Here is a 288,358-nt window from a genome sequence, read left to right as displayed (position 1 = left end):
ATCCCAAGTCCTCTTTCACATCTCCCACTCCCTCCCCACCCTTGAAAACAAAAACAAACCCTGAGATGCAGCACTTACTGCTAACTCCCCACCAGAGACCCTCTAGCCCTGAGCGTGGTGCTGCAGCTACCTGTGCTTTCCCCCAGTCACTGTTACTGCTTCACCCCTGTTCTTATCATGACTGGCGCCACCTCTGTTGCCGTGCCAGGTCGTTTTGCAGTGCCCCAAAGGCAAAACTCCCACTGCTTGCCCACTGCTGTCCTGTGTTGCCTCCAACTGTCATCTCACCCAGACCTCGAGTCTCAGGAACCAACCCCTTATGGAAGGGGGCAGGGCAAGCTCTACCTCTGCTGCTCTGGGGTGGTGGCTGGGGACAGAGGCTGTGGTGGGATCTCCGAGGGGGTTTCACTTCTGTTCCCAGTAGGAGTGCTCTCATTTGTTGGATTTCCCGGTTTATTCTGGGTTTCAGAGAGCCCTTCCTCTCTTGGCCTTTGCTGTAGAGTTTGAAAATTCTGTACTTTGAGTCAGACTTGCAGATTTTAGTAATGTCAGATAATCAGATAGGGGAAAAACAGAATCCAGTGTGTATGGCTTGCATTATTGCGTTAAGAATTCCCTTAACCACTGTGATTTCTCTTTTCATTTGAGATGTCATCTAGGGAGTTTTCAAAGTCTCAAACCAGAATTGGTTTTCCTTTGGGGACCGGAGGCACCTGAGTGTGCTTCTTGGGAGAGTGAGTAACAGTTTTTCTCTATCGAGAAAAAGCTGCCGACATTATAAACTATGGTCATTTAATATTAAACATGTATTATACAGGTGACCTGATGGATAGTTTGAGAGGCTGAAGAGCTTGAGTGAAGGAATGCTTTTTATTCTGAGATGGGAAGTGGAAAGACCTTTACAGAGTTCCTCTAAGAGGGGCAGTAGTGTGACTTCTGGATCAACTCAAGTGTCATGTTTGGCCCATGATACGGTTTGGCTGTGTCCCCACCCAAATTTCATCTTGAATTGTAGCTCCCATAATTCCCACGTGTCGCAGGAGGGATCTGGTGGGAGGTAATTGAACCATGCTGTTCTCATGATAGTGAATAAGTCTTAGGAGGTCTGTTGGTTTTATAAAGGGGAGTTCCCCTGCACATGCTCTCTCTTGCCTACCAGGAGCAAAGTGAGATGTGATTTTGTTCCTCCTTTGCTTTCCACCATGATTGTGAGGCCTCCCTAGCCATGTGGAACTGTGAGTCAACTAAACCTCTTTCCTTTGTAAATTACCCAGTCTTGGGTATGTCTTCATTAGCAACATGAGAACAGACTAATACAGTCCAGTTGCTAAATTAGGGAACTGTGCTGTTGTTCAGAAAATGTGATCATTTTTGTGTGGTGGTCCACGTCTGTAATCCTAGCACTTTGGGAGGCTGAGGCAGGTGGATCACCTGAGATCAGAAGTTTGAGAGCAGCCTGGGCACCATGATGAAACCCCATCTCTACTAAAAATTCAAAAATCAGCCAGGTGTGGAGGCACACACCTGTAGTCCCAGCTACTTGGGAGAATGAGAATCACTTGAACCCAGAAGGCAGAGGTTGCAGTGAGCCAAGATTGCACCACGGCACTCTAACCTGGCTGACAGAGTAAGACTCTGTCTAAAAAAAAAAAAAAAAAGATAAAACAAAATGTGATCATGCTGACATCTAGTAACTGGAGTTGCACACAAATCATCCTTTTAGTGTGAATTATTTGTTTTAAAAGTTAATTATTTGTTTTAAAATCTTGACCAAGATCACATGGCTAATATTAAGACATCTACCATCACGCTAGGAGTGGTGGCTCACACCTGTAATACCAGCATTTGGGAGGCTTCTCGAGATGGAGGATTGCTTGAGGTCAGGAGTTCAAGACCAGCCTGGGCAACATAGTGAGATCTTGTCTTTTTTTTTTTGAGATGGAGTCTTGCTCTGTCTCCCAGGCTAGAGTGCATTGGCGCCATCTTGGCTCACCATAACCCCCACTTCCCAGGTTCAAGCGATTCTCCTGCCTCAGCCTCCCGAGTAGCTGGGATTACAGGCATGCGTCACCACACCTGGCTAATTTTTCTATTTTTAGTAGAGATGGGGTTTTGCCATGTTGACCAGGCTCGTCTTGAATTCACCCGGCTAATTTTTGTATTTTTAGTAGAGATGGGATTTCACCATGTTGACCAGTCATGAACTCCTGACCTCAGGTGATCTGTCTGCCTTGGCCTCCCAAAGGGCTAGGATTATAGGCATGAGCCACTGCGCTCAGCCATGTGATCCCACCTTAACAAAAATACTTTAAAAAAATTAGCCAGGCATAGCGGTGTGCACCTGTAGTCCTAGCTACTTGGGAGGCTGAGGTGGGAAAGCTCGGGAGTTCAAGTCTGCAGCGAGCCATGATTGAACTACTACACTCCTGCCTGCGTAATAGAGCAAGACCTTGTCTCTAAAAAATAAAAAGACTTCTACCATCATCCCTCTTGTTAAAAGGCAATGGTGAGTTACTGTTTAATGAGTAGACTTTATTTGTGACGGTAAACATTTCTGGAGATGGATGGTGGTGATCATTGTACAACATGGTGAATGTATTTAATGCCACTGAATTGTGCACTTAAAATGGTGAATTTTATATTATGCTTATTTTAGAACAGTAAAGTGTAAAAAATTACCAAAAAAAAAAAAAAAAAACAAGAAAAAAAAAAAAAACAGAAGGCTAGTATTTGCAGGAGTGGAACTAGGACTTTGCCCAAATTGCAGACTTCCTTCACCCCAATTTTCTTTTTCTGTTTTAATGAAGCACAGGATATTTACAATAAAGTCCATAAAGTACACTAATCTTAATCTTAGCTATAAAGCTCATTGCATGTTTACATTTGTTTATACTTGTGTAACCACCACCCTGTCAAGGTGTCGAACGTTCCAGCACCCCAGAAGGTTTCTTTTCAGTTGTAACTCCGCGAGAGGTAACCACTTTTCTGACTTGTATTACCATCATTTGATTGTGCAGCTTTTAAACTTAATACAAGTGGAATCAGGCAGTATATACTCCTTTGTGTCTGCTTCTTTCACTTAGCATAATACCTGGGACAGCCACCCATTTATTAGTGTATCAGTAATTCATTTTTTTCCTATTTGCTGTGTAGTTCCCATTGCATTTATCCTTTCTGTTGAAGGACATTTGGGCTGCTATAAAAAAGGTGCTATGAACGTTCTTTTGAGGGACCTATGTACTCACTTCTCTTGGGTGTGGATCTAGGAATGGGACTGCTGAATCACAGAGGACTGTGTGCTGTGCTCACTTAGGAGTCTCCCTTCTTCGACTTGGTGCCTTTCAGCAGATGTTTGTCCTACCCGTTTCATGACAGGGAAGAAAGCGAAGCAAGCACAGAGGGCGTTGCTTTCTTCTATTTTCCAGCCTTGGCGTTAGTAGATACTGCCACTTTCCAAAGCAGTTATGCCAGTTTACACTTCCACCCACAGGGCATGCGCGTTCCAGTTGCTTCACAGCCTCACCAACACTTGGTGTTGGTGTTTTTTCACCATCAAGCTATGGTGGGCTGAGGGTAGTTACACCCTGAAATTTAAATGATGCAAAGATGGAAACTTTAAAAAATTGTGGAAATATTTAAACTTCTAACTCTCAGTAAATGGCCCCAAAGCCATTGGAGTAGGATGGAGCAGGGCTTTTCCCCTCAGCCTGTGTGATGGGCGGGGCTCGCCCACTGCATGTCCACATTGATTTAAGGGCTTTTCCATACTGTGTGCTCCGGATGTCAGATACATTAGACGGCTCTGGGCAGCTGCCTTCTCCAGTCTTCTGGCACCGTTCCTCTCCAGAGCCTTCTTTCATGAAGACTCAACAGTGGTTGAGAGAATTTAGTTGTGGTTTTTCTCATTAACCTCAAATGTAATCTATCTGGGCCTGAAGTGTGGATCACTTAGGAGTCTCCTTTCTTAGACTTCAGCACCTTTTAGCAAATGTTTGTTCCATGACAGGGAAGAAAGCAAAGCCAGAACAGAGGGCGCTGCTTTCTTCTGTCTTCCAGCCTCCAAGAAAGTTCCTTTCTCACCTTTGAACACATTTTCTGTGTGAGATAATCTACAGAATGCGTGGTGGTGAGGCCACAGCAGATACTCAGATTGTTTCTCTCCCTCCACGTCCTCCTGGCCTATGCCATGAGCCCTTTTTTGTTGTCCTTGAATTTCTTGTGCATTGCCCTACCCTGCCTTTTGCTTATCTCCCAGTTCTTTTTTCATTGGTTCCCATTCTTTTTTTCCCCTTCCAGCAAAGCAGATTTATTTTTTATTTAATATTTTTGTTTAGAGACAAGGTTTCGCTTTGTCACCCAGGCTAGAGTGCGTGGCACAGTCATAGCTTACTGCAACCTTGAACTTCTGGGCTCAAGCAATCCTCTCACCTCAGCCTCCTGGGCATCATCATGCCCAGCTAATTAAAAAAAAAAAAAATTGTGAGACACAGTCTCGCTGTGTTGCCCAGGCTGGTCTTGAGCTCCTGAGCTCCAGCAGTCCTCCCACCTCAGCCTCCCAAAGTTCTGGGACTACAGTCGTGAGTCACGGTGCCCAGCCACATTTTTTTAGGCTCATTACTTGAAGTGTGACCTGATGGTATTCTTCACGCACAGTCTTATGCTGCTCTTTGAAAACAGTCGTGGGAGATCATACTCGGACCTGTAATGACAGAAACAGGTTTGCGTTTTTTCACTTCACTCTATCATGCTACTCAAAGTGCTGTTATTGTATCTTGACTGCTGGGCACATAGCCCAGCTCCCATGCTCCGCTTGTTTATAGCGCTCCTTCCTGAAAACCACCTCTTCATCCTCTCTCTTTCCCTCCAACTCTCTCAGCTCAAGAGGGCCAGCAGTGAGGACACGCTCAACAAGCCAGGAAGTACCACTGCATCGGGGGTGGCTCGCCTGAAGAAGACCGCCACTGCCGGAGCCATCTCGGAGCTCGCCGAGAGCCGCCTGAGGAGCGGCACAGGTAGGAGGGACCGGGCAGGCGGGACCCGGCAGGCCTTCAGTCCTGGCCACATGGAAGCACTTCAGTGACCCATGACCCATCCAGTCCTTCCCTCGTCAGATATTTCTTGACCACTTACCCTGTGCCGGACCTGTTTTAGGCAGATGACGTCACTGCCCACAGGGAGTTTACATCTAGAGTGGGGAGACTGATGAGAAACAAAAGGTAACTGGGTGTGCTGTGGTTTCTTTGGTCCCTCCAGAGGTCCATTTGTCACCATGCATGTGTGAAATCCTGACATGCAGGCAGGGCGCTGTATGTTGTGGGGCTGTCTGGATGCAGAATGCATTAGAGAAATAAATGAACCCTGTCAATCCGTTGCAGAGGTGGATGTCTAATATTTGTACTGAACCCTATGGAAAGCTGGCAAGAGCCTCGCCCAGCAGCTGTGGAAGGCTGCTCAGAGTGACTTGGACGGCAGTGGCAGCTGGAAGCTGTGAACCTTCTCAGTGTTACTCATTTTTTGAGAATCCGAAAAGGTTTTTCAATCATTATATTTGAGTTCAGAGCATGTGAAACATACAATATCAAAAAATTTGTTTAATTTTCTCTTTGCACATATAGATAATAACTCTAAGCTTTCATGGTCTAACTCTTACAGTGCAGCCCTCAGTGTATTGCTACATTGTCTAAGATGGGAAAAATAACTGAAATACATCATTATTAATTTTTAATGTGTTGAAGGGTAGTGCACTTTTTTGTGCTTTTTTCGTAAAAGTCACATTCAGGCTAGATCTCAAAAGGTATATTTTAATTTATTCGGTTTTCAAAAAGTTGAATCTGTGAAGACTATATGTGGCTTTCTTTTATTGGATATAAGGGGAATTGCCTGGGTTTTCTATATAATGACTTTACCATTGTAAACACTGATATTGTACTAAACAAACACACACACTTGGTTTTTAAAATACGGTAAACAAAAGTACCATTTATTTTTATCAAGCCAGCCTAACACTGATTCCAAAAGTTAATAAAGCCCCACTCAAAAAAAGACAGACTGGGAGGAGCCTAGGGGCAGGGTGGGAAGGAGGACCAGCCGAGTCCCGGATGTGGGACAGAGTGAGTGTGGTGTGTCCCCAGGTGCAGGAAGGTGGCGAAGGGAGGTGAATCCCAGTGGATGGAGCAAGGAAAAGGGTGGGAGGAGAAAAAGGTGGGAGGAGGACCAGGTGGGAGGGTGGCAGTTCACTCAGGACCCAGCGGGGGCAGCACGATGAGGTGGGTCACAGTGTTCCTGAACGGCAGCCCTGAGAACAGAAAGGTGGTTGCTGTGTATGGAACTTTATCTGATTTGCTTTCTGTGGTCAGCAGTAAACTCAGCATAAAAGCCACCAGTGTGTATAATGGGAAAGGTGGGCTGATTGATAATATTGCTTTGATCAGGGATGATGATGTTTTGTGTGTGGAGGCGAGCCATTTATTGATCCTCAGACAGATTCTAAGCCACCTGAGGGATTGTCAGGATTCCACACAGACTGGCTAACATTAAATGTTGGAGGGCGGTACTTTACAACCACACAGAGCACTTTAGGGAATAAAGACCCTGACAGTATGCTGGCCCATGTGTTTAAGGACAAAGGTGTCTGGGAAATAACCAAGATCGTAGAGGAGCTTTCTTAATTGACCGAAGTCCTGAGTACTTTGAACCCATTTTGAACTACTTGCATCATGGATAGCTTATTGTAAATGATGACATTCATTTATTGGATGTGTTAGAAGAAGTAAGATTTTTTGGTATTTACTCATTGATTGAACACCTAGAAGTGGCAATAAAGAATTCTCAACCACCGGAGGATCATTTACAATATCCCGAAAGGAATTTGTCTGATTTTTGCTAGCAACTCCAACCAAGTCAGAACTGCAATGCCAGGGTTTGAACTTCAGCGGTGCTGATCTTTCTCGTTTGGACCTTCGATACATTAACTTCAAAACGGCCAATTTAAGCTGCTGCAGTGTTGCACATGCAAATCTTTGCTGTTTAAGTCTTGAACAAGCTGATCTCTCTGGATCAGTGCTTGACTGTGCAAATCTCCAGGGAGTCAAGATACTCTGTTCTAATGTAGAAGGAGCATCCCTGAAACTGTGTAATTTTGAGGATCCTTCTGGTCTTTTTTTTTTTTTTTTGAGACGGAGTCTGGCTCTGCCGCCCAGGCTAGAGTGCAGTGGCCGGATCTCAGCTCACTGCAAGCCCCGCCTCCTGGGTTTACGCCATTCTCCTGCCTCAGCCTCCCAAGTAGCTGGGACTACAGGCGCCCGCCTCGTCGCCCGGCTAGTTTTTTGTAGTTTTTAGTAGAGACGGGGTTTCACTGTATTAGCCAGGATGGTCTCGATCTCCTGACCTTGTGATCCGCCCGTCTCGGCCTCCCAAAGTGCTGGGATTACAGGCTTGAGCCACCGCGCCCGGCCGATCCTTCTGGTCTTAAAGCCAATTTAGAAGGTGCTAACCTCTAAGGTGCGGATATGGAAGAAAGTCACGTGACAGGAATTAACCTGAGAGTGGCTACCTTAAAAAATGCAACGTTGAAGAACTGTAACCTCAGAGGAGCAACTCTGGCAGGAACTGATTTAGAGAATTGTGATCTGTCTGGGTGTGATCCTCAAGAAGCCAAGGAGAGGGTCCAACATGAAGGGAGCTAGATTTGAAGAGATGCTGACACCACTACACATGTCACAAAGTGTCAGATGAGAATTTTAGGGGCTAGAGGAAGATGTACAAGATGAAAATGTTTTCCTTATCACTTTTCTTTCTCCACCCTCTCAGTTGTCTAGAAGAAATAACACTAAGGAAATTAAAAAAAAAAAAAAACATTTAGAGGATTATGCTTGTTTTCAGTGGTGCATAGGGGAAAAAATTGATTTTTTTTCCATATTCTGATTTTTTTTTTTTTTTTTTTTGAGATGGAGTCTTACTCTGTCTCCCTAGGCTAGAGTGCAGTGGCATGATCTCGGCTTACTGCAAGCTCCGCCTCCCGGGTTCATGCCATTCTCCTGCCTCAGACTCCCTAGTAGCTGGGACTACAGGTGTCCGCCACCACGCCTCGCTGATTTTTTTGTATTTTTAGTAGGGACGGGGTTTCAGCATGTTAGCCAGGATGGTCTTGATCTCCTGACCTTGTGATCCACCTGCCTCGGCCTCCCAAAGTGCTGGGATTACAGGCATAAGCCACCGCACCTGGCTTATATTCTGATTTTTAACAGAAAAGCACTCATTTAATAGATGTAGGGAAACTAGATGTTGTTGCCTTTTGAATACGGTAGGGGTGTTTATCTGGTTTTATGACCAGGAATAGTATATATTATATTTGCTTTTAAATAGGCGTGATGTAGAAATAGCATCTTGGTTTGAGATGCATTTGAGGATTTTAATTTATGGAAAGCACAACATATGTGATTATATTTATTGAATACCTAGATGTAGTATGGATGTTTAAATTGTAAAAACTTTATGAAAACTTTGAAAAGGTTGTTCAGGCTTATAAATAGCTTTAGTGATGCCTCCCTCTTTAAATACCTGTCACACCATATGAATATGGTGAGCTCAGACTCACTAAGACTCTTTTCAGGTTCATTTTTATAATGTTTACTTTTTAGAACAAAACACTAGCTAAGTTAAAGTAATATCCAGTTCTTACTGATTGAGACAGAGTGGAAAGAAAGACATCATTGTACATCACTGTCATTCCAAAGGTACAGTGGAACTCTGGATGGAGGAAGAACTTACCTATCACTACAACACTTATAAATGAGCATTTCTCAGAATTTTATTCTAGGCAACTTCTACTCAACACCTAGTTTTCTCATACAGTCAGCACAAGCATAGGAAGATACTGCAAAACCAAAAAGCCAAGGTGCATCATTAATATTCATTTAATTTAAATACCAAATAGTTTACATAGGGCCAGCTTAGAAATAGATATTAAATCCAGATCTACTGCAATCAAAGCTTACACAGTATCAGTGAATATGGTAGAGGTGCCTGTTAAAAGCCAATGTAGTATAATTGCAGTTAGAACCCTACAGTGGGGAATGAGGAATTTTAAACATACATTTGATTACAGCCACCAAAATATATATGTATATATAGAAAGTAAAAATAAAGGTATTTGGCTGGTCCAAGAGGTAATACCAATCAGTCAGCACCTATGATTCTTTTACTTACATTTTTTGATTTTTTGTTTTTGTTTTTGTTTTTTGAGACGGAATATCACTCTGTCGCCAGGCTGGAGTGCAGGGGTGTGATCTCGGCTTGCTGCAACCTCTGCCTGCCGGGTTCAAGCGATTCTCCTGCCTCAGCCTCCCGAGTAGCTGGGACTACAGGTGCACACCACCACACCCAGCTAATTTTTGTATTTTTAGTAGAGGCGAGGTTTCACCGTGTTAGCCAGGATGGTCTTGATCTCCTGACCTTGTGATCCGCCCGCCTTGGCCTCCCAAAGTGCTGAGATTACAGGCGTGAGCCATGGCGCCCAGCCTGTTTTTTTCTTTAAACAAATTTTAGCCCAATTTTCTTGAGTCATTTTCTCTCTGCAACAGCAGGGGAAGGGCCTGTACCTCCCTACCAATGACCTGGTGTCCTTACATCTACCCTAAGAACAGGGATATTAGCTGTGTCCACAGGGTTCTGAATTCTACAGACTCATCAACATGACGCAAGGAATCATTGAAAACCACTTTTGTCTCCTTTGGGAGAATGACACATCTTTAGTATTTATGTAGCCTATTCTTCTGTATCTAAATATGCAAAGCTTTCCTTAACAGTAAAGGGTACATATGCATAGTGGGAGGAGATCAGACCTTTACAAGTGAAGGAAAGCAACTTCAGAAATGAATTATTTTCTTTGCTTTATTATTTTTCCCAAGACAGAGAAGTATTGTATTGAGAGATTATCTGTTTTCATAATCAACATTGCCTAAATTATATTTAAATCATTTCACTCTGTACTATATTTTCAGGAATTATAGAATGTGTTATTCATTCACTTAAAGGTACCTCTATAGAAATAACCTAAAACCGCAGAAGGATCTGAAAGATCTACACATATTGTGCCTAGAAACTGCAGATTTTAGATCTAATGTATATTGCATTAATAAACGATATAAAGTGTTGAAAAGGAAAAAAAAGACAGACTGATCCCATGATCAAATATTAATATAAAAATTTGAGATCAGCCGGGCGTGGTGGCTCACACCAGTTATCCCAGCACTTTGGGAGGCCAAGGCAGGTGGATCACGAGGTCAGGAGATCAAGACTAGCCCAGCCAACATGGTGAAACCTCATTTCTACTAAAAATACACAAATTAGTTGGGCACGGTGGCGGGTGCCTGTAATCCCAGCTACTCAGGAGGCTGAGGCAGGAGAATCACTTGAACCTGGGAGGTGGAGGTTGCAGTGAGCCGAGATCATGCCACTGCCCTCCAGCCTGGGTGACAGAGCAAGACTCCATCTCAAAAAAATAAAAAAATAAATAAAAATTTAAAAAATTTGAAATAAAAATATTAGCACATAGGATTGAACAATACATTAAAAGAACAGTAGTGTACATCACAACTAAGTGAATTTATGCCACCCAAGAATGGATGAATATTAAGAAATTTTGGAATACAATCCATCATACCATATTAACAGGCCAAAGAAGAAAAACTGTACAGTTATCTCTATAGATGCAGAACATACATTTGACACAATTAACAATCCTTCTGATTTAACAACAAGCTCTTGATAGACTGTACATGTGCAGAGACATCTTTAATGATGTATGTGTCACAAACAAAAGCCAGCGATTCCCATTAAAGTCAAAGATAATTCAAGGTTGCTTGCTATCACCACTGTCATCTAAAATTTTCTGTAGATATTAACCAAGGCAGTAAGATAAGAGAGATATGGAAGCACATAAATATTGGAAATGAGGGAGCAAAATGATGATTGTAATCAGATAATAACATTGTATGCTTTGAAGTTCCTGAAAATTGTGTCTTAGAATTTTCTTAAATTCTATTAGAGACAATAAGAGTTTGGTGTGTGGCTAGTTGTAGACTATAATATATCAATAGCTTTTTTTTTTTTTTTTTTTTTTTGAGATGGAGTCTCACTCTGTAGCCCAGGCTGGAGTGCAGTGGCACGATCTCGGCTCACTGCAAGCTCCGCCTCCCGGGTTCACGCCATTCTCCTGCCTCAGCCTCCCGAGTAGCTGGGACTACAGGCTCCCACCACCACGTCCAGCTAATTTTTTTGTATTTTTAGTAGAGATGGGGTTTCACCATGTTAGCCAGGATGGTCTTGATCTCCTGATCTCGTGATCCCCCCTCCTTGGCCTCCCAAAGTGTTGGGATTACAGGCATGAGCCACCACGCCGGCCATCAATTGCTTTCTTATCAGTGACTAATTAGAAAAGATAATAATGTAAGAAACAATTCTATTTATAAAGGAATGAAAGGGCAAAATATTTAGAAATAAATAGTGTAAGCATCTATATAAAAATATCTTAAAACTCTTTTGAAGGAGAAGTCTTATGTCCTTCAAAGAAGACATAAATAAGTGAAAACATATATGTGATTCTTAGATAGGAAAATTAAATAGAGTTAAGATTAAACTTAATTAGTACAACATATAAAATGTAATAAGGATGTCTGAATTATTCTAAGAATTCATTTTCATCTTGATTATAATATCAGTGGGAATTTGGGAGTGGAAGCATAATAAAATAACTGGAATTTATCTAAAACCCATTGTTCTCAATGGGGGACGATTTTGCTCCTCCAGTTCCAACCCAGGGAACAATTGGCAATGTCTGGAGACATTTTTTTTGGCTGTTATGACTCGGGGCTGCTACTGCCATCTAGTGGGCAGAAGCCAGAGATACTAAACATCCTAGGATGCACAAGACTGTCCCTGCAGCAGAGTGTCCTGCCCAAAAATATCAACAGTACTGCTGCTAAGAAATCCTGACCTAGCAGAATAGATATTCTAGAGTAACCAGGAAAATTCTGAAAATAGTAATCAGGGGATTAACATTAGGCATTCTGGAACTGAAGAGGCGCTAGGCAGCTCAGTGGAACGGTGGACAAAGTGCAGAATACACTGGAAGATTTAGTAGAGGGGAAAGGTGGCATTTTGTATCACAGTGGATAATTCACTCAAAAATGTGACCGAGTAAGTATTTAGGAAAGAATACAGCTGGATCACTATCTCCTTCCTCCCATCAAAATAAATTCTAAGAGGATTAAATATTTAAATATTAAAAAATGAAACTGCAAAACTACAAAGAGAAAGCATCAGAGAATTAATTCGTAGTCTTGGCCTTGGAAGAGCCTTTCTAAGTAGGAACAAACACAGAAGCCATGAAGGAAAGGATGAAAAACGTACTTTCATAAATATAAGAAACTTCTTTGCAAAAAGAGGAAATTATTTGCAATACATGTAACAAAAGGCTTATTTACAAAGAGTTTATACAAATCAATAAGAAAAAGAAAAATAGGCCAGATGTGGTGGCTCATGCCTATAATCACAGCAATTTGGGAGGCCGAAGTGGGAGGATTGCTTGAGCCCAGGAGTTCAAGACCAGCCTGGGCAACATAGTGAGACCTCATCTCTACAAAAATAAATAAATAAATAAATAAAAATTAGCTGGGTGCGTGCCTGTAGTCCCAGCTATTTGGGAGGCTGAGGTGGGAGGATTGTTTGAGCCTGGGAGTTTGAGGCTGCCATGAGCTATGAACACACCACTGCACTCTAGCCTGGGTGACAGAGTGATACACTAGCTCAAAAAAAAAAAAAAAAAAAAAGGAAGAAAAGGAAAAATAATATAATAGAAATATATATAGCTCCCATGAAAAAATACAGATGGCCAGTGGAAAGATACTAAGCCTTACTTAAAGTTCAAGAAAAGTAAAGCAAGGCTGGGTGCAGTGGTTCACGCCTGTAATCCTAGCACTTTGGGAGGCTGAGGTGGGCAGATCGCTTGAGCCCAGGAGTTGGAGACCAGTTTGGGCAACGTGGTGAAACCCCATCTGTACAAAAAGTACAAAAATTAGCCGAGCATGGAAGCGTGCGCCTGTGGTCCCAGCTACTTGGGAGACAGAGGTGGGAGGATCACTTGAACCTGGGAAGTGAAGGCTGCAGTGAACTGAAATTATGCCACTGCACTTCAGCCTGGGCAACAGTGAGACCCTGTCTCACAAAAAATAAATAAATAAATAAAGCAAGCAAAACAACAACTAGGTATATAATTTCCCCTAATACATTAGCAAAAATTAAAACAGTTTATCATTTCTGGTGTCATTAAGGGTATAAGGAGTCACATATGGTTGATGCACAGGAACAATTTGGTAATATCTATCTAAATATTAATATAACCTTTGATCAAGCATTTCTATTATTTAGCACTTAACGTTACTGATATTCTTGGAAAAGAATGCCAACATGTATGAGCAAGTTCTATTGCATGATTATTGATGATAGTATAATATGGGAAACAACCTAAGTATGTATTCATACAGGGCTGGTTGAACAATGTGATTTTGGTGCAGTAGAAGAGTATACAGGCATGAAAATGAATACAGTAGATTTGTGTGTACTGATTGGGAAAGATCTCCAAGATACATTACTAAGTGGGGAAAATAATATGGTGCATATGGTATAACCTTAATTTGGTTTTGGTTTTAAAAGTATATATTAATTATTAAAATCAACTTTTTTTCCTGGAAGAATGTCAGAATGATTCTCTTTAAGGAGAGTTACCAGAATTGAAAGTGGCAGAGGAAAATTTTTTCATTTTAGATTTTCCTGTGCTGTTTGAACATTTTAAACATATGTATACGTTGCTATAAAAAATTAAAAAACAAGGTAAATACAATATAAATTTAGACAATATAAATGTAAACTAAACTTTTTTTTTGCCTTCACAAAATCCTTCCTCTTCTACTTGCCTTTTGTAGTGTTCTTTAGCCATTTGTTGGTGGGTTTTTTTGTTTGTTTGTTTGCTTATAACATCTGCTCCTTTGCACAGGATTCTAGGAAAATACCTTGGTTTCATATTGGCTCCTAAAGTAGACAAGTTCCCATGCCCCAAGGGACATTGGCATCCTTTATTTGTCAAAGAAAGGAAATAATTACATATCTAATACACAGTGATGCTGGGGAAAAGGTCTGTGAATACTTTACAGGCTGCAATGAAATGTAAGTGACAGTTATTATTCTCCTAGTTACACGAATTGTTTGGTGATTACTTCATTTAAGTGAAATTAAGTTATATGACTTAATAGGGTTGAATTTGAAAATTACATTTTGTTTCTGAAGCTTTTTTTGTGTGTGTATTTTATTTTATTTTTTGAAATGGAGTTTCACTCTTGTTGCCCAGGCTGGAGTGCAATGGCATGATCTCGGCTCACCATAATCTCTGCCTCCTGGGTTCAAGCGATTCTCCTGCCTCGGCCTCCTGAGTAGCTGGGATTACAGGCATGCGCCACCATGTGCGGCTAATTTTGTACTTTTAATATTGATGGGGTTTCTCCATGTTGGTCAGACTGGTCTCAAACTCCTGACCTCAGGTGATCCACCCGCCTCGGCCTCCCAAACTGCTGGGATTACAAGCGTGAGCCACCGTGCCCGGCTGAGAGCTTTTATTTTTATATGTCAGTAGTCCTCAACATTTTTGTAGCACCTTTGGACAGCTGATACTTTTGTCTGTTGTCATGGTGTCCCCAAACTGCCTCATTTGGAATAGGTGAATTCCAGTCTATTGGGATGACCATTAGGAGCAGTGGTTGCAGTGCCTCTCTGTTGTAGGTCTTATCACCTCTGCAGTTGTATGTTTTGGTAATCATTTCAATATTTGATTGCATTTTGTCTATTTTACATGCGAGAAAACTAGGAAAATGAAAGTGCTGGTTGGGGCTACAGCAACCAGTTATACAGGTTGAACATCCCAAATCCAAAAAGTCAAAATCCCAAATGCTCCAAAATCTGAAATGTTTTGAGCACTGACATGATGCTCAAAGGAAATGCTCACTGGAGCATTTTGGATTTTGGATTTTCAGATTAGGGATGCTCAACTGGTAAGCAGAATGCAAATATTCCAAAATAAAAAATCAGAAATCCAGTACACTTATGGTCCTGAGCATTTTGGATAAGGGATACTCAACCTGTAGTAATAAGCATGGGTTTTAAAATATCAATACTGCCGGGTGCGGTGGCACATGCCTGTAATCCCAGCACTCTGGGAGGCCGAGGCAGGCGGATCACCTGAGGTAGTTTGAGACCAGCCTGACCAACATGGCGAAACCCCTTCTCTACTAAAAATACAAAAAATTAGCCAAGTGTGGTGGCAGGCACCTGTAATCCCAGCTACTTGGGAGGCTAAGGCAGGAGAATCTCTTGAACCTGGGAAGTGGAGGCTGCAGTGAGCCGAGACCGTGCCACCGTACTCGAGCCTGGGTGACACAGTGAGACTCAGTCTCAAAAAAATAAAACTACAGTTGATACAAAGATGGAAATTATTTAGCATGTTAGAAACTAGATGCGGCCGGGCGCGGTGGCTCAAGCCTGTAATCCCAGCACTTTGGGAGGCCGAGACGGGCGGATCACGAGGTCAGGAGATCGAGACCATCCTGGCTAACACTGTGAAACCCCGTCTCTACTACAAAAAATACAAAAAATTAGCCGGGCGAGATGGCGGGCGCCTGTAGTCCCAGCTATCGGGAGGCTGAGGCGAGAGAATGGCGTAAACCCGGGAGGCGGAGCTTGCAGTGAGCTGAGATCCGGCCACTGCACTCCAGCCTGGGCGACAGAGCGAGACTCCGTCTCAAAAAAAAAAAAAAAAAAAAAAAAAAAAAAAAGAAACTAGATGCTCACTGGACTTAAAGCAATTTTCTATAGGCTCAGCTGTGAAGAAAAAGAATAAAATTAAAGGAAATTGAGGGAACTCTGGCAATATATAGTTGATTTCCTTTCAGAGAAATTTCCTCTCAGAGGAAATCAACCATATATTAGACTTGCAGGGGGCAGAATTCTTTTTATGGCATGCAAGACTTAGTTTTTATACTTTTGACTTGGGGACAAGTTTTCTACGATGCATAGCATGGTATTATCTGTATTTTATTTATTTATTTTTTATTTATTTATTTATTTTTTTTTGAGATGGAGTCTCGCTCTGCTGCCCAGGCTGGAGTGCAGTGGCCAGATCTCAGCTCACTGCAAGCTCCACCTCCCAAGTTCACGCCATTCTCCTGCCTTAGCCTCTGGAGTAGCTGGGACTACAGGCGCCCGCCACCTCGCCCAGCTAGTTTTTTGTATTTTTTTAGTAGAGACGGGGTTTCACCGTATTAGCCAGGGAGGTCTCGATGTCCTGACCTCGTGATCCGCCCGCCTCGGCCTCCCAAAGTGCTGGGATTACAGGCTTGAGCCACCGCGCCCGGCCTGTATTTTATTTCAATTGTGTTAATTTTGAGAAATATTTTTGTCATGAAATTTTAATACAGTATTTGTGACTTTGAACGCACAAGAATTAAACCTATAGTCGGCCTGTATTTTACTGCACCCTTTCTTGGGAGCTGATCTGTCTTCAGGGAGAATCCCTGAAATCTACTCCAGGAAGAAACGTGTAATCTTTTGGTCGTAATAATGATATCATTGTCTCAGCCTTGCCTAGGGCACCAACTTGCCATCTGTCATGGGTGGTACTGGAACTGCTTGAATGGGGAGGCATGAGCTTCTTCATTCTTCTCAAGGCTATTTCCAGTTTCTAGTTGCCAGGCCTTATGCTGTTCTCTGGGGCTATGCCAAAGTTTGTTCCAACAATAGCAAGAACACAGCAAAAATCACGAAAGGGACTACTATTTTCAAGCCCTGCCACCTACCTGCACGTGCTGGCTTCTCTGAGCTGCTGTCTCCCTTGATGCTCACAACAGCCAGAGGAAGAGCATGGTTATTTTATCTAGACCAGGAACCTTAGCTTCAGGAAGGTCAAACAAGTTTGACTTATTCTCTCCCATGCCCACCCCAGGTTTCATTATGGAACATCCACTTTTTCTAATTGGTTTTCTTTCATTAACATTATTCACATATCTGGATTCCAAAAAATCCTGATTTTTTTTTTTTTTTTTTTTCTAGAGACAGTTTTGCTCTGTTGTCCAGGCTGGAGTGCAGTGGTGCAATCATAACTGATTGCAGCCTCCAACTTCTGGGCTCAAGAGATCCTCCTGCCCCAGCTCTCGAGTAGCTGGGACTACAGGTGCACACCACCAGGGTCTCACCATGTTGCCCAGGCTGGTCTTGAACTCCTGGGCTCCTGCCTTGGCCTCGCAAGGTGCTGGGATTACAGGCATGAGCCACTGCGCCTGGCCTGGATTCCAGTTCTTATTCTTCTTTTTCTCCCTGAGGTGTCCTTTGTGTATATCTCATCTTTTTTTTTTTTTTTTTTTTTGAGGCGGAGTCTCGCTCTGTCGCCCGGACTGGAGTGCAGTGGCCGGATCTCAGCTCACTGCAAGCTCCGCCTCCCGGGTTTATGCCATTCTCCTGCCTCAGCCTCCCAATGTATATCTCATCTTACACAATGGTGTGGCTTTTAGGGAATGAGGAGATTCCTTGTGTGCAGGTAGTAGTCCTCCCTGCCTGCCCCAGGGTCAAGTGAAAGATTGGGGAACCCCCAGAAGGCTGTCAAGGAATCCAACCACTAGGTGGCAGCCTTGTCAAAAGCACCCACCTGCTCCTCTGCTCCAAGTTCTGGTTCTGACAAATGTTTCTGACTTTAGAAATAATCCTTCTATTTATTCATTAATTCAACAAATATCTTTGAGTGGCTACCATGTGCCTGGCGCTGTTCTAGGCAAAAGGAATATATATGAGTGAGCAGGACAAACATCCCTGCCTTCATAAAGGTACATGAGCAAGTCATGGGAGAGATGAGAAAGCCAGGTGGACAGCTGGAGTGGTGGACATTCCAGGCAGAGATGACCGCTGGCCTGTGTCCCCCACATCCAGGGAGTGGTAGAAAGGCCAGTGGGGCCGCAGCAGAGTGAACAAGCAGTTGGGGAGGAGGGCAGAAAGATGGGGGAGCTTGCGAGTCACTGTCAGGACTTTGGATTTTTTTGCTCTGACTCCACTGGGGAACTTTTGCAAGGTTTTGCACAGAGCAGTGGTATGACCTGACCTTGTTTTAAAATGACTGCTTTGGGCTGTTTGTTGAGAGTGGACAGATGGAGTGCGCAGACCAGTTTGGAGGCTAGGGCTGTGGTCTAAGAAAGAAGTGACCTGGGCTGGGCCGGCAGCCGTGGCACCAGCGCACCGCAGTGTCTGGATATATTCTGAAGGGGAAAGCCAGCCGGCTCTCAACTTTCCTGGTTTTTGAATTGTGGAAAAATACACAGAATCATCTTTAAGAGTACAGTTCAGTGGCATTAAGTTCATTCACATTGTTGTACAACCATCACCACCTTCCATCTCTAGAACTATTTCATCTTCCCAAAGTGAAAGTCTGTCCCCATTAAACACTCGCTTCCCATTCCGCTTCCCTTAGCTCCTTTCAAGCGCCGTTCTGTTCTTTGTCTCTATGAATCTGACTGCTCTAGGTTCCTCACAAGAGTGGCATCATACAGTGCTTGTCCTTTTGCAACTGGCTTATTTCACTCAGCATAATATCCTCAAGGTTCATCCATGCTGTAGCACGTGTCAGAATTTCCTTCCTTTTTGAGGTTAAATAATATTTCCTTGTGTGGATATACCATATTTTCTTTATCCATTCACCTGTTGAAGTACCCTTGGCCCATTTCTACCTTTTGGCTATTGTGAATAATGCTGCTCTGTACACAGGTGTACAAATATCTCCTTGAGACACTGCTTTGACTTTTTGAGGGTATATACCTGGAAGTAGGATTGCTGGATTCTCCTGATGGATGGTAAAGTTGGTGTAGGGTAAGATTTCTGCTTATGTTAGAAGTGGGATGAGTGAAATGAAATCTGATGGGCCTTCCCAAGAGATGAGGAGTGAACATGGATCTCTTCTGGAGACAGCAGTCGGCTAGAAGGAGGTTCGCACAGCCACATTTAAAACATTTTTAAAACCATGAGACATGGAAGTGCCCATTTAGATGTTTCTTTATATAGCACACGTGGGATCCAAAGACACGTCACTATTTTAAACTGATATCAGTGTTTTCTAAAAGGCAAAATAAATGTGAAGGGCTAGTTTTACTGTGGCCAAACTCCACTTGAATGCTTGCAGAATCTCAGACATCTCAGATGGTGATCAGTAAGGGCAAGCAGTCATGATTGGCTCACTGCCAAGAAGCTGTCCATGTCCTCGCTGATACCTGGACCCCTGCATGCTCCAGTTACCTGCATCACACCCAGGTAATGCCTGAGGCTCCAACCTGAGACACCTGTCCTCTCTGACACGGGGAGGGAATAACTCTGGGCTCCTATCAGGGGAACTCGTCTAACATGGAAGGTAAGTATTCTTATCCCCATCTGACACGTGAAGAAGCCAAGGCTCCAGGATAGGTAGTGTTCCCAAATTCAAACCCAGGGTCTGACTCCAGAGTTCTTTGTTCTGCTACTCTGTTTGCCTCAGGTAGGGAGACTTGTTTTCTTCCCCCATCATCTTTACCTGTTGTAGAATTACTATTACTGGTGACTAGCATTCTTTGCTCACTATGTGCTAACCACTGTTCTCAGTATGCAATGAATATAGTCTCCTTTAGTCTTTACTACAACCCTATGACATAGTCTCCTTATTATCATTCCCATTTTATAGATCAGGAGACTGAGGCATAAAGAAATTAAGCAGACTGTCCAAGTCCATGCGAGATAAATATTGGTACCAGGATTTGCAGAGAAGGAAATAGAAGCTGAGAGAAAACCATGGATGGGTTGGCTTGCTGGGGTGAGAGTGGAGGAAGGCGATGTTGGAAGTCTTGGAATTGAGAGGCTGGAAGGTGGGTGGGTCAGTTTCTTGGATGCCACAGAAGGAGGAGCGCCGTGAGCCAGGGATGTCAGGGAATGGGGAGAATGGAGTGGGGGTGTGTAGATGGCAACAGGGAGGGGAAGAGGATGCCAGGTCCTGCTGCGTGAACTGTGGAGATGGAGGGTGTCTGTTTACAGTGGGGAAGGGAACAGACAGTGGGGAAGCAACAGTCATAGATGTGAGGTACAACGAGACCTTCAGCTTGGGAAATGTGAGAAAATGAACAGACTGACTTGGAAAGGCAGTGGTGGGATTCATCCAGCTGTGGAAGTGAGGGGACGTTCAGAGAGCTCAGTCTATAGGAAGTGTTGATTCACTGTGAGTTCTGAAGGGCCCTGAAGAAGTGTTGGGGACTCAAGGGAGGGGCCTGGGGCAGGTGGGGCCAAGTCTGTTTGGAGATGAGAACCTGCAAAATCACAGCATGCCAGGAATGAGTTTGTTGTTGTTTTCGTAATTTTAGAGAGATCATTTATCAATGAATATATTTTGTGATTAAAAAAAATTCAGATTCAGTACAGATGCTCCTCCAGTTATTTCATTGGTTACCTCCAGATAAACCCATCATAAGCTGAAAATATGCTGAGTTGGAAATACATTTAATGCACCTAACCTTCTGAACATCATAGCTGAGCCCAGCCTGCCTTAAACGGGGCTCAGAACTCTCATATTAGCCTACATTTGGACAAAATCATCTAATACAGAGCCCATTTTATAATAAAGTGTTGAATATCTTATATAATGTATTAGATTGGTGCAAAAAAGTAATTGTGATTTTTGCCATTTTCAAAATTGCAATTACTTTTGCACCAACCTAATTTCCTGGAAGTTAAAAGCAGAATGGTTGTCTGGACACATTTTTAAGTGTGTAATTCACGGGCAATGCTGCATAGCAGGTCCCTCAAACTTACGGATCTGTACCCACTGAACAACTCCCCGTTGCCCTGTCTGCAGCCCTTGGCAGTCACCACTTGACTTTCTGTTTCTGTGAGTTTGACTGTTTAAGATTCTGCATCCAAGCGAGATCATACAGTATCCTTTTGTGACTGGCTTATTTCCCTTGACATAGTATCCTTCAGGTTCATCCGCACTGGGGCATGTGTCAGAATTTCCTTCCTTTTTAAGGCTGAATAATAATCCATTGTCTGGATAGCCACACTTTGTTTATCCATCATACGTGGATGGAGCAGGAATGGCTTTCAGCTTCTGGTGGTGTCCGAGGTAAACCCAGTTGTGAGGATGTTATGAACTCCACACTAGTTAAGGTGCTGAATTAATTCTTTTTTTTTCTTTTTTTCCCTCTTTTTAAAAATTATACTTTAAGTTCTAGGGTACATGTGCACAACGTGCAGGTTTGTTACATATGTATACATGTGCCATGTTGGTGTGCTGCACCCATTAACTCATTAATTACATTAGGTATATCTCCTAATGCTATCCCTCCCGCCTCCCCCCACCCCACAACAGGCCCCAGTGTGTGATGTTCCCCTTCCTGTGTCCAAGTGTTCTTATTGTTCAATTCCCACCTATGAGTGAGAACATGGTGCTGAATTAATTCTAAGCTTGATGACGCCCATGGTGGTGTCTTGGCCCTGCGTTTCCCGGGAGTACATGATTTAGTTAGGGCTTTGGAGTGGGGCCAAGGGTTTTCTGTGGCTTTCTGTGTTGGCACAAAGTGCAGTGCTGGTTTGGGGGTGGAAGCTTTCCTGGGTCCTCCCTGGGTGCCTGTGGTATAGACAGCGGGGAGCTCTCCCTGCACCTCCCGCAAGAATATTGACATATTTGCCAACTCTTTCCATCCAGCACCTGTCAGTCTCTGCAGTTCTCCATGTCCTCTCTTCCTTTTTTTTTTTTTGACTCTTCCCCTAAAGTTTGCTATTTCCTTCCCCCCCCTTCCCTGCTCTCCTCCCCTCCTTTCCTTTTTGTTGAGTTTATCTTTGTTTATGCCTTCCCTCCCTCCCTGCCTCCTGCCCTCCCTTCCTTCCTTCCTTCCTTTTTTGTTGAGTTTATGCCTTTGTTTTATACTTTTATTCCTATTGTGAATGGGATTCTTTGTTCATTTCATTTTTTTCTTATTTTTAAAAATATGGACTATTTGACGACTTTGAATGTCATCCTTACACAGGAACCATGCTAATCTTCTCTGTATCATTCCAATTTTGGTGTTAGCACTGTCACTGACTATATTTTCTAATTACATAGTTTAAAAATATTTAGTTTGGAACTGGCTCGCTCCCTTACCATCCTCTCCTTAACACTAATGGTTTTCAGTTGATTCGCAGATGTCTTCCAAGCAGACATTCATATCAGCTGCAGATAACAATGCCTTTTTTCTCCTCCATTCCAGGAGTTGTTCTTTTATTTCTGGTTCTTGCTGTTTTGTGCGTGTGTGATCCCAGTTGTGTTAAATGCTAGTGACACCTTGACTTGCTCTCACTTTACTGTGGGTGATTTTGGTGTTTTCTCATTAAATATGATTCAGAAAGTTGGCTTGGGGCATTGTTTTACATGTTAAGTCTTCTCCTACATTCCTTTGAGTTATTAGGATTTGGTGATGGGTTTTATTAAATGCCTTCTAGGCATTCTGTTATTGCTTTGATTATTGCTTCTCTTTTCACCCTGGAGTCTCCTCCAGGAAATTAAAGTATGTGTGTATTTGGTCTCCTGGGTATTTCTTCTGTGTCACATATATTTTCTCTGATTCTTGTGATCACTTTCATTCATGCTCTGTTTTTTCAAAGTTTATCATCTAATATGCTTTGCTTTGTATGTTTGTATGTTTCTTTTCTTCAACTATTGTGTTTTTAATCTTTAGTCTAATTTCTCTGCTTTCAAATTATTTCTTCTGCATGACTTCTTGCTCAAATTTCATAGCTATCACATCTTGAATTTCAATGAGAAAGCAAATTGGAGATTTTTTTGAAATCTCCGATTTCTACCAGTAACTTTGTTTCATAGGTGCATATTTACTTGGAATCCTCAGCTGGTTCCCTTTTATGATCTTCCAGAGCTTTCCAGATAGATCTAGAGAGTTTTCTGTGATCACCTATCTTACAGAGGGAAGTCCAAAAATCAGAAATTGAGAGACTGAGAGAGATACCACTGGAGAATGTGTGGTTATCAGGTTTTTTTTTTTTTTTTTAAACAGGCTGTCACTCTTTTGCCCAGGCTGAAGTGCAGTGGCATGATTATAGCTTACTGTAGCCTCGAGCTCCTGGGCTCCATCAATCCTCTTGCCTCAGCCTCCCAAAGTGATGGTATTATAGGTGTAAGCCATGGTGTCCAGCCAGGTCGTATCATTTATGCTCTGTTGAAGGAAGAGGAAAAATTTTTGCATTATTTGGGGTGAAAGTAAGGAAGGCACTAAAGCCTGAAGTACAATTTTGCCATTTTTTTCTTTTCTATGTATTTTGTTTTTGTTGTTCTCATTGTTACTTTAGTGCCTGCTGGAAGGTGGCCTTGTCCTCCCCTTCTGCTTGCACGATGACCCCTGTTCTTATCAGCTGGCCATTGCTGTTTCCCTTGTGTGGCCTTCTGTGCATGCAGGCAAGGAGAAGGGAGCGCTAGCAGACCTTCTGAAGCTGCTCATGGCAGAGGCCTCAACCTAGTAGTCCAGTTACCCTTTTAAATGATGATTATTCTGTAAAAATGAAATTCACCAGTCCATATACATTACTGAAAAAAATCAATATAATCCTGTACTTGTAATGTAGAGAAGAAGTAATAGGCAAATAATTTCTAATAAAGTGACATATCAGTGTGTAAATGCTGGAGCCTGACTCCGTTAGAAGACAGTCAGATGTTTGTACATTAGTGGAGATTGCTGTCTATAAGCTTGAATGCTACAAATGAGATTGACTCATGGGTGCAGTGTTGAGAATTCAAATACCAGGCAGTGTTGACATTAGTGACTTTGAAATGCTGACAGCTCAGGGTAAACATTTTGAATAAAGCAAAGTACTGTCTTTCCTTAAGTTTCATGTTAGTTGCATTCCTAGAAAATTCAGTGTATAATAGCCATGCTGTGTGAAACTGTTTTGTGTTTCTCTGTAAAACAGAGTTAGATTCTGGACGTAGGTATTTATAAATGTTCTCCCATTCAGGAGTGCTGTCAGATCACAAGGAGGGAGAGGGAAAGCAGGAAGCAGGCATGCCCCTCATATTTGTAAGGCTTGGGGCAAGAGTATAGTGGAGGCCGTCTGTTTATTCACAATGTTTTGATATAATTAAATATTCTAGTAAAGGAGATCAAGTGTCAGGGACTTCAGATGACCTCGTAGCCTGTTGATCTATTGACAATACTTTTCTTACTCATTTTCATTTTTTTTTAAATTAGTAATGGGTGAATTTTGTGTGGTGAATTTTAGTTTTTCTTCCCAGCTTCCCCCAAGTTCTACTTTAGTATTTTCTCATTTTTATCGCTTTGCAATTTGTAATTCTTCTCAAAGATTAAAAAAAAAGATATTCAAATATAATTTTAAAAAATTTTCTTCAAAATATAAATTAAAATCAATATAAAGGGTGAAATATATTTCATTTTTAAATTTTTTAATTTAATTTTTTATTTTTAGAGACAGCATCACACTCTGTCACACAGGCTGGAGTACAATAGTATGATCATGGCTCACTGCATCCTCAAACTCCTGGCCTCAAACGATCCTCCTGCCTCAGCCTCCAGAGTTGCTGGGACTACAGCCATGTGCCACCATGCCTGGTTAATTTTTTAAATTTTTTTGTAGAGACAGGTGCTCACTATGTTGCCTAGGCTGGTCTGGAACTCCTGGGCTGAAGCCATCCTTCCATCCTGGCCTCCCAAAGTGCTGGGATTACAGGTGTGAGCCTGGCCTGTTTTGTTTTTGTTTTTTTGAGATGGAGTCTCACTCTGTCACCAGGCTGGAGTGCAGTGGCATCATCTCAGCTCACTGCAACCTCTGCCTCCTGGGTTCAAGCAATTCTCCTGCCTCAGCCTCCCGAGTAGCTGGGACTACAGGTGCGTACCACCACACCCGGTTAATTTTTGTATTTTTAGTAGAGACAGGGTTTCACCATGTTGGCCAGGATGGTCTCGATTTCTTCACCTCGCGATTTGCCCACCTTGGCCTCCCAAAGTGCTGGGATTACAGGTGTGAGCCACCATGCTGGCCCTGGTCTGTTTTTTAAAAGTTTAACTAAATGTATTAATATTTAATTTTTTTATTTTGTACTAATTATAGATTCTTCACATGCAGATGTAAGAAATATTACAGGTAGATCCCCTGTACCCTTTACCCAGTTTCCCCCACTGGTGATATCTTGCTAAATGATAATATAATATCACAACCAGGATATTAACATTGACATGATGACCTTATAGAACATTTCCACCACCAAAAGGGCCCCTCATATGATCCCTTTCCCTGTCCCTACCCCTTTTAGCCCTTGGCAATCACAATAGTTTGTTTTTCATTACTATCATTTTGTTATTTCAAGGATGTTATGTAAGTGGAATGGTACACACAAAAGTGTATACACTTTTGGGATTGGCTTTTTTTTACTCAGCATAATCCTCTGGACGTTCATCCCTGTTGTTACATGTATGAAAGTTTGTTCCTTTTTTATTTCTTCCTGTATTTTATGGTATGCATGCACCACAGTTTGTTCAACTGCTCACCTGTTGAATCTGAGTTGTTGCCAGTTTTTTGCTGTTATGAATAAAGCTGTTATAAACTTCATGTACAGATTTGTGTGAACGTTTTGTGGGAGCATTTCTCTGGGGAAGATGCCCAGGAGAGCAGTTTTGGGGTCACAGGGTAGTGGCATGTTTAGTTTTTTAAGAAACTGCCAAATTGTGTTTCCAGTGTGACTGTATCATTTTACATTCCCACCAGTAATCTACGACTGATCCAGCTTTCCTACATCCTTGCCAGCATTGGGTACTGTAGTTACTCTTTTTTATTTTAGTCATGGGGATAGTTGTGTCATGATAGTTAATTGTCATTTATAAAATTTGCATTTTCCTAATGGCTAATGATGTTGAGCATCTCATGGGCTTGTGATCTGTATATCCTCTTCAGCAAAATGTTTGTTCATGTTTTCTGCCCATTTTCTAATTGGATACCATGATTTTTTTTTCTTTCTTTGAGATGGAGTCTCACTCTGTTGCCCAGGCTGGAGTGCAGTGGCACAAACTTGGCTCACTGCAGCCTCCACCTCTTGGGTTCACGCCATTCTCCTGCCTCAGCCGCCCGAGTAGCTGGAACTACAGGCACCCACCACCACATTCGGCTAATTTTTTGTATTTTTAGTAGAGACAGGGTTTCACCGTGTTAGCCAGGTTGGTCTCCATCTCCTGACATCGTGATCCACCCGCCTCGGCCTCCCAAAGTGCTGGGATTACAGGCATGAGCCACCACGCCCAGCCAGATTTTTTTGTTTTAAGTGTTGAATTCTGTGAGTAGTCTATATATACTAGAAACTAGTTCTTTATTGGATATGTGGTCTGTAAATATGTTCTTCCAGTCTCTCTTTTATCTTTTCAACCTTATAACAGGGTCTTTCACAGAGCAAAAGTTTTTAATTTTGATGAAGTCCAACTTACTAATTTTCCCTTATATAGATCATGCTTTAGATGTCAAAATTATTTGCCTGGAGCCAGTTTTTTTTTCTCTTCTTTTTTTTTTTTTTTTTTGAGACGGAATCATGCTCTGTTGCCCAGGCTGGAGTGCAATGGTGCAATCTTGGCTCACTGCAACCTCTGCCTCCCGGGCTCAAGCGATTCTCCTGCCTCAGCCTCCCAAATAGCTGGGATTACAGGCACGTGCCACCGCGCCCAGCTAATTTTTGTATTTTTAGTAGAAACGGGGTTTCACCATGTTGCCCAGGCTGGTCTTGAACTCCTGACCTCAGGTGATCCACCTGCCTCAGCCTCTCAAAGTACTGGGATTACAGGTATGAGCCACTGCACCCAGCTGCCTAGAGCCAGTTCTTTAAGATTTTCTCTGATATTTTTCCCAAAAGTCTTATAGTTTTACATTTACATTTAAGTGTGTGATCCATTTTCAGTTAATTTTTGCAAAAGTTGTGAGACTTGGGTCAAGGTTACTTTTGTTGTGGATGTCCAGTTGCTCCATTGTTGGAAAGGGTATCCTTTCTCTATTGAATCGCTTTTCTACTTTTGTGAAAATCAGTTGGGGCTGGGCATGGTGGCTCACACCTGTAAGCCCACCACTTTGGGAGGCTGAGGCCAGAGGATGGCAGCCTGGACAACATGGCAAGATCCCGTCTCTACAAAAAATACAAAAATTAGCTGGGTATGGTGGTGCACACTTGTGATCCCAGCTACTTGAGACACTGAGGTGGAAGGATTGTGTGAGCCTCGGAGGTCAAGTCTGCAGTGATCTATAATAACGCCATTGCACTCCAGCCTGGGTGACAGAGCGAGACCCTGTCTCTATTAAAAAAGAAAAACTCAGTTGGGCATACTTTTATTCTGGATTCTCCATTTTGTGTCGTTGATCTATATGTCTATCCCTCTGACAATACCTCATACAGTTAATTATGGTAGCTTTGTAATGTCTTGAAATCAGGTAGACCGATTCTTCCTACTTTATTATTCTTTTCCAAAATTGTTTCAGCTAGTGTGGTTCCTTTGACTTCCCACATAAATACACCTACAAATAAATCTTCTGGGATTTGATAGGAATTGTGTTAAACCTGTAAATCAGTTTGGGGAGAATTGACATGTTTTTACTATGTTGAATCTTCTAATCCATAAACATGGTATGGGTCTCCTTTTATTGAGATCTATGATTTCTTTCATCAGCATTTTGTAGTTTTCAGCATACAAACCCTGTACCTGCTTTGTTAGATTTACACCTAAGTACTTATTTTTTAATTTTGAGCAATTGTAAATGATACTGTATTTTTAATTTTGGTGTTTGTGTGTTCATTGCTAGCATATTGAAATGCAATTGATTTTCATATGTTTGCCTTATATCTTGCAACTTTGCTAAACTCACTTATTAGTTCTAGGAGGATTTTTTGTTTGTTGTAGATTCCTTGGGGTTTTTCAATGTCAACAATCATGTCATCTACAAATAGGGACAGTTTTCTTTCTTTCTTTTTCTTTTTCTTTTGAGTCAGTGTCATCCTCTGTTGCCCAGGCTGGAGTGCAGTGGCATGATCTTGGCTCACTGCAACCTCTGCCTCCCAGATTAAAGCGATTCTCCTGCCTTAGCCCCCTGAGTAGGTGGGATTATGGGCATCCTAATTTTTTTGTATTTTTAGTAGAGATGGGGTTTCACCATGTTGGCCAGGCTGGTTCTGAATACCTGACCTCAAGTGATCCACCCACCTTGGCCTCCCAAAGTGCTAGGATTACAGGCATCAGCCACTGTGCCCAGCCGGGACGGTTTTAGTTCTTCATTTCTGATCTGTATGCCTTTTATTTCCTTTTCATGTCTTATTACACTGGCTAGAAATTCTAACACTATATTGAATAGAAGTGCTGAGAGTAGACATCTTTGCCTTGTTCCTGATCCTAGGTGGAAAGCATTCAGTCTTTTTTTTTTTTTTCCTTTTTTGAAGATGGAGTCTCACTCTGTCACCCAGGCTGGAGTGCAGTGGCACAATTTCTGCTCACTACAACCTCTGCCTCCCAGGTTCAAGCAATTCTCCTGCCTCACCCTCCCAATAGCTGGGATTGCAGGTGCGCACCACCACGCCTGGCTAATATTTTGTATTTTAGTAGAGATGGGGTTTCACTGTGTTGCCCAGGCTGGTCTCGAACTCCTGAGCTCAGGCAATCTGCCTGCCTCGGCCTCCCAAAATGCTGGGATTACAGGTGTGAGCCACCATGCCCGGCCAAGCATTCAGTCTTTAACCATTAATTATATAATGTTAGCTTTCAGGAGTTTTTGTAAGATCCTCTTTAGCAAGTTGAAGAATTTCCCCTCTATTCCAGTTTTTCTAAGATTTTTTTCCTGAGAAATGTCCCTCTATTCCAGTCTTTACCATGAGTGTATTTTTAATTTGTCTGATGTTTTTTCTGCATTGATAGATGTAATTATGTGACTTTTCTTTTTTTTTTTTTTTTTTTTTGAGACGGAGTCTCACTCTGTCGCCGGGGCTGGAGTGCAGTGGCCGGATCTCAGCTCACTGCAAGCTCCGCCTCCCGGGTTCACGCCATTCTCCTGCCTCAGCCTCCCGAGTAGCTGGAACTACAGGCGCCCGCCACCTCGCCCGGCTAGTTTTTTGTATTTTTTAGTAGAGACGGGGTTTCACCGTGTTAGCCAGGATGGTCTCGATCTCCTGACCTCGTGATCCGCCCGTCTCGGCCTCCCAAAGTGCTGGGATTACAGGCTTGAGCCACCGCGCCCGGCCGTGACTTTTCTTAGCCTGTTAATATGGTAGATTACATGGACTGATTTTTTTGTATCTTGAACCTGCCTTGTACGTTTTAAAGTTCAGTTGGTCATGGTATATGATTATTTTTATATATTACTAAATTCTATTTGCTAGCATTTTGTTAAGAATTTAAAAATCTGTATTTGTGAGGGTCTGTAGTTTGCATTTTTTGTACTGATATTTTCTGGTTTTAGTATCAGAATAATACTACTTCATAAAGTAAATTGGGAAGTATTCCTAATTTTTCTTTTTTTTCTGGAAGAAATTAGGTAAAGTTTGTGTTAATTCTTCATTAAATATTTGGTAGAATTCTGAGTGAAATTTTCTCTACTTAGAGGTTGGTTGGTTGGTTTGGTGTGAAAGGGTGAGTTTAAAAAATTTTCAAATTCACATTTCCCTAATTGTTATAGGGCTATTCATATTACCTGCTTAATATTGAGTGAGTTTTATTTTTCAAGCAGTTGGTCCATGTCTTCTAAACTGTCAAATTTTATGTATGTATAGATATTCATAGTATTCCCCTTAATCCTTTTGAGTCTGTGGGGGTCTGTAGTGATATCCCCAGTTTCATTCCTGTCATTGGTAATCTGTATTTTCTTTCTCTTTTTTTGTTAGAAGTTTGTCAATTTTATAATTTTTTTTTCCGAACCAGCTGTTTGTCTCACTTGTTTTTCTCTACTGTTTTTTTTTCCCCATTTCACTGAGTTCTGCTCATCTTTATTATTTCCTTATCTGAAAAACAGAGCTAGTCTTACCCATCTCCTACAGTGTGAGCATTAAGTGAAATGACAAATACACGTGCCTAGGACAGAAGCAGAAGTGTAGATTATTTTGTAAAATGTTATTTCCCACCCCGCCCCCACCCGAACTATTTCCCTTAATAGAATTGCCTACTTCGGAATCACGGCAGTTAAAAAAAAAAAATCTACCTGCCCCAGCGTGGAGTGCCTTGCCCAGTGTTTCAGGCTTTGCTTTTTAAAGACTTTTCTTTTTTTCAAAATCACACTTGACACATGTTATGTCTAGATTTGCATATACATAAATTTGAGAGGAATAAGAATAGTTTAGTATTGCAAACTACTCCTCAGCCACCATGGCTCCTGTTGCAAACACTGCAGTGATTCATGAACATTCCAGAACCACCTGTTGGGATGGAAAGAAAAAGAAAACGGAAAATGGAACTTGGTGCCTCTGGCAAAGTGTAAGAATGTATTGTATTCATCCTATCTGAAACCAGTTTTTAACAGGCTGAATCATTTGTGTGATCTGTTATCAAAGCCCCTCCCAGCTTTGCACTCCGTATTCCCAATCAGGCCAGTCTCCACTGTGGGCAGTGGTACAACCCACAAACTCTCACAGCGTTCAGACCCCGTCCCTTTCGTTTCAAGGACAAGGAAAAGAGATGTGAAGTGTTTCTTGGGGCCCAGATGGTGTTATTCATAACAGTTGATGGTTAGGGTTACAAGATTATATATTCCCATATAGAATATTCACACATTGTGTCTAAGTATTACTTTATATATTTATATACATTTAAATATAAACATTACGAACATACGTATATATTTAATGTAAATATAACAAAATATATGATAAAATATATATTACATATTACCCGTGTATCTATAATAAAGCCACGCCTCCAATTTCAGTCCAACCACTCAGGGTTCTTTCTAGCCTTGCCCCTTTCTCTGTTTGTAACCATCATCTCTGGTAGTAGTGAGAAACATGACTCTCATTATCCTCAATGTATGTGCCTATTTGCTCAATATGGCCAATCTCTCAAATCCTTCTCCCACCTGCCACCTGCACCCAACTCCTCATTCCCCACCCTCCAGCCTCACTGACTAACCCACCCTTCTGCATGGCTCCATAACACGCTTTCACTGCCCCATATTCAGCTACCATGCTGACCCTTTGCCCTGGGAAGGGAAAGAAAATTGGGCACAGGAGCTTTTTAAAAATGGTATATTGTAAAGCCAATGACATGTGGTTCTTACTTCTAGTTGTTTGCATTATCAAAAAGCAGGATTTCCTGCTTTCTTATTGAGAAAGGTACTTCTTATTGCCTAGGAAAGTTTTATTTTTTTTTGAGACAGGGTCTCACTATGTTGCCCAGGCTAGTCTCCAACTTCTGGGTTCAAGCCATCCTCCTGCCTAAGCCTCCAGAGTAGCTGGGAATATAGGTGTGAGCCACTGTACCTGGCATGTTGCCTAGAAATGTTGAAGTAGGGCAAATGAGAAATGCTGTCTCTGCAGGTAAGTTGGTCAAGTTCCAGTATCCCACACTCCCTTATGAAAGAGGAGAAAAGGGAAAGAATTGTAGGATCCCTCCGTATAACAGGTTTTATGTTCCAGAAGAAAGTTCTGCTTTTCTGGTTCTGTACAATCATCACGTTGGATGGAAGGGAAGCTGGAGGTCTTTCCACTGAATTCATGGAATATTAAAGTTCCAGTCCTTGAACTTGGGTGTGACCTGAAATGTTCAAGTTTGTCAGTGGAAAACATGATCCGATCACTTATGCTGCTTTTCCTGGCTGCTGGCACAAAGTAGATTCTCGGTGTTGTGTGTTCTCTTTTCCTGAAAGTTTGTGCATGTTACTGAGTTTGCCATTGAATTGTCGTTGTTTACATATTGATTTCCACTTCAAAAAGTAGTTTAATACTGTGAAAGTGCTGTTTCTAAGCAAGTCACAGTACAGGTGGTCAGAGGAGAAGTATGTACTCTTGATACTTCCCTCTTCCCCCTCCACAGTGGAATCTTGCCGGGATTTTCTCAGTGCTGTTTGGATGGGACATTTATCCTTATTTGATCAATCCCAAAAGGCAGCCCAGCTGTGGAAGTTAGTTTTGGAACATTAAGTCAAGAAGTTAGTTTTGGAACATTAAGCCAAGAAGTTTACAATAAATTAAATCAAATTTGTTTATGTCTTCATTTGAGACAGGGTCTTGCTCTGTTGCTCAGGATGCAGTGCAGTGGTATGATCATGGCCCACTGCAGCCTTGACCGCCTGGTCTCAAGTGATCCTCCCACCTCAGCCTCTTGAATAGTCTGGATGGACCACAAGCATGCACCACCATGCCTGGGTAATTTTTTATTTTTGTAGAGACGGAGTCTTACTATGTTGCTTAGGCTGGTCTTGAACTCCTGGGCTCAAGCAATCCTCCTGTCTTGGCCTCCTAAAGTGCTAGGACTACAGGTGTGAGCCACTGTGCCTGGCCCCAACATATATTTAATAATCTACATTGCAGAGAATTACATTAGGAACCATGTGTGGGGAACTTGCATTGTCTTACTTGTTCCAAAAAAAAAAAAAAAAATGAATAAAACTTAGAAAATGTTTACCTGATAAAAAATTAGAGTTTGAAAGAACAGATTTTTTTTTTTTTTTTGAGATGGAGTCTAGCTCTGCCGCCCAGGCTGGAGTGCAGTGGTGTGATCTTGGCTCACTGCAACCTCTGCCTCCTGTATTCAACCGATTCTCCTGCCTCAGCCTCGCTTGAACCTGGGAGGCAGAGGTTGCAGTGGGCCAAGATCGTGCCACTGCATTCCAGCCTGGGGTGGAAAATAAGACTTGCACATAGTCAATGCAGTGATGAGAAGACCATAAGAAAAGTCTGTGTAAGAGAGGGCATAGGCATGACTTTGTTCTGTCCTCTTAGCCACATCCTGGCTGTGTGACCTTAAGCAAATTAACCCACTGACTACCACCATTCCTTCTGTTCGGAGGAGCCAAGTCTGTGGGAGTGGAAAAATCACTGAGAAGAAGCCAAACTCTAGGACCTTGCTGTAGAAAGGGCCTACACACCTTACTGTAGAAAGGGTCCTAGAGTTTGGCTTATTTTGGCTCCTGGGGATCACTGTGTTTCCTTGCAAACCATTTCTCCGGGCGCGGTGGCTCACACCTGTAATCCCAGCACTTTGGGAGGCCGAGGCAGGCAGATCATGAGGTCGAGAGTTCGAGACCATCCTGACTAACATGGTGAAACCCTATCGCTACTAAAAATACAAAAATTAGCCGGGCGTGGTGGTGCACGCCTGTAATCCCAGCTACTCAGGAGGCTAAGGCAGGAGAATCACTTGAACCCAGGAGGTGGAGGTTGCAGTGAGCCGAGATCACGCCACTGTACTCCAGCCTGGACGGCAGAACTAGACTCCATCTTAAATCTGTTCTTTCAAACTCTAATTTTTTTTTTTTTAATCAGGTAAACACTTTCTAAGTTTTATTCTTTTTATTTTTTTGGAACAAGTAAGACAGTTTACTTATTCAAAATGTAAACAGTTATAGTGAAAAGTTTTGCTCCTGCCCCTTTGCCCAACCACCAAGTTCACCCACCAGTGGCGGGGAATGTGGTGTCTTTCTAGAGCTATTCAGTGTGTCTGGAAGCAAAGGGATATCCTCTTACCTTTCTGTACACAAATAGTAACATAAATGGACACACCATTCTGCACTTGCGCGTTTTCTCTTTTCAGTGTATTTCAGTGTATTTTGGAGATCATTCCTATCATTCCATAAAGAGCCTCCTCGTCTGGTCCCCATCTCTCTGGCACTTGTTTTATGATTTCTCAGTGGTTACTGGTAGCAGTTCATAGCCTCATTCACAAGTTATCTCAGTGAATATTCACAGTGTTTGGGTTTTAATTTCCCTGGGCCAGGATATTTACATTCATGAGATGGTTTCCTTGGACTTTAGTTCCTCCCACTAAGGTTTGAGCTATACTTTGCAAATGGGCAAAGACCATTTTTGGGTGCATATGCCTGAGGGAAGAAAGAAAAACAAAGCTGAAAGAGCATCCAGAGGGTTTGTCTTCACCATTGTCAACACCCAGCTCCTTTTCAGGGCTAACTTTTCAGACTGCTTTCCGAGGTTCCTGCCCACTCCTGTTCTCCCAAGGCCGGGTGCCCTATTTTCAGTTTCTGTATATGCCCTCATGTTTTCCTGAGCACATCAAGAACGCCTGCACAGTTACACTGGTTTATTTAGGAACCGTCCCCTTTCTTCTTCAGTCTGTCAGTTACTCATTTGGGGTCAGACTCACAATTCTGCGAATGTTTTAGCCTCTTGGAGGAGCATCGTGTGTGACGTTGGACAAGCTGCTTAGTGTCTCTCAACTGGTTTCCTCATCTATAAGATGGAGTTAATCGTGCCCATTACAGAGAATTGTGACAAGCAAATGAAATGACACATCTGAGGAACTAAGAGCAGAACCTGAAATATAGATATTTTTATAAAATGTGATTTTCCCCTCAAATCATCTTCCTTAACAGAATATCCTACTTAGGAATTATGGCAAAACAAAAACAAACCTAAAAAAATCCACCTACCTTAGACTCTTGGGCATCTTCTAAGACTCTTCAAGTTTTGCTTTCTTTCTTAATTTCCTTTAAAAGGTTTTTAAAAAAAAAAAAAAAATTAAGTCTTTGTTTTATTTATTTATTATTATGTTTTTTGAGACAGAGTCTCACTCCATTGCCCAGGCTGGAGTGCAGTGGCACGATCTTGGCTCACTGCAACCTCTGCCTCCCGGGTTCAAGCGATTCTCATACCTCAGCCTCCTGTGTAGCTGGGATTACAGGTGCATGCCACCAAGCTCGGCTAATTTTTGTATTTTTACTAGAGATGGGTTTTTGGCATGTTGATCAGGCTGGTCTCGAACTCCTGACCTAAATGATCCACCCCTCAGCCTCCCAAAGTATTAGGATTATAGGCGTGAGCCACTGCACCCAGCCCTTTATTTTATTTTATTTTTCTGCAACAGGGTCTAACTCTGTTGCCCAGGCTGGAGTGCAGTGGTGCAATTGTGGCTCACTGCAGCCTAGACCTCCTGGGCTCAAGCAGCCCTCCCACCCCAGCCTCCTGCGTAGCTGGGGTCTACAGTTGGGCGCCTTCACACCCAGCTAAATTTTGTTTGTAGAGATGGGGTGTCACTATGTTGCCCAGGCTGACCTTGAACTCATGTTCAACCAGTCTTCCTGCCTTAGCCTCCCAAAGTGCTGGGATTACAGGCATGAGCCACCAGGCCTAGCCTGAGTCTTAATTTTTTTTTTTTTTTTTTAGAGTTTCCATGTACTCCCTGCCCCTACACATGTACAGCCTCTCCCATTCTCAACATCCCCCACCAGAGTGGTACATTTACGTGACAGATCATTATCACCCAAAGTTCATAGTTCAAGTTTGGCTTTACTTTTGGTTTTATACATTCTGTGGGTTTGAATGAATGTATAATGCCATGTATCTGCAATTGTAATGTCACACAGAGTAGTTTCACTGCCCCCAAAATCCTCTGTGCTCTGCCCTTTCGTCCTTCCCTCATCCCTAGCCCTTGGAAGCCACTGATCTTTTTACTGTCCCATAGTTTTGCCTTTCCTGGAATGTCATATAGTTGGAATCACACACAGTATGTGGACTCTTTAAATTGGCTTCTTTCACTTAGTAATACACATTTAAGGTTCCTCCATGTCTTTTTTCATGAGTTGATAGTTCATTTCTTTCTAGCACTGAATAATATTCCATTTTCTGGATGTACCACAGTTTATTGATCCATTCCCCTACTGAAGGACATATTGGTTGCTTCCAAGTCTTGGCAATTATGAATAAAGCTGCTATAAATATTCGTGAAGCTTTGCTTTAAGATGACATGATTTTTTCTCCCCAAGTTACCATCGCTTATTAACCAGTTCTTTTTTGGTCAAAATTAAATTTTTCCATTTTTGGCTCCAACTAGTAAAAATAGGACCAGATTTTGACTTAATAGATGAAAGAATATTCTGGTTAGCTGCAGAAATTTAGAGACAAGCATGTTGCTCCAGGAAGTAAGGAACTCCATGTGATTGCTAGAGAAGTACTCATTCTCTGCACATGGAGGAGCTGTGGAGTGACAGAATCGGAAGACTTTCATCAGGGTCCTGTCTAACCCTGAAGGGGTTGCTATTAAGGTCAAAGACCTGTTCTTGGCTACGTTTTCTTGTATCCTTCCATGTGGGAAGCTCTATTCCAGGCCCTTGGGTTACAAGATAGACAAAGTCCCTCATGATTCCCAAGCCTGCATCTGTGGTCCCAACTTGCCCCTTGTACTCCAGAAACACTCCTCCCACTGTTTGCTGAAAATGCCTGGGGAATGTTCTGCATGTGTACTCATTCATTCCTTCAATACATATTTAATGTCTACTGTGTTCCAGGCATCTTTCCGGGTGCTAGGGATGCAACAGTTAACAACAGCAAAAGTCCCTGCTCTCATGGATTTTACATTTCATTCTCAACATGTTACTTAACCAAACCCATCATCCTCATTTCATCATAGAGTTGTTTAACTGCTTCCTCTAGCATCTGGCTTTGTCCTAACCGAAGTGGCATTTCTCAGCCCCCCAGATACATTCTAGTGTTGTCTTTATTAACTTGCTTTCTCTCAACATGTAATTGTCATTTACAGTTGCATCTTACACTTCTTTTTATTTCTTTTTTTTTTTTTGAGATGAAGTCTCGCTCTTGTCTCCAGGCTGGGGTGCAATGGTGTGATCTCGGCTCACTGCAACCTCCGCCTCCCCAGTTCAAGCGATACTCTGGCCTCAGCCTACTGAATAGCTGGGATGACAGGCGCCTGTCACCATTCCCGGCTAATTTTTTATATTTTTAGTAGAGATGGGGTTTCACTATGTTGGCCAGGCTGATCTTGAACTCCTGACCTTGTGATCCACCTGCCTCGGCCTCCCAAAGTGCTGGGATTACAGTTGTGAGCCACCGCACCTGGCCCACTTCTTTTTATTTCTTTTGCATCCCCCTGACTTCATCCAATACAGCATCTCTCACCTAAAGCACAGTGGCTTCCTAACTTGAGTTGAACCCCACTCACTGGACCTGCTGGCTGCTCATTCGGCAAGCAGGCACCTCCTGAGTATGGGCGATGATGTCCCCTTTATCTCCTGTCGTTCAAAGACCGTGTCTTTGCAAGCTCGCCAGGCTCCCCCAGGCTTCAGTCATGCTAATTGATTCAGAGCGAGGACACGGCTCTTTTGGGGTTGGAAATAATACATCAAGTCTTGAAGGCTTATCTGCTCATCTCCCTTGACTTTTTCAAGAAACAACTTTATTGATGATAATTTACATACCATAAAATCCACCCATTTACAGTGTGCAATCCAATGAATTTTAGTAAATTGACTGAGTTACAACCATCACCACAGATGAATTTTAAAACATTCCTGTCACTCCAGAAATACCCCCTGCTGCTGTTTCCAGTCAGTATCTGTTTCTACCACCAGCTCCAGGTAACCACTAATCTGCTTTTTATCTATATAGCTCCTCCCTTGACTCTCCCTGCCACTTTCTCAGAATTGGAGTGCTTTCTGGACTAATGTGTGTGCTATTTGCCTAAGGAACTTTTCTTCCAATTCAGTTACATAGCTTTGTGATCTTCCCTTTCACTCATTCTCCCCACGTTCAAGTTTCTCTTGGTTTTCTTTGTTGTGTGAACCTAGTCTCTGTTCACCGAGTCGGCCTTTGGCTTATTAAGAAAACTGAGTTTTTTCCCCTCCTTTAGAATATGGAAATTTTGAATAATGTCATGCACCAATATTGTAGTGTCATGTACAAACCAGATGCTGAACATTATTTACTGAATAAAGGAATCTGAGCCCTGCTAAGGCATGGAAAATCTTGTCTTCTGTTATATTCAGCATAGCGCATGTAAAGTCACTAAATTGTTATTTTTGGTAATAAATACTTTTTATTTTTTGGTAAGGAAAATGACATTGTTTTTATTAAAATGATTCATGCTTGATAGCTTAAAGAGTGCAAACAAAGTAATACCTTAAAAAGAAAAGTAGAATATGATCCAGTATTTCCGCTTCTGGTTATATACCCAAAATAATTGAAAGCAGGGACTTGAAAAGATATTTGTGCACCCATGTTCTTCGCAGCATTTTTTGCAACAATTGCAAGGTGGAAGCAACCCAAGTGTCCATCAACAGATGCGTGGATCAACCCAATGTGGTCTATACATACAACAGAAACGTCAGGCAGCCTTAAAAAGAAAGAATTCCTGACACGCGCTACAGCATGTGCTACCTCAAAGACATTATGCTGAGGAAAAGGACAAACACTGTGTGATTCCTATGAAGGACCTAGAGTCACCAAATCCATAGAGACAGAAAGCTGAGTGGTGATTGCCAGCGGCTGGGGGAGGAGGGAATAGGGAGTGATTGTTTTATGGGTACCAAGTTTCAGTTGTGCAAGATGAGAAGAGTTTGGACATGGGGGTGGCGATGGCTGTACAACACTGTGAACGTACTTAACACCTCTGGACTGTACACTAAAAATAGTTGAGATGCCAGCCTGGCTGACACAGTGAAATGCTATCCTAATTAAAAAAAACAAAAATTAGCCAGGCGTGGTGGCACGTGCCTGTAGTCACAGTTACTTGGGAGGCTAAGGCAGGAGAATCACTTGAACCCGGGAGGTGGAGGTTTCAGTGAGCTGAGATCGCGCCACTGTACTCTAGCCTTGGTTGACAGAGTGAAACCCTGTCTCAAAAAAAAAATAATAATAATTGAAATGGTCAGTTTTATGTTATATGCATTTTACCACAATTAAAACATAAAAATAATAAAGGGAATAACAGAACAAGAACAAAGTAAGTTAAAGTACTATGTGAAATACCACATCTTAGAAACAACCAGTGTTTTCCACAAGAATATTCTTTATAGGAAAAAAAAAAAAAGCGTGGGCAACATGGCAAAACCCCATCTCTTCCAAAAATACAAAACTTTAACCAACTGTGGTGGTATGTGCCTGTGGTCTCAGCTACTCAGGAGGCTGAGGCAGGAGGATTGCTTGAGTCCAGGAAGTTGAGGCTGTACTGAGCTGTGATGGCACCACTGCATGCCAGCCTAGGTGACAGAGCAAGACCAAGTTTCAAAAAAAAAAAAAAAAAAAAAAGTCTGGGTGTGGTGGCTCACGCCTGTAATCCCAGCACTTTGGCAGACCCAGGTAGGCAGATCCCTTGAGGTCAGGTGTTTGAAACCAGCCTGGCCAACATGGTGAAAGCCTGTCTCTACTAAAAATACAAAATTTAGCTGGACATGGTGGTGCGTGCCTGTAATCCCAGCTACTCTGGAGGCTGAGGCACGAGAATAGCTTGAACCTGGGGGTGGAGGTTGAGCCACTGCACTGCAGCCTGGGCAACAGAGTAAGATTCTGCCTCAAAAAAAAAAAACAACCAGTGTTAAACTATGGAGATGGTTTTCTTTTCTTTTCTTCTTCTTTTTTTTTTTTTGAGACAGAGTCTCGCTTTATTGGCTAGGCTGGAGTGCAGTGGCACGATCTCAGCTCACTGTAAGCTCTGCCTCCCGGGTTCACACCATTCTCCTGCCTCAGCCTCCCGAGTAGCTGGGACTACAGGCGCCTGCCACCATGCCTGGCTAATTTTTTTTTGTATTTTTTTTTAATAGGTGCGGGATTTTACTGTGTTAGGCGGGATGGTCTCCATCTTCTGACCTCGTGATCTGCCCAGCTTGGCCTCCCAAAGTGCTGGGATTACAGGCGTGAGCCACCGCGCCCGGCCACTATGGGGATAGTTTTCTAAGCATCTCTTTCAGCGGTGATATCATTGTAACGACAAATACCAGTACAGGTTTAGAGTAGGGGGAATCCAGCCAGAGTCCTTGAGAGGAGGCCTGCAGCAGGGGCGGGGGCTGATCACACAAGGCAGGAAAGCTGTCCGTACCTGCAGCAGTGAGTGCCTGATAGGCCTGTGGGGCGGCTTCAGTGCCCACCACAGGGCGTGGGGGAGCCCAGGCAACAGGGAGCCTCCTTCTGCCATTGAGTGGAGGGAGGTGCCTAGGCTGCTGAGGTTGAGCTTCCCAAGGGGGTTCTGTAGAGGAGCGAACATAAAGAGCGCACGATGTGAGTTCACTGAGAGTCCTCGCTTTGAGAAAAGGTGACACACTCCTGGGACTCCCAGAAACACTGGGAGAACTTTGCAGTGGGGACAATGGTTAAGTCATAGTAGTAAATGACTAGAGCCAGAAAAATAGTATTTAATACAATTTTTTCTTTCTCTTTCTCTTTTCTTTTTTTTTTTTTTGAGGCAGGGTCTCTTTCTGTCACCCAGGTTGGAGTACAGTGGTGTGATCACAGCTCACTGCTGCCTTGACCTCCTGGGCTTAAGGGATTCTCCTGCCTCAGCCTCCCAAGTAGCTGGGACTACAGGTGCATACCATCATGCTCGGCTAATTTTTTAACTTTTTGTAGAGATGGGGTCTTCCTGTCTTGCCCAGGCTGGTCTTGAACTACTGAGCTCAAGCGATTCTCCTGCCTTGCCTCCCAAAGTGCTGGGATTGCAGGTGTGAGCCACCGTTCCCAGCCAGTACTGTTAACATGACCCCATTTGTACCCCTAGACTTGTTGGTCTAGGGAAACATGAGACACACAAAATATATAGGAAGGTATTCAGCCTATGCTTTTCCTTTATATATAAGTGAACTTCAAAATCTTAAAGGCCAATGATGACTTTGATTTTTCTTTTTTAGCAATAGGGTTTTGCTGTGTTGCTTAGGCTAGACTGGAGCTCCTGGGCTCAGGCAGTCCTCCTGCCTCAGCCTCCCAAATAGCTGGGGCTACTGGCATGCATCATTATGCCTGGCTCAATGAAGGTTTTTTATGTTTGTACCAAGCTCTCAAAGAAAGCAGTGGACAGATAATAGAGGTGTCACAGGCTAGGAGGATGGATCACCTAATGAATCAGTGGCTGAGACAAGTACAGAGATTTTTTTGTGTATAGTTTTATAGTGATTGATATCAGTCTTCTTTCATTTAGATTATAACAAAGTTATTCATATTTAAGTTAAGCCCTATTAAGGATAAAAACATATTCTAATTCAAGAAGGATGCTCAAGATTCTCTCCTTAAAGATACTCCATATTTTATAGTTTCCTATTGTAAGAAACTATTTGTTTTCTCTGAATCCTGAAATGTTGATTTCTCTTTGAAGATTCTGTGTCCAGCTTCTACTGGAGACAAAGTGGCTTAGTGTAGGAAGAATGAGTGCTTCGGTGGCAACAGGCCTGCATTAAATTTCAGCTCCCTACTTTTAATCTATATGACCTTGGGCAAGATAGCCTAATCGCTCTGAACCCTGGTCTCTGGCTTGTAAGTAGAGAAAAAGAATGGCTACTGGGTCAGACCACACCTGATCTGCTGGACTGTAACACTTAGGAAGTGTGCCATGTGCATAACAGAACGGAAAGTAGGTAACTCAGAGGGTGTTTAATTCAGGGGTTCAGCATGCCAAAAAGGATGCAGGTTCTTTCCATCTTTTTGGTCGACCACCCTGAGTGTGCTGGCCTGGTCCTCTGGCCAGATCCCCTCATCATCACAAGATAACTGCTAGAGTTCTGGCAACCTCAAACAGAGGACAGAGTCCCATGGAAGAAGAGGGTTTCAGCATTTCTTTAAGAACAAGAGAACTTTCCCCATCCCTCCTCCCAGCAGACCTGTCTTCAAATGTTGTTGGCCAGAACTGGGTCTCATAGCATCCTTGACCTAGTCACTAGCAAGGAAAATGGAATCACCAGGATTAACCTAGGCTGTGCATGAAGGATCCACTCCTCAGCTAAGAACAGGCCACCTTCTCTCAGGGTCAGCTGCCTGACAGGAAGGAAGGAAGATGTGGGAAACGGCTGACAGGCAGGTAGTCCACAGAGACTGCCACACCTGTTTTGTGGTGTTAATTTAAGCTCAAGTTTATTATTTGTATCAGGAATGTTTAAAAAATCATTGGGCTTTATTTTTTAGAGCTATTGTAGGTTTATAGAAAAATTAGTGGAAAGTATAGAAAGTTTCCATATATACCCCCTGACCATCACCTCCAAATTCCCAAGTTACTAACTTCTTGCATTAGGGTGATACATTTCTTAGAATTGATGAGCCAGCCTAGATACATTATTAATAACTGAAGTCCATAGTTTATGTTAGGGTTCACTTTTGGTGTTATACATTCTATAAGTTTTGACATGTATCCACCATTATAGAGTCATACAGAGTAATTTCCCTGCCCTAAAAATCTCCTGTGCTCCACCCATTCATCCTTCCTCCTAAGCACCTGGCAACCACTGATCTTACTGTCTCTACAGTTTTGCTTTTTTGTCAGATAGCTGGAATGATATAGTGTGTGGCCTTTTCAGACCGGCTTCTTCCACTGAGCAATATGCATTTAAGGTTCCTCCATGTCTTTTTGTGTCTTGATCATTTCTTTTTAGTGCTGAATAATATTCCATTATATGGATGTACCACAGTTTATCATTCAACTATTGAAGGATATTTTTGTTGCTTCCAAGTTTTGGCAATTATGAATAAAACTGCTATAAACATTAATGTGCAGGTTTTTGTGTAGACCTAAGTTTTCAGCTCATTTGGGTAAATACCAAGAAGCTCAATTGCTGGATCTTATGATAAGAATATGTTTAGTTTTGTAAGAAACTGATGCTGGGCACAGTGGTTCACGCCTGTAATCCAGGAACTTTGGGAGGCGGAGGCAGGCAGATAACGAGGTCATAAGTTCAAGACTAGCCTGGCCAACATGGCGAAACCCTGTCTCTACTGAAAATACAAAAAATTAGCTGGGCGTGGTGGCGGGTGCCTGTAATCCCAGCTACTCGGGAGGCTGAGGCAGGATAATTGCTTGAACTCGGGAGGCAGAGGTTGCAATGAGCTGAGATTGCACCACTGCACTCCAGCCTGGGCAATAAGAGTGAAACTCCATCTCAAAAAACAAAACAAAACAAAACGAAACCAAACAAAACAAAACTGACCAACTGTCTTTCAAAGTGGTTGTACCATTTTGCATATCCACCAGCAATGAATGAGAGTTTCTGTTGTTCTGCATCCTTGCCAGCATTTGGTGGTGTCAGTCTTTTGGATTTTCACCATTCTAATAGGTGCATAATAGTATGGATCGTGATTTTTTTTTTTTTTTTGAGATGGAGTTTTGCTCTTGTTGCCCAGGCTGGAGTGCAGTGGCATGATCTTGGCTCACTGCAAGCTCTGCCTCCCAGGTTCAAGTGATTCTCCTGCCTCAGCCTCCTGAGTAGCTGGGATTACAGACATGCACCACCATACCCGGCTAATTTTGTATTTTTAGTAAAGACAGGGTTTCTCCATGTTGGTCAGGCTGGTCTCGAACTCCCAGCCTTAGGTGATATGCCTGCCTCGGCCTCCCAAAGTGCTGGGATTACAGGTGTGAGCCACTGTGCCTGGCTATGGATCATGATTTAAAAAAAAAATACTGGCACAAGGAAATTTGAACTCTGGTTATTTGGTAACAAATTATTGCTAATACTTTTTAGTTTAGATAATGGAATCGTGTGTGTGTGTGTATGTGTGTGTTTAAAGGGTTCTTATCTTTAGAAATCCATGCTGAAATATTTACCAATGATATAGGATGTCTTGGATTTGCTTCAAAATAATTGAAGCTAGAGGAAGAAGTGGGTGATAGATGAAAAAAATTGGCTCTGAGTTGGAAACTATTGAAACTGAGAGGCACATGGAGGGCCATTATATTAGTTCTCTTTAGTTTTGTATATGTTGCAGTTTTTCATAAAAGGTTTTACTAATTAAAGTTTAATCATGTATTATTTAAAAATGATGGAGACAGGGTGCAATGGCTCATGCCTATAATTCCAACACTTCAGGAAGCCAAGTAGGGAAAATTGCTGGAGGCCTGGAGTTCAAGGCCAGTCTGGCCAACATAGTGAGATCCCATCTTTACAAAAAATTTTTAAAAATTAGTTGGGTATGATGACATGAGGCTATAATCCCATCTACTTGGGAGGGAGGCTGAGGTGGGAGGATCATTTGAGCCCAGGAGTTTGAGCAATAATCATGCCACTGCATTCAAGCCTGGGCAACAGAGCAAGACTCTGTCTCAAAACAAGAAAAAAGACAGACACTTTGGTGTTTAGTAAAAATTAGGAACTGTCTTCTGGTCCCACCTTCTGCTTAAGTTTATTTCTTAACAGTATTCTGAGGAATAAATGAATATTTGTTGAATATATATATTAGAGTTTATTATTCAAGGAATCTTCCTAGAAACTGAAGATTTTTGGTAATATGATAAATTGTACTTGAAATTATTATTTTTAGAGATAGGGTCTCACTCTGTGGCCCAGGCTGGAGTATGGTAGTACAATCATAGCTCACTGCAACCTAGAACTCCTGGGCTCAAGTGGTTCTCCCACCTCAGCCTCCCGAGTAAGTGGGACTACAGGTGCACACTACCACACTTGGCTAATTTTTTATTTTTCCTAGAGATAAGGTTTTGTGCTGTTTCCCAGGCTGAATTTTACTTTAAATTATTTTAACATTTATGTATTTTTCCAAATAAATGTATTTTTAACTCAAAAGCAAAACGCAGTACATGTGCACTAGAAAAAAATATAAATATGGACAAGCAATAAAAGAACTTATATAAAGGATATCACAGTCTTGCCTACTCAGAGAGGGCCACTTTCAATCAGTGCCTTGAGGTATAATTTTTGAAAACCTTTCCTTCTTATCCAGGTATCTGTGTCTATATAGTTTTTGTTTACGTACAACAATTTAGAATTATATTCTTTTTTTTTTTTTGAGACAGAGTGTCACTCTTGTTGCCCAGGTTGGAGTGCAATGGCATGATCTCAGCTCACTGCAACCTCTGCCTCCCAGGTTTAAGCGATTCTCCTGCCTCAGGCTCCCAAGTAGCTGAGATTACAGGCACCCGCCACCAAGCCCAGCTATTTTTTTTGTATTTTTAATAGAGATGGGGTTTCACCATGTTGGCCAGACTGGTCTCGAACTCCTGACCTCAGGCAATCCCACCTGCCTTGGCCTCCCAAAGTGCTGGGATTACAGGGGTAGGCCACCGAGCCCAGCGAATTATATTCTTAACATATGTGTTGTTTTGCTTTGTAACTTAATATCTCTGACACATTGCTTTAGAGACTGCATAGGAAGCCATCATATAGCGGTATTACATTTTATTAAACTTGGACATTTGTGTTGAACATTGTAGGTTTTTCCAGCTTTTTGCTATTACAAAAAGAAAGGAGGCAATGTGCAGTTGTTAAGAGCACAAACATTGGAGTTAAATATGGCATGGTTTCTCTGCAGAAAAGGGTGAATGTAGCAGGCCTGGGACTGCTGTCCTTAGAAAGGCTGCTTCCAAGGTTGGCACTTGACTGGTATCAGGGAACTTGGATTTCGGAAGGGTTCCCACCACCCTAATTGGTAAGAGTGGCTCACTGCATAAACTGTGCAAACATTGTAGTTTATGCTGAACTCCTGTTTTCCTTCCAGGAGCCTATGTGATCCCCTGGTAAAAACCCTGGGTGCTAAGTCTAGTGAATTTCCCTGGCAGACCACATTTCACACGTGTTGTCACAGCTCATTGCTGGAAGAATTAAGCACACCCCGAATGACTTCACTGGGAGAAAATTTATGGAAGCTTGCACCTAGTTTCCTCTGAACTTGGTCTTGCAGACCTTTTCCCTTTCTTTGTATCCCTTTGCTGTAATCTGTCATGGCTCTGAGTACAACTGTGTGCTGAGTCTTGCGAGTCCTTCCAGTGAATCACCAAACCTTGGGGTGGACTTGGGGACACAGGTTCAAATCCTGGCTCTGCTGCTTTCTAGCGGAGTAAACTTAGGCAAGTTACTCACCCTGTCAGTCATTTTCTAATATTTAATTTGAGCTAAAAAAAAAAAGTTTTGTTTTATAAATCAAAATATATGTTGTACTTAGAATAGTGCCTGGCATGTAATTATTTCTCAACAAATGTTAAGAATTATCTTGCAAGCTAGATGGTTGTGTATATTTGTAACTATTTCTTTTTTTCTTTTCTTTTTTTTTGAGACAGAGTCTCATTCTGTTGCCCAGGCTGGAGTGTAGTGGTGCAATCTTGGCTCATCACAACCTCCACCTCCCAGCTTCAAGTGATTTTTCTGCCTCAGCCTCCCAAGTAGCTGGGATCATCCCAGCACTTTGGGAGGCCAAGGCGGGCAGATCACCTGAGGTCGGGAGTTTGAGACCAGCCTGACCGGAGAAACCCTGTCTCTACTAAAAATACGAAATTAGCCCGGCGTAGTGGCGCATGCCTGTAATCCCAGCTCCTTGGGAGGTTGAGGCAGCAGAGTTGCTTGAACCTAGGAGGTGGAGGTTGTGGTGAGCCGAGATCGCGCCACTGCACTCCAGCCTGCGCAACAAGAGTGAAACTCCATCTCCAAAAATAAAAAAGAAAGTGCTGGGATTACTGGTTTGAGCCACTGTGCCTGGCCTGTAAGTATTTCTTTTGAATAAATTTCTATAAGAATAACTGCTGAGATTAAGGATATGTACTTTTTTTTATGTGTTCTGGTCATAGTAGTAAAATATATTTATTAAGACATTAGAGATATTTGGTATAAAAAAGTCTTTCCTAATTCTATCTTTCAGATATAGTTATTTCTAATAATTTGCTATATACATGTCAAAATTTATTTCCACACATATTAATATGGACAGTAGAATATAGAAATTTTTAATAAAATGGGACCACATACATATTATTTTATTGTTTATGCCTATATATAAGGGATCCTTATATTCAGTGAAAATCCATAAAAACCTTTTTGTCTTCCTTAAAACATTTAGATTATAGGTGTAGTAGAAAGTATATAATTATAATGTCCAAGTTGTCACCTTAGTTATACCTTTACATTTGAAATTACATATTATAGAAATACAGTAATTTAGAAATTGCAGACAGTCCGTGACTTATAATGGTTTGACTTAGGATTTTTTGACTTTGTGATGGTACAAAAGCTATACTGTACTTCAAATTTTGAATTTTGATCTTTTACCAGGCTAGCGATATGTGGAGCTACACTTTCTCGTGATGCTGGACAGTGGTTGTGAGTCGCAGCTCCTAGTCAGCCCTGTGATCATGGGGGTAAACCCTCACAGTGCTGTGTTGTCAGCATTTTTTTGAATATTGTTTGCCAGCGTTTTTGCCTCCATCCTGTCTACAAAGCCCATATCGACTTAGGATATTTTCAGTTTACAATGGGTTATTGGGACGCAACCCATCATAAGTTGAGGAGTGTCTGTACACTGTTGCTTTTTTATAGTCATCACAGGCATCTTTGACATGTCACCCTGTCACCATGATCATCAGAGCCACTTCTAAGGTTTACACCAGATACAGAGCACATCAGCTTCACTTCCACCAGTTGCTTGATTCCCCTGGACTCTTTGATTCCACTGGAAATTTTATCCTATTCATTTAACATTCAGGCAGTTGGTTTTTCGTTTTCCCAGGATGTGTGACTGCCACAACCTGACTAGTCCCTGTACTGCTTTTTAAAATTATCCATGGCTGGGCGCGGTGGCTTATGCCTGTAATCCCTGCACTTTGGGAGGCCAAGTCGGGTGGATCACCTGAGGTCAGGAGTTCGAGACCAGCCTGACCAACATGGTCAAACCCTGTCTCTACTAAAAATACAAAAATTAGCTGGGCATGGTGGCAGGTGCCTGTAATCCCAGCTACTCGAGAGGCTGAGGCAGGAGAATTGCTGGAACCCGGGAGGCTCTTGTCTTTGACATGCTAGTTTTGTGGGAGAAACCCCAGCCGGGCCTGGTGGCTCATACCTGTAATCCCAGCTACTCGGGAGGCAGAGGGAGGTGGATCACTTGATGTCAGGGGTTTGAGACTAGCCTGGGCAACATGGTGAAACCTTATCTCTATAAGAATACAAAAATTAGGCAGGCATGATAGCATGCATCTATAATCCTAGCTACTCGGGAGGCTGAGGCACAAGAATCACTTAAACCCAGGAGGCGGAGATTGCAGTGAGCTGAGATCGTGCTACTGCACTCCAGCCTGGGCAACAGAGCAAGACTCTGTCTCAAAAAAAAAAAAAAAAAATTAAAATAATACAAGCATTGAAAGGGTACAGCAGTACCATGAGGGAGACAGCACTGAATTCTGTCTGAGATGTGCAGGCCCACCAAAGGGGGGTGATAACAGAGCAAGAATTTAAAAGATGATATTTATTACTCCGCTTGGGCTGCCATAACCAAATAGCACAGACTGGGTGGCTTAAACAGCAGACATTTATTTCTCAGAGTGTTGGAGGCTGGAAGTCTGAGTTCAGAGTGCCCGCATAACTGGGTTCTGGTGAGGAGTCTTCCTGGCTTATACATGCCACTGTCTCACTGTGACCTCACATAACAGAAAGAGAGTGAGAGAAAGATCTCTTCCTCTTCTTTTTTAATTTTAATTTTTGTTTTGTTTTGTTTTTTTGAGATGGAGTCTTGCTCTGTTGCCAGGCTGGAGTGCAATGGTGTGATCTCAGCTCACTGCAACCTCTGCCTCCCGGGTTCAAACGATTCTCCTGCCTCAACTGAGTAGCTGGGACTAGAGGCATGCGCCACCACGCCTAGCTAATTTTTGTATATTTAGTCGAGACAGGGTTTCACCATGTTGGCCAGATGGTCTCGATCTCTTGACCTCATGATCTGCCTGCCTTGGCCTCCCAAAGTGCTGGGATTACAGGCGTGAGCCTCCGCACCTGGTCTCTTCCTCTTCTTATAAGGCCACCTATCCTGCTAGATTAGGGCCCCACCCTTATGACCTCATTTAACCTTAATTACCTCCTAAAGGCCCTGTCTCTAAATACTATCACATTGTGGGGTAGGACTTCAACATGAATTTGGGAAAGACACAACTCAGTTCATAGCAGATGAATAAGCATTCGCCAGGCAGCTCAGTTATGGAAGGGGTGTTGAAACCGAGGGAATATAGCAGATATGAAAGAATAGAGGCCTGAAACGATAGGGTGTATTCAGGGAGCTACAGCTGGCTCAGCGTTGCTGGAATATAAGGTGAGAGGGAGAACTTCTGAAAGCTGAGGCTAGAACAATAGGGGTGGAGGTGGAGCACATGATTATGAAGGACCTTAGTATACTAAGCTTAGAAGGACTTCACCTTAAGGGTAGAGGGGAGCCACAGGAACTTCTAGGCAGAGGCATGGTGCAGTCAGATGTGCATTTTTGAATAATTCAGGTGGAGGAGCAATTTGAGCAGCAGCAAAACTGGAAGTAGTAAGTTAGTTGGGAAGCTAATGCAGCAGCCCTTGTGAATGAAAGATGCAGCAAAGACAAGAGAGAGGCAAAATCTGAAAAATGTTAAGGTGATGAAATGTGCAGGACTTGACTAGATATTTTAAATGTAGGAGGTGAGAGAGCCATAGGAGTCCAGGTTGGGTTAGTGTCTTACTTGTCCAGTTTCCATAAAGAGACATGTTAATTACCTGACATTTTATAGAATTAGTAAATTGACTCATTGATTTCCAAAACTCTTTGAATAAGTATGTAACTCTTCTATAAACTGAAGTTGCGTCATTCTTACCGTGATCACAAACTCAGGCTTTACCTATCATTTTGGAACTCTTTGGGGAAGTCCACCATCTTTTCTGGGCTAATTACCGTTTTAAAAGGGGAGGGAGTTGCACTTGGTGTCATATGCATTTCTGCTCTAACATTGTTTCCTGCTATTTATTTTCCTTAGTATATTTGCTTGTACATGCTCAGTATAGTGTTATGTTTTAGACATTACAGAGATAAAACTGTGACTTTTGTCTTTGACACACTAGTTTTGTGGGAGAAACCAACTCATGGTACTATACTACCACTAAAAGGAAGTAATGTGTATTTAAATGCTAATTTGTATCTGCTGCATGCAGCCTATACATTGGTTCATTCATTTGTTTTCATTCATTCCTTCTGAGTCCCCGTGTTTATAAAGTTTACACTCTAGTGGAGGAACAATAATTAGTAAACATGTAGTATATGGAATGGCAATCTGTGTCACAGAGGCCAGCAAAGTAGGAGAGGGTGTGTGCTGAGGGTCTGGCTATTTAATGTGGTGTGATGAGAGAAGCCCCCTTAGTAGGGTGACATTTGAGCAAAGGCCCAGGGAGTGAGAGAGGGTGAGACATATGGTCTATGCAGTGTAGGTGTCTGGGGGAAGAATGTTGCAGGCAGAGGGAACACCAAGTGCAAAGGCCCTGAGATGGGAACATGCTCCGTTTATTTGAGGAACAGTGAGGAGGCCGGTGTAGCAAGAGCAATGTGAGAAGGGGAAGGTGAGTTCACTGATGGGGGGAGAGGAGGATTATTCAGGGCCTTGGAGGCCATCGTAAGGGCTTTGACTTTTCCTCCAAGTGAGACAGAAAGACACTGGAGCATTGCAAGTGGAGGTGTGACATGATTTGACCTAGGCTTTAGAAGCATCATTCTCACTGTATGTGCAAAATGGACTATAAGGAGGTAAGGGCAGGAGAAGTGAGACTGGTTAGGAGGCAGTTGCAGTAATCCTGGCAGGAGATGACAGCGGTTTGGATCAGGGGCTAGCAGTGGAGGAGGTGAGAAGTGCTGAGATGTAGGGCTATTTATGATATACATACTGACAGGCGTTGTTGAGGGACAAGATGTGGTGTGTGAAAGGAGTCAAGGTTTCTGGCCTGAGTCACTGGAAGAACGGAACTGTCACTTAGGGAGATGGAGAGGACTATTAGAAAATCTAAGTGGAGGTGTCAAGAGAAGGTGTCAAGAAGGTAGTTGGATAAATGAGTCTGGAGCTAGAAGAGGGAACCAACCTGGAGATATGTGGATGGTATTTAAAAGCCACAAGTTGGTAAATCAAAGACCAAGAGAGTATATAGGAAAGAGATCTGTTGGCTGAGCTTTAGTGCCCAGGGTTTAGAGGTCAAGATGAGGAGGAACCAACAAAGCGGACTGGGAAGAGGCTTCTTGGGGGGTGAGCAGAAAACTAGGAGAGCGTAGCATCCTGGAACCAAGTGAACACACTGTGTTGAGGCATTAGGATTGATCAGTGGTTTCCTATGATGTTGATGCATGAGACCTGAGAATGGACCGTAGTGTTCAAGTGATGCACGAGATAGAACCAGTCATGCCACTAATGGTTTTATTAGTCCTAAATATTTTCATTGCAAGATTTAGTTGTTCTAAGTATTTTCACTGTCAGATGAAGGATGAAAGTTGTTCAGGGTAATTTCCATTTTAGTAATTTCTGACAGCGGCAGAACAGTTTCTACTTATGATTGGTATGCATTTTTATTATTAGCCATAGTATTCATTTTGGATAATGAGCACGGCCTTGTTAGCGTTATTTTTCTTCACCTCCTCCTCGAATTGTTCATCCATTCATTCATTCAACCGAAAAAATGCTTATTAAGCTCCTGTCCTGCGCTAGTCCTAGGTTTCTCTTGTCGTGATAGGTGTAGCTTCACACGAGCAGGATTTTGCCTTTCCGGGGGCACTCGGCTCCCGCCTCCCCGCAGTGGGGTTTTTCCAGCCTATCTTGTGCAGCTGAGGTTCTCAGCGTCCGGGGCTGGAGGCCTGCAGCTGGTCAGCCGGTGAGTCCCGCCCACGGCTGGGGGCCCTCTGGCAGCCAAGAAGGAAATGCAGATGAGGTGGGCGGACAGTATGCAGATGAGGGGGGCGGGCCGCGCCTGGCGGGTGGCGTGCAGTTGAGGTGGTCGGGCAGGATGCAGATGAAGGGGGCGGGCCACGCGGGCGGGCAGGATGCAGATGAGGGGGCGGGGCTCGCTGGCGCGGGAGAGGAGCGGCTCCGCCGGCAGCCGCTGGGAACTGGAAGGCGCCCGGCCCTTTCTTTGACTGGAGCGGACCCGCCGGACGCAGCCGCCTCGCCAGCCGGAGCCGGCGCGAGCTCGGCACAGTGGACATCCCGTCCGAGGCCACCAAGCCGGCCGCTGCCCTAGTGGGCCAAGCATGGGCAACCACTCAGGACGGCCCGAGGATCCGGAACCAGGTCTGTGCGGCTGGCGGGGGTCGCGCCGCACCCCTCCCCGGCCAGGCGCCCTTCCCCCACCGCCTCCGGCCCGCGGCGCCCACGGGGGCGAGCGAAAGGCTAAGGTCCTGGCGTGTGATTCTTGTCGTTGGAATGCGGCGCATGGGATTGTGAAATTACCTGTGCCGGTGCCGCGACCAGGAAACGTTGCTAGTCCTGAACGCGCACCTGGGAGCGGGGGCCGCCGGGCGGGCGCAGTGGCCTCCCTGCCGCGGGGTTCCCCCCTGCGCGCCTGGCCTGCGCCTAGACCGGGTCTCCTGAGCGCCCAGGCCGCCGGCGGACTTTCCGGGCGTTTGCGGGAAGGGCATGCCCCGCGGCTGCTCCCTGTCGGCCGCGGGCCCCGCACTTTGTGGCGCCTTCGCCTCTACCCCTCACACTCACGCCAGGGCTGCCCCGCCACTGTTGCTAACCCGGAATAGTCCGTGCTTGTTCTGGGATGTCGGGCGCGCCTCTGGTTATCCCGTTTTTACTTCCTCAGTCCTGAGTGAGCTTCGTGGAGTCAGCTGGGCCATAGTTTTCGTCCTCTGGTAGCTCATGCCGGCCCCCAGCAGAGTAGATGCCGATAACCAGGGTTGCTGTTAAAAACAAAACAAACCATTTCTGGACTGTCACGTGAAGCAAATGGGATTTAGTTTTGCCTGAAAAATGACATCTTGGCTGATAGCAAAGAGATGGTTGACCTGACTCGAGTCCTGGGGAGGGGGGTGGGGACGGGTGACAGGTGTGTGTTTCAGTGGGAGAGTCAGAACTGTAAACGTTTTCCAAAGGTGTAATATTTGAATTTTAATTTGAATGAGGACTTTGAGGCTCTGAGAGGTGAAGCGACTTGTCCGAGTGACCTTTTCCACCTTTTCCGGAGCTGGGTGCCATGCTGTAGGTCGCTGGGTCATCCTGGCCTCTGCGCATTGCTCCTTCACCACCCAGGGCCCCAGCCGCCCCCTCGGCCCTATCCTCGGGCGGAGTGGAGGCGGGTGCCTCCCTGACACTTGGGGTACATTGGACTGGTACCACAGCCAGGATGGAAAATTTGGACAACCGCACAGAAATACTGTGAAGAAAAATTTCAGGGGCCAGCTTACTGCATAGAGGTGACTTTAATTACACAGCACTTGTTCAGACTATTTTTTGGGCAGAATAACCAATAATATGCATATTTATAAAATGAAATATGCATACAATAAAAATAATATACTTGTCATAAATAACCCTGTTGATAAACTGTTCGGTAAAGGATTGGTAACATTTTAAAAACACTTCTCATTAGTTACATGCCTGTCCAGGTATTGTGAAAACCCCTATGTATTATTTCCTTTGTGTTAAAATTGTGAAAAGACTTACTCTTGTTAGAGCTTTTAAGAGTGATTTGGATGCCTGTGTTCCAAGTTTTTAGTGACCTTACTTTTTAAAGCACTCTGATGGATAGGACATAAAAAGAATATGTTTATGCCAGTGACTTATTTTATTGTATTTTTCAAAGAATGCATATCATTTCAGAAAGGGAACTCTGATTTGCTGCAAATGAAGGTACTGGATTAGGACATTTTTAAGAGATGGTGTCTCACCTGTGTTGCCCAGGCTGGCCTTGAACTCCTGGGCTCCAGCAGCCCTCCTCCATCAGCCTCCCAAGTAGCTGAGACTACAGGCACATGCTACCTTGCCTGGCTAGGAATTCGTGGTAAAAACTTTAAATGCTGGACTACTGGCTGAAAGTGTAATTTTAACTGGCCTTCTAATGCTGTGATGAAATGCTGTAGAGTTCATCGTTGAGATCCTGGAAATTAGAGCTTTGTTAAAGATGTGTGTGTTTTCAGTCTGCTTTACTGCAGAACTGGGATGAGTTCGCATGGCCCCACCTGGCAGTTGTGGTACATTGGACTAGAATCTCAACAAGTGCTTCCAAGGGTCATCAGAGCAAGGGTACCAAAAGGATATAAGGGGGAAGCAGAAGGGAGGCTGGATGAGTGATAGCAGCACACAAGCCTGAGTATCACATGGTTCCCATATCGTGCCAGTTTTGTCCGTGGAGAACAGACATTTAGAATTAAGAATGCACACAAGACAGACAAAAGGGATAGGAAGCAGAATTTGAGGAGTTCGAGGCTAGCCTGGGCAAGGAAAGCTTTTGACCATGGTGCAGACCCAGCACCTATGAAAAGGAAGCAGGGGACGGTAGGTTTGGGCAGGGAGAGCCTCAGATAATGACTAATGACGCAGACCTGAAGTCTTGGCCAGATGATGGGGGAGCTCCAGAGCAAAGCCCGCCCATTAGAGGGGTCTCAGTTGGGCAGAAACCACAGTCACTAATCTTTCTGTGGGTCAGTCATTGGCCAGAGGCTACTTGGGAAGAACGTGTCTTCAGCTCAGAAGCTAACACGAGGATGAGTCCTAGGATCCTCGTGGTACCAACAGCTGGAGGCTTTTAGACCTCTGCAGTCCTTCCAGATGAATGGCAAGTTGGTTTTTTTTTTTTTTTTTTGAGACAAGGTCTGACTGTCACCTGGGGTGGAGTGCAGTGCTGTGATCATGGCTCACTGCAGCCTTGACCTTCCAAGATCAGGCAATCCTCCCACTTCAGCCACCCAAGTAGCTGGGATGACAGGCCCGGCTGTTTTGTTTTTTTGGTAGAGATGGGATTTTTTTCTTTTTTTTTTTTTGAGATGGAGTCTTGTTCTGCCACCCAGGCTAGAGTGCAGTGATGCAATCTTGGCTCACTGCAACCTCTGCCTCCTGGGTTAAAGCGATCCTCTCGAGTAGCTGGGACTACAGGTGTGTACCACTATGCCTGGCTAATTTTTGTATTTTTAGTAGAGATGGGATTTCACCATGTTGGCCAGGCTGGTCTTGAACTCCTGACCTCAAGTGATCCACCTGACTCAGCCTCCCACAGTGCTGGGATTACAAGTGTGAGCCACTGTGCCCAGCGTAGAGATGGGATCTTGCCATGTTGTCCTGGCTGGTCCCAAACTCCTGGGCTCAGGTGATCCTCCTGCTTCAGCCTCCCAAAGTGCTGGAATTATAGACATAAGCCACTGTACCTGGTCAAGTTCTTTCTTGAAAAAGAGATCCCAGTGGAACACCTCCGTGGTTGACTGCCACAGGACCTCAGTCGCTTGGACAGGGAGTCTGTTTAAAGGGTAAAGAGGTAAAATCCCTATCTCAGACCCCCTCTAAGGGTTGAGATTGCACCATCTTTTCCAGGTGGAAGCTCCTCATTCCCTCCGGGGTGTGTCTTAGGCAGAAGGCAGCTTCTCAGCTGCTGCGGCTTTTCTAGCCCTGGAATTGGCTGTGGTGGTAGCAGGATTCCTCTCTTGTGGTATCTGCAGTCCTCCGAGTTGGGACATCATGACTTAACATGGTATTGCAGAATGGATGAGATAATTAGATCCAGTAAAAGATACGAAAATTTCATATCTGAAATTTTCAGCCTGGGCGGAGAAAGCTGGTGACCACATCTCATGCTTCCTAAAAGGTCCTAGTTAACAGTCCTTCAGTTTCCAACCAGGTTGTCAGCACCTGCGTTGTCAGGGCTGCTGGGCATGGTTGTGCAGTTTATGTACTGTTCAAAGGCATCTGCTTAGAGAACTTAGTGGGCCCAGCAGGGTTGTAGCGGCCCAGAGGAAGGGGTGCCATTTTGCAGTTTTGCCTTTTTATATTCACACAAAGGTGCCCAAAGTGCTAAAGCAGTCTTAGAAAGCGAGTTTAGAAGGTTTTCCCCAGTCCCAGTTCCAGCTTATTATTTGTTTTAAATTTGCATGTATGTACTTAAAAAGTTAATGCAAATTACATGAAATAAAAGTTCCTCAGGTGCACTCTATATTAGTTATAGTTAATGCTAACTGTGGTTACAGATAAATTCTAAAATAGCCACTTAAGACAGTGAAAGTTGATTTCTACCTCATGTCGCATCTGATTGTGAGTTGGGGGCCATCAACAGGTGGTTGTTAGAGACTCAGGCTGGTGGATGCTCCTCTTCAGCATATGGCTCCCAAATTGCCCTGAATCTGCCAGTAGTCAGGAGAGAAGGCATGTGGAGGACCCTGCCCGAGGTTTTAGGGGCCAGGCCTAGAAGTGGTGCACATCATTTCTACTTACGTTCCGCTGGCCAGACTCAGTCACACAGCCCCACTGACATGCCAGGGGACTGCGGAGCACCAAGCAGAGAGCAGCATGGATGTTGGTAAACGTTAGTGTCTCTTTGTAGACGTAGTGACCATTCTCAACCACATTTGCATCAGTATTTTATTACAAAAATTTTAATCAGAAAAATTAAGACTTGCATAGTAAACACCCATGTACCAGCCACCTAGATTCTAAATTAATATTTTGCTGTTTGCTTTGTTTGTACATCTCTGTATTCATCCCTCTACCCACCCATTAGTCCGTCTTTTTTTTTATGCATTTCAATGAAATGGTAGTTATCTCTATAATTCTACATGATATACTATACCCTTGTTTCTTGATTTGTTAGCTTTCGAGCCTCTCTACTACTAACCTGCACTATGAAAGTTGAGGAATTAAGTACATTTTCCCTACTATATATTCCCCTCACCCCCCATTTCTGCAAGTCATACTTAAATTTTCCAAATCCATTGTTAGTATAAAAATGCTAGTGGTACAATATAAGTAGTGGTATACAGAAGTTTACTGTAAAATTCTTTCCACTTTGCTATATGAAATTTTCCCTTTGAGACCAGCCTGGCCATCATGGTGAAACCCCATCTCTACCAAAAATACAAAAATTAGTCGGGTGCAATGGTGGGCACCTGTAATCTCAGCTACTCGGGAGGCTGAGGCAGGAGAATCGCTTGAGCCCGAGAAGCGGAGGTTGCAGTCAGCTGAGATCGCGCTACTGCACTCCAGCCTGGCGACAGAGTAAGACTCTGTCTCAAAAAAATAAAAAACTTTAAAATTCTAAGGAAATCTATTGTTTTCCACTTGTATTTCTTGACTCACCAGCTTTAAACAGTGTCCTAGGCTTCGCCACAGGTAAATGAGGATGTCGTGCCCCTAAATGTCTTCTGCCTTACTCTCAGAGTTCTCATCCCCAACTTATTCCCAGTCTGCCTCTTGACCTTTCACATGGCTGGAATATTTACATTCTGTTCCATAATTAGTATTAGTAAGTCTTCTGTGCATCATTTATAGGTTAATTCTAAAAATGGAAGGCCAATCAGCATTTAAAATATCAGGATCTCATGTATTATTTGCTGGAGAACCAGGTAGTATGTTTAGATTATAGAGAAGACAGTGGCATCTTACATTGCATAACGCATGATCTGTGAAGACAGGAGGAAGAAGTAAGGAGAATGGAAAGGAGTTGGTATGAGTATGCTCTTTACTTTTAAAATTAATATGCTTTTATTCTGTTACTCAGTTTCTTATTTTTGCAGACTGTTAGAGGGAATTTCTTTTTTCTTAAAAACAAGAAGCAGAGTGGTTAAGAGTTGGGGCTCTGGAGCTAGTTTGTCTTTTCATACTCAGTTCTGTCACTTCTTTTTTTCTTTTCTTTTTTGAGACAGAGTTTCATTCTGTTGCCTAGGCTGGAATACACTGGAGTGATCTCGGCTCACTGCAACCTCTGCCTTCCAGGTTCAAGAGATTCTCCTGCCTCAGTCTCCTGAGTAGCTGGGACTACAGGTACATGCCACCAGGCCTGGCTAATTTTTGTATGTTTAGTAGAGACAGGGTTTCGCCATGTTGGCCAGGCTGGTCTCAAATTCCTGACCTCAGGTGATCCGCCCACCTGGGCCTCCCAAATTGCTGGGATTACCGGCATGAGCCACCACGCCCTGCTCTCATTTCTGACACTTCTGCCCTCTGAGACTTTGGGCAAAAAAAACTTTTTTTTTTGTCTCGCTGTGTCACCCAGGCTGGAGTGCAGTGGTGCAATCTCAGCTCACTGCAAGCTCTGCCTCCCAGGTTCACACCATTCTCCTGCCTCAGCCTCCCGAGTAGCTGGGACTACAGGCACCTGCCACTGTGCCCAGCTAATTTTTTGTATTTTTTATAGAGACAAGATTTCACCATGTTAGGCAGGATAGTCTCCATCTCCTGACCTTGTGATCCACCCGCCTCGGCCTCCCAGAGTGCTGGGATTACAGGCGTGAGCCACTGCACCTGGCCCAGGCAAATAATTTTTCCTTGAGCCTCAACTTCTTTATCTAGGAAAGGGAAGAGTAATATAACCTACCTTGTAGCATTGTTGTGGTGATTCATAGGTTAAAACATCTGAAGGCTTAAAATAGACACATATAGAAAGCGCCTGATAAGCTTTAGCTGTTAATTCTTCTTAACCCTGTAACATAATATTTTGGTTTGGACTGGTTGCTTTCTAGTCCTATCTCGTTCTCAGGTTAGCTCATTACTTCTTGGATCCTTTTTCTCTCTTTTGGATTCTCTTTGCTTTTGTAAAAGTGAAGATGTGGCTGGGTGCAGTGGCTCACACCTGTAATCCCAGCACTTTGGGAGGCCGAGGTGGGTGGATCACCTGAAGTTGGGAGTTTGAGACCACACTGACCAACATGGAGAAACCCTGTCTCTAATAAAAAATACAAAATTAGCCGGGTGTGGTGGCACATGCCTGTAATCCCAGCTACTCAGGAGGCTGAGGCAGGAGAATTGCTTGAACCTGGGAGGCGAAGGTTGCGGTGAGCCGAGATTGCACCATTTGTACGCCAGCCTGGGCAACAAGAGCGAAACTCTGTCTCAAAAAAAAACAAACAACAAAGTGAAGATGGATACATCAAATATCACTGGTAATACATAGTAAAAAATCAAGAAGTAATGTCAAATATGTGTTACTGTAATAAATGTGAGTGGGTTAAGCTCTCCATTAAAGAGCTTCCCCCAATTAAGACAGAAAATCACATATATATACTGTAGAAAAGCTTGTTTATGTGTTACTTTGATTTTTAAAATTAAGTCATTTAAAGTTGTGAATAATAAAAAAGTAGCTCTTGAAACTTTCAAGTTCAATGTCTTGTTATTCCATATGTTCTGTTTATAAATGCAGTAAAATTTAATAAGCACTCTTTAAGGGCATCTGGTTAAATTCAGTTCTGTTTACAGACTTTGCTAATAAAGTTAACATTTTAATTTGTGTTTAGTATATTTAGGGTCTTGTTAAAGTCTGACAAAAAAGTCCAGTTTTTAAAGTCTTATAAATTTAATGATTATTCTAATAAACTTAGTGATTAAGTCCTCTTATATATTCCAAAACATTTATATTCTCTTTCTCTCTTTTTTTGTTTTTTTGAGCATTTCTCTCTCTCTGTTGCCCAGGCTGGAGTTCAGTGGCATGGTCATGGCTCACTGCAGCCTTGACCTCCTGGGTGCAGGTGATCCTCTCATCTCAGCCTCCTGAGTAGCTGGGACTACAAGAGCATGCCACCACATCTGGCTAATTTTTGTGTTTTTTATAGAGACGAGGTCTTGCTATAGTGCCCAGGCTAGTCTTGAACTCCTGGGCTCAAGCTGTCCTCCCACCTTGGCCTCCCAAAGTGCTGAGATTATAGGTGTGAGCCACAGTGCCCAGCCTGTATTCTCTCTTTATATGTGTGTATATGTAGATGCACGCTTTCAAATTTCAAATTACAAATTAATTACTCAGTTACATATTTTGAATTGGAATCACAAGGTTGACCTTTAACTCTTTAATCCAATTCTCATAAACATTAAAAGTGTAATTCTCTAATGCAGATACTTCTTAATATGGAATACTATTACTACTTGTCTGATTCTTTTGATTATTTCCCCACTTGTTCTAAATCTTTCTAGGATTAAAAGATGTTTACATAAGTGTTTTATTACAAATAATGTTGGGATTTCTTTCCATATATATATATATATTTTTTTTTTTTTTTTTTTTTTTTTTTTTAAGAGACAAGGTCTTGTTCTGTTGCCCAGGCTGGAGTGCAGTGGTGTGATGCTGGCTCACTGCAGCCTTGACCTTCCTCTCTGCGCCAGCCTCCTGAGTAGCTGGGACTATAGGCAGTGCCACCATGCCCAGCTAATTAAAAAATTTTTTTTTGGTAGAGACAGGGTCTCACTGTGTTGCCCAGGCTAGTCTCCAACTCCTGGCCTCAAGCTGTCCTCTCACCTCAGCCTCCAAAATTGTTGACGTTTGCCACCATGCCTGGCCCCATATAATTTCCGGGGTTGTCTTCTCAGTTTGCTGAGGTTTTTTAAATAAATAGATATCTCTGACAGGGACAAGGTTGGGATTCTAACCCTACCTAGACTTCAGATATCAGCTTGAGCCACTTTTGCTTTGATTGGAACATATTCTTGACCATATTTGGTTTGAGCATATTCAGGGATATTCTGTGCTAGTAAGTTTTCTCAACCTTCATCTGAAGATAACTATGTTTTGCCCTTACTCTTTATATACTTTGGCTGAGTATAGAATTCTTGTTCACCACCTTTGTAGTCTTTCTGTAGCATGGCCTTCAAAAGTTGAAGAAAGAGGTGTCATAATACTCATGTGCCTTAGATTCAAGTTATATTTTATTTAATTTGTGTAGCTTCTAATAGGAGTCTGAGACCCCCATTCAAAGGCCATATAACTTGATTAAAGTTTGCACTACTTTAGCACTTAAAATATATAAATATTTTCCCATTTAACTCCAAAGAACTTTAACTTGATAGAATACTGCCTGGTTTTGTTGTTGTTGTTGTTGTTGTTGTTGTTGTTTTTTGTACTTTCTGTCTCTTAAAGCAGTATCTTCTTAAAAAAATTTAAATTAACTTTATTTTAAGTTCTGGGATACATGTACAGGACGTGCAGGTTTGTTACATAAGTAAACGTGTGCCATGGTGGTTTGCTGCACAAATCAACCCATCACCTAGGTATTAAAGCCCCACATGCATTAGCTGTTTATCCTGATGCTCTCCCTTCTACCGCCCCCGCCCCCTGACAGGCCCCAGTGTGTGTTGTTCCCCCGACCCCTCTGCGCCGTTTCCATGTGTTCTCATTGTTAAGCTCCCATTTATAAGTGAGAATTTGCAGTATTTGATTTTCTGTTCCTGTTAGTTTGCTGAGAATAATGGCTTTCAGCTCCATCCATGTCCCTGCAGAGGACATGATCTTGTTCCTTTTTATGGCTGCGTTCTATTCCATGGTGTATATGTACCACATTTTCTTTATCCACTCTGTCATTGATGGACATTTGAATTGATTCCATGTCTTTGCTATTGTGGATAGTGCTGCAGTGAACATACAGGTGCATGTATCTTTATAATAGAGTGATTTATATTCCTTTGGGTATATATTCAGTAATGGAATTGCTGGGTCAAATGGCTTTTCTGGTTCTAGGTCTTTAAGGAATTACCACACTGTCTTCCACAGTGGTTGAACTAATTGACATTCCCACCAACAGTGTAGTTCTCCCCAGCCTCACCAGCATCTGTTGTTTCTTGACTTTTTAATAATCGCCATTCTGACTGGCATGAGATGGATGTCATTGTGGTTTTGATGTGCATTTCTCTAATAATCAGTGATGTTCAGCTTTTTTTCATATATTTGTTGTCTTCTTTTGAGAAGTATCTGTTTGTGTCCTTTGACCACTTTTTAATGGGGTTGTTTTTTTCTTGTAAATTTGTTTAAGTTCCTTGTAGATTCTAGATAACAGACCTTTGTCAGATGGATAGCTTGCAGAAATGTTCTCCCATTCTGTAGGTAGCAGTATCTTTCTTGATAGTAAAACAAAATGTGATTTAATTGTGGATATCTTTCTTGGGTTTGTCTATCTTACAAGATAATTCTACTGAAACAGTAGTATCAGTTAAAGACACAATACACCATAACATATCTTAAATGAGATAGGGCCTTTTATATTGATAAAAGTGCAATTCAAGAAGAAAAAGTAGCAGTTACAAAGTCCACTCACTAAATAGCAAAACACTGGAAGTAACTTAAAGGAGAACCTATTTGAAACGCATGGAAAAACTCTCAAGTAAAGTGGAAGAATTTAACTGTGTCTTACACAAACCATTTTTTCAAAATGATCATGGAATGGTTAATATATTGATCTATTCTAAGGCCAGAAAGAAAACCTCATTACTGTCATTCAAGAGAAATTTTACTGGTCACTCTGTGATCATAATGCAATAAAACTGTAAATAATGAAAGTTGACATTTTAAAAACTTTATTTGGAAATTTTGACTCAAATAGGAATTGAAAACTACAGTTATAGATCATTTAGAAAAATAATTATGAAATACTAATAAAGTAACAAATAATAAACAAATTTATTCCTCTGAAAGCTTTTTTTTTTTTTTTTCTTGAGACGGAGTCTCGCTCTGTCACCCAGGCTGGAGTGCAGTGGCCGGATCTCAGCTCACTGCAAGCTCCGCCTCCCGTGTTCACACCATTCTCCTGCCTCAGCCTCCCAGGTAGCTGGGACTACAGGTGCTGCCACCTCGCCCGGCTAGTTTTTTGTAGTTTTTAGTAGAGACGGGGTTTCACCGTGTTAGCCAGGATGGTCTTGATCTCCTGACCTCGTGATCCGCCCATCTCGGCCTCCCAAAGTGCTAGGATTACAGGCTTGAGCCACCGCGCCCGGCCTGAAAGCTTTTATTATCAAAAAATAAAGAATGAAAATAAGTTCTACACAAGGACATTCGAAAGAAAAGAAACAACAAAAGAAATCTGGGATAACTGGAGGGAGTTTTTAAAAATGGCAGAAATTAATGAAGTAAGTTACAACTGTGTCTGTTTCACTCTTCTCTTTCCTCAGTACCTAGCACCTTACTAGACACATGGATAGTGTTTAGTAAATATTGAATAAATATGAATGAGTAAACAAGAAAATCACCAGAATTGAAAAAACTTAAGAGTATATACTTTGTTAAACAATGAAATAAAGTTTTAGTTAGACTCATCAAGAAATAAGATAACACAAATACCCCAAATTATATATATAATGTGTATATATAATATGTGTAATTTATATTATATATAGTATATAATAGATATGTTAGCTATATATATGTGTATGTATATATATAATATATATAATCAGGTGTTGGAGATTTTTTAAAAACTAGAATAAAAAATAGAAGATCTTGATAAAATTGAAATTAGGAAAACAAACTTACCAAAATCAATTCATAAAGAAATGAAACACTTGGACAGAAAAATATTCTTGGAAGATGTCACAAAGTGACTTAAGAAAATAGCTCCCAGCTGGGTACAGTGGCTCATGCCTGTAATCCCAGCACTTTGGGAGGCTGAGGCGGGTAGATCACCGAGGTCGGGAGTTCGAGACCAGCCTGACCAACATGGAGAAACCCTGTCTCTACTAAAAATATGAAATTAGCTGGGCGTAGTGGTGCATGCCTGTAATCTCAGCTACTCGGGAGGCTGAGGCAGGAGAATCACTTGAACCCGGGAGGTGGAGGTTGCAGTGAGCTGAGATCATGCCATTGCACTCCAGCCTGGGAGACAAGAGTGAAACCGTGTCTCAAAAAAAAAAAAAAAGCTCCCAAAATAGTCTTGAATCCAGATGGTGTTATAGGTAAAGTTTTTCAAATATGAGAAAAATATAATTTCTGTGCTATTTAAAGTTGTGTGGTATGTTTCCCAAAGATATTAGATATTAAATATTACAGAGGGTATAGGTAATGATATAAGCTATGTACAGATGATTATTTCGTATTTTAATAATTAAAATGTGCTAGAAAAACTGTAACTTAGGACCAGGTTAAGTCAAAGAAGAAATGAGTCAATATTAAATTTATGCAGAAAAATATTAAACACATAAGACAGTTGAGTGCAACTATAGCCAAAATTATGATGGTGATATTCAAATAATAGAAACTTGAAAAATATTCCAAAGTACAGAAAAGATGGAAAGCATTCCAATTTGTTTTGATAAAAGTAGTACTAATATGTTACTATTATTTCTGATACCAAAGCTTTTCAAAGATGGTATGAACAAAGAAAGCCACAGTATATTCTTACTAATGTAGAGTCTCTCCTTAACTGAAATATTAGCCACATTTAATCCAGCCATACATTTAAAAAAAAATTACACCATTGGCTAAAAAGTGGCTTATTCTAAGAATGCAAAAATATTATTAAATAAATAGAATTGGAACTATCAGTAAATTTAAAGATAAAAATTACCATCATACTATATGTCAGTAATGCGTTTAATAAAATTTAACATCTACCTCATAAACATTTAATTTCTGTTGGAATAGTCTGGATCTTAAATAAGATGCTCGCCGGGTGCAGTGGCTCGTGCCTGTAATCCCAGCACTTTGGGAGGCCGAGACGGGCGGATCACGAGGTCAGGAGATCGAGACCATCCTGGCTAACACGGTGAAACCCCGTCTCTACTAAAAAATACAAAAAATTAGCCGGGCGTGGCGGTGGGCGCCTGTAGTCCCAGCTGCTCGGGAGGCTGAGGCAGGAGAATGGCGTGAACCCGGGAGGCGGAGTTTGCAGTGAGCCGAGATTGCGCCACTGCACTCCAGCCTGGGTGACAGAGCGAGACTCTGCCTCAAAAAAAGATGCTCTAAAAGGAGCACATACCATGCTTAACAGGGAACTGAAAACATCCCTATACAGGTCAGGGACAAAACAGTGATGCCTATGCAGGACTTTATGACATTGTTTTCAAATATACTGGCCAAAGCAGTAAGATTTTTTAAAATGGTTATTAAAAATGAGACAAAATTAGCATTATTTGTAGATACTAGAACTGTCTTGTTAGAATAGCCAAGGAGATCAACTGAATAACTATGAGAACTTATAACAATTTAGTAAGGTAACCAGCTTGGAAATGAGTATATAAATTCAGATATGTATGTGTGTGCATATATATGCTTGTATGATGTAGATAGATGTATATGTAACAGTAGTTTTCTTTTATGATAGTAATCAGAAATGATGGTTTATTTTATTTTTTTTGAGACAGGGTCTTGTTCTGTCTCCCAGGCTGGAGTACAGTGGTGCTATCTCGGCTCACTGCAACCTGTGCCTTCCAGGCCTAGGCAATCCTCCCACCTCAGCCTCCTGAGTAACTGGGACAACAGGCACGTGCTACCACAGCCAGCTAATTGTTGTATTTTTTGTAGAGACGGGGTTTCACCCTGTTGCCCAGGCTGGTCTTGAACTCCTGAGCTCAAGTGATCCACCCACCTCAGCCTCCCAAAGTACTGGGATTATAGGAGTGAGCCTCTGTGCCTGGCCACAATGGTTTATTAAAAGGTTTCATTCACACTGTGAACAAAATGTATAAAACCTGAGGAAGAAACAAGAAATGTGCATGGCCTCTGTGAGAGCTATAAACTATCTGCTCAGGGGTATCGATATAAACTGTTTCCTCAGAGGCGCTAGTGATGATGCGGTAGGTGTCCTCCGTTGAGTGGAGGAATTATCATTATAGTTCTGAAAATCAGAAATAGCTGCTGAATTTTGTAAAATGCCTTTTGGGCATTCACACAGATCTTACTATTTTTCTTTTTAGATATAATGATTTGATAGATTTAAATATCTTCACCTTATAATAAACTTTAAGTCAGGTTTTTCTAAATCTTCCTTTTGGAATTTTTTTTTTTTTTAACATGAAAGTGAATTAGCATAATTTTTTCTTGGTGCCTTATTGCATTATATATAAAATAAGGGTATGTGTGCATGGTTAGTTCTAAAGTTCCTGGTAACTTTAACATTCTGTGATTTTATGGTTTTAGACATTTTTTTCCCAAGAGACAAAGGGGCTTGCTCTGTTGTTCAGGCTGGTCTCGAACTCCTGGCCTCAAGGAATCCTCCTGCCCTGGCCTCCCAAAATGCTGGTGTAATAGGCATGAGCCACCACTCGTGGCCAGACTTTTAAACATTTCTAACGCAGAGAAGTGTTTGGATTTTACCTCTTGAATATGTTGCACAAATGTTGCTTTAGGTATGGGATTTCTAGCTTGTTGAATTCTATTTTACTTAAAAATAATTTTTATATGGCTCCAATCAGATCGAACTAGCCTATGTAGTATCATAGAGGTAGCATTATACTATTGAGAATTTTGAAGGGTTCCAGGTATCCTGAAGACTTTACCATCACAGGACAAAAACACTTCTAGGGCTGTCTTCCCACCAGACCCAGCCTCTGCTGTTCTTTCGCTCTTGCTGCCCTCCTCCATCCAGTTTGTCCGCTACCTTCTTGCTTAGCCAGTGCATCCGCCTTCACATGGACATTGTGCTGCAGTTGGTTGCTTCTCCAGCTAAGTAAGAACCGTCTGAGGATCCATGTTTATCTTTGCCATCTGCATGGTCTCCAACACTCCGCAGAGTCCTTAGCAAAATGTATGTTTTAATGAATTGATGGCAGCTGTCCCTTGTATTGCCAAGAAAGTTTTGAATTCTCAGGAGAAAGTAAGTTTGATATTTCAAAACTAATGTGGTTGGCCATATATTTTATATTGGGATTAAAAAAATTATTTTAGTGGCACAAACTTCCAGAAAGCTTGTGCGTAAGAGTTTTTCCTTACCCCACACGAGTACAAAGGTGACCCAGAAATCCTGAGCCAGTGGAACTCCTGGGGGGTGCAGGTATCACAGGGACCTTGCCTTCCCCACTGTCTCCTTTCATCCCTGTCCCAGAGACCTAACATTGCCATGGTCTCCTTTCCCTCAGTCTTTCATATGTATTTGTAAATATTCTTTTACCAATATCATTCTTTCTCTGTTTCTTTTCCTCTTTAACCCTTGCCCTTTTGCTTCAGAAAAATTAGTCTTTTTTCTTTTATGCTCCCCTCATTTCCAACTTCCTATTCCAAATTAAGCCTAATTATGGTTGAGTGTTAAGATTAGGGTTTATGATGAACCTAGAAAGATAAAGTAATATATTTTGATGTGAAACTGTATCTAGTAAAGAACTGGTGCCAGCCACCTCCAAAGCCCTTGAAAATCCCCTTTGTTTTATCTGCCAGAGAATTCATCTCTTTCTCTAATTGGTCCGCTTTTCTCTCTAGTACAAGCAGCCAAATTTTTAAAAAATCTTGAAAGGTTACATTATAAGCAGTCTAACCTTCTGATCTGTAAGCAGATAAAGAGTCTATTCATAGTGGTAAAAAACTATTATGAAAATTATCTGTTTATAGTTATATTTTGGCCTCCTTTGCTCTCACCTTAGTCTGAGTACATTACAGTATGCTGAAGTTACATGGAATTAATATGCTTCTAAACTGGACCAAAAATGTGATATAACAGCCTGTATTTGCAGGTGAACAAAGTATGAGTGAGAGGGGTATGTGGCTCTGTGTGTTTTGTTTGCCCGTGCGTATTTGTGTTTCTGTGTTCTTCCTGCACGACTTCCCTGACAGCCTGTGCTGTATGCTTTCGTAAGGATTTTGAATCATAAGGGAAAGAAGAAAGAATGAAAATCAAGATATAACAGTAATCAGATCAATGATGACATTTTAGTGTGAACTGTACATTACCTCTTCTGTAAATTTTGGTATCCAGAACCTTATGCTAACCCTTTCAGATAGAAAACAGTGCTTGAAGTATATCACAAGCATGCCTTTTTCATTTACTGTTTTTTCATTACTTAAGTTATTCCTTTTCTTTATTTGTGTGTGTCAGGGTCTTACTTTGTCACCCAGGCTGGAGAGCGGTGCTGCAATCATGGCTCACTGCAGCCTCAACCTCCCAGGCTCAAGTGATCCTCCTGCCTCAGCCTCTCTAGTAGCTGGGACCACAGGCATGTGCCACCTCGCTTGGCTAATTTTTTAAATTTTTGGTAGAGGTGGGGTCTTGCTGTGTTGCTCAGGCTGTGTTGCTCAGAATTAATGTGAATTCTGGTACCAGCTTTGCCTCTGGAGATGCTCTGGTGCTTCTTGATGGCTGTGGTCAGCCCACATCATGGTCATGTGCTTGCCAGCATTCTGGTCATTCTTCGCTTATCTACTGCCTCTAATTGTTGCTGTGTGCCTGGAAACTGGTAGCCAAACCTGCCAGAACTGTATACAGACCAGAAGTGCTTCTCCTAGTAGTAAGCAGGTGTGGAGGTTTAGGGGACAGTTATTTTGAGCTTCTCTGGAGCTCTCTTCCTTTTCCCGCTGAAATGACATCATCTCAGGTAGCTGAGTGGCCATAGGGCTGTGTCACTGCACAAGCATGTGGTCAGGTGCTGTTCCCCTGCCCTGGCACCTGTGGAAGATGTGTGGGCCTGCTTTCTGTTGCTTTCTTGTACCACACCACACCCATCCTGGCCTCAGGGCTCCTGCATGGGCTTCCCTGTGCCTCGATGCTCCTCTCACAGCATGTTACAGCTGACTCCTCCATGGGTTGACTGCAAGGCCCAATTTGCACAGGATAGTCCTAGTTAACACCTAATTGTGGATCAGTTTACTCCTGTTATTTTTACTCTCAAAAAGTGCCCCAATTTGGAAGATAAAATATACCATCTCCTACTTAACCATTTCAGGTCTCAGTCCAGTGTCACCTGCTTCAGGTAGACCTTTCCCTTTCTCTCTCAGGGGGCAAGTTTCCTGGTTTGCTGTGGCTGCAAAATAAACCCCAGGGCTTGGTTGGGCTGAGCCAGGGTTTGCCAGCAGATTCAGGCTTCTTTCTATGTGAGGGCCCATGGCAGGCCAGCGTGGGAGGATGTGAGATGGGGAGGGGCAGCCAGGTGCTGGGAGGGTTGGGAGAGACATGGGGAGGATAAGTGAGGACTGAAGCCAGGGGGAAGAAACATAGAAGTGTGCTGTAAGCTCTGTGCACACCAGCCCTTGATGAGTTTTAATCTGCTTTACCTCTCAAGGCTGTAAGAGTCAGATCTGAGTGTTTTGAAAATGAGACGGTGTGTGCAATTGAAGAGAACTGATACAGGAGAGATCTCTGGTGAGGCTTGATTATAAGTGGATGACATTAAATAAGCAAGCTTCATTTTTTTCTTGGTGATAGGTTGGACTGTTAGACAAAACTTTGGATTCAGAGAAGCACTGTAGATGCGTTTCACCTCCTGTCTTTACCTTGATGGATTTTCATGTTGGTCAAATGAAGACTTGAGCTCCATCTATGAAATCCCTTCCAATTTTTAGAAGTATATAATTCTGTTGTATGCTCTAGAGAGTCCAGACTATAAAGCATTTTGAATTTTACTTATTTCTTTTCCCCTGATTGTGGGTCAGAAAGGAAAACTTCCAAATAAGGATGCCCAGTCCACTCTGGGAAACATAGGGAAACAATAACTAGAATACAAGTCTAGCCTTTGCCCTGGCATGAAAAGAATGCAGACTGTTAGCTGACCTAAAGGTTTCTGTTTTATTTCATGTTTAGGTGAAATGGTCAGCTTTGAGCATTACTCCCAAAGAAGTTTCTCCCCAGACTTTAAGATATTTGTGCAATATTAAGATGGTTTTATTATCTGTGAGACAGCTGTGGTCACTTTTATTTATGAAACTGCCATGTTTATTGTATATTTATCAGGAGCTGTGCTGGAAAGCTGAATTTAGAGAAATAAACCTGGGCTCACAAATGATTATGGTGACATTCAGTATACCCCCCATGACACTATCACTAACATTGCTAGGTTGCTTCCCAGCAGTTTAGCCACCTCAACCATAAAGGAATGGTGAAGTAATGATGGCAACTTGCCTCATTGGAGAGTGTGCAGACTGCCGTTTTAAACTGTAATTGTCAGGATTAGACCTCAACCACGGTGAAATGTTGGACATAAAGGTACATAAACAAAGCTAAGTGCAAAGTCGTGTGAATGCTGATTCAATCTTTGTGAAAATACAGTGCACAGGACACAAATTGGCAAAATTCATTTGCCTTACAGTGCTTTAAAGTTTTTTGAATTATAACACTTTGGGCCTGAGTTCTCCACTTGCTGCAGTTCCTGCCAGCCCTTTTGTTCTCTGCTTGGCTCTCACAGACATTTATTTACCTGTTTAGCTATATAGACAGTTGAAATTTTTGGTGTGGTTTTTTTTTTTTTTTGGAGACAGAGTTTTGCTTTTGTTGCCTATGCTGGAGTGCAGTGGTACGATCTTGGCTCCCTGCAGTCTCCACCTCCCAGGTTCAAGCGATTCTCCTGCTTAGCCTCCCAAGTAGCTGGGATTACAGGCATGCACTACCACACTTGGCTAATTTGGTATTTTTAGTAGAGACAGGGTTTCACCACGTTGGTCAGGCTGGTTTTGAACTCCTGACCTCAGTTGATCCACCTGCCTTGGCCTCCAAAAGTGCTGGGTTTACACACCTAAGCCACTATACCCGGCTGGCATTTGAAGTTTTGACCCCGATTAAGAAAAGAAAAGACTATTATAATAATGGAATTTAATTTAAATTACAATAAAGGTGATTTTTAAATAAAGTAAATTTTAAAAATTAAATTGGTATACTGTAAATATGCAGTGAGGAGATAATTGATCTTCCTGGTTACTTCCCAGGGAAGCAGGCCTCGAGACCCAGATTTGTGTGCAGAGTTTGTGGGGGATGCCTCTGGGAACAGTACCAATGAGGGGGTGAAGGAAGCCGGTTGGGCAGAGGGAGTAGCTAAGGTGGATGCAGCTGCGACAGCTGCCGCTTCAGAAGGTCCCAGGGGATTGAGCTGGAATGGGCCTTCACAGTGTCCCAGATGGAGACCGGGTGGTCACATCACTCTCTCTCCCCCATCAGTCTTGGAGGGGAGTCTGCAGAGAATCTGTTTCTTTGCCTTTTCCAGCAGTCTTGCCCTTCATTTCCTCAAACACTCACCGAGTATTTTCTTCTTTCACAAGTTTATTCTTAGGGAGGTGGCTCCCTGGCTGACCACAGATCCCGCCTGCATTCAGCCTGGCTGACTCAGGAGGTCAGCGCCCAGACCTGACTCATTTTCTTCCTCTCGTTGCCGACCTCACCAGGGCCGGCCAAGCCCTCTGCCCATCTCCTCTTTGCCTGTGGTGGGTGGGCAGGCCAGGCCAGGCTCACCCTCCAGTGTGGAGGGCGGGGTCAGAGGCCCCTGGACAGCCTGGGGCCGCCTCTGTGCTCTCCAGCTCAGTTTTGGCGGGAGAGCCCTGGCCAGTTGTTGAAAAAGTGTGCCTCTATTTCCGGGGTAATGCTGTGGGCCCAGCACCTTCAGCCTGCAGCCCCCAGAGGGGATGTAGTCATGCCAAAGCTCCTGATGCCATCATCAACCCGTTAGAACCCTTCACCTCCTCCTCCACTCATAAGTCATTAGCCCTAAGCCAGCACAGCACTTCTCATTCAGGCAGTTGATCATCATCTAGATGTGAATCCCATTTCATTAATTTTTGCCTGGAAATTGGCACTCCCTTTAAAATCTTTTAATGCTTTCGTTTACCGCAAGTTTTCTTCCATGACTTTTTCTTCTGTGTGTGCCCTCTCCTGGCTCTCTGGCTTTCCTGTTATACTTGTATTGGATCTTTTCAATCTTCTGTGTCTCTTAAATTTTTAAAACTTCTATTCATTTCAGTATTCTTTTATTCACAACTCTGAGTGAATTTTCTTAGTTGGTCTTCTCATTCATTGACTGGATTTTCTGTAGTGTCCAGTATTGCTCGTGATCATTATTTTGCAAGTGATAGCAATCTTTTCTGATGTGACATTTTCCCTTTTAACAAAGGTATTTATCTTTTAAAATCTTACTGAAAACATTGATGAGAGACTTTCTAAAGGACTATTACTACACTGGCCTTGCTGGGTATGTGGGTACCCATGACTGTTCTGCTCCTAAAGTTTAAGTACTAAGACTTCTGTAGCTCAGGTCCCTTGGGGGCCTGGGCCTCTGCTGGGTGGGACAACGGGCCGGATGCACATTTAGGGTAGGCTTTAGTGTAGCATTCCTAGTCTGTGAACTTCTCCTGTGTCATGCCAAGGGATTTGAATCCAGATGTGAATTCGACCACTCAGAAAAGAGAACCATACTGACCTATGGCATATTGAGTAGAGAGTATTTTTAAAATCAATTTGGCCTGATTTAAACTATATTCAGCCCCCTCGGCTTATGTAAATTCACAAATTTCTGCAAATTCTCTGCATAGAAGTTTTTTCTTCATGCTTTCTGGAGTGAAAATTCTTGTCCTGGCTTCCTTTATGTACTAGCTGTAGGATTGCAAGCTAGTTTCTTGCTTGCTTGCTTCATTCCTCTCCTGTGTAAAATGGGGCTGATAGTATATCCTTAGGGAGTTCTTAGAACAAAACCCAGAAGTTAATAAGTTCTCAATGAGTGTTAATAAATGTTAAATAAATTAGCAGAAAATGTTAGTTTCAAAAAATCTTAACCCCTTCTCTTTTTCTTCTATCTTCTCCCCCTAATTTTCCTACTTTTCAGTCATTTTCCTTGAGGGTAGGCAACATTTCATTTCTCACCAAATGCTGACAGGTGCTTCCCTCTACTTCTGTGTCCCTGTCTTTCTCCCACCACCCCTCCTTGCCTTCTCTAAGGTATTCTTTATGTAGTCAGGGAGTGTATTGGTTCCTGTTGCTGCTATAACAAATAACTACAAATTTAGTGGCTTCAAAAAACAACGCAGAATTATTTCCTGGCAGTTCTGGAGGTTAGAAGTCTAAAGTCAAGGTACTGGCAGGGCTGTGTTCCTTCTGGAGGCTTCAGGGGAATACCCATTTTCTTGCCTTCCCAGCTTCTAGAGGCCACTAGCATTCCTCGGCTTGTGGTCCCCTCTTCCCTCTTCAGAGTATATTGCTTCAACCTCTTGGGCTGTCATCACGTCTCCTTTTTCCGTCCCTGCTTGTCCTGCATCCCTGTTGTAAAACCCTGGTGATTATGTTGAGCCCAGCAGAGAATTACGGATAATCTCTTTATCTCAATATCCTTAAGCACATCTGTAAAATCCCTTTGTTGTGTGACAAACTCACAGGTTCTAGGGATTAGGATGTGGACATATTTGGGGGACTTTTATTCTGTGTGGTGCAGAAAGGCAGATGTGTAAACCTTTTATCATAGCACAGTGCAGGTGGGACCTGCACAGTAGTGCCCTGAGCAAAAGGTGTGGACCTCAGACAAGGAAGCAGTTATTTCTGAGGACATTAGGAAAAGTTTGACAGAAGAGAGATGTTGGAGCTGCGTCTTAAAGGATGAAGAGGCCAGGGAGGTTTGGAAGGCTTTTAGGCTGAGGAAACAACACTTGCTAAGAAACAGAGTTGTAAAAAAATCCTGTAATTTTGAGGAATAGTGAAATCTTTGATGTTGCTAAGACACAGGGTACATTGAGGAGAGTGGTAGGCAAAGAAAATTGTAGATTAAAACTAGAATGTGCTGTGATGATGAGCTTCTAATGTATCCTGTGAAGAGAGGGGAGCCAGTGGAGTTGTTTTGGTGGCTTTTCAAATATAAATTTTTGTCTGATTGTGTAAGTAGTTTTCTTCTTCTAGAAAATGAAGAAACCAAATAAGTATATCAGGAAAATAAAATCATTCAAAGTCCTGACAGAGATAATGACTGTTGACATTTCTATGTAGTGTCATTATTGAGCCATTTGTGTGTCTGTTTACCCAGTTGAAACCTCCCTGTATATTAAATTTCATATCTTGAATTCTTTACTTAATGGCATATCAACATTTCTTCATGTAATTAAATACTCTTAACTATCCTTAACATCTCCATAATATCCTATTGTATATATTACCATAATTTATTTAATCCTTCATTGTTAGATTCAATATTTTTCTATTTTATTTTATTATTATTTTTTGAGACAGAGTCTCTCTCTGTTGCCCAGGCTGCAGTGCAGTGGCGCGATCTCAGCTCACTGCAACCTCTACCTCCTGGGTTTAAGCAATTCTTCTGCCTCAGCCTCCCGAGTAGCTGGGACCACAGGAGTGTGCCACCATGCCTGGCTAATTTTTGTATTTTTACTAGAGACGGAGTTTCACCATGTTGGTCATACTGGTCTTGAACTCCTGACCTCATTATCCACCTGCCTCGGCCTCCCAAAGTGCTGGGGTTATCAGGCGTGAGCCACTGCACCTAGCCATATTTTATTTTATTTATTTATTTTTGAGGCAGGGTCTGTCTTGCCCTGTCACCCAGACTGGGGTACAGTGGTACGATCACTGCTCACTGCAGCCTTGACTTCTCAGGCTCAAGCGATCCTCCCACCTCAGTCTCCCTAGTAGCTGGGACTGCGGGCGTGAGCCGCCACTCCCGACACCTCTCTATTTTAAATAATACTAACACATAGATCTGTGTTTAAGTTTTTGAATGTTTCCTCAGGGCAGGAGTGCTTCTCCTCTGTTTATTCTCTTGAGTTGTGAGATCAGGTAGAAATGTTCCCGTGTCTAGGTGGAGGAGACCCCAAGTGCTCTTTCATTCTCTCCCGGGCACTAGAGTGGAAACTTCTGTGTCTTTCTCTGTGTGATGATTTGTGTGGGTGCCAAAGGCCAAACCCATATTTAGCGAAGAAATAGTGTGATCCACTTAAAAGGGGATTTAATAACTTGAGATGGAGATACCAAGCTGAACATTGACAACAAGCATAACTAAATCAGAGAGGCAGAAGAAAGCATCAACCAGAAAAAAAGTACTGACTTTTAAAGAATGATTACTCCTGATTTAAAATTTTTACTAGATGAAACACAAAGGGTAACAGTCTCTGCTGAGAACTGAATTAATTTTCTGGAAGGAGTGTCTTGTAAAACAAAGATACTGTGAGGTGAAAAATGTAAGATGCTTAAGGGATCTATGTAGGAGACCTAATAATTGAACAATAGGATTCCTAGAAGGGGACAAAGTAACAGATGGAAAATACATCGTATTATAAAAGAAGAAAACCTGAGCTGAGCAAAATTTTAGACTTCAGATTGAAAGGACTCATGGAATTCTTCTTTAAAAGACATTATTGCTGGACTGTAGCAATAAAGGTAGAAATCCTGCCAACTTCTAGACAGGAAGATAGGTCAGTTTTGAGGGGAATTGGGATGCCATTGGAGTTCTTATCCACTTCACAAAGAAGCTGGAATAGAGTCTGTATGGATTATTGACTCTAAAGAAGTAATATAAATCTTCTGTATTCAACCATATCAGCCTAGGTTTTTACTCGCATGCCACAGAAGCTGATTTTGGTTGGCTTAGGAGGAAAAATTTTTAAGGATGTTGAGTTGCAGTGAAATTGTTAGAAGAGCTAGAGAGAGATGCCTACAGGCTCTGCAGCCAGGGACAGTGGATCAAATCTTACGCGGAATTGCCCAGGCCAGATGCTGCTGCTGTGTTCCTGGGCATAGACAGTGTGGCTTGCACCAGACGCCGCAGGCACTAAAGTCTACAGTGAGCGCCTTGGCCACTGCTTTCTGGGATCTTGATCTTGCTGCAGCTACCATTGTTGCAGCGAGCATTTTCCATCATAGTCCTTACTTTGCAGCATTAGTTCCTGAATCAAAGTCTGGAACAGGTGTAAATAATGGCAGGGTCAAGGGGCCTCCTAGCTGCAAGGGGGCACTGAGAAAGCAGGCAGCTGGCATTTTTAGCTTATTTAATGAGAGGTAGACCCTACCTTTAACTGAGACTAATAAGGTGAGAAAGTCCCCAGGCTTAGGAAAGAAGGGTTCAAAAGCTAGGGAGTCAGAAAGAATGTTCGAGATCAAGTCCTCCTGCCCAGATATATTTCAGTGAACCAGGGCAAAAGAAGAATATTTTTAGCCATGAGGGATTCATCCATCTCATTTGAGCCAATATTCAAATGTCCAATTAGATACTGGTAATTGGCTTAGAATAGAAATATGAAGATAGAAGAAAATGAATAATATAAGAAACAGTAGAGAGCAGTGAATCTTGCAGCAGGAAACATTGCATAGATAAATGGAAGATATTAGCATGGCAAAAGATTCAGAATGTAAGTGTAAAGTAAGAATTATTGAAAGGAAGGTTCGTACTACCTTGGAACATCGAGGAAATAGCCTGGAACTAAAAATTCTAGACCATCTGAGCAAAATCCTGGACTAGGATTGCAAGCATTCAGATATAAAATTCCTCTAAAAATTTCATCTTTGTTGGTGAGGGACTGGGGAGGGGGGATGGTTATTTAGTTTGGATGAAGGTTTAATTAAGAGTGTTAGAAATGGCAGGTGACTACTAACCAAGTAGTAAAACATAGTATTCCCAAAATGATAGGGATCAAGGATGATGGTGAGCAGAGAGGTAAGCAGACCAGGAAGGAATAAAGAGAAGTAATATCGAATTAGCAAAAGCGAGGAGAGGAAAAAGATGAAATGAGTTAACAAATAGTAAATAAAAATCAAGTGGAAACAATAAAGCCAAATGAACAACCCCACAGTAAATACTCTAGCTAAATTCACCTATTAAAAAACAAGAATCCAGAATATTAGTGTCAGAGCAAGATGCAAGAACAAAAGCATTGAACAGGACTAAGAGATACTGTGTATTGATAGAAACCAAAAATATAAAGTGTAATTGCCTTTAAGCAGCAAAATGCATAGAACAAACACCAGAAACAAAAGAGTTTGATAAGAAACATATTATACTAGGAGATGCTAATTACATGTCTTTTCTAATTTGATGGATCAGCTAAGCTAAATTGCCAACTTGGATGCTCACAGGGGCTGGTGGGGAGCATGAATATGTGAATTATATGGTGGGAGACCAGGTATGGTGGGAATTGCACAGTGAACTGGATAATGCATGTCTTGCCTAAAGGCATTGAAATTCACACATTTTAAGGCACTTTGCCAGTCAAACAAAATATATTTGTAGCTTACTTGCAGCCTTCCAGTTTTCAACCTTTGAAACAAAAAAGCAAAAGTATAGAGGTTAGAAGCAACATATGCAACAAATTTATAGATCAGGGAATGTACATTTTTCCCTAGGTCTAGGGAGTATTTATAGAAGTTGATCATGTCCTTTATCACAGAAAACACAAAGTGAAATACGAAAATTTTGATTTTTATATGCAGTAACCTGTCATCTCAGTCCAGTGAAATTAGTGGTAAAAAAAGAGATGATTATAACAGCAACAACAACAAAACTACCTTGGAGTTAAGAGCCACTGTTGTAAAATAATCTCTGCACCAAAAGAAAATCTAGACAAATTATAAATCATCTAGAAATAAAAGAAATAGAAGCATTTTGATAACATTTGTAGAATAGAACTGAATCTATAGTCAGAAAAAAGTATAATCTTAGATGCTTGTATTAGTATAAGAAAAGAATGACAAAATATATGAGTGAAATATTCAACTAATGAAACTAGAAAAAAGTACAAAATAAAGATGAATAAAGGTAAAAGCTGTAATGAATGAAATAGAAAATAAAATGGTAGAGAAGATAAGAATAACACTAGTTCTTTGAAAATGCAAATAATGGAAATTATTCTTGATTAAAGGAAAAAGAGGAAAAAGTATTAAGGAAGAATCTATTTATTGTTATAGGTATGGAGTAAATGAAAAATTAAATCTGCAACAATACTTGTGAAACACTGGAGGAAGTGGACAATTTTCCCTCAAAATATAAACTCACAAATTGTTTTCTAGAAAAAATATAAAACCTGAAGTATTATTGCTACTATTTAACATTGTTTTGGTATTGATGCAATAAGGCAAAAACATTTTTTGGCTTAAATACTGAAAAAGAGAAAAATAAGTTTGACCTAAGAATAAGAGAATTTGTGATTATATATAAGATAAATATAAAAAGAACAAACTAGCTTTTTTCTATGCCATCAATAACTGGTTAGCATTGGAATGTGAAAAAAAATTCAATTCACAAATACCATAAAATATCTAGGAGTAATTTAAACTAGAAAATTATGGGACATAAAGTGAGTAAGTATTAAATCTTATTGTGGTTCATAAAACAAGACCTGAAATAATGGAGAAACTGCACTATGTTCCAGGATGGGTAGACATAATGTTATAAAATTATCCTTCCCAAGTAGCCTGGTTAAGAGACTAATTCTCCCCAGAATTTTTCATTAGGAAAAAAGGAAGCTCCTTATATTTAAGTCTGAGAAAGCATCTTTTTAAACTTAGCAAGTTCTTAATAACTTTACTTTTGAATAATGAAGTAATACTTCAGACAAACCTCAATTTTTTTTTTTCTTTCTCTCTTTCTTTTCTTTTTTTTGGAGATAGGGCCTCACTCCACTTTCCCAGGCTGGAGTGCAGTGGCATGATCTTGGTTCACTGTAGCCTCAACTTCCAGGGCCCAGGTGATTCATCTCAGTCTCCCAAGTAGCTAGAACTACAGGTGCACACCACCATGCCCCACTAAACTTTTTGTATTTTTAGTAGAGAGCCGTGTTGCTCAGGCCAGCTGCAAACTCTTGGACTCAAGTAATTTGCCTGCCTTGGCCTCCCAAAGTGCTAGGATTACAGGCATGAGCCACCATGCCCGACTTCTTCAATTTGTTTTAAATTGAGTTTTATAGCGGCTACCTGACAAAATTGGTTTTAAAAAAGATAGACAATTTTTTTTTTTTTGAATTTAGTACTTATTCCGTTGGGTATGATCTCATAGTTACAAGTGTTATTATTGTTGAATTGAGGCTTTGAAAGATTGTGTAACAGTTCTATAAGTGGTTAGGTTGTAGAGATCACAAATGTATACCTACAGGAATGTTTTTTTAAAAACTGGCCTAATGTCATATAAATACATATTTGTGACTTAGTATAACATTTTCAATGACAGCATAATACTATCACTGGATTCAGAAAGTACTGAATCTCTTCAGTACTTTCCTTACCCCTTTCCTCTGTCTGCTAAGCTACTTGAATTCAAGTAGCTTAGCAGACAGAGGAAAGGGGTAAGGAAAGAGAGAACCAAGGTGATGCATGATACCTGCACTGCCTGTTAAAGAGAGCTTCCAGAAAGTGCTTCATCTGCTTGGCCAGAACCTAGCCATCTGGCCACACCCAGCTCCTAAAGAGGTTGGAAGTGTTCTGGAACCTCCAAGTGCCTAAGAAAAAATTGAGTTACTGAGGAAGAAAAGAGAACAAATAATGGGATACAAGTAGCCTCTGCTTGGACATAATAGTATTCTGGGGGAAAACATTATAAAATATACTGAAATATTAGTACACTTGTAAACAAATAAAAGTAAATGCCAAAAGAGGTGGTGGAGGAGGTCAGTAGGTAGAGGGTGATGAGCAATCAAGTGGCAAAAAAGAAAAAAGGTGTTCGACATCAGTAGTAATCAGAGAAATGCACATAAAAAGAAATCATTTTTAAATCTTCAAAAAGAGTAACTTCCAGTGGTGGGAAGTGTACAGAGAAACAGTTACTCCTATGTATCTACCCCAGTGGTGTGTGAATGATTACAATCTTTTTTATAAAGCAATCTGGCAATAGTTTTGAGATTGAAAATATGTTTCTCTTGAGGAATCTAGGAATTCTGTCTTGTAGACATAAAAGCAGAAGTACATACTTATGTTGCAAATGTAGGAAAAGTTTGGTAATTGCAGTATTTTTTTGTTCTGACCCGAATCTAGGAATACTGAATGTCCCTCAGTAGGAATTGGTTAAATAAATTATAGTACAGTCATCCTCAGTATCTTTCAGAGATTCATTCCAGGATCTCCCATGGATACCAAAATCCACAGATACTGAAGTCCCTGATATAAAATGATATACAATGGCATAGTATTTGCATTTAAACTACGCATATTCTCCCATATAGTTTAAATCATCTCTAGATTACTTATACTACCTAATACAATGTAAGTGCCGTGTAATTTGTTGTTATACTGTATTGTTTAGGGAATAATGACAAGAAAAGTGTGTCTATATACATTCAGATGTACCCATCCCTTTTTTCCCAAATAATTTTTACCTGTGGTTGGTAGAATTCCGGGAGGGGAACCCACAAATATGGAAGGCCGACTGTATCATTCTTGCGAAATTTTATTAAATAAGAATGATGTTGACTGGGCGCGGTGGCTCACGCTTGTAATCCTAGTAATTTGGGAGGCCGAGGCAGGCGGATTGTCTGAGCTCAGGAGTTTGAGACCAGCCTGGGCAACATGGCAAAACCCCATCTCTACTAAAAAAAAAAAAAAAAGAAAAAGACAGGAAATTAGCCGGGTGTGGTGGCACGTGCCTATAGTCCCAGCTACTTGGGAGGCTGAGGCATGAGAACTGCTTGAATCCGGGAAGTGGAGGTTGCAGTGAGCTGAGATTGTGCCACTGTACTCCGGCCTGGGTGACAGAACAAGACTCTTGTCTCAAAAAAAAGATGTAGAGGTAAGAAATATTATTAAAAAGGACAAGTGAGAGTTATTTCCTGGAAGCTATGACCAGAATGTATTCTCAGGTTACATATATAACTTGCAAGAGAGTGTTTACACCTTTATGTCATAGTGCCTATGCTGTGATCCCAAACGAAAGGCCAAGCATGTTTGTGTCAATACGGAGAAAGTCTTGGAAGAATACATTCTTTCCGGCCGGGCGCGGTGGCTCAAGCCTGTAATCCCAGCACTTTGGGAGGCCGAGACGGGTGGATCACAAGGTCAGGACATCGAGACCATCCTGGCGAACACGGTGAAACCCCGTGTCTACTAAAAAAATACAAAAAACTAGCCGGGCGAGGTGGCGGGCGCCTGTAGTCCCAGCTACTCGGGAGGCTGAGGCAGGAGAATGGCGTAAACCCGGGAGGCGGAGCTTGCAGTGAGCTGAGATCAGGCCACTGCACTCCAGCCTGGGCGACAGAGCTAGACTCCGTCTCAAAAAAAAAAAAAAAAAAAAAAAAGAATACATTCTTTCCAAACTGTTCATAATGATTATCCCAGGCAAGTAGGGGATTTTGATTACTTTATTTTGCTTTTAGAAAGAGCATGTATTATTTTTATATGTGAGGGCTTAGAGGAGTTTAGTTGTGAAAAGTATGAACTTTGGAGCCCACATTTCCTGAGTTTGAATTCTAGCTCAAGCTGGGTGATCTTGGGCAAGTTATCTGTACTGTGCCTCAGTTTCCTCCTTGGTAAAATACATGTAGAAACAGGATCTACTGTGTATAGTTTCAAACAAGTCAATATATGTAAAGTATTTGGTACCGTAGAAGTTCTACATAAGAGTTCTATATAAGAGAGGGCTGGCTTTATTATTTTTAAACATTTTAAGTAGCAGTATTAAAGTAAGTCAAGGGTAGAGGAAAGGTCATTGTATTCTTTCCATGGTAAAGTGCTAAACATATTTTCATCAGTCCTAAAGCTTGATTTTGAAGAACATGGTGATGCAGCAAAATATTTCTTAATATTTCTTGCCTTCTTTTCACTGGAGTGAAGAAACAGGATCAACTGGCCTGAGAAAGTGTGAAGCATCAAGTTTTGTATTTAACAGAGAGTAGGCTTTATAGCTGTCTTCACTGTGTTTTTGGAATTGGCTGATTGTCCACAGAATTCACACTGGTTCCATGTCTAAACACTTCAGTGTTGCAAAAATCAGTTTGGGAAATAGAGACACTTGAATGAATGGGCTTTGAGATAAAAATCTGTCTTGTCATCCTCCTGAGGTGAGGCAGATTGCATTTTCCAGCTGAAGCTGTCACTCTCCCTTGTCCCACATGCCCTCCTACAGTGTGACTCTGCCACTTACTCTGTCAAGGGATCTGCATCTTGAATCTGGGCAGGCCCAGACTGCTTCAGCAGGTAGAAGAGGGTGGAAGTGCTCTTCTGACTGCTGAGGCTGAGTTATAAAAGGCCGTGCAGGCCCTTCTTGTTTATAGGGGCCCTTGTGCCTGGAGCCGTGAGCCATTCTGTAATAAGTCCAGCCACTGTAGGCCACCATGCTGGGGAGACTACCACATGGTGCTCCAACCCACAGTCCGTGGAGCTCCCATCTCAGCCAGGGTTTCGGATGACTGGAGCCACCTCCTAGTGTCTACGTGAGAATGGCCTAGCCGAGCTCTTCGCAAATTCCTGATCTGCAAAATGATCAGAAAATAAAACGTTTTGTTAAGTGATGAAGTTATGGGGAAATTTGCTCTGAAACAGTGGTGGCAGGAGCGTAAGGGTTAGTAAACAGCAGTGACTCTGTGATGAAGTTCATTCGCTCATGCTGGAAAGACCTTTGCAGAGCCAACCTCCACTGCTTCTTGCACACAGATGGATGGTCCCATGAACCAGAAGCATTTGTCTAGTGATAATCACAGGAGTCTTAAAGTGTGGTGTCCTGTTTTGTTTTGTTTTGTTTTGCTTTTTTGAGGCAATCTCTCTCTGTTGCCTAGGCTGAAATGCAATGGCAGGATCTTGGCTCACTGCAACCTCTGCCTCCTGGGTTCAAGTGATTCTTCTGCCTCAGCCTCCTGAGTAGCTGGGACTACAGGCACCCACCACCACACCCAGCTAATTTTGGTAGTTTTAGTAGAGATGGGGTTTCACCGTGTTGGTCAGGGTGGTCTAGAACTGCTGACCTCAGGTGATCCACCCTCCTCGGCCTCCCAAAGTGCTGGGATTATAGACATGAGCCACTGCACCCAGCTGTGTTTTGTATTTTTTATTTCACATTGCATTTTAACTACAGACATACGGCGATATTGTGAATTCAGTTTCAGACCACCACAATAAAATGAATTACATGAGGTTTTTGGTTTCCTGGTGCATACAAAAATTTTGTTTATGCTATATTGTAGTCTATTAAGTGTGCAATAGCATTACATCTAAAAAAAGCAATGTACATGCCTTAATTTAAAAAATACTGCTAAAAAATGCTAACAAAGTAAGCACATTCTGTTGGAGAAATGGTGCCGATAGACTTGCTTGATGTAGGGTTGCCACAAGCCTTCAATTTCTAGGAAATGTATTATCTGCAAAGCACAACAAAGCAAAGCTCAATAAAGCAAATGCTTGTATTGTGTCTCATGTATACTAAAAGTATGCCGAATGGTTTACGTGATTTTTGTGTGTATGTATCTGCTTATGAGATGGGTCTCACTCCCATTGCTCAGGCTGAAGTGCAGTGGTGCAATCACCGATTACTGCAGCCTTGACTTCCCAGGCTCAGGTGATCATCCCACCTCAGCCTCCTGAGTAGCTAGAGCTTCAGGCATACACCACCACACCGAGCTATTTTTCTGTATTTTCAGTAGAGATGGTTGTCTCCCTATGTTGCCCAGGTTGGTCTCAAACTCCTGGGCTCAAACTCCCGCCTTGGCCTCCCAAAGTGCTGGGATTATAGATTATAGGTGTGAGCCACTGAGTCTGGCCAATTCTTGTTTCTAATTGTTGCCTGATGTCCCCTGCTGGGGCCTGAAGTCTTTTGGGTTGGTTGGTTTTTCACCTGGCACACTACACCAGTTCCATCTGCTGTATTAATTATACAGGTCTGAGTATCCCTTATCTGAAATGCTTGGGACCAGATGTGTTTTGGACTTTGGATTTTTTTTTGTATTTTGGAATACTTGCTTTATACTTACCAATTGAGCATCCATAATCTGGAAATCTGAAATACTCCAATGAGTGTTTTCCTTTTATGGTCATGTCAGCGCTCAGAATGTTTAGGGTTTTGGATTTTTTTCTGGATTAGGGATGCTCAACCCGTACCAGTATACTACACCAGGGAACTGACTCGGCATTGGTCAGACCACATTTTGAACACTTTTTGGTTGACTTCACAGCATTTACACCTCTTCTCCCAGGAATTCTCTTTAGTTTATTCCCACTTTCAAGTGAGTCAGCATATCACCCTGGTCTCAGTGAGTCAAGGATGGCACAGACTCAATCAGAATGAGTGTTGAGGAGACGTTTGTTGGGGTGCCTGGGAGAGAGTCCCTGCTCTTTGCTGGATATGATGGTGTGCAGATGTGAGGCCTGGAACTGCCAGTACCATCACACTGCCATGAGGGCAGGCAGCTTATTGATGAGGGTGATCTGTGGAGGAAGGGAAGAGCAGAAGATGGAGAAAAATTGACCTTGAGAGAACATCTTTCAGTTGAGCCAGACCTGAAGTTGGACTTGATCCTAGACTTTCAGTTATGTGAGCTAAATCTTTTTATTGTTGTAACTTGAGTTGGGTTTTCTGTTGCAACCAAGAGATTTTTAACTCACAGAAACCCACATCTGCAGTGTTTCTGAGATTCTGGATAAGATTTCAGAGGGACCTTGGTAAATCAGAAGCTCTCTAGGCAGTTTATCCAGTGAATGGACCCCGGGACCTGTGAGGCCTGGTGGGAAGAATTAGGAATGTTTTGAGTGAAGATGCCTGCACACATTCAGATGTCAGGTGGAAGAGGCAATAAATTTGTTCTTTGTGGTTCCAGAGTGTTTCAGAACTGGAGCCAGTGTGTGCCATGTTAATGAAGATATAGAATTCAGCCTCATATAAAGAAGGATTGTCCAACTATTTGAGCTGCTCAACAGTGGAAGGTGCTGTCTAGTGGTGGGTTTCCTTTTACTGAAAATATTCAGTGGTAACTGGAACATGAGAGTTTAGTAGATGGCAACAGAAGTTGGATGCTATTGATGCCACTTTGAATGAAAAATTAGGTTATATGATTTCTCTTCCTTCCAGTTCTGAAATAATGTGATTTTATACTTCCTTAGGTATCAAAAGACATAGTTTTTTTGAGACAGAGCCTCCAGAGTAGATGGGATACAGGTGCGCACCACCACGCCCAGCTAATTTTTATATTTTTAGTAGAGACGGGGTTTCACCATGTTGGCTAGGCTGACCTCAGGTGATCTGCCTGCCTCGGCCTCCCAAAGTGCTGGGATTACAGGTGTGAGCCACCATGCCTGGCTTGTATTAGAAGACATACTTATGATGTGACCATTGGGCAAATTATGAAGTCTCACAGACTTTCAGTTTCTTTATCTGTAAAATAACAATAATGACACTTTTATGAACTGAGTTTTGTGAGCCTCAATTTAATGTATGTGAAAGTGCTTACAAAACCAAAGTGCTACGCAAACATAAAGTGCTGTTATCCTTCCTATATAGTAAACTCCAATTCAAAGGATATGGATGATTCCTTAAAGTTCTTTGTGTATTTTGACCCATGGGTGGTTAAAAAAAACAACTCCCACCCCCAAAGTGATATTAATAGAAATAAAAAGGATTTTGCATGCCCAGTCCATCTAATTTTCTAATTTCTCCAGTTACCAATTCAGGTGAATTTAATATGTTTTCCTGGTGGAACTTGGAAGTTTCTCAGTGATCTCTGTGAGGTATAACTGAGGTATACCTGAGCCATAACTGTAGGAAGTCAGGGCCTGATTGTGATCTAGACTAGACTAGGTGGTTCTCACTTGCATCCAGCCTCACTAACCTGGAAGTTAGCTTTTCCCATCTGTCCGGAAAGTAAGGCTGCGCATGAATATGGCAGATCTTTTAGTTCACTAAAGCCCGCACCCCCGGCTCCTCCTCGTTCTCAGTGTTTGGTGCCTGGAGACTGTGGACTTTATTTTCCCACAGTGCTGCTGGGAGATTTCTGTTCAGAGGTGCCAAGCTCTCTAGTTAGGCAATGAGGATTTCATTTCGCCCACACAATGGGCAAGGAAGCTAAGGCAGTGTGCAGAGAGAATTCTGGGACCAAGCGCTCCTCCAGCCACTTCAGTTTCAATGGAAATTTGATGTCCCTGCCTGCTTTGCACTTTTCAAATGGCCCGTCAGGAGCTGCCCTCCCAGAGCTGCTTGGCATTCTGGCTTCTCCTGGAGATGACTAATGGCAGCCGGTTGTGTGGGCCGCCTGCTGGAAGCTGGTCAGACCATACCATTATCTCCTCAGAAACACTGAGGCTTTGTCTGCTGCCCTATCTCCCCTGCATCCTGACACAGAGTGGTCACTGTGTCCTCTCCAGGCCTGAGCGCCTTCTTAGTGTTAGGGGGCTTTTGTTCAGAAGCTTTATTGTCCCCCTCTTTCTGGAGTGCTGTTCATAGTGGCCGTGGTACAGCATGAGTATTTGGGAAACAGGAGGAGTAGATTTACAAGCATTTTGAATTCTAATCCAATTTGCTGAGCAAGTGTAGTGTGAGGAAAATTCATTTTGCATTCTTCCAAAAAAAAGTAAAATGGAGATGAGATAGAAAATGTTTATCCCTTTACAAAAATCATCTTTACACATTGACACTGCTGTTTGCTTTTAACAAAGGAAGTAAAATGGGTGAGTAATTTGGTTCATTTGCATGGGTGTAGGACTCTTTTGTGTTTTCTTTCCCTCTGTTTGATTTGCAAAGACAATTTCTATTGACTTTTAATACAAGTTAGGTATGAATCTCTAGAAAGCACACCATTGAGACTACCCAAGAGACAGTCCAGCTGTGGAAACAACTACTTTTCTGTCATGGTCAAGGTGGGGCCCCAAGATTTGATAACAGACTTAGTTCCTTATGGCCGTGCATCTGCTGGCTGAATTGCCTCCAGCTTCTTTTATCTCATTTGTTCTAAGTCCAAAGGGCCAGTGCTGCCTATAAAACCAACGGATTGCTAATTGCCTGTTTCCACACTGTATTCATAAACTTTCACATTTCTTTTTCTTAATTTTCACTATCAAAGTAATATATACAAGCGTTAAAATAATGAACCAGGACGAGGAGCTTATTATGAAAAGCAAGACTGCTGCTGCCCTACCCCTTCCCATTTCTTGTCTCTCTTCTCAAAGGTAACCACTTCATTATGCTTTTACTGCCTTCTAAAAAAGTAAACACTATTTTTTAAAGAGCAGTTTTAGGCACAGCAAAATTGAGTGAAAAGTACAAGTTTTCCTGTAGTATACTCCTGTTCCCAAACACACACAACCTCCTCATTATCAACATCTCCCCCCAGAGTGGCACATTGTTACAATCAGTGAACCCACACCGATATATTGTTATTACTCAGAGTCCATGGTTTACATTGCGGTTCCCCCTTGGTGTTATGCATTCTGTAGGTTTGGATAAACGTATAATGCCATGTATCCAAGTTTTATGTAGAGACAGGGCCTTGCTGTCTTGCCCAGGCTGGTCTGGAACTCTTGGCCTCAAGCAATTCTCCCACCTTGCCTCTCTCCCTTGGGGGTGGGGGATGAATAGGCAGGCACCGTGGCTCACCTGTGCCTGGCTCTACCTGTTCATCCCTTCCTCCCCCAACCCCTGGCAACCATTGATCTTTTTGCTTTTGCAAGCAAAAGGACCATAGTTTTACAAAACTACGGTCTCTGTAGTTTTGTCTTTTCCACAGTGTCATAGTTGGAATCATACTGTGTGTAGCTTTTTCAGACTGCTTCTTTAACTTAGTAAATGCTTCATTTGAGGTTCCTCCGTGTCTTTTCGTGGCTTGATAGTTATTTCATTTTAAGGGGTGGATGATACTAATATTCCATTATCTGAGTGTACCACAGTTGGTTGCTTTCAAGTTTTGGCAGTTACGAGTAAAGCTGCTATAAACATCCATGTGCAGGTTTTTGTGTGGACGTATGTTTTTGACTCATTTGGCTAAATACCAACGAGTGCTATTGCTGGATCATAGAGAACGAATATGTTTACTTTTCTAAGAATCCCCCAAACTGTCTTCCAAAGTGGCTGAATGATTTTGCATTCCTACCAGCAATGAGAGTCCCTGTTGCTCCACATCCTCACCAGTATTTGGTGTTCTTACTGTTTTGGATTTTAACCATTCTGATAGTTGTGTAGTGATATGTCACTCTTGTGTTTATTTGAAATTCCCTAGAGATGTATGATGTGGAGCAGCTTTTTTTTTTTTTTTAAATTATTATTATACTTTAAGTTCTGGGGTACATGTGCAGAATGTGCAGGTTTGTTACATAGGTATACACATACCATGATGGTTTGCTGCACCCATCAACCCGTCATCTACATTAGGTATTTCTCCTAATGCTATCCCTTCCCTAGCCCCCGACCCACTGACAGGCCCCGGTGTGTGATGTTCCCCTCCCTGTGTCCATATGTTCTCATTGTTCAGCTCCCACTTATGAGAAAGAACATACAGTGTTTGGTTTTCCGTTCTTGTGTTAGTTTGCTGAGAATGATGGTTTCCAGCTCCATCCATGATCCTGCAAAGGACATGAACTCATCCTTTTTTATGGCTGCATAGTATTCCATGGTATATACGTGCCCCATTTTCTTTATCCAGTCTGTCATTGATAGGCATTTGGGTTGGTTCCAAGTCTTTGCTATTGTGAACAGTGCTACAATAAACATACGTCTGCATGAGTCTTTATAGTAGAATGATTTATCATCCTTTGGGTATATACCCCTTAATGGGATTGCTGAATCAAATGGTATTTCTAGTTCTGGATCCATGAGGAATGTCTGATGTGGAGCAGCTTTTCATACGCTCATTTTTCCATCTGTATTTCTTCTTCGGTGAAGTGTCTGTTCAGATGTTTTTCCATTTTTAGTCAGGTGTTTCATTTTCCTTTTTTTTTTTTTTTTTTTTTTTTTTGTTGAGACAGTGTCTCACTCTGTTGCGCAGGCTGGAGTGCAGTGGCGCAATTATGACTCACTGCAGCCTTCGCGTCCTGGGCTCGAGTGATCCTTCTTCCTCAGTCTCCTGAGTAGCTGGGATTACAAGTGTAAGCCACCATGCCCAGCTAATTTTTTTTTTTGATGAGATGAGTCTCACTATGCAGGGAGACCCCTTGAGACAGGTCTCAAGACTGCCCAGACTGGTCTTGAACTCCTGGACACTAGTGATCCTCCCGCCCTGTCCTCCCAAAGTGCTGTGCTGGGATTACAGGTGTGTGCCACTGCACCCAGCCCTCATTTTCTTCTTGTTGAGCTTGAGAATTCTTTGTATATTTTGGATAACAGTCCTTTATCAGATATGTCTTTTGCACATATTTTCTCCCAGCCTGTGGCTTGTGTTCTCATTCTTTTGGTGTTGCTATTTTTTCCCCCAATTTTGTTGATTCCTGTTATGATAGGTGAGGATTTAACACATGACCCTGCATCCCCCTCCCAGTGTCATAATATCACTGTTTTTAGTTTCTTTCTTGGTTATTGTTTTTATTTTAGTGATGTATTTCATCTTTATTTCTTGTCTTGTCAACTGTATATAGTATCTTTGACACCCTATTTGTAAGGCGAGGGTGGATATTATTGCTGCCATTCTTTTTGCCCCCTCTTTCTGCTTTCTCTTCTGCCTCCCAGTTTCTTTCATCTGTACTTTACCTTTTTCACTAGCAAGGATGACAGTATTCGTATGTTCTAGAAAATAATCTTGCATGTTCTGTATGTAGTATGGATATTATTGTGACTACATATATATTGTACCCTGCAGAGTGAAGTTATGTGCTGTGATTTTGTTATCTGTCTTATACAGCTTATTTTTATGAAGTTTCTTGTTTTGTGACTATTTTTGTTACAGGAAAGGGGGCCCGATCCAGACCTCAAGAGAGGATTCTTGAATCTCGCACTAGAAAGAATTCAGGGCAAGTCCACAGTGCAAAATGAAAGCTAATTTAGTAAGAAAGTAAAGGAATATAAGAATGGCTACACCATAGAGCAGCCCTGAGGGCTGCTGGTTGCCCATTTTTATGGTTATTTCTTGATGATTTGCTAAACAAGGGGTGGATTATTCATGCCTCCCCTTTTAGATCATATAGGGTAACTTCCTGATATTGCCATGACATTTGTAAACTGTCATGGTGCTGGCAGGAGCATAGTAGTGAGGACGACCAGAGGTCACTCTTGTGGCCATCTTGGTTTTGGTAGGATTTAGCCAGCTTCTTTACTGCAACCTGTTTTATCAGCAAGGTCTTTATGAGCTGTATCTTGTGCCAACCTCTTATCTCATCCTGTGACTTAGAATGCCTTAACTGGGAATGCAGCCCAGTAGGTTTCAGCCTCATTTTACCCAGCTCCTATTCTAGATGGAGTTGTTCTGGTTCACATGCCTCTGACATTTCCCCCCTCCCTTTTATAAGAGAACCTTTAATCCTAAGGGTTCCAGAGGGATGAAGATTCATCTTCTGTAACTCCTTCAGGCTGAATAGGGGTGATGATATTCCTGCCTAACTATTAGGGTCTCTTACATTTGGAGTAGAGAGGAGCATAGTCAGAAAGCATCAGTATGGTAAGGTCCATTCATAACTCTTGAGTTTTGACAAAGGGTGATATCTGGAAGATTAATAAGAGTTTAAGAAAACAATCAGTAAGCTTGTCCTGTATTCCTACACAAAAAGTATAACAGCAATATATTCCACAACAGTAAAGCAAAATAAGTAAAGTTATTCCAAGTAAACTAAATTAGAAGACTTTCCATGAACTGGGCAACTGTTGGAATTAAGCTGATATGGGATTGTTAGCTGATTGTAATGTGCCTAGAATTAGAATACAGATCCAGATTTTTACATTATCCATCCCTCTTGTTTCTTGTGAGCAGCAGTTAGAGATCACTGTAGGTTCACAGGAATAAGCAGGCGTAGATTAAATTGCAGAAATAAACTCAAAAACAACAGATGAAACTAGAATGCAATAACAGGTGTACCATAGTTCTTGAAACATTTTTCTCCAGTTTTCCATTTTTACTAAAGACAAATTATAAGACTGATTTGTTTTATTATACTTGTCTTGATTATTTGTATAAAGTGTAGCAATAATAATTATTTTTCACATAGGCTTTTTAATTGGCTTTAATGGAACTCTGTTTTGTAAGGGATCTCAGATAAGGCTTTTTTAAAGCTGAGCCCCATCATGGGTTTGTACCCTCAAATACCTATGAGTTGGGTAAATTCCTTTCTTTTTGAGGTCCCAGGATAACTTGGAGCTCTTGGACCTATGAGAAAGTGACATCCTTCACTTACCACAAGTCAGAAACCTTGAACAGGGACTGTTGTAGACAAGGTATGAGGCCAGTTCCCACAGGCTTTTATTGGCTCTATAAGTCAAGTTTAATTCCTTAAAGGAAAACATACCATTCCAGTCAAAGCCTTGGTAAAATAACCAAGTTCTCCAATTGTTTTCTGTTACAAAAGAAAACAGCTTTTTTTTTTTTTTTTTTTTTTGAGACTCAGTCTCACTCTCTCACCAGGCTGGAGTACCGTGACATGATCTCAGCTCACTGCAACCTCTGCCTCCCAGGTTCAAGCGATTCCCCTGCCACAGCCTCCTGAGGCTGGGACTACAGGCGGCGCCACCAAGCGATTCCCCTGCCATAGCCTCCTACAGGCTGGGACTACAGGCGGCGCCACCAAGCCCAGCTAATTTTTTGTATTTTAGTAGAGGTGGGGTTTCACCATGTTGGCCAGGATGGTCTGGATCTCCTGACCTTGTGATCCACCCGCCTCAGCCTGCCAAAGTGCTGGGATTACAGATGTGAGTCACTGTGCCCAGCCAAGAAAACAGATTCTTATTGCACCTATGCAAATGACTGTATTGCTGTAAGTTAAGAATACTCATCACTAGTTGCCAAATTCTGGAGAAATCAGGTAGAGAGAAACAAATACTCTCTGAATTTTGTGCATGGGAGTATATACTCAACTGTTAAGAGCTATAAGAGCTATAAATAGCTCAAAAGGAAAGTTTCCTTGACTCTGAAAAACAAGGGATCAACAGTGTTTTATACAAAGTTTAAAATATTACGTCAGTTTTTTATTGGTTCAGTGAATTTAGGTAACTCCTGTTTTGCTTGATATTCATGAATATTTCAGCTCTCCATGAGAGTACTGAAAGTTTTTTCTCTGTTCTGTCGTTATACTCTCCAAAGTTACCAGAAAACCTGCATTTAAGAACATGTGTTAGAGTTCTATAATTGATTATAAAACACCTTCTAAAGAGGATTAAAACAGGACAGTCATCTCTGGATGATAAAAAGCTTTAGGACAGCCGCTATTAAAGCCACAATTGATAAAGAAATTTGGTTACTTCTGTGATACACAGAATTTTACATAACAATTATAATTATTAACACACTAAATAATATTAGAATTATAGGAGTTTCCCATAACTTTAGAATGTACCCATAACACATTTATGCAAACATAGTCCAAAGAAAGCAAAACACCATTTCACATTTGATAATGCTTCCTGTATGATTTTTATACCAAATAAACCAAATGTCACTGTTGTATTAGTGCATTATTGATATAAAACCCAGTTTTTTGTTGTTTTTTTTTTGAGACGGAGTCTTGATCTGTCACCCAGTCTGGAGTGCAGTGACGCTATTCTTGGCTCACTGCAACCTCTGCCTGCCAAGTTCAAAAAATTCTCCTGCCTCAACCTCCTGAGTAGCTGAGACTAGAGGCACCAGCCACTACACCCGGCTAATTTTTTGTATTTTTAGTAGAGATAGGGTTTTGCTAATTCTTAGTAAAACCTTGTAAATAAATAAATCTTTCCAATCTTAATCAGTTTGACCATAAGGTAAGATTCTCATAAACCTTTTATAACCCTTTACAAGTCTTGTTAAAGAGCAGATCATAAGCAGGTTTTTGCTCTAAGAAAAACCTGTTGTTCTTTTTTTTTTTTTTGAGGCGGAGTCTCGCTCTGTCGCTCGGACTGGAGTGCAGTGGCCGGATCTCAGCTCACTGCAAGCTCCGCCTCCCGGGTTTATGCCATTCTCCTGCCTCAGGCTCCCGAGTAGCTGGGACTACAGGCGCCCGCCACCACGCCTGGCTAGTTTTTGTATTTTTAGTAGAGACGGGGTTTCACCGTGTTAGCCAGGATGGTCTCGATCCCCTGACCTCGTGATCCGCCCGTCTCGGCCTCCCAAAGTGCTGGGATTACAGGCTTGAGCCACCGCGCCCGGCCAAACCTGTTGTTCTTTTATTCCAATGTTTAATTTATAGAAAAACTGAATAATACCTCTTTAATTTAGCCAATGTTCACACACACAATCTCTTTTACAATTAATTTTTTCAAACCTTCCACAATTGTTCAAACCTTTAGCTTTATTCTAACTTAAAACACTTCTTTAGGCAAAAAACCTATATTCCCATGCCTTCTTATAATCTTTTACCAAAAATATATTCTACTTTCCTTATACACCTTACAGGTAAAACTGTTTCTTCAGTAGTCTCACATGTTACAGTGTTAACTTTTAGCGACATTTACTTTTGTGAAAACCCTGGTTAGTAAGCAATTTTAATTGTGTACTAGATGTGGAGTCTAGCCTAGGACACGCCAGACAGAAGTACAGATAAGGGCTGACCCTCCTGCATAGCTAGGGGGCGTGATTAACTCCACATGTCCCCAGGCCTTACCTTACTTAAGCAGACAAGTTATACAGTAAGAGTCATAGTGGCATTTTATGAGGCATTTAGGAGGCCTAACAGCCTTTGAATTGTATAACATTTCTTGCATAAATTCTCTTTCAAAAATCCTTTCACGATTTACACAGACCATCTGAGACATTCTCGGACTTTCTGACTTGCCCTAAACATACCTCCTTTTAAACAACCAGTCATTTTACTTTAGGAGGAGAATTTACCATACCAAGATCTTTTCTTATATAAAATCTTTCTTTATAATCATCTTTGTATAGCTAGGGCACACGGCCAATTCCACATGTCCCCAGGCCTTATCTAGAATCTAATGGCTTTAAGGCAGGTAAATTGAACAATTTTTAAAAGTTTAGCAGTTTATGACCTTAAAGCATTTAGCAAACTTAATATCTGACCTGCATAATTTAGACTAAATATTTTTATCAATAATTTTTAAAGCTGTTTGTATTTCCCAAAGATTACTAAAGTTACATGAACTAAAAGGCATTACAGTTTTTATTTTGCTTTCAAAATATTTGATTTAAGCACTTATTTTTGTTTCAGCCAATTAATTAGACTTCTTTTATATCAACATTACACATCATATGTATATAGCTACACAGAAAGACAGACAATGGTTACTATAGTAGTTGTAAGATTTTTCATTTGCCAGTTTTTAAGTTTCTTAATTGGATTACTGGCTTTAAGGTGGAGCCCTTGGAAGAACAGGGCCAGGAAGGGGGGTCTCTGGTGCCTCCTGTTTTTCCCAAGGAATTCAGGCTGTTAGAGCTTGAATATCTGCTTTTAATTAAACTGATTTTAACCATAGCACTGTTTAATAAAGTCCTTTTAGAATTTCTTATGCCAAACAGCCAGTATTTCTGGCTTTTGAACTATACCTAAGGTAACCTCCAAGGTGCTTAGAGGAAGGAAAGTTTAAGACAGTTCATGGAGGAGAAGAGAATAGACAAGGTCACACAGATATTAAACCAGAAACGACTTCCTAGGGAAGGAATCGAACCTGAGCTGCCACTGTGAAAGTGCAAAACCCTGGCTTCTGAGCTACAGCAGGAGACGGTCTCTCTTTCCTTTCCCAGAAGGAATCTAGAGTAATTTTGAGCTTGCAAAGGCTTTTAACTAATATGATTTTTAGATCTAACTATGACATGAACCCTAAAATTCCTGTTCCCTGCAAGGCAGAGACCAAAAGTACTGGCACATGGTTACAAGGTCAAGCTCCCAAGGACATAAAACAAGGTGGAGACTTCATCTACTGTTTTGTTTCTTTCAGGGACCTGCAGCCAAGTTTGTTACTGACCATCTTGCTGGCTCATCTTGAAAAGTGGACCTACAGGTGTTCTAAGCTCATGTTTTGTCCTAAAGCATCCCTTGACACAGAAAAACAAATTCATAGCACAAAATACACCAGCTTAAGACTAGCCTTAGAATTTTTTTTTGCATTAATCAAAACATTACAGAGGAGATAAACACTGATTTTCCCCCCCCTATTCATTGAACTGTTTGCACAGAGAGTGAGAAACCAGAAATCTGACTGGTAAGAAATTCTTACCCTTTTGCTAGCATGCCAGGCTTCTGGGTTCCCTTTCCCTGAGTGGCACTAGTGATCTGGCTTGCAGCACCATTGCCCTGGGAGCCAAGCCTCACCATAAAGGAAAATTACTTTTTTTTGTTCTGGCCGGAGCAAAATACATGTGATAAAACATAGACGTTTAGCCACTCTGCTTAGCACCCAGTATCAAACTGGAGAGCCTTAAATTTGCCCCCATGGGGCCCATCATCTTTAATCCAGCCTCAGACTTACATGGCCTCTGGGCAAGATGGTTACCCTGAGTAACAGAAAAGATAGGAAAGGAAAAGGAGAGAGAGAAAAGCATTTCCTGTAGCAGGGTGGGGAAAGCGAAATGATCAGGGAGGTCAGAGAAAGACTCACCCATTGCAGTGACATAGAAAAAGTTCAGGTGGCTGCTTCTCAGTAGCAAAGGGATCTTTTCCAGCCATTCCATCGGCTCTTAAGTTTCCCCTTTTAGGGAAGAAAAAGTTCCCCATGTCCCATAGTCCTGTACATGCCTAACTCTGTCACCTACAGCCATTAGCAAAGAGTGCAAGGCAGATTAATCCAAAGAGAATAGCAATTAACATCCCATAGTGCCAAACCTGTTCTTACCCAAGAAGGCCTTTACCTAGACGGGCCTCTAACCCCCTAAATCTTAGAAGGAACACTAACCCAAGGTGGGTCAAGTGTCCTTGCCTTTTATTGAGATGGGCCTCTAACCAACTCTCTTAGGAGAGACTCTAACTCCCCTAAGTTGGGCCCCTAACCCAATCCCATTCTTTACTTGGGTGCTCCACCACTTACCCAAAGTCATCCAATCAGTGCTGCAGTCTGTTTCCTTTGGGTTGGGGTTTCTCCTCAGTATTGTCCCTTTTGTGGTTCGCGAGAAAGATGTTGCCGGACCCCACCACTTACCCAAAGTTAGCCTTTGGGTCGGGGGTTTCTGCAGTATAGTTGCTTCCATGGTCTCCAGAAAGATGTTATAGGACCGCAGCACTTACCCGAAGGTATCGTTGGGTCAGGGTTTCTGCACCTGGGTTGCCACAAATACGTTACAGGAAAGGGGGCCCGATCCAGACTCCAAAAGAGAATTCTTGGATCTCACACAAGAAAGAATTCAGGGTGAGTCTGCTGTGCAAAGTGAAAGCAAGTTTATTAGAAAAGTAAAGGAATAAAAGAATGGCTACTCCATCAACAGAGCAGCCCTGAGGGCTTCTGGTTGCCCATTTTTATGGTTATCTCTTGATGATAACTAAACAAGGGGTGGATTATTCGTGCCTCCCCTTTTAGACCATGTAGGTTAACTTCCTGATGTTGTCATGACATTTGTAAACTGTCATGGCGCTGGCAGGAGTGTAGTAGTGAGGACAACCAGAGGTCACTCTTGTGGCCATCTTGGTTTTGGTAGGATTTAGCCAGCTTCTTTACTGTAATCTGTTTTATCGGCAAAGTCTTTATGACCTGTATCTTGTGCCAACCTCTTATCTCATCCTGTGACTTAGAATGCCCTAACTGTCTGGAAATGCAGCCCAGTAGTTTTCAGCCTCATTCTACCCAGCTCCTATTCAAGATGGAGTTGTTATGATTCACGTGCGTCTGACATTTTTGTTATATTCTCTTTTTCTGAGATGGAATCTCTGTTGCCCAGCTTGATGTACAGTGGCGTGATCTTGGCTCACTGCAACCTCCACCTCCTAGGTTCAAGCTATTCTTCTGCCTCAGCCTCCTGAGTAGCTGGTACTACAGGCGCATGCCACCATGCCTGGCTAATTTTTGGATTGTTAGTAGGGACAGGATTTCACTGTATTGGCCAGACTGGTCTCGAACTCCTGACCTCATGATCCACCTGCCTTGGCCTCCCAAAGTGCTAGAATTACAGGTGTGAGCCACTGTGCCCAGCCTGTTAAATCCCTTTTAAAAAAATACTCTCTATCCAGTCATTTGTTTTATCAAAGAAACTTCTTTTCTGTGGCACTTTGTCCTCTTGAATCACAGACTTATTTTTCAGACTTGTTCCATGGGTATCATCTTGAGACTTCTCTTGACTGGTTACTGCTTCTTCTTCCTCTTTGGTTTCCTCCCTTGTTTTTCTGGAACACATCCTCAAATAACTGCCTTAGAAAGGGTATTATCAGTTTAATTTTCTCAGTTTTTGCATGCTTTAAAATGTATTCTACCTCTGTGATTGATTTATAGTTCATATGGGTAGAGAAATCTAGGTTGAAAATCATTTTCCCTCCAAACTTGGAAGACGTTTGCTTTGTTGTCTTCTAGAATTCAGTGTTGCTAATGAATGATAATGGCCAGTGTCATTCTCAGTTTACACCCCTTCTCCAAACTGTTAGACATTTTTTGTGTTCTAAAACTTTTTAAAAGATGTATCTTCATGTGGGATTTTTTTTCATTGATTTTGCTTGATAGGAGTTCTGGAAACTTATGTTCTTCAGTTTTGGGGAATTCTTTTGCTCTTTGATAACTTCCTCCACTGTTTCCACTGTACGTATTTCTAAAACTTCTATTAATTTATTGTTTAATCTCCTGGTTTGATCCTTGTGTTTTTAATCTTTTCTGTTTCTATCTCTTTTTGTTTTGTTCTGCATATTGGAAGAGTTCCTTGATTTTGCATTCCATCCCTTCTGTTGAATTTTTAATTTGGCAAACATACTTAAATTTTTTTAGAGCTTTTTCTTGTGTTACCTTTATTCTTTCTTCATAGCATCCTGTCCTTGTTTTCATGGACATATATCACCGTGAATCTCAACCCTATTAGGGAGGCCTTCCTTGAGTTCCCTGTATAAATTAGCCTTCTTCCTCACCAGTGTCCCTGCTGCCTTGACTCTCTGCATTCCAGGGCCTTTGCACATTTTATGCATTCTTTCCTTTCTCCCTGTTATCTAGTTTGAGGTGTTTTTGTGACAGCGTAATTATGCTTATCAAGTATGCAGCTTGATATTCAGATCTGTTGCTTCGAGGGGAGGTCCATACAAGAGAGTTAGTTTGAGAGTCATCAGTATACAGGTGGTTTTGAAGATCGTAAGATCAAGTAAAATGACCAGAAAGATATTTGTGGCAATTGAAGGCCCAGGACTTAGGTATGAAGAATTCTAGCATGTAGAGAGGGGAGATGAGGAGGCAGCAAAAGAGTCAGAGGGTGACTGCAGAGGTAAGAGGAAAACTAGGGAAGTTTGGCACCGGAGGGGTGTTTCAAAAAAAAAGGAATTGTACCAACTCTGCTGAGAGGATTGCAAATGTCCTGGGACCACATGGAGTTCACTGATGATGACTTTAGTGGACAGTGTTTTGGTCAAGTAATGGGAGTGGGTAGAGGAGTAAATGAAGAAATGGAAGACAAGCAGTGAATGTAATTCTTGAGGATTTTGCTGTGAGAGGAAAGAAATAGGATATTTATTAGCTGGAAGAAGATGTGGATTCTTTTTTTTTTTTTTACTTGAAGAGAATTAAGCATATTTGAATGCCAGTCCAGAGGGTCCAGTGGAAAGGGAATGATGTCCCACCAAGTCACAGGATGTATTGGGGACATTGAGGATACTGGCTAGAGTTAAATGGGTGTGTTGGAGAGAAAGGAAAACAAAAGGTGCATGAGGGTGGATACACCAATTGGGATGAGATTACACGTAGCTTTGAAAGCCAAGGGAAGAAGTTTGACATTGATGCAGCAGGAGATAAGAAACATGTACAGATTCTGGAACAGAAACATAAATGGGATATTTAGGGGATATTAGTCCAGTGTGCCCTGAAGTGGGGAGAGGCTGGAATCAGGAAGACCTGTGAGAAAGCGGTTTCAGAGAATTAGGTGGAATATTCTGAGGACCTGGACTCGATTCAGATCAAAAGGAAAGGAGAGGAAAAACATGGGAACATTTCCAAAAACTGTTAATGAGATTTAGTGGCTGACTAGTTGGTTGCAAAAGAAAAGGGAAGGAGATTTTAAATATGATTATCAGTTCCTTGTGTGGGGGTTGGCACCACTGTCAGATGTGAGTAAAAGGAATGACGGAAAGAGGAAACAAATAGTCCATGAAGTTAGCAGCCAGTGAAAAGTTGAGAAGGATCAGGATTAAGGGAAAAAATTGGATTTGACATTGAAGAAATTATTGGAACTCCTTGAGAAAACAATTTATAAAGAGTGATATTTTTAAAATTCTAATAGTTTAGGTTCTTAAAAAACAAAGGAGCAAGTTATCTTATAATTTTGTGGTGTATGAAGATACTGAATTTTCATTTGTGTCTCCTACCTGCCACTCCATGAATACTTGTTGAATACATGAAAAAAAAAATCATTTATTTCAGATTGTTACCATTTCCTTCATCAGTTCAGGTTAGAGAGATGACCTACCAAAGAAACAGCCCCACTAGCATATTCTTTGGGCAAGATGAAGGATGAAAAAAAAAGGACTAAAAATATTTTATTTTCAGCTACTGAGAATCACCATGGAATCAGTGTTTAGTTATCTGATGCATGATTTAACTGATCTTACTATTGCTATTTTAAATGTACTCTTTGTTCTCTGAAAATATTTATTTTTTCCACCCCATCTCTCTGTATATTGTTATGATAGAATTTATTCCTTCTGTTTTAATTTATTTTACATTAAAAATTTTCTTTAAATAAATAAATTGATTGATCAAGATGGGGTCTCACTTTGTCATCCAGGCTGGAGTGCAGTGGCACAATCTTGGCTCACTGCAGCGTCCACCTCCTGGGCTCAGGTGATCCTCCCACCTCAGCCTCCTGTGTAGCTGAGAGTACAGGCATGGGCCCCCACACTCAGCTAATTTTAAAATTTTTTGTAGAGATGGGGTTTTGCCGTGTTTCCTAGGCTGGTATTGAACCCTGGGCTTAGGCAGTCCACCTGCCTTGGCCTCCCAAAGTGCTAGGATTATAGGCTTGAGCCACCATGCCCAGCCAGATTTATTTTGTATCGAGACAAACTTTATATATTTATCATGTACATGATATTTTTGAAATATATGTGTACATTGTCGAATGGCTAAATTGAACTATTTAACATTTGCTGACTTCACATACTATTTTTTGTGAGAACACTTAAAGTCTGTTCACTCAGATTTTCAAGAATATAATACATTGTTACTGAGTGTAGTCACCATGATGTACAGTAGATCTCTTGAGCTTATTCCTCCAGTCTAACTGAATTTTTGTCCTCTGACCAGCACCTTCCCTGCCCCTCCAGAAGCCCTTGGCAACTCTACTCAGCTTCTTTGAGTTCAACTTTCTTGGCTCCACATACGAGTGAGAGCATGCAGTCTTAACATGGTATCCTCCAGGTTCATACGTGTTACCACAGATGACAGAATTTCCTTCTTTTTAAAGACCGAATAGTATTCCATTGTGTATATATTCCATTTTCTTTATTCATTCATCCACTTGTGAACACTTTGGTTGATTCTGTATCTTGGCTATTGTGAGTAATGGTGTGGTAAACATGGGAATTCAGATGTCTTTGTGACATGGTGATACATGCTGATTTCATTTCCTTAGGCTATATATGTGGTAATGGGATTGCAGGATCATATGGTAGCTTTTTTTTTTTTTTTTTTTTGGAAACGGAGTCTTGCTCTGTTGCCCAGGCTGGAGTGCAGTGGCGTGATCTCGCCTCACTGCAACCTTCGCCTCCTGGGTTCAAGGAATTCTCCTGCCTCAGTCTCCCAAGTAGCTAGGGTTACAGGCATGTGCCATGGCGCCCAGCTAATTTTTGTATTGTTAGTAGAGACAGAGTTTTGCCATGTTGGCCAGGCTGGTCTCAAACTCCTGACCTCAGGTGATCTGCCTGCCTCGGCCTCCCAAAGTGTTGGAATTACAGGCATAAGCCACTGTACTGGCATTATTATTATTATTATTATTATTTTAAATAGGGATAGGGTCTTTCTCTGTCACCCAGCCTGGAGTGCAGTGGTGTAATCTCAGCTCACTGCAGCCTCAAACTCCTGGGCTCAAGTGATCCTTCTACCTCATCCTTCCAAGTGGCTGGGACCACAGGTGCATGCCCCCATTCCCACGCTAATGTTTAAATATTTTTGTGTAGAGATAGGGCCTCACTATGTTGCCCAGGCTGTTCTTGAACCCTAGTCTCTAGTGATCCTACTGCCTTGACCTTATTTTTAATTTTTTGAGGAACCTCCATACTGTTCTCCATAATGGTTGTACTGATTGATAGTCTCACCAACAGTGTACAGGGGTTCCCTTTCCCTTTTCTCCACATCCTCACCAATACTTGTTATCTTTTGTCTGTTTTTTTGTGTTTTTTTTTTTTTTTTTTGAAACAGAGTCTCGCTCTTTTGCCTAGGCTAGAGTGCAGTGGTGTGATCTTGGCTCACTGCAGCCACCGCCTCCCAGCTTTAAGTGATTCTCCTGCCTCAGCCTCCTGAGTAGCTGGGACTATAGGTGCACACCACAACTACCTGGCTAATTTTTGCATTTTTAGTAGAGACGGGCTTTCACCATGTTGGCCAGGATGGTCTTGATCTCCTGACCTCATGATCCACCCGCCTTGGCCTCCCAAATATAGTACCCATTCTAACAGGTGTGAAGTGATATCTCATTGTGGTTTTAATTTGCATTTCCCTGATGATTAGTGCATTTTTTTCATGTACAGTTTGGCTAACTCCTGTTTTCTAATTTATTGCACAAGTGTAATCATACAAGAGAAACAGGAACATTACTCACAGACCAACCAGCTTAATCCTCAACTGTTCTCAATAGTATGTGTTCCATTATAGTTTGTGAATGCTTATTTTATATGAATGCTTAGTTTGATGTACTTGTGATTGACCACTGTATAATTTTTCATTGGCATTTAGAAAATGTCACATTTCAAACATGTTTCTTCTTTACGAGATGGAGCTTACTTTTATGCTAACTTCTTGGAGTCAACCAGCCTCACGGGGATGTTTCACATAAGTGATGGCGGGGTGGGAGGAACACGAAAGATCCAGTGGTGCTGGCTGGGCCAATCCCTGTTCCACTGGCCCTTCTCTCCACTGCCCCTGATGTGGTGCTGTGTAAGGAAGCATGGCCAGTCTCAGGGCTTCAGAGTGCTTTGGTTAACAGTGAGGTCTGACTCCCACTGCTTGGAGGAGGTGTTGTAAGCTGTAGGGCTGTTGCTCTTTACTCTTCTCTGGCATTACCCACGAGGAGGTGTGTTTGGGCTGGAGGCCTGGGCTCACATGGGGGGTGTGCAGCCAAGACCATCATTGGTCTGATGATGAATCTGAAGCAACTCTGAACCTAAGCTGTGCTCCGTAACAGTTTCTGAAATGAGGTGTACAGAGATGGGAAGGATCTTTTGGAAAAGACAGACATAGTGAAAAAAAAAAAAAAAGAAAAAGGGAAAAGAATAGATGTAACAAAAATACAGCTGGATTGTACATTTCATAATACACATCCATTCATAAATATACTTTAGTTTCACGGTTTTTAAAAATTCCTAGTAGTATAGATAAGGCAGAAGTAACACTTATGGGGAGAACAGACTACAATTTGGCAGCAAAAGGAAGGCGTTAAACTGTAGCTGGAAATAACGGAGTTGATCTGTTCTATATTAGTTCTTCCGTCTTCAAAACCCACAAATGATTGCAGGTTTAAAAAAAAGAAAGTGACTGGGCACGGTGGCTCACGCCTGTCATCCTAGCGCTTGGGAGGCCGAGGCAGGCAGATCACCTGAGGTCAGGAGTTCGAGACCAGCCTGGCCAACATGGTGAAACCCCATCTCTACTTAAAAAAAAAAAAAATACAGTAAATTAGCCGGGCATGTTGGCTCATGCCTGTAGTTCCAGCTCTTCAGGAGGCTGAGGCAGGAGAATCACTTAAACCCGGGAGGCAGAGGTTGCAGTGAGGCGAGATCACACCATTGCATTCCAGCCTGAGTAACAAGAGCAAAACTCTGTCTCAAAAAAATAAAATAAGAATGAAAGAGAGAAAGAAAAAGGTAGCCTTAATTTAGTGATGTCATTAAGAATAACAAATGCCTGTTTGATGATCGGTCCTGGACTCTCAGGTTTGCCTGTTCTGACTCGAGTTACGGTGAAACTTTAGTTATCTTCTAGTTTTTTTTTTTTTTTTTTTTTGAGACGGAGTCTTGCTCTGCCGCCCAGGCTGGAGTGCAGTGGCCGGCTCTCAGCTCACTGCAAGCTCCGCCTCCCGGGTTCACGCCATTCTCCTGTCTCAGCCTCCCGAGTAGCTGGGACTACAGGCGCCCGCCTCATCGCCCGGCTAGTTTTTTTGTATTTTTTTTTTTAGTAGAGACGGGGTTTCACCGTATTAGCCAGGAGAGTCTCGATCTCCTGACCTCATGATCCGCCCGTCTCGGCCTCCCAAAGTGCTGGGATTACAGGCTTGAGCCACCGCGCCCGGCTATCTTCTAGTTTTTAATACGGTCATTGCTGCAGTGACTTCATTCTAGAGAACTGGCATTACTAAACCATTGTAGTGCTTAGTGGTTTTAATACTCATTTCACAAGAATAATGAAATAAATCTTTTGCTCACTGAGTGTGTAGTATGATGCAGGTGAGGTGTCTGACACCTGAAAGTCAGGCTGACCCATGAATGACACTGGCTTGAACTGTGTAGGTCCATTTCTACGGAGACTTAAAAAAATCAATACACTGGAAAATTATTCGGAGAGTTGCAACAGTTTGAAAAAAACTCGGATGAACCGAGTAGTCTAGAAATACGGAAAACATTGAGAAAAAGTTACATATGTCATGAATACATAAAATACATGTAGATACTAATCAGTTTTATTTACTACCATAGAATATACACAAATCTATTATAAAAAGTTAAAATTTGTCTAAACTTATGTACACGCAGACTGGTGCTAGTCATAGTTGAGAGAAATATAAACAAATGTAAAGATGCAGTATTATAACTGCATACAATTAACTGTAGTACATACAGTACTCCTGTAATAATTCTGTGGCCACTTCCTGATATTGCTGCAGTGCGCTCAAGCATTGGGGGTAGCCGCTTGGAAGGCACTGTGATGCTAGTCATCTCTGTGGGAGCAGTTCCTCTCTCCATTACACTTCAGATCACGGTGAAAAGTGACCTCTTGAGGTTCTTGAGTGTGTTTTATTGTGTTTAGTGCAGTACCACAAACCTTGAATAACACTGGGACCCATATGAAGTGTCGCTAGTGATACTGGCAGTGCTCCCTAGAAGCCAATAAAAGCCCTGACAGGCCGGGCGCGGTGGCTCAAGCCTGTAATCCCAGCACTTTGGGAGGCTGAGACGGGCGGATCATGAGGTCAGGAGATCGAGACCAACCTGGCTAACACGGTGAAACCCCGTCTCTACTAAAAACTACAAAAAACTAGCCAGCCGTGGTGGCGGGCGCCTGTAGTCCCAGCTACCCGGGAGGCTGAGACAGGAGAATGGCGTGAACCCGGGAGGCGGAGCTTGCAGTGAGCTGAGATCCGGCCACAGCACTCCAGCCTGGGTGACAGAGCAAGACTCCATCTCAAAAAAAAAAAAAAAAAAAAAAAAAGCCCTGACAGAGTTGAATGCTTGCTAGATTGAGGAATGGTTGCCTGCCGCTTCAGAGAGATGATTCATTTTGCAAACAGATGATGTAAACCTATGGTATTGATAAATACAGTATGGTACTGCAAATGTATTTTCTCTTCCTTATGGTTTTCTGAATAACATTTTATTTTTTTTCTGTCTCACTTTATCTGAAGAATACAGTATATAATACATATAACATACAAAATACGTGTTAACTGTTTATGTTATCAATCAGGCTTCCGGTCAGCAATAGGCTATTAGTAGTTAAGTTTCTGGGGAGCCAAAAGTTATACACAGAGTTTTGACTGCACGAGAGGTTGGTCCCCCTAATCCCTAAGTTGTTCAGGGGTCAACTGTATTAAAAGTCTATGATATACTCTTGGCTTTCCAGAAACTTAATTTGAAGAAGTTAATTTAAAAACCATAGTTTTCTATGTATTAATTTGACAGTTCAGCCTTTATTAGGTCAAAGTTTCAAAAGAGCTCAGTTGTTAGATGTTTAGTAATGAATGCCATCAGCCTTTATGTCATCAGGATCCAGGATGTTTAGATGTGTGTTTGCTCAGGGCTCAGAAACAGTCTTGGTGGTAGGTTTACAGCTGCCCATCTTGTTAGGTGTGGAACCTGTTGCCAACATTATCAGTGGAGATGCACTAAATTGCAAGTTACAGAAAACCCAACTCAAGGTGACTTATAGGAAGGGTATTTACTGGCTTGCCTAACTGAAAGGCCAGCTATAGGCCAAACTTCAGGGTTGATTTGATTTAGCAACTCAACAATGCTATTGAGAATTTAGTTTCCTTCTTCCTTCTCTGCCATCTGCATTCCCACCTTCCTCTTGAGAGGGCAGGGTGGTTACCAGCCATTCCCACACCTACACATTTTCTCACTCTTGTCCTATGGTGTTTAATAGCTTGCCCAGAAAACCTTCCCTTTGTCACATTGATCTTAATTGAGTTGTGTGCCCATGGGTGAACCAGCAACTGGCTGGGGATGGGGTCATCCTAAGTAGCTCAGGCTTGGAGTCAGCCTCACCCAAAGTATAGGGCTGTGGGGAGGAAACACAGAAACCCCAGTCAGAACTGGATAATTAGCTAGAGGAGGAGGAAATGGATGAAGAGCAACAGCCACTGTCCACTGTGCCATGTGATTTACAGTCATTTGGGTTTTGTTTTATTATAAGAGTGCTTGCTGGGCTGGGCGTGGTGGCTCACGCCTGTAATCCCAGCACTTTGGGAGGCCGAGGCGGGCGGATCACGAGGTCAGAAGATCGAGACCATCCTGGCTAACACGGTGAAACCCCGTCTCTACTAAAAATACAAAAAATTAGCCAGGCGTGGTGGTGGGCACCTGTAGTCCCAGCTACTTGGGAGGCTGAGGCAGGAGAATGGCATGAATCCGGGAGGCGGAGCTTGCAGTGAGCCAAGATTGCGCCACTGCACTCCAGCCTAGGCAAGAGTGAGACTCTGTCTCAAAAAAAAAAAAAAAGTGCTTGCTTTATTTTTTCATTTTTTTTTCTTTTTCTTCTGTCTTTAAGGGGCCTTTATAACAACCAAACGGACAGGCATTCCAGCGCCACGGGAATTTTCAGTAACTGTCTCAAGAGAGAGATCTGTGCCACGTGGCACCTCGAACCCCAGGAAATCAGTGTCCAGTCCAACTTCTTCCAACACTCCCACTCCTACCAAACACCTGAGGACCCCTTCCACCAAGCCCAAGCAAGAGAATGAAGGTGGAGAAAAAGCTGCGCTTGAGTCCCAAGTTCGGGAACTTTTGGCAGAAGCCAAAGCAAAAGATAGTGAAATTAACAGGCTTCGAAGTGAACTAAAGAAATCCAAAGAGAAAAGGACTCTGAGCGCTGAGGGGACTGATGCTTTGGGCCCAAATGTTGATGGAACATCAGTCTCCCCAGGTGACACAGAACTTGTGATCAGAGCACTTGAGGAGAAGAACAAGAACTTTCAGAAAGAGCTTTCCAATCTAGAGGAAGAAAACCGGGCCCTGAAGGAGAAACTGATCTATCTTGAGCACTCCCCAGATTCAGAGGGGGCAGCAAGTCACACTGGCGACAGCAGCTGCCCGACATCCGTAACTCAAGAGTCAAGCTTCGGAAGCCCAGCTGGAAATCAGTTGTCCAGTGACATTGATGAGTATAAAAAAAACATACATGGAAATGCATTACAGACATCAGGCTCCTCAAGTAGCGATGTTACCAAAGCTTCTTTGTCGCCAGATGCTTCCGACTTTGAGCACATTACAGCAGAGACACCCTCAAGGCCCCTGTCCTCCACCAGTAACCCCTTTAAGAGTTCAAAGTGTTCTCCCGCTGGGAGTTCCCCAAACAACGTAAGTGAATTGTCCCTGGCTTCCCTCACAGAGAAGATACAAAAGATGGAAGAAAACCACCATAGCACTGCAGAAGAACTACAGGCTACTCTACAAGAATTATCAGACCAGCAACAAATGGTGCAGGAATTGACAGCTGAAAATGAGAAGCTGGTGGATGAAAAGACGATTTTAGAGACATCCTTTCATCAGCATCGAGAGAGGGCAGAGCAGCTGAGTCAAGAAAATGAGAAGCTGATGAATCTTTTACAAGAGCGAGTAAAGAATGAAGAGCCCACCACTCAGGAAGGAAAAATCCTTGAACTGGAGCAGAAGTGCACAGGTATTCTTGAACAGGGCCGCTTTGAAAGAGAGAAGCTGCTCAACATTCAGCAGCAGTTGACCTGTAGCTTGCGGAAGGTTGAGGAAGAAAACCAAGGAGCTTTAGAAATGATTAAATGTCTGAAGGAAGAAAATGAAAAACTGAATGAATTTCTAGAACTGGAACGGCATAATAATAACATGATGGCCAAAACTTTGGAAGAGTGTAGAGTTACCTTGGAAGGGCTAAAAACTGAGAATGGATCTTTGAAGTCTCATTTGCAGGGTGAGAAGCAGAAAGCCATAGAGGCCAGTGCCATGGAGCAGACGGCAGAGAGCTGCGAAGTTCAAGAAATGTTGAAAGTAGCCCGAGCGGAGAAAGATCTACTGGAACTGTCTTGCAGTGAGCTCAGACAAGAATTACTAAAGGCAAACGGTGAAATTAAACATGTTTCCAGTCTGCTGGCAAAGGTGAGAAGAGACAGCTCTTTACTGGTATTTGCTCATCCTTGTTCACATTTCTGCCCTTAACCTCTAAATTCGCAGAGCACAGAGAAGCGTTTGCTTAGTCTATTTCATTCATGAAGCCAGCATTCCGGCTTGAAGGCCTGTTAGATCGATGACAGGTTGGGATTGGGGATACAAAAAGGAAACACCCAAATTTCTGATTATGGGTGGTTCAAAGTGTACTGGGGATGTAAAATCAAATCAGAGTATGATGCAGTGATAAAGAATATCATAGACCCTATGCCCAGGCTCTAGTCTAGTGCAAAGGTGAGGGGGGCCCCTGGTATAACATGGGGGTCGAGGGTAGCACAGAAGGACTTCCTGGAAGAAATAGCAACTGAGCTGAGTTCTGAAGATTGAGTGGGAGTTTGCCAGGTCTGTCAGCCTGCTTTTAGCTGCCAGTAACAATGAAATCACTCCCAATTTTCCACCACAATATTACCACTGTTTTGGTGTTTTCTTCCAGATATATGTGTGTGTGTGTGTATCATACAAGTTAAACAAATTTATAATCATCCTGTACATGTTATTAACTTTCTTTTTGCATTTAACATTTTAGAAATATTAAAATTTTTCTCAGTATATTCCTATCATTAAATATTCATTTAAACATTCTTTTAAAGGCCAGATACTATTTTAATATAAATATTTCATATTTATTAGGTCCCTGTTGTTGAACATATATGTATTGTCAAATATTTGTGGTCTTTTCAGTCTTTCAATATTATAAATACTTCTTTTTTTTGGTCTATCTTACTGTTTATTTAGGACAAATTCCTAGACGATGACTTACCGAGTCAAAGAGTATAAACATTATTTAAAGACTTTCAACACATTCAGCCAGATTGCCCTTCGGAAATATTATGCCAGTTTATTCATCCTAGTGGTCATGAGATCATGTGCTTCCCTGAGCCTTTGCCAACACTTGGTATTACGTTGTTATATCTTTTTGTTGTTGTTGTTGTTGTGTTGTTGAGACGGAGTCTGGCTCTGTCGCCCAGGCTGGAGTGCAGTGGCTGGATCTCAGCTCACTGCAAGCTCCGCCTCCCGGGTTTACGCCATTCTCCTGCCTCCGCCTCCCGAGTAGCTGGGACTACAGGCGCCCGCCACCTCGCCCGGCTAGTTTTTTGTATTTTTTTAGTAGAGACGGGGTTTCACCGTGTTAACCAGGATGGTCTCGATCTCCTGACCTCGTGATCCGCCCATCTCGGCCTCCCAAAGTGCTGGGATTACAGGCTTGAGCCACCGCACGCGGCCTGTTATATCATTTAAATCTGTTAATCATTTCATTTTTTTAACCTTTTTTGCTTGGGAAGATCTTCCATAGCCCAAGAGCAAATAAATAATAACTTTTCTTGTTTTTTAAAAAATAATACTTTAATCAGCCTGTAATTTTGTTTTTTGATGCAAGAATTGTGGTGATTATATGATATTCTGCCCACCTCCCAGAGCAGTGCTGGAGAGGTGCAGAGAGATGGCCTTCTATTTCTTGTTTCCTCCAAGTTCTGGGTCTGATTTAGGGATCTGCTGGCAAAAGGGATTCAAAACAGCTTCCTACCTTAGTTCAGGGGTTGTCATTGTTTCAAGGAGCAAATTATGCCATGAGCTCTCAGGGAGATTTTCCTCCACTGCTTCATCTGTCTTAAGATGAGTCTGTTGCAACCTGATTCTGCGTTTGGCCATCTGATGGGCTTACTGGTGGGCCATGTTAAGGAGTTTCTCTCTTTGTATTCTAAATTTGTAGGTATTTTATTGCAAGTATGGAAGTAATTCCATTAGAGGTTCCTAGACAGGCTTTGCATTATGTTGTAATGTCTTGTGGAATAAGATTATTCTTTTTTTACTTTAAGATTACTCACTACTCTCTGGGAAAATGTTTCATCTCCCATGTGCACCTTCTTGAAGTTCTTTCTCAGTCCCTCTGTATTTTTAGTAGTTTGGCATTACATGAAGTGTATATATCAATGAGAAATAATCTGATATCTTAAAAATAGCTTATTTTTTTCTGATCATAAAATATTTTCATTACAGAGGATTTAAAAAATAAAAGTATAAAAAAGAAAAATATTACCTTTAATCTCACCACTTGGAGAAAAACTGCTAACATTTTGCTATATGTCCTTTCAGGCCTTTTCTCAGTTTATACATGTTTGAGCTTGCATAAAAACTTACATTGATATGATTATGATATTTTGTCTTCCTATCCAGAAGAGTATGTCTGTCCACATTCCATTACAAAGAACCAGTTGGATTAGTTTATCTATTCCACTGTTAATCTGTTTCTGATTAACTTGTTTCTACTTTTATCTTTATTAATTTTTTTGTCCTATTTTTTGTACATTTTGGTTTCTTACTAGTTTCTTGAGTAAAATTCTTTGTTCATTTACCTTTTTTTATCCTTAGTTGTTAATGAAAGCATTTAAAGTTATTATAGCTTTGGTAAATAGAGACAATAAAATCTAGAATCTTCTGGAATAAACTAAATCTAATTTAAAGGAAAGTGCATTTTTGGTAGAGTGCAAGGCACAACATATATATTTAAAATCAAACTGTTATTATTCATATATCCTACATCTTATTGCATACGAACTAGAATTATCAAATACTGATAGTAAGAGCTAGTATTTTTGGGTGAGAGTTTGAGGTAAAGATGGGGGCATGGGCCGGGCGCAGTGGCTCACGCCTGTAATCCCAGCAGTTTGGGAGGCCGAGGCGGGCGGATCGCAAGGTCAGGAGATCGAGACCACGGTGAAACCCCGTCTCTACTAAAAATACAAAAAAAAGCCGGGCGCCGTGGCGGGCGCCTGTAGTCCCAGCTACTCAGGAGGCTGAGGCAGGAGAATGGCGGGAACCCGGGAGGCGGAGCTTGCAGTGAGCCGAGATAGCGCCACTGCACTCCAGCCTGGTGGACAGAGCGAGACTCTGTCTAAAAAAAAAAAAAAAAAAAAAAAAAAAAAAAAAAAAAAAGATGGGGGCATGCTCTCATATAGGGTTTCTTGTATATATCAAAACCCTAGGTCTGTGATTTTGTGCTGTCTTATGTGCACAGAGACTGATTTGTAATTGCAGTGGACTTGTAACATACTAATCTTCCTACCCTTTTACATTACTGTAGAAAAAGCAAAACACAGACCTCCTAAATGGACTAATACTTATAGTATCTCTACCACAGACTATCAACTAATCCACCAACAACCATGAATTTTAAATGATAATACTTAAGAGACTCATATCCAAAGGATAATAGAAGTTTTAGCACAAAACTGTGATGAAGGATCTAACATGCTGGACTGGGTCGTCTTGATTTACCCAGTGAGCAATGATATGACCTCGGGCAGGCCCCTTTACCTCGTGCAGTGTGGAATATAAGCGTGACGTTGGATGGATCCTGGTCTCGTATCTAATTCCAAGGGAAGCATTTAATACTTCATCATGATGTGTGTTTTTTGTAGGCATTTGGTACATACCTTTTATTATGTTATGCAAATATTTCGCTAAGAGGTGTTTTGTTTGGTGGTTTATTTTTAGAGATAGGTTCTCATTTTGTCACTTAGGCTGGAGTGTGGTGGCGATTATAGCTCACTGCAGCCTTGAACTCCCGGACTCAAGGGATCCTCCCACCTCAGCCTTCTTGGTAGCTGGGACTACAGCCAGGCACTGCCATGCCTGACTACTTGGCTTGTTTTTAAAGGATGAGGATTGAATTTTTTCTACAGCTAATGATGTGATATGATAGTTTTTATGTAATCAAATTTTTTTCTCCTTTAACTTGTTAATGAGGCAAGTTATAACAGCAGATTTTCTAAGGTGCTCTAGTGTAAAATCATGCTTGCCTTCCTGGGGTAAATCCTAATTCTTCAGTTTTCAGTGGTTTCACTTGACTTTTTGCCGAGAACTTTCAAATATAGCTGCCTTCAGCAGGTATCGGAGTAACTGTCCTGGTAATCACCAGGCAACTACGTGTGTCCCATGAACAGTGCATTCATCCACTCTAATGCTTGGCAGAAGGTGAATATTGTGAAAAAGGATACAATAAGCTATTTACAGAGGGGGAAAGCAGTGCCAAACCATCCTATGATCTAATAGATTCTGTAAATCTATGTAAGTTTCCAGTTAAGATTACTCAAGTGACCCAGATACTGTCAAAAGAACCTATAAAAAGCCTTGAAAAGTGCTTTTTTAAAAATAAGAGGTAGGTTTCTTCCTCATACAATACATGGAAAATTGGTAGGATTTCTACAGTATTTTGTAGGCTTTTTTTCTCCCCATTTCTTTTTCTTCGTTGGTTTGCTGATCTCTTTATTTTTTTCAACTTCTCTGATATATCCCATATGCATTTTGATGGCCACTTAATCTGTAGTCACATGACATACTTCTGTACAACTTTGAGGATGGGTCTGATTTCCACAGAACCCAAAGCCACCACTCCTGGGAGCCACACCTGTCCTTGCCCTAGCTAGCAAGCAGCATGGAGTTGTATAGGATTGTTGTTTTTCCAAATAATAACACGACCCAGCTTTAATTTTCTTTTTTACCTTTTCAGTTGTTTGGGATCTTGATTTCAAGTTAGAATATCTTTTCTAGGCTTGAAACCTAGAAGTTTTAAAAGCAAAACATCTATTTACTCTCCTGAGGTTGAAGCTTGTAGGTGGTATTCTTAGAATCTTAGTTCTTTCTGCAGAAACTTGGGGTCCACTTCCAGAAGAGTAAGGAGATTATAAATAACCACTTGGCATGAGTGGTCTGGGGGAGGCAGCAGAGGTGAAATGACTAGTGTGCTGCCTGCGTGGGTCCTGGAGCCAAATTGATTTAGAGTGGCCACTGGTCAGAGATGGCAGAACCAGAATTTGAGGGAAATATGTGGCAAACGGATGATCCTGTAGCTGTGACATTGGAATAGGACACCTTAAAGGACTTAAGAGATCTGGAAACCTGGTTTAAACAGTCAGGTGGGCCGGAAGTCTATCCAGGTGATGTATTGGTATATGAGAAACTGCCCTCCTGTCAGCGGCATGAGCCAGGGGACACTCCCTCTACCCCGGTCCCTAAGGGTGGGAGATGGGCTGTGGCTGCCCATGGTGCAGGCCCAGGCTGTGGCTGGTAGTGCTGTGGTTCTGGGCCTCCTGCCAGGGATGCAGGACAGCTCAGCATTGCCAAGCATCTTGGTCCACCTGTTGGCGACTTGGGGCAGGCATGTCTCCTGGACACCTGGGTCTTACGGGGAGAGGGTTTCCCAGAGCCTCCCAGAGCTTTCCCTTTACATCTGATTGGTGAGAACTTGGTCACACAGGGCCCCCAGGCCATCTCTCTTGAAATCACAGTTGCAGCCTGATTCTTGAACAAAATTGGGATTCTGTTAGGAAGAAACAAGGTGGGGGTGGCTTTTGGTGGGGAATGGACACTTGCCCCACCAGGCCTCCACTCCCTCACCTTTCCCCCACAAAGTACTCACAGTGATCTGATCATGTGGTGCCTTCCAGTGCTGCCTGGGGCACCACATGCTTTGCCCAGTGCCCGGCTCCCACCACACCTCAACTCGCAGTCCCACCCCACATCCTGCCATATTCCCACCTCTCCCTCCATGCCAGGCCTGGCTGGGCCAGTGCCTGTCTGGCAGTCATGTTTGCTCAGGGGGCTCTCGGCCTGAAGAGACCCCACCCCACTCACCATTAGCTGGTCCCTCCTTAAGCTTTCCATCTCAGTTATGGGGTCTTCAGCGAGGCATTCAGCTCTGCAGGGCCCTGTCCCATGGAACTTCAGACTCATCTCAGTAAATGATATTGTTGTCACTCAGCCAAGGTCACTTGTGGGAACACCGTGATCCACCCTGGCCCTCAGAGGATTCAGATGTGCGGGAACTATTTGGGGTGCTGCAGGGAAACTGAGGGAACCTTCTGCCTGAGTAGCCACTGGCTGCTGTTGGAGAGGTGGGAAGGTTACTGAGCTGAAGACATGGAGATTTCAGTCACCTTCACCTCACACATAAGGCATCCCACTGTCTGGCACCAAACATCAACTCTGGTGAGCAGAGGCCTATGGCTTCGTGCTGGGAAGGAGGACTGTCAGCAGCTCCTGTCAACAGGGCCTGTTTTCCAGCTCCCCTGGGCAAGCCATGAGGACGTGGAAATCGAGGAAGCCTGTGGATACTGCTGGGGAGAGCCCTGCAGATGCTGCACCAGGAAGCCTCTGCTCAAGGGGCTGTGTAGAGGCAGCTGTGCCCCAGGAGCAGAATCTTCTGGAAATTAAACTACAAAGCCAGAATGCCTCTGCAGCCTTTATTATGTGGGTATGACAGGCATGTGGCCCAGAGCTCATGGCATGTGTGCCAGCTCCTCCCCTGACACCCCCAGGTCTCTGTTCTTAAATCCCCTTAAAAAGGGGCAGAAGTTTGGTGGAGATAGTCGGATGGTTTGAGGAAGGGTGGTCTTGCCAATTGGGCAGATCCGCAGTACCTGTGGCTCCACAGGGGGCTGCTTCCCAACCCTGCCTGACCCTGCTTCGCTCCGATGGACTTGTTTTCTCCTGGACATGTTAATGCCTTTTGTGAGGTGAGGCCTAAGCACTCTCTCTTCCTTTCATATGACCTCGGGACTCATCTGTGAGCCTGGTGTTGCCCAGCACTTCCCTCTTCAGTGCAAGTTCTTGGGAATTACCTGGGTGGGCCTTGCTGCTTCGAAAGGTCCCTACCAGGGTACAGCACCTGCTTCTGAGGCATGCCTCTAAGTTCCTAAAGATGAAATACAGATGTTTACCCTCATCTTTGAGTTTTCCAACAGCCTTTCTCCGCTGTAACTGAAGTGTAAATAAACTAACATTTCCTCCTCTCCCTTGGTGGAGCAGCTTGGGCCAAAATAATAATAATTCAACTTTAGGCCAATAAGAATGAACCATGGATGATTATCAGCAGTGTCTATTCACAACAGGGCTAAGAACTGAGCAGAGGGAGTTTTGCAGTACCCAAGCTAGATGCCAGAATAGAAACACCCCACATTCTTTCTCATTGTATTAGTTCCTTTTCATGCTGCTGGTGAAGACATACCTGAGACTGGAAAGAAAAAAAGGATTAATGAACTTACAGTTCCACCTGGCTGGGGATGCCTCACAATCATGGTGGAAGGTGAAAGGCACATCTCACATGGTGGCAAACGACAAGAGAGCTTGTGCAGGGAAACTCCACCTTATATAATCATCAGATCTCGTGAGACTTATACTATCAGGAGAACAGCACACGAAAAGACCTGCCTCCCTGATTCAATTACCTCCCACTGGGTCCCCCTGCTAACGTGGGAATTCAAGATGACATTTGGGTGGGGAGACAGCCAGTCTGTATCACTCATGGTAAAGTTACTCAAGCTGTCATTCCAAGTTTATTTCCTTTTAAACTATATGTAATTTTAGCATTGCAATTTCTTCTATCAGATAATTCAGTAAATACTTTTCAGATGAATGAATGAATGTGACAGAAACTTGCAACAGAATTGAGAGGCTGCTATAATTATATTAATATGTTCAAAAAGTGAAGTTTGTTACATTTTAATAACAGCAGCTAGTATTTTGGGGCTTTATATGTGCTAAGCACTCTCAGAGATTTTCCATCATTTAATCTTATTTATCGTCTTAATTGTACACTGTTTATTCTTTTGTCTAATATTTTTTCATTTGAGCAAACAGAGAATGATTATTAGCCCAGTGGATTGATGAAATGAAGCCAGGATTCAAAGTTGGGTCTAGGCCGGGCGCGGTGGCTCAAGCCTGTAATCCCAGCACTTTGGGAGGCCGAGACGGGCGGATCACGAGGTCAGGAGATCGAGACCATCCTGGCTAACATGGTGAAACCCCGTCTCTACTAAAAATACAAAAAACTAGCCGGGCGAGGTGGCGGGCGCCTGTAGTCCCAGCTACTCGGGAGGCTGAGGCAGGAGAATGGCGTAAACCCGGGAGGCGGAGCTTGCAGTGAGCTGAGATCCAGCCACTGCACTCCAGCCTGGGCGACAGAGCAAGACTCCGTCTCAAAAAAAAAAAAAGAAAAAAAAAAACAAAGTTGGGTCTGACTGATTTGCTTTATGCGACCACCAGAGCAGGTGCCAGAGAAAAGGCAAGTAGGCAAGGTAAAAAGAAACTATTACGTAGCCAATGTATAGAAAGAGGAGTCGAGGTTCACCGGTCTCCGGCGGCGGAGGCCGAGGAAGTCGCTCCCGCGTTCTCCAGAGAAGGTTCCTGGGTCAGCGTAGGAGGTTCCTGGGTCAGCGTAGGAGGAGGGGCCGAGGAAGTTCGCCCCGCGCGCCTGCAAGGAGCAGCTTTTGTGTCTTGGGCCTGGGAGTGGGAGGGCGGTAGGCGGGATGCGGGCGGGTCCAGGGCCCTGCGGTGGCCGCAGCCAGGTAGGTTTCGGTTTTCCTCGGTCGGACGTCATGCTGCGCCTGCGCAGTTGACCTGTGCCTTCCCCGGGCGTGGGAAAGTTGGTGATGAAGAACCCGGAAGTGCGCCATCTTAGTCAGCTTTGTTCTTTGTTTCCCTCTCCCTCCGTCCAGACACTGACCTTAGAGCTCTTATTCTTTTTTTTTTTTTTTTTCTGAGACATGGTCTTGCTCTGTTGCCCAGGCTGGAGTACAGTGGTGCGATCATAGCTTTCTGCAGTCTCGAATTCCTGGCTCAAGTGATCCTCCCACCTCAGCTTCCCAAGTAGCTGGAATTACAGGTGTGCAACACCACACCCAGTTAGTTTTTTATTTTAATTTTCATAGAGACAGTGTCTTGCTCTATTGACCAGGCTGAGCTCAAACTTCTGATGATGATCCTCCCGCACCTCAGTACCTCCCAAAGTGCTGGGATTACAAGGGTGAGCCAATGTACCCAGAACTCTTATTACAAGATTCTGGCCCAGATTTAGACTCTTGCCCAGTTACCTGAAAGCAAAGAAGAGACAGAAAAACACTTAAAGCAGACCTAAGACTCTAATTAATACGTTGTCACTGTTGTCTTAAGGCCAAAGCCCTTTGATTTGAAGAAAACCACCTTTGAAAGCCTCGTTCAACTAGGAGAGTTTTACCTGATTATAATACAATGGAGAAATTCTGAGTCATCAAGAAATGTTGTTTTATTTGACTTCTAACCTGAATCTTGAGGGGAGAGGGGATGAGTTGACCCCTGAGTGTAAGGGGTGGAGACTCTGGGAATGCTACCAGAAGAGAACAGCAGGTCCTAAGGCCAGAAAGCCTGGCCACCAAGGAAGTGATGCAGGTGGTTTGTCCTTGTTGGAGTGCACAGGGTGGTCAGTGGAAGTGGCCTAGAGGAGATACTAGGCAAGCAGTTAGATTTTATCCTCAAGACAGTGGGAGTCTCTGAAGAATTTTTTTTTTTTTAATAATAGCTTTTATTGAGATATAATCCATTTAAATCATGTAAGTCTGTGGGTTTTAGTATAGTCACACAGTTGTTTAGCCATCACTACAATCAATTTTAGAACATTTTTATCACCCCATAAAGAAATCTTAACCCACAGCAGTCACCCTCCAAGACCACCTCCCTCCCAGCCCCTGGCAACCATAAATCTATGTTTCGGCTCTGTGGACTTGCCTCTTCTGGATGTTTTATACACGTGGAACCCACGCTCTGCAGCCTCAAGCAGTCCTCCCACTTCAGCCTCCCACAGTGCTGGAGAGTTCTTGCTGTGCTCTGAATACAAATCCTTTAACAGATAAATAGTTTGCAAATATTTCCTCTCATTCTATGGGTTATCTTTTCATTGTCTTGATAATGTCCTTTGTGGCACAAAATTCTTTTTTATTTTTGTGAAGTCCCATTTACTTATTTTTCTTTGGTGGTTTGTGCTTTTTGTCAGAGGAATTTTAAGAGAGTTATGGAATCACATTTACTGTTGAGAAAGATGACTTCGGCCACAGATAAGAAAGAATGAAGGACAGAACAGGGAGTGATTTGGGTGGGAAGATGAGGTCTGGAGAGACACTCATTTTATTTGTTTATTTATGGATTTATTTATTTATTTATGAGACGGAGTCTTGTTGTGTCATCCAGGCTGAGTGCAGTGATAACATCTCTGCTCCCTGCAACCTCTGCCTCCTAGGTTGAAGCGATTCCTCTGCCTTAGCCTCCTTAGTAGCTGGGATTACAGGCACCTGCCACCATGCCCAGCTAACTTTCCTATTTTTAGTAGAGACAGGGTTTCACCATGTTGTCCAAGCTGGTCTGGAACCCCAGACCTCAAGTGGTCCACCCACCTCAGCCTCCCAAAGTGCTGGGATTATAGGTGTGAGCCACCGCACCCGGCCTGGAAAGACATTTAGATGTTAGATGTGTAGAAGGGAGGCTCGGTAGGGTCGTGTGACTGATTTGATGTCAGGGATGGGCAGCAGGAAGGCATTTCAGCCTATTCATAGATCTCCAGCTTGTGTGATTGAATGTGCGGTTGTGCTGCTTCCTGGAGGAGGAAACACAGAATGTGGGGCACGCTTGAGAAGGGAGAGTTGTCTGCTGGAGCCAACAAGGATACCCAGGCCTGCAGGCCCAGGCTGCTGTCAGCACCTGCAGATCCAGCCACAGAGGAGATCCGGGAGCCCTTGCCTTTCCAGGCCAAGATTCCTCCAAGGCAGGGACCTTGTGCTTGAGGTCTCTCTTTGCCCCTCCAGTACCTTTAGAAGCTGTAGAAACCTGTTTAGACAGGATGCTCCACGAATGCATTTCACATATACTGAGGTTTGTGAGGAGTCTCCACAGTGTCAGAGGAAGTGGTGACCCTGAAGATGAGCAGGTGCGATTCTGAATTCTTGACCATTCTCTGTCCTGGTAGATGATCTCTTTTTAAGCACTTGAGATAACTTGATTGAATGGACTGTATAATCACTGTATAATCAACAGATTAAGTCAAAAGCCAAGTGAAATGACAGACTTACACAAGAGGCAGTTATGGGGGGTTTACGAGTCAGGTATCTTCCTTCTCCACTTGTTCTGTTTTCTAATAAAACTATCTGTACAACTTTAATGTTACTGGAATTTACTCAGAATTTATTATAATGATTTCATTCTGTCCATGTCTCTGTAGTACCATGTTTTTGACATGTGACTATTTGAATGAAGGATTAAATGATTTCTCAAAGCCACGGCATAATTCTTCAATATACCGTCTTTGCTATAAAAATGTACTAAAAATAACTAACACTGAAATGTTTGAGCCGCATTTTGTCTCACGTAATGCTTTTACTTGAATGTACTGTTTTATTGGTTCTTTATATATTGATAATGTTGTTAGGTTATCTATAAACCTAATTCCTTATTCTCTTTAGTCTACAGTCTCTATTCTTATGGCTGCTTTGTGTAGGAGAAGAGCTTGGTTCTTAGATATCTCTAGCTTGATTTCCTTTCTGCTTTTGTTCATCACACTAAAGAAAGCTACATAGATGCCCTGATAGAGATCTTTATTCAGTATTGTCAGATTATCTGGTGGCAAAAAACAGAAACCCTTAAGTAACTTCACAACTTCTCACAGGGGCTTGCTACATAATAACAGGCAGATATTTTTATATTCACTTTACAGGTTAACATATGAAGAGAGGGAGAATTTAAATCACATGAAAAGAATAATCCAGCATGTATCAAGTGGCTGAGACCAAACCCGACCCTTGGTCAAACCATCACAACCAGTTGTTTACCCCTCTGAGAGAGAAGACTCTAGATGTGTGTGTTGCCGCTAGCATAGGAGTGCTCTTAATATCTGCAGTCAGGGGGAGTATCCCCCCACCCCCAACCACTTCCTCTTTGCGGAGCACTCATCTGGAGATGCCTGAGGCCCATGGCTTTTCCTTAGGGTGCTGGTTAATGTCTAATCTCATGCTTTGACCCAAGCTTGTGAAGTGACAGTGACTCAGCCTCCAGACTTAACTTTATCTTCCAAGTAAGGAGTTTGGGGGTCCTGAAACTTTATTTTCCTTTACAAGTGTCTGACAAGCATGGTATGGGGGTGGGTGGGTGGAGGAGGTGACCCTTGCTAGGATTCTAGAGGGATCTGACTTCAGTGCTGCCTGCCTGTCCTCTGGGCCCTGCCTAGGGGCCTCTGCTGCCATATGCCTTGGGCACCTGGTGGAAAGGAGTGGCTTTCACAGTCCTCTCTGCAGGAACCCTTCCTGGGCAGTTTGCTTCACTCTATTTATAGTGCAATTCCACTGGCTCCATATCTACAGAAAGTTGATCTTTGAAATTGAGAGATGCTTGGGATGCCTGAGAGTGATTCCTTTTTTCGAGGGAAATGTTGAAAATCACATTGCTGGGTGTCTGAGAGTGTGATTCTTGACATAGAGAAGTTAAACTCTAAGGAGCGGACCAGTCAGGCATGTTGGGTGGTCTCCCTGTAGTTCCATCTTCAGAGGACTGAGGTGGGAGGATCAGTTGAGCCCAGGAGTTCAGCCTAAGCAACATAGCGAGACCCCATGTCTAAAAAAAAGGAAAAAAAAAAAAATCTCAAGCAAGGGAAATGCAAAGGAGCTGGCCAGCAGAGAGACCAGCAATTTGAATAGGGCCTGGATCCCCTGCAGTCGTGGAACAGTAGGCTTTGGTCTCAGCCACTTGATATATGCTGGATTACTCTTTTCAAATGATTTAATTTCTCCCTCTCTTCATATGTTAATCTGTAAAATGAATATAAAAATATCTGCCTGTTACTACGTAGCAAGCCCTTGTGAGAAGAAGTTGTGAAGTTACTTAAGGGTTTCTGTTTTTTGATTTTTTTTTTTTTGGTAAATAAAAGAGCTTTCTGGAATATGTTGTTAAACTTGAGGTAATTATTCCAACATCCAAGAAGGATGAAGTGATGTGAGAATGTGAAACAAAGGCTGATTTGCAGGTGCCCTCCCCCATGCCGAGTTACCTAACTCCCCATGCCATTTTAATTGGGGTGAGATGGGAAGTAGAGGGGGCAGAGCCTTCGAGGGGCAGCAGCCTCACCTGCATGCAGAGGCCTTGCTCAGGGTACTCCACCTCTAGGCTGCCTCGTTACATCCTCAGTTTAATTCCTGGCCCGCAGTTGCCCCAGCCAAATCACATGCATGTTTCTAGACTCCAGGTGACAGGCCCCTAGCCTGAGGACTCCTCAACAGGCAGCCAGCTAGCTATGCAGAAGGCCACAGTCTGCCCCAGGATGCAAGACTCAAAAGTCACCTTCTGTTGCTGCTTTTCAAATGATTTCAGATGTCAGCCTTCCAGTATCTAAAATGCATTACCTCTTTTCTCCTTAAAAGTCATCTTCTGGCCAGGCACAGTGGCTCATGCCTGTAATCCCAGCACTTGGGAAGCCAAGATGGAAGGATCACTTGATCCCGGGAACCTGGGCAACATAGCAAGACCCCATCTATAAAAAAAAAGTAACTGGGCATTGTGATGCACACCTATAGTCCTAGCTATGAGGGAGGCCGAGGTGGGGAGAATAGCTGTAGCCAGAAGGTGGAGGCTGCAATGATCCGTGATTGTGCCACTGCGCTCCAGCCTGGGCAACAGAGCAAGACCTTGTCCCCTGAATCCAAAAAACAGTAAAGTCAGCTTTAATAAAGTAGCTACTGTTAAGATATAAGACTTTTGGTCTTTCATATATTGTGATTTTTCTTGGTCAAATTGACCTGTATTACATTACTACCTAGTATTGTATATACAATATATAAGACAATTGTAAGAGAAAGAATGACTTTTACTGACTTTTACTATTATATATTCCAGGCACTATGGTAAACTCTCCAAGTCATTATTTCACTTAACTGCCCACCCCCAACCCCACATTGTTAGATTATGAAACAGAAGCAGAGGGATTAAAGAATACAAGGCTTGTTTCACTAGAATTGGAGTTTAAACCCTGGCTCTCTGGCTCCGGAATGTATGTCCTTAGTCATCTTGGTGCACTTAAGCAGCTTTCAAACTTTGGAGCACAACCTGCAATGATCTATTTTGTATTACAATCCAGAGGCTCACGCCTTTATAATTAAAACACAAACTTCACAGAGCAGCGCTGTGACCCCTGAGCACAGGCAGGGCTGTCTGGCTCTTTCCCAGGCTGTTTCTTTCTCTCTCCTCCTTTCCTTTCTCTCGGTCCCTTCCTCCCCTCTCCCTTAGTCTTTTTTCTAATTTTTAATTGTTTTGGGTACGTAGTAGGTATATATATTTATGGGGTACCTGAGATATTTTGACACAGGCATGCAATGCTGTAGTCACCATGTTGTGCTGTCAAATAATAGGTTTTATTAACTATATTGTGTCCATTAACCATCCCTATTTCCACCCCTGCCCCACCACCCTTCCCAGCCTCTGGTAATCATTCTACTCTCTATCTTCATGAGTTCAATTGTTTTAATTTTTTGCTCCCACAAATGAGTGAGAATATATGTATTTATCTTTCTGTGTTTGGCTTATTTCACTTAACATAATGATTTTCAGTTCCATCCATGTTGTTGCAAATGGCAGGATCTCATTCTTTTTTATGGCTGAATACTCTGTTGTGTATATGGATTATATTTTCTTTATCCATTTGTCTGTTGATGGACACTTAGGTTGATTCCAAGTCTTGGCTATTGTAAATAGTGCTGCAATAAACATAGGGAGTGCAGATATCTCTTTGATAGACTAATTTCCTTTCTTTTGGGTGTATACCCAGCAATGTGATTGCTGGATCATGTGGTAGTTCTTTTTTTAGTATTTTTGAGGAACCTCTGTACTGTTTTCGATAGTGGCTATACTAATTTACTTTCCCGCCAACAGTGTACAAGGGTCTACTTTTCTCTACATCTTCCCCAGCATTTGTCATTGCCTGACTTTTGAATAAAAGCCATTTTAATTGGGGTGAGATAGTATCTCATTGTAATTTTGACTTGTATTTGCATTTCTCTGATGATCATCGACATTCAGTACCTTTTCATGTTCCTGTTTGCCATTTGTATGTCTTTAAGAAATGTCTAGTAAGATCTTTTGCCCACTTTTTAATCAGATTATTAGATTCCCCCCCATTAAATTGTTTAAGCGCCTTATATATTCTGGTTTTTAATTTCCTATCAGATGGGTAGTTTGCAAGTATTTTCTCCCATTCTGTGGGCTGTCTCTTCACTCTGTTGTTTCCTTTGCTGTGCAGAAGCTTTTTAACTTGATGTGATCTCATTTGTTCATTTTTGTTTTGTATTCTGTGCTTTTGGGCTATTACTCAAGAAATCGTTGCCCAGATCAGTTTCCTGGAGCGTTTCCCCAATGTTGTTGGTTTTTTAGTAGTTTTCATAGTTTGAGGTCTTAGATGTAAGTCTTTAATCCTTTTGATTTGATTTTTGTATTGGAGAGAGGGGAGGTCTAGTTTCATTCTTCTGCTCATGGATATCCAGTTTTCCCAGCACCATTTACTGAAGAGACTGTCTTTTCCTCAATGTGTGTTCTTGGCACCTTTGTTGACAATGAGTTCATGTAGATGTATGGATTTATTCTTGGGTTCTCTATTCATTATTCTGTGTGTCTGTTTTTATGCCAGTACCATGCTGTTTGGGTTACTATGGCTCTGTAGTATAATTTGAAGTCAGATAATGTGATTCTTCCAGTTTTGTTCTTTTTGCTCAGGATGGCTTTGGCTATTCTGGGTCTTTTGTGGTTCTATATAACTTTTAGGATTAAAAAAATTATAAAGAATGTCATTGGTATTTTGATAGGGATTGCGTTGAATGTGTAGATTGCTTTGGGTAGTGTGGACATTTTAACATACTGACTTACCCAGTCTGTAAACATAGAGTGTCTTTATTTGTGTGTGTGTGTTTTCTTCCATTTCTGGTGTCAATGTTTTAGAGTTTTCATTGTAGAGATTTTTCACTTCTTTGATTAAGTTTATTCCTAGTTATTTTATTCTATTCATAGCTACTATAAATGGGATTACTTTCTTGATTTCTTTTTCAGATTGTTCACTGTTGGCGTATAAAAATGCTGCTGATTTTTGCATGTTGATTTTGTATCCTGCAACTTTACTGAATTTATCAGCTCTAATAGTTTTTTTTTTGTGGAGGCTAGTTTTTTCCAGATATAAAGTCATATCATCTGCACACCAGGATCATTTGACTTCTGCCTTTCCAATTTGGATGCCCTTTATTTCCTTCTCTTGTCTGATTGCTTTAGCTAAGACTTCCAGTGGTGACAGTGGGCATCCTTATCCTGTTCCAGATCTTGAGGAAAAGCTTTCAGTTTTTCTCCATTCATGTGGGTCTGTTGTGTATGGCTTTTATTATGTTGAGATATGTTCCTTCTATACCCACTTTATTGACAGTTTTTATCATGAAGGAATGTTGAATTTTATCAAATGTTTTTTCAGCATCAGTTGAAATGACCATATGGTTTTTATCTTTCATTTGGTTGATATCACATTGCATATGTCAAACCCCTTTGCATCCCTAGGATAAATCCCACTTGGTCATGATGTCATTTGGTCATGGTCATTAAAAGATTTAATAATCTTTTAAATGTTTTGTTGAATTTGGTTTGCTAGTATTTTGTTGAGGATTTTTGCATCAATGTTCACCAGGGATATTAGGGATATTGGCCTGTAGTTTTCTTTTTTTGATGTATCTTTGTCTGGTTTTGTTATCGGGATAATACTGGCTTCAGAATTGGTTTGGAAACATTCCCTTCTCTTCTGTTTCTTAGAATAGTTTGAATAGGATTGGTATTTTTCTTTAAATGTTTGGTAAATTTCAGCAGTGAAGCCACTGGATCCTGGGCATTTCTTTGCCGGGAGACTTTTTATTATGACTTTTATCTCGTTACTTGTTACTGGTCTGTTCAGGTTTTGGATTTCTTCATGGTTCAATCTTGGTAGGTTGTATGTGTGTAGGAATTTCATAGTCTGATTTTCATAGTCTGGCCAAAGTTTTGTCAATTTTGTTTATCTTTTCAGAAACCAACTTTTTGTTTGTTGATCTTTTGCATTTTTTTCATTAAAATTTCATTTATTTCTGCTCCGATCTTTTTTTTTTTTTTTTTTTGAGACGGAGTCTCGCTCTGTCGCCCAGGCCGGAGTGCAGTGGCCGGATCTCAGCTCACTGCAAGCTCCGCCCCCCACGTTTACGCCATTCTCCTGCCTCAGCCTCCCGAGTAGCTGGGACTACAGGCGCCCGCCACCTCGCCCGGCTAGTTTTTTTGTATTTTTTAGTAGAGACGGGGTTTCACCATGTTCGCCAGGATGGTCTCGATCTCCTGACCTCGTGATCCGCCCGTCTCGGCCTCCCAAAGTGCTGGGATTACAGGCTTGAGCCACCGCGCCCGGCATGCTCCGATCTTTATTGTTTCTTCTAATTTTGGGTTTCATTTGCTCTTGCTTTTCTGGTTATTTAAGATGCATTGTTAGTTTGTTTATTTGAAGTTTTTCTATGTTTTTGATGTAGGCGCTTATTGCTGTAAGATTTCCTCTTAGTACTGCTTTTGCTGTATCTCATAGGTTTTGGTATGTTGTGTTTCCATTTTCATTTGTTTTAAGACATTTTAAATTTTCCTTCTTAATTCCTTCATTGACCCACTTCATTCAGAAGTGTATTATTTAATTTCCATGTATTTGTATAATTTCCAAAGTTCCTCTTTGTTATTTCTAGTTTTATTCCATGGTGGTCAGAGAAGATACCTGCTATGATTTCAGGTTTTTTTTTTTTCTTTTTTAAGTTTTAGGAGTTACAGGGCCAGACGTTGTGACTCACTCCTGTAACCCCAGCACTTTGGGAGACTGAGGTGGGCATGTCACCTGAGGTCAGGAGTTTGAGAACAGCTTGGCCAACATGGAGAAACCCTGTCTCTACTAAAAATACAACATTAGCTGGGTGTGGTGGCACGCACCTGCAGTCCCAGCTACTCGGGAGACTGAGGCAGGAAAATTGCTTGAACCCAGGAGGCGGAGGCTGCAAGTGAAGCGAGATCACACCACCGCACTCCAGCCCAGGAGACGGAGCGAAATTATGTCTCAAGAAGATAAAAAAAAAAAGTTTTAGGAATTATTTTGTGGCCTAACATGTGGTCTCTCCTTGTGAAGAATCCTGTGCTGAGGAAAAGATTGTGTATTCTGCAGCCATTAGATGAAATGTTCTGTAAAGATCTATTAGTTCCATTTGTTTTGTTTTACAGTGCAGATTAAGTCTGATGTTTCTTCATTGATTTTCTGTCTTAACTTTTTGTTGTTGTCTGTTGTTTCTATTTACAGCTTATTATACCATGTCTTGAAAAGTTGTAGTTATTTCTCTTGATAGATTCATCTTTTAGTCTTCGTGTTTAAGATACGAGTAGTTGACACATCACAATTACAGTGTTAAAATACTCTCTATTTGTCTATGTACTTGCTGTTACCAATGACTTTTGTATGTTCAGATAATTTCTTTTTGTTTGTTAATATCCTTTTCTTTCAGATCAAGGAACTCCCATTAGCATTTCTTGTCTGCTGTTGATGAAATTTCTCAGGTTTTGTCTGTCTGGGAAAGTCTGTATTTCTCCGTCATGTTTGACATTTTTTCCTTCAGTACTTTTTTTTTTTTTTTTTTTGAGACGGAGTCTTGCTCTGTCGCCCAGGCTGGAGTGCAGTGGCCAAATCTCAGCTCACTGCAAGCTCCACCTCCCAGATTCACACCATTCTCCTGCCTCAGCCTCCTGAGTAGCTGGGATTACAGGCGCCCGCCACCTCGCCCGGCTAGTTTTTTGTATTTTTTTAGTAGAGACGGATTTCACTGTGTTCACCAGGATGGTCTCGATCTCCTGACCTCGTGATCCGCCCGTCTCGGCCTCCCAAAGTGCTGGGATTACAGGCTTGAGCTACTGCGCCTGGCCTCCTTTAGTACTTTAAATATGGCATTCCTCTCTTTCCCTGACCTGTAAGGTTTCCACTGAGAAGTCTGCTCCTTTGTTTCTTCTTTCTTGCTGCTTCTAGGATCTTTTCATTATCTTTGACTTTTGGGAATTTGTTTATTAAAATTTCTTACTTGGGCAAAATCTGCTTGGTGTTCTATAACCTATTGTACTAATATCTTTCTGTAGATTTGGGAAGTTCTCTGTTATTAGCCCTTTGAATAAACTTTCTACCCCAGTTTCTCTCTCTCTCTCGTCTCTAAAGCCAATAACTTACTAGAGTTGTGCTTTTTTTAGACTGTTTCCTAGATCTTGTATGTGTGCTTTATTCTTTTTAAATTTTGTCTCCTGTGTATATTTTCAAATAGGCTGTCTTCAACTTCTTCTGTTTGATCTGTTCTGCTGTTGAGACTGATGCGTTCTTCAGTATGTCATAAATTTTTAGCTCCATAATTTCTGCTTTATTTTTAAAAAATTATTTTAGTCTCGGCCAGGTGCGGTGGCACACTCCTGTAATCCCAGCACTTTGGGAGGCCGAAGCGGGCAGATCACGAGGTCAGGAGTTCAAGACCAGCCTGACTAACATGATGAAACCCCGTCTCTACTAAAAATACAAAAATTAGCCAGGCGTGGTGGCGCCTGCCTGTAATCCCAGCTTCTCAGGAAGCTGAGGCAGGAGAATCGCTTGAACCTGAAAGGCGGAGGTTGCAGTGATCTGAGATTGCACCACTGCACTCCAGTCTGGGCTACAGTGCGGGACTTTGTCTCAAAAAAAAAAAAAAAAAATTTCAATCTCTTCTAAATTCTTTCTCTATGTTATCTTGAATTTCATTGAGCTTCCTCAAAACAGCTATTTGGAATTTTCTGTCTGAACGATCACATCTCTATCACTCTGGGATTGGTCACTGGTATCTTGTTTACTTCATTTGATAAGGTCATGTTTTCCTGGATGGTCTTGATGCTTGTGGATGTTCATAGATGTCTGGGCATGGAAGAATCCGGTATTTATTCAATCTTCACAGTCTGGGCTTGTTTGTACTTGTCTTTCTTGAAAAGACTTTCCAAGTATTTAAAGGGAATTGAGTGTTAGGATCTAAGCCTTTGGTCACTGCAGTTGTATCTGCATTAGGGGGCACCACAAGCCCAGTAATGGTGTGATTCTTGCAGACTCTTTGAGGTATCACCTTGGTGGTCCTGGATAAGATCCAGGAGAATTTCCCAGTTTACGAGGCAGAGTCTCTTGTTCCTTTTCCTTACTTTCCCCGAAGCACAAAGAGTCTCTCTTTTCATGCTGAGCTGCCTGGAGTTGGAGCATGGGTGAAGCATTCCTGTGGCTACCACTGCTGGGACTGTGCTGGGTCAGACCTGAAGCCAGCCCAGCACTGGGTCTCAGTCAAAACTTGTGGTGACTATTGCCTGGCTACTGCTGATGTTTATTCAAGGCCCAAGGGCCCTTTAGTCAGCAGATGGGGAATCTAGCCCGGCTTGTGTCTTTCCCTTCAGGGTGATGGGTTCCCTTCTAGCCCAGAGTGGGTCTAGAAATGCTGCCTGGGAACTAGGGCTTGGAGTTGGCAACTTTAGGAGTCTGCCTGGTGCTTTATTTTACTGTGGCTGAGCTGGTACCCAAGTTGGAAGACAAAGCCCTTTACCCTTCCCTCTCCTTTCCTCAAGCCAAAGGGATCTCTAACAGTGGCCACCACTACCCCAGGCCTGTGGCAGCACCACTGATGTTTATTCAAGGCCCAAGTGCTCTTTAGTCAGCAGGTCTGGGTCTCTCCCTTCAGGGCAGCAGCGGGCTCCCTTCAGGTCCAGGGTGGGTCTAGAAATGCTGTCCAGGAACTGAGGCCTAGATCGGGGACCTTAGGAACCTGCTTAGTGCTTATTTTACTGTGGCTGAGCTGGTGCCCAAGTTGCAATATGAAGTCCCCTTTACTCTTGCCTCTCCTTTCCTCAAGCAGAAGGGATCTCTCTCTGTGGCCACCACAGCTGGGAATGCACTGGGTCACACCTGAAGCCAGTACAGTCTGTGGCCCATGACGAGTACTATGTGGGTACCACTGATGTTTAATCAAAGCCCAAGGACTCTTTGGTCAGCAGGTGATGAATATGCTGCCAGGACTGGGTCCTTCCCTTCAAGACAGTGGGTTTCATTCTGGTCCAGGCTATGTCTAGAAATGTTATCTGGGAGCTAGGACCTGGAATGGGGGCTTCAGGAATCTGCTTGGTGCTTTATTTTACTGTGGCTGAGCTGGTATCCTAGTTGAAAGACAAAGTCCTCTTTACTCTTCCCTCTCCTCCCAGAGCTGTGAGCTGTGCTGCCTGGGGTTGGGGGAAGAGTGGTGCAAGCACTCCCTTGGCTGCTCCAGCTGGTGTCTCTCTGGGTCATGTGCACCCCAAGTCCACTGGCTCTGAGCCCAGCACAGCACCAGGACTTGCCCAGAAATTGCAGCCCTTGTGACCTGGACTCTTTCAGATTTACGTAGGACTCCAAAGTGCTTTAGCCCACAGAGGTAGGGCTTGCCAGAACTCAGATTCTCGCTGGAATGGAAGATTCCTCTCTGGCTAGGGCTGGTCTAGATGCTCCTTCTATGGGTGCTGGCTGAATTCTGTCCTGTGTTGCTTTCTGCTGTGATGGGACAGCACCAAATTCCAGTGCAATCTCACAATCATTGTGCTTTCCCTCTCCCCGGGTGCACAGATCCTGTCTCTCTATACCATGTGGTTGCTGCCAAGGGATAAGGGAGAGAGGGGATGTTGGAGAGTCAAGACAGTCTTTCCTTCCCTCTCTGGTGCCTCTTTCCTTGATACGATGTGTTAAAACCAGGCACTGTGATCATTCATCTGATTTTTCATTCTTATGAAGATGCTTTCTTGTGTAAATAGCAGTTCCATTTGGTGTTCCTGTAGGGAAGCCATTGCTGGAGGATTATTTTCGGCCATCTTGTTCTGTCTCCAGGTGTCCCCTCCTTTCCTTAGCCTTTGTCACAATTTCCCAGTGAATGACCCTGCAGTGCTGCCTCCCAGTGTGATATTTGATCATTCATCAAACATTCGTTAAATGCCTCCTGTGTGTGATGCTGTGTAGACACTGGGGGTGCAATGGTGAATTAAACAGACAAGGTCCCTATTCCCATAGAGCTTATAGCCAGAAGGTTTTGCACATGAAATATAATTGGAAAAAATTTTCATTGCATACAAAGAAACCCCACCCCGAACCCCAGATTACCTGGTAAATACACAGCTGTTTAGTAATGTTAATTAAAGGACTGTAGAAAAGGGACAATGATGTTTATTGCAGCATTTCTGTAACAAAATAATATATTCAGACAGTGGAATACTAGGCACCAGTTAAAGTAATGACCTAGCACGATGTGTATCAGTGTGGATACATTTCAAAAACATAGTTAAAATGCAAGAGCATGGTAAGCATAGTATTGTAGAGGACAAAGCATATTACCATGTTGTAAATGCAGTATAATGCAGACACAGTATAATCCACTGCAAAAGCACAATATAGTATAACATTGTGTAAAAGGACAATACTATGTATTATCATGGACACATGCATATATGGTAAAAGTGAAAAACCATTCAAGGGATGACCACATAGCAATTTTAGGATAATGCTTATTACTCTCAGAGGTAGGAGGGAAGATTGAGGCTTTAAAAAATTCTTATTAAAGTAAAAATGTTTTGCAAATGTGACAGTGTTTAATTGTTGTTAAGTCTGTTTGGTACATGATTATTTTTGGTGTTTTTCTGTACATTTAAAATGTTTAACAATTAAAAAATTAAACAGATGGAGCGATTGTGCTGTGCCACTTTTCTGCTTCTGGTGTGTACACGTTTCTGTGTGCCTCCCGCCAGCATTTTCTATCACATTTTTGCTGTGATAGAGCGTGAATGTGATAGAGAATCTTTAGAGATTCCTCTAAAGAAACATTGCAACCACAAGTATTTTATCTCTAAGGGAACCTGGGGGTTTGCAGATTAGCCCGGCTTCAGGGGCATTGTTCACAGCTTGGCAGCAGAGGGCGCTGCTCCATAGCAGATGTGCGGTGGGGGTAGCCACACTGGGCAGCTCTCTGGGTGCAGGGCCAGTGTCTCCCAGGGAAGCACCGCTGCTCTCCCAGCTGCGGGAAAGAGGAATATTTAAGTGCGTGCAGATTCCCTCCTGCTTGTAGGAAGGGGCACAGAATCCAGTCATTTGGAAGCATACATCGTGTTTCTCTGACTCTTCACAGCCTTGGCTGTTTCTGAGGCTAAGAATGCAAGAAATGGCACATGCCAATGACGTCTTTGTTACTGTGTCCATGAGCCTGCTGCTGACTTGTGGGGAGCTTTTCATAATGTTTTATTTTAGATTGAAGAGGTTAATGTGCAGGTTTGTTACATGGGTATATTGCATCATGGTGGGGCTTGGCCTTCTAGTGTACAGATCACTGTGGGAATTTTGTTGTTGTTAAACTGACCAAAGAACCTTCCTTTTATTTTAGGTGGAAAAGGATTATTCATACCTGAAGGAGATATGTGATCACCAAGCCGAACAGCTGAGCAGAACCAGCCTAAAGCTGCAAGAAAAAGCATCAGAGAGTGATGCCGAGATCAAAGACATGAAAGAAACCATATTTGAATGGAAGATCAGGTGGAACAGCACCGGGCTGTCAAGTTACACAATAATCAACTCATCAGTGAGCTAGAAAGTAAGTGGGGTCAGCCAGGTGTGGTGGCTCACACCTATAATCCCAGCACTTTGGGAGGCTAAGGCAGCAGGATGACCTGAGGTCAGGAGTTTGAGACCCAGCCTGACCAACATGCTGAAACCCTGTCTCTACTAAAAATAAAAAATTAGCTGGGCGTGGTGGTGGGCGCCTGTAATCCCAGCTATTCAGGAGGCTGAGGCAGGAGAATCACTTGAAAGTGGGAGGCGGAGGTTGCAGTGAGCCAAGATCGTGCCACTGCAAAAGAAAGTAAATGGGTCAAGCCCAGGAGAAATGTGGAATGGACCTGAGTAGGACACTAAAGAAACCAGCAGCGGGTGACTGGGGGAGGGTTTTTGACTGTATGTTGGCTGGGGTTTATGAAGTCTCTTATTTGAGTGCGCCATAATCTCCTAGGAAGAATGTAACCTAAGAAACAATCATTAATCACTAGTTTAAAAACTAGAGATGGCCGGGCGCGGTGGCTCAAGCCTGTAATCCCAGCACTTTGGGAGGCCAAGACGGGTGGATCACGAGGTCAGGAGATCGAGACCATCCTGGCTAACACAGTGAAACCCCGTCTCTACTAAAAATACAAAAAAAAAAAAAAAAAAAGCCGGGCGAGGTGGCGGGCGCCTGTAGTCCCAGCTACTCCGGAGGCTGAGGCAGGAGAATGGCCTGAACCCAGGAGACGGAGCTTGCAGTGAGCTGAGATCCGGCCACTGCACTCCAGCCCGGGTGACAGAGCAAGACTCCGTCTCAAAAAAAAAAAACAAAAACAACAACAACAAAAAAAAACTAGAGATTAGATCAATGACTACAGCAGTTGAAAACTGGGATAACAGAAGAAAAGACTGTTGAACATGAGTCAGCAGTGTATAGGTGATTGTGAAAAATAGAAATGCTTTTCATTTTGTTTTTTTAGAGGTCTCGCTCTATCACCCAGGCTGGAGTGCAGTGGTGCAGTTGTAGCTCACTGCAGCAATCAGAGCTCACTGCAGCCGCAAACTCCTGGGCTCAGGTGATCCTCCTGGCCTCTCAAAGCTCTGGGATTATAGGTGTGAGCCACGGTACCCAGCTGCAAATGTTTTTTGGCTGTACTGGATGTGCTGTGTGTGAGCCATGCTACTGCTGCTGTCTCTAGGCAGCCTGGTCAGCTTGAAGGCTATGTTAGGGTACTTTAGCTGTGACTGTGAGAGTTCACAGGGACCCTTCCTAAGGATATTCTGCAGGGTAGGAGAAAGTTATTCAGAAGAAATTCCTTGCCAGTCATCAAGTACTGACACTGTGTTGTCTCTTGGGTCTGATAGAGATGGATGATAGGTGTCAGAGTGGATGAACAATGTGTGCTCTTGGTCTAAGGGAGAAAACAGTTCCGCATGTGTCCCATTGGTGGTAGGATATCAAGTAACTTACAGATGTTTGCCACTTAGTTGCTGAAGATACATCAGCATATGGCTTAGTTACAAACTCATTGTTTGCTTTGAATTGGGAAAGAAATTTTTAAAACAGTTTAAACATTATCTTCTTTGTCCAAATAAGCCTTATCAAATGATTACATCTTATGTGTTTTCTTTTGTAACAACAGATTTAATGCACAAAGCATTTAGTCACACCAGCCATTACTAAGAATAGCTAAGAATAGCTTGGTCAGTTACCTGAGAAGTTCCCTACCCTGTGCAGTCAATCCTCCTTATTCTCAGATTTCACATTTGTGAATTCACCTGCTTGATAAAATGTATTTTAACCCCAATACACAGAGCACTTCCACAGTCATTTTCAGACATGCACAGAGAAGTGAAAAGGTTGTGTCATCCAGTGCTTATGTTCCCAACTCAGATCAGACAGAGACACTTGGCCTTTTCATACTGTACATGCGTCTTTTTTACAGTCTGCTTAATACCATGCTTTTAACATTTTTGTGCTTATTTTTGTTTTTGGTGACTTTGCTATTTAAAATGGCTCTGAGTGCAGTGCTACAGTGCCATCCACTGTCCCCAAGCACAGTGAGTTTGAGACGCACCTACAGAGAAAACACGTGTGTTAGGGAAGCTTCATGCAGACGCAAGGTCTTGTCCTGTTGCACGTGAGTTCAGTGTTATTGAATCAACAATACAGTGCATCAGGCCAAGTGCAGTGACCTCATCCCTGTAATCTCAGCACTTTGGGAGACTGAGGCAGGAGGATCGCTTGAGCCCAGGAGTTCGAGACCAGCCTGGGCAACATAGTGAGACCTTGTCTTGACAAAAAAAAAAAAAAACTAGCCACATGTGGTGGCCTATGCCTGTAGTCCCAACTTCTCCAGAGGCTGAGGTGGGAGGATCCCTTGAGCCTGAAAGGCTGAGACTGCAGCGAACCAAGATTGTGCCACTGCACTCCAGCCTGGGCAATAGAGCAAGATTCCATCTGTGAAAAATAAAAAACCAAACCAAACAAAAAAACCCAGTACAGTGCATCAGTGAAAAGGAGAAGTTTGATGATATGTATATAAGACTGCCCTGAGACATGCTAAAGCGATGTGCTAAAGCAGCCAAATTCATGGATTTGTGAGATGACAGCCAGTTTTAAAAAGCAGTGGGCAATATTGTTGTGTGGCTGAAAACCAGAGCAATGTTTGTTCACATCACCCAGGGTCAGGAAATTGGTAACCCCTTCTTGGCTAGTGCTGTTTGGCTCCCAAGTGTCAGAAGGCCTTAAGATGTGAGAAAGGTTAACCTTGCAGACAAGGCAGGTTCTGCAGATCAGGAGGCTGAAGAAGAATTTGACAATACTTGCTCAGTGTTATTCGGGAAGAGGGAAATGGGAAAGAGTCGGTTTCCATGGTTGATGAGCCTGGCTTATTTATAGAGAGACATTGGCAGATAAGTCTATATAATGCAAATGGCATTTTAGTTGATGAGAATGTTGTGATCAGAGACTCGCAGGAACCTAACCTGTATTTTTCCTAGGGACAGTAGTTCAGTGTTTGCTGATTTGGTGTGCATGGCAACTCTCTGCAACTACCATGATTATTAGAATTGACTATATATTTCAGACATTGATGAGTTGGTTAGAGTGAGAGTTGTCAGCACCTGCCCCATTTCTCGTTGGACATGACACGCAGTAGAACTGCGGGACCTCAGCATTCAGTGTTGGTGCCATCCAGGCTGTTCTCAGGATACAACTGAAAACCTGGACGCCATCATCGTCAGTGTATGCTTCCAAACCCAGCACCGTGATTGAGAAGAAAAGTCAAAGAAGACAAGTTCTGTTCTGTTCGTTTTTGTTTTTGTGATCTTTTGCTGTTGAAAATAGGGTTGTATTATCCCTAAATCCTTAAAAGTCAGCACAGACACACCAAGAAAACCAGTGTATAATTAATGTCCACAGCAAAATTTAGACCCACCCCTGTGATTATATCATCATATATCCAAGACTGACAATAATACAAACCATCCTTTGAAAAACTTTTAAACTTTTTAAAAGGATATTGAGGTATTGTTAAGATACGCTTTTGCACAGAGACCCAGGGACACATAAATCCAGCCTAGACCAATCACTTCTTCCTATAAGATCCTGATGGGAAAGGAATGGACTGAAAAATAAAAAGAAGTTAAGGAGTGTTTTCTACTGTGCAGCACTGATTCCCGACACAAACTCTCAGTCCCACTAGAACTAGAACTGCTGGGGTAGGACCTGTCCACGGCATCTTTTTAGCCTACTCTGGCGATTCTGATTTTCATCCTTCATAGAAAACTAATGCTCATGCTTAGAGCATGAAATTCTGTTGAGGAATTTCAGCTCAGTGACACCATCAGATTTAAACTTGAATGACTCTGATAGCTGTATGGAGAGAATTGGAGGCAGGGAGAACAAGGGGCTGCAGGTGTCCTTAAGTAGGGAGAGGCAGGCAAGCCACCTGGGAAGATGTTAAATGCATACATCCCCGGGTTCTGTCTGCCCTTGGTGATTCTGCCTTCAGGTGTCTGGAGTGTGGGACTAGAACATCGGTGCTTTTGAAAAGCTTCATCAGTGATTCAGAGGCTTAACTGTGATTGAGATCTATGACTCTAGAAAGTGCTTTACAGATCACAGGAGGAATAAGCAGTCATATGCTGTATTATGTGAAAGCCTGTATCTCACAGCAATAAAGGACACTCAGGATGATTGTGTGCGAGTGCAAGGGAGGCCGGGCTCGGTGTGCAAGTGTGTGTGGCCGTGGAGGCCTCTTCCCATAGTGCTGCTATTTGGTTGTGCATCCTGTCTGCTGAGACTGTAACCTCAATACACACCACATATTTTCCAGATCATCCTGTTCTCTATCTCAGAGGAGCCTCTTGTGTCCATTCCCTGGTTTGCAGGGTAAATTGAAATTGCTAAAAGTTGCATGGAGAGTAGAAGGGATGGATTTGAATGCCTGTTGTGGCATCTGGAGTTGTGCTTTCTTTGTTACCTAGCTTATCTTCTCTTAAGAGTCTCACAGCTTTTCCAAGCCCTGTCTAAATTATTTATTTCTAGGTAATGTGATCAAGCTGGAGGAACAGAAGTCAGACCTGGAGAGGCAGCTAAAGACTCTGACCAAGCAGATGAAGGTGAGATGTGGGCAGGAGCCTTCACCACCATCTTCCTGTATATTACCCTCTCCGAGGTCTGAATCACTCTCTCTATCCTGCTTTCTCTTGGAACATTTCCATGGCATGGTGGGCCCTGGAACTGTAAATTCTTGTTGTCAGGAAGTAAAATCAAAGCAGTCATTTGGTGTCAGGATGGAGAACTCTCATAACCTGAAGGTGTAATTCCCACCAGTGCCTTTTCCTAGCAGTGAGCCACTGTGAAACAGGGCCTCACCAAGCACTGCTGGCATTCTTTCTTGGTGACCAACATGGAGACTCTGGGGTCCGTGCCCAGGCACCAGCCCTGGCAGGTGTCTGACACAGGGGTGGGCTCTGGTATTTTCAGGAGGATACCGAGGAATGGAGGCGGTTCCAGGCGGATCTGCAGACCGCGGTGGTGGTGGCCAATGACATCAAGTGTGAGGCCCAGCAGGAGCTGCGCACCGTGAAGAGGAAACTGCTGGAGGAGGAGGAGAAGAACGCCCGGTTGCAGAAGGAGCTGGGGGATGTGCAGGGCCACGGCAGGGTGGTCACCAGCAGAGCCACCCCTCCGTGAGTCTGGTGGGCACCAGGGCTGTGCTTGCTTCTCACTTAATCACTATGTGTGGGGCTCCCTGGTGGGGATAGGACTCTTCATGTCTGTGCCAGGCTCTGCTATTTCCTTTCTGAGATCACCCTGAATTACTAGCACCACTATACCACTAGGAACATTCTGTACAGTACCCAGTCCCTGCCATGCTGCAGCATAAGGGACTGCTAAGCTCCGCGCTAACATATAAAGGGCAAGTTCTAGCCAAGTATCCTGCTAGGTTAAAGAAGTCCTGTCTAGGATGCTCCTTGAGTCTTAGCATTTATTAATGCAAGGAGTGCACACTAATAAATACGAACCCAACACCTTGCACAGGTCACTCCCATGCAGTGGGAGAGGCTGGAATCACTCCCGAGGGGAGGAGCCGCTGGAGAAAGACACATTCCTCTGGGCCCAGGGGTGTGCCTGCTTATTGAGAACACCAATGAGCTATTTCAAAAGGCCTTGACATAACTTACTTTATTAAAAAAGGGTGAGAGTGGAAAACATGAATTTGGCTAATGTATGACATTTCCTTCTGCTCTTGACGGGGAGAAGCACACAGTGTATCAGCCCAGGGAGCTTTACTAACAGTGACATTTAAGAGGAAGGTATTCCCAAAGTGAATGCAATGGTAATTATTATCTGAAATTTAGATGGTTTACAGACAAATTTATGAACAATATTTTTTGCTTTAACTAATGTATTTACCCAATCAGGAATCAGTGTCCTTAACTTTGAGATTCTTGGATATTAGGAAATGATTTTGAATTTTTAGGTGTCTCTCAAATATCAAACAGTCTTTAGATCAGATTTCTTGGATTTTGAATGTTGATCAGTTGGCCCTAATTTTTACATGCCTCCAAGGTCATTGGCTAGCTCCTGAGCCTTTTGATCTGATGTTCTGTTATCATGAATTTCACGACATTGGAAAGAGGAGATTTTTCAGAATTCAGTTGTGATTCTCCTGTCAATTCTGCTCCAAGTAATTCCTTATTTCTATGACTTTTATATAAAATGGCCTTTGGGGAAGGATGAAGATCAGATGTAGCTGGCCCCACAATTCACTGTTGAATAATGAAGATCAAGATCATTATTTTATTTAGTTATTTATTTTTAGAGATGGAGTTTCACTATGTTGCCCAAGCTGGACTCGAACTACCGAGCCCAGGAGATTCTTCTGCCTCAGCCTCCTGACTAACTGGGACTATACATGCACCAGAAAGATCATTACTTTACAGCCAGAGCTCTACCCTCTGGACACCAAAGGATGTGAATTTTAAGTAAAGGTAGAAGGAGAATAGGAAAACTAGATTTTGCAGGGTTCCCTGTTGAAACAGTAGTGAGGCCATTCTGGGTGGCCTCTGTGTCTGCTTTTGTTTGTTTGCCTCTGTCTTGCTTCCCTGTTGTCTGTCATTGGAAGAAAATCTGAGTCAGAACTTGTGTTGCTTCACATGGAGGTTATTTTTTTTTTTTTTGAGACGGAGTCTCGCTCTGTCACCCAGGCTGGAGTGCTATGGCCGTCTCTCAGCTCACTGCAAGCTCCGCCTCCCGGGTTCAGGCCATTCTCCTGCCTCAGCCTCCCAGGTAGCTGGGACTACAGGCGCCGCCACCTCACCCAGCTAGTTTTTTGTAGTTTTTAGTAGAGACGGGGTTTCACCGTGTTAGCCAGGATGGTCTCGATCTCCTGACCTCGCGATCCGCCCATCTCGGCCTCCCAAAGTGCTGGGATTACAGGCTTGAGCCACCGCGCCCGGCCCACATGGATGTTATTTTAATGATAAATGGTAAAAGACAAGTCCTGAGTTTCTGTGGTGGCCCCAGATAGGTTCTTGTATGAGATGCCGCATTTCTTACGTATATTCTGAGATACAGGCCAGGTTCTTGTATGAGATGCTGTGTTTCTTATGTATATTCTGAGACACAGGCCAGACCGTGTAGCATGAACCCTGATATTCTAGGAAAGCTCCGCATATGTCCTGGCACTTTAGGACTCCCTATGCTGCATCCTGCATCTTCAATCTTAATGTCACCTTTTTTTTTTTTTAAACACAGAATGTTTCTTTTTTGATTTTCCAGCGATTACAAACCTACCTCCCGATCTAACAGTTTGGATTGGGATACTCCAATCCATATCAAATGTTTTTTGATAATCCCTCATCAAAAAACGTTTCAAAATTTTAGAATGGACACCAATGAGAACATGGCATGGTACTGAAATCAGGCATCAGAACATTTCTGCCTGTCAACGCATTTGGCAGGAAGTCAGACAAGAGCTGGTGATGCTGGTTTCTTGTCTGATTTTGCACTTCTCTGGCAAGCTGCCCTCTCTAAAGAGTTGACTGTGTGGCAGTTAGTCACTGATGGTTCAACCACTTCCAGCACCTACCCCTTGAGCAAGACTTGAAACCAACTAACACCCTCCAAGCTCCGGAGGCCACCTAGTGTTTCCATCTTGACTGAGTGAGTTCTTGATTGAAACTCAGTTTGACTTAGACAGGCATCTAATGAGAACTCAGAAGTCCTTCTTGGTTCAGCCACAGCCAAAGAACTTGCAGAGCATTTTCTGACGAGGTCCTCAAGGACAACTGAGAGAAGGTAAGATCACCCAAAAAGCACCTGGATCCCGACATGGGATTACCCAGTTCTTAAGCTCTGTTTGCATCCGTGGGCACTTACAGGATTGGTTGCAGCCAGGCTGATAGGCATGAGATGAAGCACCCAGGCAGAAATGCAAGCCAGCATTCGTTGCTGGAACTCAGTAACTAAACACTGGGATATTATCTAACTCATCCATCATCTTAAGTCCTGTTACACTTTCACAGATATTTTTATTTCAGAGTCAGAATAACTGATGTTAAGGTATGTGGGGAAGGAAGGCGGTAGCCTCATCTTTACTGTCAACCAGCAACATCTCACTCCCAGCGTCATGTTTCAGCCAACCAGTAACATCTCATTCTCAGCTCTGCCTCCTGCCTCTGTTAAAAGAGGTAGGAAGAGGGGGTCGTTTTTGAGATCCCTTTAAGCTCTGCTGTTCTCTGGACTGGTTGATTAGCTGACCTTTCACTGGTGAGAGAGTAAGAAACTCCATTGTCAGCCTTAACATTATTCTGGTGCAATACTTTGAACCTCTTTGACAAAGTGGCATCTCCATATCTTAGTTGTGGCTTGTGGGCCTGATCTTTCTCTTCCAGAAACATGAACAAACCAGTGTGTTTTTGGGGACCTAAAAGTGATCTGTTTCATTGGACACATATAATGTAATAGATGAAAAGATAATAACTTTTTCAGCTCTGGCTCCTCCCAGTGTTGAAAACTCCCAATCGAGAAAAAGGCTTCGAAATGAAAACTCTCTGAAATGAACCCGTCAGATCTTTTTCCTGAAAAGTTGAGTCCTGGGGCCTGGCAAAATCAGAAAAAACACAGGCAGCTCAGTGTAATGATATATTGTGTCGCATACAAGCTTTCTAATGAAAGACATTGTTCATGAGCAGTGCGTGGCACAGACTTCTCAAGCAGCATCAGGGAAAGACCTCTATTTGTGGCATTTGTTTCTCTTGTTCTGAAACAGCAAATGCCATTACTTTGAGGGTGATTTATCTGATTCTTACTGTGTTTGTCATATAATACCAATAAGCGTCCGTGGAAAACATCTTTAAAAGAGATAATTAAACACACTTAACATCTGTGCCTAATTAATGCTGTTGGTTTCTAAATAGAATGTCTGTGATTCGAATGTGTTTTGTTTTGCCTGCACCACAAGTTCTTGCATTGTCGCCTCTTGGAGGTGAGCAGTGTGGCAGCGCAGCACGTGCAGACTCCACTGGAACTGGCTTAACTCCATGTGTGCACATCTGTGTCAGCCCAAGTGTCACTGTGTGTTACTGTGCTGCCCTCTGTGTTGCTCTGATGGCTCTAATATTAGGGTCACAGCCACTCAGCATGTGTTCTTCAGCTACAATGGAGAGGGAAGGGCAGAAGTTGGAGGTATAGATTCTTTAAGGTCCCTTTTCCAGCTCTCTCGCCACAGATGCTCTGATACTGAGCCCCTCTCCCAGGTGGAGGGGGGCCGTTCTCCTGAGGATTCTTAAGCAGTTTCTGAACAGACCTCACCTTAGCACCCATGACGGCATGATGGACAGGGGTCTCCAGCATTTAATTTGACCCTTGATATGGAACCTGGTCCTCTCATGTGCCCTTTTTCCAGCCAGCATTATCTGTTCACTCACACCTAGTACTCTTTTTTCATAGTTTAAATGTGCATTTATGTCACTAGACACACAGTCTATAATCTAAAGAGCTGTGTCTGCTTCCCTGTTCCCTGACCCCTGTTTTTACATATTTCAACAATGTGGACATAAGCTTCCCTTAGACCTTTAGGATTTTTAGGTTGCAGTTATAAAAGCAAGAAGATTTTTTGGCCTTGACAGTTAAGAGAAGCATGCGCCTCTGTAAGTTCTGGAGGGGCCTCTGGGTGTTCATCCTGGACATCTCTGCTTCACCATACAGTTCTTTGTCGGAGAAGTTCTGGTGGAAGGAGCCTAGTACAGGCATTTGCAGTCTATTTTTTTTTTTTTTTAATGTCCAAAAACCTTTGGCTTCCAAAAAATTGGAACAGTAGGAATTAAAACCCATTGGCCTATCTTGGACATTAGCTTTTCCCTGTGGGACAGTGTAAGCTGGAAATTATTGCGTTTGTGAACTAAGACTGTATTGCCTTAGGTAACTCCTTTACAGCCTCTCCCTCCCATTTCTATTTTCACAGCTCCCTGGGCTCTGTCAGCTAGCAGAGCATTTGGTGGAAGAAAGACAGCCCAGCTCTTGCCATGATTGGGAGCCGCAGCCATCTCTAGATGAAAGGGGGAATGTGTAGAGGAGAAATTGCCTCTTTATAAAGAGCCCAGTTGTCTCCTTGTGACATTCTCTGTTTCTCAGAGTCATTGCCGTCAAGTCTCTGCTTTTTGTCCACATTTTGGGATCAGCTCACTGCATCATCAAAGATGATGTTTCCCTCTTTTACTTTTCCTCAGAAGATTCGCCGTCTTTTATTTGGAGAATAAAATGAAGTTGTTCTGAAAAAAACAAAGTACAAGTCTTATGAAAAGTTATTTGCATCTGGAGTGCTGAAAGGGCACAGTGGCAGAGCAGATGCAGAGCTGGGCACAGCACAGGCCCGAGTTCTTTTGTTGTTGTTGTTTTGTTTTGTTTTTTTTTTTGAGACAGAGTTTTACTCCTGTTGCCCAGGCTGGAATGCAACGGTGCGATCTCGGCTCACTGCAACCTCTGCCTCCCGGGTTCAAGTGATTCTCCTGCCTCAGCCTTCCAAGTAGCTGGAAAAGGCACCTGCCACCACGCCCAGCTAATTTTTGTATTGTTAGTAGAGATGGGATTTCACCATGTTGGCCAGGCTGGTCTCAAACTCCTGACCTCAGGTGATCACCTGTTTCAGCCTCCCAAAGTGCTGGGATTACGGACATGAGCCACCGAGCCCAGCCCCTAAGGCCCAAGTTCTACTTTTTGGCGTTCATTTCTCTGCTTCCTTTTGGTCATGGTGTCTGATCATCTTGGAATTCACATTACTCAAGGCAAAATAGGAAGCCATCTGCATGATGTCATATTCCGAAGAAGTCAGAAAGTTCGTCAAGTTGGAGCTTTATTCTTATTGCCCAGGCTGGAGTGCAGTGGTGCGATCTTGGCTCACTGCAAGCTCCGCTTCCTGGTTTAAGCTATTCTCCTGCCTTGGCCTCCCAAGTAGCTGGGACTACAGGCACGTGCCGTCACACCCGGCTAATTTTGTATTTTTAGTAGAGACGCGATTTCACCATGTTGGTCAGGCTGGTCTCGAACTCCTGACCTCAAGTGATCTGGCCGCCTTGGCTTCCCAAAGTGCTGGGATTACAGGCATGATCCCCGCGCCCGGCCCCTTCTGTGGGGTCTTGATTGAGCCTCTTCACTCGGAGTCTGACTTCATTACCTCGTCTGAAACAAGGTGCCTGCAAGCTTTGGGTTGATTTCCAGAATCTTGCTGGGTTAAACATAAGTAGATATTTGATCATAAAGGATGTTATTAAGCCAGATAGGTAAGCACGGTGACAATGGCAATAGAAATCTATTGGAAAACGATTGAATGACAACTACACCAAAGTTTCGTGGATGAAACTTAGTGTTCAACTCAGAGTGATACACAATTCAAAATGTGATTTAAACTTCTGAAAATATGTGTGTTTGTGAAGATCCAAATCCAATTCAGCAACCTCCATCAGGCAGAAACCTCCTGCAATTCTCACGTGAGGAACTGGTTCACAGTGTACACAGCATGGAGCTATTAGCGACGTTATCCAAAGGATGAGACAAGACAAGAGTTACAGTCTAATAAAAGGAAAATTAGGAACAGGAATGCTCTTTAAACTCAGGAAGATCTTTTGGGGTATCAAACCGTACAGCACAGAATCACTAGAAAAATTAGCGTGGTGTGAGAAGAGTCATTGAGGTCTTCTCTGTAAAAATAACTTAGCTACTTGTGAGTAGGACTGAAATTTATATTTTGGGAGCTCTTTACCTCAGATTCAGCGTTCTTAGGATTATTTAAAATTCATTTGCTGGATGTTTTCAAATATAAACAATAAGGAAACTGCAACTTCAACTTAAAAGGCACTGCTGTATTTGCACCCCATATTTTGACCTGTCGTTAGGTACTGTTGAATATTTTTATCTGTAAGCCTTTATGAAGTGCAAAATAAACATGTTCTTATATAGAAGCATCTGCTGCTTAGTTTTAATCACCAGCTACGTTTCTGCAGGGCCTTTATGTCGTTTTGTTCTACATTTTTTTCTGAATACAGTTTCAGAACTTCAAAGCCACATCAAGTAACTAGAATTTGAAGTAGAAAAAAGCTGGACTGGAAGTTGTGAATAGGAGGGTGACATGGAATATGAACAATTTCATTAGTAGAACAAAAGGGCATGGAGTAAAAGTGCTAATTTTGCACAAGTCTTTAAAACTCTAGGGTCTCAGAAAATATAGTACAGACTTAAAGTCTAGATGTGTTTCATTGACATTTAAATATTAATAGATTGGTGATTTAATGTATTGGATTTTTTCTTAATTACGAAGTAATATTTAGGAATACTAATAACAAAATGGAGATATGTGAAGAAAAATATTAATCTTTCTTCTCCCTCAGTACCACCTGTGAGGAAATCAGTGTTAACAGTGTGTGCGTTTTTTCTTTACTAGTAAATATGTATAGGATTCATTTTTATATTTTTAATAAAAATTGGATTATATTCTATTCAGTACTCTGCACCTTTACTTTTTATTTTATATGTCATAGGCATCCTTCCAGGTCAATACATGCAAATCTAGCTTATTTTAAGAGCAACATGACCTTCCACAGGAAGGACATGTCCTGGAATATTAAAATATTGTCTTACTAATGCACAGCAAGGTTACAATTATTTTCTTTATGAGTAATGCTGTAATAGCAGTCCTTATTCATATAGTCCTATGTAGTTGTGGTTTTATTTTTATAGAATGAGTTTTTCAAAATACTATTGCTGCTCTAAAGTATATGCACATTTTTATTTTAATAGATGTCTCCAGTTACTCACCTGAGTGCTGTGACATTTCACTCTTGAACATGCCCATCTCTATACAGCCTGAGCAGTGGTGGAGAGCCTTGGTCTTATTTTTGCCAATAGGATAATCAAAAAATGCTGTCTTATTAGCTCTTTAATTTGCATTTCTCTCAGCATTTTTTTTTTTTTAAGACAGGGCCTCACTCTGTCACCTAGGCTGGAGTGCAGTGGTACAGTCATGGCTCACTGCAGCCTCAACCTCCTGGACTCGAGTGATCCTCCCACCCCAGCCTCCTGAGTAGCTGGGACTACAGGGGCACACCACCATGCCCAGCTAATTTTTTTTTTTTTTTTTTTTTTTTTTTTTGGTAGACATGAGGTCTCAACTATGTTGCCCAGAGAGAGTGATATTGAACTCCTGGGCTCAAGTGATCCTCCCAACTCAGCCTCCCAAAGTGCAGGGATTACAGCCATGAGCCACCATGCCCAGCCCTTTCTAAGCATATCTTTGTATGTTTACTAACTACTGCATTTTCTAAGAATTACTAGTTTTGCAACTTTTCCCTGTTTTTTCGCTGAGCCGATTGCTTTTTTCTCATCAGCTTGTAAGTCAGTATTTTATGAGGGATGTGATTTTATCCCCTGTATTATGAGCCTTTATCGTCTTTATCATATTTATCATATGATATGGCTTTATCATCTTTATCATAGAAAATAATATATTTTTATGTAATGTAAACTGTTAGTGTTTTCCTTTATTCTTTTTTTAAAAGATTCCTTCTCCCCAATGTTATACAAGTATGCTGTTAAATGTCTTCATCTACTTGATGCACACACACATGCAGACCATTTGATCCACCTCTCTTTATTTAATTTGATGTGAGATGTGATTCTTTTTCTCCCACTGGGTAGCACTATTTATTACCAGAGTCATCCTTTGTCCACTGAATTGAAATCCCACCTTTACATGGTTTATTTCATCCACATTCGGAGAGACCTGCCCTAGATATGCTCCAATTTCTTTCTCTTTTGAGTTAGTTCTGCTTTAAAATATTCATGGATTATTAGATTACTTACATTACTTTTAACTCATCCTTTCATTTAAAATTTTTATTTTATTGAATTTTAAGGCAGATGGTATCAGTGTTGAACTCTGTTTCCAGTCATGAATTTACAAACGTCGGTCCTCTCCTGAGTGCACTTTCCCGTTCACTTTGTATTATGAACTGTGCATCGAGCAGGGCGTGATTTTGCCTGTCACCTTCTCTTGCTGAAGCAGATTCAGGTGTGGCAGGGCCTGACATTCGCCTCAGGTCCGTATCTGGATTCTCCTCAGATCACTGCCTTTGCCTGACAGTGCTTTGGGTCTTCTTCTCATGACTTAAACGTGTTGGGAGGCTCTTGAAGGTACATTTATGTTACATATTGTTGAATATTACATATTCAGTACCTACTGAAGCCCAGGTAGAGTAGAGAAGGGTGAGTGTCCAGTGGGAAATTCACGTGTGCCCAGTTTCTTCTGTGCTTGGTGAGCCTGGAATGCAGCGCCAGCTCTCTGGATCTGTGTGTGTGCCCTTCATCCATTTTAGGTGCACACTCTGGCTCTTCCCGCCCTGCCCCTTGTCACTACTGCCCTTTATGCCTGAGGTAAACCAACCTTGGCCTCGTCGAATGTAAATTCCTCTTGTTCCTGATCCTTTGCCAGAATGCCCTGCATCTCTCTGGGCATCTCGTGCTCCTCTCCAGCCCTGGCCCTCTAGGGTGGGAGACATTAGTTGGGGTTTTCCCATATCTCCATTTTCTTTGGAAGGGAATTGGGGGAAAGTCCTTGGTATTGTATTTTCATTCCCCCGACCATGTACTCTCTATTAGCAGAAGTTCTTCAAAATCTAAGCCATGTCAGTGATACTTGACTACAAGACTTTTACTATCTGATTCTTACTGTTCGGATTTGTAGATTAAGATGCTGGTATTCAAATTACTTTCGTATCCTGTTTGTTTTTATTGTTATATATGCTTTTATTGAAATTTGAAAGTGAGATTTAGAAGATATTGTTTGACACCTAAGAGACAAAGTACTTCGTAATTTCTGTCTTCAAATAGAGTGAAAAACTTCCGTTAGGTTTGTTTTGTGCAAAATAAGTATTTAGAGAAAATTACATTCCCGACAAGGGCATAGAATGAGCAGAGGCACAGAGGCAGGACATAAAAGTAAAAAATTTCAGGTGAATAGTCCAAAACTAGACGGGCAGGGGGAGTCTTGGGAGATTAACCGAAAGGCCTGGGGTTGGGCTTCAGGTGTTCAGGAAAGAGCCCGGCAGGCATGAGCATGTGGTTGACACGCGACCTGCCGTCTTCACAAATATTAATCTGCCAATTGTGAAGGTAGCAGTGGTGCCATGCAACACCACCCAAATGGAGTTAATCTTTGAATACTTTAAAAATCGTCACGTACAGGAGCTCACCTGTACCTGGATCAGAATGAACAATGACATAGAGTGGTGTTTTGAGGAAGTAAATGCTGTACACCATCACTGACATTTGAAAATTCTGCTCTCTAATGTGACAAGGAAAGCAGCAAATTAGAAAGGTTAAATAAAATTTTTAAAGGGAAATAATTACAGACACATATGTATATGTGCTTAATTGACAAGGTAAGGCATAGAAGGCAGACCGACATTCAATGAGGAGGGCCGTGCGCCTTGCTGTTCTCCATGGAGACACTGCCTGCTTATGGAGTGTGCGTCACCTGCTGTGTGTGACACAGCATTGGGCGGTCTGGCCTACAGCTGTCATGCTCTGGTATGGGTTGCCACCTTTTAAGAGCAGGTTATTGTATAAAGATGGGAACACTGAAATAACTATTGGTAGTATTTTTAAAATATACTTAAATTTTAGGAAGAAATACCATAAGTATTATTTCTAGAACCTTGTATACCTCTCACAGAACATTTATGCATTATAGAAAATTTGAGAAAGGCATGGCCAGAGCTGGATTTGCATCCCAGATTCACCATTCATGAACCATGTGACCATGGTCAAATTTTCCTCTAAGGGATAATAATATTTAGGAGTTTTGTTGAAAATTAAATTAGATAATGTTTTTAAGACACATGGTACTGTGCTTGTCATATGCAGTGGAGTTATATCGTACACATATTCATCATACTTGTTTTGCTGAAATTATCGATTATTATTTTAGTTTTATATGCTAGGAGCAGGTAGAACACATGCTTCATGTTTGTTGTTTTAAGCGTGGCCCCTAAACGCAAAGCAGCTATTTAATCTGTGATGTAACTAAAGAGAGCCAACCATGAAAGGCTGGAGGGAATGCGAGTATGTGAGATTGCTGCAGAGATGGTGTGTTTGTAGATAGTAATGTTTACAAAAGCGTGTACTTTTGAGTGACTCAAGTTATTTTCATGGCTTATTTGACTACATGTGTGATATGTTATTTTACAGGTTGACTCTAGAATCTAACATCAGCCTTAGAGGCAGTAGCAAGCCTTGAACAAGTGTTTCTGCAGTAGTGGTACCTTGCAGTTTTTCTTTTATTTAATGCTAAGACATACCTGGCTGTATGCGTAAATATTTCTTAATATTCACTACAGAATACAGAGTTTTTATTCTTCCTTGGAATGGAGGAAATGTAATACTTCATTTATTGCTGATGCTGTTACTAATCGATCCCAGCCAATTCTAAAATAGGCTGGTGTAAGGATTTTTAACCTCATTTATGATTAAAGTACATACTAATAAGCCAATAGCATTCTTAATAACCATTTTCTTTGGTTATTCAATTCAGGCTTTCTTTTGTGAATCCCTCACACACACACAGAGACACACAGACACCCCCCCGCCCCCTTCATCACTGTTATATAACACAGTGGGTATTTCTGTACTCAAATAATACAGAGTTTTCTCATATTGACTCTTACTGTTCTAGCCAAGTAGACTGAGTGTTTGAAATATTGTCTTTGGATACCTGAAGGCAGAGGTAATTGATTCTTGTGGCCTTGCTTTTTAAATTTATCATTTGATATTTTGAATTGCAGATAAATTTAGATAACTGAAAGGAATAACCTCAGCAGAATGTAGGCTTCTCCATTTTGTTCTTATTAAATTATCAAAGAATGAAATGTAAAATGAATTACTTAAAATGATTGTCCTTGGAGGCCTTTGGTATTGAGTCATTTAGATGGACTGGTAAGAAGTTGGCCAGGAGCAGTGGTTCATGCCTGTCATCCTAGCACTTTGGGAGGCCAAGGCAGGCAGATTGTCTGAGCTCAGGAGGTTGAGACCAGCCTGGGCAACATGGCGAACCCCATCTCTACTAAAAAAAAAAAAAAAAAAAAAAAAATACGAAAGATTAGCCAGGTGTGGTGGTGCTTGCCTGTAGTCCCAGCTACTCAGGAGGCTGAGGCATGAGAATCGCTTGAACCCGGGAGGTAGAGGTTGCAGTGAGCTGAGATTGTGTCACTGCACTCCAGCCTGGGCGACAGAGCGAGACTCTGTCTCGGGAAAAAAAAAAGAAGGTGGCCCATTTTGTTTGTTGATGACCTTCATGAGAATGGCTAGCACAGACAGGAAATTATTTTCTGCTCAAACCTAACCTGTGCGTTCTCTTTCTGCGTTTTTGCCACCTGATTTTATTGTATGGGAAAGTATGAAAACCAGTTCCTCTCAAAAAAATCTTTAAAAATTATTTTAAAAACCCAACCTCCTACAGTTTCTGAAGTGCCTGATAGTTTCTTCCAATGAAGTTTTCAGTTTACTGATTTTTTTTTTTCACTCATAAGAAGGGACTATAGAGTGAAGATTGTAAGGCTAAACTGGTAGGAAGTTGGCCAGGCGCAGTGGCTCATGCCTGTCATCCTAGCACTTTGGGAGGCCAAGGCAGGCAGATTGTCTGAGCTCAGGAGGTTGAGACCAGCCTGGGCAACATTTATTCTATTCATGTTGTTTATAGAGCAGCAGAAGAAAGCTCAGAGAATTAAGGACAAATAAATTCAAGTGCAGAAGCTTATGAGTAGCTAGATTAATTTCAAAATGATCAGTAAGTAACTATTTTATTTTCTGATTTATTTTAAACTTCCACCGACCTTATTCAGATACACTTCCAGAAACATTGTTTGAATTATTCTCATAAATTAGTCATCTTGCAAGACAGCTGTGGCAATATGATACAATGAAGAGAGCAGTGATTTAGCAATGAGAAGATTGGGAGTCCTTGTCTTGGGTCGCTCACAGGGAGATCACATGACATGCCAAAGTCCCCTAGATGAGGAAGCCATGCATGAGAGGATTGAGGATTGGGTCAATGATCTATCATAGAATACTTTCTATGAGTCTAGAAGCCTCATGAAGAACACACCAGGAAACCTGGGTGAGAGCAGGAGTTTGACCTCGTGCAGAATTGCAGTGTGATTTTAGAGTGCTGTTACCACTCTTATGCTTAGAAGGCAGAGTGTCTGAATCAGGATTCTGTCATGTATAATGGATTGCACTCTTGTTGGCTTAGGCAGAAAGGTGTTATATGGTTTGCAGAATTGTTGGGAAGGCTGAGCTTCCAGGAGCAGCTCCCAAAGTCCACACAGAACTGAACCACCAGGGAACCTGCTTCCTCCACCAGGACAGGAGCCTTAACTTCAGAAAGCTGCCCATCCAGTTGGAAAGCTGCCACTGCAGTTGCCAGCACCATAGCATCTTGTCTCTTCTACAGTCTCTGTCTACATAGTGAATGCCCTGTGCCCTACCTCTCTTCCTCTGATCCAGGTCCCACTCCAGGTCTTGCCCAAGTCTTTCTCATTGGTAGAACTTAAATCACACCCAAAATCCCAGCTGCAGGAGAGCTGTGAGATTTCATCTTTCCAAACTCTGTGTACTGCATGGCGGTTGGAGCACATGTCGGCAGCCAATCCACTGCATTCACCATTGACAGTAGACGAAATATTCATGATCAATAACATTTGCATTTTTTCAGAAAAAATACACAATTTGCAGAGTAGCCATACACACTTTTTATTTGAAGCTAATATCAAGTCACTCTACATACAAAAATAACTATTTCTGACCATTTCCCAAGAAAACAACTCTTCTAAAAATTGAGAACAATACCTACATTATTTCCTAAAGATGCAAACTGGTAGAGAAAACAGGATGTTAAATTCAGAATTTCCCTTCCAGCTCCGTTTATTTTCTCCACATCAGTTCTGTTTTCCTCTGTGTCTTTTTCTCCCATGGGGATGTCCTCCACCTTTTCAATCTGATTTGCTCTTTGCCATGCAGACCTGTGGATGAAGAGCCAGAGTCCCCTGAGGTCGATGCTGCTGGTCGGTGGCCTGGTGTCTGTGTTAGCAGAACATCTCCAACACCCCCGGAGTCGGCAACCACCGTTAAGTCACTTATCAAGTCATTTGACTTGGGACGCCCAGGTATTTGATCACAGTTTTCTATAAGCAAAGCTCCAAATTCAAACTTTGGCCCGACATTTGATATGTCTACTATCTCTGCTCCACCCCGGCCCTATGTTGTTACAACCACAAGGGCGCTTTCCAGGTCCTACCACATGTAGCCACTGCATGCAGGAGCCTGGCTGAGGCTCCAGGGAGACACTGATGGAGAGACTGGTGCGTGAATAACACAAATGCAGCCTCTTCCTCTCTACCTCTTCCTTCCATCCGGTTCCTGCCTTGCTACCTTTCTTTTCTGCCTCTTATAGCCATTAAATTCAGGTCACTGCTGTTTGTCTTTTTGTCATCTCATAAGAATTACAATGGTCAGCTGGAGACTTCATCTCGTAGGAAATGAGGCATCACATCTGTGCACCTGGTCCTCTTGTAGGTACCCCTGGCCATCCCCATCTTGCAACCTGCTAGACGTTTTTCTATCTGGTCTTGTACGTGAGCACCTGTGCTAATCTGTCACTCCTGATCTAGGTGTGTTCCCAGCTTTTCCTGGAATTGTCTGTTGGTCTCACAATTCCCCTTTAGTCATGCTTGTCTTCCTATATGAGAAAGATGCGTAGCTATACTTCATACATATACTGTACACATAAACATAGCAAATAGAAGAAACAGAATGTGCATCTCTCTACGGTAACAATATCTTTCTTCCCCAGACTGCAACAAACATGCCATTGTATTGGGAGACTGTAGTAAAAGTTAATCCTAGGATGTACCTGGTTGTCTCTGCTAAAATTGTTTGCACCTAAATTAGATTAAGACTGGACTCTACATATTCAAAGATATGAAAGCCTTTCATGTCTGTGAAGACAGGAAATGAATTAACAATTTATACAAGAACTTTTCTGTTTCTTCCTTCTCTAGGCACCTCATTATTTATATAGTTTCTTTTTGCTCAGCTATCCTTCATCTAAGACTGACCTCCACTCAATTAACTCTTCCCTTCTTGTTTCCCCAGTGCAGCTCTAGTCCAGAGAAGAAAAGGATAATAGAGTAAATATTATGCTAAACACGGATACTCCTTAAGCCACCAAAAAAAGTAACAAGAAATCAGGAACAACTATACGCTATTTTGAAGTGGAGCAACATATAAATGTTCTCATATTTTTTCTTGGCAGGTGGAACTGGACAGAATATTTCTGTCCATAAGACCCCCAGAAGTCCCCTAAGTGGGATACCAGTGAGGACTGCTCCAGCAGCTGCTGTCTCTCCAATGCAGGTAGATGAGCCCCAGAAATAACCACTGCTTATGGTCTGCTGTGTATCCCTCTGGATGTTTTTCTTTACACATATTAGTGTGTGTGTGTGTGTAGACTGTGTGTTTTGTAAATTGGATTACACTATGCATTATTCCAATACTTATTTCACTTTATCATCGGAATGTAAGCTTCATGAGGTCAGATATTTTTGTTCATTTTGCTTGCTGTTTTGTCTATAACGCTGGCTGGCACATGGCCACATTGTAGTAGAAGTTCAGTAAATGTTTGTTGAATGAATGAAGGAATATGTCTTCAAATTTTAACATTTGGAGAAACAATTCTTTTTTATAAAAGATTACATAATATGTGGTGATTTATTTAGCCACTCTTCTACTGATAGAAGTTAGGTGTTTTTGGATTTAACTTAATACAAAAAACAATGCAGTGAAGATACTGATTCAAATTTTTGACCACTTATGGGGCTACTTTTTAAATAAGGATATATCAGGATTCATTTGTAAATATCAGAGATCACAGTAGTTAAGCAGAAAGGAATTTAATACAGGGCTTTTGGTACTGAGGGCTGGAGAAAGGTCTAGGCTGCACTGAGATTCCAGGAACGGTTCCCAGAGCATCTGAAAGTTAGCCCATGAAAGAAGCTTCTGTTTCTGCCAGAATCAGGAAGTCTTTCTCTAGGTGCTTACCCAGGGACTGCCACTGCTACCAAGATCTAGGCTCAGCCTTGTGACTGCACTGCCACAGGTGCAGTCCATGCCAGCAAAGCAGACTCTGTGCCTGTCCCATACTGACCAGAAAACGATGGAACACTCCCCAGAACCTCTGCTCCCCTGCCACAGAAGAGCGAGTGCCTTCCAGCCATGTTTTCCAGGAGAAGCTGCAGAAGGGAAGCCTTCCACTCCCTTGCACCTTCCAGATCCTCTGAGAGGGGGCCTGTTTGACAGAAGCTCGGCCACTTGATGAGCCAAACTTTAAAGGAGTTTGCCAAGTACACCCTTTAGCTTCCTAGTCCCCTATAGTTCAATAGGTCACCCTACAAAGAGATGAGGATGAGTGAGCCCGTCTTGAGATATACAAATTGATTCCTAGTAAAGTAAAATGGGGTCCTAGAAAAGGAAATGTATTTGACCTCTTCCAGCATGTTGAAAAACTTGATAGACACGTTGCCCTTCAGTTTGCCCTCCCACTCACTGTACTGTTTTCCAAGAATTTTGACACTGTCTATAAATTTTGAAGATTAAGTAAATGAACAATAGTATCTTGTTTTACTTTATCAGTAAGGTTGAGCACTTCTTCATATGATTACAGGCCATTTATCTTTTGTATGTCTGTATGGAAACTTACATACTTTGCCTGCTTTTCTTTTCTTTTTTTTTTTTTTTTTTTTGAGACGGAGTCTCTCTCTGTAGGCTGGAGTGCAGTGGCGCGATCTCAGCTCACTGCAAGCTCCGCCTCCCGGGTTTACGCCATTCTCCTGCCTCAGCCTCCCAAGTAGCTGGGACTACAGGCGCCTGCCACCTCGCCCGGCTAGTTTTTTGTATTTTTTAGTAGAGACGGGGTTTCACCGTGTTAGCCAGAATGGTCTCGATCTTCTGACCTCGTGATCCGCCCGTCTCGGCCTCCCAAAGTGCTGGGATTACAGGCTTGAGCCACCGCGCCCAGCCATTTGCCTGCTTTTCTTTTGAAGTGTTAGTCTTTTTCCATTTTGTAAGAAGTCTTGATATATTGTGCTTTTTAACATTTTTACATATGTAATTGTATTACCTTTGTTATCTTTTAATGTCATATTAATAGTTATCTTTTACTGAAGAGAAATTTTACATTTTTGTGTTGTGTTTTAAGATTTTGTTTCGTTTCCTGCCTTAAAATGTCTTTCTAGCTATTAGATGATTAAAATATTCTCCCTAAATATCTTAAGGAAGTCTTTTATTTATTCAGTCTTAAAACTCATAGAAACATGGGTTTGGATTTAGATGTTCTTCCCCTATCTTAACTGCCTTCTGGAAGCAGAAGTAAATACTCTCTGGAGGACAATTACATCATCTAGATCCTTAAATTATAGCCACATTTTAAAAAGTACAATGTCATATAGTAACTTTAAAAAGTGCCAGGCATGGCTGGGTGCAGTGGCTCACACCTGTAATCCTAGCATTTTGGGAGGCCAAAGCAGGCAGATCATGAGGTCAGGAGTTCAAGACCAGTCTGACCAACATAGTGAAACCCCGTCTCTACTAAAAATACAAAAATCAACCGGGCATGGTGGTGTGCACCTGTTGTCCCAGCTACTCAGGAGACTGAGGCAGGAGAATCACTTGAACCCAGGAGGCGGAGATTGTGGTGAGCTGAGATCTACCACTGCATTCCAGTCTAGGCAACAGAGTAAGGCTCCATCTCAAAATAAAATAAAATAAAATAAAACAAAAAACGGAGCATACAAATAGATAATACCAAGTGATGAAAAACCAAGAGAAAAAATAGACAATAGAAACAGACACAGAAGATTCAGATATTGATATTATTAGACATAGACCCTAAAACACCTGAGATTAATGCTGTCAACAAAATAAGTGACAAGGTAGAGAATTTCAGCAGAAAACCACAATCTATAAAAAAGAATCCATTCGAGATTTTATAACTTAAAAATAAAATACCCGAATTAAAGACTCAATAAAGTTTAACTGTAGCTTAAACAGTTAAAGAGAGACTTAAAGAACAGAAGACAAGTCAGTATCTGAACTGAAGCACAGAGAAAAAGGATAGGAAATAGAGAAAAGGACATAAGAAACATACGGGATGGAATAAAAAGATCTCATGTGTAATTGGAGTCCCCAAAAGGGGAGAAAAAGGGCAGAGGCAATATTGGAAGGGATAATGATCAAGAATTTCCAAAACTGATAAAAGATGTCAAGCCCAGTTTCAAGAAACAATATGAACCCCAAGTGAGATGAGTACAAAGAAAACCACTTAGACACATGAGGTTAAAACTGCTGGAAATGAAAGAGAAAGAATCCTTAAAGCACCCAGAAGAAAAAAGACACCTTAATGTCAAAGGAGCAAGAGCAAAACTGACATCTTTCTTCTCAACAAAAATGACGGAAGCCCTGAAGACAATGCAGTGACATCTGCAAAATGCTGAAAGAAACCTGCTTTCCTTTACGTGGTGAAAATATGCTTCAAAACACTGTACATGGTGAAAATACCCTTCAAACGTGAACACAAAAGAAAGATGCTTTCAGTCGAACAAAACCGTATGTTTTTTCCTAGGATACTTGCAGTGAAAAGACTATTTAAAGGAGTTCTGCATGGAGTTTGTTCTTTTAAAAGGCTGTTAAAATTCAAAACACCTGACAAGAAAAGCTAATGCAGAATTACCTGTATCAGGAATTTGTAAATGGATACATCACTAAATATTTCATAATTATTAAAGCAATAGTAAGAGAATATTATATGTTACACTTAGTGCTATAAATTAGAAAATATTGATGAAATAGTCAAAATCTTAGAAAAATGTAACTTGCTAAACTTACATAGGAGAGAGTAGTAGAAAATCTCAATCATCTATAATTTATATCTTTTCCTTAAAGGAAATGCCAGGCCCTTGTGGCTTCACCATGAAACCTCCCAAACATTTAAGGAAGAAATAATGTCAATCTTACGTAAATTCAGAGACTAGGAAAGAAGTCAGCATAGCTTTCATCCGTAATACTTGCAAGAACATTAATAGACAAGAAAATTAAAAGATCAGTCTTTCTCACGAACCTCTTTGCAAAAACCCTGAACGAAATCTTGGAAAACCTTATTCAGAGATAACATGACAAAGATCATGTCATGTTTGGTTTATTCCAGGAATGGAAGGTGGTTTTAACTATTGAAGCCAAGCAGAGTAATTCACCACATTAACAAAGGTATAAAAAGAATATGGTCGACCGGGTGCAGTGGCTTATGCCTGTAATCCCAGCACTTTGAGAGGCCAAGGTAGGTGGATCACTGGAGGCCAGGAGTTCAAGACCACTCTGGTCACCATGGCAAAACCCCAGTCTCTACTAAAAATACAAAAATTCGCTGGGTGTGGTGGCGCATGCCTGTAACCCCCAGCTACTTGGGAGGCTGAGGCACAAGAATGGCTTAAACCCGGGAGGCAGAGGTTGCAGTGACCTGAGTTCATGCCATTCCACTCCTGGGCGACAGAGTAAGGCTCTATATTAAAAATATATATTATATATATATAGTTATCTTAGTAGGTGGCAGAAAAATGTATTCAATAAAGATTAATATCTTTCTTGATGGAAATTCTTAGAAAACTAGGAATAGAAGGGAAATTCTTTAATCTGATAAAAGGTCTTTATTATATATCTATGGCAAACATCATACTTAATGGTGGAATACCGGACGCTTTCCCACAAGATTGCGAATGGGGTAGGAATGCCCCATATTGTCACTTTTGTTCAGCCAACTTCAAAAGCAAGATTTAAAACTACTTTTGAAAACTGTATACCGTGACCATTATATTTTTGTGGGATGTGGATATATGGAATTGTGTTTAATGTGCTATGAAGTAGAGCCTCTAAGAGAAAGAATGTTCTGGAAAGCCTCAGAATGGCCCTGCACAGACAAATGTACCAGGATGTTCATTGCAGCATTATTCCTAATATTAATATCAATATCAATATCAATAGAGAATCAGTAAAACAAATTATGGTAATGAAAATAGCTAAGATCTACTGAATGCTTACCATGTGCTGGGCTGTGTTTTTTTTTTTTTTTTTTTTTTTTGAGACAGAGTCTCGCTCTGTCGCCCAGGCTGGAGTGCAGTGGCCGGATCTCAGCTCACTGCAAGCTCCGCCTCCCGGGTTCACACCATTCTCCTGCCTCAGCCTCCCGAGTAGCTGGGACTACAGGCGCCTGCCACCTCGCCCGGCTAGTTTTTCGTATTTTATAGTAGAGACGGGGTTTCACCGTGTTAGCCAGGATGGTCTCGATCTCCTGACCTCGTGATCCGCCCGTCTCGGCCTCCCAAAGTGCTGGGATTACAGGCCTGAGCCACCGCACCCGGCCTGGGCTGTGTTTTGATTGTTCTAACTGGATTTAACTCATTTAATCCTCCCATAACCCTCTGAGGTAAGTACCTTTAGTATCATTGCCATTTTATAGATAAAGAAAATAAGACACAGAGAATTAAGCAACCAGGGTCTCACAGGTGGGTGGTGCCATCTGGCCCAGAGCCACTTGCTTGGTCTCTTGTGGCACTTCTCATGGAAAGCTGCCAAGATGGTGGGTGATGGTGGGTATAGAATGACCTCTAAGATACAGTAAATGAAAGAAGCAAAGTGGTATATAAAACAGTGTAATGCTATGATAACATTTGTGTTTCTAGATAAACAGAGGGTGTTTTTCAAGGTTTTTCCTTGAATAATATCATGTTGACTTGCATTCTGAAATGCTTTTTTAAATGGCAGTAAAAAAAATGCACCATGAAATCTACCCCATTAACAAATTTTTGGGTATTATTAACTCGAAGCACAATATTGTATGGCAGGTCTCTAGAAATGTTTTGTTTTTAATTTCGACTTTTATTTCAGATTCAGGGTGTACATGTACAGTTTTGTTACATGGATATATTGTGGGATGCTGAGGTTTGGTGTATGATTGATCCCATCACCCAAGTAGTGAGCATAGTACCCAACAGGTTTTCTATCCTTGCTTCCCCCTCCTCTAGCACTCCCCAGTGTCTATTGTTGCCATCTTTTTGTCCTCTACAACAGTTTTATCTTGCGTGACTGAAACTCTGTATCCATGGAACAATTCCCCACTTCCCCTCCCTGAGGCCTCTGGGAGCCACCACTCAACTGTCTGTTTTTGTGATTTTGACTACTTTAGATTCCTCACGTACAGAGAGTTATGCCACACTTATCCTTCAGTGACTGGCGTATTTGACTTAGCATAATGTCTCCAAGACCCATTTATGTTGTAGCATGGGACAGGATTTCCTTCTTTTTTAAGGCTGAATAATATTCCATTGTATATTCTGTACCACATTTTCTTCATCCGTTCATCTGGTGGTGGGCGCTGGGGTTGCTTCCACGTCTCGGCTGCGGTGCATTATGCTGCAATGAACATGAGAGTGCAAATAGCTCTTTGAGATCCTGTTTTCAGTTTTCTTGGATAAATACCTAGAAGTGGCATTGCTGGATCATTTGGTTGTACTATTTTTAATTTTTTGAGGAACCTCCATACTGTTCTGTGTCATGGCTGCACCATTGTACGTGCCTGCCAACAGTACACAGGAGTTTCGTTTTCTCCACCTCCTCACCAACACTTGTTCTCTTTCTGGTTTTTTTTGATGATGCTCTTCCTAATAAATGTGAGGTGGCATGTTACTGTGGTTTTGGTTTGCATTTCCCTGATTGGTGATGTTGAGCATCTTTTCATATACCTATTGACCATTAAAAATAGAATACTTATACAAACATCCTTGAATATACATAGAACATTCCAGGAAAGATATTCACAAAGCCAGTTAATAATGATTGCCCTTGGAGAGAAGAACTGGGAGATGGGAAGGAAAAGGAGACTTTCTCTTCACGATTTGCCCTTTTTATTGCTTTTGAGGATGGTGTCTATTGCGTGTATTACCTATTCAAATAAATGAGTTAATTAAAAACTCCCCTGGTTATTCCACTGTGTTTAAGAACTATTGCACACACACGCATGCACACACACACATCTGTGTTTGTTCTGTTCTTAATGTTATGAGCTCACCATGCTGGTGTCCTCCTGGTTTTTACAGAGGCATTCGACTTACAGCAGTGTGCGGCCAGCCAGCAGAGGGGTGACTCAACGCTTGGACCTTCCCGACCTTCCCCTCTCAGGTAAATCATGTCAACAATAAGAACTTTTGACTTATCTTTCCGTGCAGTTAACTTTTCTTCATTTCTTTGCATGAAACTGAGCTTAGAAAAATAATCAGTGGCATTTCTTGCAAGTGATTTCAACCCCTGAATAATGTACACGTCATGGACATTAGATGAAGCAGTGCAGCTGACAAAAGGAAAAAGCGTCTGTCTCCTGCCAGCTGCACTTCTCAGTGTCCTTGTGCTAGGGAGACAGGCCCAATTTTGTTGTTGTTGTGTTCTTTTTCTTTTTTTAGAGACATGGTCTGTTTTGTTGCCCAGGCTGATCTCAAATTCCTGACCTCACGTGATCCTCTTGCCTCAACCTCCCACAGTGCTGGGATTATAGGTGTGAGCCACTGTACCTGGCATGTTATTTTTTAACTGAATCTCAAGAGCATATTTTCTCATCTTTAAAAAGTAACTAAGGGAAAAAAAACTTCCCAGATTTTGAATTTGTCTGCTGCTTCCGCAATTCTTAAAATTTGCCTCTTTAAAGGTATTGGTCTTTTAGTGCAATCCTCTTCCTGTTGTTATACACTATGTGTGTGCGTGTTTGTATGTGTGTGTACATATTTGTTTTGTTTTGTTTTAACTCAAATACTGGTTTTAAAGTGGAGGTTGCATTCGGCAGTCCCCGACCCCCATCACATTTGCATTCACACCACATCTCCTGTGTCACAGGCTGATGTGAAACAGCCTTCAGGAAGGAACACGTGGGCTTGAGTCTCGGCACTGCTGCTCAGCCTGGCTTTGGCCCCATCACCCCACTTCTCTGTGCTTTCGTCTCCTCATCTCTAAAATGGAAATAATCCGGTCCACCTCCTAGGGTCATATCAAGGATTGAGTTGGCACGTTAAAGTGCCTTGAACATGCTGGGCATGTGGCAAGCGCTGTGGAAGTGTTTGCCATGCACATCTCACCTGCTGTTCTCTGCTGACCCAGTTCACCTGCCCAGAACTAAAAGGACAACAGTGCTTGAGCCTAGTGGGAGGTTAAGGTTGTCCAGAATATGGGGCTTAGAACCTATGTATGTGTCTATGTGGTCACTGTTAGGAAATAAAAAAGGCAAAGAGAACACTGAATGGACTGTTTACTGTTCCCTGTAGGAAGGACAGAAAGCCAGAAGTCTGGATCACGTAGACAGAAATCCTTTTGTTTCTAAGCATAAAATAAAATTTCTACAGCTGTACTTCCTTCAGATCTTGGTCAAACACAATCAGGCTTGTTCTTAAAATAGTTGTTTCTATGAGGGAACTTTCCCCTCTGAATCTTCTTTGCTTTTTCATGGAATTAAATAAGGATTTTAGAGTTGGATAAACACTGACAATTGAGAATTTGAAGATGATCTCAGCCCATTCCTCGAATTCTATGTGGAAGATATTCAAGCCCTACAGAAATTGAGTGACTTATAAAGGCTGCAGCAATTTTGGATGGCTCTGGGGCCAGGAAGTCTCCTGATTCTTTCTACCTTGTGCCTCTTGGTGCTGAGGCTGGTGATTGCTCTGAGTAATAGCTTTCTAAAGAAGTGGTGAAAGTTTATACGGCACTCCAAGTCATAATAATGACTTTCCAGCAGAAGGAAATGAAGACCAAAAGCCAGTGTAAAGTCAAGAGTGTAAGAACAGAGACAGAGTTCAGTGGATGTAGAGAAATGAGAGAGTCTATGCTCCAGCAGACCAGTCCTGAGTATCCCATACTAGGAGGGGAGTGGAGGAGGCCAGAGCACAGCAGGAATCCCACTTGGCTCACAGTCTCCATGCTTACTGTGTAGAGGGAATAACTTGATTGCACACATAGTGATAGGTGTGGGGTTTTTGAAAAATTGTGGTAAAAGACACATAATATTAAATTTACCGTATCAACCATTTTTAAGTGTACTAGGTAAGCCTTTGGTAGATAATATTTGTGTCTTCTCTCTGTTCCACTAGCCTTAAAGTTTCCTATTGTGTGGAGACAGCATTCTTTTTGGTTTTCTTTGAGAGAGAGTCTTGCTGTCACACAGGCAAGAGTACAGTGGCATTATCATAGCTCACTGCAGCCTCAAACTTCTGGCCGCAAATGATCCTCCTGCCTCAGCCTTCAAGTGGCTGGGACTAGAGGTACATGTCACCATGCCTGGCTAATTAAAAAAATTTACTGGGGTGCTAGAGACAGGGTCTCACTAAGTTACCCAGGCTGGTCTTCAACTCCTGGCCTCAAGCAATCCTCCTGTCTTGGCCTCCCAAAGCACTGGGATTACAGTCATGAGCCATCATGCCTGGCCAAGAAACCATTCTTTTAGTTGACAAGATACATACTGAACTTGAGACCACAATAGCTTATTGCTCTGAAATTAATACCTCATTGACAGCCCTCCCTACTTAGCCCCCACCAGGCACCTATCTGCTTGGATGATTCTGTTTACTGTTATTACGGCAAAGGATCGCAGTGACAATTACTTGCTTCCAGCAATCCCCAGCAATTGCTTGTCAACATTGAGGTCATTGGAAGCTGCAGAAACCGAAGATTAATTTGCTGTTCTTGTTGTTCTCTTGGATGTAAATACTATTTTTCTCTGCTATTTAGAGCTGACTAGCCTCAGTCCTAACTTTACTGCCCCTAAATGGTGGCTGTGAGCTGTAGATGGATTATTTTCTTCTGTGACTATTCACAGGTCATGGGCGGCAACTGTGGGCTCATCCTGGTCCCTCGTCTGCTCTGTAGCTTTGAATAAGGCACTTAGTTCTCTGAGCTCCAGTTTCCTCTATAAATATAAACTAGACAATCTCGAAAAATTTCTCCTCTTCCACACTTTTATGGTCCTTTAAGATACATCATCTGGCTAGACATGGTGGTACACTCTCCTGTAGTCCCAGCTACTTGGGAGGCTGAGGCAGAGGATCATTAGGAGGTCAAGTCCAAATCCAGCCTGGGCAACACAGCAAGACCCCGTCTCTAGAAGAGAAAAAGAAAAATAAGTATCATCTGGAGGATTCAGTTCATTTCATTATCTGTTTTGACTCAGACTAATATGACAGCAGAAAAGAGCCTTGAAAGGGTGATTTCTAGTTTTTTAGCGAGCCAGGCCCTATGGCTAGAATGGCCTTTTCTCTTGTAAAGTAGTTCTTCTTGGTTCCCAGCTTCTTGTTTACTGCTGCCTGTGATCTGATCATCACATGAGGCATTTTCCTGCCACTCTCTCTCAGATGTCTGTCAGTTAAAAGATATTACCTGGGGACAGGGCTGGCTTTGCTGGCACTTGCACAACGCCATTAGAAGGGCATGTGCTTGGTGTAATACTCTGGTGACATCATCTTGAAATTCACAGTAGTTTTTGAACAAGAGATTGATTTGGCGTTAGATGCTATAAATGATGTAGTGGTCCTGCCTGTAGAATCCACATCCCTATTGCATTTTTATTACTTCAGAAACGATACATTGTTTGTAGTTGAGGATAAAATGGGAACGGTAATTGTATTTGAGAATGAAGCATGATGGCAATCAAGAGCTGCTTCTTCAGGAATGGGTGATTATGTGGTTGTTCCCACAGATATTCTAAAAGGAAGGACTGAGACCCTGAAGCCAGACCCCCACCTCCGCAAGAGTCCCTCCCTGGAGTCACTGAGCAGACCCCCGTCTCTGGGCTTTGGGGACACAAGACTGCTGAGTGCTTCCACCAGGGCATGGAAACCACAAAGCAAACTCAGGTATCGTGTTTCAAACAATAAGAAATCAGAAAAACATTGGGCTAATCACCTTTTATTCTTCCTTCTGTTTTGTCCCCATGGCCAATTTACTTCTACAAATATTTCCTGCATGAAAATGACTAAGATACTGTGCCTGCCCTTGGCAAGTCTAAAAGGAGGACAGTGGATAGTAGTAGTGTGCAAAATGAAATTAAGGGCTGTAAAAAACAATACTGCATAAGCAAAGTGTTGAGAGATTGTTAGTTGGATCAAGAAGTCTAGAGAGAAGTGGCGCTTCTGCCAAGGGCTCTAATGTTCAGGGAATGTGGGTGGTGTCATGTGTCTGGACTAGACTGTGGGCTTCCTGAGGGCAGGGACCCTGCCATACATATGCATAACAAGCTCTCTGTCAGTATTTGTTGGGTGGTTGGATAGGTGACTAGGACATTCCAGCTGGAAGGCATATTGTAAGTAGTCTTCATTGCTAAGGAAGAGGTTTGTGTGTTATTTTGGTAAAGCAATGGGGTACCACCAATTTTGTGGGATTTTGTTTTGGATTTTGAGGTTGTACAGTGAGATTGGACCTGCGTTTTAAGGAGGATTCATCCCAAAACAGTGGTATTTAAGGGTTGGAGAGGCATTTTGAAATCAGTGTTTAAGAAGGACTTTCACAGGGATGTGAAGGAGGAGTTGGCAGAGGGAGAGGACGGCAAGACCAGCAGGGTGGTCACTAAGAGCTGGTCTTTGTTCCCACACCTCTGGCACCTCCTCCCTTTCCAGTGCCCCTGGTCGCCAAGGCCACAGCAAACCTCTTTCAGCTGCTTCCTCTCTCCCAAGTGTCTTCCCTGCTTCTCTGTGTTGGTTAATTTTCTGAAGCACTGAGCACATCCTGCCACAAACCTTGCAGAAATCTCACATGACTCTGTCATCCGCATTCCTCATCCTGGTCTTCTAGGTGCCTCACGACTTAGCACCACTCCACCCACCTGCCAGAATGGCCCCGTCCCTCCCTCCACCTGAGCCTGTTTTAGTTTCTGCCTTTGTAATATAACATGACCATTTCTTATTGCAAGTCTTTATGTATAAGGTTCTAGCCTGAATCGTTTTTCTTTTCTCCTTTCATACCCTAAATACTGCTTCTCCTTCAAGGTCAAACCTTTCATGAAGTTGTACCTAACACCTGGCACATCGACATATCCCTTCCCCGACTTTGGCGTCTTACACTTTTTTGGGTGTTTCATTTTTGTACTGCTCTGTAGTGTGGAACACTGTTGCACAGTACATGCCATTGTCTCCATTTATGCTATAATTTAGCGGACAGTAAATGTTCAACTTACATTTTGGTATCTCTTCCAGCCCCTTGCGTTGTGCAACACACATAGTATTTCACTTAGTAAAACTTATGAATGAGTAGATGGATTAATATACAAAATTGGCTAGTTTAGGAGTAATAGCTTTTTAATAAATATCACAAATATGGGTATTATAGAAGGATTTATAAGTGTCTGAATAAATTCAGGTCTTGTTACACCTTTGGGTATAGCATATATTTGGACCCAAATAGATGAAGTCATGTGTTTCATAGGTTTAATGTAAAGCCCCAGATACTACATACTGTCCTATTTCTGTGCAAGAGATTTAAATAATCAAAAGAGCTTTTAAGGACCAGAATTAATGCTGTTCTGAAATTGCCCTTTTCTTCATACCAGAAATGCATACAAAAAGGCTATGTGTGTATGAATATGCTACTGATATTTTACCTTTCTTAATGAAAAGTTAAATTAGTAAAATTCTTATTTCAATTTTACATTTATGTTATTGGGATAAACAATGGCAGGATATCTGGTGTTTTTAATATGCCCTTCCAATGTACGTTTACAATTTATTTTGTTTTATTTTTTGGAGATGGGGTCTTGCTTTATTGCCTGGGCTGTAGTGAAGTGGAATGGTCATAGTGCACTACAACCCTGAACTCCTGGCCTCAAGCAATCCTTCCTCCTCAGCCTCCTGAGAAGATGGGATTACAAGGACTCACCACCATGCCCAGCTAATTTTTTTATTTTTTATTTTTTTAAAGATAGGGTCTCGTTATGTTGCCCAGGCTGGTCTTGAACTCCTGGGCTAAAGAGATCTTCCTGCCGTGGCTCCTAAAGTTCTGGGATTATAGATGTGAGCCACTGCACCCAGCCAGTCTACCTTTTACATTTTATGTAGATACTGGTTTAGTCTTGAAACATGTAGGGTGTGTTTTGTTTACGTATCTTTAATTCAAATGATATTGTACTTAAGTAAACAAATGAAAGACTAGATGGATGAGCAACAGATGGATTTTAAAACAAAATGTAACAAAACTCTCCCCAGATTTATGATGGTCAGGAATCACAATTTAATTTTTATTTTATACTGTGAGATATCATAAAATAGTAATGTGACTAATTTCTTTAGAGTCTGGCTGGATAAACTAGACTTTTGCTTTTCTAAAGTAGGTATTTATTTCTTGTGTATTTGAAGATTCTAAGTATTAGCATCTTCTCCTTACCACGTGCTCTTCTTTCTAACCAGTGTGGAAAGAAAAGACCCTCTGGCGGCCTTGGCCCGGGAATATGGTGGTTCCAAGCGCAATGCTCTACTGAAATGGTGCCAGAAGAAGACACAAGGCTATGCGGTAAGGGACAACATCAGCCAACTTCCAGCTGGCCCTGGGCAGTAGTAGTCCTGTGCCAGTACATGTTCTATGTGTGCCTATGCTTGGTGGGCCAGTATGCATGTAATTATCATCTTTCTATTCTCCTAAGCAGGGCTACCAGGGAGCGTTTGATATTTGTGCACTGCCCAAAGGCACCCTGACAGAGAGGCAAATGCAACTGAAAAACAGTCTGCACTCCACCCACCAAATGTATGGCTACATGCAGAACTGCATCTCCCTAGGGAAGGGGACCCTTTCCTTTGGTCAGAGTGTTACTGACCACAGGTTCTTGGGCTCTCAATGCAATAGAAATTGTCATGAGGCCAAAAGAGTTTTCCCGACAAGGCTTTATTGGAGCTTATGCCCTTACCCCTCAGGCATGAGGGAGGAAGCACAGGAGAGGGAGGATTGATTCTCTGGCTGAGTCCTTGAAATGAGCTGGTAGGGATTTATTAAGCAAAGTGCAGGAATTGATACCAAGGTAGAGAATGTGGACTGGGCTGGGTAGAGCATGTGAGGGGTAGGGGATGTGGGTCAGTTTATCTGCTGGCAATGGTTGGCTTGAGTAATGGGCCACCTAGTGTTCTGGTCGGTGGCACCAAGGCTATACTCAGTTGTTTAGCATTCCTCTCTGAGGTGGGACATTCGCAACTTTGGTTGGATATGTTGGATTTCCTAGAGCCAGTTTCTGGAATTATTTAAGTAAAAGAATTAAACATTCTTTTATTCTTTTAAACATTATGAGATTACAGAAAAACACTGTGGCTATTTTCTTTGCATGACTCTTAGCAGGTATGTCAGTGAAGTAGTGGTGTGGGTTTTGTGATCAGTGGGAATGCATGAAACAGTGCTGTAGTGGGGATGAGCTGAAGCCAAGCCCCGTCCCTGCTGTCTCAGAAGCAGACACGAGCTCCCCCAGCAGTGATGCCTCCACCCAAGAAGACCGTTTTTGCTGAATTACCCTCCCAAAGAAGAGTGCACTGCCTAATTCACATAAAGGTCCTATGGAGCTGGGCCTCCAAAACTTCTCCAAACATTTTCTTCCTGTTGCTTTGAGAATTGTTTGCATTTAGTTTAAGAGTTTTTGTTTTCTAGGACAGTATCTGTTTTCTGTGAAAGTCAGAAAAGGAAGTAATACCTGATGTAAGTTTAAGCTTTTTTCTTGTGAAATACATAAAGATAAAATGCACAAAATATAAATCATAGTTTCTTGAACTGTGAGGAAGTGAAAAGTCATGCAGTCACCACTCCCATCCAGAAGAGGAGCATCACCAGCTTCCACAGACCCTTCCTATGACGTTCCCATCATAACCCTCAGTACTCCCTCAGATAACCATTGTCCTCAATTCTCCTTCCAGATTTTTACAAAAGTATGCATCCCTAAATACTATGTTAGTATTGCTTGCATTTGAATTTTATTACAAATGGAATAAAAAAAGCTATGTAATATTTGCATCTGGCTTTTTTTACACAGTATTGAGTCAGTGAGATTTATCCTCATTGTTGCATATAGCTGTAATTTGTTCATTTTCTTCACCATTTAGTAACCCATTGTAGGATTATACCATTATTTATCCATTCTATTATTGACGGACAGTTGAATCATTTCCAGTTTGGAGCTATTATGAATAGTGCTGTTATGTTCTTGTGCGTATTTCCTGAAACACATACGTGCTCATTCCTGCTGGATACATATTTAAGAATGGAATTCCTGGGCCATAGGGTATGCATACAATGTAGTGGATAGTGCCAAACAGATGACTGAAGTAATTGTACAATTTATATCCCTCCAGCAATTTATGAGAGGTTTATTTCTCTGCATTCTCATCAACACTTATTATTGTCAGTCTTTTTACTCAGGGTCATGTGGGTGATGTGTAGTACTATCTCACTGTGGTTTTGATTTGCATTTTCCTGTTGGCTGGGGCAGCTGAGCACCTTTTCTTATGCAAATAGATACCCTCTTTAAAATTGGCAATTCCTATTGCATTCTTACAATATTTTGTTAAAACTTCTGAAGATTCCAGCACCATAATACTCCCTTCCCAGGCTGAAGCTTTTTGGGGAGGTGGGGACGGAAAATGAAAGAAGCTAGCAAGAAACACTCAGCCTCAGCCAAGATCCAGCCCAGATATTAAATTAGCAGGGCTGGGAGTCTCTGTCATGTCAGCAGTCAAATGTCTTAAAACCAGAATCTACTCAGAGTATACGTATCTTGTATCTTTGCCATTACCTTCTTTTCACTTTATGTTAAAAAAGAAAAAGAATCCCAGCACTTTGAGAGGCTGAGGCGGGAGATTGTTTGCTCCCAGGAGTTTGAGGCTGCAGTGAGCTGAGATAGCGCCACTACACACAAGTGTGGGTCCAAAAAAAAAGAAAAATCTGTCACACTACTGTCCAATAATAGAGGCTCCCAAAGTATAAACTCGCCTCAGACACTTACTTATTCTTCCTGCTACCCTGTCCACTCTGCCTCCGCCCTGTTTCAAGGCTAGACCATGCCATGAAGGAAGCCCCTTGGTTACAGCCTCCCCCAGCCCATCAACCACCCTGAGGACACGGGAAAGAATAAGAAACCAGAGGGAGGTGGTTGCCTGCAGGAGGTTTAGCGTAAAGAAAATAGGAATGGTAATGGGAAATTGCAGAAAACATTTAAAAGGAGCCGTCATTCAAGAATGACACTACTGATGCTGCCTGTGCTGTCCCCCACCTGACAGAAATAGACCGAGGCAGCTGCCAGAGTGGATATGAAAAGACAATTCACATTTTCAGAAGGAGTGGCCTTCTATGATGTAACCTTGTTATAAGGCAGGGAAGAGACAGACAATAAGATGTTTCCATTCAGGATCACAAGAACAGTATTTCCTGCTGGAGTGATTTTTTTTTTGTTTTTGTGAAGATCTTGGATTAGTTTTCAAAACATTTTATGTTTGATGAAACCCAAACTCATTTTGCCTGAAGAGTACTTTTCATTCATCATTAATCTCTGTAAAATTAGAAATATGAACATGTGTCTGCTTTATTTACCCTTCACAAAATATGTCTAGACCTGTTTGTCTGAGACGCCTCATAGTCTTATTCTCTCAGAATTAGGAAGCCAAAAATAACTGGTGAAAACTTTTTGAAAACCAGGAACCATGTGTTCTTGACTTAAAATAACTTTCTTTTTATTTCATCAAAGTATAGTGTGAAAGGTTATGTTATATCCCTCTATATAATACACATATATATATTATTTCAACTTTCGTGTAGATTCAGGGGGTGAGTGAGCAGGTTTGTTACAAGGGTACATTGCGCGATGCTGAGGCTTGAGTTATGGGTCCTGTCACCCAGGTAGTAAGCATAGTACTCTGTAGATTGGTTTTCAACCCACGCCTTCTTCCCTTCCTCCCCTGTCTAGTAGTCCCTAGTATCTATTGTTGCCATCCATGTGGCTTTTTTTGTTTTTGAGATAGATTTTTTTTTTTTTTTTTGAGACAGAGTCTCACTGTCACCCAGGCTGGAGTGCGGTGGTACAATCTCAGCTTACTGCAACCTCCACCTCCCATGTTCTAGCAATTCTCCTGCCTTAGCCACCCAAGTAGTTGGGACTACAGGCGCACCCCACCACGCCTGCCTAATTTTTGCATGTTTAGTAGAGACAGAGTTTTGCCATGTTGGCCAGGCTGGTCTCAAACTCCTGACCTCAGGTGATCTACCCACCTCGGCCTCCCAAAGTACTGGGACTACAGGTGTGAGCCACTGCCCCTGACCCTTTATATCCATATGTACTCAATGTTTAGCTCCCACTTATAAGTGAGATGTGGTATTTGGTTTTCTGTTCCTGCGTTAGTTTGCTTAGAATAATGGCCTCCAGCTGCATCCATGTTTATTCGTTTTATGGACATGATTTATGGCTGCGTAGTATTCCATGGTGTATATTTACCATATTTTCTTTAACCCACTATTGATGGGTACTTAGGTTGATTTTTTGTTTTTTCTACTGTGAAAAGTGCTGCAATGAACATATGAGTGGTAGAACAATTTATTTTTCTTTGGGTATATACCTAGTCATGGGATTGCTGGGTCACATGTTAGTTCTATTTTTAGTACTTTGAGAAATCTCCAAATTGCTTTCCACAGGGGCTGAACTAATTTTATTCCCACCAGCAGTGTATAAGCATTTCTTTTTTTCTGTGGCCTCACTAGCATCTGCTATTTTTTGACTTTTTAATAATAGCTACCTGACTAGTGTTAGATGGTATCTCATTGTGGTTTTGATTTGTATTTCTTTGAAGATTAGGGATGATGAGCATTTTTGCATGTTTATTGAATGTTTATATGTCTTTTGAGAGGTGACTGTTCATCTCCTTTGCCTATTTTTTAATGGGGATATTGGGTTTTTGCTTGTGGATTTAAGTTCTTATAGATTCTGGATATTAGATGCATAGTTTGTGAATATTTCTTCCCATTCTATAGGTTATTTGTTTACTCTGTTGATAGTTTCTTTTGCTGTGAAGGAGCTCTTTAGTTTAGTTAGATCCCGCTTGTCAATTTTTTATTTTTTTGCACTTGCTTTTGGGGACTTGGCCAAAAATTCTTTGCCAAGGCCAATGTTGAAAAATCTGTTTTCTAGGTTTTCTTCTAAGATTTTTATAGTTTGAAGTCTTATATTTAAATCTGTAATCCATTTTAAGTTAACTTTTATGTGTAGTGACAGGTAGAGGTCTAGTTTCTATCTTCTGCATATGGTCATCCAGTCATCCCAGCAGCATTTGCTGAATAGGGAATTCTTTTCCCATTGCTTGTTTTTGTCAAAGATCAGATGATCATAGGTTTGCAGCTTTATTTCTGGGTACTCTAAGTTGTTCCATTGGTCTGTGTGTCTGTTTTTATACTAGTACCATGCTGTTTTGGTTACTGTAGCCTTAGAATATAACATGAACTCAGGTAATAGGAGTCTCCAGCTTTGATCTTCTTACTTAGGATTGTTTTGGCTATTCAGACTCTTTTTTGGTTCCATATGAATTTTAGAATAGTTTTTTCTAATTCTGTGAAAAATGATATTGGTAGTTTGATAGGAATACCATTGAATCTGTAAAGTGCTTTGGGCAGTATGGCCATTTGAATGATATGATTTTTCCAATCCATGAGCATGGAATGTTTCTCTGTTTATTTGTGTCATCGCTGGTTTCTTTCAGCCTCCTTCCATATGTTGTTCAGCTCCAGGTAATATTGTAGGTGCTGGGGATTCCACAGTGAATGAAACAGGCAAAAGTCCCTGCTCTCATGGAACTTACATCCTCATGGGTTCTGGCAGTTAACTGAAATAAAAGGTAACATATATACCACATTTGAAGGGGGTATTGCTGTGGAGAGAAATAAAGCAGGGAAGGAGGATTTGGAAGACCTAGTTTTCTATTATGATGGAGAAATTTCCATTTGTAATGTGATTTCCAGTAAGAATTCTGAAGGGACAGAAAGCCGGGAGGGTAGGTGTGACAGGAAGAATTCTAAAACTAACCCCCATGACTCTGCCTGTGCAGGAGGCTGAAGACAGAGACTTACTTGAGCCCAGAAGTAAGTTCAAGGCCTCAGTGAGCTATGATCGCACCACTGCGCTCCAGCCTGGGCAACAGAGACCCTGTCTCTGGAAAACAAAGTGTGCCATGATGATGAATGTCACTTACCATGCATTTTTATGCTTATGCTAAATAGTTGTGAAATAGTGCCAAATTTTTGTAAAGTAAGTTCTAGAAGTGAATTTGCTTTTGCAAAAGGGTGTGTTACACTTTCTATTTTAATATGTATTCTCAATTGCCTTCCTGTAAGGTTATTTAGTTTATTTAGTTTATACTTCTCTATACACTGTACCAGATTATACATTCCCAATACTGGATACACCTATTCTTTTGATCTTTTTCAGCCTAAGAGGAGAAAATGGCATTTCTTTAAATTTTTCATTGCAGATGAAGGTGAAGCACTTTTTATCAACTTGTTAGTCATTTATATCTTTCTTCTGCGAATTACTAGTACAGTTGCTTTGCTTGCTTTTCTATTTGTGTGTGCGTCTTTTTTCCTCAAAATTTGTGATAGCTCTTTTTGGTTTTCTTTTGGTTTTTATTTTTATCAAAGCTCTGCGTGCCCATAATCAGGTATGCAGAGATCCTGATGAGCAAAGCAGTCAGTCTGGCCTGAGAGCTCTGCATCCTGCTCCCCAGAGTCAAGCATTTTCAAGTCGCCTTGTTGATTTTTTTTTTTTTTTTTTTTTTTTTGGCATTTACCTCTACGTTGCTAAATAACACGTTTATCAACTGCTATTGCTAGTTTTTCATTTTAGATTTTGTATTTTGATCTCCAACTGTGAAAGATGAGAATTTATTTCTTTTTCACCACCCCGCCCCCCCATGCTTCCTGTCTTTGCATTCTCTCATTGTGATTGTGCGTATCTGGAGTTCACATTAAGATGCTGTGAGTGTCATTCATAGATTAGCCATGTAGTAGTGTACACTGCTGTGGCTTTTTCTTTTACACAACCTGTTACTTGCCCCCTGAAAATCATCTTGTTTTTGTCTTTTTACTTAGTTTTCTATGTAAATGACACTCATTCAACCCCAACTCTTTGTGAGATATCCCCACACTTCACAGGGGTCAGGGATCGCAGCAGTGTCATCCTGGGGAGATCTCTCCAGAGCCTCTCACCCCTTCCATCATGGCCGCCCTCTGTGCCTCGTGCACAGATTCCCTGTTCTTTGCCTCTCTCTTTTTTGGTCTTCTGTATCCTACATCCTATTCTTTTTTTTCCCTTCAGTATCTCCCTGAGAATGGGTTCATAGAAGGTAAAATTCTATGACCTCGCATCTTTGTTTTACCCTGATGCTTGATGGTTTCCTTGGGTATAAAATTTTAGGTCAGAAACTATTTTCCTTCATAATTTTGTGGGCATTGCTCCATTGTCTTCCATTTGCCAGTGATGCAGCAGGAACAAAATGATTACAGTCCTTTGTGATTTTTTTCTTCTCCAAAAGCTCATCGGAGGTTCTGGTTGTCCCCAGGATTCTAACATTTCAGGGTAATATGCCTTGCTCTATAGCTTAAGTTTTGTCTTTTCTATCATGCTAGGCACTCACTGCACCCTTTCAATATGGTAATTCATAACTTTATTTTCTGGAATTATTTCACTGATAATTTCTTCTACTCTGTTTTTCTGGAAGTCCCTCTTGCCTGGCCCTCTAATTATCATATTCTTTTTTCTCCTATTTTCTGTCTCTTTGCATTACAGTTTTGCTTTCTGGGAGGCTTCCCTAACTTTAATCTTCCAAATTCTATTAAATGCTTAATTTCTGCAATTTTTTTTGCTTTTACATCATTTCAGTTATTTTTTAATTGTGAAATATACATAACATAAAATTTACCATCTTAACTATTTTTAAATGTACAGTTAAGTATCGTTGAGTATATTCACATTATTGTGTAACGAATCTCTAGAACGTTTTCATTTTGCAAAACTTAAATTCTATACCCATTAAACACTAACCTGACATTTCCCTCTTCAGCCATTCTACTTTGTATCACTATAAATTTGACCACTTTAGGTACCCTGTATAAATAGAATCATACAGTATTTGTCCTTTTGTGTCTGGCGTATTTCACTTAGCATGATGTCCTCCTCAAGGTTCATCCATGTTATAGCATGTGTCAAAATTTCCTTCCTTTTTAAGACTGAACAAAATTCCATTGATTATATTTGCTATCATATTTTTAATTTCTATGATTTCTTTTTTGTTCCCTGAAATTTTTTATACCATCCTGTTCTTGTTTCATAGATATAATGTTACATACGAATTTCACTAAGGATTATAGATTGATTTTCTCACCAAATCTCTCTACGCAGATTGTTTCCTGTAGTCCCTTTGTTCTATTGGTATCTTTAGGTCTCTGTCTTTATGCTTGAGGTTTGACTGCTCATGTTTAGGTGGAGGCTCTGCAAAGCTGACCCCTGCCTGGGCCTGTGTATGAGGCCTGCGACTATGGTCTTCGTAGTAGAGAGCTGTTCCTATGGCATGTCCATGACGAACTCCTGATGTCAGTGTCTTTAGGTCCTTCCTCTTGGGCACATCCATTCCCCAGAGAAGGGCCTTCCAGTCTCCTGCTGGAGGCCATCAACCTGGCAATCAGGATTGAGGGACCTAATCAGAAAAGAGGCCTGGAGGTCAGGGACAGTGGCTCACCCCTGTAGTCTCAGCACTTTGGGAGGCTGAGGTGGGTGGATTGCTTGAGGCCAGGAGTTCAAGACCAGGCTGGCCAACATGGTGAAACCTCATCTCTCCTGAAAACATTAGTGGCACATGGTGGTGTATGCCTGTAGTCCCAACTGCTTGGGAGGTTGAGGCATGAGAATCTCTTGAACCTGAGAGGTGGAGGTTGCAGTAAGCCAAGATCGCGCCACTGCACTCCAGTCTGTGTGACACAGCGAGACTCTGTCAAAAAAAAAAAAAAAAAAAAAAGAGAAGAGGCCTGGGGGTGGAGAGTGACTACCTCAGCCCTCACCATGTAAATTCACTTAATTCCCTTGTTTTCACTGAATCGCTCATGCCTCAACTGCTCACTATCCTCTGGGTGTGCACAGAAGAGACAGCATTTGGAGCTCTGGCTGCTCTGTAAACAGATCTCCAACCCAGTCTTCCTGTTTTTAACCACCTTCATCCCCCAACCTGAAGCACCTCTTGCCACCAATTTCCTGTGTCTTTGAGGGATTTTGCACCATAAATCAGGTTGGGTCTTTGCCCTTCCCCACTGCTGGCTTGGTATTTCGTTTGCTTAGGTCTGTTATGTTAGTTATCTCTTGTGCATTGGACTTTTCAGCTGCCAACATTTTGTCTTTTTGTTTTCTTTCATGTTCCCGTTGTCCTTGTCAGTTAATGCCTTTTGGGGGGTGGGGAATTCCTTTCTGTGGTTTTCTGGGGCTTCATGAGGGAATGAGATTATGAGTGCCTGTGTTTCATTGCCATCTGCCTGGAGGCCTCAGAGAGCTTTATACCTTTCTCCTTAAGGATATTTACAGAGGTTCCAGGTACCCTTTACATATAGACCATATTATATACAAATACACACACCCTTTTGTTCCTTCTGGAGTGCATTTGTGTTTATTAGGTCGAGTTTTATTTTTCCGCAGATGGCTGGCTGTTTATTTTAGCATCAATTATTTAATCATCTCTCTCAAACTACCTGATAGACCCAGGTATGAATGGGAACTGAGTGGTGTCTGGAGTTGCTGTTCCCTTCTGTGGCTCTGTGGTCTGGCCTCTGCCACAGGTTACTGCCGAGCAGAGAAATGAGAACATGACCTGAATGTGACACAGCGCTTTGGGCTCCAGGCAGGGTCCTGTGAGTGTCAGCCAGCACTGTGGCATGCGTTGTTGTGATGATTTTAATAACCTGGCATTTTTCATTATTTGAATGCTTGTTGGTTTTCTAGGTAAACTATTGCAAATAACGATAGTTTTGTTTCTTTTTTCTGTTTTTTTTGTTGTTGTTGTTGTTGTTGAGAGGTAGTCTCACTCTGTCGCCCAGGCTGGAGTGCAGTGGCGCGATCTTGGCTCACTGCAGGCTCCACCTCCTAGGTTCAAGTGATTCTCCAGCCTCAGCCTCCCAGGTAGCTGGGATTACAGGGGGGTGCCACCACACCCAGCTAATTTTTTGCCTTTTTAGTAGAGACGGGGTTTCACCATGTAAGCCAGGATGGTCTTGATCTCCTGACCTTGTGACCCACCTGCCTTGGCCTCCCAAAGTGATAGGATTACACGCATGAGCTACTGTGCCCGGCCTGGTTTCTTCTTTCTAATATTTATACCTCATGTACTTTTTTTGGTTTATTGCATTCATGAAAGTCCAGGTCACTGTTGAATACTGCTATTGATGGTGGATATTCTTGTTTTATTTTCTGTTAGTAATATCTCACCCAAATAAGATTTAACAATATTATTAAATAATTTAAAAATCACCTAAATAAGATTTTTGTATTGTTTTGTGGTAAATACTCTTATCAACTAAAGGAAGCTTGCATCTGTTTTGAACTTACTGAGGGATGTTTTAAATCCGGAAATAGATACGAATTATATCAAATTCCTTTTTAGCATTTAATGAGCTATCCATATGGTTTCTTCTCTTTTGACCCATTTATGTAATTAATAACATAAATACGTTTACTAGTAGGGAAACATTTGTACATATCTGGGGGCAAAATTCCAACTTGGTCACGGTATGTTATTCTTGGAGGAAACTCTACTCGATTATGGTTATTCTTTAATGTGAAACATATGATTTTTTATACTCTTATTATTGATGAAGAGACATTTGGCTTGTTGTTGCTTGCTTTGGTATAAATGAAGTTTTGTGTCAATAAGGCTTGTTTTTGTTTTCATTATGATATTAGTGAGCTCTAAAACCCTGTATCATCTGTATATAGTAAAAAGTGCAATAGGTATTTATTTTACCACCTTCTATAGTAGGATTAGTGACATAATTAATTCTTAGCCAAAGAGAATGTTTTATACTCTAGGTACAAAACTCTGTCCAATCTGACAAATGAAAAAAACCTGAAAACCCCAAAATGTTGTTGGGTAGAAGTTGGGAAACCTTTCATTTAAGCTTCAGACAATTTTTGTGAAAAGTTTAAAAGTGGAGACTTACATTTTCCCTGGAACTGATGCTCTTTTGTTTGGTGAAAGTCCTCTGAAAGGACCTGTTAGTTGCATAGAGGTAAGGCTAGGCCCCCACTTGTTCCCAGGGCTCAAGACCTGAGCAGCCCAACGCCCATCAGTGGTCCCAGTTACCTCAATGGGAGCTCAAGTGTCCCCTGTCCCCAATGTGGCCATTTGATCTGCTGGATTCTGAGTCAAGTGCGTTGAAATCTCTTACTCTGACTGTGGTTTGTGTCAAAAGCTTTGATTGTTGAGAGATTATGTTCCAGATATTTTGAACCATACATAAAGGTTCCTTGCTCTATCTTCTTGGTGGTTTTTACCTTTTATTTCAGTTAATCCTTTTGATCTAGAAGCTTACATTTTATATACCAATATTGCTATTTCCATTTATGTTTTCTGTGCATTTTATGTTTTGCATTTATGTTATTTGCATGATATATCTTTATACTTTCTTTCTTTTCTTCTTCTTTTTTCGCCAGAGATGGAGTCTTGCTGTGTTGCCCAGGCTGGAGTGTAGTGGCACAATCATAGTTCACTGCAGCTTCCACCTCCTGGGCTCAAGTGATCCTCTTTTCTTAGCCTCCTAAGTAGCTGGGTCTACAGGTACATGACACCACACCTGGCTAATTCTCTTAAAAAATTTTTCAGAGACAGGGTCTTGTTATGTTACCCAGGCTGGTTTTGAACTCCTGGGCTCAAGAGATCCTCCCATATTAGTCTCCCCAGTTAGCTGGGATAACAGGTGTGGAGCCACTTTGCCCAGCTCTGTTATTTTCAGCCTTTCTTAGTTGCTTGTTTCAGGGTTATGTCTTATAAATAGTTTGGCTTTACATGTAATCTGAAAATTCCTCTAACAGGGCAGCTTAGCCTGTTCACATTTTCTTGTGGCTGTATGTGTTTTACCTCCTTCCTCTGTCTCACTTTAAATTTAGTAGACTTCTCTTGCTGGCTTCCTTCTTACTAATTCCCAGGCACCTAGCAGTGTGGTAAGGTGTGTGAGTTGAAGAGGTGGGAAAACCCAGGCCTGAGACTCTGAGAGGTCATCACAGTGGAATAATCATAAAGTTTAAAGCTAGAGTCTGTTTTTATTAAACTGAAGCAGAATCATAGTGATTGGCTTTAATGCGACCCCCAGAGCAAATGCCAGAGAAAAGGCAAGTAGGCAAGGCAAAAAAAAACCTTTATTTACAAACCAAATGTGAGGGAGGGGCGAGGTTCACCGGCCTCCGGCTGTGGAGGCCGACGAAGTCGCTCCGGCGTTCTCCGGTGAGGTTCCTAGGTCCGCACAGGAGCAGGGGCCAAGGAAGCTCGCTCCGGCGTTCTCAGACGAGGTTCCTGGGTCCCGCGCAGGAGGAGGGGCCAAGGAAGTTCGCTCCGCGTGCCCGCAGCGGCTTTTATGTCCTGGGCCTGGGAGTGGGAGGGCAGTGGGCGGGACATAGGCGGGTCAGGGCGGGTCGATAGGCGTGGCTAGGCGGGTTCCGGTTTCTCTCCGTCGGAGGTCGGGTTGCGCCTGCGCAGTCGACCGGTGTCTTTCCAGGGCGCGGGAAAGTTGACAGTGAAGAACCCGGAACTGCGCCATCTTGCCTCCGTTTGTCCAAACAGTCCAACCTTTTATTGATAATAGTGATAAGGGGCGGCGTGGTCTGTCTGGCTACTTCCTGCTGTTAAGGGACGTCGTTAAGGTTGGGGTCTATGGTTGGTATTTGGACGTACGGATGAAGAAGCATCTGGTTGAAGGTGACGCGCGTGATCTCTTGAACTTTGGCTTGGAGAAATTTGATTAAAACAGGAGCGAGACATAAGACAAAACAGAGGGTTAGTATGGGAATTAGGAACGGGAGCATCTGCTGTATTACTGGCAGCAGCCATACTGGTGGTCCGGGGGTGAAGGGGGTATTGTAGGTTTTTAGTTCTGCTTTAATCCTGTTTAGGGTTTGGATGTTAGTGTCCACTAGGCCTGACTCGTTTACGTAATAGCAGCATTCTTCTCCTAAGAAGAGACATGTTCCTCCTTTTTCGGCAGTAAGTAAATCTAATGCTCGCCTATTTTGTGCTGCTACCTGGGCCACTGAGGTAATTTGACGCTGCAGAGAGGCCAGGCTTTCAGCTGAAGCCTCTATGGCCTCTCGGATTTGAGCTGCTAGAGATAGGGTAGACTGTACCGAGTGGGCAAGTGCCCCAGTTCCAAGCCCTGATGCCACTAAGGAGGCGGCCAGGGAGACTCCGATGACTAGGGGAAGGAAGACAGCCCGTTTTTGGAGATCATTAGGAGGAGGGTTAAATTGTACGACGAGTTCAGCTACTTCTGCTTTACTATATAAGGTTAAACTAGGTACTAGGGACACTGGGACACAAAGGGATTGACCAATGGATGTGAGATTAAGGACCTTGAAGAGAGTTTTGTTGCACCAGAAATAACCTCCGATGGGAGCCGTGTGGGTCTTAGCGGGTGGCTGGGTATAGTTACACCAGGAGGTGTTTGGGGTAGAGTAGCAGAAAGGAAGGATTGGACTTTCTGGGCTTTGGTATAGTGGGACTTGGAGTAAGAATGGTTTTTGGGAGGTGCCTATGGAGTTAGTTGTAGCCCTGAAAGCAGTAGGTAAGGGGACTGCCACTAAGGGGGCTCTTTCAAGGGCCGCACAGAGGAAACAGTGGGAGAGATTTGTTAGGTTGGCTGCCCGTGTTAGGTTTAACCCTTGATGGACTAGTTTTAACCATGAGAAGGGGTCCTTATGGAGGAGTGTAATTGATCTTGTAAGGCCTGTTCTTGTGCTTGTATGGCTAAGGTTAAATTCTGTAGGGCTTGTATGTTTTGAGGAAGGGATTTTTGCTGGACAAGTGTTTTTATCAGGAGAGTAGCCATGGGATATGAACTAAGGATTGTGTAGCCTGTGTAGAGTCCACCTTTGACTCCGTCTGCCCATCGGGGTCCCATGGGTCTTTGATATTTAATTGGTATTGAAGGGGGGTTCGTTGATTCACAATGGTGAAGAGAGCAGTGGGTTTCGTCTGTCTCAAGGTTGCATAATGGATCTTACAATAAATATAAGGGCATCCTAGGTTCTTTTGTTTCCAGTAAGTCTTATAATTGTAATGTGTCTGATCGTGCAGGAAGCAGAGAGCCTTAGCTCCGGCCGCACTGCAACACGATAGGGTGAAATTATAGTAAGATGGGGTTGGCAGCCTGAAGGGGGCAGTCAGCAGTGCCTTGTAGCTGTGAGTGCTGTTTATTTTTGTGTGACCAAGTTTCAACTATAGAGAATCTCCATATGAAAGTTGGGTTAGTAATAGAGATTGAAATGCAAGAAAAAGATAGTAATAAGTATCAAATAGTACTTCATCTTCAGTGTAATCACAGGGTACACCCTGTCACTGAAGATGTTCTATAAAGGTAAGCGGAGAACCACTGTGATGGGCTATTATCTGGAGGCAAGTAGGGATCGGGGTAAGATATTGGAATTCTGTTATGTTTATATAGAGTATGGCGAGAAATCGGGATAAGCGCAAGGGGTCAGGGAAGGTGGTGGTTGAGAGAGTTTGGTGAATTTGAGACGGGTAGGGTAAGTCTAGTAGATGTCCACTGATTGTCTTCTGCGGGGGCCTTTTTTAATTGTGATATATGGACCCAGTGCGTGTGTCCTAGAAGTTTGGCTGCTGTGTATGTGGATAGGAGGACAGTATAGGGGCCTTTCCACCTAGGCTGAAGATCTTTGGCTTGGATATCTTTTAAGTATACTGGTCTCCTGGGCTGAGAGAGAGATGTGGGCTATAGGTGTCTGTTGGAGAGGGGTATGCTAGTTCTGCATGTTGTCTCAGGAGTTGTCTCAAGAGGGTGAGGTATGGGAGATAAGTTGCCAGCGGGGAAGAAAGGGTGGGTAACTGCTGGAGGGTGAGCGGCCGGCCGTAAACTAATTCAAACGGACTGAGGCCTGTTGGACTCGTGGGGCTGCTCGCAGCCGGATTAGGGCCAGGGGAAGGAGAGTTACCCACGATTGTCGAGTCTCGAGGGAGAGTTTGGTGAGCTGCTGCTTAATGAGCCCGTTGGCCTTCTCTACTTTACCAGAAGACTGAGGTCTATAAGGGATGTGGAGTTTCCAGGTGATGTGTAGGAGGGCTGCACCTGTTGGACTACCTTGGAGATGAATGCTGGGCCGTTGTCAGACTGAAGAGTGAGCAGGAGGCCAAACCTAGGAATAATGTGTTCAGTGAGTATGGAGGCAACTATATTGGCGGTTTCTCCTGTAGTAGGATAGGCTTCTATCCATCCTGAAAAAGTATCAACGAGGGTAAGAGATATTTGAATTTTTTATGCCGTGGCATGTGGGTAAAGTCAATTTGCCAATCTTCGCCTGGTTGGTGCCCTCTGAGTTGATGGCTCGGATGGGGGTTGTGCAATGCGCCTTGAGGGTTTGACTTGAGACATGTGGAACACTGTCGGTTGATTATAATTAGGTGTTTCATGAGTGTGGGGCAGTGAATGAGGGGGCTTAGGAGGTTATATAAAGCTTTGGGTCCTATGTGTAGGGAATTATGTATGTCTTTAGAATGGTGTGGAGTTGAGTTTCAGGAATAACTAATTATTTATTGAGGTAAATCCAATTGTCTGTGGCTAGTTTGGCTGTTGGATCTTGTAATAGTTTGGTCTTTTCCTCTTGGGTATAAGTAGGGGTATATTGAGGAGAGAGAAAACAAATAGAGGGAAGCGTGGGAGTGGAGAATCCGGCTACCGACTTGGCAGTGGTGTCGGCAAAGTTATTGCTAGCCGCCACCGAGTTAGATGGAGTCTGATGACCTTTACAGTGTATGATGGCTGCTCTGGAAGGTGCTGATAAAGTCTAGCAGTTTGAGTATCTGTTTTTTGTTGACTATAGGGGTACCACTGGTGGTTAGGAACCCTCTCTCCTTCCAGATGACAGAGTGGGTGTGTGCAATCAAGAAGGCATACTTGGAGTCTGTGTATATGTTTACCGTTTTTCCTCTGGATAAGAGGAGAGCCCTGGTTAGTGCGATAAGTTCTGCCTGCTGTGATGTTGTTCCTTGTGGTAAAGGCTTAGCTTCTAGGACAGCAGAAGATGTAACTACCGCGTATCCTGCCTGTCTGTTTCCTAGAGAATTATAAAAGAACTGCCATCTACAAATAGGGTTAACTGTGAGCCTTCCAATGGCTGGTCATGTAAATGTAAGTGACTAGGTGGTTGGGCCTCTAAAAGTTCTGGACAGGAGTGTTCAGTACTAGGTTGCTTGAGAGGGTCAGGAAGTAGGGTTGCTGGATTCAGAGAGGAACAGACTCCTAGGGCAATGGTGGAGTCCTCTATGAATAGGAGGTGAAAGAGTTGGAGTCTGGACGGGGTAGATGGCTAATACTTCTGTGGGCAATAAGATCTTGAGGCGGTGAGTAGAGAAGACTGTTAGGTTACCACCCCTAATAAGTTTCTTTGCTTCTTGGGTTAGACAGGCTGCTGCTGCCAGGGCCCGAAGACAGGGCTGCCACCCTTGTACGGTGGGGTCTAATTGTTTAGATAGATATGCCACGGGCGGTAGGTGGCGCCTATAGATTGGGCTAAAAGACCCACTGCAACTTTTTGTCTTTCATCTGTGAAAAGCTGGAAGGGGTGTTGGAAGTCTGGGAGTGAGAGAGTAGGATGTGAGAGAAGGCAGTTTTTCAGGTGAGTGAAATGTTTATAGATTAACTTTGGGTTAGACAAAGGTCCTTGGGGAGTCTCCTTGACAGCTGCATATAGAGGCTTAGCCAAGATTCCGAAATTAGGAATCCAGTGTCTGAAAAATCCTACTAGGCCCAGGAGGATTGAATTTCCTTAGCGTCTTGAGGAGGAGAAAGATTTTGTATTAGAGTTATGCGGTCTGTAGTAAGTGAGCGCGTCGTAGGAGTGATCTCAATACCTAAATATATGACACATTGTTGTGCGAGTTGAGCTTTGTGTTTGGATATTTGGTAACCTTTGGATCCTAGATGATTAAGGAGGATCGCAGTGTCTAAAAGAGAGTCCTGTCCCGTGGGACTACAGAGTAAAAGGTCATCTACATATTGGAGAATTTTACTATTGGTAAGAGGACAGGAGGCTAAGTCTTTTGCTAGGGCCTGCCCAAAGAAATGGGGGCTATCTCAGAACCCTTGGGGAAGCACTGTCCATGTCAGTTGGGTGGAGATATGGGTGTCTGGGTCTTCCCATGTAAAAGCAAAAAGAAACTGACAATCTGGGTGCAGGGGAATAGTGAAAAATGCATCTTTTAGATCCAGTACAGTAAAGTGTGTTGTATTAGGTGGAATGAGAGAAAGAAGGGTATAGGGGTTGGGAACTACCGGATGGGTGGGACAAACAGCTTCGTTGATAAGACGAAGATCCTGCACTAACCAAAAAGTTCCATCTGCCTTCTTTACAGGTAGGATTGGGGTGTTACAGGGAGAATGAATGGGGATGAGGATGTGTTGGCTGAGTAACCTAGTAATGATTGGTTTTAGTCCTCGTAAGTGCTGTGGAGAGAGAGAGAACTGTGGGCGGGCTGGAAACTGAGATGGTTTCTTAAGTTTTATAAGTATTGGTGGATGATGTTCCGCCACGACAGGAGTGGAGGTGTCCCACACTTGGGGGTCGATAGGAATGGGGAAATCGGGGAAAGGGTTGGTAGGATTGTTGGAGTCATTTGAGTTAGTCAATACTAGAAGCAGATGGCGGGTAGGATGGGGGGCGCTAGTAGGGATGGAGATACGTAGGCTTTCAGTTGACTTAAAACATCTCGGCCCAGTAGGGGAGTGGGGCATGAGGGGATAATGAGGAACGAGTGTGCAAAATAGTTGTTGGCCAGGCAGCAATTAAGGGGTGGGGTTTTTCGAGGGCTGGACGGGGAGCCATTGACTCCTACAACAGAAATATTGGAGGGAAGGCTAGGCCCTTCGAAAGACGGCAAAACAGAGTAGGTAGCCCCGCTGTCGATTAAAAAATTAATTGTCTTACCCGCTACCGGAGAGTTACCGCGGCTCGGCGAGGGTGATGGGGGTCCCCGAGTCCCGGCACCTTCAGTCGTCATCCAGATGTAAGAGCTGGAAGGAGCTCCCAGGGTCCTGAGAAGGGACATCACGTTGAGGCGCCATGCCTGTTCTCAGGGTGGGGCAGTCAGACTTCCAGTGCCCTTCTTCATGACATGATGGACAAGGAGTTGTTGGCAGACAAGGGTTAGGACACTTTTTAGCCCAGTGTCCAGCTACTCCGCACTTGTAGCACGGCCGCACTGGCTCAGACAGTTGGGGACTCTGGGGACATCTATTAGCCCAATGCCCTGGGTTACCGCATTTATAGCAAGCTCCTTTCATTGTCTTTGAGCCTCCGGGGATTTTGCTCTCCAGTTTTGGGTTACGGCTAGGCTGCAAAGCAGCAACTAAGGCTTGAGTCTGGAGCTGTACCTTCTGCTTAGGCGGGCCTGTCGTTGGGCCTCAGCCGTTTCCTCCCTTGAATTATAGACCTTGAAGGCCGACTTGACTAGGTCTTGAATAGGAGTTTGAGGTCCATCCTCTGCCTTTTGGAGTTTTTTCCGAATATCCGAGGCCGATTGTGAAATAAAATATGATGCTAGAATAGTGGCCCCGGCTGGGGAAGCTGGGTCTAACCGAGTGTATTGAATTAAAGCCTCAGTTAGCCTGTTTAAAAATGTGGCTGGTTCTCATCTGGACCTTGAATAATTTCTTTTAGTTTATTGAAATTTACTACCTTATTTGAGGCTGCCTGCATACCAGCCAGAAGACATTGAGTCATCATATCTCGTCTTCGGCGGCCTGGCTGGCCTACTTGATAGTTCCAGTCTGGGTCTATAGAGGGGACTGCTTGTTCCCCTAGTGGGAACTCAGGGTCTGTTAAGTGTAATTGGTTGGCATGCTGCCTGGCGGCCACTAGGATGCGCTCTTGCTCCTCAGGGTTTAGAGTAGAGGTAAGAATAACCTGGAGATCATGCCAGGTTAAATCGTAGGCCTGGCAAAGGTATCTAAATTCTTTGGTATAAATTGGGGGTTGGCAGAAAAATCTCCTAAGCGTTTTTCAATCTTTGAAAGATCTGCTAGTGAGAAGGGAACATGAACTCTAACTACGCCCTCTGCTCCGGCCACCTCACGCAAGGGTGCTAAGACCGCGGGGGGAGGGGTTGGATAGGGTGGGAGTAGGAGCGGGGGCAGTTAGGCAATCTTTAGAGCGGGTATGGGCAGAGATAGGCGAGCTAAGATGACCAGGTGGAAGTGCTGAGGGGTCGGAGGGAAGTGTAGCCTCAACAATAGTGGGAGGGGCTGAGGAGGGAGGTGGAACCGCCAGAGCGGGAGGGAGAGGTGGAGCCGAAAGAGGAGGTGGGGCCGAAGCGGGAGGGTGAGGTGGGGTATACGGCGGGAGTGGAAGGGAGGGAGGGGAAGTAAGGTCTTCGGGCAACTCAGACAGGAAAGATGACTCCTCTTTTTCGGACTTTGTTAGGCCTGCGTCCTTAGCCAACATGACTTGAGCCGAGGAACACTGGCCACATAGGTCCGGACGAGAACGCAAGGCCCAAAATCCTTGTATATAATTAATTTCGGACCACTTGCCTAAGCGCTGACAAAAACTACTGAGGTCGGTTAAAATGTTATGGTCTAGAGTGCCCTCAGGCAGCCATTGAGACTGATTGTCTAATTTATATTGTGGCCACGCCACAGTGGAGAGGAACACCAGTCGCTTTCGCCTGAGATCTTGTTCTAATTGCAAAGTTTTGAGGTTTTTTAGAAGACACCCTAAAGGGGAGTCTCTAGGTATTTTGGATTGGGGGTTTCCCATTGCCTTCCTCTCGCCAGTAGGCGGAAACGGAAACCGAACTCTACCTGGCTACAAAGCGTCCTTTGGAGCCACCAGAGACCGGTGAGAGGCTCCTGGAGCCGGAATGGAGATCACCTCCAGGCGGACGTCTCCGTCCTGGACGGGTCTCCCACGGAACGGAATGGAGTTCCTTTGGGCAGACGTCTCTGCCTTTGGGAACTCCCCTGGGTCACCTGGTGACCGGAAAAAAAGCCTTGGGCCTGCGCAGGACTTCTGGCCAAGGGATATGAGAGGGAGGCAGAAGGTACTCACCCCTAGGAGACTTGGAGGTGGGGAAAGCGATGTCCAGGTCCTGGTCCGTCTGGGGCGTGGAAAGAGGAGGCTCCTCGGACCTTGGGGGGTCCTGAGGAGGGGTCTCCTCCCGGGTTTCGGCACCAGCTGATTGGCTTTAATGCGACCCCCAGAGCAAATGCCAGAGAAAAGGCAAGTAGGCAAGGCAAAAAAAACCTTTATTTACAAACCAAATGTGAGGGAGGGGCGAGGTTCACCGGCCTCCGGCTGTGGAGGCCAACGAAGTCGCTCCGGCATTCTCCGGCGAGGTTCCTAGGTCTGCACAGGAGCAGGGGCCAAGGAAGCTCCTCTGGCGCTCTCGGCGAGGTTCCTGGGTCCCACGCAGGAGGAGGGGCCGAGGAAGTTCGCTCCGCGCGCCCGCCAGGAGCGGCTTTTATGTCCTGGGCCCGGGAGTGGGAGGGCAGTGGGCGGGACATAGGCGGGTCAGGGGCGGGTCGATAGGCGTGGCTAGGCGGGTTCCGGTTTCTCTCCGTCGGAGGTCGGGTTGCGCCTGCGCAGTGGACCCGTGTCTTTCTGGGGCGCGGGAAAGTTGACAGTGAAGAACCCGGAACTGCGCCATCTTGCCTCCGTTTGTCCAAACACATAGGTCTTTTCCAATCCAACACATTTTTAAAATGTAGAGCTACAGAGCCAGCTGCATTAGTGAGAAACAGCCCCATCGGCCCCTTTGGGGTCAAAAGTCAGAATTGGAGGCAGGACCTAGGCCAAGGTGCTCTTGCCAGGGCTGCTCTCTGGGGAAGAATGGAGGAAGAGCCATGGTCAAGGGCCGAGTCCACTGGCCCTGTCACCAGGGGAGCTTCCCAAAGTCAGGGCCATACCTGGGAGCAAGAAGGACTCCAAAGACCTGCAGCAGATCTGGAGCACTATGAGCTGGAGGAGTTGGGCTCAGATAGCAGCCTGCAAGTGTGAGGGTGGTGAGAAAGCAAGGTGGATGGAGAGGGAAAAGATGGCTCTCAGGGATCCAGACCCGTGTCTCGTGGCATCTGATGCCTAGTCACCAGCACGTGTGGGGACGTGCCTGGACCTGTGGGCTGATGCTTCTGCACAACTGAGCCTCACAGCACCAGGGTACCCCTGGACAGAAACAAGCACGTGACCAAGCAGAACTCCTTAGAAGCCATTTAAAGGGATAACTGGAAACTCTCCATCCTAATTGGGCAAGATTGCTTACCAATTTGCGAAGTAGGGCATATGTTTAAAGTACTTTTTAAACTTTTTTTTTTTAATGATGCTGCTAAATGAAAGTATGTGTAATTTCACAGGGAGGATCCGTTTTGCCAAATGAAGTTCACTTAGCTCCTTTTATTGGTGCTTTGGGGAAGAGGGGGCGTGGTCTGTCCCTTTAGCCTTGTTGTTCTTGATCTGGTTTTTCTTTTTTTCTTTTTTATTGTAAAATACACATAACATGAAATTTATCATTTTAACTATTTTAAGTGTACAGTTCAGGGGCATGAAGCACGTTCACATGGTTGTGCAGCCATCACTACTTTCCGTTTCCAAAATGTTTTCATCGTCCCAAACTGAGCTCTGTATGCTTTAAACACTGGGTAGGGGACTCCCTATTTCCTGCCCTCAGCCCGTAACCACTGTTCTGCTTTGTCTCTGAATTCACCCATTCTGGCCACCTCGTAGACGTGGACTTACACAGCATGTGCCTTTTGGTGAGGGGCTGATTTCACTCAGCACAACGTCCTCAGACCCATTTGTGTTCTGGCGTGTCAGCCACACTGCTTCTGCATCCATCTGTCCACCCTCTCCTCTCCATAGCCCCTACCCCATCCTGCGTCAGGAGATGTGATTTTCCTTGTGTCTTCCAGAACCACAGCCGAGAGACCGCCTGCCACCATGGCTTGAAAACCCTTACCGACTCTGTAGCCAGCGAAGTTAGACCCATATTCCTGACCTGTGTGTAAAGACTGGCTTTTTTTAATGGGAGTACTTAGCTGTTTTATTTGTCCTACCTTTTCTTGGAGGTATGGAACATAGCTCCCCTCCCCACCGTCACCACACCTACCTGAAAAACTGAAAGATTAGATCCTCCATGTCCTTAAGGAAAAGAAGAGAGTGTTTTGGTTGCCAGCAATTTGGGCTCCAGGCTTCTGTAAGTCATCAAGGTCCATGTTGGAGAATTAGAAGCAAGAAGGTAACAGAGGCAGAGGATAGGAGCAGAGGCTTAGGCGGAGGGAGAGCAGAGGCCAGCGCCCTTGGTTGTGGTGGGCTGGGGACTGAGAGGTGCAACTGGGAAGACCAGAAACTCAGCCACCCTGCAGGCTAAGGGCTCACATCCTGCCTCTTCTGACCTGCCAAATTCCTACAACATGCAGGAGAAAGTGAGGGAACTAATAAGGTGAGCTTACTAATCTGGTTAAAGGTTCTTGGCTGGGCACAGTAGCTCACACCTGTAATCTCAACACCTTGGGAGGTTGACGCAGGAAGATCACTTGAAGTGGAAGTGATCCACTTCCGCTGGAAGTTTGAGGCTGCAGTGAGCTATGACTGCACCACTGCATTCCAGCCTGGGTGACAGAGTGAGACCCTGTCTCTTTCTCTCTCTTTTTTTTTTTTTAAAGGTTCTTACCATGAGTTAGCCTCGTCTTCTGACTTTCCCAGGTTATTTGAAGGAAGCATCTGCATCAAAACTGCCAATTTACACTTTTAAAAAAATTATATATAAATGTTAGATGTCTTGCCAGCTTCAGGAAGGGATTTTCAAAATAAAATGTTGTAAGAATGTGTCCTCCTCCTGGGGACCGAGGGTGATTTAAGTCCCTTTGTCTTCTTTCCTCCCATGGGCCGTCTGTCCCCAGCTGAGGGCCTCCATAGGTCAAGTATGTCAGCAGCTGCTGCTGCAGCATAACACCGCCCACCACCAAAGCCATCATCTTGTCACCATTCAGAAAAAGGAGGCCTTGATTTTTGCTGCTGTTCCCGCTCCATCCCCCAGGACAGCATGTGAGTCTGTTTAGATAATCACAGTCCCAGGTGAATCTGCACTGAGCATTTTTTCCATTCTCTTACTCATGAAATGTTCATTTGGGAAAAAGAAGTAATTTCATGGCAAGACACTTATGATTTCACAGGCTGAATTCAGTCTTTCTGAGGGTAGGAGGTTAATGGGGTTGAAGATTACCTCCCTTCCCTTCCCCTTCCCTTTTCCTCCTCTTGGCTAACTCATGGTAAGAAGTCATATTCTTTATTTTCTTTCTTTCTCTTTTTCTTTGATGGAGTTTCTCTCTTGTTGCCCAGGCTGGAGGGCAATGGCACGATCTCAGCTCACTGCAACCTCCGCCACCCAGGTTCAAGCGATTCTCGTGGCTCAGCCTCCCAAGTAGCTGGGAATACAGGCATGCACCACCATGCCCGGCTAATTTTGTATTTTTGGTAGAGACGGGGTTTCTCCATGTTGGTCAGGCTGATCTCGAACTCCTGATCCGCCTGCCTCAGCCTCCCAAAATGTTGGGATTACAGGTGTAAGCCACTGCGCCTGGCATTGAAGGTTACTTTTCTTGTGTAATCCTAACTTGATTTTGGAAAAAAATTCCTGAGAATTAATTCTTCAGTTATTGCATATTATTTTCTTAGTACGGTTCTAATTCTGCTGACTACAGAGTCAGAAAGGGTTTTAAAACCATGGTGACAGGTGGTTTCCCAGCCAGAGCTATGGTTCTGGAAGACACGAGGAATCATCCTGAACCAGGATGGGAGTTGGGGTATGGAGAGGAGAAGGTAGACGGATGCAGATGCAGAGTGGCTGACACATGCTGCAACACAGGTGGGTCTGAGGATGCTGCACTGAGCGAAATCAGCCCATCACCAAAGGGCCCATACTGTGTGGTGGAGGGGCATAGTCACATGTGTGTCGTTGGGAGGCAGAGTCTAAGGTAGAAGAACCTCTTTGAGGGCAATTTGGCAGAATCCGTCAAAATGGATTCCACCTGTGTGCAGAGAGGTGTGTGGCAGGATAATTATTGCAGTAGTGTTTGTGATAACAGAAAACTGGAAACAACCTAAACGGGCTGCTGTCTCCATCCATGTGATGGACCTGCATGTGTCGTTAGAGAATGAAGTAGCGAATGGTGATGGAAGTAAAGCTAGCAGTGACAAAATATTTACCACATGACTGACATTGTCTAAGTGCATCTAATCTTGACCACAATCCCATGAATTAGGCATTTTATATCCATTTTACAAATACGAAACTAAGGCAGCAAGAGGCTCCATGACTACTCAGAGTCACACTCTAGTAAGGGACAGAGCTGGGACTGAACTCCTGCTGTTGGGCCCAGCATCCAGTCCCTTGGTCTCTACACTGAAACTCTTCCTCCAGATGTCGTGAAGAATCTAGCTCTGTATCTCTTGGTAAAGGTGCAGAACATGCCGCCATCTGCATAAAAGAGAGAAATACACATACATGTTTGGGTAAGTGCAGGGCAGCGCTGTCCTGTAGAACCTTCTGTGATGACAGGAGTGTTCTAGATCTGTGCTGATCAACCCTGTAGCCACAGGTGGCTGCTGAGCACTTAAAAGATGCCTGATGTGACTGAGAAGTAGAATTTTCATTTTATTTAATTTTAACTAATTTAAACAGCCACATGTAGCCGTTGGCTGTCATATGAGGCAATGCAAGGTGGAATATAGACAGATGGATGTTAAAGAAAAGATAACCGGATTTTGTGGTTTGCAAACCGTACTTTTAAAAAAGCTTCTGCAGATACATCATTGGAAAAATGGATTTCATAACTGTTTACTTCAGAACCACTAATTTAATCTAGCCACTTCATTTGAGATACAAGGAAACTTAAGGCAGAAAAGTCGAGTCACTTTCCTGAAGTCACAGTCAGCTGCTTTAGTGTGATGAAGGAGGCGCTGGTCACAGTTTGGTTTGGTTTGTTCCTCTTTAGAGCAATGGACATTCTGGTTTGCCAGGGGCTTCATTCAATCTGATGTCAGCTCAGTTCTTAGCGTGGCCGGTCGGTTCCTGGAAATGGCGGCTTTGGGTGAAACCACGTGCCATAAGCCATGGGAACTCAACTCTGGCTCATATCAATTAGCCTACGGTGAAACTGATTTTGTCATACAGCATATCAGCATTTCACTTAATGTTACAGTGTCCAAGAACCTCTCAACAACATTAAGTGAGGACTTACTATAAAAGAAAGAAAGAACCAGACTTTTGTCTCCTGGGCTCCCAGAACTCCATGAGGAGTCTTGTAGTGGCTCGCCCTTTCTTGAAGCCCCAGAGTTCATCCTGCCTCCTGCACACCCCAGGCTCAGGCTGTCCTGCCTGCCTGCACCACAGCATGGGTGAACCACGGTAGGACCACGCTTCCGTGCGGGTGTACCCCTCAGCTCCTCACGCATGGATGGCTTTGGAAATGTTTGTGTGGACTCTACTCCCAGCCCCGAGGGCTGAACAGCTGGTGAGTCGTGTAGGTGGCTCATGAGAAGATTTCTCCAGCATTTCCTTGAGGGAGCTGCTGGACACAGGTAAACACTCAGCAAGGAGCAGGACGGGGCTTCAGGGGGTTGCCAGTCCATTGAGCCTGGGTGACTCCAGGAGGAGAGGAGCCAGCAGAGCTGTGCATAACCATGAACTTTTTTAGAAGCAGCAAGCAAGGAGGAAGAGTGGAATTAATGAAAATGAGGTAGCCAACTTAACAGAAAGGCAGAAGAGGAAAGGAGGGGAAGAAAATTCCAGGAAGGTGTTTCCCCAGAGGCTTGAGCATGGTCCTGGGGACAGAAGATGGCAGGGAATCATTTGAAATCTGAGCTGAGGGCACAGAGAAGACCTGCTCCCAGGACGCCGAGGAAGAACTGGGAGGCCCCTGCTGAGCCGCAGGGGTTCGCCTGCCTTCGAGCACTGTGTGAGGCTAGCACTGCCAGTGGAGCTGCTGGTGGGCTGGAGGAAGTGGACCCAGCCAGGGGGCAGCAGGTGTCAGCTGCAGGCCTGTGCTTGCAAGGCAACCAGACCCTGTGTCACGATGCCAAAGCCAGGGAACCTTGGGGAGGAAACACCGTGGGTGGGGACTCCTGAGTGTCAAGTGAAAATGGAAGAAACAAGAAAGACAAGGCCCCAGCCACTCCTGAGATGTATATCTTCTGTGATTCTGTCTCCAGGGAGAGACTGTGCAGCATCCACCTTAACATCTCTGGCACAGAGCTGTTCTCTTGCCATGGGAAGGCTCTCACCCACAGAGGAGTAAAGGGAAGGGCACTGCTTCCTGGACTGGCTCACCGTGGCCGCTGTCTACACTTTCCCAGTCTCAAACCCTCAGTGCCTTCAGTGTGGATATAAGAGTGAGAGGAACGTTTAAAAAGCAAATTATTCCAAATTAATCTCTAAATTTAATGCAGTTTCAATTAAAATCCCAACAGACTTTCTTTATTCTTGAACTTAACAAAATAATTAAAAATTCACCTGGAAGAATAAGCAAATAAGAAGAGCCAAGAAAGTTTGGAGAAAAAGTGCTGATGAAAGTGAGTTGCCCTGCCTAACTGGAAAGGTGCTATGAAGCCACGGCAGAGGAGGCCCCCTTCACACGTCATTCCGCCCACCCTAGTGTTGCAGAAGCGAAGACACAGTGGAAACAGCCATGAGCAGGGCCCCTGCAGCTCGTGTTTCAGAGTAGTAATGACATTGAATTGAGCGGGTTGAGGAGGTCTGCATTTTTTTAAATCTTAAAAGATAAGCAGAAGTTGTCAGATTTGATCTGGGAGATAATAAGCCATATAAAATCTAAAGTAGAAAAATGAATGATTGGCTAGGTGTGTGAGGTGGCTCACGCCTGTAATCTCAGCACTTTCGGAGGCCGAGGCAGGAGGATTGCTTGACCTCAGGAGTTCAAGACCAGCCTGGGCAACATAGTGAGACCCCATCTCTAAGAAAAGATGGAAAAAAGAAATTAGCCAGGCTTGGTGGCTTCCACCTGTAGTCCCAGCTACTCGGGAGGCTGAGGTGGGAGGATCACTTGATCACAGGAGATTGAGGCTACAGTGAGCCCTGATCACACCACTCCACTCCAACCTAGGCAGTAGAGCCAGATCCTATCTCAGAAAAACAAACAAAAACTATTAAAGCAATAATATGAACAGGAGCAGGAATGGAAAGGTGTTCCAAAGAATCCCAGAGTTATTTGCTTGAGGGACAAAAGGTAGCTTTTCGCTGCCACAGAGATGTGACTCACCCTTTGCAGCAAATATAAAAGAAGTCATGTCAGGCGTTCTGATTGTCTGTAGCTGTAGAGCAAACCACCCCGAAACACAGTGGATTACAGTAATATCTTCATTAACCTTATGAATTAAGAGTCTATAATTTTTGCCAGTTTGAGGAGTGAAAATGATGTTTTACCATTTTTATTTTCTGGTGAGACCGAGCAACTTTTCATACATTTCAGACTATTTGTATTTCCTCTTCAGTACGTTACAGGTTCATTCTCTGCTAATTTTTACTTGAGTTATTTGTCTTTTTTTTTGAGACAAAGTCTTGCTCTGTCACCCTGGTTGGAGTGCAGTGACACGATCTTGGCTCACCTCAACCTCTGCCTCCTGGGCTCAAGCAGTCCTCCCACCTCAGCCTCCCAAGTAGCTAGGACTACAGGTGCACGCCACCACATTTGGCTAATTTTTGTATTTTTTGGTAGAGATGAGGTTTCACCATGTTTCCCAGGCTGTTCTCAAACTCCTGGCCTTGAACAATCCACTTGGCTCAGCCTCTCAAAGTGCTAGGATTATAGGCCTGAGCTACCATGTCTGTCCTCTTTCTTACTGATTACAGGAATACTAGTCATTTGGTATACATATATTGGTTTTAATTTTGTCATACAGAAACTTTTTTTAAGTCAGATTTCTCAATCCTTTATGCTTTTGCATTTTGTGCCTTAAATGGCTTTCTTTCCCCAGGATTATAAGCCTATTCTTTTATATTTTCTTTTAGTGTTGTAATTTTGGTTTTTAAGCTTAGCCATTTGGACCTCATCTCTAGGAAACAAGCAGATAGGACTAATCCCTGAGAGAAGGGAAACTCCTGCAGTGATGGCCGGCTCACCAGCTCTCTGCCTGGGAATAATGTCCACCTCCCAGTGCAGGGAGCTGGCCTCTGAGTGGAGCACAGCAGCCTCACTGGCTGAGGAGGCGGTGATCAGAGAGGGCAGCTGAAGCCGCCCATTTTGTGGAATGGGGCATCAGAAAGGAGGACGCTATGAAGAGAGGGGGCCCAGGAGTCTATGTGCAGGTCTGCACGAGTCCATGGCCAGGGGTTGTGCTGTCTGTGTGCAGGATGAGGCCACTCGAGGTTTACCAGATAGTCTGAGATCAGAACAGATGCACTAAAATTGGATGTGTGTGTACACTTGTCCCAGGTAAGGACCGAACACTGAATGCACAGCAGGGAAGGAGCACAGGCTGCATTTGCTGAGATTTCACATGAAATCTTATGTGTGCATTTGCTTTGTATTCTCTCTCACCAGACCTTCAAAGTAAGTGTGGTGCTCCCTGGGCTCTTACTGCACATGCTGAACTCCAGTGAGGAATGAGCTGCTTTTATCCTCTGTGATCTGTAAATTGTTACAGTTTCCCAAAAGTAAAATCTCAATCTGATTCCACAGCTGTAATAATAAAGACCGATTGGGAAAACCCCAGAGAGATTCAGGGAGTGAGGCTGTTTAGATCATCATGAGCCTGAGACAGCTGGTTCCTGCAAGAATGAACGTACAGCATTTTCTAACTAGTCTCCTGCCTTTTTCCCAAGAAGCTTTGCTTTTTTTCTTTTTGACTTTTGGACTTAGTGTACACAGAGTTAGTTCATTCATAGACACCTCATGGAGGCAACTAGAGGTCCTTGGTGAAGGTAAAGAAGTACTGGGAATGCAGCCACAGAATCGAGCTGTGTCCTCGGTTGAATTTAGCACAGTACACAATTCAGTGTGTACCCTGCAGCTTCTCCCCCCAGTGATTGATGTCTTTATCAAATGTTAATAACCAAGGTAAGGGAAGTAACCAGGCAACCAAGGCAAGCGAAACGTCTTCTAGAAGCAAATGCCTTGGGCTGTGCGGTTTTGCTTTGCCCTGTCCTGCTGCGTTATTCATGAGTGCTGTCTCTACATTCCCCCGTCTGGAACTTTAGTACAACCTCAACACTCTGGGAAGATATTCATGGATATGCACTAAAATTAGGATTTTACCTTCCTGTGTGCAATTCACTATCTTCATTTTTCTCAAATGACTTTTGTTCCATTGAGGTGGACAAAATTCTGTATCTTACAATTTTTTCTTTCCTAAACTGTCCTGGAGACTTAACCAATTTTGGAGATGGTTGGACTGTTACCCATTTATTAAACATCTAAGACTTTCATCAAAAAGTTCCATATTCCACTCAGAAATATCTCTAAGGTATTTATATCCTAGGAAAAGTTAATTTTCTATTAGTAACTAGCATTTCCCTGGGTAAAAATAATCAGAGAGTTTCTTTCTGTTTTTGCTCCACTTTTTCCTCCCTAAAAATCTTGTACATAAGTTCCAAATATTAGTGTTCAGAGTGGACACCACACTCTAGCCCCTTAAGACAATCAAGGTCCTTCCCTCCTTGTTTCCTTCCTCCCTCCCTGCCCTCCTGCCCTCCCTCCCTGCCCTCCCTCCCTTCCTCCTTCCCTCTCCCCTTCCCTCCCTTTCTTCCTTCCTTCTTTTTTTTTTTTTTCTTTTTTGATAGGGTCTCGCTCTACCACCCAGGCTAGAGTGAAGTGATTTGATCATGGCTCACTGCAGCCCCAACCTCTCCAGGCTCAAGTGATTTTCATGCCTCAGCCTTCCCAGTAGCTGGGATTATAGGTGTGCACTATCGTGCTTGGCTAATTTTTTACATTTTTTGTAGAGACAGTGTCACGCCATGTTGCCCAGGCTAGTCTTGAACTCCTGGGCTCAAGCAGCTCCTGCCTCAGCCTCCCAAAGTGCTGGGATTTGCGAGTCATCATACATAACCTACTTTTTAATTGAGGTATAACTTACATATATGCATGGAGATGTTCACGAAGTGACCCAGGTCTAAAAGGCACAGCATTCAGCCCCCCAGAATCCTCTTCATGTTCCCCTGATTACCAGCTTCTACTCAAGGGTAATGATGATCCTAGTCCGTTTTATTCAGGGATTAATATCAAAGAAAATACCTGAAGATACAGCCTATAGAATGCCTGCTTGGCTGTTTTTCATTTTCTTCTCATTGTTCTTTTGATGAACCCCTGAGTCTCAGATAAGTGGTCTTTGGGAAAAGACCTTACCATATTAACATCCTCAGGGTGGTCTGTCTGTCTTCTTAGTTTTGGCTGCTTCTGTGAGCATTGAGGACTGTTGCCCAGCAGCTCAGCCAGATTTCACCTCCCTCTACTCTAAGGTCTGAACCAGCTCTAGTCATCTCTTCGCCAAAAATGAGACTTTTCACCTCTATCCAGGGGCAGGTCCTAGAGCAAGTTCTCAGCTTGCTCCCTGCGGTGCCCAGGACTTGCCCAGCCACCTGTGCCCAACAAACTGCTGTTTTTCTGCCTGGTGCCCGGTACATGGGCCCTGCCCACATGAGTCCCTTGCTGCCATAGCTTCCTTGACCTCTCTGGTCACTGCAGTGGGACTGGATCTTAACCCACCTAGCTGGGACCCACAGAACCTGCCTAGCTCCTGGCTGCCCAGGGCTGGATGCTTTTCTAGTCCAGGAAACCAACCCTCAAGAGACTAGTGAATGATGGCATGATCCCATCACTGCTGCCTGCCTCTTCCCTCCAACTCCCACGAACTGGCCCCCAGGTCCCAGGCTGCAAGAGCTCCTGGAGACTGTGCTAGCCCCAAGGAAGTCCTGGCTCCTTGAGGACTGACCCCCTTCCACTCCATTAGGCCATCAGCTGCCGTCCTCAGCCTCCCCTGCCTCCCCCGGGCTCTGCTGATGAGGGTGCAGCACACTGCGTAACTCATAGCCTCTGCATGTGGTCTGTAAGGGAACAGTAATCTAAGTGACATGGCTTTTCCAGAATGAACTGAGAGCTCTGATGAAGCATAATTCAATTCATCCCTTTTCTGCAAGTCATCTTCCATCCATGTGGAAAGTGTAAATGATATCAGCTGTGCCACACTGATATTGACCCCCTCGTTCCTGAAAATACACCTTAGAGCTCACGAAAGCACACTCCAGTGACTGGAAAGGAAGTAACTTTTGTCTTAAGAACAGCAGCAGAGCAGCCTCTGAGATGCACAGGGCTCTCTACAGGTTGCTGCCTGGCCTTACGTCTGAGGTTTCCTAAGTACACACAGCTTTTTTTTCATTTTATTTCTGAGAAATTTAATTATTATAGTTCTTTTTTAAATCAACTTTTAAAGTTTCAGGGTACATGTGCAGGATGTGCAGGTTTGGTACATAGGTGTGCCATGGTGGTTTGCTGCACAGATCAACCCATCACCTAGGTATTAAGCTCAGCGTACGTTAGTGATTCTTCCTGATGCTCTCCCTCCGCCACCCCCAACAGACCTCAGTGTGTGTTGTTTCCCTCCATGTGTCCATGAATTCTCATTGTTCACCTTCCACTTAGAAGTGAAAACATACTTTGTTTGGTTTTCTGTTTTCTGCACTAGTTTGCTGAGGAAAGGGGCTTCCAGCTCCATCCATGTCCCTGCAAAGGACAGGATCTTGTTTTTTTGTGGCTGCATAGTATGGTGTATATGTACCACATTCTCTTTATTCAGTCTATCACTGATGGGCATTTGGGTTGGTTCCTTGACTTTGCTGTTGTGAATGGTGCTGCAGTGGACATAACGTGTGCATGTATCTTTATAACAGAAGGATTTATATTCCTTTGGGTATATACCCACTGATAGGATTGCTGGGTCAAATTGTTTTTCTTCTAGATCTTCGAGGACTACAAGGAACTTACACAAATTTACAAGAAAAAACAACATCCCCATTAAAAAGTGGGCAAAGGACATGAACAGACACTTCTCAGAAAAAGACATTTATGTAGCCAACAAACATATGAAAAAAACCTCAACATCACTGATCATTAGAGAAATAAATGCAAAGCAAAACCACAGTGAGATACCATCTCACACCAGCCAGAATGGCAATTATTAAAAAGTCAAGAAACAACAGATGCTGGCGAGGTTGTGGAGAAAAATGAACAATTTTTTTTTTTTTTTGAGATAGTATATTAGTCCATTTTCATGCTGTTGATAAAGACATACCTGAGACTGGGAAGAAAAAGAGGATTGATTGGATTTACAGTTCCACATTGCTGGGGAAGCCTCAGAATCATGGCAGGAGGCGAAAGGCACTTCTTTCTTTCTTTTTTTTGAGACGGAGTCTCACTCTGTTGCCCAGGCTGGAGTGCAGTGGTGTGATCTCAGCTCACTACACCCTCTGCCCCCTGGGTTCAAGCGATTCTCCTGCCTCGGCCTCCTCAGTAGCTGGGATTACAGGCGCCTGCCACCATGCCCAACTAAGTTTTGTATTTTTAGTAGAGACAGGGTTTCACCATCTTGGCCAGGCTGGTCTTGAACTCCTGACCTCATGATCCTCCCACCCCAACCTCCCAAAGTGCTGGGATTACAGGCATGAGCCACCGTGCCCGGCCGAAAGGCACTTCTTACATGGTGGTGGCAGCAAGAGAAAAAGAGGAAAGAAGCAAAAATGGAAACCCTTGAGAAACACATGAGATCTTGTGAGACTTATTCACTATCACGAGAATAGCACAGGAAAGACTGACCCCCATGATTCAGTTACCTCCCCCTGGGTCCCTCCCACAATACTTGGGAATTCTGGGAAATACAGTTAAAGTTGAGATTTGGGTGGGGACACAGCCAGACCATATCAGATGGAGTCTTGCTCTGATGTCCAGGCTGGAGTGCAGGGGCACCATCTCAGCTCACTGCAACCTCCGCCTCTCGGGTTCAAGTGATTCTCCTGCCTCAGCCTCCCGAGCAGCTGGGACTACAGATGCACACCACCATGCCCGGCTAATTTTTTGTATTTTTAGTAGAGATGGGGTTTCACCATGTTGGCCAGGCTGGTCTCAAATTCCTGGCCTCATGTAATCCATCCGCCTAGGCCTCCCTAAAAGTGCTGGGATTACAGGCATGAGCTACTGTGCCAGGCCAAAAAAGGAACACTTTTATACTGCTGATGGGAATGTAAATTAGTTCAACCATTGTGGATGACAGTGCACACGGCTTTGAATTGTCCCTCAGCTGCACTGAACTGGGAGTTGCTGGCACTCCTGATGCTCAGCTAGAATTAGAGATGATTTCAGATGGCAACTAGGGGACTCAATTGGGGTTGTTGCACTCTGAGATGAAAGGGAATGTCTTTAGGAGTATAACGTTCTTGGAGCGAGTGTTATGCTGCAAACCATAGTTGGGTGGCCTCCACCTCTGCCAATGTCAGCAATAAAAAGTCTGAGGCAGGGAAACCTTGTTTATAGGAAAGAAGAGTGTTTCCTGACCATAGGCTTGGGCTTGTCTACCTGACTAGATTTGGACTTTTTATAATAATTATTTTTTAAGGTAGTACACGTCCTCTTTTTCCTTTGTCATTTCTGTGTGGTCTCACTGCTACAGTGCCAGGGTCTACATTCAAATATGGCCAAGCCCCCAGCACGGCCACCAGTGCAGTCTGTCCTAAGGCACTGGGCTCTCAGAGCTCCCCTGCGGGTTTCAGTCATTTTGTTTGGCTTTTCAACCATGGCTTTGATCTTGCCAGACTTTAGTCTCAACCTATGACCCATTTATAGTTACATATCAAGAACTAGTGCTCACTTTGGCAGCATACATACCAAAATGGGGATGATACAGAGAAGACTGGCAGGGTCCCTGCGCAAGGAAAACAAATAACTTCTTTTGTTTTAAAGAGAGTCTCACTCTGTCACCCAGGCTGATGTGATCATGGCTCACTGCCACCTTGAATTCCTGGGCTCCGGTGATTCTCCCACCTCAGCTTCCCAAGTAGCTGCAACTACAGACATGCACCATCACACTTGCCTGATTTTTATTTTTATTTATTTTATGTTTATTTTTTTGAGACAGGGTCTCACTCTGTTGCCCTGGCTGGAGTGCTGTGGCATGATCTCTGCTCACTGTAACCTCTACCTCCTGAGTTCAAGCAAATCGCCCCCCTCAGCCTCCCGAGTAGCTGGGATTACAGGCACACACCACCATTCCCAGCTAATTTTTAAATTTTTTTTTTGGTACATAAGAGGTTTCACCATGTTGGCCAGGCTGGTCTCGAACTCCTAACCTCAAGTGATCTGTCTACCTTGGTCTCCCAAAGTGCTGGGCCACCAGTCTGAGCCCAAAAAACTGTTCTTGATAGTGTTAAATTAACTAGCATATAGGTGCGTTCTTGGTTGTGGGAGATGGTGGCATTGTTGAGCTTTCGGATCCGTCTGACCTCTCAAATGCTTCTGAAGATTTTGCAGATGAAGAAAAATGCTGTTTTGTATCAGCAATGACAGAAGATGTTAAGTGTGTATAAAATGTTCTCATGATTTGGGAAAAGAAAGATTTAGCAAGTGTTAAAGTGAATTTGGGAAGGGAGGGAGGGAGGGTGAGAAGGATAACCTGGCCCGTTTGGACGCACAAGTTCCTTGGGGTAGTAGCATTCACCAGTGCAGAGAGCAATGCCATCCACCGCAGAGCCGGTTCCTGGTGGGCCTGACCTGGGCTCAGAAAATGGGGTTCTAGTTTCTTTAACTGACAAGAAGGAATCAAAGTTTTAGCGCTCACTCGTCTAGAATCTGCCCTCTCCCACCCTCAGCCTTTCTTTTCACTCTTGTCGAAGACGGATTGAGCAAGCTGCAGGGCCTCTTTCAGCAGGGTCTGCTTTCAACGCTGCCAACAGTGCTGACATCCATGCCGCGGCCATCCTGCCTGGTGTCCTCTCCTTTGCTCACCCTTCTCCAATGGCAGTGTCCACAGCAAATGGGACATGTGCTTCAGAGGCAAATGGATCTGGTGTTCTGGCCCTGACTCTGGCACTAGAAATCTTTCTTTTTGCTCTGGCTTTCTTATCTGTAAAATGAGTATAATACTAGTCACTGTGCATGGCTGTAAATGAGAAAATGCACAGTGACAGGCCCATTACAGGCACTCAGCAAATGCCACTGCCCTTCCCAGCCCACCATTTTTTTGAGCTTCATATTTAAGGGACTCCTACCTTTTGTGTGTGTGTGTGTGTGTGTGTGTCAGGGTTTTGTTCTCTTGTGCAGGCGGGAGTGCAATGGCATGATCTTGGCTCACTGCAAGCTCCACATCCTGGGCTCAAACAATCTTCCTGCTTCAGCCTCTCAAGTAGCTGGGACTACAGGCATGTGCCACCACACCCAGCTAATTTTTGTATTTTTAGTAGAGATGGGATTTCGCCATGTTGGCCAGTCTGGTCTCAAACTCCTGAGCTCAAGCGATCTGCCTGCCTTGGCCTCCCAAAGTGCTGGGTTTACAGCGTGAGCCACCATGCCCAGCCAAGGGACTCATGCTTAAAGGACTTTGGTCTTACTCATTGAGCATTTGGTTTTCTATTGAAAATGTGGCCTTTCTGTTGGAAACAATCTTGTATCCGTCATCATTGCTCTTGGGAAAGAACACTTCCAGGCAGGGCAAGCGCTTGCCTTGTGTACATGGTTGCCTTGAGATCAGCATAATGTAAACATCAAAATGGTTTCTGGATATAAAGCCTGGCTTTCTGTCCTCCAAGTCAGCACTGCAAGAGATGGGTCTGGAGATAGGGTCTCTGGCAGCCTGTGCATGGTAGAGGAAGGAAGGGAGAGCTCAGTACTGGCAGGGGCCACAGTGCTCTCTGCCTTTCCCAAGAGGAAAGCAGAAACCAGACCCTCTGAAAGAGGCCCTCCTTGTTTTCATCTTCCCAGGGTTGGACGTACATAGCATCTGGTTTGAATGATTTCAGTGAACTAGATGGGGCACCCCCCATCACCACTTCCTGGTTTTTGTTCCTTCTGCTTTTTCTTTTTTGAGGTGGAGTCTCTGTCACCCCAGCTAGAGTGCAGTGGCACGATCTCAGCTGACTGCAACCTCCACCTCCCAGGTTCAAGCAATTCTGCTTCAGCTTCCTGAATAGCTGGGATTACAGGTGCCCACCACCACACCCAGCTAATTTTGTATTTTTAGTAGAGATGGGGTTTCACTAAATTGGCCAGGCTGGTCTCAAACTCCTGACCTCAGGTGATCCCCCCACCTTATCCTCCCTAACCTACAAACCTCTTCAGAAAGTGTAAAATCAAAGCATTCCCCATTTCTAAAGCAGTGTCCAGCTCCCATCAGGTAGCTGTTGAACCCAAAGAGACTTTGAAGCCAAAAGTCCACACACGGGATCAGCTTCCCAGTGGCCCCAGAAGTTACAAGATGGGGCCCTCCCAATAAAAGGCATCCTCAGGCTTTTACATAATGCTGATGTGCTTAGGGACTGCTGAAAGTTGGTTGTGCTTGAGTCATGAAAGCCAAGATGAAGAGACGTTATTAAGGTTGTGTGTTGCTTTCAGCCAGATACTCCTCGCTGGGGAAATGTAACTGCAAAGCAGACTCCAGAACACACTGTCTTCCTGAAAGCTGGTGCTTTTGGGGGACATTCTGGGGCCCATCAGGGTCATCCTGGACACTGACTGAAACTGAGAAGAGGTTTGCTGGGAAGACAGAGACAGATTACTTATATCTGTGTCATTCAGGTGTATCCGTGTCATTCAGGTATCGGTGTCATTCAGGTAAACCCAACATGTGACATGTGACACCATCTCTTTTGACCTCAGTTTCAAATGAGATATTTCACCAACCTTATTGCTAAGGGTCAGGCTAGCTTGAAATAACCCTCAAAAATCTAGATAAAAAGCTAAATGAGATTATAGACTTTTTTTTTTTTTTTTTTTTTTGCCTAAGATTATTTGCTTCCAGAACCCTAGGGAAACTTCACGGGAAACATGGTACCATATTTTAGTATACATCTCCACCTATGCATGTTCTCCAGAACCTCTTTACACACACTTTGAGGAGAATTCCATCAAACGTCCTTCTCTTATTCTATCTTAATGTCATGCCTTATTCCTCTTCACCCTGCGTCTCCTTTTCAGCTACAAATTGATTCTGACAGAAACACCCTAAATGACCTTCCCAGGGCAGTCAGAGAGTTAACTTGTTGTAGGGCTTCATTTGGCCATCTGGGCAGAGGGAAGGAACAGTGGTCGGTGTCCACCCTGTGGGAGGGAGCCAGCACCCACCACAGCTTTCCAAGTTTGCTGGCTTCGCATTTCCCAGGACAGGGCATGAAGAGGAAGAGCTCCTCAGTGACTGTGGGAAGACTGCAGGAAGGAACCCTAGACTTGCCCAATTCTTCTTGTCCCAAAACCCAACACAGACCTAAAACTCAGCCAAGCCCAAGCTATGCCCCGCTTCTGCAGTCTGTTGCAAGGCCCCTGCTTAAACAACCTGAGCTCCCAGCTTTAGCAGGCTTGGGAACCTGATGCTTCATTTGGGACAAATTTTGTGGATCCAGGGAAGAAAACCTTGTTGGGGTGAGCAGGTGGGTGACAGGACTGAGGATCTAAGAGGTGGGGATGTACTGGAGTCCCCAGCTGGCCTAGGGGACCTGCACAGGAGTCTTCAGAAGCAACCGTCGCCATGGGCAGGGACTTAGAATTGAATTTTTTTGTTTGTTTTTTGGAGACAGAGCGTTACCTAGGCTGGAGTGCAGTGGTGCAGTCTCAGCTCACTGCAACCTCCACTTCCCAGGTTCAAGGCATTCGCCTGCCCCAGCCTCCCAAGTAGCTGGGATTACAAGTGCCCGCCACCACCCCTGGCTTATTTTTATATTTTTAGTAGAGACAGGGTTTAACCGGCTTGGCTAAGCTGGTTTCAAACTCTTGACCTCAGGTGATCCACTTGCCTCGGCCTTCCAAAGTGTTGAGAATACAAGTGTGAGCCATCATGCCTGGCTAGAGTTGAATTTTAGTTTCCTTATCACTGTGCACCAAGCAGCTGCTGGGAGCTGCACCCATCCTGAAGGAGGAGCTTCTTTCTTCCCGTGCAGTCTCATGCTCCCTGCTTGTTTGGCATGCTGACAGGGGGCTGCTGAGCAGGAAGGATTTCCTTTTCCCCCTGAGAAGCCTCCTAAATGATGGGGAGAAGAGTGTGGTAGGAAGAGCAATCCAGAGACAGCCTTGTAGGTCTTTAAGACCTTCTCATCTTGGTCTGCTTGTTGTGAATTGGGATTATACAGAGATGGTGATGGTGGTAGTGATGGTAGTGATGATGGTGGTGGGGATGATGGTAATGATTATGAAGGTAGTGATGATGGTGGTGGGGATGATGGTAATGGTTATGAAGGTAGTGATGATGGTAATGGTTATGAAGGTAGTGATGATGGTGGTGGGGATGATGGTAATGGTTATGAAGGTAGTGATGACGGTAATGATTATGAAGGTAGTGATGGTGGTGGGGATGATGGTAATGGTTATGAAGGTAGTGATGATGGTAATGGTTATGAAGGTAGTGATGATGGTGGTGGGGATGATGGTAATGGTTATGAAGGTAGTGATGATGGTGGTGGGGATGATGGTAATGGTTATGAAGGTAGTGATGATGGTAGTGATGATGGGAATGGTTATGAAGGTAGTGATGATGGTGGTGGGGATGATGGTAATGGTTATGAAGGTAGTGATGATGGTGGTGGGGATGACGGTAATGATTATGAAGGTAGTGATGATGGTGGTGGGGATGATGGTAATGGTTATGAAGGTAGTGATGATGGTGGTGGGGATGATGGTAATGGTTATGAAGGTAGTGATGATGGTAGTGATGATGGGAATGGTTATGAAGGTAGTGATGATGATGGTAGTGATGATGGGAATGGTTATGAAGGTAGTGAGGATGGTGGTGGGGATGATGGTAATCGTTATGAAGGTAGTGATGATGATAGTGGCGATGATGATGATGGTGATAGTGATTCTTCCTTGACCAAATGAGTCTGGGAAATGCCAGCATGTACAAAACTAATCAGGCGGGTTAATTTGAGAATAAGATATCTTTGAGCCTTTGATGCTGAGGGATGGACGGAAATCCTCTAGTGTTTTGAGCACTGAAGGCTTTTCCTCAGTGCTATCCTGTGAATGGAGTTGGGCAACACCAGGCCATTCCTGGTACCAAAACGAAATGTACTCTGAGCAAATTTGGGAAGTTTATTCTTTTTTTTTTTTTTTTGAGACGGAGTCTTGCTCTTTCGCCCGGGTTGGAGTGCAGTGGCTGGATCTCAGCTCACTGCAAGCTCCGCCTCCCGGGTTTACGCCATTCTCCTGCCTCCGCCTCCGGAGTAGCTGGGACTACAGGCGCCCGCCACCTCACCCGGCTAGTTTTTTGTATTTTTAGTAGAGACGGGGTTTCACCGTGTTAGCCAGGATGGTCTCGATCTCCTGACCTCGTGATCCGCCCATCTCGGCCTCCCAAAGTGCTGGGATTACAGGCTTGAGCCACCGCGCCCGGCCGGGAAGTTTATTCTTATGTTGCCTTACTGAAAAATCCAAAGGTAGATTCTCATCTTATCCCAGTCTCCCTCATCTGTGATACTGTACAGTTTGCAATAGTATTTGTTTATTACTACTTTTCTCTCCTGCAGAACATTGACATCACCAATTTCAGCAGCAGCTGGAGCGATGGCCTGGCCTTCTGTGCTCTGCTCCACACCTACCTGCCTGCCCACATCCCCTACCAGGAGCTGAACAGTCAGGAGAAAGTAAGTCATGGCCCTGTCACCTTGGTTATCCTCTAGGAAATGCAGGGGGATTCCTAATTGAGAAACCCCACTGTGGGAGGGGCTAACAGGCCTGAAGTAGAAGTTGGGGTATTGATACCAGGTATAGATAACTCGTGAATGTGTGACTGCACCGTGGAATCCCATCCTCAGCAAATCTTCCTCAGCTTCCCTTCTGAGGAATCTCACCTTCATGGTTTCAAGACCTTGGCCAGCATTTTTCAAAGTCTATTCCAAAGAACCAGCAAGCACCAACAAAAAGAATTCCCTGCTCAGATAAGTCTGGGACACTGTATATTGCATCACATTTTCAGAGAGCATGGTGCCTGTTAACACATTAAAGACTTCAAGAAGTCCTACATTAAGAAATCTGTGTGACTGTTTAACCCAACATAGATCAGATCCACATAACCTGTTTACTTATATTTCTTTATTTTACTACAATCACCATAACAAGGGTTGGCAAATTTTCCCTGTTAAGGGCCATATAATAGACTCAGTGGGTCAGTTGGTCTCAGTCACAACTATCCAACTCTACCATCGGGCTAAAGAGGCCATTGATCACTTTGTAAATGAATGGGCATGGCTGTGTGCCAACAGAACTTTATTTACAAAAACAGGCTATGAGCCAGATTTGGCCCATGGTCAGCAGTTTGCCAACCCCTGACCTAGAACCTCCTACAAAATGTACCACAGAGAATACTTTGGAAAATGCTGTGCTGGGTCCTGCTGTTGGTCACTCAAGAATTTCTTGTCAAGCATTGGGCACTGTCGTAAGAAAACAATAAACAGTAGAGATGTTCTGTGCTCTCATGAGCTAGACAGACAATAAGCAAGCGAGTAGATTTATAACAATTAAAATTATGAATGACCAAGGATAAGTGGTCAAAGAGCCCGGAGAGAAACTCAGTGCTGTGAGACTGAGTGACAGGGATCGCATTTAGACCAGGGAGACTGCAGCAGTGATGTCAAAACTGGCGTCGGGGCTGGGCACAGTGGCTCACGCCTGTAATCCCAGTACTTTGGAAGCCCGAAGCAGGTGGACACCTGAGTTCAGGAGTTTGAGAGCAGCCTGTGCAACATGATGAAACCCCGTCTCTACTAAAAATACGAAAATTAGCTGGGCGTGGTGGTGCGCACCTGTAATCCCAGCTACTTGGGAGGCCGAGGCAGGAGAATTGATTGAACCCGGGAGGCGGAGGTTGCAGTGAGCCAAGATTGCACCACTGCACTTCAGCCTGGGCAACAGAGCAAGACTCCATCTCAGAAAAAAAAAAGGAAAAAGGAAAAAAAGAAACTGGCATTGGAAGGTAGAGGAGGCAGCAGCAGCTGCTGGGGAACACCTTGGTGTTGTCCAGGCCGTGGAAGAAGGCTGGTTGGCTGGATGTGGTTAGTGGGGCCAGAGAGGCTGTGCTGACCCAGGGAAGCCGAGGGGCAGACCCTGTAGCTGGGCTGATCCAGGGAGTCCGAGGGGTAGAGGTCACAGAGCTTCCCCACAGCTCTGGTTTGGCCTCACCCACTAACCCCTAGGGTGGTAGCAATGCAGATGGAAAGACCTAGAAAGATTCAAAATATGTCTCAGACAGAATCAACTGGACTTAGTGACAGATTGGTTGTAGGGGAGGAGGAGAGGAAGGAGTCAAAGATGATGCCCTGGTGTCTAGTTTGAAAGGGCCATTTTCTGAGATGGGGAGGGCATAGACATGTTTAAAAGCTCTGTTTCGATTATCCCACATCAGGATTTAAATAAAGTACAAAGAAGGGTCATAGCAATGACAATAACTGAGCAAAGTAATTTAGTTTTTTAAGGTGTTAGAATTCTTCAGAGAAGCAAAACCAAAAGAGAGAGAGAGAGAGAAAGAGACAGAGTGTGCGTGTGTGTGTGTGTGTGTGTGTGTGTGTGTGTGTGTGTGTGCGTGTGTGTGTGTGAGTGTGTGTGGAGGTGGGGGTGTGGAGGGGTGGGGGCCAGGGAGAGAGATATATTCTAAGGAACTAGCTCGAGATTATAGAAGCTAGCAAATCCAACATCTGCAGGGTAAGCCAGCAGGCTGGAGACTCAGGGAAGAGCTAATACTGCAGTCCCAATGTGAAGGCCATTTGCTGGTGGGATTCCCTCTTCTTGGGTGAGGGTAGCCTTTTCTATTAAGGCCTTCGCCTGATTAGATGAGGCCCACCCACTCTAAGTGGGGTCATTTACTTTGCCCAAAGTCTGTTGTCAGGCCATGCATGGAGGCGCAGACTTGTAATCCCAGCACTTTGGGAGGCCAAGACAGGAGGATCACTTGAACCCAGGAGTTTAAGACCAGCCTAGGCAACATAGGGAGACCCCCATTTCTACAAAAAAAATTTTTTTTTAACTAGCTGGGCTTGGTGGCACACATCTGAGGTCCCAGCTACTCAGGAAGCTGAGGTGGGAGAATCACTTGATGCTGGGAGTTTGAGGCTGTAGCAAAGCTGTGATTGCACCACTGCTGTCCAGCCTGGGTGACAGAGACCCTGTCTGAAACAAACAAAAAAGCTTCACAGAAACATCTAGAATAATATTTGGCCAAATATCTGGGTACCATGCCCATCCAAGTTGACACATACAATTAACCATCACAGAATGTATTAACATCTTTAAATTACTTTTCTGTGGGGTGCTTCATTTGTGAAGCAGGCTGGACAGGATTATTAAACATTCTGGGGGGAAGTTGTTTAAATCATGTGAAGTCTGAGATACTGTGAAATACGCAGGTGGTGATGGCAGGCAGGCAATTGCGCAGCAAATCCAGAGCTGGATGGGAGAGCAGAGCTGGAAACAGATCTGGGGGTCGTCCATGAAGAGATCCATGCTGTCTAATGCAGGTTCCTGAGATGATGGGAATGTTCTGTATCTGCACTGCCCACAGGGCAACCACCAACCATACCTGCTCTTGAGCACTTGAAATGTGGCAGATGTGACTGAAGACCAAATTTTCAATTTCAATTTTAATTTAAGTAGCTACATCATCAGTAGTTACCATGTTGGACAGCATGGGCACAAATGGAATTTAAAGTCGTCAGACTGGAGGAGAGCACCCAGTTCTTTGGTCTTAGGGAAGCATAGAGAGGGAGAACCGAGGAACACACCTGGGAACCCCAGTGTTTGTCGTGGAGGTAGAGGAGGAGGACACAGCAAAGGGGACCGGGAAGGAGCAGCCAGAGAGGCGGCCTGAGTTGGGGCCACAGGCTGCAGCGGCCTCACGGGTCACAGGTGTGATCTCTGCATTCATTCCCTCCCTGCCCTCTTGATGGCTTAGTCTCTGCTTTTCTGATATGCCGTTTGGAGATAAGTGAGGAAATAGTGGGCATGAAAGCACTGAAAAGAGTCAGAAGGCCTTCCTAACACTGCTGGGTGAAGCCCACACACGCACACATCCGTGTCCTCCTGGCAGTGTGTGGGCGTCACTCCCTGCAGTCATCCACACAGACTGGCTGCTTTGTCCTGGAATCAGCATGGCTCTGTTGGAAAATCATGGACCTAATAGTGTTTGCTCTCAGGCTCCAAACTGTGAGCCTTGCCTCCTGGGCCAGAGCCCCTGTGTCTGGTGCTAGTCTCTGCGATTCTGAGGGCAGAGGCTCCTCCAGCAGCTGCCCAGACCTCCCGCAGCTGTGGCAGCATGCAGTGGGGGCAGGCTGAGGCCATGGCATAGGCCCCTGTTCCCTACGTGCAGAGTTGAATTTCTTCCCCAGACCGATCTCCCAACCACCAGGGAGTGTGGAAGGCAGCATGTGGAAGACTGTGGGTCTGTGATGAGAGTCCAGGTCGGCCCTGGATGTCTGGTATTTTTCATTTTAGGATCTATTTGGCCTCACAGTAATCTTGCGTTGGGTTGTGTCCCAGAGCCTAGGATTTTATTTGCTAATTACAGCCCATTTGCCACTCCCTGAAGGAACAACCAGCCTCCTGTTTCCTAAATTCCCCATCCTGGCCACACTCTGGAGGAGCCACAGTGGCTGCAGTGACATTTCGCCACTTCTTGGTGTGTGGCTTGCCCTGGGGGATGCTGGCATTCTTTTTGGTGAGAGAGGCCATATCTATCACAGTTACAGGTGTGGGTTTTCAAAATAACGTATCCCAACGAGCAAACCCATACAGTATAAAACTGAGCACACGGGAGGAATCTTACTAGTGCAGAGTGGGGAAAGAGCAGGGAAGATTTTCTAAAAGTGTGTTAGAAGCTGGATTTCACAGGAAGCAAGTGGATATGAATGCAGCACACACCTTGCATCATCAGGATGAGAGGCACATCTGTCCAGCCTCAGCTTGGAGCCGTGTTCCCCTGTGTGCTGAGTGCCAGGGCATTTTTTTTTTAATTATTATTATTATTATTTTTTTTTTTTTTTGAGGCAGAGTCTCGCTCTGTCGCCCGGACTGGAGTGCAGTGGCCAGATCTCAGCTCACTGCAAGCTCCGCCTCCCGGGTTTACGCCATTCTCCTGCCTCAGCCTCCCGAGTAGCTGGGACTACAGGCGCCGGCCACCTCGCCCGGCTAGTTTTTGTATTTTTAGTAGAGACGGGGTTTCACCGTGTTAGCCGGGATGGTCTCGATCTCCTGACCTCGTGATCCGCCCGTCTCGGCCTCCCAAAGTGCTGGGATTACAGGCTTGAGCCACCGCACCCGGCCTAAATTATTATTTACACATTCATCAGAAAGGGCACCAAGAGAGAAGCCTTTCGTGTTTGTAAACTCTATTAAAATCAAAATCTAAAAAGTATATGATAGAGTTGTTGATAGCCCAGAATGTATAGAAATTATGAGTTTCCCCACCTGGATGGAAGCAATTAAACTGTGTCTGTTTGACGTTGGTATTAAGTAGGGAATTTTTGATAAAAACTAACAAGCTTGTCTTCTATGATAGTAAAGAGGTATATGATCACAGGGTGTGATATACAGTCCGTGGAAGATTTTGTCATTTTGTTGTTGCTGTTTTTGAGACAATCTTACTCTGTCGCCCAGGCTGGAGTGCAGTGGTGCCATCTCAGCTCACTGCAACCTCCGCCTCCCAGGTTCAAGCGATTCTCCTGCCTCAACCTCTCAAGTAACTGGGACTACAGGCACATGCCACTACACCTGGCTAGTTTTTATATTTTTAGTAGAGATGAGGTTTTCATCATGTTGGTCAGGCTGGTCTCAAACTCCTGACCTCAGGTGATCCACCCGCTTCAGCCTCCCAATAGTTCTGGGATTATAGTTGTGAATCACTGTGCACAGCTGTTTTTGTTTCTATTGTTTTCAGTAAAAGGATAGGGCATTCACTTGTCCGCCTATGCAACTCTCTGCTTAGTCCAGACAGACTCAGGTAGTGGACTGGAGCGTGCTTATGTCAGTGTCTGAAATGAATGAAGTGTGACCCCGAGAAGGGGAACTCTAGGATCGGCGTCCATTCTCCCGTTGGTTTTGAGTGTGAGGCCCAACAAGCACAGCCCCTCAAGTCTTGCCGGTGACAAGAGTTTCGCCACAGGTTGGGTGCTTAGGCTGTCCTAGAACTGGAAGGTCCCAGGCCTGCACCATCCTCTCCCGACCAGGGCAGACTGAAGCAGTGATGGCATCACCCTGCCCGGCCCCTGTGGGCTGAGCCGCATCTGAAGCTTACAGTCCATGGGGGAAGTGAGGCCCTTCGGAGCTGCTGCTTGTCTGTGGCTTCTGCCTCCCAGGGCCTCTGCACAGTGATGGTGACAGTGATCATATGAAAGAGCACTAGGATAATAACACTTGGTCACAGATGTTCTGCTGCTGCAAAAATGAATAAAAGTCACTGTTGTGAATAAAAAACCACCCCCTCTCTGTATTCCATGTCACCCTGTGTACTATTTCAGGGTATTTTGAGACAGTTTTTCATCAAGGGATCCCCCACAGCAGGCTTTGGAGTAACTGGGATTACAGGAGCGTGCCACCATGCCCAGCTCCCCCTGTGTTTTCACAACAGATATTGAACACAGAAGAAACAGCATGCAGCACCCTGTGAAAACACAAGCGGTGCCAGGCGTGGTGGCACACACCTGTAATCCCAGCTACTCTGGAGCCTGAGGCCAGGGATCCCTTGAACCCAGAATTTTGAGGCTACGATAGTGAGCCCATCTAAAAGAAAAAGAAAAAGAAAACATAAGTGGTTTCGTTAGAATCAAGCTAGAAAGTTTTTGCATAAAACCTTGAGTTTAGAAATGCCTTCTCGTTAGACCTTACTAGTAATCAATGAATACAAATTAAAATAATAAAATATTTTCAGCCTGACACATTTGGCAGAGACAGTACAGGAAAATGGCCACTTATAGACTATTGCTGGAACCAAAAATTGGGGTAATGCTCTAGAAAGCAATGTTTGGCATTACATATTAAAAGCCATAAAATATTTGACTTCTGGAACAATGGTGGCCTAAACACTGGCTAAAAACCCCCCACCTCTTCAAAAACTAAGCAAAAGAGCTTTGAAGTAAAGACAAAGGCTTCAATAGCACCAAAATAGGAGATTGCTGCCAGTAATTTGGGCTAAATGGAAGGAAGCCAGGAGTGCACAGCTCCTGTCTCAACAAAACAGAGTAGCGTTAGGGAAACAAGTGTGTATTTTCCAGCGCATGCCCGCTCCTTTCCTTTAATTTCAAGGAACGGGCATGGCAGCTTGGGCAGGATCACCACAGATCAGCAGGTTTCCACGGCATGGGCCACAGACTGGAAGAAAATGTGGTGGCCACATCTTTCTGTTTTTCGGTGACCTGGTGCCTAGTGTTTGCTTCAGTGTCAGGGAAAACCTGTCGCTTCAGACTTTAGATGTTCAAGCAAGGGCAGAGAGTGAGAGCTGTGGGGAAAATGGAAAAGCATATAAAATGATGTATGAAATCTAAAATATATAATTATGTATAAAATCTAAACGTATAAAATTTAAAAATTTGGCCAGGTGCAGTGGCCCACGTCTGTAATCCCAGCAGTTTGAAAGGCCTGGACAGGAGGATCATCTGAGGTCAGGAGTTCAAAACCAGCTTGGCCAATATGGTGAAACCCAGTCTCTACTAAAAATACAAAAACAAAACAAAAAAAAATTAGCCAGGTGTGTTGTTGCATGTCTATAATCTCAGCTACTGAGGTGACTGAGAAACAAGAATCACTTGAACCTGGGAGGCAGAGATTGCAGTGAGCTGAGCTCGAGTCACTACACTCCAGCCTGGGTGACAGGGCAAGATTCCATCTCAAAGAAATTCCACTGAGGAACATAAAACTGAGTATGTAAAGAAACATTTATCTCTCAATTATACTTAATATAACAATTTAATTAAATTTTAATATAATCCTAATAATTTTGAAATGAATTTTGGAATGGGAGAAGCATGATCAAACGATTCTTAAGTTCATCTAGATGAACACACATCAGAGAATAGCTAGGAAGAGTCCACAAAAGAAGCCACACACTAGGGCTGAATGATTGTGGAGCACCACCATTAACGTTCTAAGGGGAAATTATTTTCCCTGTCTAGCCAGCCCGTTAACTGAATGTGATGGTAGAAAAGGGAAATTTTCATACATCCAGAAAATATGTCTCCCCATATTCTTTCTTAAGAAGAAAACCTGGGCAATAGAATGGGAGTAAAATCCAAAAATCAGTGAGGTTCTGGAGGGCTTGGAGCTGAAGGGTTTCATAGAATGATGAGATGATTAAGAGCTCGAGGCTGTGATAAAGGAGATGAGAAGCTGTGCGAGGAGGCCAGGGTCCAACTATGATGCAGGCCTTCTGTGTCAGAACAGAATGGCAGCAGCCATGAGGAGAATGTTAGGACTTAAAAGCAACAGTCAGAATGGGCAAGAGGCCAGATGAGAAGGAGGCATGAAGTTCTCCTCCCAGTAGGGAAAAACCCCAAACAAGCAGAAATTGTAGGAAGAAACCAAACTTTTGAAGAAAGGCAGGGTCCAAATCTGGAGCACACTAAAATGTGGGGTGATTTTGGACGACTGGTAGAGTAACAGAGGAACTCCTTTGAATGATGCTTTGAGTGGCGAAGGTCACGATGGTGGAACTGTAGAGGACACGTGCCCAGAACTGACTTCTGTGATGCTGCTTGTGGTTTTCAGCTTCCGGAATCATTCTAGTCAGAGAGCACAAAGGACTTAAATGTGCTTCCAGAAAAGGAAGCAAATATTCTCAGCTGTGGCAGTTTACAACTTGACCAGGTAGAGGGAAGAAAGGGGAATTTACTCCTGACATACAAAGTAGAGTCAGGAAGTGTCCACACCCAATGGGACAAAAAATAGAAATTCACGGATATTATTTAAGGTCACAAACATAGCTAATATTAATACGGGCACGAAAATTAGCTATGTGTCTACAGTGTAAGGAGGAGGCAGATGCATGGTGCCTGAGTCCTCATTTGTCCTGGAGGAATTCAGTAGAAAATGCCTTCATTTTAGAAATCAAGTAGTAGTCGTGTAAGCATATTACAGAGATATGGAAATAATCCATAACTAAACAGAAATTGAAAGGTAGATCTCTGAAGGACCAGGATTGAAGGACCAGGTTTTCATTTTATTTAAATACAATCTATATATACTACAATATATGCATTTATTACCTTGATAATTTTTTTGTTATAGCATCATGATTAAGCAACTTTGTTATGCAACAGAATGTGTATGCCATAAATCTTGCAAAGTGCAAATTACTTAAATCTTGACAAAGCTAAACAAAAATTTATCTTTGATAGGTGTCAATCAGTAATGTTAGTTTTGGTGCAGTTGCAACCTGTTTTTTTTTTTTTTTTTTTCTTAAACTGAGACCATATTTTGTATACTTGACTTACTATTCTTTGTTTTATAATAGTGAATAATCTATATGGTAATATCAGTTGATGTTCTTTCCTGGCAAAAGCTATATATTTTAAATTACTGATTCCAGTCTCCTTGTCTTTTTAACCTAGAAGAGGAATCTTTTGTTGGCATTTGAAGCAGCTGAAAGTGTAGGCATCAAACCCAGCCTGGTAAGTATCCTATTTTGTATCCTTGTGATACTTTAATTGTATGAGAAATAACTTTATGCCATCTGATAAACGATTTCTTGTAGAACATTGACATCTGTTTGCCAAAAGTCTGTTGCTCTCAATACCTGATATAGAGTTATCCAGCTGATATAATCACATATGAACATACGATTTAGAGATTTTCAAGTCTAAGAGATTTTCAGTCACATAAGGTTTCATATGGACCAATTTCAGTTCTGGAAACACAGTGGACTGAATTATTATTAGAGCCCTCTTGTTCAGAGCACCTAGAGATCTGAATAAAATGCTATTTTAAAAAATATCAACACATAGCTAAGCTCTCAGGAAAGAATGGGAAGTACCCAGATGCCAGAAATGTAAAACAAAGCAGAAACCAGGCACAACTGAGCCTACAAAACTCGGCAGGGCCTGGTGGGGGACGGTGGGCCAAGCCAACACCAAGTCTGCATAAAGCAAGGCTCACAACATGCTGCTCTTCTTAGTGAAAGCAGAAATCTCTAAAACTCCACCAGCCAGCCCAACGAGGTGATAAAGAAACTGGTCTCCACCTGGGATTTTGTGCACGCGGAGAGAGGAAAAGAAGAGAGAGAAAAGAGAGACAGTCTCTTGCAAGGAAAGGAAACAGGACCAGATGATGTTTAGAGTCCAAATTTATAATATCTGTGCTGCATGAAGCCCTTGGTATACTCTTGGATGCAGGAAGTCCCTGGGCTGATACTACAGTGGCTACTAAAAAGTGACAAAACACTTGAGAAAATGATCTACTTGAGCTAGTCAGCAGATATAGCAAACAAAAGGATTATCTACCAGAACTTCAGATGATAAATAATAAGAGACTACAAAAAGACTATTTAAATGTATGGAAGAGATAAAAGGAGGAATAGAAACCACAAGGAAGGAAGGATTCTATTTAAAAAAGAGATTTGTAAAAAGAATCAAATAACACTTCTAGAAATGAAAATTTGGAATTAAGACCACAATATGTGTTGCCACTCATTAGATACAGCAGAAGAGAGAAATACTAAATTGGAAAATAAATATGGGGAAATCACCCAAAATATAAAAGAGACATTAAAAAATATAAAATATAATGGTAAGGTTGAATTAGTACATGTTCAGCTTCAAGAAATGGAGAACCCAACCAGCAGTTACTTAAACCATAAAAATGTTAATTTTCTTAACAACAGTAGTTTTAGGACTGGTTCACCACTCAGTACTGTAATCAAAGCCCCAGAGTGTCTCCTATCCATGCTCACCATCTTTAATCTGTTGCTTTTGTCCCCATGTTTGTTTCTTTGTGGTTGAAGGTAGCTGCCAAACTTCAGACATCACTTCCACCTATAGGACAGGAAGAAGGGAAAGAGATAAAGCAAGTGCCTTCTATCTTTCCCTTTAAAGTATGAAAGTAAAAGGCTCCCTGGGTTTCTCCAGCTCATTGGCAGTTCTCTGTTACATGGTCCCCAGCTGCAAGGGCATTTGAGGAAGTGAGTGTATATGAATAGTTTTCAGTTTCTTTAGTGGGAAACCTGCAAGGGAGAGAGCTTGGGAATGACTGTTGGGCTATCTAAATAATAGTGTCTGTCTCAGAGTTTAAGAGACATGGACCAAAAAAATAAGGCGATGGCCATGTCCCATGCCCAGAGGGAATTCCAGATGAAAAGGATAGAAAGAATGGAATGGAGATGGTATTTGAAGATACGATGCCTGAAAATTTTCCAGAATGATGAAAAGATAATGAAAGAGTCCACAGATTCTTTAGTCATCTCAAGCAGGATGAATAAAACAAAATATCCATCCAGACACATTATAATGAGACTACAGAAAAAGCAAAGACAGATAATCTATTAAAAATTTCTGCTAACCAGTAATGAAAATACAACCTAGTAGGAAATTATCAAAGGCTAGAATAGAAAATTCGTAGAAGAAGATCACGAATGATCAATGAGGATTTTTAAAGATGTTCAATCTCATTAGGGATCGGGAAAATCTAAGCTGAAATAAAAATGAGATACAATTCCGGCTGGGTGCAGTGGCTCACCCCTATAATCCCAGCACTTTGGGAGGCCGAGGTGGGTGGATCACCTGAGGTCAGGAGTTCGAGACCAGCCTGGCCAGCATTGCAAAACCCTGTATCTACTAAAAATACAAAAAATTAGCTAGGCATGATGGCGGGTGCCTGTAATCCCAGCTACTTGGGAGACTGAGGTGGGAGAATCGCTTGAAACCAGGAGACGGAGGTTTTAGTGAGCCAAGATTGCAGCATTGCACTCCAGCCTGGGCAACAAGAGCAAAACTCCATCTCAAAAATAAAAAAAAAAAAAAGATACAATTCTAACCCTCAAAGCACGTGGGGAATCTGAGAAATGAAAAAGTGAATGTACATCTATTGTGAAATCTCATCACCATGAGCAGTGCTGTGCCAGTATAATTTTGAAACAGCATGGACAGTTTTTTGGAAAAATACAAGTATATGTCTTCAAATATTAAATGGAAATATTCCTACAAAACTTACTCAAAAAGAAATAAAACTTTAACCATTAAAGAAGTTGAATTTGTGCTTTAAAATGTAGTCACACACACAAAGAAAAAATATCCCCATCAGCCCAGATTTTGCTAAATTTTTAAGACACAGATATTCCTATTGTGTATTTACAAGTCCAGGAAATTTAAAAAGGAATGAGGAAACTTACACATCTGACCAGGGTGGAATAGCAGGGATCTCCCTTCAGAAACAACAAAACTAACAAGTACCAACAGAGAGATCAGGTAAGGAAAAAGATACAGTGAGACCTTGTTGGAAGATTGTATTTTACACAGAATACATTTTTCTTTGTAGTGTTGTAATTAGTATTTACTTCTTTTTAAATTTAATGTTTTTCTTAATTTTCGTCTAATGCGCTTTAGCAGTTAGGGAATGAGGTCATTTTGTTGTCCTAGTTGTCAGAGCCAGGGGTTTGGTCTGTGTGGATGGTCTGTGAAGAGCTGCTGACACACATGATAATTAATCTCAAAGGCACTTAGGAGTGTTTGTGAGCACTTTCCCAGCTTATTCCACCAACAAAATAGAAATTTCCTACATTCTTAAATTTGCTTTTCAATACTTGGATGTGGATTGAAAAATCCAGTATATTACACATGACACTTTAAAACTACACCCAGTCAGAAGTGACAGCAGTAATCCCCAAATCTTCAATCAAGTTCTGTTGTTAGATTATGCCAGGAAAATTATATGTTTATATTCAAGTAAATATAAGTTTCTGGGGTATAACATATTAGGATGAGATCTTTGTTTTTATGATTTCAGCTTTTATTTTAGATTCAAGGAGTACATGTACAGGTTTGTTACATGGGTACACTGGATGATGCTGAGGTTTGGGGTGTGATTGATCCTGTCACCCAGGTAGTGCACATAGTAGCCAATAGTTTTTCAGCCCTTGCCTGCCTCCCTCCCTTCTTCCTCTTGTAGTCCCCAGTGTCTACTGTCCCCATCTTTATGTCCACGACTACCCAATGTTGAGCTCCCACTTGTAAGTGAGAATATGTCTTATTTGGTTTTCTGTTTGTGCATTAGTTTGCTGAGGATAATGGCCTCTAGCTGAATCCATGCTGCCGCAAAAGACATGATTTTGTTCTTTTTATGGCTGCATAATATTCCATGGTATATGTACCATGTTTTCTTTATCCAGTCTACTGTTTTTTTGTTTTGTTTTGTTTTGTTTTTGAGATGGAATTTTGCTCTTTTTGCCCAAGCTAGAGTGCAATGGTGCAGTCTTGGCTCACTGCAACCTCCATCTCCCAGGTTCAAGCAATTCTCTTGCCTCAGCCTCCTGAGTAACTGGGATTATAGGCACGCACCACCACACCCAGCTAATTTTTTTTTTTTTTTAGTAGAAACGGGGTTTCACTATGTTGGCCAGGCTGGTCTCGAACTCCTGACCTCAGGTGATCCACCTGCCTCAGCCTCCCAAAGAGCTGGGATTACAGGTTGTGAGCCACCACGCCTGGCCCTTTATCCAGTCTACTGTTGATGGACACCTAGATTGATTTCATGTCTTTGCTGTTGTGACTAGCACTGCGATGAACATAAGTGTGCATGTGTTTTTGGTAGAATGATTTCTTTTCTTTTGAATATATACCCAGTAATGGGATTGCTGGGTCAAATGGTAGTTCTGAGTTCTTTGAGAAATCTCCAAATTGCCTTCCACAGTAACTGAACTAATTTACATTTCCACAAAGAGTGTATTCCCTTTTCTCCACAGCCTTGTCAGCATCTGTTACTTTTTGACTTTTTATCAATAGCCATTCTGACTGGTGTGAGATGATGAGATCTTTAAAAGCGAAGCTCTATAGTGTTCCCCAGATGCTAGAAAGTGTTCTTCCTCAGCCACCATGTAAGGAGAGCATCTTAGTCAGCCCAGTTGCAGGTGTGAGCAACTCCCCAGAAAAGGAATTAGGTGAGGAAGGATATGTGACATCACTGTCATAAAAACAGCCAAAACATGTGTCCCCAGGGCTGCTGTGTCTTTACCAGGCCATGTAGTTCATGAGGGCTGTTGCTCAGTGCGTGCCAGCATGCCCACCAGGACAGCCGCTGCAGGACTGGGTGCTGGCATGCCCCCGTGGAGGGAGGTCACCACACAGCAATTCCTGAGGCATGACTGGGCCTACTCTGCAAGCGTAAACATGATGAGATGTGCTTAAATAGCTAATTTGTGCTTTATTGTGTGAAAAGCATTTTTTTTTCATATTTACTGTATGTATTTACTGTTTACCATTCTGGGCATTTTTCATGTATGGACTTGTTGGACCCTCACGGAGGTCCTGCGAGGTGGATGCACTCTACAGGAGGAAACTGAAACACATGGCTTTTGAGCAGGAAAGGCAAGAGGCAAGGCCAGGCAGGCAGCTCCAGAGCCCATGCCCTCAACCACCCTGACAGCTTTGTCCGCCTTCTGGACATATCTTGTTAGTTTTAGACCTTAGTGGATTTTTTTTCTTTTCTTTCTTTTTTTGGTAGTATTGTAAATGGTATTGTTTTTCTTATTACAAAATCCATTTGTTCAATCGGTATATAGGACAGCAATTGACTTTTGTATACTAACTTTGTATCCTGAGACTTAGCTAAACCTGCGTCTAAATGCTTTGGGATTTTCTAAACAATCACGTCATCTGCAAATAAAGGCAGTTTTATATCTCCCTTTCCAATCTGCATGCCATTTGTTTCTTTTTCATGCCGTTTTGCACTTGCTAGAACTTCCAGGACGGTTTTTTTGTTGTTTTTGTTTTTGATTTTGAGATGGAGGCTTGCTCTGTCACCCAGGCTGGAGTGCAATGGCGTGGTCTCGGCTCACTGCAACCTCTGCCTCCCGGATTCAAGTGATTCTCCTGCCTCAGCCTCCTGAGTAAGTGGGATTGCAGGCACCTGCCACCATGCCTGGCTAAGTTTTTTGTATTTTTAGTATAGATGGAGTTTCAACATGTTTGCCAGGCCCGTCTTGAACTCCTGACCTCAGGTGATCCACCCGCCTCGGCCTTCCAAAGTGCTGGGATTACTGTCCAGTACAGTTTTAAATAGGACAGATGAGAAAGGGCATCCTTGCCTTGTTCCTGATTTTATGGGGGGAGTGTTCAAGTCTTTCACCATTCAGTATGATGTCAGCTGTTGGTTTTTAAACATATCCTTTATTAGGTGAAAGAGATTCCCTTCTGTTCCTAGTTTGTTGAGAGTTACCACGTATAAAAACTGTCTTGGTTGTGGAATTTTGTGTGATGCTTTTTCTTCATCTGTTGATTTGATCATCTGGTTTTTCTCATTCAGTTAGTTAATGTGATGAATTACATCAGTCTACGAATGTTGAACCAGCCTTGTGTTCCTGGGTGAACCTCACTTGATCATGATGTATTATAATTTATAGGTTAATAGATTGTATACTCATGAGAAATTGGCATGTAGATTTCCTGTAATGTTTGTGTCTAGTTTTGGTTATCAGGATAATGTTGGGATCATAGAATGAGTTGGGAGCTCTTCTCTCCTCTTCCATTTTTTGAAGAGATTGTATAGAATTGGTATTACTTCTTCCTTAAATATTCAATAGAATTCACAAGTGAAATCATCTGGGTCTGGTATCTTTGGAGGGTCTTAACTACTAATTCAAACAAATGTCATGCACTTTAAGATTGTTACTAATGCAGCATACTCTGTCTTCTGAAATGTACAAAATATCTTCACAAATTCTCAAATATGATGTTAACAATGTACTAAATATTTTTCGTTCAGTTATGAAGTTCAAGCGTGTGAAATAGTCTACTCAAAACTGTCAATATTGGCTGGGTGCGGTGGCTCAAGCCTGTAATCCCAGCACTTTGGGAGGCCGAGACGGGCGGATCACGAGGTCAGATCAAGACCATCCTGGCTAACACGGTGAAACCCCGTCTCTACTAAAAAAAAATACAAAAATACTAGCCGGGCGAGGTGGTGGGCGCCTGTAGTCCCAGCTACTCGGGAGGCAGAAGAATGGCGTAAACCCGGGAGGCGGAGCTTGCAGTGAGCTGAGATCCGGCCACTGCAGTCCAGCCTGGGCGACAGAGCAAGACTCAGTCTCAAAAAAAAAAAAAGAAAATATTAAAACTGTCAATATTGACTGGATTTCTGAGTCCTCTCTGAGATTAAAGACACACCCTTCCCATCATACAGAGGAAAGTGTACAGTGTGCCATCTCTCTTGTGTTTGTAGGCATCCCTTCTTTTTCCAGAGCTCATCTGTCTCCCAAATTGCATGCCCAATTCTTCACTTCCTTTCTGTAAGTCATGTTAGCAACCCGCCTTGATAAGGATTTTAGCTTGCCAGGCCTCAGTCTCTCTCCAGTCATGACTACAGCAGTGTAGGTAGAAGGAGACATTCTATCCTTGTATTCTGTGGAAGTTTGTTTTTCTTTTAAAATTGTCCTAGGTGTACCTGCATGGAATGTTCTACCAACTCCTCTTCCACTCCTTTCCCATGATTAATGATATGCTGATAATTTTTTAGCATCACCAGGGAGCAGAATAGGTGAAGTCTGTTCAGATGTTGAATTGGGACGAATGGCTCATTAACAGCCTCAGCCAGCTCTGTCAACACCCAGGAACGGATGTGCTAAGTTCAGCCTTACTTCCATGGCATCTCTGCTTCTGGCTTTACGTCAGGGTCCTTTCTTACTATTCTCTTGTAACCACACAGGAATCCTAATTCAATCCCAAAGTTCATTATTAAATATGTCCAGTGGCACAAATTTCAGAAAAGTTTGACTGAGCGCCTGACAAGATGCCCACCTTCTTGCCCTTCCCTTTCTGGCCTGGACATTATGCATGCTCATTACAAGCTTACTTGCGAAATGAACAAAAATAGTAAAAACCAGCAACTTAGCAAAAGTAAAAATAAAAATAAGCCAAAAAATCACCAAACTATGTGAAATAACAACAACAACAACAAAAAAAAACATGTTAAATGGTAACACTTAATGCTGGTAAAATAAATGGTTGCATTTGAAATTGGTTTAAGGCTTTTGTGATAATCCCACTCTTAGGAAGTTATCTTGAGGGACTAGTTCGACAGAAGAAAACAATACTGCACAAAGATCCTGATCGCAAAGTCTGTGGTGCTGACGAGGTGAGCATACACAGCACGCCATGTCCCTTGTTGGACAGCAGTTTCCCTGGTCAGTGTGCATCCACTAGAATAGCAGCCCACACAATGGCACAGCAGCACAGGGACCCGGGTGTGAAATGCTCAGCCCACGTAATAGCACAGCCCACATAATTGCACGTGCGCTGTGCTGAGAGCCTGGGGTATTAGAGGTGGCTTCAAATGTAATTTAGAAACTTGGAAGTCATTTTAATAGTGAAATTATGGGTGAGTTTTGCTTTTTAAAACTTGTTAAAATGCTGTCATATGCTTAAAAGATGAAAGTGGTGGAGGTCATGTTTTCCATTTTTGGAAAGAGACAGTATCTCCTGAATAAATGAGAGGAAAAGGCCTTTAACCCATCGTTTTCAGCACCACCTGTGCTGGTCTTCACATTCTGTCTATGTAAGTGGAGGGTTTCCAGGCAGCGTAAGCCCTAACTGAACTGGATTGAAGTCCTTGAGGGGAAGAGGTCTGTGATGTTCTGACTTGTGATTTATCCCCCATTCCCTTCCCCTGCAGGAACTCAGTGAGATGCTGTACACAGACCGGCCCGACTGGCAGAGCGTGATGCAGTACGTGGCCCAAATCTACAAGTACTTTGAGACGTAACCATGGAGGGCCAGGAGCAGCCACCACTGCCACCTGCTGCAGCTTGTCCTGGAAGCACCTGATCACTGTCCACTGACCCTGCTCTACCTACCACCCAGCTGCCTAGACTTCAGAGGCAGGCTCAATCCAAGTGGACCAACACCCAAGTAAGAAAGAGTGGGTCCCACTGTGTACCTGTCTCAAATGCAAACGCAGCTGGACTGTAAACTGGGGACTCTTTGATCTCCCATAGGATGCATCTAAAGAGCCCAGCCTCCCTCCTTCCAGACCAAGACCCCACACCCCGGCTTGTTTTGCTGATTACATTGGGTGACTGAACACATCATCTGCAGAATTTCAGACAAAGAGCATCTCCAAATCAGTCTTTTGGTTGCTGTTGTTAAAAATATCCTGGCTTTGCCTTTATGAAACCTTTGCCCTTGGCTGGGTGTGGTAGCTCGTGGCTGTAATCCCAGCACTTTAGGAAGCCAAGGCAGCAGGATCATTTGAGCCCAGGAGTCCAAGGCTGCAGTGAGCTGTGAGCATACCCCTGCACTCCAGCCTGTGTGAAAGAGCCAGACCCTGTCCCAAAAAAACAATAAACAAAACCCAAAACTTGGCCCTTGTGAACCCTCCCTTCCCCCCCCAAAAAAAAGAAAACAACAAAACACAAAAAATAAACGTTTGTTCCCGGGCAATCTGGAAACGTGCGCACTCAGCCCTTTGGGGAAAGATGGGAGTTCTAGGTAACAATATTAACACCTAGAACTTGATTCACTTTTAGCTCTCACAGTCCCTTATTTGATTCATTGTAGCAAAAGGAAAGCCTGTGAGAATGCAAGGGAACCCCTGGCTGCTTTACTGGAGCCCCTGGGAGGCGCCCCACACCTCTGCCACCGCAGTCTGTGTGCTCCCGAGCAGCCGGTGGCTTTCACACTAGAGAAACTGCAGTCCTCATCCCCGCACCTTTGTCCTCCCGTTCGTTCACACTCCCAATCACACCCACACAGGCTTGTCCCCACAGAACTTGACAGGAGGTCACATGTGTGTGAATGGCCTGTGTCTGCTGTGCAGGATGGAGCAGGCTGAGGGTGTGTGCCTCTGGGGATTCTGGGCTGACAGCAAATCTGGGCAGTATTTCAGCTCTGGACTGATTTGGCCTTTAGTGCTTCCCCAGGCCTCTTACATCGACATGGGAAAAAGAAGCCCTTACGGGTGGGCGGTGAAGGCCCATTTATACTTAACAAAGAAGAATGCAATTGCCCTGGCACCCTACTGGTCACCTCAAGTGGCAACAGAGCCCCCCCCAGAGCCGCTCCATTCCCTCAGAAGTGCTTGGTCCGGCCCGGGTGCCCATCTGGTGGCTCTGTGGCATTCTTCTGGGCAGATCTGTGTGCACTACACAGTGAGTGAGGGCGTGGCTCACACAGGTGGTTGAGGGAAATAGGTAATGCCCATCCCTTGCTGTTTTAAGTGCCAAATAGCCCATTAGTGCCCCTCCAACAAAGGATCATCCTTCCAGTGTGTCACCGAGAATGACAGTGACTGCCATTACTACTCAAAGTACATTCTGATTGCTGATCTGAGCCACTGGTTCAGAGCCAGGTTCTAGAGGCTGCAGGTCTAGCCCCTGACCATTCCTGGAGAGGTAGGAGCTCAGTCCCCTCCTCCAAGCCAGACCTTTGCAGAGGTGGCAGCTGGGCTGCAGAGGTCAGCGGATCTCTGAGTCTCAAGCCACCTTGAGACTAACAGGACCCCAGCCCTGCTAGTGGATCCCAGCCGCGGCTCTGCATCAGAACCTCCAGCGGACCCTTTTGAAAACACTCTTGGCTGCCCTAGTTGGTTGACTTCAGAATGTCTGGAATGGGACCAGAGATGCAGTCTACATGTTTTGAAAGTTCTTAGGCGACTGAAGCACAGCTGCATGGAGCACCACTGAGGGGGGTGGACACCTTTCCCTGGCAGCCACAAGGCAGGCAGCCTGGAGCTCCTGAGCAGCTGTTTGGTGATGGTCATTACATCACCCATGCCTTTGTATTTAAATGAAACTTGACACAGTCACAACCAATTCAACCTGAAAGTATTACTTCTGCTGCTTCAGGCACTTGTCTGAAGCATTTTTTATTAACCCTGTACTTGTACTTTACCCACCATTAAAGTGGGGGAAAGTAATATCCCAAGTAGTTGAGTTGAGCTGCTGGTTGTTAGATTTAAGCTGGAATTACTCCAGGGTTGTATGTGGGGAAGCAGTTGCTGTCTTGGGATACCCGGAGTGGGAGTGGGTGTTTCTGTTTTTTATTTTTGGTTCTGTTTTTTATTTTTATTTTTACTTACTGATTTTGAGACGGAGTTTCATTCTTATTGCCCACACTGAAGGGCAATAGCACCGTCTCAGCTCACTGCAACCTCTGCCTCCCGTGTTTAAGCGATTCTCCTGCCTCAGCTTCCCGTGTAGCTGGGATTACAGGTGCCCACGGCCACACCCAGCTAATTTTTTTGTATTTTTAGTAGAGAGGGGGTTTCACCATGTTGGCCCAGCTGGTCTCAAACTCCTGACCTCGGGTTATCCACCTGCCTCGGCCTCCCAAAGTGCTGGGATTATGGGCATGAGCCACCAAACCCGGCTGTTTTTTTGTTTGTTTGTTTTTGTTTGATAGAGTCTTGCTGTGTCGCCCAGGCTGGAGTGCCAGTGGCGCAATTTCAGCTCACTCGGGTGAGCCACCACATCCGGCCTGTGATTGGCTCCATTTTGAGTGATTACGTGTGAACCATCCAGAAGCAGCTCTGAGCAATGGTGTGGTTTCCCTCCTGCTCCGCTGGGGCCATACCAGCCCCTCTCCAATGGGAGCCCAAGTTGCCAATGACTATGGCCAAACTCCCCCATTTTTGTCTGTATCCTGCTCTCTTTAGGTTAAAAAGAAGGACAGAAACATGAAAGGCCATGTGCAATTTATTTTTACAACTCAAGGAGTTTCCCCGACCACCATTTTTTTTTGCCAGTGGGTGTGCATGTAGAAGAGGAATGCCATGTCCTGTCCATAGAAATACACATGGTGGTGAGGCATTGTGGCTCATGCCTGTAATCCCAGCACTTTGGGAGGTTGAGGTGGGAGGATTGCTTGAGCCCAGGAGTACGAGACCAGCCTGAGCAACATGGCAAGACCTCTGACTCTACAAAAAAAAATGTTTTTTTTCTTTTTTTTTTTTTTTTGAGAGAGCATCTCACTCTGTCACCCAGGCTAGAGTGGTGTGATCTTGGCTCATTACAACCTCTGCCTCCCAGGTTCAAGTGATTCTCCTGCCTCGGCCTCCTGAGTAGCTGGGATTACAGCCATGTGCCACCATGCCTGGCATATTTTTGTATTTTTAGTAGAAACAGTTTCACCATGTTGACCAGGCTGGTCTCGAACTCCTGACCTCAAGTGATATGCCTGCCTCAACCTCCCAAAGGGCTGGGACTACAGGGGTGAGCCACCGCACCTGGCCCAAAATTATTTTTTAAAATTAGCTGGGTACAATGACAGGCACCTGTAGTCTCAGCTGCTTGGGAGGCTGAGGTGGGAGCAGCACTTGAGCCCAGGAGTTTGAGGCTGCAGTAAGCTGTGTTTGTGCCACTACACTCTGGCCTGGGCAAAAGAGTGAGGCCCTGTCACACACACACACAGAAAAAGAAAACAAATACAGTTGGTGTTTCAGGGAAGGGCAGGTTCTGCTGGGGTCCTGGAACTGTGACTGATGGCCTCAGGAGTCCAGGAATAGGCCTTCTAGCACAGCAGCTAGTAGGGCTCCCCCAAGCCATCCGCTGGCGTGTGGAGGCGCAGGACCTGGGGGAGGCAGTCCCCACCCCAGCTAGGCCAAGGGGTAGGGTTTTTAGGTCTGTTTTTAACAGAGCTCAGAGCACCAGGTGAAGGTGGAAAGTTGGTAAACTGGGAAAACAAGGTCAGCATCTTACATTTTCTGTTCTCAGCAGAGCGTGCCATTCCCAGTTTCTGTCCTGAGGCTTTCAGAGGCCTGTACACCAGCCACATTTCTTTGCATCTTCCCTCAGCCAGTACGGTCATTTAAAATTCTTTGGTGGTTCTGAAGATCCTTTTTTTAATGTATAGTTTTCACATGACAGACAGCTGCAAAATGCAAGCCCCAGTAGAGTAGGGGAGTTTTTCAAGGCGAGAAGTCGCTGTCCTCTGCATGGAACATGAATTGAATTTTCCTTGTCTGATGGTAGCCCCCGACCCCCGCCCTGTGGGGGTAACATTCTCAGGAGCTTCTCTTGTCCTAGCCCCTTTCATTTCAAAAACAGTATGTCTTTTGTTTTCCTTTTTCATTCCGTTATTGTTTTACAGCTTTTGTAGAGACCATCCCAAGTAGATGCTGTTGGGAGTTAGATAAAAACACATCCCCAGGGCACAAGCCATCCAGCGGTGAGGAATCTCTGCCATGCTCTCTTCCCTACTGTCCAGAAATGTTACAGAGACTCCCTTAGCCTCCCCCTCCTCTTCCCCACTGAGGGGCGGCTTGTGGAGACGGGGGACTCGGGCCCATAGATGCAGACCACCTGCCAAATCTAGCAATAGCTCTCACCCTTCCAAAGCTCGAGTGCCATTTTGAGATGACCTATCAATGACATGCAGTAAGGGATATAACCTCACAGCCTTTTTAGAAGCATTTTGAATATCTACGGTTGCCTCAATTCACTGGGCATTTCACTCCTCTGAACCAGGTTAGAATTTTGCTAATCTGTAGCATCCTGAGTAGCACACTAATTTTAACTACATTAGTTGAATGTAATTGATACATCTGTGGCCTCGTCGTGTCTGTAAAGACCACACTAGATTGTACTCAGCAGTGTTAGAATGTGACATGCTAATTAGATGTATTTATTCACAGGAAAGTGTATGATAAATGACTAATATTTCTAATAAATATATTTTGTTTCTGATTTTTTTCTCAGTGACATTTATCATTAATATTTTTTGAAAGTGACACGCTTACACTGAGTGTTTTCAAACCAGCATCTTCATGCATATATTCCTTGTTGGGTCACAATCTCCACGGCAGCTGCTCTTGTGGGTGGTGCTGGAATTTTCGGCAGAGGACTGGGCTCCTGCTGGCTCCTCCGCTTCCCGTGTACAGCTTTCTTGCTGAGGCCACAGGCTCATACGAAGATCACCCTTCAAGGCCTACCCAGGACACTGCTGAGCTGTGCAGATGTGCACACAATATGTGCAATGTCATACGTGTGAGTAAATGCCAACCGAGACCCCAGAAACCACTCGCAGGGGGAATTATGCCAAGATTGAGGAGGCAAGGTGAAGAACTTTTTTTTTTTTTTTTTTGAGATGGAGTCTAGCCCTGTCGCCAGGCTGGAGTGCAGTGCCACAATCTCGGCTCACTGAAACCTCCGCCTCTCAGATTCAAGCGATTCTTTTGCCTCAGCCTCCCAAGTAGCTGGGACTACAGGCACATGCCACCACACCCAACTAATCTTTGTATTTTTAGTAGAGAACGGGGGTCACCGTGTTGGCCAGGATGGTCTGGATCTCTTGACCTGATGATCTGCCCGTCTCGGCCTCCCAGAGTGCTGGGATTACAGGCCGGAGCCACCAAGCACAACCGAAGATACTTTTTTAAACGATTGCTTCCTTACCCCTCCCTAGTTCATGTTTTCTTGTACATAGTTACATTTCTTCCTTGCTATACTACAAATCCCTAATTTTCGTTGGTCAGAGAGATGGATTTGAGACTGAGCTCCCATCTCCTCGGCTGCCACACCTGATTAAAGCCTTCTTCCTTGGCAATCCTCATCTCAGTGATTGGCTTTTTGTGGGTGAGCAGCTTAGGATCTAGGCTGAAGCCCTGAGGCTTCAGTGACAAAATCTGTTTTTTATAATGCTATCTGTCTTAACTGTCCTCAAGAATTAGTATTTGAGTGCTCTCTAGATTCTCCTTTGTCACTTTTTCTTTTTTTTTTTTTCTTTTCTTCTTCTTTTTTTTTTTTTTTTTGAGACAGTCTTGCCCTGTAGCCCAGGCTGGAGTTCGGTGGCGCAATCTCGGCTCACTGCAACCTCCGCCTCCCAGGTTCAAGCGATTCTCCTGTCTCAGCCTCCCGAGTAGCTAGGACTACAGGCGCGCACCACCACGCCCAGCAAATTTTTGTATTTTTAGTAGAGACAGGGTTTCACCATGTTGGCCAGGCTGGCCTCGAACTCCTGACCTGAAGGGATCCGCCCGCCTTGGCCTCCCGAAGTGCTGGGATTACAGGTGTGAGCCACCGCGCCCGGCTGTCACTTTTCTTAAATTTCACTGGTGCTCGTGGGCTGCACAGTCAGGACCGACTAGAGGCTAGCAACTCCGGTGGCACCTGGCCTTCCCCGACCCGCTGCACTGCCCCTGGGCAGATGTGCGCGGCGGCTGCGGCACAGGGTGGCAGCGGCTGCTCGGCCCCATCCTAAGACAGTGGAATGCCCAGAGCTGGTCCCTGGCTCCAGGCGCAGGCCTAGTAGAAGCTAGGCGAGCAGCGGCGTCGGCCTGCCCTTCCCGCTGGACTGACAGCCCGCTCTGACCCAGCCATCCGACTCCGCTTGCGTCCTGGCAGCGCGGGTCCCGGGGCAACTTCGCTGCGGTAGCCGAGCCCTGGGCGGCCAAGCGATGGCGGCACAGGGGGCGTGAACTGGCCCGCACCCCTCAACCGAGCAAACCTCGAAGCAGGTGCCCCGGCGGCACTGTGAGGCGTCACTCGTGACAGGCAGGCTGGGCGCTGCCATCCCGAACCCTCCCAGGGACGATCCGCCAGCCCAGGCCGGCGCCGGAGCTGCAGCGCCACCTGTAGGCCAAGGAGTTTTTTCTGGGAGGCTGGAACTGCAGGTGCAGTGACGTCACCGACGCGCAGGCGCACTGGTGTGTAACGGACTGGCTTGGCCTTACCTGCATGGCTTGGCCTTACCCACGAGGCTTGGCGGTGGTCGCTTGGCTTGGCGGTGGTCGCTTGGCTTGGCGGTGGTCGCTTGGCTTGGCGGTGGTCGCTTGGCGTGCCGTGGCAGTGATCACTTGGCTTGGCATTTCTGGCTTGGCGGTGCTCCTGTCATAGATTGGAAACCGCGGGCTTTCCTCCTGGGAGGTTGTGGCCGAGGTAGCAGCTCGCTACTGATGGCCTGCTGGGGTGGAGAAAAGCGGGGAGGGACTAAGGGGTCTCTGAAGCCGGCAGTCTCCTCCATGAGGAAGACCTCTCGCGTCGGGAGCCAGGAGGACCAGTTGTCCTTAAGCTGCCTGGGGACCGGTGGTCCTCAGACTCCTTCGGCTGGTTAAGCGACAGCGCAGGCAGCGACAGCGAGCACGATGAGGGCGCCTTAGACCAGCCCCAGCACGACGTCCGCCTGGAAGATCTCTGTGAGCTCCACGGAGCTGCCCAGTCCGGCGACGTCCCTGGGGTGGAGCGCGTCCTGGCTCCTGGAGACACTGGCGTGGACAAGAGGGATAGGAAGAAGAGGTAATGGCCAGGCGAAGGAGGCGGGCGCGCCATCCTGTTGGGGACACAGGCTTTGTGGTGCGCGCAGGCCCCATGGCACCCGGGATGGGGGAACCTCGGAGGGGTCAGGTGCCTAGGCCTCTTAGTGAGACGGAGCAAATATAAATGATTATTACTATTGCAAAAGTGTTGCTCTACTTTACAGGAGTTTTCTTAGAAAATATTGCACTTCCCCGAGGCGGAGCTTGCAGTGAGCTGAGATCGCGCCACTGCACTCCAACCTGGGCAACAGAGCGAGACTCCGTCTCAAAATAATAAATAAATAAATAAATATTGCACTTCCCGGCCGGGCACGGTGGCTCACGCCTGTAATCCCAGCACTTTGGGAGGCTGAGGCTGGTGGATCACGAGGTCAGCAGATGGAGACCATCCTGGCTAACAACAGTGAAACCCTGTCTCTACTAAAAATACAAAGAATAAAAATTAGCCGGGCGTGGTGGCATGCGTCTGTAGTCCCAGCTACACGGGAGGCTGAGACAGAAGAATCGCGTGAACCCGGGAGGCGGAGCTTGCAGTGAGCCAAGATCGTGCTACTGCACACCAGCCTGGGTGACAGAGCCAGACTCCAAACAAAACAAAGCAAAACAAAACAAAAAACAAAAAAATTGCCCTTCCCAAATGTGTTTATCCATTTTCTCAATTTATTGAGAATTTATTGAAACATAAGCTGAACACCTATTATATAGCAGACATATTCTACTTTCGCTCAGGTTCCTTCCATCCTTAAAAACTTCATGTTGGCTGGGCACAGTGGCTCATGCCTGTAATCCCATCACTTTGGGAGACCGAGGCAAGCAGATCACTAGGTCACAAGTTCAATACCAGCCTGATCAACATGGTGAAACCCCGTCTCTACTAAAGATACAAAAATTAACCAGGCATAGTGGCATGCGTCTGTAATCCCAGCTACTTGGGAGGCTGAGGCAGAAGAATCGCTTGAACCCAGGAGGCGGAGGTTGCAGTGAGCCAACATCACGCCACTGTACCCCAGCCTGGGTGATAGAGTAAGATATCGTCTCAAAATAATAATAATAATGATGTTGGCCGGGCGTGGTGGCTCACGCCTGTAATCCCAGCACTTTGGGAGGTGAAGGCAGGCGGATCATGAGGTCAAGCGATGGAGACCATCCTGGCCAATATGGTGAAACCCCATCTCTATTAAAAACACAAAAATTAGCTGGGTGTGGTGGTGTGTGCCTGTAGTCCCAGCTATTCCGGAGGCTGAGGCAGGGGAATCGCTTGAACCCGGGAGGCAGAGGTTGCAGTGAGCTAAGATCCCAGCACTGCACTCCAGCCTGCGTAAACTGAGAGATTTAAAATTGGAGTGTGATGACTTAATCTCAGTGGAAACTTTTGCTCCCTCCTTTCAAAGAAAAGCATTTCTGAAGGTAGAAAATAGTGAAAGGTAACCTTTAACTGCCTTTTGAAAATGTATAACAGTCTTATACACTAATATTAATAATTGGAAATGCCTGATTTACATGCATTCTATAAATCTTAAGTATTGAATAAAATGAGCCATACCTATTCTTTTGAATCCTGAGTTTCCTTTGGCTTAAAGTATTTTTGAAAAAGTAAGAATTATTTTGTTTTAAAAATTTTAAAACAAATGCTTTTATGAGGTCAGCAGATGAAGTTATGCTTTTAATCTCAGCCTAGACTTAGCCGAGACCTTCATGTTAAGTTATCCTTTATGCCCTTGGGGTTCAGTTCAAATAATGTTGCAGAAAGAGATGAGTTTCCTTTTGTCATTGCTACCAGATCTGTATGCCGAGGCCCCTTTATATCCAGTATGATACCTTTTCTTAGATCATGGAAGGTCTCATATTATCCTTTCCCAGAGTTGTGGCAGGAAGCCATCACCAGAATTCTGAGTCTCAAGTATGTTAGTTGGATTTAACAGAGCTAACTAAGCCTCATCCATGACTCATGAGTATCCATGTATAAAAAGAGAGCTTTGTACGTGCTTCAGCAGCAAACTATTATACTAAAATTGGAATAAAATGCAGAGAAAATTAGCATGACCCCTGCGTAAGGATGATGCACAGATTTGCGAAGTGGTTCATATTTTGTGCAGTCAGTGGAAGTTCATTTGACTATTTGCTGACTGCTCCAAAGAAACAGTGTGAGTCAAAGCAAACTGGGTGTCACCTAATATTAAATTTGTGATTTTTCACTACAAAAATATGCAGTAAGGTGATCCGTGGAGTGAGAATGGAGATGAGCAACATGTGGGATATTGTGTGCAAATATATTGTTAGTATGTATCTCAGAAATGAGAGAATGTCAACTTGCATCTCTTTCATGGAACTGAAAACAAAAAATAAAAGTAGAATGTTATTTTCCATGTCAGTTGGAGACGAAGATGGGGATTGAGCATTGTTCTAACAAAGATCTACCGATTCAAAGTTTGAGTCTAAGTTTTCCCCATTCACATTCTGTCATAAGTGTTTGTATTAGTCAGGACTTTGGCAATGAAACCCAGCTTAAACCAGCTAAATATAAAGGGAAAGGGGCTAACTGAGGAGGGACAAGGCTGACTTCCATAGCTAAAAAGTCCAGGGGACAGCTTCATATGGCTAGATCCAGTGCTGCACTATCTCCAGGGTTTTGTCTTTCTTTGGTGATTTTATTCTCAGGCAAGCTCTACCCAGTCATGCCAACAGGGCCACCAGCACTTGGAGGCCCCTATAACACTTCATTCTGTGAACTCAGTAAGAAAGAGGCCCTACCCCTCCAACGTCCTTTGCAATGTCCAGTGAAGGACTCTGATGTCATATGTACACACAGGCATCTCACACATACATGCAGACATCACTCACACTCAAATGTTCCCCATGTGGATGGCACATACATTCATGAATCACACACACTCATACATCACACACACTCATCACACACACACCCAGCTGTCCCTCACATAGGTGTGACTCAATATTCACACATGGCTGGGCATGGTGGCTCACGCCTGTAATCCCAGCACTTTGGGAGGCTGAGTCAGGCAGATCTCTTGAGCTCACAAGTTCAAGACTAGACTGGGCAACATGGTGAAACTCTATCTCTACAAAAAATACAAAAAATTAGCCAGGCGTGGTGGCACATGCCTGTAGTTCCAGCTACTCATCTGCCCCTGATTCTGCACTTTCCAATTATGGAAATGAAAAACGAGTCCTGATGGGTGCAGTGCTGCTGTGACTCAGCACAGTGTCACCAGTAGTGCCAGGAGGATGGCTGGGGGAGGATGGCTTGAGCCTGAGAAGTGGAGCTTGCAGTGAGCTGAGACTGCACCATTCCACTCCAGCCTGGGCAGCAGAGCCAGACCTTGTCTCAAAAACAACAACAACAACAACAACAAAAAAGCTCTCTCCCTTAGATGTTACAGACTTGCAAACGGCCACCCTTAGAGGGCTAACTCACCCAGATTTAGTTGATATGCCATGTTTTTCAGGAACACACCTACCTCTTACCTAACACATCGCTCACATCGCTTCTTCTTTTTGTTTTGTTTTTTTTTTATGAGACGGAGTCTCCCTCTATCGCCCAGGCTGGAGTGCAGTGGTGCAATCTCAGCTCACTGGAACCTCCGCCTCCCAGGTTCAAGCGATTCTCCTGCCTCAGCCTCCCAAGTAGCGGAGATTACAGGCATGCGCCACCACTCCTGGCTAATTTTATATTTTTAGTAGAGACAGAGTTTCTCCATGTTGGTCAGGCTGGTCTCGAACTCCCGACCTCAGATGATCCACCTGCTTTGGCCTCTCAAAATGCTGGGATTACAGGCGTGAGCCACCACGCCTGGCATCACATTGCTTCTTACCTAGATGTAGTTCTGCGACATGTCACTCTAAGTCTGTGTGTAACAGATTGAAGCCCTCTCATTCCCCCAAAATGCTGTAGAGCCTTTGAAAGGATTAAATACATTCAGGTTTTTTTTTAACTGCCTATATTGAAAGCCACAGATTGGGAGAAAATATTCACACTACATATATCTGATGACAAAGGACATATATCCAGAAGACAGAAATAACTCATTTTTAATTTTTTTTTTTTTTTTTTTTTTTTTTTTGAGACGGAGTCTTGCTCTGTTGCCCAGGCTGGAGTGTGGGCGTGTGATCATAGCTCACTGCAGCCCCAGCCTCCTGGACTCAAGTGATCCTGCTGCCTCAGCCTCCCAAGTAGTTGGGACTACAGACATGTGCCCCTGCACCTGGCTTAAAGTTTATTTTTTAAAACCTGCCTGCCTGAAGGGTTGTCTGCCTTGCTCACAGTCTCTGTGGACTGTCTGTCTTGACTTCCCTCCCACTCCCTCTGGGCACCTGCCCTCGGTACAGCTGCCCTCCAGCCCCTCTGTTGCCTCTACAGCTCTGCCTGTGCTGTTGTTCCCTTCTCTGCTTGTGGAAATCCTGTCTCCACTGAGGCCCCGCTCTGGGAAACTTCTACCTCCCACAGGCTTTCCCAGTGTATGACTTCACTCCTTTGCTGGCATTTAGAGCTGAGAGGCCTGGGGAAACTAACTCAAACAGTTGGTGACAGCTGAGGAGAGGCTGGAAGGTGAGGGACTCAGAGCTGGGGACATGGATGGACAATGCTGTAACTGCCCTCGCAGCCCACCATCCAGGAGGAAGCCGAGGAGACAGGCCTGGGCCCAGGCTCCAGGGCTCAGAACAGATCAGGGTCCTGTTGATTCTGCCTTTAAATCTAAGAGGGTGGCCCAGATCATATATCAGGAGATGGCTGCATATAACAGAAAACAAAATAACAATTACAGGCCAAGCGCAGTGGCTCACACCTGTAATCCCAGCACTTTGGGAGGCCAAGGCAGGTGGATCACTTGAGGTCAGGCATTTGAGACCAACCTGGCCAATATGGCGAAACTCCATCACTACCGAAAATACAACCATTCAGGCTGGGCGTGGTGGCTCATACCTGTAATCCCAGCACTTTGGGAGGCTGAAGCGGGTGGATCACCTGAGTTCAGGAGTTCAAGACCAGCCTGGCCAGCCTGGCCAACATGGTGAAACCTCGTCTGTACTAAAAATACAAAAAATTAGCCAGGCGTGGTGATGGGCACCTGTAATCCCAGCTACTTGGGAGGCTGAGGCAGGAGAATTGCTTGAAGCCAAGAGGCGGAGTTTGCAGTGAGCAGAGATTGTACCACTGCACTCCAGCCTGGGCAACAAGAGCGAAACTGCATCTTCAAAAATAAAAAAATAAAAATAGGCCAGGCGCAGTGGCTCACACCTGTAATCCCAGCACTTTGGGAGGCCGAGGCAGGTGGATCACAAGGTCAGGAGATCGAGACCATCCTGGAGAACACAGTGAAACCCCATTTCTACTAAAAATACAAAAAAATTAGCCGGACGTGGTGGTGGGCGCCTGTAGTCCCAGCTACTCGAGAGGCTGAGGCAGGAGAATGGTGTGAACCCGGGAGGTAGAGGTTGCAGTGAGCCGAGATCACACCACTGCACTCCAGCCTGGGTGACAGAGCCAGATTTTGTCTCAAATAAATAAATATAAAAATAAAATGCAGGTTGGGCACAGTGGCTCATGCCTGTAATCCCAGTTCTTTGGGAGGCCGAGGTGGGAGGATCACCTGAGATCAGGAGTTCAAGATCAGCCTGGCGAACTTGGTGAAACCCTATCTCTACTAAAAATACAAAAATTAGGTGTGATAGCGGGTGCCTGTAATCCCAGCTACTTGGGAGGCTGAGGCAGGAGAATCACTTGAACTTGGGAGGCGGAGGTTGCAGTGAGCCGAGTTCATGCTACTGCACTCTAGCCTGGGTGACAGAGTGAGACTCCATCTCGATAAATAAATAAATAAATAAAAATACAAAAGTTTGTCAGGCGTGGTGGTGGGTGCCTGTAATCTCAGCTACTCAGGAGGTTGAGGTGGGAGAATCACTTGAACCTGGGAGATGGAGGGGGCAGTGAGCCAAAATGCACCACTGCACTCCAGAGTGAGGCTGTGTCTTTAAAAAAAAAAAAAAAAAAAAAAAGTTATTGCTTTCTCATTCGTGGCAATGCCACGAAGTCTCCAGAATTTGGGCTTTTATTAGTTTTCCAGTTCATCAACCCTCAAGATTAGGCTTCATCCTCGTGATTCAAAACAGCTGCCTAAGCTCCAGTCATTACATATTTGTATTCCAGGTCAGCAGCTGGAGGATAAGGCCAAAGAAGGGCTTATTTTTATTTTTATTTTTGAAACAGGGTCTGGCTTTGTCACCCAGGCTGGAGCGCAGTGGCGCAATCTCGGCTTACTGCAATTTCCACCTCCTGGGCTCAAGCCATCCTCCCACCTCAGCCTCCCAGGTAGCTGAGACTACAGCTGCACACCACCACACCTGACTAATTTTTACATTTTTGGTAGAGACAGGGTTTCACCGTGTTGTCCAGGCTGGTCTCGAACTCCTGAGCTCAAGCAATCCACCCACCTCAGCCTCCCAAAGTGCTGGGATTATAGGCGTGAGGCACCACGTCCTGCTGAAGGGCTTCTTCATTTTAAGGCACCTTCCTGGAAGTCCCAACACATCTGCTTACATCCCACTTGTCAAAACTTAGTGCAGTGGCCATACCTAGCTGCAGGAGAGGCTGGGACATGAATTATTTTGCCGCCCTCAGAGAGTATGAGTAGTGGTTCTTAAACCTGAGCGGGAATCATCACCAGCTGGAGGGACTGCTAAACCATTGAGTGCTGGGCCGCATGCCAGAGTTTCCGATTCAGCAGAGCTGGAGTGGAACCTGAGAACTTGCATTTCTGTTAAGTTCCCAGGGGCTGCTGCTGTCCAAGGGTCACACTTTGAGAACCACTGTCTAGAAGCTCTGTTTGTTTGTTTGTTTGTTTGTTTTATTTGAGACAGGGTCTTGCTCTGTTGTCCAGGCTGGAGTGCAGCGGCACAATCACAGGTCACTGCAGTCTCAAGCCCCTGGGCTCAAGCAGTCCTCCCATCTCAGCCTCCAGAGTAGCTGGATTCACAGGCACATGGTACCACACCTGGCTAATTTTTCTTTTTTTTTTTTTTTTTTGTAGAGATGAGGTCTTGCTCTGTTGCCCAGGCTCCCTCAAACTCCTGGGCTCAAAGCAGTCCTCCTGCCTCAACCTCCCAAAGTGCTACACGGATTAAAGATGTTAGCCACCACGCCCAGCCCTAGGAGCCCTGTCTCTAAGGATGGAGGAGAGAGTGGATGTTAGGGAGGTACGAGTCATCTCCATCACAGACAGGGAGGAGACCCAAACCATGTCCCACAAGGGTCCACAGACAGAGTGAAGACATTCCTTCCAGCCTTGCCACTGGATGCTCACTATGCATCTCCTATCAAATGTATAAAAACACACCCACATAGCGCAGAAAACAAAACTCTGCTGTAAAATAAAATTTGAAAGGATTTTTATGATTTTGTTTCTGAAATCATTTGGCTACAAATGATTCACTCAACTTTTTATGATCAACTGTGGTTTCATGCAATCCTTTTATCTTGCTTCATGGGGAATTCTGGCAATGTGAAAAAATTTAGGCCACATGTTTTCCACTGTCTTGAAAATTTTATAAGCATTAGATTTAACAATGAAGAAATCGTGTATAATGTTATAGGCTGGGCACAGTGGCTCATGCCTGTAATCCCAGCCCTTTGGGAGGCTGAGGCAGGCAGATCATGAGGTCAGGAGATCGAGACCATCCTGGCTAACAGGGTGAAACTCCATGTCTACTAAAAATACAAAAAATTAGCCGGGCGTGGTGGCGGGCGCCTGTAGTCCCAGCTACTCCGGTGGCTGAGGCAGGAGAAACGCTCGAATCCGGGAGACAGAGGTTGCAGTGAGACAAGATCACGCCACTGTGCTCCGGCCTGGGCGACAGAGTGAGACTCTGTCTCGAAAAAAAAAAAAAAAAGTCATATCTTGTGGGCATTTGGTTAAACATTTATGAGTTTTTATTTTGCAGGGCTTAAAAACTATTTTAGATGTAATAAAATTGTTTTAGGTCTCAAATGTAAATGAAGGCCCTGTTTTTTTGTTGTTGGTGGTTGTTGTTTGAGGCAGAGTTTTACTGTTGTTGCCCAGGCTGGAATGCAGCAGCATGATCTCGGCTCACTGCAACCTCCGCCTCCCAGGTTCAAGTGATCCTCCTGCCTCAGCCTCCCAAGTAGCTGAGATTACAAGCGCACACCACCAGGCCTGGCTAATTTTTTGTATTTTTAGTAGAGACGGTTTCAGCATGTTGGCCAGGCTGGTCTCGAACTCCTGACCTCAGGTGATCCACCTGCTTCAGCCTCCCAAAGTGTTGGGATTTCAGGCATAAGCCACCAGTCTCCGCCCCTAAATGAAGGCCTTTGAAACAGTCATAAGCTGTAAGCTTGGTGACAAATAAAGCAGAGCTCTTCCCGGAAGGCAGGGGTGCGGACCCTGCAGAGGCTTCTCCACCCACACATCACTGTGGGGCTGTTCAATGAGAGGTAGCAGCTGGGCCCTGCTCAACACCAAGAAGGAGCCAGGGACAATGCAGAGACTGCAGGGAAACAGGCTTCATCTCAGCCTTAGGAAGCTGTCAGAGCCACCCACAGAAGGCCTGTCCTGTCTAGGAAGGCATCACTGCGGATAGGAATACATATTTCTCTATTGGTCAGGATGGGCATGGTTCTGCTTCAGGGATGAATGAACCCCAGATCATCATTGGCTCACACCACAAAAAATTACTTCTCAAACAATGGGTCCATTCTGGGTTAGCCAGGGCTCTGGTCCACTACGCCTGCACTCTGTGCCCCCAAGTGCGACACTACCCTTCTCACAGCAGAAGAAAAAGAGAACTTTTGCCAATTATGCACCAACCTTTAAAGCTTCTGCTGGGAAGGGACCTGTGTCACTTCTGTTCATATCAGACAATGATTCTCTCCTTGACCAAACTCTACTCAGACTCCTCTGAACTCTTTTTCAACAAGGCCTTGACTTTTGTACTTCTGTGTTTATATCTGTATTGTCCAATTTATCACAAGGATTCTGCTAAGTCAGGTTAGCCAGAATCTCCCATCCTCAATCACTCTCAATATCTGATCAGGTTCCTCATCCTCCAGCTAATGTCTGGTCACCCTGGCCTGTCTTCAGCAAGAGTCCTGTTATGTCAGCTTAGCCAGAATCTCTCCTACCCTAATGTTTCCTCTTGGTAATTTTCCACCTACTGAGCTCAACCCTGTTCCTTGGCTATAAATACCCACTTTTCCATGTTGCATTTAGAGTCGAGCCCGATCACTCTCCTCCACTGCAAGACCCCATCGCAGTGGTCCCCACACCTACCATCATGGTCTCCATTGAATAAAGTCCGCCTTAATGTCCTTTATGGTTTTCCTGATAAAATAGCTCAGATTGTATGCCTTACTGTGGTTTAACAAGTGTCAGATTGAATCCCTCTCTCTCTCTCTTTTTTTTTTTTTCTTGAGACAGAGTCTCGTTTTGTTGCCACGCTAAAGTGCAGTGGCATTCTTGGCTCACTGCAACCTCCGACTCCCGGGTTCAAGCGATTCTCCTGCCTCAGCCTCCCAAGTAGCTGGGATTACAGGCACGTGCCAGCACGCCCGGCTAAATTTTTTTGTATTTTTAGTAGAGATGGTGTTTCACCGTGTTGGCCAGGATGGTCTCAATCTCCTGACCTTGTGATCTGCCCGCCTCAGCCTCCCAAAGTGCTGGGATTACAGGCATGAGCCACCGTGCCAGGCCTTTTTTGTTTGTTTGTTTGAGACAGTCTCGCTCTGTCACCCAGGCTGGAGTGCAGTGGCACGATCTCAGCTCACTGTAACCTCTGCCTCCCAGGTTCAAGTGATTCTCATGCCTCAGCCTCCCGAATAGCTGGGATTACAGGCGCACAGCACCACGCCCAGCTAATTTTTTGTATTTTTAGTAGAGACTGGGTTTCACCATGTTGCCCAGGCTGGTCTTGAATTCCTGAGCTCAGGCAATCCGCCCACCTCGGCCTCCCAAAGTGTGAGGATTAAAGGCGTGAGCCACTGCACCTGGCCGAATCTCTCTTTTTTAACACAGGCACTGGCCGGAGGAAGTCATATGGTGTGTTAGTCCATTTTGTGCTGCCGTAACAGAATTCCACAGACTGGGCAGCTTATCATGAACAGAAATTTATTGGCTCATGGTTGTGGAGGGTGGCAAGTCCAAGATTAAGGAGCTGGCATCTAGCCCAAGGCTTCTTGCTACGTCATCCCATGAGAAAAGGGCAAAGAGAGGCCGGGCGCGGTGGCTCAAGCCTGTAATCCCAGCACTTTGGGAGGCCGAGACGGGTGGATCACGAGGTCAGGAGATCGAGACCATCCTGGCTAACACGGTGAAACCCCGTCTCTACTAAAAATACAAAAAACTAGCCGGGCAAGGTGGCGGGCGCCTGTAGTCCCAGCTACTCGGGAGGCTGAGGCAGGAGAATGGCGGGAACCCGGGAGGCGGAGCTTGCAGCGAGCTGAGATCCGGCCACTGCACTCCAGCCTGGGCGACAGAGCGAGACTCCGCCTCAAAAAAAAAGAGAAAAGGGCAAAGAGAGGATGAGAGACAGACAGCAAGAGGAGACCAAACTGATCTGTGTATAAGGAACCCACTCCTTGATAATAATGTCAGTCCATTCATGAAGGCAGAGGCCTCATGCCTCTTCACTTCTTAAAGGTCTGACCTCCTACTACTGTCACATTGGGGATCAAGTTTCTGACATATGAACTTTAGGGGACACATTTAAACAACAGCATGTGGCCAAGCGTGATGCTGATGGAGCAGGGAGGACAGTCCTCCTCCAGAAAGTGGCAGTGCATGCTGTAATGATAATGCAACCCTCCACCGCTGGCCTCTGAGAGGAAAATCAGAGGTAACGATTGGTAAAGTAAACCTGCCACCTAACACAGACATCTTGTCCATTCTTCTCAGGGTGATCACATATTGGAGAGCAGGGAGGAAGCACTTGCCTAAGGTACAGAGTCGGGAAGTGGCCGATCCAGGAAGGAGGGAATCCCTTCTCCCTAACACACCCTTAATTTCTTCATCCATTTGTTCCTGGTGGGAGACAGTTCTGACCTACATCCTCACTCCTTAAGGCAGTGTGGAATGTCCAGGGGTGGGGTGGAATCACAGACTCTCTCTTGGGGCAGCCTGTTTGTATAAGATGAACATCATCTGCCTCACATTCTAAAATCATGTCAAAAAGCAAAATTTCTGCCAGGCACAGTGGCTCATGCCTGTAACCCAAGCACTTTGAGAGGTTGAGGCAGGTGGATCGCTTGAGGCCAGGAGTTCGAGACCTGGCTGGAGAAACCTTGTCTCTACTAAAACACAAAGATTAGCTGGGTGTGACAGTGCATGCCATAATCCCAGCTACTTGGGAGGCTGAGGCACAAGAATTGCTTGAACCTGGCAGGCAGAGGTTGCAGTGAGCCAAGATTGCGCCATTGCACCCCAGCCTGGGCGACAGAGTGAGACTCTGTCTCAAAAAAAAAGAAAAAGCAAAATTTCAACAAATTTAAAGATTGAATTGGCTTCTATTAGTGATTCATGAATCACGCGGCTGCTCATCTATGCCACAGAAAAGGTGCTCCCATGGGCTGAGCAGAGGAGATGGGCTTTAAAGGTAGAGAAAAGCAGAAGAAGCAGAAATGGGGTAGGGGAGCGAATTGGTTTCCAAAGTTACTTTCAGGTTGGACGAGGTGGCTCATGACTGTAATCCCAGCACTTTGGGAGGCTGAGGCGTGTGGATCACCTGAGGTCAGGAGTTTGAGATCAGCCTGGCCAACATGACGAAACCCATCTCTACTAAAAATACAAAAATTAGTTGGGCATGGTGGTGGGTGCCTGTAATCCCAGCTGCTCAGGAGGCTGAGGCAGGAGAATCGCTCAACCCAGGAGGCGGAGGTTTCAGTGAGCCAAGATCGCACCACTGCACTCCAGCCTGGGCGACAAGAGTGAAACTTCATCTCAAAAAAAAAAAAAAGGAACTTACCTTATAGGGTCAAAGTAGGGGGAATTTCCTTATCACAATGGCTCAAGTAAACTGGGCCCCTTCTAATTGGTTGCAGTGAGTTTCCTATTTTTTGAAAAACTGGTCCATTTCAAAGTTCAGTTTGATATGTGGCACTTAGCACAAGTAACTCCATTCTGGTTTGGTCTTGTCTGTTGGGACCTAGAGCATGAGCTCAGTTCAAATCAATGGCTTCCCATAAATTTCATTTAACAGGCATTTTAGGCATAAACGTTAATTAGGAAGTTTTTTTGTTTCTTGTTTCTTTTTTGAGACAGTGTCTCACTCTGTTGCCCAGGTTGCAGTGCAGTGGCTCGATCACGGCTCACTGCAGTCTTGCATTCTGGGATAAAGCAATCCTTCTGCCTCAGACTCCCAAGGACTACAGGCACAGGCCATCACATTCAGCTAGTTTTTTTGTTTGTTTGTTTTTGTTTTTGTTTTTTTTTTTGAGACAGAGTCTTGCTCTGTCGCCCAGGCTGGAGTGCAGTCGCACGATCTCAGTTCACTGCAAGCTCTGCCTCCCGGGTTCACGCCATTCTCCTGCCTCAGCCTCCCATGTAGTTGGGACTAAGGCGCCCGGCAACACGCCTGGCTAATTTTTTTTTTTTATTTTCAGTAGAGACGGGGTTTCACCGTGTTCGCCAGGATGGTCTCGATCTCCTGACCTCGTGATCCGTCCGCCTCGGCCTCCCAAAGTGCTGGGATTACAGGCGTGAACCACTGCGCCTGGCCAATTTTTTTTTTAATAGTAGAGAGAGGCTCTCACTTTGTTGCCCAGGCTAGTTTTGAACTCCTCCCCAAAGTGCTGGGATTTGCAGGAGGTAGGGCTCCCCCAAAAAAGTGAAAGAAAGAAAAAACCCAAAGTTCTGGGATTACGGGCATGAGACATCACACCTGGTTGATTAGTTTGTCTAATTATTTATTTTTATGTATTTTTTGCTAAACATCCTACAATGCACACAATTAGTTTATTTATTTTTTTTAATTTTTTTTTTTTTTGAGACGGAGTCTCGCTCTGTCGCCCAGGCTGGAGTGCTGTGGCCGGATCTCAGCTTACTGCTAGCTCCGCCTCCTGGGTTTATACCATTCTCCTGCCTCAGCCTCCCGAGTAGCTGGGACTACAGGCGCCCGCCACCACGCCCAGCTAGTTTTTTTTTTTTTTTGTATTTTTTTTAGTAGAGATGGGGTTTCACCGTGTTAGCCAGTATGGTCTCAATCTCCTGACCTCGTGATCCGCCCATCTCGGCCTCCCAAAGTGGTGGGATTACAGGCTTGAGCCACTGCACCCGCCGTTTATTTTTTAAAAAATAATTTTTGCTATTGTGAATAGTGCCTCAATAAACATAACGTGTGCATGTGTCTTTATAGCAGCATGATTTATGATCCTTTGGGTATATACCCAGTAATGGGATGGCTGGGTCATATGGTACATCTAGTTCTAGATCCTTGAGGAATCGCTACTGTTTTCCATAATGGTTGAACTAGTTTACAATCCCACCAACAGTATAAATGTTCCTATTTCTCCACATCCTCTCCAGCACCTATTGTTTCCTGACTTTTTAATGATTGCCATTCTAACTGGTGTGAGATGGTATCTCATTGTAGTTTTGATTTGCATTTCTCTGGTGGCCAGTGATGATGAGCATTTTTTCATGTGTCTGTTGGCGTATGAATGTCTTCTTTTGAGAAATTCTGTTCATATCCTTTGCCCACTTTTGATGGGGTTGTTTTGTTTTTTTTCTTGTAAATTTGTTTGAGTTCTTTGTAGGTTCTGGATATAGCCCTTTGTCAGATGAGTAGATTGCAAGTAGACTTGGAATCAACCCAAATGTCCATCAGTGACAGACTGGATTAAGAAAATGTGGCACATATACACCATGGAATACTATGCAGCCATGAAAAAGGATGAGTTTGTGTCCTTTGTAGGGACATGGATGCAGCTGGAAACCATCATTCCTAGCAAACTATCACAAGAACAGAAAACCAAACACCGCATGTTCTCACTTATAGGTGGGAACTGAACAATGAGATCACTTGGACTCAGGAAGGGGAACATCACACACCAGGGCCTATCATGGGGAAGGGGAAGCGGGGAGGGATTGCATTGGGAGTTATACCTGATGTAAATGACGAGTTGATGGGTGCTGATGAGTTGATGGGTGCAGCACACCAACATGGCACAAGTATACATATGTAACAAACCTGCACGTTATGCACATGTACCCTAGAACTTAAAGTATAATAATAATTAAAAAATAAGTAAATAAAAATTAAAAAATAAAAAAATAATAATTTTTGACCAGGCAGAGTGGCTCATGCCCGTAATCCCAGCACTTTGGGAGGCCAAGGCGGGCAGATCTCCTGATCCCAGCACTTTGGGAGGCCACGGCAGGCAGGTCAGGAGTTCAAGACCAGCCTGGCCAACATGGCAAAACCATGTGTCTACTAAAAATACAAAAATTAGCCAGGTGTGGTGGCGCACACCTGTAATCCCAGCTACTTGGGAGGCCAAGGCAGGAGAATCACTTGAACCTGGGAGGCAGAGGTTGCAGTGAGCTGAGATCATGCCACTACATGCCAGCCTGGGCGACACAGTGAGACTCCATCCCAAAAAAAAGAAAACAAAACAAAAATTTAGCCGGGCATAGTGGTGTGTGCCTGTAATCCCAGCTACTTGGGAGGCTGAGGCAGGAGAATTGCTTGAACCCAGGACACGAAAGTTGCAGTGAGTCGAGATCACGACACTGCACTCCAGCCTGGGCGACAGAGGGAGACCCTGTCTCAAAAAACAAAAAACAAAAAAAACTTGGACCCTCAAAACACAGCTTTAGACATCCTTAATCACTGCCTATGGAGCACGCTCTAGTTGGTAATATCAGCAACGGGAAGCCAGTGGGTCTGGGGTCACTCAGCTTAAATCCCCTGCTTCCAAGCAACTCTGTAAAGGTAAGTGGCTGGCTCTCATTCTTCAGTAGAACTACACTCCATAACTACTAGTTATACCACCACTAACCCTGAAAGCCAAGAGCAGTAGGCCAAGGGGCATTCTTGAGCTGGTTTAACACCACACCACAGATCCTGCAGGAGTCCCATCTAAATTCAGAGCCCAAATCAGATCTTGAGGTGGAGGAGGTGTTTGCAGTCCAGCCAGGAAAGCTTTCCCTGCAGTCATGATGTCTGCAACTTATTTTGAAGTGGTTTCACCAAAAAGGTAAGTAAATAATGCTAATGACCGTTTAATCTAGGAGGTGGGAAAGTGAATGTTTATTGAACTATTCTTCCAACCTTTGTGTTTGAAATTTTTCATTATAGGAAATTGAAGAAAAAATCTGAAATGGAGAAATCCATCTTTTGCTTTTATTTCCTATATGGTTTACTGGCCAGTTCATTCCACCTGTTTAAATCTACCTGTGTTCAGGCCAGGCGTGGTGGCTCACGCCTGTAATCCCAACACTTTGGGAGGCAGAGGTGGACGGATCACCTGAGGTCAGGAGTTCCAGACCAGCCTGGCCAACAAGGCAAGACTACGTCTCTACTAAAAAAAAAAAAAAAAAAAATACAGAAATGAGCTGGGCATGGTAGCCGGCACCTGTAATCCCAGCTATTTGGGAGGCTGAGGCAAGAGAATTGCTTGAACCCAGGAGGTGGAGATTGCAGTGAGCCGAGATGGCCCACTGCACTCCAGCCTGGGTGACAGAACGAGATTCTGTCTATAAAAAAAAAAAAAAAATCTACCTGCCTTCAAATCAAAATACAAATTCCTACTGTTCCATGCAGTAGGAATGCCTTGATCCATCTCTCCTTCCAATCAAGTGCTCATTCTTCTGGAAGCACATGCCATCTGACACTCTGGTGGCCTCCTTCAATTGCAGGATAAGAATAAGAATCAACACAAACTGCCTTAAGTCAAAAAGGGGAAAGGAAAAGAGAAAGGAGAAAGGTGAAAGGAGGAGGAGGAGGAAGAAGTGGAGAAGAAGGAGAGGAAGAAGGATGGAGTGAGGAGAGGAGGAGGGGAACTTTTTTTCACAAAACCAAATAGTTCTGGATTCAGTTCAGGCAAGTATTGATCCAGAGATCAAAGGATGAGACCAGGCTCCTTTTTTGTTTTCTTTTTAAGGCAGAGTCTCGCTCTGTTTTGCAGGTTGGAGTGTAGTGGCACAATCTCCGCTCACTACAAGCTCTGCCTCCCGGATTCCCGCCATTCTCCTGTCTCAGCCTCCCAAGTAGCTGGGACTAGAGGCGCCCGCCACCACGCCCAGCTAATTTTTTGTATTTTTAGTAGAGACGGGGTTTCGCTGTGTTAGCCAGGATGGTCTCGATCTCCCGACCTCGTGATCCGCCTGCTGGGATTACAGGCGTGAGCCACCGCCCCCGGCCCAGGATCCTATTTTATCTCCCCATCCTTGGCGATTCTTCCTCTGTGTTGCGTCCATTTACAGACAAATCATTAGATGGTGGCCAACAGCTTCTGGAGCTGTCTCCTTCCAGGACATTTGACAGCCTTTTTCCCAGCATTCTCAGGAAAAATCCCAAGGCTCACTGTGATTGGACAGGCTTAGTCACATGCCCACCCTTGAACCAGTCACTTAGCCAGGGAATGTCAGCAGTGATTGGCCTGTTCTGAGTCACAGGCTCTATATCCCATCCAGGGTGGAGTCAGCATGGGTAGAGGCATCTGGGTGTGGCTGGACTTTGAAGGATGGGATTTGGGACGGTTGTGAGAGATGATAATCAGAGCGAGGTGACTTGGTTGGTGACCTCTTCCCAATCCACTTCGAGGAACATCCGGGTCTAACTTAATTCTGAGGACTGTATTCTGTATTCTGAAGTCCCCAAAAGTGATTGGTACTGAAAGGGCTAGGCTGGTTGGCTGTATTTATCCTCTCGCCAAAGGCATTAATTAACCTGGCTCCCTCGCCTCACGCTTAGCAGCAGGTGTCTGGAGCCAGCCCTAGGTAGCTATTGTAGTTCACGGAGTGACCACGGGGAGGAGCTGGAGAAGCGAAAAACTCTTCTTCATTCTTTGTACATTTTAAAAATTGGTGTACATGGAAACTGGTGTATATTACAAACAGTATATGGAAAAGCAAATCTTAAATGTTAATTCTATGAATTTTCTTTTTTTCCTTCTTTTTATCTTTATTTTGAAACAAGGTCTTGTTCTGTTGTCCAGCTTGGAGTGTGCAGTGGCGTGATTATGGCTCATTGCAGCCTGGACCTCCTGGGCTCAAGTGATCCTCCTGCCTCAGTCTCCCAAAGTGCTAGAATTACAGATGTGAGCTACCATGCCCTGCCTTGTATTGTTTCTTTTTATTTTTTTTCTCCGAAATATTTTCCATCCTCAGTTGGTTGAATCCACAGATGTGGAACCCTCAGATACAGTCGTGTTCTGAGATATGTGCTGTTAGGCAATTCCTTCATTGTGCAAACATCACAAACCTGAATGGTGTAACCTACTGCAGACCTGTGCTGTACGGTATAGCCTATTGCTTCTAGGCTACAAACTAACACAGCTTGTTGCTGTCCTGAGTACTGCAGGCAAGTGTAATGTAATGCTAAATATTTGTGTATCTAAACATAACTAAAAATGGAAAGGGTACAGTAAAAATATGGGTATCACAGCCAGACGTGGTGGCTGATGCCCATAATCCCAGCACTTTGAGAAGCTGAGGTTAGAGGACTACTTGAGCCAAGAGGTTCAAGACCAGCCTGGGCAACAGAGGGATCTCTACAAAAAAATTTAAAAGTAGGTGAGTGTGGTGGCACTTACCTGTGGTCCCAGCTACTCAGGAGGCAGAGGTGAGAGGATCGTTTCAGCCCAGGGGGATTTCACCTGCCTCAGCCTCCCAAACTGCTGAGATTACAGGCATGAGCCACTGTGCCTGGCCTAGGCTTGACTTTGTTTAACAGCTTTATTAAGGTGTGATTTACGTAGTATAAAATTCACCTCTTTTTATACATAGACTTTAATAACGTTTAGTAAATTTAAACTATTGTGCAACCACCACCACTATCCAATTTTAGAACATTACCGTGACCTCAAAAAGATTTCTTGTGCTCATTTTAGATTTGTTTTAATCTCATTTTCTTCAACAGCCTTTGAACACTTTGTGCCAGGCAGTTTGGTAAGCAATATGAGTGATTTTAAAAATCCATAAGACCTGGCTGGGAGCGGTGGCTGACGTCTGTAATCCCAGCACTTTGGGAGACTGAGGTGGGCAGATCACTTGAGGTCAAGAGTTCAAAACCAGCCTAGCCAAGATGGTGAAACCCCATCTCTACTAAAAATACAAAAAATTAGCTGGGCATGGTGGTGTGCGCCTGTAATCCCAGCTACTCAGGAGGCTGGGGCACAAGAATCACTTGAGCCTGCGAGGCAGAGGTTGCAGTGAGTTGAGATCACACCACTGCACTCCAGCCAGGGTGACAACAAGATTCCATCTCAAAAAAATAAAATAAAAATCCATAAGACCTATCCTTGCAATCTAGAGGGGAGACAGACAAGTGACTGGATCATTGTGAGTCAGAGGAGGCACAGAACAACGTTGCCTGTTTGGTGAACCAGAAAGAGTTCATCATTTCTGAAGCGTTAACTGCAAACAGTGGTTAGAGGAATGTGAAAGTGGAGAGGCTGGAAGGGTGGTCAGGATGGGCCTTAAATCCTGAGCTAAGATCTGTCCAGGCAGCGTCTGGGAAAAGCAGAATTCTTTTCATAGCAAAGACAGCGAAAGACAAGTCTGCCTCTCTCATTGGACTGAGCACTCTTTTTTTTCTTTTTCTTTTTTTTTTAGACAGAGTCTCGCTCTGTCGCCCAGGCTGGAGTGCAGTGGCACGATCTTGGCTCTCTGCAAGCTCCGCCTCCCGGGTTCATGCCATTCTCCTGCCTCAGCCTCCCCAGTAGCTGGGACTACAGGGGCCCGCCACCACACCTGGCTAATTTTTTGTATTTTTTTTAGTAGGGACGGGGTTTCACTGTGTTAGGGAGGATGGTCTCGATCTCCTGACCTCGTGATCCACCCGCCTCAGCCTCCCAGAGTGCTGGGATTACAGGCGTTAGCCACTGCGCCCAGCCTGAGCACTCTTAAGGACTAGAGTCTTAGCCATCTTCTTTACCACTAAAGTCTCCAGTGTTTGGTGCAGTGTCTAGCACATAGGAGGTGCTTGCATTAACTTTCTAGAGCTGCTGTAACAAAGTCCCGCAAACTAGGTGGCTTAAAAGAAAAGAAATTAGGCCGGGTGCGGTGGCTCATGCCTGTAATCCCAACACTTTGGGAGCCCAAGGCGGGTGAATCACCTGAGGTCAGGAGTTTGAGACCCGCCTGACCAACATGGAGAAACACCGACTCTACTAAAAATACAAAACTAGCTGGACATGATGGCACATGCCTGTAATCCAAGCTACTTGGGAGGCCGAGGTAGGAGAATCACCTGAACCCGGGAGGCGGAGGTTGCGGTGAGCCGAGATGGTGTCATTGCACTCCAGCCTGGGCAACAAAAGCGAAACTCCATCTCAAAAAAAAAAAAGAAAGAAAGAAAGAAAAAGAACAGAAATTAGGCTGGGCATGGTGATTTGTGCCTATAATCTCAGTACTTTGGAAGGCCGAGGTGGGTGGATCACCTGAGGTCAGGAGTTTGAGACCAGCCTGACCAACATGAGAAACCATGTATCTACTAAAAATACAAAGTTAGCCGGGCGTGGTGGCACATGCCTGTAATCCCAGCTACTCAGGAGGTTGAGGCAGGAGAATCGCTTGAACCCAGGAGGTGGAGGTTATGGTGAGCCGAGATGGTGCCATTGCACTCCAGCCTGGGCAACAAGAGCGAAACTCTGTCTCAAAAGAAAAAAATAAATAAGTAAAATAAAAGGTATTTGCAAAAAACCCATAGTTATCATGATACTCCCCCTAAGATCAGGAACAAGACACAGAGGTTCACTTTTACCACTGCTAGTCGACATCTTACTAGAAGTTGTAGCCAAAGCCTTTAGGTAAGAAAAAGCAATAAGAGGCACCAAACTGGGAAAGAAGAAATAAAATTATCTCTATAAATATAGAAAATCCCAAATAACACACATACAAAATTTACTAGAGTTGATCAGAACACAAGATCACTAGAGTTGATCAGAACACAAGATCAACTCACCAAAACCAGTTGAGGGTTTTCTTATTATATATTTATTTATTTATTTATTTATTTTTTGAAGAGTTTTGCTCTTGTTGCCCAGGCTGGAGTACAGATTCTCCTGCCTCAGCCTCCCGGGTAGCTGGGATTACAGGCACCCACCACCAAGCACGGGTAATTTTTATATTTTGTATTTTTAGTAGAGATGAGATTTCATCATATTGACCAGGCTGGTCTCAAACTCCTGACCTCAGGTGATCTGCCCACCTCAGCCTCCCAACGTGCTGGGATTATAGACCTGAGCCACCGCACCAGGTCCAATTATGGAACAATTCAAAAATGTAATTAAGAAAACAGCTGGAGTCGGGCGCAGTGGCTCACGCCTGTAATCCCAGCACTTTGGAAGGCTGAGGTGGGCGGATCATCTGAGGTCAGAAGTTCGAGACAAGCCTGGCCAACATGGTGAAAACCCGTCTCTATTAAAACTACAAAAATTAGCTGGGCGTGGTGGCACGCACCTGTAGTCCCAGCTCAGGCAGGCTGAGGCAGGAGAATCACCTGAACTGTGGAGGCGGAGGTTGCAGTGAGCCAAGATCATGCCACTGCACTCTAGCCTGGTGACAGAGTGAGACTCCATCTCAAAAAAAAGAAAAAGAAAAAAAGAAAACAGCTGAGTGTGGTGGCTCACGCCTGTAGTCCCACAACTTTGAGAGGCTTAGGTGGGTGGTTCCCTTGAGCCCAAGAGGTCAAGACCAGCCTGGGCAATGTGGTGAAATCCTCTCCCTACAAAGCAAAAAAACAAAAAACAAAAAAAAAACAAAATTAGCCAGTTGTGATGGCATGGGTCTGTATTCCCAGCTACTCAGGAGGCTGATAGGGGAGGATCATCTGAGCACTGGTGGTCAAGGCTGCAGTGAGCTGTCATGAATCATTGCACTTTGGACAATATTGCATCTTTCCACTTGTAGAGATACCTACAAGAATCAAATTCGTAGAGACAGAAAGTAGAATAGTGCTTAAAAGGATCTGGGCAGAGGGAGGAAAGGGAAGTTTGTCTTATGGATAGAGTTTCAGTTTGGGATGTCGAGAAAGTTCTGGAGATAAATAATGGTGATGGCTACATGACATTGGTTACATGAATGTACTTAATGCCACTGAATTGTATATGTGAAAAATGGTTAAAATGATACACTTTGCTGGGCACGGTGGCTCAAGTCTGTAATCCCAGCACTTTGGGAGGCCAAGGCAGGCAGATCACGAGGTCAACAGATAGAGACCATCCTGGCTAACATGGTGAAGCCCTGTCTCTATTAAAGATACAAAAATTAGCTAGGCGTGGCGGTGCACATCTGTAGTCCCACCTACTCGGGAGGCTGAGGCAGGAGAATTGCTTGAACCTGGGAGGTGGAGGTTGCAGTGAGCCGAGATCGCGCCACTGCAAACTGCAGCCTGAGCGACAGAGCGAGACTGCATCTCAAAAAAAAAAAAGTACATTTTATGTCTCTTTTGTACCATCCCCCCTAAAAAAATGATTTTAAGAGTCAAGATCTCACTCTTGTCTATCAAAGTGCACTGCAGTTTCGGACTCAGCCAGCTTCCCTAGCTCAAGCAATCATCTCGCTTCAGCCTCCGGAGTAGCTGGGACTATAGGCGGTGCCACCACACCCAGCTCATTTTTTATTTATTTTTTCCTTTTCTCCCTTGGTAGAGACGAGATCCCTAGGCTAGATTGCCTAGGCTGATCTCGAACTCATAGAACAAAGGATCTTCCCGACTGGGCCTCAGTGTGGGCTTTCAAAACGCTGGGATTACTGGATTACAGGCGGCCGCAGCACACCAGCAGCAAACACTTCCCGCTTTAAAAATTCAGGTTGTGATTGGCTGTCCTTCAGTATTATGCTAATTAAGCAAGCCTGTTTTAAACTTCTTAAAACAATTTTTTAAAATGACGTTTCCGCCTAAAACGTTAAACTTTGTCAAGTGATAATATTCGAAAATATGTTGTTGCCAAACTATTTTCCTATTTGTTTCCTAATAACATCGGAAATAGCGAAAGTATCTCGCCATCAGTTGAAAGTTAGCAGCAGATGTAGACCTGGCAGAGGCTGCAGTTCAACCGTAAAGACTATACTTTCAGAAATCAGGGTTACAGTTTGTTACCTAGAGAAGTATCTTTGAACTTGTGGAGCGGCGATAAACCTACGATGAAGAAACATGGTTGGTCGTTGTTCTTTCCGTTTTGTAGAGTCAGCGGAGAGAACACGGTCTGAGTGGTTTTCTTCCTTGGTGGTGTAGCAGTAGACAGTAGGATGGTTTTTTTTTTTTTTGATGTTTCCGTGTGTGACCCTCTCTGATACTCGCAAGGATATCATTTCACCTGCGATGGATCGTGTGTTTCGTGTGGGTGGTTTTCAGTCTTAGTTCTGGTGGAGAGTGGTACGGTCATTTTCTCGCCCTTTTCTTGCCTTCCCGCTGCCTGTTTCAACGTCGTTTCCCGACCGCCACCCCACCCCCAGACGGGGTCTCGGGGTCTGTTCTGTCTGTCGCCCTGGTGACATAGCAATGCCCGCCTCCCGGGCTCAAGCGATTCTCCTGCTTAAGTCCTCCCAAGGCGCACGCCACGTCAGGCTTTTTTTTTTTTTTTGTAGAAACGAGGTGTCACCTTGTTAACGAGGCTGATCTCGAACTGCTGACCTCAGGTGATCCGCCCGCCTCGGCCTCCAAAAGAGCTGGGATTGCCGGCGTGAACCGCTGTGCTCGGTCTTATTTTATTTTTTTAGAGACAGGGTCTTCCAAAAAAAAAAAAAAAAAAAAAAAAAAAAAAAAGCGGGCGTGGTGGCTCAAGCCTGTAATCCCAGCACTTTGGGAGGCCGAGACGGGCGGATCACGAGGTCAGGAGATCGAGACCATCCTGGCTAACACGGTGAAACCCCGTCTCTACTAAAAAATACAAAAACTAGCCAGGCGAGGTAGCGGCGCCTGTAGTCCCAGCTACTCGGAGGCTGAGGCAGGAGAATGGCATAAACCTGGGAGGTGGAGCTTGCAGTGAGCTGAGAACTGACCACTGCACTCCAGTCCGGGCGACAGAGCCAGACTCCGTCTCAAAAAAAAAAAAAAAAAAAAAAAAAAAAAAAAGAGACAGGGTCTTCCCATATTGCCCAGGCTAGTCTCAAGCTCGTGAGCTCAAGGGATTGGCCTTCCAAAGTGCTAGCATTACAGGCCTGACCCACCACGCCCAGCCTCGGGTGCCTTCTAGGAGCTGGAATAGACTCGACAGGGCGCAGTGGTTCACGCCTGTAATCCCAGCACTTTAGGAGACCGAGGTGTTCGAGACCAGCCTGACCAACATGGAGAAACCCTGTCTCTAATAAAAATATAAAATTCCCTGGGCGTGGTTGCACATGCCTGTTACAAAGGAAAGCAATTTAGTATTCTCCTAATTAATCTTGGGTGCTATGCTTCTTTTATGTTTCTTTAGTAAAACAAAATCTTTCTTTTTCTTTTTTTTTTTTTTTTGAGACCGGAGTCTTGCTCCCAGGCTGGAGTGCTGTAGCTCAATCTTGGCTCACTTCAACCTCCACCAACCTGGGTTCAAATGATTCTCCTGCTTCAGGCTCCCGAGTAGCTGGGATTAGGGGAGCCTGCCACCACACCCGGCTGATTTTTATATTTTTAGTACAGACAGGGTTTCGCCATATTGGCCAGGTTGGTCTTGAACTCCGGACCTCAGGCGATTTGCCTCAGCTTCCCAAAGTGCTGGGATTACAGGCATGAGCCACGACGCCCAGCTGTAAAATAAAATCTTAAATTAGCGTTTTCCTTTTTTTTTTTTTTTTTTTTTGAGACGGAGTCTTGCTCTGTCGCCCGGGCTGGAGTGCAGTGGCCGGATCTCAGCTCACTGCAAGCTCCGCCTCCTGGGTTTACGCCATTCTCCTGCCTCAGCCTCCCAAGTAGCTGGGACTACAGGCGCCCGCCACCTCGCCCAGCTAGCTTTTTGTATTTTTCAGTAGAGACGGGGTTTCACCGTGTTAGCCAGGATGGTCTCAAACTCCTGACCTCGTGATCCGCCCGTCTCGGCCTCCCAAAGTGCTGGGATTACAGGCTTGAGCCACCGCGCCCGGCCTTTTTTTTTTTTGAAACAGAGTCTCACTCTGTGAGTTCGAGACCAGCCTAGGCAGTATAGTGGAATCCCGTCTCTACCAATGGGAAAAAAATAAAAAATAAAAAATGAGCGGGGCGTGGTGGCACCATCTGTAGTCGCAGCTACGCGGGAGGGTGAACAGGCTGATCGCTTGAGCCAGTGAGCTTTGATCGCCCCACTGCACCCCAGCCTGGGAGACAGAGTGAGATCTTGACTCTTAACATTTTTTTAGGGAGGAAGGTATAAAATCGACATAAAATGTACCTTTACCTATTTTTTTTTTTTTTCTTTGAGATGGAGTCTCCCTCTGTTGCCCAGGCTGGAGTGCAGTGGCCGGATCTCAGCTCACTGCAAGCTCCGCCTCCCGGGTTTACGCCATTCTCCTGCCTCAGCCTCCCAAGTAGCTGGGACTACAGGCGCCCGCCAACTCGCCCGGCTAGTTTTTTGTATTTTTTAGTAGAGACGGGGTTTCGCCGTGTTAGCTAGGTTGGTCTCGATCTCCTGACCTCGCGATCCACCCGTCTCGGCCTCCCAAAGTGCTGGGATTACAGGCTTGAGCCACCGCGCCCGGCCCCTTTTTTTTTTTTTTCTTTGAGGTGGAGTCTCCCTCTGTCGCCCAGGCTGGAGTGCAATGGCATGATTTCAGCTCTGTAACCTCTGCCTCCCAGGTTCAAGCAATCCTCGAGCCTCAGCCTCCTGAGTAGCTGGGATTACAGGCGCCCACCACCACACCTGGCTAATTTTTGTATTTTTAATAGAGACGGGGTTTCACCATGTTGGCCAGGCTGGTCTTGAACTCCTGAACTCGTGATCTGCCCGCCTCGGCCTCCCAAAGTGCTGGGATTACAGGCATGAACCACCATGCCAGGCCTTGCCATCTGTATTTCTTTGGTGAATGTCTGTCACACCTTTTGCCCATTTATTTTTTAAATTAAAAAAAGCGGCCGGGCGCGGTGGCTCAAGCCTGTAATCCCAGCACTTTGGGAGGCCGAGACGGGCGGATCACAAGGTCAGGAGATCGAGACCATCCTGGCTAACATAGTGAAACCCCGTCTCTACTAAAAAGTACAAAAAACTAGCCGGGCAAGGTGGCGGGCGCCTGTAGTCCCAGCTACTCGGGAGGCTGAGGCAGGAGAATGGCATGAACCCAGGAGGCGGAGCTTGCAGTGAGCTGAGATCCGGCCACTGCACTCCAGCTTGGGCGACAGAGCGAGACTCTGTCTCAAAAAAAAAAAAAAAAAAAAAAGCTTTACTGGGGTATAGTTGATATATAATAAACTGCATATTTACAATGTACAGTTTGATAAGTTCTGACATTTATATCACCCACGAAACAGTAAGCACCAGTAAGATAATGAGCATATACATCATCCCCAAGTTTCCTCATGCTCCTTTGTAATTCCTCCCTCTGCTCTTTCCCCCACACCCCATTCCCAGGCAGCTACTATCTGCACTCTGTCACTCTATATTAGTTATATTTTTTGTAATTTTATACCAAGGGAATCATACCATATGTCCTCTTTTTTGTCTGTGGCTTTTTTTTTTTTTTCTGAGACGGAGTCTCACTCTGTCACCCAGTCTGTTGTGTAGTGGCATGATCTCAGCCCACTGCAACCTCCGCCTCCCGGGTTCAGGCGATTCTCCTGCCTCAGCCCCCCAAGTAACTGGGGCTATAGGCTTGCACACCACTCAGCTAATTTTTGTATGTTTAGTGAAGACGGTTTCCCCATGTTGGCCAGGCTGGTCTCGAACTCCTGATCACACGTGATCCACCCACCTCAGCCTCCCAAAGTCCTGGGATTACAGGCGTGAGGCATCGTGCTCGGCCTCTTTTTTTTTTTTTTCTTGAGATTCAGTCTTGCTCTGTTGCCCAGGCTGGAGTGCGGTGGTGCAATCTGGGCTCACTACAACCTCCGCCTCCTGCATTCAAGCGATTCTTCTGCCTCAGCCTCCTGAGTAGCCGGGATTACAGGTGTGCACCACCACACCCGGCTAATTTTTTGTATTTGTAGTAGAGATGGGGTTTCACCATGTCGGTCAGGCTGATCTTGAGCTCCTAACCTCAAACGATCTGTCTGCCTCGGCCTCCTAAAGTCCTGGATTATAGGCATGAACAACCACACATGCCCTTTTGTCTGCTTTCATTCAGCATATTTTGAGATTCAGCTGTGTTGTAGTAGCATGTATCAGTAGTTCATTGCTTTCATTGCTAAATAATATTCCTCTTTGGAAAACAGTATGGAGATTTCTTAAAGAACTAAAGGTAGATCTACCATTCAATCCAGCAGTCCCACTACTGGTTATCTGCCCAAAGGAAAGTAAGTTGTTATATCAGAAAGAAACCTGCATGCATATGTTTATCACAGCACAATTCACAATTGCAAAGATAAGGAACCAATCTAAGTGCCCATCAATTGATTTTCAATAAATCAATGTCCATCGTCATCTTCAATGAAGAAAATATGGTATATACACACCATGGAATACTACTCAGCCATAAAAAAGAATGAAATAATAGGGAGTTTTTTTGTTTTTTGTTTGTTTTTGTTTTGATACGGAGTCTTGCTCTGTCACCCAGGCTGGAGTGCAGGGACGCAATCTCTGGTCACTGCAACCTCCGCCACCTGGGTTGAAGCAATTCTTCTATCTTGGCCTCCCGAGTAGCTGGGACTACAGGCGCACGCCACCACGCCCAGCTAATTTTTGTATTTTTAGTAGAGACAGGGTTTCACTGTATTGATCAGGCTGGTCTCAAACTCCTGACCTCAGGTGATGCACCCATCTCAGCCTCCTAAAGTGCTGGGATTACAGGTGTGAGCCACCATGCCCAGGATGAAATAATTTTTTTTTGCAGCAACTTGGCTGGAACTGAAGGCCATTGTCTAAGTGAAGTAGCTCAGAAGTGGAAAACTAAATACCATATATTCTATCTTATAAGTGGAAAGTAGGCTAGGGGTGTGCAAAGGCATACAGAGTGGTGTAATGGACATTGGAGACTCAGATGGGGGAGGGTGGGAGGAGAGTGAAAGATGAAAAACTACATATTGGGTGCAATGCACAATCCTTGGGTGACAGTTGCACTAAAATCTCAGACTCCACCGCTATTCAACTCATCCACGTAACCAAAAACCACTTGTACCTCAAAAGCTATTGAAATAAAAATACATAACTATAGTAATAATCATTATTATATTCAGTTGTTTTGGCTATATCCTAATTTGTTTATCCAACTTTACCTGTTGGATTTATGTTGTTTCTGGGTTTTGGCTATTACCAATAAAGCTGTTATGGAAATTTATATGCATGTCTTTGGATATAAACCTTTTTTTTTTTTTTTTTTTGAGATGAAGTCTTGCTCTGTCACCCAGGCTGGAGTGCAGTGGTGCGATCACAGCTCACTGCCAGCTCCGCCTCCTGGGTTCACGCCATTCTCCTCTCACCCTCCTGAGTAGCTGGGACTACAGGTGCCCACCACCATGCCCAGATAATTTTTTTTGTATTTTTAGTAGAGACGAGGTTTCACCGTGTTAGTCAGGATGGTCTCAATCTCCTGACCTCGTGATCTGCCTGCCTCGGCCTCCCAAAGTACTGGGATTACAGTCATGAGCCACCGTACCCAGCTAGATATAAACTTTCTTTACTCTTGGGTAAATACTAGGAGTGGAATAGTTGGATCATATGCGTGCTTTTTTGTTTTGTTTTGTTTTTTGAGACAGAGTTCTGCGCTGTCAGCCAGCTGGAGTGCAGTGGTGAGATCTCAGCTCACTGCAACCTCTGCCTCCTGGGTTCAAGCAATTCTCCTGCCTCAGCCTCCTGAGTAACTGGGATTACAGATGCATGCCACCACACCCAGCTAATTTTTTGTATTTTTAGTAGAGACGGGGTTTCCCAGTGTTAGCCAAGATGGTCACATGTTTAGCTTTTTAAGGAACTGCCAAACTATCTTTAAAAGGGATTGTACCATGTGCCTTCACACCAGTTGTATGAGAGTTCCAATTCCTCCTTATTTTTGCCAACTGTTGGTGTGATCAGTCATTTTAATTTTATTCATTCTACTCAATGTAGTGTCATAGTGTCTCATTTTGGTTTCAATTTGCATTTTCCTAATGACTAATAAGATTGAGCATCTCTTCGTGTCCTGTTTTCTGCCTGCACATCTTGTTTGCTCAAGTGTTTATTGAAACCTTTTGTCTATTGTGTTAGTTTCTTACTGCTGTTGTAACAAATTTCTACAAATTTAGTGGCTTAAAGCAGCACAAATTTTATAATAAGCACAATTTTATAATCAAGCAGTTTTGTCAATTACCTTAATGAAAAGCTAGAAAATGGGTGGGCACAATAGCTCACATCTGTACCCCTAGCTACTCTGGAGGCTGAGGTGGGAGGATCATCTGAGCCTGGGAGGTTGAGGCTACAGTGAGCTGCGATCATGTCACTGCACTCCAGCCTGGGCAACAGAACAAGACCCTGTCTCAAAAAAAAAAAAATTGGAAAGAGAGATGGGTGGGGAAATAAAAGGAAGGAAGGAAGGAAGGAAGGAAGGAAAAAGGAAGGAAGGAAGGGAGGGATGAAGGAAAAAGGAAGGAAGGGAGGGAGGAAGGGAGGAGAAGAAAAAGTGGAGCCAACAGGGATCTGAGGTAAGTTTATACTTAGGGAGCCTCCCAACGTATAAACTGTGAGAGCCTCTCAAAGTTTATACTTTTGGAGGTCAAGAGATTGAGACCAACATGGTGAAACCCCTGTCTCTACTAAAAATACAAAAATTAGCTGGGCGTGGTGGTGCGTGCCTGTAATCCCAGCTACTCAGGAAACTGAGGCAGGAAAATCGCTTGAACCCCGGGGGCGAAGGTTGCAGTGAGCGGAGATCACACCTCTGCACTCCAGCTTGGGCGGCTATGTGAGACTCCGTCTTAAAACAAACAAACAAACAAAAGAATAAAATGAAAACCGAGCCTCAGCCAAGACCTAGCCCAGATAGTGAATTAGCAGGGCTGGGAGTTTCTGTCACATCAGCAGTCAGATGTCTTAAAACCAGAGTCTACCCAGAGTGTATACATCTTGTATCTTTGCCTTAACCTTCTTTTCAGTTTATGCTAAAAAAGAAAAAGAATCCCAGCACTCTGGGAGGCTGAGGTGGGAGGATTGCTTGAGCCCAGGAGTTTGAGGCTGCAGTGAGCCGTGACAGCACCAGTGTACTCCGGTCTGGGTGATGGAGGGAGACCCTGTCTCCAAAAAACTAAAGAAAAACCTGTCACGCTACTGACCAATAATAGAGGCTCCCAAAGCGTAAACTGGCCTGAGAGCCCTGTTTGTTCTTCCTGCTACCCTGCCCACTCTGCCCGCACCCCGTTCCGAGACTGGACCATGCCATGAAGGAAGCCCCTCGGTTACAGCCTCCCCCACCCCATCAACCACGCTGCTGAGGACATGGGAAAGAATGAGAAGCCAGAGGGAGGCGGTTGCTTGCAGGAGGTTTAGCGTAAAGGAAATAGGAATGGTAATGGGAAATTGAAGATAGCAGCTAAAAAGAGCCATCATTCAAGAATGACACCCCTGATGCCACCTGTGCTGCCCCCCACCTGACAGAAATGGACCGAGAAAGCTGCTAGAGTGGATATGAAAAGGCAATTAACATTTTCAGAAGGAGTGGCCTTCTATGATGTAACCTTGTCATAATGAGGTTGCAGGGAAGAGACAGGAAGTTTCCAGTCATGATCACAAGGATAGTATTTCCTGTTGGAGTGATTTTTTTGGTTTGTTTTTATGAACATCCTGCATTAGTTTGCAAAACATTTTACATTTGAGGAAACCCAAAACTCATTTTGCCTGAAGAGTTATATTCATTCATCGTTAAATCTATAAAATTACAAATATAAATATGTGTCTGCTTTACACTCTTCACAAAATATTGTGTGTCTAGACCTGATTGTCATAGGCTTGCTCTCTCAGAATTAGGAAGCCAAAAAAATAAGAAAAAAAAAAAAAAAAACAGACTGGTGAAAGTCAGATGGTTCATAGTCTTTTTGAAAAACCAGTAGCCATGTGCATTTTACTTAAAATAACTTTCCTTTTACCTCACCGAAGTACACCATGGTAGGTTATGTCTTTCCCTCTCTCTCTGCCTCTCTCCTCCCCCGTCCCCCTACACACAACTTTTAGACTCAAGGGGTACACGTGTAGGTTTGTTACAGTGGTATATTGTGTGATGCTCAGGTTTGGGGTACAGTTGATCCCATCACCCAGGTAGTGAGCATAGTACCTAATGGTTAGCTTTTCAGGCCCTGTCCCCCCGCCCTTCCTAACCCCTTTTGGAGTTCCCGGTGTTTATTGTTCCTATCTTTGTGTCTCTATGTACTCACTATTAAGCTCCCATTTATGAGAAAGCATGGTAAGGTTTTCTGTTCCTGCATTGGTCACTTAGAATGATGGCCTCCACCAGGCACGGTGGCTCACATCTGTAATCCCAGCACTTTGGGAGGCCGAGGCGGGCAGATCATGAGGTCTGGAGATGGAGATTATCCTGGCTAACTTGGTGAAACCCCGTCTCTACTTAAAAATACAAAAAAATTAGGCAGACGTGGTGGCAGACGCCTGTAGTCCCAGCTACTCGGGAGGCTGAGGCAGGAGAATGGCGTAAAACTGGAAGGCGGAGCTTGCAGTGAGCTGAAATCACACCGCTGCATTCCAGCCTGGGTGACAGAGCGAGACTCTATCTCAAAAAAAAAAAAAAAAAGAATAATGGCCTCCAGCAGTGTCCATCCTGTTGCAGAGGATATGGTTTCCTTCTTTTTTATGGCTGTGTAGTATTCCATGGTGTATATCTACCATATTTCCTTTATCCATTCCACCATCGATAGGCCTCTAGGTTGATTCCATATTTTTGCTATTGTGAATAATGTGATGAATATACAAATGCATGTCTCTTTTTGGTAGAATTTTCCTTTGAATACGTACCGAGTAATAAGATTGCTAGGTTGAATGGTAACTCTGTTTGAGGTTCTTTGAGAAATCTCGAAACTGCTTCCCACAGTGGCTGAACTAATTTACATTCCCAATAGTGTGTAAGTATTCCCTTTGCTCCACAGCGTCGCCAGCAGCTGTTATTTTTTGACTTTTTAACAGTAGCCGTTCTGACTGGTATGAGATGGTATAGTATCTCAATGAAGTTTAGATTTGCATTTCTCTAATGGTTAGTGATGATCAGAATTGTTTCTGTTTGTTGGCCACTTGTATGTCCTCTTTTGAGAAGTGCCTCTTCATGCTCTTTACCTATTTGTTAATGGGTTTTTTTTTGCTTGTTGATTTAAGTTTTCTTTATCAATTCTGGATATTAAATACACAGTTTGCAAATATTTTCTCTCATTCTGAAAGTTGTCTTTTGACTCCACTGATAGTTTCTTTTGCTGTGCAGAAGCTCTTTAGTTTAATTAGATCCCACTTGTCAATTTTTGGTTTTATTGCAGTTGCTTTTGGGGACTTAGCCAAAAATTATTTGGCAAGGCCAATGTCAAGAATGGTATTTCCTAGGTTTTATTCTAGGGTTTTTATATTTTGAGGTCTTCCATTTAAATCTTCAGTTAATTTTTAGGTCAGATGTGGTGGCTCACACCTGTAATCCCAGCACTTTGGGAGGCCGAGGCGAGTGGATCACAAGGTCAGCAGATTGAGACCATCCTGGCTAACACGGTGATACCCCATCTGTACTAGAAATACAAGAAATTAGCCGGGGCCGGGCACAGTGACTCATGCCTGCACTCCCAACACTCTGGGAGGCTGAGGCGGGTGGATCACAAGGTCAGGAGATCGAGACCATCCTGGCTAACATGGTGAAATCCCATCTCTACTAAAAATACAAAAAAAAAGTATCCAGGCTTGGTGGCGTGGCAGGAGAATGGCGTGAACCTGGGAGGTAGAGCTTGCAGTAAGCCGAGATCACGCCAATGCACTCCAGCCTGGGGGACAGAGCGAGACTCCATCTCAAAAAACAAAGAGAGAAAGAAAGAAAATATTTTTGTATAGCTATATAATTTGTGTGGTTTTTTGTTTGTTTGAGACAGGGTCTCACTGTCACCCAGACTGGAGGGCAGTGGCGCATCACAGCTCACTGTAGCCTTGACCTCTTGAACTCCAGAGAAGCTCCACCTCACTCAGGAGGACGTCAGTCCTGCAGGCAGACATCAGGCCCCAGGTGGACTCTGGACTTAAGGTGTACACCAGGCCCCAAGTTGACAACCAGGCCCCAGATGAACAACAAGGTCCTAGCTGGACAGCAGGCCCATGTTGAACACCACACTTAGGTGGACATTTGGCCGCAGGCAGACACCACGCCTTAGGTAGATACGTAGGCTCTAGGTGGGCATCAGACCCAAGGTGCACACCCAGTCCCCAGGTGATCACCAGACTCCAGGTGGACACAAGGCCTTAGGTGAACAACATGACCCAGTAGGCCATCAGGCCCCAGCTGGATACAGTCACCAGGAGAACACAATGTCCCAAGAGGGACATAGGCCCAAGGCAACATCAGGCCCTAGGTGGACATCAGGCCTGAGGAGGACATCCGGCCCCCAGTGAACATCAGGCACAGGTGTCCAAGCAGGCCCTGGGTGGACATAATGGTGTCTAGGTAAGGAGTTGTCCTGGGGGGAGGGTGAGTAGTCAGCAGCCCAGTGGAGTCCTGAGTAGGTCTCATGGAAGGAAGGGGCCGAGGGGACAGAACCTTAAAGAAGCGACCTCACTTCCTTGATGACACATCCAAACAGAACTTAGAACTCTGGTAACCAGGCGCCCAGATCCTAGGGTCAGCCCCGTAACCAGCTCACTTGGTGGGAGACGCTCGAGAGAGCAAGATGTTCTCGTGTTGCTTCCCCACTTCCAGAGGCTGCTGCTTCAGGAATGGAGGGAGTGAGAGCCTTTTCCGACGATGCCGAAGAAGGCTCATCCCTCACCCCAGACGCCTGTGGCCCTTTGTAAGAAGGTGCACCCAGGTACCACAGGGCAGCCCAGGCCAGGCCACACCAGAGATCCCTTCGGGGCTGCATCTGCACATTGTCCCTGTCCAGAGGAGATTGGGAGCCCATGGAGGTGCAGGACAGGTGAGCCTGCAGTCTGGAAGATGCGTCGATGTTAGAGGCTGGCCTTTAAATTCAGGATCTGTGTGGCGCGGCTCAAGCCTGTAATCCAGCATTCGAGACGGCGGATCACGAGGTCAGAGATCGAGAGCGCTGTGAACGTCTCTACTAAATACTGCGAGGGGTGGCGGGGTCTGTAGTCCCAGCTACTCTGAGGCAGGAGATGTGGGAGGCGGAGCTTGCAGTGCTGAGATCCGGCCACTGCTCAGTCCGGGGACAGTGAGCCTCTAAAAATTCAGGAGGTGGTTTCTGTGTTTGGAAATTCCAGTGGAAAGTGACTGACGCTGGTGACCCTTTCTCCTTTTTCAGCTCTTACTCCATGTGCAGAAATAGGAGCACTTCCAGCACTAGCTGTTGAGCCAGAGCCAGCATGGGAAGAGCCCCCTCCAGAGACAGTGCTGGAGCTGGAGGGAGCTCCGGCCAAGGACCAGTCCAACGAGGAGCTGCCTGAAATCACGGCACCTACTGTAGCCACTAGCCTTAGTCCTGAAGTTGAACATGTGGCAAGAGAGGAGGCGACAGAGAGGGGGTGACCAGCACGGCCCCAGCCAGCAGCTCCCATGCTGCCCCTAGTCCTGGGCACCTTGGCAACCATGGAGGTAGAGAGCCTGGGCTCCTCTACCTCGCTGGAGAGAGGCTTGTGTCATTCATTAGAGCTGCAGTCCTGCTGCTGCAGGGCCTGTTTCTTCTACTGCTGCTGGTGGGGTCTATCTGTGTGCAGGAGGTGCTGGAGAGCATGAAGAGAAGGCTGGGAGGAAGAATTCCAGCAGCTCCTCCTGCACTCAGAGGCGGCCTCCTCCTTCAGGCATGGATGTCTGTCTGCAACTGGGCATCCAGGCTGTTTGCCCCTGAAGTGCTGCCCAGGATGGGCTCTTAAAAGGCCGGCAGGGGGTGAGGGGACCAGGAGGCTCCAAAGGGTACAGCAAACAAAGCTTTTAAAGACAGCCCTTGTGCCCCAGGATCTCCGTGCCACCACCTGCCCTAGCATTTATTATTACTGTTAGAATTACAAGTTGATGAAACTACATTTCAATAAAGTTTGATTTATGAAACTTCGCGCCTTTTTGAACTCCCTAATGTTAGATGGTGTTTTTGAGGTGATCCTGAAAATCTCTGATAGTTGTGTCTTTTGTTGTGGTTGTTTGTGTGATTGAATTACCATCGAGTCAACTGCTACTGGAAATCTTTCAGGTTTGGCTTTTAGAAGACCTTGACCGGCCGGGCACCTGTAATCCCAGCACTTTGGGAGGCGGAGGCGGGTGGATCACAACGTCACAGATCGAGACCATCCTGGCTAACATGGTGAAACCCCATCTCTACTAAAAATACAAAAAAAAAAAAAACTAGCTGACGTGGTGGCAGGTGCCTGTAGTCGCAGCTACTCGGGAGGCTGAGGCAGGAGAATGGCATGAATCCGGGAGGCAGAGCGTGCAGTGAGCCGAGATCGTGCCACTGCACTCAGGCCTGGGAGACAGAGCAAGGGACAGTCTCAAAAAAAAAAAAAAAAAAAGACCTTGACCTACTCTTGCCTGTTTTGACTCTCTGGTTTATTGTGGAAAGAGGGATGATGTAGGCTCATCTCCAGCAGATCAATCACCTTTTGCCATCAAGGATTTGGCATCACAGTTTCCGAGAATTATGTGTGCAAGTTGACATGGTACTTTAGCTAATCTGGGTGTCAAAACAGAATGCCATAGACTAGGTGGCATAGGAAATTGATTTCTCACAGTTCTGGAGATGGTAAAATCCAAAGTCAAATGGTCAGGAGATTCCATGTCTGCAGAGGGCTGGCTTCTGGTTCATAGACAGCCATCTTTTACGGTGTCCTTACATGACAGAAGGGATGAGGGAGCTCTCTGCAGTCCCTTTGATAAGGGCACCAATTCCATTCATGAGGTCCCTGCCTTCATGAACTTAATCACCTTCCAAGGTCCCACCTCCAAATACCATCACATGGAATTAGAATTCGACACATAAATTTGAGGAGGACAGTAACATTTGCTTTACAGAATCAGGTCTCCCTGAGCCATATGCACTCACAGGAAATCTATAATCATCTGTTAAGTATTTGCTGGTCCCTTCTGGGTTTAGGGAATTTTTTTTCTTTAAGAAAAATGATCTTTCATGTGATCCATGGTTTATTCACAGAAAACCACTGTGAGTTCACCCACTTGCTAAAAAGAAGGGCAATTGTGATACAAAAATGACAGTGACCTCTCTCTCTCTCTCTCCCCCCCCCTTTTTCACCAACTCATTGGGCTGAGATGTTGTAGGGGCCCTTGGCTGGGCAGTAGGACTTAAGTAGCCACAAACGGCAAATACAACTTCTTGGTCAGTTTGGAGTAGAAAAGGTGACAGTTTATCAACAAAAGAAAAAGTAAAGCAGATGGAGAAGTTCTTAGTTCGCTTTCTAGCTATACCACCCCTTCCCTATCAAACCCCACCCCAAACTCAGGAACTAAGACATAAAAGAGTAAACACCAAGGCACTGGTAACCAACTGACTCTTCTGAATGCCCTTGCTATCTCCTACAACAATTCCAGGCTGAGCATAGGGGTCAGGAAGGTGGCAGGAACACGATGATTCCCTGTGGAGGTCAGCCAGGGCTAAGACAGGGCTGCTCACTAGGGCTAGAAATTAGGAAGGAGAGGCTAAGTGCAGACCAGCCCTAGCCTCCAAGTCAGCAAGCAATGAGACTGTGACAAAAGCAGGCAGAGGAAGCTCGAGGTAGAAAGGGAAAGAAAGCAAGTATGGGGCGAGAAGTGAACTGTGAAGTGAAAGCAGCCGATCTGATGGCAGAGGGAGGCTGGTGCTTAGAAGCTCATTTGGGGAGAGAATGAATAGAGGAGGCACAGAGATGGGGAACAAACATTTAGCTGGTGAGAGAGATTTAACACGAATGAGAAGAGAAATCTCGCACAAAGGACACATTCATGCAGATCCTCAAAGATGAACACGCGGTCATCCCTACATGTAGAAATACGCTCAGTTACACATATAAAACCACAGATGCATGGAGAGCAAGCATACATACAGACACATATTTCTAGACATGTGCTCATGTGTGCCCAGATACACACACACTAAACATGCAAAACATGAGAGCATTTACACATAGATATGCATTCTCACATGTACGCAAATGTTACATCCTCACACAGAGACCCACAGTCCAGTGTGCACATATCCACACAGGTACGCAGCCATAGAACTGACATAGATACGCATAAACATACACATACAGACACAGACAGACAGGCATGCGCAGATTTATCTATGCACATAGACACATGTACTCAGTCATACAGATACACACACTCTCTGACACAAAGGTGACCAGTGTAGATGAATATTGTGAGCTCAGTGGCCTCGCAGACCTTCATCTTTTCCCTGCGCTTGTTTCAAAGCTGCTCAGCAGACTCCTGGCGAGGCTGTGTGAGGCAGGGGCAGGAGCTTCAGAGTCCTCACAGCTTTGTGAGGCAAAAGTCTAAGTCCAGTCCTGACCTCTGCCCGCACCTGGGCTATTAATGCCCTGTCTGCAGGCGAGAGATTCTGCATAGACTAGTCTTGGGATTTTTTCTAACTGGCTGTTTTTCTCCTTGGCACCCCCACTGTCCCACTGCGAAGGGCATACACTCTGCAAGGGAAACCTGAGAAATGGTTGTGAGTCTCCTCAGACAATAAGCATATCCTCCACCCACAGCTACCTCAAGGGCCCATCAAATCAGAACCAGGATTATAAATACTTATGACTTCACAGTAATTGGCAACACATATACTATAGTATTTACAGTACCATAAATGCATCTGTTTCTCTGGTTCAGCAATCTCTGAGATGGAACAGTGTTCTGCGTTTGCCAAGGGAGACAGGGCCAATGCCCAGGACACGCAGGACGTAGGGGCAGAAGGTGGCATATCGTGGGGTTTCTGGTCGATCTGCAGGGCCCAGCTTCTCCATGAACAGTGGGCTGTAGTGAGAAGCTTGCCAAGACACGCATATCGACTGGAGTTGGACTCTCCCTATCCTTAGCCCTGTGGTCCTTTGGCCTCAGCCACAGGTGCTCAGAGTCCTGTTAGGGTGGACAAATGTTTCAGTGTTTTTGGCCTGACCTGATACTTTCTGGGGATCCAGGCTGCACGGCCGGTGAGCTACCTGCTTTCTCAGCCAAAGGGCTCGCAAACCAGCAGCATCAGCTTTTTCTTGCCTGTGTAGATCTGTTTGAGATTGTCGATGAACTGGGCAAATTGCAGGTAGCCATCCTGGGGCAGCAGGAAGGTCTGCCAAGCCTTGCTTAGAAACTCCATAAACTCCATACCGGCAATGGCTGATGTGTGTTAGGTGTAGTGTGGGATGTTGATGTAAGCATTGATGGTGGCATCAGCAACTGGCGCAATGGATCTCTGTCAGTGGAGATGAGCTTTCCAGAGCTGCGGCAGCCTGGGATGCCGACCAGGCCAAGTGCAGTCACCACGCAACCTCGCACATAGGATGTCTGAAAGCACCATGGCAATGTGCACACTCTTCACTACCAGGGGGATGAGAGCTGCCAGCTCATTCTTGCCCAGAGAGTGGCTGAGGGCACAAACTCAGAGCACATCATGGTGGCTGCGCGGGTATCCTGGTTAAGAGCCAGGTTAAGATGGCTCGTGGCCAATGAGGCCAGCTTGAAGGCATGGAGCGCGCAGCCACGGAGCTGCACATAGCAGGCAATGGGGAACAGCTGGGAATGGGCCGTGCCACCGGCAGCAGCCTCAGTGGCAATCTGGCAGGTGGCCTTAAAGGCAATGTGGTCTTTCTCAGAGTGTAAGGGCTGACAGGGCACAGCTCTGTGGATGCTTCATAGCACGCTGCAAGGCCAGTGTGCAAGCACAGCTAGCCAGTTACTCCCGCTGTGGATAGTCAAGACTGAGGCGCAGGATAGTGGTGTGGGATACGGCTGTGGCAGCTACAATACTAGTAGCCTCAGTAGGGGTGAAGAGTGTGTCCCAGCCCTGCAAGATGCTCACTGGGGCCCACACACCCAGGGAGAGCCTGAGCTCAGCCGTGGCCATCTGGGTCCTGATTCAGGTCTGCCCAGATTACTGTGTGGGGTTTGAACTTGGCCAGCAGAGATGAGGGCTCCCTCTTCCTCAGCAACCTTGAGATGATCTGAGGCAAACCAGGGCAAGAGAAGCATGCCAGATGGCCAGAGCCTGCTTGGGGTCTCTTCCTATCCCTTCCTTCCCCAGGCCAGAGGGTTGAAGGTTTCTGCAGGTGCTCTTAGCCCCTCACAAGGATGGAGCAGTAGAGCCTGGGGTTTGCTGGCCCCGACGCCAGGGTGGCAGATCTGTCAGGGGTTCTAGCTGAAGTGGGGCCTCTCAGGGTAGAGTCTTGTGCTGAGGTTTTGGGCTTTAGAAAGGGTCCTGATCCTCCAAGGTGTCTGGGATTTCTGGCAAGCATGGACAGGGACAGGGACCGCACATGCCACCATGCCCAGCTAATTTTTGTATTTTTACTAGAGATGGCAAAATTAGGCCAGACTGGTCTCAACCTCAAGCAATCCTCCCACCTCAGCCTCCCAACTAGCTGGGATTACAAGCATGCATCACCTCGCCCGGTTAATTTTTGCATTTTCTCCCGGCTAATTTTTGTATTCTTGGTAGAGTCAGGGTTTCACCATGTTGGCCAGGTTAGTCTCGAACTCCTGGCCTCAAGAGATCTGCTCAACTCCACCTCCAAAAGTGCTACGATTATAGGCATGAGCCACCACACCGGGACCCTGCTTTACTTCTGCGTAAGAACTGACAACCCCTTTGCTCCCTTCCATTTCCTCCTCTTGTTTCTTCCCCTGCCTCTCTTCTCCCTCTTCTTTTCTTCTCTGCACTGGCCCACCTTCCCCTCTGCCTATTCTCCATCCCTAAGTTAGAAGGCAGTAGTCAGGGCTAGGTCCTGTCTGATGAAAGTAAAGCTGGCTCCAAGGGGCAAAGTACAGAGTTTTTAATGCATTTTTTACTTCTTCCTTTCAATTCCTCTTTTCTCCTGTCCTAAGCACACAGAAGCAATCTCTAGAACATCCCTTCCTTGAGCAAAGCCATGGCTTCCTTTTTTTTGTCCTCCTCCTGTTCCTGCTTTAAAAAGGAAAGTGTCTATATCCACTTATGTGAACAAGGGGCTTCCTTGTGGCTGTTCTTCAGAGGATTCATTCTATATGTTCTTTCTGATTTCCAGTCTCTCCATTCTAGGACCAATTTCCTTCATTCCAACACCCTATGTCCGAGATCCAGGATACCCCCACTCATTCTCAAACATGCACTTCAAAACTTCTTTCTGGCACTCCCTTTGTCCCCAGTCAATCATGGTATCCAGTGGCTTGACATGATGCTTCTGTTATCCATGTAATCTAGGGCAGAGAGGCTGAGAATGACTGATGTCCCTTTAAATGCAGGACAGTGCACAATCTCTAGAGGCTGGAGTCTCTTAGCTCATCATAGAGAACCTTTAATTTTCTTTGTAAAGAAAGATTACAGATTATAGAACTATTCATCCAAATGATTTCCAAATAGCACATAGAGGGGTTTCATGGACATTAACCTTGATTCAGATAAACCTGTATCTCTGCAAACTTCACCCAAGTGGTATTGAGTGCAGATGAGGCTACGCCCCAGGGCCATTTTTTCACAGTGGAGTTGCTATTTGGCTATGGCTTAAAGGATGACCAAGAATTCCTCAAGCGTAAAAGGAAGGTAAGGGCACTAAGAAGGGGGTGTGTGTGAGAGGAAGGGATAAAAGACTTCATCTCAAAAAAGAAAAAAAAGAAAGAAAGAAAGAAAGAAAGAAAGAAAGGAAGAAAGAAGAAAGAAAATTGAAGGCCTGAGAAGTCCTGCAATGGAAAGGAAACCTGTTTAACCTTGTATAAAGGTTAATCAGAGTGTTTTTTGCAAGGAAATGATTTCCCCTCTCTCCCATTCTCCCATAACAACTATTAACATCTCCAGGAACAATTTCCCTTGGAGTTTAGCATTGGAGTTTGGAATATTTGCTATGGGGAGCTATGTTAGGGTTTTTATATTGTTTTGTTTTTTAATTAGGGAAGACACATCGTCTTGTTTTTCACTTTGGAAATGGTGTATGGAGGGAGGGGAGATGAGAGTTAAGAAAAATAATTGTAGCTGTTCCCATGAGAGATCATGATATCTAAAGCGATCTTCCTAAAGAGTGAGGTTGGGCCGGGCGCGGTGGCTCAAGCCTGTAATCCCAGCACTTTGGGAGGCCGAAACGGGCGGGTCACGAGGTCAGGAGATCGAGACCATCGTGGCTAACCCGGTGAAACCCCGTCTCTACTAAAAAATACAAAAAACTAGCCGGGCGAGGTGGCGGGCCCCTGTAGTCCCAGCTACTCCGGAGGCTGAGGCAGGAGAATGGCATAAACCCGGGAGGCGGAGCTTGCAGTGAGCTGAGATCCGGCCATTGCACTCCAGCCTGGGTGACAGAGCCAGACTCCGTCTCAAAAAAAAAAAAAAAAAAAGAGTGAGGTTGACTAGTTCCTTGCTTAAAACCCTACTGACATTCCCTCTGCTGACGGGTTAAGATTCAAACTCCTGAATGTGATTGACAAAACTTCCCATGATCTGGTTCCCACCTGCTTCTCCACTTCTAGCTCCTTTAGAACAAATCCTCAAACAAACAAACAACATTCTCCCCTCAGCCTCAAACCAGAATGACTTATATGCTCCCTCCAGCTGCTCCTGTCTGAGCTCTTCTCATTGGCTGGAATGCAGTTCTTCTTTTGTCCACTTGGCAAATGCTATTCATCTTTCAACAGAGATTAGCCTCTCCAGGAACTTTCCAGACCCATCCCTGACCTCTGCCATCTGTGCAGCCCACCAAGCCCCCTACCCCTGTGTAGAGGGAATCACTTCTGTGTTCCCAGTGCCCCTGTGGTGTAGTTTCCACCTGAGATTCTAAAATGCAAACTCCAGTGTGACACTATTTATGTGTTGTTTGTAATGTAGACTTACAGCCTCACACAGTGCCTGGCCCATAGTAGTGGTCAGTATCATTTGAGTAAAATGTGATGATGGGAACTGATGAGAAAATGTAGAGAAAACGAAAGTTTCGAGAGAAATGGAATGGGTGGAATCAATAGGTCTTGCTGATTGATTGGGTGCAGAGGCTTAGGGAGCTGAGGGACACTCTGAGGTGAGCTCAAGACCTTAGGAGGAGGAGTTTTGATAGAGGGAAAGATGAAGGTCACTTTAACCTTGCTTCTTTTTAAAATTTTTAGTTTTTGTTAAAGTAAGATTTATATACAGTGAAATGCATAGATCTTAATTACACAGTTGGACTAATAATACATGCTGAATTGAAGATGACTATAAGACATTCAGGTGGAGGTATTGTGAAGATGGCCAGCAGTGTGTATCAAAGCACAGAGTCTGGTGCTAGAGACTGAGCTCTGGGGTCCTTGTGGGAAGTGGTACTGGGTGTAGATGAGAGTACCCCCTGGGGTGAGAAGCCAGGGCCAGTCAGCCATTGTGAATTGGAGTCACCTTGGGATACTGGGATATCTGGAGTCTCTCACTAATTACTAGGATGTTTTCATCTTCCTTTGGCTGTTTTCCGCTTTTGTTTTGGCTGGGCTGGGCTTCCTTTTTGTTTATGGGCTGTGAAAGGATTAGAAAGTATACTGGAGAGTGGAAGGGACATGGAATGGGATGGCCACAGTTAATTGGGAATGTGTGTAGAGGACCCACTCTTTGATCTACATGACTACGCTTATGAAAACAGTGTTTCTTTATCCATTCACAGGGAGTCAGTCCATCACTTCCTGAGTGGGCGATGGGGCTCCCATTCCTGGTGACCACCACATACAACAGATGAGGAAAGAATTCTAAAATAAACAGAAATGACTCGTAGTTTAATATGAAAACCAAAAGTGCATTAACCATGCTATCTCTTGGCATCCTGAAGCAGTAGTCATGAACTCATTGGGCAAATAAATGTCCTCAGTTAGAGGTTAGCATTCATTTCTCCCCGAAGTATATTGCATTTAATTAAATGTACAGGAAAAATTCCGGCCAGAGGAGTTATGGTGATGAAACGATCCCTGTCTGGAAGTCTAGACATCTTTGGTTCTTTGCCCAGTTCTCTCTGCTGTGTGACCAAATGCAGGTGATTTCTCTGAGCCTCAGATCCTTCTTTTGTAACCCTCAGAAGATGTCAGTGTCAACCCTGAATTCTGTATTTACTCAATTTCTCAACAAATATTCTTGGCTGGGAGTGGTGGTCAATGCCTGTAATCTCAGCACTTTGGGAGGCTGGGGCAGGTGGATCACTTGAGGTCAGGAGTTTGAGACCAACCTGGAAAACATGGTGAAACCCCATCTCTACATACAAAATATAAATAAATAAATAAATGTAAATCAGCCAAGCATAGTGGTGCATGCCTGTGGTCCCAGTTACTTGAGAGGCTGAAGTGGGCGGATCGCTTGAGCCCAAGAAGTTGAGGCTGCGGTGAGCCATGACTGCACCAATGCGCTCCCACCTGGGTGACAGAGCAATACCCTATCTCAAAAAACAAACAAACAAAAACCCCCAAATATTCTTCCGCTTCTACCCTGTTCTGGGCACTGAGCTGGTTAAAGTCCCTGCTTGAGGCTGGGTACAGTGGCTCACACCTGTAATCCCTGCACTTTGGGAGGCCGAGGAGGGTGGATCACCTGAGGTCAGGAGCTCAAGACCAGCCTGGTCAACATGATGAAACCCCATTGCTACTAAAAAACAAAAAAATAGCTGGATGTGCTGGCGGACACCTGTAATCCCAGCTACTCGGGAGGTTGAGGCAAGAGAATCGTTTGAACCCAGGAGGCGGAGGTTGCAGTAAACCGAGATTGCGCTACTGCGCTCCAGCCTGGGCAACAAGAATGAAACTCCATCTCAAAAAAAAAAAAAAAAAAAAAAATCTCTGCTTGAACAATTTTTTGCTCTATTTCCTGGCCAAACAGCTATCACCCCCAATTCAAAAGTATGGCTCTGTTCTTTACACCAAAGTTGGAAAAGTGGGCTGGTTACCACTCAGGTTCTTTATAAGAATTTTGTTCTGGCTCAGACGACTGGACATAATAGTGCCAATCTGGGGCCGAGTGCAGGGGCTCATGCCTGTAATCCCAGCACTTTGGGAGGCCGAAACGGGAGGGTCACGAGGTCAGGATATCAAGACCATGCTGGTTAACACGGTGAAACCCCATCTCTACTAAAAATACAAAAAATTGTCCAGGCATGGTGGCGGGCACCTGTAGTCGCAGCTACTCGGGAGGCTGAGGCAGGAGAATGGCATGAACCCGGGAGGTGGAGCTTGCAGTGAGCTGAGATCGCACCATTGCACTCCACCCTGGGTGACAGAGTGAGAACTCCATCTCAAAAAAAAAAAAAAAGTGCCAATCTGATGCCAACAGTGGAAGGAATGCTGGGATTGGAGTTGAATAGACCTGGATTTGGGTCTTAACCTTGTCACTTACTAGTTTGTGACCTGGACTGATTTATTTAGCTTCTTTGAGTCTCACTTTTCTCATCTGTTAAGTAGAGATAATAATACCTCCTCCAATTGTTTTCAGAAATAAGATGATGTGTGTGCAAGTGCTTGGTGTTTTCTTCCCTGTTGTCTGAGCGAGCAGCAGGTGCCACTACATCTTCACTTCAGACATTCCAGATACCCAAGCCATTCACTCAAGCCACGACTCGGTTTATAAACAGTTCCTGCAACTTGGAGGACTGAAGTGGTCCCACTTCAGCGTTCCCTCAGCACTCTCCTCTCATTGCATTTCAGAGAGATTTGAAATCAGGCCCATTTCATCGCACTTTCTACAAACTGGGAATGGAGTTTCTAGCAACATTTTCACTCTGGCAATACACTGTGGGTGTACCAGGGAGATAGTGTTAGTTGCATTTTGTCGATAATGTCTAAAGAAAGGTATAGAATTATAGACCACGACAACTGAAAGGGTCTAGAAATTCTGTCATGAGGGCCAACTGCCTTTACAAAGTTATGTCATTTATTATTTTATTGTATTTTTTACGCTTGAGCATTGCTAAGACCCATGGGTAAGTATTTTTCCTTCCAATTTCTATAGGAAATAAGGAAATAATTTCGAAATAAGGCCATCTTTGTTTCACGTGTCCGTGTGAAGAGATCACCAAAGAGGCTTTGTGTGAGCAACAAGGCTGTTTATTTCACCTGGTGCAGGTGAGCAGAGTCCGAAAAAGGCGTCAGCAAAGGTGATGGGATTATCATGAGCTCTTATAGGTTTTGGGATAGGCGGTGGAGTTAAGAGCAATGTTTTGGGAGCCGGGGGGTGGATCTCACAAAGTACATTCTCAAGGGTGGGGAGAATTACAAAGAAACTTCTTAGGGGTGGGGGAGATTACAAAGTACACTGATCAGTTAGGGTGGAGTAGAAACAAATCACAATGGTGGAATGTCATCACTTAAGCTATTTTCACTTCTGTGGATCTTCAGGTGCTTCAAGCGATCTGGATGTATACGTGCAGGTTACTGGGGACATGATGGCTTAGCTTGGATTCAGAGGCCTGACGATCTTTACCACCACCACAACTCCCCTCGCCTTCCCACCATCCAATCGTCCCTTGCCAGTTGCCCCTGACATGCGATTCTGCCTCTGACTTGATTTCCATAAAAACAAAAATAAACAACACTGTAGTGAGTTGAATAGTGTCCTCCCAAAAATTCACGTCCACCTAGAGCAGCAGAATGTGGCCGCATTTGGAAACCAGCTCTTTGAACATGGAATGAGTAAAGTTAAGATGAGGTCACGCTGGAATAGGGTGAGCCCTAAATCCAATGACTGTTGTCTTTGTAAGAGAACACACAAAGACACACAGAAAAAGACGGACACGGTGGCTCACGCCTGTAATCGCAGCACTTTGGGAGGCTGAGGCAGGTGGATCACACGAGGTTGGGAGTTCGAGACCAGCCTGACCAACGTGGAGAAACTCCGTCTCTATTAAAAATAGAAAAAAATAGCTGGGTGTGGTGGCGCATGCCTGTAATTCCAGCTACTTGGGAGGCTGAGACAGGAGATTTGCTTGAACCTGAGAGGCGGAGGTTGCAGTGAGCCGAGATCGCACCATTGCACTCCAGCCTGGGCTACAAGAGCGAAACTCCATCTCAAAAAAAAAAAAAAAAAAGACACAGAAAAATGGCATCCATGTGAAGATGGAAGCAGAATTGGAGTGATGAGGCTAAGGAATACCAAGAATTTACAGGACCAATAGAAGCTAGGAAGAGTCAAGGAAGGATTCTCCCCTAGAGCCTCTGGAAGGAACATGGCCCTACTGACACCTTGATTTTGGACTTCTGGCCTTCAGAACTGTGAGAGAACAAACATCTGTTGTTTTAAGCCTCTCAGCTTGTGGTACATCCATTGTACAGCCCCAGGAAATGAATACACTCCATTTGCATTGGGGCGTGCAGGCACATTTCCTGAGGACTTGAGAGTAAAGGGTAAAACAGAGAGGAATCTGCATTTCAACTTTCCACCCTGCTGTTCCCCTGGCTCTCTCTCCAACCACCCATCTTTCCTTTCCCCTGCTCAACTTGCTTCATCTCTTGTTCCTATGTAGTCCTGAAACTCCAAATTTATCTTACTCTATTATGCAGAACTCCAGCTCCCAAACTCAGCTCCCAGCACACTGTTCAGGTTAGAACCCCCCGCCAGATCATCAGCTGCACAAAAATACATTGCAAAGAATAACAGCCTCCTCTCCAAAGGGAGAGGTGGATTTTAAAAAGCTATTCCTGTCCCCCTTTGGGAAAACTCACTCCTTCTCTATTTCCTGGCCTTCAGCCTAGCAGAGGCAATGTGGTGGGCTGAGCCAGCCTTTACCCTCCCTTACTCGTCAGAATGTTCAGGGTATGGATTGTGGACGTCCAGAGGGACTGTCTGTCAGTCTAGACTGATTGCACTCTTCCCTGTGCCTAGATACTTGCCTAGGATGCTAACATAATTTAGTATCTCCTCAAAGAAGATACTAAAGGAATACAAGAGTTGTCTGTCCATTGAGGAACACTCCATAAGACAATGTCCGTTGAGGAACACTCCATAAGGCAACTCTTAGCCTTTCTTCTTTAAAAGCTTTGTTCAGTTTGTTTGGTCTTTTGCATCTTCAAACAGAAATCACTTATGTTCTACCTCCCCCCCACCCTGTTCCTCCTCCTCCTCTCCCTCCAGCTTCTCCTTCTTCTCCTCATCTCATGTGTAGAGCTTTTAAAAGTTATGTCATTTATTATTTTATTGTACTTTTTATGCTTGAGCATTGCTAAGACCCATGGGTAAGTATTTTTCCTTCCAATTTCTATAGGAAATAAGGAAAATCAAGCCCAGGGTAAAGTTGCCCAAGCTCATCTGTGCTGAAGTCACAGAACTTGCCCTAAATCCTAGGCCAGTACCCTTCCTGCAAATTCCACAGCTTTCTTAGAGTGCTTGTAAGCTATGCCTCTAAGCCTGGAAAAACCCATATAACTTACATCAGCCTTCTTCTTAGAGCTAGAGCTGAAGTTTGGTTCCACTTCAAAACCATGCTGTCTTTTGAGAACAGACTTCTAATTTTAAATGTGTTTGTTTATTGATTTATTTAGAGACAGAGTCTCACGCTGTTGCCCAGGCTGGGGTGCAATGGCGTGATCTTGGCTCACTGCAACCTGCGCCTCCCGTGTTCAAGTGATTCTCCTGCTTCAGCCTTCTGAGTAGCTAGGATTACAGGTGCCCAGCACCACACCTGGCTATGTTCTGTAGTTTTAGTAGAGATGGAGGGTCACCATGTTGGCCAGGCTGGTCTCGAACTCCCGACCTCAGATGATCCACGCGCCTCGGCCTCCCAAAATGCTGGGATTACAGACATGAGCCACTGTGCCCTGCCTACATTTAAATTTATTAATCAAGTTTGAAAACTCTGTATTTTGACTCTGGCTTCAGAGAAATATTCTTTCTAGCTTACACGAATATTTTGAAACTGTCCTTTTTTAAAAAAATCAATAAAAGTTTGCACAAACAACGCGTCCCACAAGAGAAGCTTATGCTATATCCCACGTAAAATGCTTGCTTCAGGTATTAAGATTTCATGGCCTCGGGTGCGGTGGCTCAAGCCTGTAATCCCAGCACTTTGGGAGGCCGAGACGGGCGGATCACGAGGTCAGGAGACCGAGACTATCCTGGCTAACACGGTGAAACCCCGTCTCTACTAAAAAATACAAAAACTAGCCGGGCGTGGTGGCCGGCGCCTGTAGTCCCAGCTACTCGGGAGGCTGAGGCAGGAGCATGGCGTGAACCCGGGAGGCGGAGCTTGCGGTGAGCTGAGATCCCGCCACTGCACTCCAGCCTGGGCGACAGAGCGAGACTCCGTCTCAAAAAAAAAAAAAAAAAAAAAATATTTCATGGCCTCTTGTGCTTGTTAAACCAAAAAATGCAAGCCCATGTAAATGGTTTCTAATGACTAGAAATGTTGCAAAGTCAGGCTGAATTCTGGGCAACTGTAGCACTTTGATAACTTTTTCGATCGCAGATTGTGTGTGTGCGAGTATGTGTGTGTGCATACTTTTTAAAAAAAACCAACCCAGAGAATTCAATGAAGGGGAGCATGAACTCTTAGTTTTGACTCAATTTCACTTCAATTGATCCATTCAGAAATGTTCAAAAAGTCTCTTTTCTAGTTCCGACATTGATGTCCGTTTTGTAATCACTTACCTAGGTCTGCCATGCAATGAACCATGCATCTACTGTTGAGTCTTGGGGTTCAGAATGCCATTAACATCTACTGGGAACCGACTGTGCCGATTACTATGCTGTGCATATGTTACACCATTTAACCCTCATACCTGGCACCTTCACTACTACACACTGAGTCCCAGCCACCTTCCTCTCACTTTGATTATAGCCAGAATCAGCTTGCTGGCCTCTCTGCATGCACCTCTGCCCCTGCCCCTTGCAGTCTCTTCTCAACCCAGCAGCTGGAGTGATCTGCACAAATGTGAAATCAGTTTATGTTGTTCCTCTACTCCAAACTCTCCAATGGCTTCTCAGCCTGTTTAGAGTAGCAGCAAGTGTTTAATAACAGCCATGCCATCTTCTTTACCCCAAACCCCACCCCATTTCTGCCCTCTCTTCCTACCCTTCTCTCTCTTTCTCCTGTTTCAGTTGCTCTGTGCCTCTCACTGTTCCTCAAACATGTCATGCAACTTTCTTCCATTGGTTCACTGGTCAAGCAAAGTTTAAAGCACGCATATTATATTTCATCTATTAAGCGAGCCAAGTGGGAGATAATTTGTTTCAGACAACAAGTTAGTGATCTATTGGTTGGGGGAAAAATTCAAAAATTCATAATAATCTATTTTTCCCCAGCAATCTTTGCTGTTGGAAGGTCTATCAAAGACAGGTTTCCATCATAAATTGAAAAAGTCAAGGTTAGTGAGGCAGATCATTTTTATCCCAATAATGCCTATTGCTGGGAGACTGTCCATTTTCACCTACTGTACAATGTTAAGAATTGTGAAGTTTGGCCGGGCGCAGTGGCTCAAGCCTGTAATCCCAGCACTTTGGGAGGCCGAGACGGGCGGATCACGAGGTCAGGAGATCGAGACCATCCTGGCTAATACGGTGAAACCCCGTCTCTACTAAAAAAATACAAAAAACTAGCCGGGCGTGGTGGCAGGCGCCTGTAGTCCCAGCTACTCGGGAGGCGGAGCTTGCGGTGAGCTGAGATCCGGCCACTGCACTCCAGCCTGGGCGACAGAGCGAGACTCCGTCTCAAAAAAAAAAAAAAAAAAAAAAAGAATTGTGAAGTTTAAGTTACGAGAATCTAGTACCTGTGATTCACTTATTGAACCACTGAGTGAGCAGTAATGTAATGCTTGAAAACTAAGGCTGCCATGAATAGTCAGAAAATGAATCATTTGGGGAAATATATTTCAGATAATTCAGAAAATACTTTTTGAAGCACTAAATCTTTAAAATTAGCCATTTTGGTGGATGTGAACAATGAAGTATTGACTACCTTCTCTCTTAGTTGCCAGACTCCACCATGTATAAAGTTTTACTTGATGATGATTTGGATAAACATGGGTGGCATAATCCAGTGTGGAAGTTTGTTTGCCCGTACACTGAATGGCACCAGGCTAGTGTACTTCTTGGATCCTCATGTCTTCTTTGTATAATTTTACATGGACATTTGGGAAGAGAAAAAGAAGTCATAAATAAGCAATTTTCAGCCTGAGAATTTTCAGCCTGAGCCTCAGCCATTGTGACGCTTCAAAGGGAGAGGTAAGGTCATGTGCTAACTATAAGTGAAGGAGTCTTAGGTGATTTTTAAAACCTCCTTCTCAGCTGGACGTGGTGGCTCATGCCTGTAATCCCAGCACTTTGGGAGGCTGAAGTGAGTGGATCACCTGAGGTCAGGAGTTCGAGACCAGCTTGGCCAACATAGAGAAACCTCGTCTCTACTAAAAATACAAAATTGGCCAGGTGTGGTGGCACGTGCCTGTAATCCCACCTACTCGAGCCTGAGGCAGGAGAATCGCTTGAAGCCAGGAGGCAGAGGTTGAAATGAGCCGAAGTTGTGCCATTCCACTGTAACCGGGGAAACAGGAGCAAAGCTCCATCTCGAAAACAAACAAGCAAAAACAAAAACAAAAACAAAAAAGCCTCCTCCATTCTGTTTCTACTGCAACAGCATCCAACAGCTCTAGAGTATTGATAGTATTGGCTACTTACAGAACGTGGGGCCAGAGACACCTTGACACACTATTAGACCGAACAGAGGGAGAACAACCAAAGAAAGGATGGAGGGGTACTGTACATAAATTCCATTCACTTATGACTTGTTTATAGGAAGCTCCATTCATGACACTGAAATTGTCATTCAGCCCAAGACCAACAGAACTTGCCAGTGTAAATATTTCTACATACTGTCTATTATTGTAAAGTGGTCTTCATTATATAATTTACATTTAAGTAATGCTTTAGAGCGGTGGTACCCAATCTCTTTGCATCGGTTTTGTGAAAGACAATTTTTCCATGGACTGGGGATGGGGGGATGGTTTCTGGATGATTCAAGTGCATTACGTTTATCGTGCACTGTATTAGTATTATATGAAATAATTATACATCTCACCGTAATGTAGAATAAGCAGGAGGCCTGCGTTTCTTTTTCTGTAACTAGACAGTCCCATCTGGGGGTGATGGGAGACAGTGACAGATCATCAGGCATTAAGTTCTCATAAGGAACACGCAACCTAGATCCCTCACATGTGCGGTTCACAATAGGGTCTGCGCTCCTATGAGAATCTAATGCTGCCAGTGATCTCACAGAAGGCAGAGCTCAGGCAGTAATATGAGTGATGCAGAGCAGCTGTGAATACAGATGAAGCCTCAGCTGCTGGCCTGCTGTGCACCTCCTTCTGTGTGGCCCACTTTCTAACAGGCCACGGACTGGACAGTTCATGGCCTGGGATCTGGGGACCCCTGATTTACAGTGTACAAAATACTTTTGTATTTCTTCTTTCACTCACCAAGTATATGTTCAGGATATATATCACTGCTTTACAGTGGACGTTAGGAATGTAAAGATGCTATATGGCCCCAATCCTCCCCATTTTCTTTCTTTTTTTTTTTTTTTGAGACGGAGTCTCGCTCTGTTGCCAGGCTGTAGTGCAGTGGCGACATCAAGGGTCCCTGCAACAACTGACTCCCAGATTCGAGCGATTCTCCTGCCTCAGCCTTCCGAGTAGCTGGGATTACAGGCGCCCACCACCAAGCCTGGCTAATTTTTTGTATTTTTCATAAAGATGGGATTTCGCCAGGTTGACCAGGCTGGTCATGACCTCATGATCCACCCACCTCGGACTCCCAAAGTGCTGGGATTACAGGTGTGAGCTACCGTGCCAGACCAAATACCCTTTATTTCTTTCTTTTGCCTGATTGCTCTGGCCAGAACTTCCAATACTATGGTGAATAGGAGTGGTGAGAGAGGGCATCCTTGTCTTGTGCCGATTTTCAAAGGGAATGCTTCCAGCTTTTTCCCTTTCAGTATGATATCAGCTGTGGATCTGTGAAGGGGTGGCCTGCCCCTCCACACCCGTGGGCGTTTCTCGTTAGGTGGAACGAGAGACTTGAGAAAAGAAATGAGACACAGAGACAAAGTATAGAGAAAGAAAAAGTGGGCCCAGGGGACCGGCGCTCAGCATACAGAGGACTCACGCTGGCACCGGTCTCTGAGTTCCCTCAGTATTTATTGATCATTATCTTTACCATCTTAGAAAAAGGGAAGTGGCAGGATAATAGGGTCATCGTGGGGAGGTCAGCAGTAAGACATATGAATAAAGATCTCTGTGACATAAGTTTAAGGAAAAGTGCTGTGCCTTGATATGCATATGTAAACATCTCCATAAACCTTTTTAGTGCATAAGGAGCAGCATTGCCACTAGCACGTCCCACCTTCAGCCCTAAGGCGGTTTTTTCCTTTCAGTAAACAGAACATACAATCGGGTTTTACACGAAGATGTTCCATTGCCCAGGGACAGGCAGGAGACAGATGCTTTTCTCTTTTTTTTTTTTTTTTTTTTTTGAGACGGAGTCTTGCTCTGTCACCCAGGCTGGAGTGCAGTGGCCGGATCTCAGCTCACTGCATGCTCTGCCTCCCGGGTTTACGCCCTTCTCCTGCCTCAGCCTCCCAAGTAGCTGGGACTACAGGCGCCCGCCACCTCGCCCGGCTAGTTTTTTGTATTTTTTAGTAGAGACGGGGTTTCACCGTGTTAGCCAGGATAGTCTCGATCTCCTGACCTCTTGATCCGCCCGTCTTGGCCTCCCAAAGTGCTGGGATTACAGGCTTGAGCCACCGCGCCCGGCCGCTTTTCTCTATCTCAACTGCCAAGAGGCCTTCTTTCCTCTTACACTAATCCTCCTCAGCACAGACCCTTCATGGGTGTCAGGCTGGGGGACGATCAGGTCTTTCCTTTCCTGTGAGGCCATATTTCAGGCTATCACATGTGGAGAAACCTTGGACAATACCTAGCTTTGCTAGGCAGAGGTCCCTGGGTACTTGAGATTAAGAGAATGGTGATGACTTTTCACAAGCATACTGCCTTCAGGCACTTATTTAACAAAGCACACCCTGCACACCCAAAATCCATTAAACCTTGAGTCACCACAGCACAAGTCTCTTGCAAGGACAAGGTTGGGGGTAGGGTCACAGATTAACAGCATCTCAAATACAGAACAAAATGGAGTCTCTTATGTCTACTTTTTTCTATATAGACACAGTAACAGTCTGATCTTTCTTTTCCCCACAGATCTGTCATAAAGAGCTCTTATTATTTTGAGATATGTTCCATCCATACTTAGTTTATTGAGAGTTTTTAGCATGAAGGGGCGTTGAATTTTATCAAAGGCCTTTTCTGCATCTACTGAGATAATCATGTGGTTTTTGTCATTGGTTCTGTTTATGTGATGGATTACGTTTATTGATTTGCGTATGTTGCACCAACCTTGCACCCCAGGGATGAAGCCAACTTAATCGTGGTGGAGAAGCTTTTTGATGTGCTGCTGGATTTGGTTTGTCCGTAGTTTATTGAGGATTTTCGCATCCTGAATTTTTCTTTTTGTGTTGTTTCTCTGCCAGGTTTTGGTATCAGGATGATGCTGGCCTCATAAAATGAGTGAGGGAGGAGTTCCTCTTTTTTCTATTGCTTGGAATAGTTTCAGAAGGAATGATACCAGCTCCCCTTTGAACCTCTGGTACAATCCGTCTGGACCTGGACTTTTTTTGGTTGGTAGGCTATTAATTACTGCCTCAATTTCAGAACTTCTTATTGGTCTATTCAAGGATTCAACTTTCTCCTGGTTTAGACGTGGGAGGGTGTATGTGTCTAGGAATGTATCCATTTCTTGTAGATTTTCTAGTTTATTTGCATAGAGGTATTTATAGTATTCTCTAATGGTAGTTTGTGTTTCTGTGGAATCAATGGTGATATCCCCTTTATCATTTTTTATTGTGTCTGTTTGATTCTTCTCTCTTTTTTTCTTTATGAGTCTGGCTAGCCAGTCTATCTATTTTGTTGATCTTTTCAAAAAACCAACTCCTGGATTCATTGACTTTTTTTTGCAGGGTTTTTCATGTATCTCCTTCAGTTCTGCTCTGATCTTAGTTACTTCTTGTCTTCTGCTAGCTTTTGAATTTGTTTGTTCTTGCTTCTCTAGTTCTTTTAATTGTGATGTGAGGGTGTTGATTTTAGATCTTTCCTGCTTTCTCTTGTGGGCATTTAGTGCAATAAATTTCCCTCTATACACTGCTTTAGCTATGTCCCAGAGATTCTGCTACATTGTAGCAGAATCTCTGGGACATACAGTTTCCATGTAGTTGTGCAGTGTTGACTGAGTTCCTTAATCCTGAGTTCTAATTTGATTGCATTGTGACCTGAGAGAGTGTTTGTTATGATTTCTGTTCTTTTGCATTTGTTGAGGAGTGTTTTACTTCCAATTATGTAGTGAGTTTTAGAATAAGTGCAACGTGGTGCTGAGAAGAATGTATATGCTGTTGATTTGGGGTGGAGAGTTCTGTAGATGTTTATTAGGTCTGCCTGGTCCAGAGCTGAGTTGAAGTCCTGAATATCCTTGTTAATTTTGTCTTATTGATCTGTCTGATACTGGTGGTGGAGTGTTAAAAGTCTCCCACTATTATTATTATTTTTTTATTTTTATTTTATTTTTATTTTTTTTGAGAGGAGTCTCGCTCTGTCGCCCAGGCTGGAGTGCAGTGGCCCAATCTCAGCTCACCGCAAGTTCCGCCACCCAGGTTTACACCATTCTCCTGCCTCAGCCTCCCAAGTAGCTGGGACTACAGGCACCCGCCACCTCGCCCGGCTAGTTTTATGTATTTTTTAGTAGAGATGGGGTTTCACCATGTTAGCCAGGATTGTCTCGATCTCCTGACCTCGTGATCTGCTTGTCTCGGCCTCCCAAAGTGCTGGGATTACAGGCTTGAGCCACCGTGCCTGGCCCATGTCTCCCACTATTATTATGTGGGAGTCTAAGTCTCTTTGTAGGTCTCTGAGAACTTGCTTTATGAACCTGGGTGCTCCTGTATTGGGTGCATATATTTTTAGGATAGTTAGTTCTTCTCGTTGCATTGATCCCATCTCCATTATGTAATGTCCTTCTTTATATCTCTTTTGATCTTCATTGGTTTAAAGTCTGTTTTATCAGAGACTAGGATTGCAACCCCTGCTTGTTTTCTGTTTTCCATTTGCTTGGTAAATATTCCTTTATCCCTTTATCTATTTTTATTTTTTTATTTTTTATTTTTTGGAGATGGAGTCTCGCCATGTCACCCAGACTGGAGAGCAGTGGTGTGATCTCAGCTCACTGCAAGCTGTGCATCCTGGGTTCGTGCCATTCTCCTGCCTCAGCCTCCCAAGTAGCTGGGACTACAGGCACCTGCCACCACACCCAGCTAATTTTTTTGTAGTTTTCAGTAGAGACAGGGTTTCACCATGTTAGCCAGGATGGTCTCAATCTCCTGAACTCGTGATCTGCCCGCCTCGGCCTCCCAAAGTGCTGGGATTACAGGCGTGAGCCACTGCGCCCAGCCGATCCCTTTATTTTGAGCCTATGTGTGTCTTTGCACATGAGATGAGGCTCCTGAATACAGCACGTCAATGAGTCTTGACTCTTTGTCCAATTTGCCAGTCTGTGTCTTTTAATTGGGGTATGTAGCCCATTTACATTTAAGTTTAAAACTGTTATATGTGAATTTGATCCTGTCATTATGATACTAGCTGGTTATTTGGCCCATTAGATGATGCCATTTCTTCATAGTGTCGATGGTCTTTACAATTTGGTTTGTTTTTTCAGTGGCCGATATCGATTTTTTCCTTTCTATGTTTAGTGCTTCCTTCAGGAGCTCTTGTAAGGCAGGCCTGGTGGTAACAAAATCCCTCAGCATTTGCTTGTCTGTAAGGGATGTTATTTCTCCTTCGCTTATGAAGCTTACTTTGGCTGGATATAAAATTCTGGGTTGAAAATTCTTTTCTTTAAGAATGTTGAATATTGGCCCCCACTCTCTTCTGGCTTGTACGGTTTCTGCAGAGAGATCCACTGTTAGTCTGATGGGCTTCCCTTGGTGAATAACCTGACTTTTTTCTCTGGCTGCCCTTAACATTTTTTTCTTGATTTAAACCTTGGTGAATCTGACGATTATGTGTCTTGGAGATGCTCTTCTTGGGGAGTATCTTTGTGGTGTTCTCTGTATTTCTGGAATTTGAATGTTGGCCTGTCTTGCTAGGTTGGGGAAGTTCTCCTGGAGAATATCCTGAAGAGGGTTTTCCAACTACGTTCCATTCTCCCTGTCACTTTCAGATACACCAATCAAACATAGGTTTGGTCTTTCCACATAGTCCCATATTTCTTGGAGGCTTTTTTTTTTTTTTTTTTTTTTTTTGAGACGGAGTCTTGCTCTGCCACCCAGGCTGGAGTGCAGTGGCCGGATCTCAGCTCACTGCAAGCTCCGCCTCCCGGGTTTACGCCATTCTCCTGCCTCAGCCTCCCGAGTAGCTGGGACTACAGGCGCCCGCCTCGTCGCCCGGCTAGTTTTTTGTATTTTTTTAAGTAGAGACAGGGTTTCACCGTATTAGCCAGGATGGTCTCGATCTCCTGACCTCGTGATCCGCCCGTCTCGGCCTCCCAAAGTGCTGGGATTACAGGCTTGAGCCACCGCGCCCGGCCTTCTTGGAGGCTTTGTTCGTTCCTTTTCATTCTTTTTCCTCTAATCTTGTCTTCATGCTTCATTTCCTTAAGTTGATCTTGAATATCTGATATCCTTTCTTCTGCTTCAGCAGTTTGGCTACTCATACTTGTGTATGCTTCATGAAGTTCTTGTGATGTTGGTGACCTTAGGATGGGGTTTCTGAGTGGACATCTGTTTTGTTGATGTTGATGTTTTCCTTTCTGCTTTTTAGTTTTCCTTCTAACAGTCAGGCCTCTCTGCTGTAGGTCTGCTGGAGTTTGCTGGAGGTCCACTCCAGATTGTTTGCCTGGGTATCACCAGAGAAGCCTGCGGAACAGCAAAGACTGCTGCCTGTTCCTTCTTCTGGAAGCTTCCTCCCAGAGGGGCACCTGCCAGATGCCAGCCAGAGCTCTCCTGTATGAGGTGTCTGTGGACCCCTGCTGGGAGGTGTCTCCCAGTCAGGAGGTACAGGGGTCAGGGACCCACTTTAGGAGGCAATCTGTTCCTTAGCAGAGGTCGAGTGCTGTGCTGGGAGATCCATTGCTCTCTTCAGAGCTAGCAGGCAGGGACGTTTAAGTCTGCTGAAGCTGTACCCACAGCCATCCCTTTCCCCAGGTGCTCTGTCCTAGGGAGATGGGGTTTTATCTATATGCCCCTGACTGGGGTTGCTGCCTTTTTTTCAGAGATGCCCTGCCCAGAGTGGAGGAATCTAGAGAGGCAATCTGGCCACAGCCACTCTCCCGTGCTGTGGTGATTTCCACCCAGTCCAGACTTCCCAGCCCTCTTAGCACTGTCACGGGAAAATCGCCTACTCAAGCCTCAGTAATGGTGGAGGCCCCTCCCCCAACCAAACTCTAGCATCTCAGGTTGACTTCAGAAGGCTGTGCTGGCAGGAAGAATTTCAAGCCAGTGGATCTTAGCTTGCTGGGCTCCATGGGGGTGGGATCTGCAGAGCTAGACCACTTGGCTCCCTGGGTTCAGCCTCCTTTCCAGGGGAGTGAATGATTCTGCTTCGCTGGCATTCCAGGCACCATTGGGGAATGAAAAAAAAACTCCTGCAGCTAGCTCAGTGTCTGCCCAAATGGTCGCCCAGTTTTGTGCTTGAAACCCAGGACCTGGTGGTATAGGCACCTGAGGGAATCCCCTGGTCTCTGGGTTGTGAAGACCATGAGAAAAGCATAGCATCTGGGCCAGAGTGCACCGTTCCTCACGGCACCATCTCTCAAGGCTTCCCTTGGCTAGGGAAGGGAGTTCCTTGACTCCTTGTACTTCCTGGGTGAGGCGACACTGCACCCTGCTTCTGCTTGCCTTTCATGGACTTTACCCACTGTCTAACCAGTCCCAGTGAGATGAACTGGGTACCTCGGAGTGTAATGCAGAAATCACCCACCTTCTGCATTGATCTCGCTGCGAGCTCTTTCTATTTTGCCATCTTGCCAGCCATCGTATACATGTATTAATTCATAACAGGCATTTATTATTAATCTTCTCATGTTATAGGTCAAGACACAAGAGATGTAGAGAAGATAGAACAGCCAAGGCCCCTTGGCTCAGAGCAGGGGATCCAGGTCAGCACTCTGCCTCCAAGAGTCAGCGCTCCAACCCCCACTGAAGGAATTGCCAGGAAGATGGAATGAGATGGGAAGCAATCCCCAAACACAGCGATTTCCATTATGTTCATATAATGGCAGGGGATGAGGAGCCCCATCAGACATCTGGGGTGATGAGACATCCAGGGTGGGGTTTCCTGCTAAATGCAACTTTTACAAGGAAATACAGATGAACCCAGGAAAAGGTTTAGGAGCCTGACTAAAGTTTGGTCAAGTGAAGAATCATTATCAAATCTCTCTTTCTCTCTCTCTCTCTCTCCCCCCATTTCTATCTCTGTTGATGTATCATCTATTTATCATCTATCTGTATAATCAAAGCAGCAGAAATTTCAATGATTCCACATTAAGTAACTTTGTGAGGCTCACAGAAAAAAATAACATTTCTTTATTCCTTTCCATTCCTCCCTAATCTCTCTAAATCCAACTAGTCAACACCTCAAACCTTAAAGACATTTATGTCAACTCCCCTTATAAGGCATAAAATGAAATTTCCATGTCTTTCGTTGCCCTAAAGTTCCATCTTTCATGTATTTTAGAGTGTATTTGTACCATTTTCAAAATATAGTCCTGCACTGCATAATGACATTATTGTCAATAATGAATCACACGTAAGACAGTGGCCCCATTAAGATTATGATGGAAATGTCGCCTAGTGACATACATCATAGGTGTTATAATGTCACAGGGCAATGCATTACTTACATGTTTGTGGTGATGTGGGTGTGAACATGCAATTATGTACAGTGCATAATGCTTCATGAAAATAATAAATGATGTTAATGTTTTCTGTAGTTAATATCTTATAATTCTTGTTGTTATTTTAGAGTATATGCTTACTACTTTTTTTTAAGGTTAACTGTGAAACAGGCTCAGGGGAGGTCCTTCAGGTTTCCAGAAGAAGGCACTATTATCATAGGAGATGACAGCTCCATGTGTGTTACTGCCCTTGAAGACCTTCCAGTGGGACAAGATGTGGAGGTGGAGAACAGTGATACTAATGATCCGGATCCTGCTTAGGCTTAGGAGAAAGTGTGTAGTTGTGTCATAGTTTTTAACAAAAAGTTTTTAAAAATAAATTAAATAAATAATAGAAAAAAGCTTGTAGAATAAGGTTACAAGGAAGGGAAATATTTTTATATAGTTATATACTTTGTGTAGTTTTCTGTTTATTTATTTGTTTGAGAGAGGGTCTCATGCTGTCACTCAGGTTGGAGTTCAGTGGAGCAATCAGGGCTCACTGCAGCCTCAACCTCCTGGACTCCAGTGATCCCCATATCTCAGGAGGACACCAGTCCTCCAGGCAGACACCAGGCCCCAGGTGAACCCTGGACTCAAGGTGTACACCAGGACCCAAGTTGACAATCAGACTCCAGATGAACACCAAGGCCCTAGGTGGACAGCAGGCCCATGTTGAACA

At 43.9% G+C, this 288,358-nt stretch overlaps 3 protein-coding genes, 4 long non-coding RNA genes, 2 other non-coding genes and 4 pseudogenes across 9 annotated transcripts; 9 read left to right on the top strand and 4 right to left on the bottom strand.

Moving 5' to 3' along the window:
• Positions 1-4,875: 4,875 nt before the first annotated feature.
• LOC117067576 lies at positions 4,876-6,168 on the top strand. The gene is made up of 3 exons (XR_004430788.1): positions 4,876-5,012; positions 5,112-5,216; positions 5,376-6,168. It is a non-coding gene; the product is annotated as an uncharacterized LOC117067576 (long non-coding RNA).
• A 6-nt stretch (positions 6,169-6,174) lies between these two features.
• LOC117067575 lies at positions 6,175-7,887 on the top strand (annotated as a pseudogene).
• A 1,237-nt stretch (positions 7,888-9,124) lies between these two features.
• On the bottom strand, positions 9,125-22,699 carry LOC117067578. The gene is made up of 3 exons (XR_004430790.1): positions 22,689-22,699; positions 21,417-21,427; positions 9,125-9,202 (listed from the first exon to the last, which is right to left on the bottom strand). It is a non-coding gene; the product is annotated as an uncharacterized LOC117067578 (long non-coding RNA).
• LOC117068173 lies at positions 22,083-22,184 on the bottom strand. The gene has a single exon (XR_004431022.1). It is a non-coding gene; the product is annotated as a U6 spliceosomal RNA (small nuclear RNA).
• A 28,660-nt stretch (positions 22,700-51,359) lies between the features above and the next one.
• Positions 51,360-222,368, top strand: SPECC1 (sperm antigen with calponin homology and coiled-coil domains 1). Its single transcript, XM_033184294.1, is given in 14 exon segments — positions 51,360-52,250; positions 106,005-107,584; positions 130,948-131,083; positions 131,086-131,154; positions 135,649-135,722; positions 136,090-136,295; positions 150,178-150,323; positions 151,472-151,572; positions 158,358-158,439; positions 161,993-162,149; positions 164,691-164,793; positions 204,267-204,383; positions 213,327-213,386; positions 221,590-222,368. Coding segments are annotated over 14 exon segments (2,961 nt in total). The 5' UTR covers positions 51,360-52,210; the 3' UTR covers positions 221,680-222,368.
• Positions 52,245-57,066, bottom strand: LOC117067579. Its single transcript, XR_004430791.1, has 3 exons — positions 56,184-57,066; positions 55,325-55,412; positions 52,245-53,337 (listed from the first exon to the last, which is right to left on the bottom strand). It is a non-coding gene; the product is annotated as an uncharacterized LOC117067579 (long non-coding RNA).
• On the top strand, positions 138,180-143,610 carry LOC117067577. The gene is made up of 2 exons (XR_004430789.1): positions 138,180-138,909; positions 141,077-143,610. It is a non-coding gene; the product is annotated as an uncharacterized LOC117067577 (long non-coding RNA).
• Positions 198,405-198,500, top strand: LOC117068062 (annotated as a pseudogene).
• Positions 222,369-228,789: 6,421 nt separating the features above from the next.
• Positions 228,790-229,172, top strand: LOC117067574 (putative coiled-coil domain-containing protein 144 N-terminal-like). Its single transcript, XM_033184295.1, is given in 2 exon segments — positions 228,790-228,907; positions 228,910-229,172. Coding segments are annotated over 2 exon segments (342 nt in total). The 5' UTR covers positions 228,790-228,804; the 3' UTR covers positions 229,149-229,172.
• A 1,975-nt stretch (positions 229,173-231,147) lies between these two features.
• Positions 231,148-231,255, top strand: LOC117068042. The gene has a single exon (XR_004430919.1). It is a non-coding gene; the product is annotated as a U6 spliceosomal RNA (small nuclear RNA).
• Positions 231,256-251,415: 20,160 nt separating this feature from the next.
• LOC117068148 lies at positions 251,416-251,569 on the top strand (annotated as a pseudogene).
• Positions 251,570-262,065: 10,496 nt separating this feature from the next.
• On the top strand, positions 262,066-263,615 carry LOC117067572 (CMT1A duplicated region transcript 15 protein-like). The gene is made up of 3 exons (XM_033184293.1): positions 262,066-262,419; positions 262,873-263,021; positions 263,285-263,615. Exons 1-3 carry the CDS (start codon positions 262,356-262,358, stop codon positions 263,438-263,440), a joined length of 369 nt encoding a protein of 122 aa, XP_033040184.1. The 5' UTR covers positions 262,066-262,355; the 3' UTR covers positions 263,441-263,615.
• Positions 263,616-266,724: 3,109 nt separating this feature from the next.
• Positions 266,725-288,358, bottom strand: part of LOC117068007 — a 45,224-nt pseudogene continuing 23,590 nt past the window's right edge.

Source organism: Trachypithecus francoisi, unplaced genomic scaffold, assembly GCF_009764315.1.
Source record: "Trachypithecus francoisi isolate TF-2019V2 unplaced genomic scaffold, Tfra_2.0 Lachesis_group20, whole genome shotgun sequence".
In the NCBI taxonomy this organism is placed as follows: Eukaryota; Metazoa; Chordata; class Mammalia; order Primates; family Cercopithecidae; genus Trachypithecus; species Trachypithecus francoisi.
This window is presented reverse-complemented; position numbering and strand designations above follow the sequence as displayed.

Coding starts and splice junctions, on each gene's coding strand:
- LOC117067572 (XM_033184293.1), top strand. CDS start 262,356: ATGCCGAAGAAGGCTCATCCCTCACCCCAGACGCCTGTGGCCCTTTGT. Junction 262,420..262,872: donor TTGTAAGAAGGTGCACCCAG/GTACCACAGGGC, acceptor CTCCTTTTTCAG/CTCTTACTCCATGTGCAGAA. Junction 263,022..263,284: donor AGGAGCTGCCTGAAATCACG/GCACCTACTGTA, acceptor ATCTGTGTGCAG/GAGGTGCTGGAGAGCATGAA.